The 232,838-nt window shown below is 34.8% G+C and overlaps 10 protein-coding genes and 3 long non-coding RNA genes across 26 annotated transcripts; 4 read left to right on the forward strand and 9 right to left on the reverse strand.

Moving 5' to 3' along the window:
• Positions 1–13,889: 13,889 nt before the first annotated feature.
• On the reverse strand, positions 13,890–15,671 carry LOC136817950 (uncharacterized). Its single transcript, XR_010848173.1, has 3 exons — positions 15,620–15,671; positions 14,961–15,105; positions 13,890–14,795 (listed from the first exon to the last, which is right to left on the reverse strand). It is a non-coding gene; the product is annotated as an uncharacterized lncRNA (long non-coding RNA).
• Positions 15,672–17,488: 1,817 nt separating this feature from the next.
• Positions 17,489–48,782, reverse strand: LOC136817944 (protein dispatched homolog 1-like). Of its 5 annotated transcripts, none has more exons than XM_067074291.1 (8): positions 48,663–48,782; positions 26,643–26,754; positions 25,383–25,518; positions 23,205–24,759; positions 21,612–22,063; positions 20,652–20,853; positions 19,827–20,144; positions 17,489–18,677 (listed from the first exon to the last, which is right to left on the reverse strand). In XM_067074291.1, exons 1-8 carry the CDS (start codon positions 48,721–48,723, stop codon positions 18,382–18,384), a joined length of 3,132 nt encoding a protein of 1,043 aa, XP_066930392.1. In that variant the 5' UTR covers positions 48,724–48,782; the 3' UTR covers positions 17,489–18,381. The 5 variants fall into 5 exon arrangements, with proteins under 5 accessions (XP_066930392.1, XP_066930396.1, XP_066930393.1 ...); XM_067074295.1 differs by lacking the exon at positions 48,663–48,782 and adding an exon at positions 39,768–39,815; XM_067074292.1 differs by lacking the exon at positions 48,663–48,782 and adding an exon at positions 35,158–35,262.
• Positions 28,516–30,175, forward strand: LOC136817945 (uncharacterized). The gene is made up of 2 exons (XR_010848172.1): positions 28,516–29,801; positions 29,993–30,175. It is a non-coding gene; the product is annotated as an uncharacterized lncRNA (long non-coding RNA).
• Positions 48,783–74,948: 26,166 nt separating the features above from the next.
• On the reverse strand, positions 74,949–103,988 carry LOC136817907 (methyltransferase-like protein 25B). 3 transcript variants are annotated; one of them, XM_067074244.1, is made up of 13 exons: positions 103,819–103,988; positions 99,829–99,950; positions 99,328–99,502; positions 97,611–97,655; positions 97,139–97,254; positions 96,926–96,962; positions 96,685–96,732; positions 95,787–96,507; positions 95,063–95,198; positions 94,095–94,153; positions 93,339–93,467; positions 91,585–91,675; positions 80,796–80,878 (listed from the first exon to the last, which is right to left on the reverse strand). In XM_067074244.1, exons 1-12 carry the CDS (start codon positions 103,963–103,965, stop codon positions 91,596–91,598), a joined length of 1,815 nt encoding a protein of 604 aa, XP_066930345.1. In that variant the 5' UTR covers positions 103,966–103,988; the 3' UTR covers positions 80,796–80,878; positions 91,585–91,595. The 3 variants fall into 3 exon arrangements, with proteins under 3 accessions (XP_066930347.1, XP_066930346.1, XP_066930345.1); XM_067074246.1 differs by lacking the exons at positions 93,339–93,467; positions 94,095–94,153; positions 95,063–95,198; ... (6 more) ...; positions 99,829–99,950; positions 103,819–103,988 and adding exons at positions 74,949–75,205; positions 75,668–75,954; positions 76,457–76,655; ... (2 more) ...; positions 79,383–79,614; positions 79,796–79,884 and having other exon boundaries at positions 80,594–80,878; positions 91,585–91,671; XM_067074245.1 differs by lacking the exons at positions 91,585–91,675; positions 93,339–93,467; positions 94,095–94,153; ... (7 more) ...; positions 99,829–99,950; positions 103,819–103,988 and adding exons at positions 74,949–75,205; positions 75,668–75,954; positions 76,457–76,655; ... (3 more) ...; positions 79,796–79,884; positions 83,429–83,537 and having other exon boundaries at positions 80,594–80,878.
• An 11,605-nt stretch (positions 103,989–115,593) lies between these two features.
• On the reverse strand, positions 115,594–123,634 carry LOC136817908 (uncharacterized). The gene is made up of 3 exons (XM_067074247.1): positions 123,478–123,634; positions 117,233–117,446; positions 115,594–116,111 (listed from the first exon to the last, which is right to left on the reverse strand). The coding sequence occupies exons 1-3, from the start codon at positions 123,543–123,545 to the stop codon at positions 115,680–115,682; spliced, it is 714 nt and encodes a 237-aa protein (XP_066930348.1). The 5' UTR covers positions 123,546–123,634; the 3' UTR covers positions 115,594–115,679.
• A 189-nt stretch (positions 123,635–123,823) lies between these two features.
• On the forward strand, positions 123,824–156,990 carry LOC136817906 (uncharacterized). Of its 6 annotated transcripts, XM_067074237.1 has the most exons (38): positions 123,832–124,057; positions 136,845–137,128; positions 137,248–137,421; positions 137,637–137,774; positions 138,224–138,403; positions 138,600–138,872; positions 139,018–139,161; positions 139,320–139,434; positions 139,602–139,765; positions 139,957–140,037; positions 140,399–140,429; positions 140,590–140,759; positions 141,105–141,185; positions 141,343–141,373; positions 141,493–141,668; positions 142,443–142,523; positions 143,159–143,186; positions 143,474–143,628; positions 143,797–143,877; positions 144,192–144,222; positions 144,334–144,509; positions 144,899–144,979; positions 145,463–145,496; positions 145,632–145,807; positions 146,033–146,113; positions 146,326–146,356; positions 147,119–147,270; positions 151,918–151,998; positions 152,297–152,327; positions 152,623–152,780; positions 153,119–153,199; positions 153,599–153,632; positions 153,865–154,004; positions 154,293–154,370; positions 154,568–154,625; positions 155,280–155,425; positions 155,954–156,034; positions 156,538–156,990. In XM_067074237.1, the coding sequence occupies exons 1-38, from the start codon at positions 124,018–124,020 to the stop codon at positions 156,553–156,555; spliced, it is 4,095 nt and encodes a 1,364-aa protein (XP_066930338.1). In that variant the 5' UTR covers positions 123,832–124,017; the 3' UTR covers positions 156,556–156,990. The 6 variants fall into 6 exon arrangements, with proteins under 6 accessions (XP_066930342.1, XP_066930338.1, XP_066930339.1 ...); XM_067074238.1 differs by lacking the exon at positions 138,600–138,872; XM_067074239.1 differs by lacking the exons at positions 153,865–154,004; positions 154,293–154,370; positions 154,568–154,625.
• Positions 125,833–129,080, reverse strand: LOC136817844 (uncharacterized). Its single transcript, XR_010848163.1, has 4 exons — positions 128,703–129,080; positions 127,402–127,544; positions 126,584–126,710; positions 125,833–126,392 (listed from the first exon to the last, which is right to left on the reverse strand). It is a non-coding gene; the product is annotated as an uncharacterized lncRNA (long non-coding RNA).
• Positions 156,991–158,388: 1,398 nt separating the features above from the next.
• LOC136817943 (uncharacterized) lies at positions 158,389–177,363 on the forward strand. The gene is made up of 18 exons (XM_067074290.1): positions 158,389–158,505; positions 159,301–159,444; positions 162,045–163,019; positions 163,531–165,112; positions 165,510–165,700; positions 165,941–166,309; positions 166,712–166,861; positions 167,199–167,441; positions 168,252–168,691; positions 168,970–169,237; positions 169,811–169,992; positions 170,360–170,624; positions 171,057–171,279; positions 171,460–171,665; positions 173,762–173,941; positions 174,162–174,230; positions 174,570–174,793; positions 176,103–177,363. The coding sequence occupies exons 2-18, from the start codon at positions 159,324–159,326 to the stop codon at positions 176,673–176,675; spliced, it is 6,261 nt and encodes a 2,086-aa protein (XP_066930391.1). The 5' UTR covers positions 158,389–158,505; positions 159,301–159,323; the 3' UTR covers positions 176,676–177,363.
• A 967-nt stretch (positions 177,364–178,330) lies between these two features.
• Positions 178,331–196,439, forward strand: LOC136817811 (transmembrane 9 superfamily member 3-like). The gene is made up of 13 exons (XM_067074129.1): positions 178,331–178,577; positions 185,473–185,668; positions 186,400–186,522; positions 186,849–186,931; positions 187,947–188,021; positions 188,286–188,363; positions 188,902–189,033; positions 189,625–189,791; positions 192,851–192,945; positions 193,984–194,470; positions 194,884–194,967; positions 195,236–195,312; positions 195,670–196,439. The coding sequence occupies exons 1-13, from the start codon at positions 178,503–178,505 to the stop codon at positions 195,735–195,737; spliced, it is 1,740 nt and encodes a 579-aa protein (XP_066930230.1). The 5' UTR covers positions 178,331–178,502; the 3' UTR covers positions 195,738–196,439.
• A 2,052-nt stretch (positions 196,440–198,491) lies between these two features.
• LOC136817812 (protein O-mannosyl-transferase TMTC1-like) lies at positions 198,492–212,595 on the reverse strand. 3 transcript variants are annotated; one of them, XM_067074130.1, is made up of 14 exons: positions 212,495–212,595; positions 211,854–211,967; positions 210,614–210,680; positions 210,348–210,430; positions 209,886–209,936; positions 209,192–209,352; positions 207,902–208,037; positions 207,581–207,725; positions 206,841–206,978; positions 206,193–206,303; positions 204,881–204,958; positions 201,532–201,628; positions 199,306–199,535; positions 198,492–199,020 (listed from the first exon to the last, which is right to left on the reverse strand). In XM_067074130.1, the coding sequence occupies exons 1-14, from the start codon at positions 212,566–212,568 to the stop codon at positions 198,904–198,906; spliced, it is 1,602 nt and encodes a 533-aa protein (XP_066930231.1). In that variant the 5' UTR covers positions 212,569–212,595; the 3' UTR covers positions 198,492–198,903. The 3 variants fall into 3 exon arrangements, with proteins under 3 accessions (XP_066930231.1, XP_066930233.1, XP_066930234.1); XM_067074132.1 differs by lacking the exons at positions 198,492–199,020; positions 199,306–199,535; positions 201,532–201,628 and adding an exon at positions 202,919–203,502; XM_067074133.1 differs by lacking the exons at positions 198,492–199,020; positions 199,306–199,535; positions 201,532–201,628 and adding an exon at positions 204,090–204,370.
• A 3,163-nt stretch (positions 212,596–215,758) lies between these two features.
• Positions 215,759–219,717, reverse strand: LOC136817883 (protein O-mannosyl-transferase TMTC1-like). Its single transcript, XM_067074215.1, has 7 exons — positions 219,292–219,717; positions 219,030–219,103; positions 218,691–218,712; positions 218,377–218,513; positions 217,184–217,265; positions 216,695–217,006; positions 215,759–215,887 (listed from the first exon to the last, which is right to left on the reverse strand). The coding sequence occupies exons 1-7, from the start codon at positions 219,697–219,699 to the stop codon at positions 215,759–215,761; spliced, it is 1,164 nt and encodes a 387-aa protein (XP_066930316.1). The 5' UTR covers positions 219,700–219,717.
• A 175-nt stretch (positions 219,718–219,892) lies between these two features.
• Positions 219,893–220,859, reverse strand: LOC136817814 (probable tRNA(His) guanylyltransferase). The gene is given in 2 exon segments (XM_067074137.1): positions 219,893–220,342; positions 220,344–220,859. Coding segments are annotated over 2 exon segments (789 nt in total). The 5' UTR covers positions 220,842–220,859; the 3' UTR covers positions 219,893–220,051.
• A 1,897-nt stretch (positions 220,860–222,756) lies between these two features.
• On the reverse strand, positions 222,757–223,350 carry LOC136817884 (kinetochore protein spc24-like). Its single transcript, XM_067074216.1, has one exon. It carries the CDS (start codon positions 223,348–223,350, stop codon positions 222,757–222,759), a length of 594 nt encoding a protein of 197 aa, XP_066930317.1.
• Positions 223,351–232,838: the final 9,488 nt, after the last annotated feature.

Raw genomic sequence — 232,838 nt, forward strand, 5'->3', positions numbered from 1 at the left:
CATTTGGCAGCCATCATAGCTTCAGCCAGGTTTCTAGCTCCCACCAACAAAGTAAGGTCCCCCCGACAATTTAGCTCCCCCCAAAAAGTTGCCTTGTGCTAGGTCCCCTAACACTAAAGGTCCCAAGATAAACAAAAACAAAAACATTGTTCTCTCGTCCCCATAGAGAGAAGTCAATAAAAAATACATGCGATAAATGAAAACTAAATTTTACTTGTATTAATATTTATGTTTACAAGTCTTTTGCTTTTTATATTTGATTTAATAGTAAGATGAGAGATCTTTTGAAATTAGCTGAACAGCCCCCAGACTCTCAGTCAGATCATCTAGGCTCCCCCAACAATCTAGGTCCCCCCAAATATTTTGGTAATTTTAGCCCCCAGGCTCTTTAAAGGCCAAAATATTTCTTAGCATGGCTCCGAATGGGGTTCTAGGTCCCCCAACAAATTTAGGTCCCCCCTAAGTTTTAGGTCCCCCACTTTTCAGTAAGGTTCAGGACCCAGTTAAAATCTAAAGGTTCAGGTCCCTGCAAAAAGTACTTTCAAGGTTCAGGTCGCAGGAAAGAAAAATAATTCGGCGCTATTTTCGATTTCAATATGATGTTATATATTTTTAAATATTTCTTAAAAAGAAGAAATCTAAAGAAAAATGATATATATTTTAAAAAACAGGCTGCATCATTTGAGGCATGCGATAGCACGCGCACACCTCCACACACACCTAAAATGTCTGAGTGCGATCAATCTCACCCCATAAAGTGAGTTTCACAACTGAAAGTTGTGCATAGCACTCCTTATCACACGACTAAATTACTAAAATTAAGATTTTAGGAGTGTGATTGACCACAGGCCTGAAATTTTCAAATGATGCAGCCTGAAAACATATAAGAAGGTTCTGATTGAGAAAACATATATGCACCCTTTAGTTCTTAATTGCCCTCTGAAATGTGCCCCCAGAACTTTAGTGCAGCCCTTCAGGTCCCCCCCACATTTTTAGGCTGATTTTAGATTTACACCCCCCCCAAATAAGTGGGGGGGGGGCGGAGCCATGCTTAGCCCCCCCCCCAAAAAAAATAAGGTGGGGGCGCTGAAGCTATGGCCATGGGGAATTGCGATTTTACAGAAATGGGAATCCTCATATCAAATAAAGCATCTTCTGAAAATTTCATTCTTCCCCATAAATGCAAAAGAGATAAACGAAGAAACTTTCATTTTCTAATCATCTTTTTAATCTGCCATAAAGCAGCATAAAGTGTTATAAAATTCTTTACAGAATGACATAAAAAATGAAGTCGAAACAAGAAACTGTGAAAATTACTGTGATTTAATGTTTATTGATTACAAAACCTACGTCACAACCACAAAGCGCTGTTTTTTAGTTTTAGTGACTTGCTCTCACTCGTTTGGTTTCTGTAATAAAAAGAAAGTCAAGTATATTGTGAACTTTGACCATGCTTTAAATGGAGGTAGTTCCACTAACTGTCTTTTTAACTGAAGGCAAAATATTTTTTCCCAATGTTACTGCTATTTTGGCAGTTGATTTGCGAATATATTTCTTCGTGTTTGTAAATTAGTTTATTATTGTTTTGATTGTCTCTATCCCTTGTTTATCGTCTCTTTTGTGTGTTGCTTGCTCTTCATCTTTGTGTATTTGAGTGTCTTATTCTATTGTTTTTATAATTTATTGTAAATATTATGTAATATCCTACGGACATAAAACATTACAAAAGTCATTTCAGATTGTGCCAGTGTTGTATCAAAGCAAAGTGTTTTAGTAAGTAAGCTGATGCAAGTTACCGGACTTCACGGTAGTTTACGAAATTGTTAGTCAAAAACTGATGGAAAACAGGGAATTTCCCCACACGCAAAATTAAACACCTTTTTTGACCACAAATATGCCCATAACTTTTGATCTAGAGAAGTTGGGACTTTGACGTAATACATTTTTTTGGTCAGTTTGAAGAGCTCTATCACGTGGTATAGGTCTTTTTTTAATTTGAAGATCCCAAACAATCATGATATTTCAAGCCTTGGAATTTTGCCTGGAAATGCAAAAAATTGTGAATTACACAAAAACTGCAGGTTTTCACACTTGGTAACATTCAAAATCCGAATTAGCACCCTCAAATTGACCAAAATCAAGTATAAAAGCTTGGTCACGGACATTTTGAAAAAAGGTGAAACATTTTGGTGGCACTACTGGCCATGGCCTATATATATGATGTTGAGGTAAATTTTGTTTTTTCTAAAATTTTGAGCTTGGATATCCAGGCTACTGTAAGACAATGTAGCAAATATAGTAAATTTAAGCACACTGTACTTTTAATTAGCTGAAATTTTTGCAAAGCGAATTTATGAGCGAAGCAGTTTTGCTACATTGTGTGCATGTACCTTTAAAAATAACTTCTATCCCAAGCGAAAAATTTGCTATAAAATTTGCTATATAAATCACATCTTCAAACTGATGATTTTGTCAAAATGACCTTGAAGGCTTTTGGGTAAAAGCCACGAAAATTTTCACAGTCTGGTAGCTAGGACTGCGAAAAATGCCGTTTTAAAATGGTGTACCCTAGCAGTGAACAGCAAAAAAAATACCAGAAGCCGAAACACAAACTTAAAATCTGAAGTTGATCAATCAAATTGCCGCTCGGGCGCACGCATCTAAGCAATCTAAGCAGTGGTTCTTCGGTTTTAAATGTTTATTTTGCTGTTAAATGGAAAAAAATTAGTTTGAACGTTGACAGAAAGGATCTTCATCATCCCCAAATAAGGTCAATTAATGAGAGGTTTTTGCAAGTCGCGCGGGCGGGCGGGAGGAGTGCTCTTTTAATGAACGAAACTTACCTTGCAAAACCAAGTGGATATTCTATGATAAACAAGTACGGAGGTAGTCAAATTTGTCGAATTTGTCAAGAAATAAATCAAAACTGCCCAAGAACCAACAAGCCATCTTTGTACATTTTTGTTTTTGTTTTATTTTTATGTTTTGATGATTTCGAAAGACGATTGGTGATTTGAATAAAAATTTTCGATCGTTCGACTAATATCGTTCGATTTTATTAAGGCACCATTTACACTAGAATAACTAGAAGGAAAAAAAAAGAGCGATGCGCGGTGGGCGGCAGCGGGCGGCGGCGGGCGTTGTGCCTCCGTGGATCATGTGGTGTGTTTGGGGCATTAAGGCATTTACGACCCTGTCTCTATAGAGACTTTATTAGAGGGATTTTTAGAGTGTCTCTTATTTTGCTAGCAACTTGCGAATCGAGGTGGAGTCTGGATCGCCTCGCAACCCTTATACAATACGGCTAGTTTTTTTGCGTGGGAAAAACCTTTTCAAACTTTCAGCAATGATTATCCAAACTGTTAATGAAAATTATCCAGCGAATTTTTTATCTTCTTACCTTCTTCATTTTCAATGAAGCACTCAGAGTTTGCTGAAGGTAAGCACATAAGATATTCTCATAATTATTGATATTCACCGAAACACCCAATTGTTGCGCGATGCCGTGGAGTGCATGACGTAACTTGCGCTGCAACTAACTTGCGATCTGTTGGAAGATCATATTGGGCGTTTTGGCGTTACCAGCCTCGAAGCAGCATGCACCTTTGTCTTTCTGCAACTCTTTCCACCATTTTAGATGGCCTGAACAATAGATTCAAAAGGGCACCATAATCTTGGAAGATAATTTGTTTTGGTCTTCGGCTTTGGGAAGTGGCAATGTTTTTGGTTTTTTCAATGGAAAATGGTAAGAAACTTAAATTTACAAGTGTCATTTAGTTTTTGCTGGCTTATATAGAATGGCAGGACCCTGGATGGTTTTCCTAACTGTAATCCTAAAAAAGCTAACATTGCAAATATTTAACAAAAACTTGTTTATAAAAATAAAAAAATATAAAAAAGGAAGAAGAAGAATATTCTACAATAATAATAAATAGTAATAAATATGTACACTGTCTGCACCCCAAAATGTCGGTAAAGTTTTTCTTCTGACGCGAAAGAAAAGCCTTGGAAAAAAAAAATGGACTTGTTACAACTTATTTACCCCCATAAGAATCTTTCCTGGTGCATTATTCATTCTCAAAGTTTTTCAGATGATCAATATACAAGTTTGAAATTTCATATTTTTACGTCACTGCACCCCAAAATGTAGGTTCACTTTTTCATTCATAACTTTCTAAAAAATCGACCAATATTCATGGTTTTTGGTACGAAAGTGTCTGATAGGATTATGAAACGATATACCTTCTTGGAATCGATAAATGTAGAAAAAGTTTGCTAAAACCAAAAAAAATCGATTTTTACACCCCAAAATGTAGGTAAATTGCAGATCAAATAATGACAATAACGTCAAGTTTTTGGTTATTGCGTGTAAACCTACGTCAGATAACATCATCAATGCAGCCAGGTGTGTTGGAATATCTTTGAAGGGATTAAATATCAACTGGATGCAACAAGATAAATTTGATCGCGCTCAAGCCCTTTTGGAGACACCCAAACCCTTCTCCACCCCTGCTTCAAAAATCGATGACCTGATTGGCTCACCCATTGGTGTTCGGAGAGGAACGGCATCTTATTACAAAAAGAAACTAGAATTTGCAAAACACACCATCCAATCTCTCAAAGCAATAACCGTGAGCCCAGACGACATCGATGGTCTTCTACCGTTGAAGAAAATTGTTCCCAAGAAAACGAAAGCAAAACGAATTACGCAAGTTTGTGGATCGATGCGAGCTAAAGATATGGTGTCCAAAGTCAAGGCTCTTGCTGAGGAAGAGAAAGAAAAAGAAGAAAAGGAGAAAAAAAATCGTGAACTTAAAGAAGAGATGAAGGAAGCATTCATTCGTTGTCGAGAAGGTTGTATCTGTTTCGATCAAAATGTTTGTTTGGCCAAAGGTCTCAAAATGTGCCCGGTTTGTAGGAATGTTTTGCGATCAGTGTGTTCGAAAGCCAGCTGTAAGATTGACGGTAAGAAGCCAACCATGCTAGTACCCACAAAGAGCACTGGTGAAACAAAAGGAACAAAGCGAAAACTTCTCTTCGATTGTGATTCTGATTGTTCTGACTCGTCGCTAGACTCAACTGACGATTTTTTGATTTGATTTTCACTTTATTTAACGTTGGAAAATTATAAAAAATAGTAACTTAATACTAATACAATCCAACAAACTCTAATTAAAATGTATAAAAAATTCTATAAGATATCTATATAATATACTGTAATATATATTAAAAAAGAAAGAAAAAAGACTATGCTAGATTATGGGTAGAAGAGGAGATTCATCTGCAATAGTTACATCTACATGAGATGGTAGTCTCATCTAGTTTATTTTTAAAATCCAAGAGAGTTTCGACGCTTTTGATAACACTCGGAATTTCATTCCAAGTCATTGTGGCGCGAAAGTCATAAGAATCGGTGTAAGCATAGTTTGGAATTTCAAGCAAATCTCCTGATCTTAGAGCATATATATTTTCTTTGTTTAAAAAATGTCATGCAAAATTTTAGGGCCCAGTTTTATTTGAGATTTGAAAACTTCGCAAAGCATAAGTTCAATATTTCGGTCATGAATTTTAATCGAATTAGATCTAACAAGAAGTTTTTCAAAGGACTCGGTAAAGTTTGAAAATCTTGCTTTAAGGGCTCTGTAATGTGTTTTATTGATTAATGCATGTGCAGTTTCAGAACAAAACATCCATATCAGTGGACAATAATTGAAAATTGACATAATAAAAGTGAAATATAAGATGTCACGTTGAAATCTCTGACGATGAAACATACTTTCATCAACTGCTTATGAATGATTAATGATTGAGCATTGAATTTTTTTGAGTTTGATTGGAAATAAACATTTGATCTAATATTTTTTTAACATTTAATGATCTTTTTAAATTATAGAAGATGAATAACACGCACGTTCAAAATAATATTTTGAAGTTTTCTTTTGACGTTAATTTTTCTAAATTCCCGACGTCAGAATTTTGAAAAAATGCACCCCAAGATATCTCATTTTACAATAAAAATAGACAAAAATGCTTTTGGAACAGATCTCAGTATACATGTTGCTCCAAAAATAACTCTGGTTTGTAGGACTTATCTCTTAATGGTGAAGAACTAGGCCCTCGGAAACTCAAAACTTGATAGAAAATTTATCTCTTTTTTTCGGAAATACCCTTGGTTGATGGGGGAAATGGGCAAATCAAGGGAATAATCAACATTGAAATTAATCACACACTTATAGGCTATACATTACAAAAGTTTTCGGGCAGTACACATACTGAATAAGTCTTAGTGGACGTCAAACTAAAAACCTACATTTTGGGGTTCACCTACATTTTGGGGTGCAGACTGTGTATATAGTAAAAAAAAAAAACAAAAAAAAAAACGAAAGCTTCTTCGTATTTCATTTTCGCATTTATATTTATAGGGAAGTATGAAATTTTCAGAAGATGCTTTATTTGATATGAAGATTCCCCATGGTTGCGAAATGATGACTATGGGCGTGGGCGGCTGAGTGCTTAACGTACTGTGAGTGGTCCTAACCGACAGCCCTGCCTAATTCTGACACCCCAAATAACTGTTATGAAAAAAAATTCAATGGTTACAAACATTCCCTCTCCAAGTTGAACGATAAACACTATTGCAAGAACTCTCGAAACGAGACATGTAACAAGATGGCTATATTATAATGTCAACCCCATTGGATTTATTTTGCAGACTAGCAAAATCGAGTCATATGTAAACAAACCTGCAACGGGGGTTCTGTCTTCTCCCTTTAGCTGTGTTTCGGCATCGATGCAGGATCTTTTTACATCTCATTTTAGAACTTTTCATGTTATTGAACAAGTTGAAAAAATCACTTTTAAAGATCCGAAAAACCTTTCCCTAGCACATTTCTGTAGACTTGACATTTCATTGTTAAAAAAATTGACGTTTTCAGCAATAATTGCCGAAAAGTGCAATATTTGCCGTTTTTATCTTAAACACCCAACTGATTTAGGCAGGACTGTCAGATTTAGGACCACTCACGGTACCGTACGAAAGGGAATAAAACCTTAATACAATTGAATCAATCGATTAGACAATCGAATCGCATTTATTTGATTGTGTTCAATTGTGTTCAATTGTGTTCAGTATTGATTCGGCGTTTGATTTGTTTGATTGACACTGTCTGAACTGACTGACAGCACTACTGGTGCTAAATATTTTGGTTTCCTTTTTGATTTGGTCGTGGCTTCTTCACAAAGACGAAAGACAGATCTGGACTTATTTCGTACTTTCCAGTCTCTTGTTCTTAGTTTTTCAGACTTTCTGGTTCTTTGTGAGTTTCTATTTCTATTTCTATTTCTTTATTAGCATGAACTTTTTACAAGTTATTTTCGCTAATGGAACAAAAAATAAATAAATGAAAAAATATTAAGTAATTTACAGATTATAAAACAACTATAGTGTACATTTCATTAAAAAAAAAAAAAAAAATAATAATAACAACAATAATAATAATAATAATATTAAATTGCGAATAAAAAGTAGTAAATGAATAATAAATAAATAAATAAAATATGCTTTATTCAATAATTAAAAAGTCTAAAATCAAAAGACTACTCAGGCCCTTTAAGTGGTTCTGAAACGAAAATTGTCTTTTCCCTCTTTTCTAAGATCTCTCTGGTACAGTCTAAAAAAACACCGACAGAGTTGTATGTTCAATGAGAAAGCCTCACGCATCAATCAACACTTTTAAAAGATTATTTAATAAACGAAATCTTATTCTTGTAAACATTCTTTTAAGAAAAGAATAAGAGAGAGAGCTAATTGGTTTATGCTCAAAAGAACGAAAGAAGTGCGTCTTCTTTATAAATTTGATTACTGGCTTATTGCGTAAGAATCTACTTGTCAATCAACCATTTTTAACAAACAGGTTTACCCATTGGCCTGTACCTTCCTTTTTTTGAGTATTTTCTTGGAGAAACTATGTTTTTCCTACATTCCGCGCGATACAAAATTGGAAACTCGTGATTTTTATTTTCCAAGGCAGTAGGGAGGAGAGCAGGCATATTGAAAGTACCTCTGTAGTGGAGAGTTTCATTGTGCAATATAGTTAAAATACGGCTTGAACTTCGAGCTCAAGTGAAAATACTGAAGTTTTGGTAATTCCTTCGTGCATAGAGAAAAGGCTACAAATATATCTTTCACTATTGAGGTAGTTTCGAATAGCCACCTGCTTGAAGTGTTACTTACTTGTGTTACTTGTGTGGTTGTTTGAGCATCCTGCTTCAGGTAAGGTTCTTGGTGAACCACGCCTCTGTGTGATCAATCTGTCGAGAGAAAAAGAATCTCAGCAGATATTTTTCATGTCAATTATTGAATTGGAATTAGCTCTCCTGCACCCAGTATATCCATGGATTTGGGGTTCATCTGGGATAGACTTAAGGTGTGTGTCCAGGGCTCTTTTGAATTTATCGATAGAAATGTTTTTGAGGTTTCTGATGCTCTTTGGCATAGCATTAAAAAGTTTTGCACCTTGCACTGCAAGTGTGCTGTCTCTAAATTTTGATGTTTGGTTCTTTGGAATTGACAGTGTACACATCCGGCCCAGCCGGGGGTTTTCGGTGGTTTTGATACCATTTACAGCAGGTACAATATTTTCCATCACCTTCCAGACATACATTATTCTGTAGCGCTCTCTTCGCCTTTGAAGTGAGTAAATTTTTGTCTGTTTTAGACACTCCCAATAATTGTTTGGGGTGCCATTTATCTTTCGTAAGAAGGACTTTTGAATATCTTCAAGTCTCTGAATGAGACCAACTGCATTTGGGCTCCACAGAACGGAGCAATATTCTAATATTGGTATTACCAATGATTTGTATAGTACGATCATACAATTCAAAGATCGTGAAGAAAATGTTCTCAGGATCCAAGATGTTAAGTTTTTAGCCTTTTCGATTACTGCAGTAATTTGCTTCTGAAATGTGCAATTACTGTCCATCAGGATTCCAAGGTCTTTCACAACATCTTTTGTTTCAATCTCAACACCAGAGGGTGATGTATATCTTGTTTGAGTCTTGATCTCGTGGTTCTTTCCATAGCGCAAGAGTTCAAATTTTATATCATTTAGCTTCATATTGTTGTCATCCGTCCATTTATATATTCTATCAAGATCGTTTTGAAGTAGGACAGCATCTTCTAGAGTTTTGACTTCCTTTGTGGCGCGAGTGTCATCAGCGAAGGATTTGAGAAAGCTGTGCACCACTTCCTTGTCAATATCCCCAATCAATATCAGGAAAATCAAAGGTCCCAAAACACTACCTTGAGGGACTCCTGAAATGACCTGTTGTGATTCAGAAGTGACACCATTCACTAGCACTGATTGTTTTCTCTCTGTTAGGAAGGACTTTAGCCACTGTAATAATTTTCCATCTATTCCTAGTTTCTTTATTTTTCGTAGGACAATTGAATGGTCTACTTTGTCAAAAGCCTTTGAAAAATCTAGGTACACAACATCCGCATTAGCATCTTCGTCCAATATATTTAGTATCAGGTCATATTGTTCCAAAAGCTGACTCAAACATGAACGCCCGCTTCTGAATCCATGTTGATTGGGATTGAACAGATTATTTTCATCCATGTGCTTTACAATATGTGCTCTGAGTACTTTTTCAAATATCTTGATGACATGGGATGTTAGGGCTACTGGTCTATAATTTGATGCCAGTGATCTGCTACCTCCTTTGTAGATTGGTGTGATTGTGCATCTTTTAAGTTCGTCTGGGACAATCCCTTTGTCCAAACTTTGTCTCCAGAGGATACAAAGAGGAATAGAAAGTTCTTCTTTGCATTGTTTGAGAAAGATTGCAGGGAAACCATCGGGACCTGGTGCTGCAGTTTGGGACAGATCGTTGATTGCTTTTATTAAATCATCTTCTGTAACTTGTAGATCTGAAATGATATCTACGTTGACTTCATCATTTTCACTCTGCATTATATCGAATGGTTTTGGTGCACTGAAGACGGAAACGTATTGTCTTGACAGAATTTCAGCCATTTCTTTGCTTCGTTGCGTTAATTCACCATTTGAGTTCAGCAGAGGGCCAATTTTCGTTTTTATCTTTGCTTTCTTTCTCGCATAAGCAAAGAAATATTTTGAGTTTTTCTTTATGGAATTGATTGCTATATTTTCAACATAACACTTGGAATCCCTAAATGATTTTTGTAAGTCCTTTTCAATTGTCAAAAGTTCCTTTGTAATTTTAGTCTTCTTTGATTGGGACGTGCATTTTAAAAATTGCTTTGTAATTTTTCTTCTTCTTTTCGTAAGAGAGCGGCGATATCTTTCAACTTTTGATTTCTTCCTGGTATCTTTGGTTGTTCTGACTGGTATTCGTCCTCTGCATACGTCTAAACATATTTGATTGATACTTTCAAGAATTTCTTGTGGATCATCACTGTTAGAAAGTTTTACATCCCAGTCAATTTGATTCAATTCTTCTTTTAACTTATTCCAATCAATTTCATCTGAGAAGAAATTCAAAGCGTTGAATTTGGAACGTGGTTCTGGTTTATCATCATCACTAGCAAAATTTTGAACTTTGAGCCTAGTTGATACCATAACAATACTGTGATGTGAAGTGCTTTGTAACACTGGTAAAATTGAGTAGTCATGTATAAGATCTTCATTATTTGTGAAGACAAGGTCTAGGGTGTTCCCATCTTTGTGTGTGGGTTGATTGACATATTGAGACATGAACAACTCGTTGCAAAATCGATTTAGATCATTCAGCATTGATCTTTCTTCCATAGAGCTTCCAGTTTTGGGTAGTCCATCAGGCCATGTTGACTTTGGAAGATTGAAATCGCCACCAAAAATTATGTTTGGGACAGGTTCCAAGGCGGAAAGGGCTTGTTTCGCACCTTTGAGCGGTGTAAGAAGGTCTTTAGCTGTTGATGGATTTCCATTACTCTTGTCATCAGGTTGTCTATATATTACAAGCATAGCCAAGTTTTCAGTCTTTGAGTAAACACAAAGGAGTTGTACACTTGGTGATTTATGGGAGTAGATTATTTCACATGAAGCAGCTATATCATCTCTTATGTAGAAGCAGACGCCTCCAGTTGCTCTCCCTCTTGATTTTTTCTTCCGTGATGAATCACATTTGAACAAAGTATAACCTTCTACTTTTAGTTCTGCATCTTTATGATTTTTGAGCCATGTTTCTGATAGGCCAACAAACAGTAAATTTTTATGACATATGTTATTTTCGATAAAAGGAACTTTGCTTGGAACAGTTTGCGGGCACAGTCCTTGTACATTAAAAAAAGCAAAGTTGTTGATTATTGGAACTGAATTGGATTGAAGTTTCCTTGGTGAGGAATTTGCCTGATCATCGGTACAGTTGGCATCGGAAACTGGGGTATTTGAGAGGTTTGCGTCTGCTGAAGGTGATGAAGATGATTCTCGATCGAGGTGATCTTTTTGTTCAGTGTCTCCATGATTTCTTCCTTCATCAGACGGACAATCTCTAAAAAATGATCAGGTTCAGAGGATTTGATCTTATCATCTTTTTCTGCCAATAGCTTGTTGTTGTTGTGAGTTACTGTGTTTTTAACCATAATGGGTTCTCTTCTGGTTCCCTTCACATGAACAAAACGGCAGGATGTTGCGAAACATTCTCCTTTTCGTATTGAGTCGAAGCACATTTTGGGATGGAAATCTTTACATTTTTTTCCAAGATTGCATCCTCTTTGTTTATTTGTGCCATGTTGAGTAAATTTTCGACACATTTTTGGGTGCGCAAATTTGCATTCTTTTCCTTTGAATCCATACTTGCAATTGCCATTCTTGTAGAAACGACAAGATCTATTACTGCTTCCAGAACCATCTTGTTGATTCTGGTTTTGTGTTTCTCTTGTATTAATCTCTTTATCCTCAGCATCTTGAGTTGACAGCAGGACAACATCTTCAGTGTCTGTCTCTAATAATTCTGTTGGTCTGTCTTGACTTGGAATAGATGGTGCAGCATCTTTAGTGACCTTTTTCTTTTTCCTTTTATTGTCACCGTCACTGTCACTTGGGATTGTGTTAGGTTGACAAGCATGACAAATGTAGAACATTCCAGGTAGATTTAGAGGGTTATACAAGCTTTTGAAGAGTTCAGCGTCGGTGTCCTCATCAATATTGGTGTTGTTTGTGGGAATCGTAGCAAGATTTAACCAGCATGGTTTGTGTACACCTTGACCACAAACGGCACATTCAAGGATCGGGAGCTCCATAAGACCAATTTTATATCTTCTGTTGCAGATGGAGCAATTATCCGGTAAGAGGTTTTGTATCTTGCAGATGATCAGATGTGACAATGATCTTTTGGTTTTTTCATTATATTTTGGCACTTTCAAGAAGTTTGCAGTTTCTTTCAAGGTGTCAAGTTTTTCTTTGTACATGTCATTTTCGATATCTAGTACACTTTTGCCATATTGATACTTCCGCAAACAGAATTTTACAGAATCCAAGGAGGCATAAAAGCAAAGTTCTGCTATTAGATCCTCAGTTTCCAATTCTTTGGTACATTTTTGGGACTGATCACCCTCAGGGGAATTATCACTTTGATCCATGATATAAAATGGAGTGCAGGAGAGTATAAAAGCAAAAGTAATTGAGAAATGTACTTCCTTTATTGTATTACAATGAAGAATCTTGTCACATGGTGTTAGGGTATAGTTGTAAATAGTATTAGTCACTTAGCTGAATGGCTGCACTGTGGGATGAGTGCAGCCTGATGTTGAAGCGTCAGGGTTTATTCGAAAAGGTGGTCTTCAGACTTTACATACAAACAAGCCAAGGCAGGATTGATTGTTGTTGATATCCACCAGTTGTAGCTCGCCAAACATTTGATTTTGACTTTTTCTTCTGTAATTTTTCCTTTTAATTTTTATTTTTCACTGAAAAATACTGGCCTCTCCCACGTGTTTCCACACAGGTTCAGCCTTATTCACTAATTCTTAATGGAGTGAATTTTTTATCTGTTTGTACTCGTGTACAAAAGTTGAGGTGAAAAGCTCAACGCTGTATCCCGCGGAGGCGCCATTTTATGTATTTTTGAGCGATTTTTTCCACATTAATGAAGTTCTATGTAAATTTTTCACCGACTTGATGGGTATCATTGTAACCATATTAAAATTCTATCTTTTCTCGTCATGAAGTTGAAAAAAATTCTTAAAAATAATTTTTTTTGAAAGAGTAATGATGTTTCAAAAATGGTTAGTAGAATCAACTTTTTTTCCGAAAAGAAATCCACTTAAAGGGCCTGAGTAAGATAAAAAAGAGCTAGATTTAGGCAGATTCGAGAAGTCTAGTAGTATATTGAAGCTGAATGTGATTTCTCGGGATTTAACTAAAGATATGAATTGTCATAGGCGTTACTATAAATAAGTATAGATTATATGAAAAAGGTATAAAATAAAATATATATTTATAAAAAAAATACAACTTGGTATTAGTAAAAACTTCGTTCTAAAAATCAGAGGATTAAGATTTATGACTAAAGTATAAGGATTAGAATAGAGACGCACAGAACGATGCATGGCGAGAAAAACTAAAAGTATTTCAAACAAGAAAGAAAAAGACCTAAATTTGGCTATAAAGTAACTCTTAAAATTCGTTAAAATTCAGGGATAATAATTTCTCTTCAAATTTATCACATTCTACAATATTTACAATATCATCAGGTAGACGGTTCCATAAGCGAATTGAACTTGGAAAGAATGATGAGCTATATACAGTCAGGGAAATCCCTCAATTGCGGTAGTAATTTCTTACTGCAATTGCAGTATATACGTCACTTTTAAATTTTTCATGTACCGCAATTGCAGTATACTCAAGAACCAGAATTCAAGATTCAAAGAGAAAACAGGCAATTTTTGTACATAATTGATCATATCTTTTTAACGCACAGACAAAATATTTTTTCCGTAGATCAGATTCTTTTGATAAAGAAAAGCTATCTTCTTGTACGATTTTTTACAGTCGATGTTTGTTTATCTTTGTCGACCAGCACTATATGTAGCTGTTATAAGCCTTTGTAGGCTAATCGAGATTGAAAACTACCGCAATTGCAGTATACCGCAATTGAGGGATTTCCCTGACTGATATACTTGTATTCTGCCGTGTGGTTGGATGAATCGTAAGGTAGAGCAGCGTTGACGTTTTGGGATATTTTCTGGATCTATTTCTTTCGTCCTGTGATAAATGGAATGCAACATCTTTAGTTTGGCAATTGACCTACGATCCTCAAGTGACTTTAATTTAGATTTGATTCTTAGTAATGAGGGGCTGACATCATAATCCCAGGAGTTATAAATCCATCGCAGCGATTTTCGTTGGACCATTTCGATTTTATCTCGTAGAGCATTATTATTGGAAGGGTCCCAAACTGTGCTTGCATATTCTAAGATTGGGCGCATAAAGATTTTGTAACACTTTAAGCGAGTTTCGGAGTTGCTTTTAACAAGGTTTCTTTGCAGGAAGAATCGAACAGCGTTGGCTTTTGCACATACATTATTAATGTGAGAGTTCCAAGTAAGTTAGAGTTAGTTAGAGTGACTCCTAGGTATTTAGCCTTCTCTACCAGTTCAAGGTTGATATTGTGTATGTTGTAGGATTCTACAACAGTGACGGTTAGGATCTTACATTTGTCTGGGTGGAATTCCATCTGCCAATCGTTTTCCCATTTTGTTAGATTGGATAGGTCTTTTTGTAGCTCCTCTGCATCAGCACTGGTTGATATTGGGCGATACAGATAAGAATCATCTGCAAAAAGTGCAAGTTTAGAGCTTGTTACATGGGGCATATCGTTGATGTATACTAAGAAAAGCAGTGGGCCCAGAACAGTACCTTGTGGAACACCTGATGTCACAGCTTTACAGCTAGATGTAAAGTTATTTTCTATGTTTTCTAACTTACTGAATGACTTACCGACTGATCGCCACCGGTGGGATTCGAACCCACCAAATGCAAAGTTCCGATGTTTTGTAACCCATTGCCTTATCCACTGCGTCACGGATTCATGCCAGGATAGCACTTCTGATGACTATTTATATTGTACAAACTGCAGACCATACTGTATTAAGAGAAAATCACAAAAGAATGACCTTGTTTCGAGCTCCAACCCTAACCCTAACTGATAATAACCCAATTCCTAGCCAATCTGATACATAACTACACCCAAACCACACCCATACCCAACCCTACCAGGTCACCTGCAGGTCCTGACACTATTCCCGCATACCGGTTCTGAAAAATGGATACAAGTCTTTCGTCTTTAACTTTATGAAGAAGCTTTCACCTTTTGATTTCAAGCAAATGTCTTAGCAACAGACTGAATATTGTTATTTTGAATTTTGATGTCAACTGTCAATTAGTCAATTGCTGCAGTCGATTTTGTTCGATTAGTTCATTTTCAGATCTGCTCGATAAATATTTAAAGAAACTTGGAAACTCAAATTTCGAATCACTCAAAGAGATCAGACTGACTGAATGAAACAGAAACCACAAAACTTGAAAACTGTCAAATGTGACTAGTATAGATAGTATTAAATGAAAAATAAAACTAAACAAACAAATCAAATATATACCTAAAGAAAACTTCTTCCCTTTTTGAAGTTCACAATTTCTTTGGCAGCCATGTGTCTTTTGTTGTTGTTTTTGAAAAATATTGGCGGGGGTAATTGACGTCACTACTCGCCATTTAGAATGTTCACTCGCCAGACACTACTTATTCTGGAGATTCCGATGGATGGCGTATCCGTATCCGTCCTTCTTAGTAGATCTACGGATCTTTACGAGTATTGCACTTAAAAGCATATCTAATCGGATATGGCAAAAATTTAAGCATATGCTAAGCATTACACCATTGCATAGGATTAAGCCTAAACATTTTATTACGGATTTTTTCAGGATTTTCCTAAAAATTTACTTAGGATATACCATACTCGGGTAACTTAATGCATGTCCCAAAAATGCATTAATATTTCCGCCAAAGTTCCAGTCCCGAAACCATAGCAAACTATACATTTTTGGAAGCGTACTTGGATGTAGAATACCGTATTCGGTGTAACTTAAATTCTTTCTCAGTAGAATGACTTTTTTTAAGAAAACCTGATTATGACGTCAAAATTTTAAAAAGTTGAATATCTCAAAAACTAATACTCAAAGCTTTATGAAATTTGGACCAATGATAGAGGACTCATCAAGAGGAGCAGAATTTTTTTTTTAATTTGAAAATTTGCTGATGTCAGCATTTTATCGTAAAAATTCGAATTCTTGCAATTTCTGCTGACGTCATTAATTTTGGGAAATACTTTCAAAACTTTTTGAAACATCTCAATGTACTTTATCACTGGTCCAAATTTCATAAAGTTTTGACTAATATTTCTCGAGATATTCAACTTTTTGTATTTATGACGTCATCAATCATGACGTCATAATCAGGTTTCTTAATATATCTCTAATTATACTGAGAAAGAATTTAAGTTACACCGAATACGGTATTCTACATCCAAATACGCTTCCAAAAATGTATAGTTTGTTATAGTTTAGGGACTGGAACTGGGGCGGAAAAATTAATGCAATTCTGGGACATGCATTAACCCTATTCATACTAGGCTTTTAGGGGCGGTTCAGAACTAGGGGGGGGCTTTTCCTGTACCACCCCTTAACTTTTGATCTAGTGGGTCTTTTTGGATGAAATTTGGCACACAAGATCCTTGTGACGTAAGGTAACTTTTGACAAAAAATTTTTTTGATGACGTCACTCATCATGCCCAAAGTGAGTAAAAACCGAAAATTTCCTTTGTTCTTATAAATAGCTATTGTATTCTAACAAAGGCTTTAGAGAAAAGTTGCCTGAGTTTAAAATGCTTATTTTATCCTAAATATTCAATAAATTACGGTTTAAACGATATATTTGACAATGAAAATAAATTTGTATTGGAAAAGTGTCAATTTTTGTGACACCTTACTGTCAGAAATGTCATCATGCTCAAGGTGTGAAAATATTTAGGTGTCAAATTTTTTTTTATTTTGAAGCTAGATAAAAGTTAGGAATTTACAGAAAATTTCACGGCAAAAGCTCTATTATTTCAGGAGCTATTAGCAATAGTTTGACCTCCGAACAGAAAGAGCCCCCCCCTAGTACGAATAGGGTTAAGTTACCCGAGTACTACCTCCCTCCCCTATAACAATCCAAAATTTCCCTAATCAGATTTGATTATTAATTAAGAGCTATCAAAGTTTTTCGTAGCGCAAATTTGCCTCAAGGGGGAGAAAGTGCATACTTTGCAACATTAAAAAAGAACGACAAATTTCACCTCGATTCACCTCGGACCTAGATCTACTTACTCCAATTTTTGTGAGTGAAATCAGAATCATAAAAGAATGAGCTAAAAGGGAGTGGGTTCAGGTTTGTGAGTCAACAATACGATGCTTTGTTCTATATTTTCAGATGATTTATTTTTGAGAACTTTCAGTTATCTTCACATTCAACATCAGTAAAAATAAATAAGTTACAAAGGGTTAAATTTACATTTAAATATACAATCTTTGTTATAAAATAACTATTTTAAAATTTTATGACAAATAATAATAATGATAATAATATAATAAATTTTATAGAAATTTTTTTTTATAAGACTTTCAAAAAGCAAGTAACTCGATATCTAAAAATTAGGCTATTATTTAAGGTATCAACCTTTGGACAATTATCTCAGTTCACAATAATACACCCCTGTCTCACAGCCCAAGGTGAAACTCTCCCAAACAGTGGGGATGAATCATGAAAGTATCTATCGACACCCCTGACACGGACTGAAACTTGATGTTAATTGATATTTCCATATTTTTTTATGGCTGGGGATTTCAATTCTTTCGTTTTCAAATCAGAAAATTCAGCGGGGATGTGAAAATGGCAGAATATTTTTCACTTAGAATTGGTTTATTTGGTTATTTTCAGTGGGGACGAAAATTGGAGAATGAATTTACACCGGGGACGATATTTTGGCCGATTTTTCTAGTGGGAAGAAGTCCGAGTGGGTCTGTGAGAAGGAGGTGTCTATCGAAATTACAATAAGGATGGAAATTCTATTCTTTGCTCACCAAAACTCAGTATGGATGGTTTGGGAGTACAATTTTTCTATTGAATTTTAAATGGGATGAAATCAAAGTCAATTTCCCAGTGGTGCTTTATTGGCTAAATTTTCCAGTGGGGGCTCTCAACGGGTCTGTGACACGATGTTGTAAAAATTCTCATCACCCAAACAAGTCTCAACCTATCCCAGGCTTGCACAGTATGTTGTTTCTACACTGCTTTCAGGGTTTATAACGTTTTGATGTTCAATCTTTAAGCAATAGGTTCCATTGGCACTTCAACTTTAGACGTGCTTCCCTCATTATATGCACTATTTTGATTTGACATACCATTTGTAGTAGTAGTACTATTGTTATTTTTCCTTATACTATTTTGAACATTTTTCACTTTCTTGCAAGTGAGCTGGCCCATGTTTCCTGTCGGTCCGAAAACAGCACATACTGGTAGAAAGAAGAAAGTACTGAACAACCATGATATGAACATAACGAGCATTAAAAATTGAGCCATTTGGAGGTATACTAAGACTGCGGATGGAGTCATCACCAAACCTGAAAAAAAGAATATTGAGTATAATTGGTTAATTTTGGTTATCACATCACTATTGAACCTATACGAGTCTGAAAAGAAAAATCAACGAAAATAGAATAGAAAAATGTTCAAACTATATGGATTTCACACTTTACAAAAATGTAATATTAAAATTGTGAATGATTTTGGTTGAATTTTGTTTTCAGACTTACTGACTTTTATAAACCATGGGCACAATTTATCGATCCCAGCCAAGCAAAACCCTGACCCTCACTGCCACACGATTAGGGTACCATTTTGCCTGTACCAGACGACCACGGCTTTTTCCTCGACACCGTTCCCATGGCTCGCATCCCTGAGCGGGGGGGGGGGAGCTACACCTAAAATTTGCCATATAAGAGGTGGGAGCTGTTTGTTTTTTTCGACAGGCGGGGGGAGCTCTATCTTGGGGGGGGGGACCTGCATTAGTTTATGTAACTTTGGGGGCTAAATAACACTTCTTAAATATTTTTCTTTACTGTTGGTTTTTAATTTCTCTAAACCTTTATGTTTTTATGCAAAGTGTGATCTGATCCTTAAAATGCAAAATTGAAGACATTCTATTACATTCTCTAAAAGTGCACACACATGTAAATAGAGCTTTGTTAATGCCATAAAATTTTTCAACTATACTGGGACCTAAAATTTTATCAGGCTGGGGGGACCTTGTTCTCAGGGGGACCTAAATTTGGCGTGGGGACCTAGAACCCCAGTCGGAGCCATGGTTCCATAGTGGTCAAAAATCGCGTGTTGGGATGGATATAGGCTAGGAACCACTTTTTTAAAAACTCCGACTAAAGATGACGGATATAGATTGCTCCAGGGTGAATAAAGGTTAAACAAATTGAAAGCAAGTCTGAAAAAAGACATCATGGTTCCTTGATATTCGAATAACGCCACAGAACATTGAAATTTTAAAATGCTATTTTTGGCACTATGCTCTTTTTTGCCTGAATGTTGTACTTAGTATAGGAAATAAAGCAATTTTAAATTTCAATGTTTTGTGTCTTTTTTTGAGTATCAAGGAACCAAGATGTCTTTTATCGGACCTGCTACTTTCGTTTTACTTTACCTGAAATTTTCAACTGGTCATTACTTATTTAAAGGTAAGTGATGAAAAACAGAATTACCTGCAATAAAAGTTGTGCAAGCTCCCATCAAAATAGCTGGTCCAATATGAGACAACGATTCTTTGACCCGCTCAACTCGATCATGTTTATGAAGGGAGGTCTGGTAAGCTACACTATAATGAAGAGTGAAATCAGCTGATAAGCCAGCTGCTACGGAGAAAACGATAGATTCGAGGATGTTTAGTTTCCAGCCACTGAGAACGAGTACGCCAACTGTTACGGAGATAATGAATGTGATGGTTAGGATGGAGTAGAGTGAGAGGAAGACGTTGAGCGTGGTCAACAGGATGACAATGAAAGCAACACCGATGGCTATCCCTGAAATATAAAAACGAAAATTAAGAATTACAACTGATTCTCGCAGCAGATTTGTCAAAGGTTTCGTTTTTAATCCGAACCGAATAAACAGACCCGATATCTACGGAAAATCTAAAATTCATTGTAGTTTGAATCGCAGACCTCTACAAAACCACAGGTAGTGTAAGGAGCACGAATCCGTTAGTGGATGCCAGCAGCCCAAATTTCATTTCGATCATTGCCGTACTACGATACGTTATACATAAGATGGGAGGAGGCAAAAGTCGCTTTTTCTTTTGTTTAAAAATGCTGTATAAGCAAATGATAATGGATATGTTAAATAATATCTTTTGGTAACCTTGAGACTCTCAGAAGAAGTCTCACGTTTCAGTAGAAATTCGTCCCCTTTTTTAGAGATTCTTTTTCACTCATTACCAAAGTGTTTTCTACAATGCTTCATGGGAAATAAACCTTTTTTCTTAGAAAACTTAAACTGTTATAGCAAAGACTGAAAGATGAAAAACCTACCTAAAGATTCTTTTGTTCCTTCAAAAAGACCAAGCTGCAAGTCGTAGAAATGGTTTTCAATGTACCAAAAACCAGGGAATTTGGAGGAAGTGATGTTAGAATATTGTTCATTAAACCAACTGTCAACTTCTTCAGAAGCATCGCGATTGTAACCGAATTCGTCAGTATACCGATAAGTAGTCTCAGCACTTATCAAAATGACCTAAAGTTGTAAAAATGGAACGACAGTTATATTATAGGGGAAAAATGGGTATTCATGATATGCACCATTGCAATGTCTTCTGACATTACATCATGGACCCGATAGCTGATTGGTTGTAAGTGACCCTGTTGGGTCCTTAGAAGACATTGCAATGGTGCATATATCATGAATTGTTTATGTTTTATTACATGTTTAACGACTAACAAAATCAAATAAGAGCTTGTAAAAACTCCAACCCGTCCCTAAAATTGGAGTAAAGCAAAATTTGAACACCTGAATTTCATCAAACCCTGCTGTAACTAAGCAGATATAATCCAGATCGACCCCTGTAAATTTGGGTCACTTTACCCTGAATTTTCGTAATTTAGGTTGATTAAAGCTAAAGCTACGTTTCTTGGTTCAATAGAGAGGAGAAGCTACAATCCCGACACCACTTTTAATTTTCTGATTAGAACTCTGATTACGGCGTACACTCAGCAGACAAAACGAGGTTGGAGTTTGGTTTTTACTCAAGCGAATTGTTGTTCTGTTATTTTAGTTACCATTAAAATATGTGATGAAAAATGGAAACAGAATATACAGTAATCAGTAATAATACATGTTTTTTTTTATAAGCATATGTCTGCCCCTACATCAGGCTCGCATTATGCTTAGCATTCTATTGTTCTCAAACAATAGAGCCATTGTTTAGGTACCAAAAACTGAGCCTGCATATGCTTATAAACGTTATGCTTGTAAAAAAAACATGTAAAACGAACCTTTAAGTCAGAAGTCTCATCGAAGATTGGATCGTGCATTGTAAACCAAGTCCGTCCCATCGTTTTCTCTTCAATATTGGAATAAAAACATTTCATGAAGACGTCACTTGCCACCGGCAACGTCAAATTACAACACGTCGTTTGACCGATAGGGCAGGCTCCTTCCAGACTATCATAAAGCAATTGTAGATTAGCACAAGAAGGGCTGCGCTGAATGAATGGTGCTCTGATTAGGTTTTCACAAAAACCTTTTAACCAAGTTTGAACGTTGCCAAGGTCTAGAGGGCCGTCGTATAATTCAATAGTTCCGCGACTGTCGGGATCAAAATGGTAGCCATTGTCGACGGCCTTTATACCGAACATGAACGACACGTGACGATCGTCTCCACCTGATCCCGAGCCTGATGCAAACAACTTTTTGAGATTCAGATCATATTGCTCCAATGGGCTACCTGTTCAAATAGGAAAGAAAATATTGGTATTTAAAGTCATTCAATGCAAAATAGACTTCTTTCCAAGTCGAACCCAGGCCCTTAGCCCAATTTTTTATTGGTTCTTATAGCGCTCATGATTGTATATGATTTTATATACTGGATGGCGCTGATAAGTGGCCCAGTGTAATTTGGTAGACTTATTTTTTTGGCTTTGCTTGAGGTGTTAGCAAATACATGCCACTAGATCCAGTCCCTTTTTGGGGAAAAACAAATAGAAAACAATGACCAAAGGATCGATTGTTTTCAATGTTAAGCAGAGCTAAGAGGTATTTTTTAGTTTTTATTATAGTCTCGTAAACTTTGATTGGATTTTAGAATATATTTTAGTACTTTGATGTTTTCATATAATTTTTGAAAACGAAAGTGAAAAAATCCAATATGGCAATATCCTCTAGTCTATTCTAGTCTATTTCACTGGACTCGGCACTATCAAAATCATCAGGCAGCAAATTCAGTCAGAGGTAGACTCTAGTCTAGATTATAAAGCGTCCATTAGCACGTTGCTTTGGATACGAGATTGCTACGAATTTATTATATACCAAACACGTAACTTGTAACCAATCAACCACTTGTTGTAAAAGAAATGTGCTGACAGTCCTAGAACTGAACATGTCTTTTTTATAAGACGTCAAAATTTTTTGAAGCCTTCAGATAGATGTTCTTAAATTTTTGACAGTTTTGAGCTTAAAAATGTTCTTATCATGTTCCTATTTTTATCCCTTTCTGAGTATTTTTGTTCATTTTCCTTAAGAAATTAGGTTTTAGAGTCTGCAAAGCCTTGAAAAAAGTCTTAACTTATCAATAGTAATTTGACCATCGAAACCTTATGTTCTTATATAATTTGTTCTTATAAAAAACGTGTATTGTCTCTGCGATTATCAGCCATTGGTTCCACTAAAATAAGCTCGAAAATTATCAACTCATTTATAAGGATGGTGATATCAGGGGGAAAAACAGAACAAGGGAACAAAACTACACACCCCTGTCTCAATGACCCAGCGAAAACTTTCAGTACTATAACAATGGAAAACCTCTTACCTTAAAATTACCCAATTTCCTTCTAACAGTGAAAAGTCAAGAGATAATCTAATCAGCTCACCTGACGTAAACATTTGAAATTCACCAGTCGATGGTGGATTCAAACCAGGGCTTGAGAAAGTCACCACACAGCCACCGATACCCAGAGCTAACAAAAACACAATCCAAATCCAACGGAACTTGATAATAGCTGTTGGTAAGTACTGACTGAAAATCGTGTTGGAGATATCATCTAAGTTCCTCTGCAATGCACTGACCCGTTGATGCTCCGCTGGTACCGCTGGATCTTTACAAGCTCCTGGGCACAATCTATTCATACATTTACCCAAATATTTTTCATGTAGAATCACCACAGCCGGGAATAACGTGATCATTAATAGATAATTAATGATGATGGATGTACCAGCGAAAAGTCCAAAACATTTAACTGACGTCACCACACTGGAGACGTTAGCGTAAAAAGCGGAAGCCGTCGTTAGCGACGTTACCAACATGGCGAGTAAGGCGTGTCGGATAGAATGAATTGTCCATTTTATCAAACACTCTTCATATATATACATGTTCAATGGATAGATTTGTCGCGCCTCGCCCCAGATCCCTGTATAAACAAACGCGTCATCAGCGCCAATTCCAACAATAAAGATAAGAGTGACCATGTTTAAGAATGGGAAAAAATTCATATCGAAGACACGCCCATAAACGAAATATGAAATAACCAAAGCGATGATGATACAAGCTAGTGTCATTAGCCCGATGAAAATAGAGCCGGAATAAAACCAGATAAATAAAATAACAAGCACGATAGCAGCAATGATATAGAGTGACTGTGTGATAATTTCCGTTTGGAAGAGATAAAATTTGAGATTCCACATATTGAAACCAGCTACTTGGACATCGCCAACTTTGACAGATTCGAGGTCTGTTAACCGGTCATTGTAAAGCGGTTCAAAAAAGCCAGAATCAGGATCCCGTAAATACCAAGTCAGCGAATCGATGCTTGCAGTATATTGAACATTGTCTAGATCGGAGTGTGATGCACTGTCGATTAAATAGTAGAAAGAGTTGTAAACGAGTCGTTTCATACTGCTGGGTGTGTGGAGAGTTGTATTGTAGTGGCACATTTGTTTCACGTTTGTGCAGCCGAAAGCGTCGGTCGAATCAACACATGTTTTAAGTGTACCATTCTTATAATACCCGTAACATTGCTTCAAAATGTTTTTGAAATGATCAACATGGTTTTCTTGTAGGGTATCACAATCCGGAAGATTGTTCAGAGCTGCAATATAGTTCGCCAAATGATGGGTCGAATCAGATTGTGTGTTAAAATATTCATCATATCGTGGATAGGATCTAAGGTATTTTTTATGTAATTTACATAGATTGTTTAGATTTTGCACAGTCAGTATATTTCCCGATGCTTTGTAAATGAAGTAAAAATCTGTATACAGTTTAGATGTTAAAGACAGACTGGTGCTACGTCGTTTCCGGGATGTTAAGCGCCCGGTATAATTGGTGCCCGGTACGTTAGTTAATTGGTAATCACCCCAACGGTTTTTATCGAGATTTGATAGTGCAGCAGCTCTTTTTGAGATATCGGTACCACGAGGTTCAAAACCCTGGAAAGAGCAAAAAAATAAACAACTTTGACGGCTTTCAATAACACTCAAAGTCGACTCTCTCGAGTTTGATTTAAGCGAGCGAAACAGAATTTCATTCGAACTACCTAGAGAAATATTCGAATGATGACTAGTGTTTGATGTACGGATTTCGAGCTAAGTGGACCAATGTTTTTGTTCGAATTACAGAAAAGTTCGAATTATATGAATACGATTCGATATACCTTTTAATAAAACCGTAGTTGCGCGGTCAGGCGCGTGCCACTTTATTATTTAATTTACCACCCTAAATCCTTTTTTTTACATATTTTTCTTTTGTCTATAGGTGTGAAAAAAGACTGGGACGGTTTGTTTAACTAATTATCTTTTAGTGCTACAATCGTGGTCAAAACTGGTGTCCACCAGTCCATCTTTTTCCATCGGCAAGTCGCCACTCTCCCCCCGAATCAATGTTAGAGATGAGACTCCCCCATCAACATTGATTTGGGGGAGGGGTAGACAAACATTTCTGTCCATGATTGCACTCTGTACCAGAGTGTATCTCATGTATAACTAGAATGAGTTTTGAAATTTTCATAGATATCGTGTCTTTTTACAGACAATCTTAGAATCTTAGTATGTACCTTGGTTGGTTCGGAGAAGTCTGGGAAATCTTTGGAACCGAGAGCTGGTATGACGGAAAGGATAATTGACCATGCAAAGACAAACAATACTGGTCCGATCACAAGTACGGGCCATCGCACCAAGAATCTGCAATACCTAGAATTTGAATAGATAGATTCGTGACATGTTCTTTCAACATCAATTGATGCAATCAAATTATAAGAATGACGTATTTCATTATGAATATTCATAACATTTTGGTAAAAATCATCCTGAAATATTCTTAAAGATATTCATTAGTTAGAATCCAAACCAAACCTAAATTTAACAAGGTACACTAAGCAAAAATATGGTGTTTTTGTGAATGTTTTTAGCAAAAGGTGTGGATAATCACCCAATAAATGCTCCAAAACTGCACTAAAAATGACATTTGTTATGTTCAGTCGCCAAATTCCATGATGGTGTTATTCTAACCATATTCTAAATTTTGTAGCCAATTTCATCATGAATATTCGTATAGAGTAGATTCTTATGAAAAAAACCATATACGAAAACAAACTTGTTATGACCGTCTTGCTAATTAATAAGTGTTAACCAAAATGCATTAGCAACATTTTGTAGCTTATTAAAAGAAACAGATTACTGAGCAACAAGACACAGGACATAAGGTGTGAAGGGTAGAATCTAGAATTGGAAGCTTTTGGAGACCGTTACGATTTACCAAAACAAACTTTCTAATGCTCGTAGCACCCTAGAGGAAAGTCGTTAAGATTTCTATAATACATATAAGAGAAACTTTCTGCTATTAAGGAATTTCAAAGCCATCGAACCAAAGTATTTCTCTGGCATTACTTTAAGTATAAAGAGTAATATAAACCAATATGGTAGTAAAATTTGCTATCTTTGCACCCTTATGTCTTTAAGACGAATAATTTCAATTTTGAAAAGAGCGTAACCCCTTAGAAGCGCCGCACACAAAATCTTAAAAACTACAAGGCAACGCTGTCGTGCTCATCGGAGAAAATACGATAAAGGTAAAACGTAAAAAGATTTTAACAGCGGTCAGTATTAGTCACTGTAACTGGAAAACGCGCGGGGGATCGAAATTTGTTCGAGTTATGGAAATTTGGAGTTATTGAGACTGATATATAAGATATTGTTAGCTGAAGGGACCATATAGCTAGTTCGATTTACGGAGACATTTGAATCATAGAGGTTCAAGTTAAAGAAGCTCCATTGTACCGTCGTAGTACGTAATTAAAAAAATCATCTAGACTCACGGTCTTAATATACGTGCCACCGTGTCGTATTCTTCTTTACGCCGTATTTTCGCATGCGTATCTTCTTCCGTGTGTGGTGCTTGAGTTTTGTCTGCCATCATTAATGAAGAATCTAAATTATAAGATAATGAAAATATATTAAATAGATCAAATTTGCATTTCAACATCACTTACTAAAGCTAACCAAGGGGTTTTATTTAGGTCCAATGAACGACGAATTTCATCGGTCCAAGGCACGAGAAAAATTACAATTGTCCGGTTTAAATATTCGGTTTGCCGTTTCAAGTACATATTCACGCTAATCAATACACTGGCCTTCCTAAGAATTCGCCGGCCTAGTAGAATTCACTGGAGTTAATGTTTCATTCGCCAACCTATCAAAAACATAGAAACACTTTACATGATGTTCATAATTCATGGACGTCAGACTCATATGTCATATCAGAAATGTACCTAATCGGTGAAAACGTCGTCGGGGAAAAATATTCGTCACTTGCTGGTAGTTGGTAAACGCATTAAGGCCGGGGAAAGTTTTCGTCGAGGAAAGTTTTCGTCGGGGAAAAATATTCGTCACTTGCTGGTAGTAGGTAAACGCATTAAAACCGGGGAAAGTTTTCGTCGGGGAAAAATATTCGTCACTTGCTGGTAGTTGGTAAACGCATTAAGGCCAGGGAAAGTTTTCGTCGGGGAAAAATATTCGTCACTTGGCCAAAACTTCGTCACTCTTCCCCGACGAATTTTTCCCTGATAAGGTAGCTTTGCAGAACCACGGCGGTTTTACAAAAGGTTTTGTGTTGTATGAAGAAGCACTAATCAATGAGATTTGCATAAGTTGACCATATCAAATACTACCATAGGTGTTATCTTTATATCTTTCAAACCTTATCGATATAAAGAATCTGACTTATGAGATTTTAGAAACTTTTCATGTCTCGCTTATTCTACCTAGCCAGAGTGCCGCCAGAGTGTCAGACGTTTTGTCTAACCTCCGTTCAAAAAGTTTTCACTACACTTATACAAACGTATGATTGCAAACAACTCTCGTTGCTAGAATCTGATTGGATGCAATCGTTTGATTGCATCCAATCAGATTCTAGTAACGTAAATGTTATTATTTTTGCCTTTGATAAAAAAATATTTTTATTGCCTATAGGGAATACGAAAAGTCTTCAGCAAAGGCGAGCATGTTTTTACCGAGTTTGTTTGCAACTAAGCTAAATACATATTTTTAAAGTCAAAATTATATTATTAGCTTAGAACCTTGGCTGCACCTATTCCAGGGGTTGAAAATAAGGCACCTTTTCAGGTGGCAGGTTTTCGTACTTATTTTGGTCGGAGCCCCTGCCCAGAATCAAAATTACAATATTGATAAGTCAACCACTTCACTGGTGAAAATACTTTTCTTAGTGGAGAAAGGTTTTCTTGTTTGAGATACCATTTCTCTCCTAAAGAAAAACATTCTTATTGATCTATGGGAAAAACTTTGTACGAGTTAATTAATCTTAGCATATTATTGAAATTTTTCAGATCAAAACTCAAAGAAAAGATTTCTTTATGAGAAGAAAACTTGAGTTCTCTAAAGAAATTTTTTCTTGGAATTTTTCTCAAGAAAAAAGTTCTTCTGAAAAGTTATCGAAAGTAATTTTTTCTTCAGAATATTCCTGAGGCCTTCACAATGGAATTAAAACATTTTTTTATTTCTATTGTGGCTTTTGAACAAAAGCTCTATTTATCTGAATTGAATTAGCCAAGCATGGCTCCAGCAAATGTGAATTTACAAAAAGTGTAATACGAGCGTAATATCTCTCTCTTAAAAATTTATATGTGGTGTGATTGGAAGACTTTTGAAAATGGTAAGAATATTTTTTTTTGGTTTTCCTTTATGATTTCAAAATTTGTATACATATTATACCAAATCTTAAATCTGTTCCCCTAGAGCCCTAGAGGTAATTCTAGTTAAGCAGTTTATTATTTTATTCTTGTTTAATAAGTGTTATTGATTGTTTGCCAACCTACTGGCGGGTGCTTATTTTGTTGTGCTTGTGTCTCATTGATTAACCTTTCATTCCAATGCCCCAAAATCTCTAAAACCTTTACCATTAAGATCGTGAAATTTTATCCATTTGAGTAAATCTAATTCAGTGCTTGCTAGCCTTATGGCGGGTGCTAATTTTGTTGTGCTTGTCAGCCTTCTGGCGGGTTAACCTTTTACTCGGATGACCTAAAACTTATACAAATAAAATCATCCAATTTTTTCCATTTGAGTAAATGTAATTCAGTGCTTGCTAGCCTTATGGCGGGTGCTAATTTTGTTGTGCTTGTCAGCCTTCTAGCGGGTTAACCTTTTACTCGGATGACCTAAAACTTATACAAATAAAATCATCCAATTTTTTCCATTTGAGTAAATGTAATTCAGTGCTTGCTAGCCTTATGGCGGGTGCTAATTTTGGTGCGCTTGTCAGCCTTCTGGCGGGTTAACCTTTTACTCGAATGACCTAAAACTTATACAAATACAATCATCCAATTATTTCCATTTGAGTAAATGTAATTCAGTGCTTGCTAGCCTTATGGCGGGTGCTAATTTTGTTGTGCTTGTCAGCCTTCTGGTGGGTTAACCTTTTACTCGGATGACCTAAAACTTATACAAATAAAATCATCCAATTTTTTCCATTTGAGTAAATGTAATTCAGTGCTTGCTAGCCTTATGGCGGGTGCTAATTTTGTTGTGCTTGTCAGCCTTCTGGCGGGTTAACCTTTTACTCGAATGACCTAAAACTTATACAAATAAAATAATCATCAATTTTTTTTCTATTTGAGTAAACGTAATTCAGTGCTTGCTAGCCTTATGGCGGGAGCTAATTTTGTTGTGCTTGTCAGCCTTCTGGCGGGTTATCCTTTTACTCGAATGACTTAAAACATCATGTTTCGTCAGATTTGTTTGTTGTTTGTAAAATACGTAAGACATATTTGTATATTTTTTGTCCTTGCTTCAATTAAGATCAGGGTTACAAAAATCGAAGTTTCTTTGTCGTTCTCTCTTTTCCTTTTTTCAGGACAACCGATGGTAACTGGACGCAGCTGACAGAAAACAACGTGACGATCATAGAACAGATAACGCCAAAAAAGCATCCAAGCTACCACAAGTTACCCACATTCAAAGTAGGTAAAAACTACTTTTGCCATGCACTTTCGAATCTTTGGTGTATTTTTATCTGATTAATTTTACTTTGTTTATAGAATTCCTGCTTATATCTATCGTATTAGCTTTAGTGGCTCTCGTTTCTACTCATAGGTCAATCCAGGTTCCAAAACAAGTAAATTTTAATATGCTCATTTTGATTGTTTTTCAGATTGACGAGGCTAAAGAGATGAAAGCTTTTTGTAACTATCAATTGACCGATTTTAACAATTACTGTTGATGACGTGGAGTAGAGCTGCCAAATATTAAATCAATTTATACTAAAATCATGTAGTATTTCAGTCAGTTACATTAAAATTAAAGTGAAAGATACAAATACAGAATACAACAGAAATTCATAATATTAATTGAATTGACCTGGAACTAAAATGAGCAGCTACCGTTGTTTCGACAACAATAAGACAAATAAGCATTGTAGAAAAGAATTTTTTACCGAAGAAAATTTCGAAAAGAAAAATGCACTAAATATTCAAGAAAAAATTACTCGCTTGAAGAAAAGCCTTCTTATATTCTTGCTGGGCAGAAGAGAAAAATTCTCTTGAGATAAGTATACAATTCTTCTTAGAAGAAAATTATTTTCACCAGTTAAGAAAATGATTCTTAATTTGAGTTTATTTTTCTTATGATTTAAGAGTTTTTTCTTAAGATTGTTTTTCTTGTTTTCTTGATCAATAATATTTTTCTTGCTCCGCGGAAGAGAAATATATTCTTCTCTGAGGTTTTTTTTACTTGATAGAAGAAAATTATTTTCACCAGTGTTCTAACAAAAAAGTTCTTTTCTGTACACCTTTGGCTACAAGTTAAAGAAGCTTCTTGGAACATTCAAAGCTTTCTATATTTACAGAAAACGCTTCCTTTGCAGATTATTTTCCTAGCAAAAGACCCACCGCTAAAGATTGATTGAGAGATTGAAAGAAGGTTAAATAAAAAGGCTGAATGAAGAAAACCACATTCAAAAGCTGAGAAAGGGAAAAATTGGAATATGTTTTTTCTTTACCGAAAAATAATAATTTGAGAATGGCCAAAAACAACAAAAAACTATTTCAAATTAACCCTATTCGGCCTAGGGGGGGGCTGTTTCTGTTCGGAGGTCAAATTATTTGTAAAAAGATCCTGAAATAATAGAGCTTTTTGCCATGAAATTTCTGTAAATTGCTTCAAAAAAAAAAATTGACACCTAAAAATTTTCACACCTTGAGCATGATGACATTTCTGACAGTAAGATGTCACAAAAATTGACACTTTTCTAAGACAAATTTATTTTTAATGTCAAATATATCGTTTAAACCGTAATTTTGAATATTTAGGATAAATTACGCATTTTGAACTCACGCAACTTTTTTCTAAAGCCTTTGTTAGAATACAAAAAAATATTTTGTCAAAAGTTACCTTATGTGACAAGGATCTTGTGTGCCAAATTTCATCCAAAAAGACCCAATAGATCAAAAGTTAAGGGGTGGTACAGGAAAAGCCCCCCCCCTCTAGTTCTGAACCGCCCCTAGGTTGAATAGGGTTAAGACATTTAGGCAAAGGTCTATTCTTTCATCTAAAAATTTTGATGTCAGTGAATAATGGATCTCAATCACCCAAACTTAAGTCTTCATGACTGAAACTCTCTTAAATTCGAACAAATTTGTATTCAAAATATCGATACGCTACTGTGTATGCTAAATGAAGGGAAGTACAAAAAGATACAAAAGTTTCAGATAATTTTGTACAAATTTGGCAAATCTTTACTACTGTTCTAAGGCTAGCTATGTTCTTACGATGTTCATATTTTTCCTCAAATTTCAGCTTACATGTTTTTATAAACTGGGCTTTAATAAAATAAAGACAAAGAGGGTACCTTTAGTGTCGGCCACCCTGTTTTCCATCATGACTTTTTATAAACAAGCACTTTCCCACCAAAGAAAAAAATCTTCATATGAAATTTTTTGTAACGTTTCTTTTTCGACGTCAGTTCAATGCAGGAGTATCTTTTTTTTCAAACAAATAAATGGCCGACGCTAAAAGTTTTCCAAGAGAGTATTGATCCATTTGAAGCATACAAAAACTAAAAAAGTTAACAACATCCTAAGGCTTTAAAAATTTGGGATGCTAAAAATTTTATATTACAAAAAACATGTAACAAAATATCTAGCTCCTGATCTGGGAAAAGTCCGACTACTGGGCGAGTCTTTACTGGGCGAGTCTTTACTGCCCATCTTTTCCAACCTCTTTAGCCACAAAACAAACTTTCCAAATCACACTAAAACATAAACTGAAAAGTTTCAAGTTTTAATATCAATATTCACACTCTAGCGTACATTTGAAACTGAGACAGTCATGGAGAAAAAGGGGAACCTTGATTTATCAAAAAACATCAAAAGTGCGAAAATTTATCACTCGCTTACTATACTAAACTACCATCTGCATTATATTTTTCAAACATTATAAAACATGGTACCTTTAAAAGTTTCTCATACGAATTATAACATTGTTTTATACTTTTGATGTGTTGTACATACCACGAGAAAATAAATGATGAAATAAAGACACAATCAGCTTATAATGTTTAAAAGCCTCAAAATTCATTGATAAGATTTTTGTAAGTCAAGAGAAAAAGATTAATAAGATATATCGTTCACTTTCGATTTCTCCTTAAATATGTAAACGTTATACCACAAGATAACATAACGTACGTAAGTGGTCTCCTTCCCAGAGTATATTAAAGTAATATAAAAATAATTTCATAATACACAGTAATAACAAATGTTTTATAACACAGTCGTAAAACTAAAGGCCGGTCTCCACTTTCGCGCGACATGAGCGAAATCTTTTTGGCGTTTTTGTAAATTCATTGTCGGTTGGAAAATGAAGTAATTCCATTGGTCGATATTGACGTAACGGATGAAAAAAGTGGAACTTCCTTCAACTTTTTTTTGTTCGCGCCAAACTTTTTTATGACGTTATCTTTTATTCAGACAAAAAAAGTTAGAAAAAAAAACTGTCGCCCATTATAAGAATACGGCAAAATACTAAGAACAAGTTAAGAACATTTTAAGACTTGCATACTTTGCATACATAATTTTGTACGTTCTAATAAAAAGCGTGTAACTTAGCAAATGATAAGACATACTCTTACATCACAAGGCAATGGGCTATTCCAGAAATAGTCTGTACCCCCTATGTTGGGTGTGGGTGGTCTGGAAAATAAAAAAATCCAGAGTGGTCTGGTTTTTTGAATGATAAAATCAGGTCAGTATAACGAGGTCGAAAATCCAGGGTGGTCCAAAGAAATGGGGAAAAAATCGAAGGGGGTCCTGAAGAATTGAAAAAAAATCCAGGGGTCACCTTTAAAAAAAAATCTCCTCAACATAGGGGGTACAAATTTTTTCTGGAATATCCCAATTATAGGCATAACACAACAGTAGCTGTAATTACTAAACGCCAAAAAAAATAAGAATGCTCTCAGATTACGCTACAGGGTATTACACGCTTTTTTATAAGAATACACTTTATAAGAATGTCCATGATGAAAATGGCCAAAAAATTTAAGAATATGGTAAGAATATCACCATCATGGAATTTAGCAACTGAACCTAAGAAGGCATTTTTAATGCATAACCTGTAAATAACAATTTCGATCTTTTGGATTTTGGATTTACATAGCTGCTAAGTTCGGATTTGCAAAAATTGGACTCCTTAAAACTTGTTTTCTTTTTCTCAGCCTGAGCAGTTCCTTAACAATTCCTTTTTTTTTGGACCATTTTCAGCCTCGAGTTCCTTATAAACGTGTTCCTTATTAAAAAAACAACGTGTAATAAGAAACATTATATAAATATGTAGCCAACAATTTAATTTGATTTGACAATATATTTCGAAAACTGTGTTTCATTTTCAAGTCTAAGAAAGAAGAAAAACAAAATATGTAAAAATATATAGAAATCTATATAATATTTGTTGTAACAAACACATCATATCAAACATACATCTTACCCTTACAATTACAAAGCATAACTGAAAAAAAATTCTATTTCACGTCAAATCAATCACAAGCGCCTTGCTCTTGTATTCGTTTTTAGTGTTTAACGACGGTTTAATTTCTTTTATCTTGATAGCCTCTAGGGTCATTAACTCAGCCTCTACGGAACGCATAGATGAATCTACAATGGAAACGTCATCTATTGTTAGAGTTTTATTGCATCTACTAAAATGTGATCCTAAGATAATATAATAAGAAACACTCTCGTATTACAAGGTTATAACACACAAACATATAACATCATAAAACAAGAAAGGAGGAGAAACTGTATATCTATATAACATGAAAGAGAAAGATGGTAGATAAGAATCAAAACAAACATTAAAAAGTTGTTAAAACTCTTGTTCCTATAGCAACCCAGCAGAAGCTTTTAGAAAAAAGGATAGAATAAAAAGTAGAGCGTATATGCTTAAAAACAAACGTGTTTATGATTGTTTCGGCTGAACAACCAGGTCAGATCTTCACATTCGCCATATCCCTTTAGAGCATGTACACGTTTTTTTATAAGAACATCCAAAATTTTTGAAGCTTTCGGATGTTCTTAACTTTTTTATATTGAAGCCTAAAAATGTTCTTAACATGTTCTTATTTTCACCATCTTTTGAGTATTTTTGTTCATTTTCCTATGAAATTCAGTGTTTTGAGTCCGCAAAGCCTTATGTTCTTATTTAGTTTGCTCTTATAAGAAAATAAACATAAAATGAATTAGAAGTTGAAAATAATTATCAGTTTCAGTTTCTGTGAAAAAGTTCCTTTTTCTAAACGGGCTTTTTAAAGGAACATCATATTATGGCGTTTAGCGTTTACAACTGGTCACAATATTCAGATGTACATAATGAGAGTCATGAATTCTCTTAATGATATCTAGTTTAATCCTCTTTTTGGAAGGTGTGATTTTTTTTCCCTCATTCATTCAAAAATTAACAATATCAGGCTGAGCGCTTACGTTATCAAAACTTTCTTGGCATTTTTTAGAACTCTGAGACGTCTTTTTATACATTTGTCTAAGGAGTCTTATCGGCAGCCAGTAGCATCGTAGCAGTGGGGGAGGCAGATTCCCCCAGCGGACGATTTTTTCGGGGGGAGGGGAGACTAAACAAGGCGCCTCCGATTGCTAAAGTCTCCACAATGATGCACCTTTGCTTTTTTAATCAGAAAAAAGGAAGAGGGGCGCCGGAATACCAATTTTGGAAATTTGCCTCACCAAGTTACCCCATTTCGGTCGGCCCATCACATTAACTTTAGTTAGGTCTGTGCTTCGAAGCCTATGAAAGTGAGTGAAGCTATTTTACCTGCAACAGTGTTCATAGTCTTCTCTACCACGACCATATTAAAACAACAAGAAACATTTGGTTTGACATCATCGGATATAAACTAAGGCATTATTCTAATCAGAAATTTTGGATGAATCAAGATGAACCAGTTTATATATTGTATTTAACTTTCGAAAGAGTATTCAAAACAAAATTATAAAACAACAAAATTTTGATCAATTTCTCAGAAACGATTTTTTTCAATTTTTCCGCTTTAAACAAGACGAGGGGATACGGAACAAATACAACACATGGAACAAGAATTAGAAAAGTTCTTCTCAAAAACCTTACTTACTAACAAACACAAACACTCGTATGTAACTTTCAAACTTCAGAAAGAAATCCCAAAAATATATATCCTTCATCACACATAACATTTAAATGGGAAAATGATTCATTAAAAAAATTTTTTTTTTCCAAGTTTTTCTCGCATATCCATGTAAAAAATACAAAGCAAGAGGGGAAAACTAAGATTAAAAAAATCTGATACGCAATACAAAAAAGTCAAGAAATCCAAAGCCAAAAAAATGACCGATCATTTTCTTTGTAAGTAATAACAAACTATCTTGCATATATATTAGCTTTCTAACGTATTACTTTTTTTCTCGCGGTTTCTTTCTATTCGACAAGCGACAATATAACTCGGCCAACTGAAAATATGTTGAGACAAACTTAAATATATAGAAAAGATAAATTATTTACGATGAAAGTTCTTCATTTAGAATTAATGATATTGACACCATCAGTAGTAACAGTTAAGAAGAACTGAAATGTTTTTTTAGTCTAAAATATTTTATTTTTGCGGCAATTTTTTCAAATAAGAAAATGCAAATCGAAATTTTATTTCAACGGCTGGTCCGACATAAATTAAAAACTACCAACAGTCGAAAGTACTAGGCAGTTAGTCACACTAGCGTCCCAACAAAGTGTGTATCAAAGATTAATGCTGCGAAAGTGCTATATCGTTTACTTGTTTTGCAAGCAAAAGAAAAAATGCGCCGCAAAACTTCACTTTTTAATGAAAATGACATTTTCAAAAACAATGAGAAATTACCTAAAATTTGGGCTATAGATGAAAAAACTTGACCCAACCTTGAAAATTAATTAGAAGAAAGACTTCCAAAGAAAAAGATCTACGGGGGAGAAGACACCAAACTAGATCCATGCATCGCCGGATAGGCTATTTCCCAGAAATTTTTCCGGGCCTCAAACACCGACCCATTTACATGTGCAGAATTATTCTTACTTTACGGTATAATCAAGGCCTTAACTAGTCATAGCTTTCACTAAATGCCCCACAGAAAGGTCATGTCATGCAGTTATAAAGCTTTTAATGCTTTAAAAATTAAAGCATAAAGAATAATCAGGAATAATTGATTGATTTAATTATTTATTGATTGATTGAAAAAAAATCATATTCCATTAACAAAATCCTTGAAGAATTCATGCAGCTTGACAATTTAATAAAATTCAAGGAAAAGCTGGAAAAGCTTCTCAAAAACATATTTCGAAAATCATGGTATCATTATCTTACTGACTTTCACATCTCCTTGTTTGTTTGTTTTTTCTTACAAAAATATGTCATGATCATTCACTAAATAGACCTTTTCCGATAATGCTGCAGACATCTTAGATTGTAGGCAAAATATGTAGCGGTGCGGTGAATAAATCAACAAAGTAACCAATCAGAAATAGCTTGTTTATTTTTCATTGGCTGCTATATATTTCAACAACTCTCTATTGCTACTTTGCCTAATAAACAATAGTAAGATGATAAGATGATACTGCGTATAAAATTTATCAAAAAGTTCTGCGCCATCTGAAATAGACCAATCCTAGTTAAGGCCCGGGTTCCACTTGCGTACGCTGTGATTGCAGTCAAAAGAAAAATAAAGGAATGTCATTGTGGTCCATTCAGGCGTACAGTCGAAAAGTTGAAATGTGCCTAATTTTTTTTCAAGTGCATAGTACTTTTTCATGATGCAATCTTTTCTCCAAGCTGAAAGGATTGAAGCCATTAAGATATGATTGCAGCGCAGACAATGAAGAGACGGGCCTTCAGGAAACTAGACTTTTTGAGTTTTTAGCTATATACTCTCACTTTATGGTGTTCCTGTATGACTGTTTGTGTGCCTACTCTAACCACCATTAAATGCCTTAACTTGGAAAGCTAGAATTGGAGCTATTTCAACAAACCCCTAGAGCGTAAGTTATTTAGGCTATGGGGCCATCCATACACATACAGTACGTACGCAATGAAGGGGGAGAGGGGGTTTAGCAAAAGCGTACATCTATTGTTTAAATGACATCATTTCTATTGTTCTCTGCGTACAAGGGGGGAGGGGTATCAAATTTTTGGAAAATCTTTGCGTACGTACTATATGGACTATATGGACGGCCCCTATCACAACTGCATGAAAAAGTGGAACGTGCGCATGCAAAGTTAGACGAATGTAAACAAACTTTTTTCAGGCTTTTGAAATAGATTTACCACACAAACAGTGAAAACACTCTAAGTGAGGTAAATCTATTTTGAAGACCAAAAAAAAAATATTGATTGACATTCAAACACATTCAACCACTTTTGGATTCAACTTTACTCATGTGCACATTCAACTTTTTTTGTACTTTGCCGGTATCTTGTTTTACCAACTTTCTCGAGTTACGACCATATGATGGTCTTTAAAGCTCAAGAAGCTCTATAAACAATAAAGCTAGTTATTAATATATCTAATAACAGACATAAAGATAAATTACAGTTTGAACAAAAATATCAAATGTACATTTGAAAACTTGGGCAAACTTCTTTAAAGATTCCAGAAAAAGCATTGAAATCATTGCTGAAATGAACTTCTGACTAAATTACAGTATTTAGTATTCAGTTTGAAAGACAAGAAACAAAATTTGACATACAAAACACTTTTTCCAGTCAATGAATCAGCTCATCATCATAACCAGTCTGCCATTTTGTTTGTTTTGATTTGCACAAGTAATATTGTAATTCGTGTTATGGTGTAATCACTATACTTTTTCTATATTTGCATTTATAACACTCGCTTCAGCTTTTCAATGCTAAATCGAAACTAATAAAATGTAATACGCAATAATGGTAATAGCATATAACGTAATATGAAAATATGTATAACATTTACCGCTGTATAATTTACCGCCATATTTTTGCGGAACACTTAATTGGCCGGAAAGCCGATTACGACGCAAACACAAAAACAAAAACAATTCGCAAAAAATCGAGATTCCAGTCCAATATATTGCGTGAAGCTATGAGTGCCTCCTCAGTCGCTGCGCTCCTTGCGGGGGCAATAATTGAGGCGGGAATTAAGTGACAAAATTTGGTTGGTTGATTAGCTGGCTGCTGCACGCTAGCAATTGGTCTTTTTAGTTTTCAAGTTTTAATTAATTGTCTTAAGATCTCCACTGAGGCCTAAAATTTCTTTACAAGACACGTTCCTCGTGTGGTTTTCACTAAACATCGTAACTAAGATATGCAAGCTTACTGTATTTCGAAAAATATACTACACGTTTTTCTTTTATAAGGAACCTTAACTTTGCTCTGAGCCTGGAGTTCCTTATTTTTACAGAGAATTTCAGCCTCAAAGTTCCTTATCGAGTTCCTTATTTACATACAGGTATTTTTTTTATAAGAACGTCAAAAATTTTCGAAGCCTTCGGATGTTCTTAGTTTTTTGGATTTGAAACCTAAAAATGTTCTTAAAATGTTCTTATTTTCAGCATTTTTTGAGCATTTTGATGTAATTTCTTAAGAAAATGCATGTTTTTAAGTCTCCAAAGCCTTAGAATGTTCTTAGAATGTTCTTAAATTTTTGGGCCTCGAAGCCTTGTGTTCTTATATAGTTTGTTCTTATAAAAAAAAACGTGTAGCTGCTAAGTTTGGATAACCATCTCTTACTGTTCCTTAAAACTTGTTTTCTTATTCTCAGCAGCAGTTCCTTAACAATTCCTTTTTTTTTGGACCACTTTCAGCCTCGAGTTCCTTATAAACGTGTTCCTTATAAAAAAACGTGTACTCAAAAAGTCATTGCAATCATAGACTAGAGTCAACTTCTGGCTGAACTTTGCTTTTTGATGATTTTTGATGACGCTGAGTCCAGTGAAGTAGACTAGGAGCATTTGGCGAGGTCGCCATTTTGAAAAAGAATGTTTAAAATCCAAGTAACAAAAAGACTACTTGGAGTTGAAAGATATAATCAAAAAAGAGAAACAAACATCAATAACAGATTTGCAATCCCTTATTCTCAAATAAAAACATTGCTTCATACTGTTTTTATCTTCCAAAAACAACTAAAATCTGGCGGCGCCTAAGCAAAAGCATATTACCATATACTACCGGGCCACTTAATCGCGCCATCCAGTCTATCAAAAAGCTTTAAGTGGACCCCGGGCTATTGCAATCACAGAATGATTCACTCCAGAAAACTACCTAAATAATAATAAGACACTCAAAGAATCAAGAAGATCAAAAGAGAGACTTAAAACTAACTTAAAATCACCTGTATCCTAAGAAACTTCTGTAGAAAAATCAAAAAATCAATCTAAAGTTTGTACAGTACCATTAAGGAAACCACAGTAACAAATTAAAGATTTCCAAATGACTCCACTCAAGTCTAAAGTGTTTCAGAGTGTTTCAAGTGCACTTAAACTATGAGATTTCTCGATTTCTCTTTTACAAGAAACGATTATTCACGGATAATTAATTCTCCCCTTAGAGACATCGTTAATATTATTGGCTATTAAAGATTTTAAAATTAATTACTGATTGTAATTTAATGAAAGAATGACGTCGACGATCATGACTGTACACGCTTTTTTTATAAGAATACACTTTATAAGAATGTCCATGAAAATGGCCAAAAAATTAAGAATAATGCTAAGAATATCACCATCATGGAATTTTGCTACTTAAGCTAAGAATGCCATTTTTAGAGCATTTTCAATTATAAATTGTCAATTACCCCCAAGTAAGTCTCACTTTTTTCACGAAAATGCCATTTTAGGCTTGAGACGTATGTACTAAATATTAAATCTAGTCTGAATTAGGATCCTAACCTAAGAATGCTGTAAGAATATTTTAGGATGATATTCCCAAAACAGTTAAGATTATCCAAGATGAAATAGATTTACACCATATAAAAAAGGCGTGTATTCGAAGCCTGCTTTATTTTTCAAAACTATATTTTGAACTAGCAGTTAAAGAACGCATACACGTTTTCACTTTATAAGAACATCCAAGGTTTTGAAGCCTTTGAGTGTTCTTAACTTTTTGGGTTTTGAGCCTAAAAATGTTCTTAACATGTTCTTATTTTCACCAATTTTTGACCATTTTTACCCATTTTCTTAAGAAATCGAGTGTTTTTGAGTCTATAAAGCCTTAAAATGTTCTTAACTTGTTTGTTCTTAACATTTTGGCCGTCGAAGCCTTTTATGTTCTTATATAGTTTGTTCTTATAAAAAAACACACATCTTGAAGGCTGATTGATGGAAGTTCAGCGTTTTTTTACTCTTATAATTCTGTGACACGGGTATTTTATCTGTGTATGAAAAGGTTGAATTGTCAGACCCTAATTCTTCCTAAAGTGTCACGCAATCCGAGTTCAAACAGGTAGCTTTCGCACAATCTATATATGAAGATATAGACAGACCAAGACACGAGAAACTGACAAGATTGATCTCCACTTCGAGATATAAAATAAAAGGTATTTCGCATTAGAAATTTTTACAAAAATGACGATTATAAAATCAAATAAAACCTACTTAGTATATTAGTCTCTATCTTCTAGATACGTGGTATATATGATAGCGTAATTCCTTTCAAACATAAGTCATTCGATGTGAACTGTAGTTGCAAGATCTTGTTGCGTTCTACTTCACGACCTTTCTCCTTTTTCTCCGATCTTCTTCTTTTCTTCTTTTTCCGTCCCCTTCCGTCATATTTTTGGGTCCTTTTATATCATTTGTCTGATATGAAATTTCGTAATGGATTGTCGTTAGGACCCGGACGGAAGTCGTTTCGTGTATTATATCATTGAAAAATCACTTCCAAAACCACTCAAATCTGACCATATAACAACCACAATATCGATCAAAACAAGAAAATGACATCAACAAATCAAAAGAACACTCCCAATCCACTCTGCACGCCAACATCATGTGCTGACGATCAGAACAAAGAGAACCTGGCTTGTTCCAAATGCAACCGACTCGTTCACTACATCTGTACAAGGTTACCGCTCCTTATATGATATCGGTATGTAAAGATGGCAGAAGAAATGGCTGCAATTATACATGTTTTTTTTTATAAGCAAGTGTCGGCCCCTACATCAGGCTCGCATTATGCTTAGCATTCTATTGTTCTCAAACAATAGAGCCTATTTGTTACTGCCGTTAGACAGTAGTTTTTGTTATATTAGTTTTATGTTTCCTTTGTATCATAGCATTTGAATTATGTATAGGTATAATTGGTTTGTAATCATATTTTGATGTCCCTTATGTATTAATTATATGATAATTATGTATTATCATTAGGAATGTTTTGTCCTTTGTGTATTGTTAACGTTTCGTAAGTCTCATGGGAGTCTTGTCTACCGTTCTGTATGTTATAAATGTTTGTGTGTAATGTTGGATCACTTATTGTAAGCTGTGTTTATGTACGTTATGGTGTGAGGTGACAGTGTTTTTAGTAAGTGATATAATTTTGATTTTCTTGTACATATTCTCTGTTACCTTTTTCTGTACCAAGGCTTAGATTTATACCATTTCTTGTGTTATCTAATTTGCGATGAGCTTTTTCTTGACATTGAATTTGTGTTTATTTTATAGCCGTTACTTATCAGAAGAACGCGTCGAAAACCTACTCACCTAAATGTCTCTGTCCATGAGTTTGGCCTACGGCATTTACACTATTGTTCTCAAACAATAGAGCCATTGTTTAGGTATAAAAAACTGAGCCTGCATATGCTTATAAACGTTATGCTTATAAAAGAAAAAACATGTATTTGCCCAAATTGTGTGGTTGTATCAAAAGATCCGATGGCTATCAATCCTGGACCGAGACAATCAATAAAAACGGCTGCCGAGCTTGCTAAACTAAAGGAGACGATAAAAGAGAATGAGAAAACAATCAAAAAGTTGAAAAACACAGAACACTACCTTCTGGAGATAGTAGAGTCTCAAAAAGAAGAAATGTCAGACTTAAAGAAACAGCTGTCTAACGATCCAGCATTCCATACCGTGGAATACGTAGAAAATAAGCTGGAGAAAAAAACTGGAGGATTTTCGTACACAGATTCTTTCCACCATCAAAGAGGAGTGTATGAAATCGTACGCAGCTGCAGTAACTGCCGATAGAGAGACTGCCGATAGAGAGACTGTCTCATCCAACGAATGTATTAAGACTACCGTTAAAGAAGAACATGAAGAAGAAGAGGCAGAACAAAGAGAAAAAGTAAAAAGATGGAAAAAACATCATAATCCACGGGGCTGAAGAACCAGATGAAGATGCACCCAAGTATGATGAAGAGTATGTAATGATGCTCATTCAAAACCCCCGGGCAAAAAGTGAGCATCAAACAATTGCTTAGACTTGGTTCGAAATCTGCAGGAAAGACTCGTCCAATACTGGTCACATTGGGTAGAAAGAAAGAAAAAGAAATCATCTTTGGGAACCTCGCCGCTCTCAAGGATAACGACACGTACAAAGGGATGAGTGTATATGAAGACCTGACTCCAGATCAGTGGAAAAAGTATAAAGACCTGGTTGCACAAGCAAAAGACTTTAACGAAAAGAACAAAGGGAAAACAGATGTGATATTTAGAGTCCGTGGGTCTTCAAAAAACGGGTTCGGTATCAGGAAGGTAAAGGCCACCAACCTTCAACAACACCAGTAAATGCAACTGGTGAAAAAAAAACGAAAAAAGAAGAAAAATAAGAAAAAATCGAAAACAACGAAATACAACAAAAGCGAAAAAAGAAAAAAACCGACAACATTCCACTGAATCGTCCGGTGTCCTACAATTCCAAAGAGAAAAACAAACTTGTAAAGGACGCATAAAAATTATGTACGCCAACGCAGACCAACTTACACCTGAGAAGATAAACGAACTACAAATCCACGCGCAGAAAGAGACGCCGCATATCATTGCAATCTGTGAAGTCAAAACAAAGGTAGGTGGGCTAAAACGCATACACGAGTAGAACACAGTCAAAAATAAAGGGGGGTTTTGTGACATTTCTACCTCCTGTCATATCTGATACCATATCTGGTGGAATTTTGAGGTTACCATATCAAAACTTCGAAGAACTCAAGTATAGAAATTTCTCGTTGTTTTAGAAGAAACACAAATTTAAGAGGTTACTTCAATCCTGAGTAATACTTAGAAATATGATGTGGTTAAAGTGAGGTTACCCAAATGAGGTTACCTCATTCTAAAGCTTATAAATCAATACCTACTGAAGCAAAATTGCTCAAAATTTAAATATGCCTCAAGTAGGCCTCATTCTAAGCAAAAACTAATTTGGATTTCTTATAAGCTGTATTTTTGGGGCTAAATTGAGGTTACCAATTCACCATTTTCATAAACCCCTTTATCATCTAATTGGCTTCAAAAAAAGTGGATATTTTGTTGGCAATTGGTTTGATAAAGGTAATAGAAGCTAAATTCATCATGAAAATTATGACTGATAAACAAAAAGGTTGTATATTTAAGGTTACTCTTGTAGAAAAGCACCATTTTCACTGTAATCCTGTGTTAAGCTAAAGCTAATAAGGCTATTAATCAAAGATCAATATTATTTGTTTTGCATGACTATAACATCAAATTATAAACTAAATCACATCTCAAGACGGATTATTAGAAGTAGAAGAAATCAGAATCTTTAAAATTCAAATTTTGATGGGTTTTTGAGGTTACTAAAATCCACCGAAAAGTAACCTCAAAAATAACACCAAATCTTCAATATTTTTCGCACTTTTTTTGACCAAGTGTTGCCATGTCAGTATAGAGTATGCTCTCAAGTTTTTAGAGGTTAAAATAGTTTTTACTAAAAGATGTGGTGTTTCAAAGGTTACCCTATAAAAATGATGGTAACCTCAAAAATACCCCATAAAATCTTCCGAAAAATTTATGACAATACCGTGCTAAGACATCGACCCTGGGTGTTAAATTTCAAAGCCTAAAAATGATTATTTATGATTTTATTCTAAATTTACCAAAAAGAGCAATTTTTTGACTTTCCAAAAATGTCACACAATTTTACAAATTCTGCGAGTACATACTAGTCAACCATGCAAATGCAAATACGTACATAGGACGCGGTATTATAACTATCAAGCATCTGATTGTTAAAATCTCACCGGTGCAGTTTGAGGAGGCCTGTGCGATCGAAGTTCGTCTTGCCGACAGAGATTTGTTAGCTTTTGCATGTCTCTTTCGTTTATGTTTATGTTTATGTTTATGTTTCTTTTCTTTAAAGTTGATGCAAAGTAGTACAATGTGTACTTAGCTCGAGGCTAATCAATATCAACTATTAATTACAAATCTATCTAGAAGGTTGATACTCAAGATCAACTATTATTTACAAATTAATTTAAATTCAATCAATGAAACCAACGCCATGGATAAAAGTGCGACAGTTTCGGCAAGGACAAGTAGTGGGCCTCCATTGCTTGATTTCTTTTTTAAATTCATCTAGGTTTTTAAGTTTTTTAAAGTCATCGGGAAGGGTAGCCCAGATTTTAGGTCCCAGGAAAGCTAAAGACGATTTTCCATTCATTTCACTTTCAACTACTCTACTACGAAAGGAATTCCTTTTTCTCGTGTTGATCTTACATTGGTTTTTGAGAAATATTTTACTTTCTGATTCATTGAGTTTTGATTTAAATAGCTCTGTGGATAAGGATTGAATTGCTCGTTGATGGAAGGTGGAACCGTTGTCAAGTTTCAACAGATCATCGAATGATGAGTTGTAGTCTGAGTAAACGATTCTCGAGCATCTTTTATGAAGATTGTTGATTTTATCCTCTAGAGCTCTGCTATGAAACATCCATATGAGAGGACAGTAATTGAAGTGGCATTTAATGAAAGCATTCATCAAGCGTTTCTTTTTTTCTAAAGTGAGATATGTGCTCATTCTGGCTAAGGCGGTTATTTTCAAACTAGCTTTCTTGCAAAGATTTTCTACATGCGATTCAAACGTCAAAAGATTATCGAAGGTTACTCCAAGAATCTTTGACGTTTTGGTATTGAAAACAGTTTCTTCTCTAATATTTAGATAGAGCGAGTCGTCAATGATGTTAACTATTAGCTGACATTTGTCAGCATTACCAACCATTTGATTAATCGAAAGCCATGTGAAGATTTTTTCTGCTACAGAGCTTAGTTTACCACTTACTTCAATCCAGGTAGGAGCACTAACATAGGGTGTCGTATCGTCCGCATAATTCGCAACCTTAGTATCCTCAATGATGAAAAAGAGGTCACAGATATAAATATTGAAAAACAGAGGGCCAAGGATTGATCCCTGGGGAACACCATCCTTGATCTTGATCCAGTTACTCAGTTCGTTGCCTACTTTTGTCCTTTGTTGCCTATTTTCTAGATAACTCTTGACTAACCCAGTGGAAAGGTCATCGAACCCGTATGCACTGATCTTTGCTACAAGTAATTTGTGGCACATGCAGTCAAAGGCCTTAGAAAGGTCGATGAGCAGTGCCCCAAAAACATCTTTTTTGTCATTGGCTAGCTTCCAGAGCTCTTCCATTGGGAGAAGAGAGGTTTGAGTGGAATATCCTTTCCTGAAACCACATTGTTGTTCATCAAAGTAGTGCTCAAAGTATTCTGATATTTGATTGTGATATACTCTTTCGTAAATTTTGGATATTACCGGCAGTATACTTATTGGTCTATAGTTACTTTTATCGTTTTTAGAATTTTTCTTGTAGACTGGGGTGACTGTCGCGAACTTGGAAATGTTGGGAAAAATACCTGAGCTGAAGGAGTCATTTATGCTTATAGAGAAGCAGCTTGCAAATAAGTGAGAGTATTTTTTAATTATTTTCGCTGGTATATCATTTTCCGCTTGAGACTTATTTGTCTTAAGGTTACTAATTATCTTCTCTACTTCGTCTTCGGTGGTGTTTCTAAACTTGAAGGAGTTTTCATTGTTTGATACCTTTTCTTTTATTTTGAGTATACTAGGGTGGTTTCTAAAAAGCATTATTTCATTTTGAAGAATATTATCAGAAAGTTCATTGAGAGGCACTGGTTCTGTTGGTGGTTGATTGAGATCTAATTTTTCAGTGATGTTTATGAAGAACTCATTAAACATTTTCCAATTCTTTATCATCTTTAATCAGTTCATCATTTTCGACTAAGGTTATTTTCTCACTATTGGTCCTTTATTAGAGAAAAAAGGGCGCACAGTTTTCCAAAATCTTTTATTGTCAGTGATTTGCTTTTCATCCAGAGATTCATAAAACCTTCTTTTAGTGTTTCTCAGGAGATATAAGCATCGGTTTCGCTGTTGGTTGTAATTATATTTGTTGATGTTAGAGGGGTCTTTTCGTTTGATGTTATTAAGTCGAGATCAATGCATCATGGCCTTTCGTAGTGATTTTGTCATGAAAGGTTTATCATTACCTCTTAGTATTTTAGTTTTTATCGGTGCTTCAGCGTTTAGAAGATTTACTACACTTTTCATTTTATGTTCAAAGTTGCGATTCGACTCTAGTACTTGTGTTAAATGATTTTTGAAAAGATCTTCGTTAAGATTTTTGTAGCATCTATATTTAATGGCTTTAGGTGGACACTTTTCAAAAGTGGTTTTTAAGACGCTTATTGTGATGTTGTGAAAGTCCGATAGGCTATTAGATACAGAGGAAGAGCCCTGAAAACTTCTTTGGTAATTTGTTAGCATCAGATCAATGCATTTCGGATTTTCTGCGTTTTTGAAGCACGTAGGTTCCTTTATCAAGCTAGAAAGCTCCCTGCTAGCAAGAAACTCAGGCATTTTATGTTTGTCGATTTCACAATTGAAATCCCCCAGTAGTAAAAGTCGGTCATGATCTCCTATAGAATCAAGGCTATTTTGTAAAAGCTCTAAATGTGAATTATATTGTCTACATGCGGATTATAAGAGCAACCCAGTAGCCATTTTTGCTTCTTCAGATTGACCTCGATGAATATAGCTTCATAATTCTTGTCTTTTAATACGAGTTTAGAAGGAATGCCCTGACGTACGTAGAGTAGAAGACCTCCTCCCTGTTTGTCCCTGTCCAAGCGATATGGCAAGAGTAGTTTTCAATAATGAAATGATTTTCAGGGAATGATTCGTCAATCTTAGTTTCAGATACCAAAAAAATGTCTACGTTATCTTTGATAACTAATTTGAGACCTTCAAATTTGTATCTTATCGAGTTGATATTAAGATGTCCTATGATGACGTTTGCGACGTTATTAATACGGATTTTTCTCAGAGCCTTTTCTTCGAATTCATAAGACTTTTCCGTTTGTTTGTCAAGCAATGGGGGACCATCTACATACCTTTCACTGTCACCTTTTTCTTTGTTGTTGGATTCATCGTTGTCTGTACTGTTTTTGTCGTTTTCATTGGTTTTGCTGGTGATTTTTATGTTTGTGTTTTTTCTTGGTATTTCTTTAAGATTCGTTGTGTAGGGTGTTAATGTTGGTTTTCTCTTCGACGAAACTTCCTGAGGCCGTAACCGAACGAAAACAGATTCATCTGAAGAAAACAATGCAAAGCATAACTCGTTCATGAAGACTATTGCCGCAGACAAGAAATACTCTCACAAATGTTTGATTGGTGATTTCAATTTCCCAAAAATTAACTGGAAAAATTGGACCACACCGCACATCAAGCAGACTAAGGAAGAGCAGTTTCTGGATGCAATTCTAATAGAGTTAATATCTTTGTAAGTATTACGCACGCGAAGCGAGAACGAAAATTTTGAGGTATTTTCTCTATTTTTGGGCGAAAACTGCCAATTCTGAGGCGTCTTTTTGCGCCCTTTGTATTTCGCCACCACGCTACTGGTTACGTAAAAATAGAGTAATAATCGACCATTTCATTACACGTTTTTTAATAAGAACAAACTATATAAGAACATAAGGCTTCGATGGCCAAATTGTTACGAATAAGTTAAGAACATTTTAAGGCTTTGGGAACTCTAAAACACCCTATTTCTTAGGAAAATGAACAACATTGCTCAAAAAATGGTGAAAATAAAAACATAGTAAGAACATTTTTTAGGCTTAAAACTTAAAACGTTAAGAACATTTGAAGGCTTCAAAAACTTTGGATGTTCTTATGAAAAAAAACGTTGAAAGCGTCGAAGCTTTGATTGTATGAAAGCCCCAAAGCGCGCTTAAGGTGTCCAGTTTTTAATTTTTTTTTGCACACAAAAAAACAACAAAAGAAATGTTTTGATCACCTTCTTCATCATGTTGTGCACCATGTTGGTAATTCAACGGTGTTTTAACACCAACCTCCATGATGATGTACTTTCCAACTTAACACGGACTGATTAAAATGATGACACCGGGGGACCTCTGTTATTTGACCTGAAAGCAAACAAAAAAAACATTTAGTCGGGGAAAACTTTGGCCGTAAATCACCACCCGCTCAAACTTTTAGGGCTTTTAGAGATGTTTAGGTGTAGCTGAAAACATTTTTTAGTACTTTACCGCATTTAAGAACATTACCGTAAATTGGTCTAATGTCGACATCCCTCTTCTAATTTCTTCACCCTGAAGGGATAGGAATAATAGGAGGGTTGGAATCGCTGAAACTAATTTTCTTTGCTTAGAAATCAGTTTAAGGAGTCCATCAGTGATTCATACATTCCTATCTCTAAAGAAGGGAGATGAAATTAGAAGAGGGATGTCGACATTAGACCAACGTACGGTACTCCAGAGTTCTTACGGACAAAAGACTTTAACAATGACAAAATCTACCGAGAGCAACCTTTTTAAGAGTGCAGAGAATTCACCCATCAACTCGAAAACGCAACGAGATGTATGTATTCGAATTTACAAGGCTCCAGCAACATCTACCAATACTTTGTGATTACTATAGACATTCAACGTCATTTTACCAGTGGCGGCCTGCCAGGGGGTGCAGGGTGTGCAGTGCACCACCCAGAAAGATCTGAAAGGGGCGCCAAAAGAGCTTTTCAAGGGGGGGGCGCCAAAATTTTGTTGCTGTTTAACTGGGCGATTTGGCGCCCTTCAACAAGTTTTTCAATAAGTGCAATGTTTTTTCTTTTTTCGCCTGCGGCGCTTTGTTTTATTTTTCTCTTGCATTCTTTCTCTCAAATTTTTTCAAAACTACTATCAACATTGTGTCCACCAGGGGTTAAAGAGGATGATCACCCCCAAAATGAGAAATTGCCAAAAAGATCGAAACTTGTCGATGCCCACTGTGGTTTTTGTGGTCTTATGCTGTCTAACTTTTTTTCTTTTTAGAAGATCTTTTAAGCTGTTTGACGTTTCTTACACCAAATTTTTTTGCCTGCGGTGCCTAAATTTTATATACCCTTATTCTTGCAAACTTTCGACCTTTTGCTTCCTCTTTCAGCCATTCGTCTTTAAAGTAAAGTAAGACCAGCGGCGCACAAAAGTTTTAAAGATTATCAGGATCAGGTCGCAATTTGCTGATAAAGTTTTAGAAAACAAAAATATAAACCAAATCGACTTGCTAGGTATAAAATTTCCATTTCAAGTATCAACAGTTCATGTTTTCTATTTCAGGAGCTTTATTTTTGGTGCTAAATCGGGATAAATTGGGGCATTTTTAGACATTTTTAAAGTTGAAAATTGAAAAAAGTTCAAATAATAACTAGGAAGGAGGAGGAGGAGGTGAACCTTCCCTTAGCACAGGGAATAGACCCTAACTTAACTTAGGGTTCACAGCGCTATGACAAATAAAAAAAGTATAGTAAAAACGAAAACATTATTACCACCACCTTCGTATAAATAAAAGTTTTTTAACTCAAAGATTCCGGGCGTTACTTTCAATCAGTCACTGCTTTTACAGTTTAATATTTTAACTTAATATGGAGGGCGCAAGTAAGGACAAAAATATCAGGGGCGCCAATTTCATAGTTTGCACCACCATGAAAATTAAGCCAGGCCGCTACTGCATTTTACCGTGTTAAACTCGAACCAAAGACACTTTCATGCAGCCTAAGACCATGTTCAGACATTACGGTTCCGTTCCGTTCCGAAACAAAACGAAACGAAACAGTTCCGAAACAAGTTTGAACGTCAAAATTCGAAACGTCAAAAAAGAAGACGCTACGAAGCAAAATAGATCAAAACGGTTTCGCTCCACTTTTTTCATCGGAACGGAACTGCTCCGTTTTCTTGCTCCGAAACGTTCCGAAACCAATATGAACACACTCGACCCGTAACGAGAATTATACCAGAGCGAAACGGAACAGTAACGTGTGAACATGGTCTAAAGCACAAGGGTTGAAAGTTGATATATGTCTGAAAATAACATACTAAAAACACCTCCTATTCCATATTAAAGGTATTTCCCCAATTTGTTTCTTCGAGTTGGTCCTCAACTACTTTTAGTTCGTTTTAAGATTGAAAAATGAAAATATGGAAGAATATTTAAAAAGTGAGATTGAATAAAATTAAATATTGATATCAGTTTTGTGATAGTATTCAAATGTACCCCGGGAATGCTTTATCAACTTTTATGTCAGATTAATATTCAATAAATAGAATTCATTTTTCAGCTAATTAGTAGTTTAACTACTCGGGGTAAAATGAAGAAGAAAAAATACAGTTCTGTATGTTGCACCTTAAACACCCTGAAAGCTGAAAAGGTTATCTTAACACTCACTAGGAAATAACATCGAAAAATAATTCCCCAGATCAAGGGAATCCTTAATGAGACAATGTCTGATTAATTAATGAAGAAGAAAAAAATCAGCATGTTACTTAAGAATAAGCTGTGTCAGTTTTAACAAGAATTGGAATAGGTTTTCTTCGTTCCATGTAGAGTTTGTGTATGAAATATCATGCTATGCTCAATAGCATTTAACAAACAAGCTGTGGAAGTCCTTTTTGAGGCCATGAATTTTTTGTGCAAGAGCTGTCATGTTATCGTGTTATAATTTCAAAATATGTAATATCCCTAGGAACGAAAATCTAGTTTTTGACATCACTAATTATTCACCGTAGTGCAGTGGTAGAGCACCCGGCTGTGGTTCACAAGATTGTGGTGGGTTCAACCCCCAGCCGGGTCATACCAAAAATTCTCAAAATGGTACTTGATGCTCAGCAATTAAGAGAAGGATCAAGGGTAAGTGGAGCAATCCGGGGAGAAAGAATGGCACCCTCCCCTACCTTCGGGTAGCTATCGTGACTCTTGGCCTATTTTTTATGAAAAAAAGAAAATAGATTTGATGATTGCTATGGACATAAAACTAATACCCATCAATACCCTGAATGATGTAAAACTTTATAGAAACCTAAGATTAACTTGAAATTGAAAATGATTAAAATCAATTATTTTGTTATGGAAATACCTCGAAAGAATGGCACCCTCCCCTACCTTCGGGTAGCTATCGTGACTCTTGGCCTATTTTTTATGAAAAAAAGAAAATAGATTTGATGATTGCTATGGACATAAAACTAATACCCATCAATACCCTGAATGATGTAAAACTTTATAGAAACCTAAGATTAACTTGAAATTGAAAATAGATTAAAATCAATTATTTTGTTATGGAAATACCTCGAAAAAATCAGAAATGCCCAACATTTATAGAACGTCTACCTCATTTTCTACAGTGAAGATTTATATTCTTTGCACTCATTGCTTAATTGTCCAGTACTCATAAAAATACCTGTTAGTCCAAGCCTCGTTGCAGATAAACCCTTGGGATTAGAAAAACATATGTCTGATAATATCATTCCCTTGAGAACGGACCGAGTCCAAAACATGTCGGAAAAAATTCAATAATCCAAGATTTTTCTTCACTGTACAACATTGTATCTGACAATTAATATTTTTAAATGGATTAGAAATTACCTTTAAAAAACTCATCCAAAGTTCATCCTTCTGCAGAAAAGAAGATTCACCTATCATATCGTCGCATCAAAATAAAAAAGCTTTAAGTCCATTTTTGTTGTTTTGAGAAAATCGACTTTAAATCATTTCTCCTTACATCCTAAAAAACCATTAACATTTGAAATATTTTTGTGTTAAAAAAGACTTTAGTCCAAAATTGTTTCCACTCTGGACTTAAGCCTTTTTGCCCTAAACTGATGTAACTGAGGCTTTTTTACTCTGAAAATAAAGTTAAAAGTAAAATACTTATTTTTCTAAAAGCTTAAAATAAGGTTACTTTAGGTTGGTTTTTGATGGATTTAAGCCAAAAAAATCGATAAAAAATGGGGTGTAAAGCATCAGTATGGTCATATGTCAATTTTCCAAAAAAATGGACTTTAAAGCTTTTTTATTTTGATGCGACGATATGTAATCAAAATAAAGGAAATCATAAGAAATGCTCCATCATACATAAACATTCCTGAAATGAGAATGAAAAGAGCGAAAGAGCAATACAGTGATAACTATCATGTCATTAATTTTAAATTAGCATTTTTATTGCAAGAAAATTACTTTTTAAAGCATTAGATAGATGCAGAAAAAAGTAATACATATTTATTAACATTAACTCATACTTGTCGACAGAAGATTTTCTAAATCACTGTCATATTATATTAGATTTCCTTGCTTAATTGCTCTTATTGAATTATTCTTATAAAAAGCATTTTACCTTAAAAATTACTTTATTGACAGTTTGAGGTAGGTGTATAATTAAGTTGTAATTATTAATCTTTTTTTACTAAATTAATTATTAATCACATTCATCCTCAAATATCCTAGGGGTGATTCGAGCAGGCCTGCTACATGAATTTTGAAACTTTCACAAAATAGCTTTTTGCTGGGGTTCCAAATTTAATAACGGTATGTGACACTTTTTTTTCTTTGTCTTTAATTGCAGTGATGAGTACTTAGTTTTTGATTATTTGTATCCGAATTATCCATCTATTTCCAAAAATGATGGTAAGCATTTAAATTTTAGCCACCGAATACAAGTTAGGCTTTCTATTGTACAAACAAAAAGAATCAATAAAATATTCTTATCTTTAAGCTCACAATAGCTTGACAAAAATGGTCAGATCTTGCTGAAATTTTGTAAACTTGTTTCTTGGGTGAATATCTATGGGCCCTATTTTTATTTCTAAAAACTTTTAAAGCCCTGAGGTCAAGTCTTTTTTACAAAGAAAAACCAAGTTAAAATATTCTACCTGATTAGCCTCTGGATTTAGAAGTTATAAAAGAAGATATAAAAAGAAATCAAAAACACTTCTTTTTCTTACATGTTTTTTATAACGAACACGTTTGTAAGCAACTTGAAAAAAACATAAACAAAAAGATGACAAAATATTGACAAACAACATTCAATAAACGTCTTTTTTGTACTGTACTCCTATATTATACCTATACATAAGTTACAAAATTAGGAAATCCAATCTTACCAGCTAAGTGAATAAGAAACTTTTGATAAAGAATTTCAAGGCCGAAATTCTCTAAAAACATGAGGAATTCCAGGCTTTGAGCCGAAGTTAAGCCTGGTTAAGCTTCTTAAAAAGAAACCCTATGTAACCCTAACAGAGCGACCGTAGTGCAGTGGTAGAGCATCCGGCTACGGTTCGCAAGGTTGTGGGTTCAACCCCCCATACCAAAGATTTCCAAAATGGTACTTGATGCCTTTCTGCTTGATGCTCAGCAATTATAAGAAGGATCAAGGGTAAGTGGAGCAATCCAGGGAGAAAGAGTGGCGCCCTCCCCTACCTTCGGGTAGATAGCTATCGAAAGAGGAGCCTTCGGGTCGCCTCCGACTGTGGTCGCAGACTTACTAACTTACTTAAAAAGAAAACGTGTATATGTATACTGGAGAGAAACTTCTCTAAACACAAAAGAATACTTCCCTTTGAAAATACAGCTGTATATATGTAGAGTAATTTTGGATGGAAATTAGGTCTCTAAACAGGGAAAGTGGAAAATAGATAGGAAAACAAATTTGGTCAAAAACTGCTTGAATTGGTTTCATGTGTGGAAATACCAAGTTCCTTCAAAAATTAAAAGTAATTTTAAAAATGCAGGAATGGATAGTTTCTGTTATATAAATAATAACTGAAATTTTCCTTTGAAAATACGGATGAATTGAGATATTCCTATATAGATTGACACAAAAAATATGACATATTATAAAAAATGTGCACATAAAAAGGTATCATCATTCGAAAAGAAAAACAGGAGGAGCAGCTGATTCGATCTACAGCACGCAACCTAATTTTTCATGGGATTGATGAATCGACAGATGAAACTGAAGAAGAAACAAAAATCGAGGACGAAGAATTTATCCATGATAAAATTATTGGTCAGCGGCTCCATCTGAGGAATATAAAGATTACCTTTACTTTTTCGAAAACAGCGGTATACTTGGAACACCACGTAATTACGAGTTACCTCGTCATCAGTATTTTTGGCACTGAACGTTATGACAATTTATCGGCGATCCAAAAAATATCTGCAATCTGATTGGTTAAAAAGAGTACAATATATCTTGTATTTTACATGTACAAAATATAAATTGACGAAAAGATGTTGTTGCATTGTAGCGGTAGCAGCAATCTAACGTCACTTTGCTACAAAATTGCCCTGTGCTTTTTTCCAACACAAAAAGTGTATTTTTTGGGTCACCGATAAACCAGTTATCAGACATTTGCTCGTACAATATGGAAATATTTCACTCATTCCGGATTTTTCGTAGTACGGAAAAATCTTGAAACTCGTAAAATATTTTTCATATTGTACTCGCAACTTTCCGATAACTATTACATATCTCGGCATCAGTATTTTTGGCACGGAATGCAAGACGAGATATTTTGTCATCGGTCATTAAAGGGTTAACAGCACTTTCTTTTGTTTGAGAAGTCAAGTCAACAAAGCTCTTTCACGGCATGAATCTTTAAAATATACATTTGCAAGGGATGTCATCCAAACCCTATTGAACCGATTTTCTTAATCGAACCATTGAACTCGATCAATTAATTTGATTAGTTTGATTAAAAATACAGTTCAATGTTTGAGTAAAGTCTGTCTCAAAATAATTTTCAGCTGAGACAAAAATGGCTGTAACTTTTCATAGAATTCGAATTAAGTTGTGATTTTGTGCTTGTTAAAAAGATATTTGTGAGTGGAATATTATCAAGCAAAAAAAAATTGAAAAGAGAAGAACCAATGAAAATAAAAAATGAAAAAGAAAATAATCAACTTCTTGTAGAAATGTCGTACAGTTGCCTTTTTCACAGGAGCTATTCTTCAATCTTAGATCATCATAACAGTGGATAAATTTTTCAAAAATATTCAGTCAATCAAAAGATATCAAACAAAGTTTATTGCTGGTTGACTCTATAAAGTAGTAAAAAACAACAAAAAAAAAACAGCCTATTGTCAATCAACCAATAACAAACTTGGTACCGCATTTCTACAAGCTAATTATTTTGAGACAGATTTTAGTATCTTGGTTCTTTCTGTGAATCATTCTGCTTTTTTTCTCAGATATACTAGCAAAGATGTTGCGAAAATGGCCCAGAAAAAAGTGAGACATTTATTGAATGAATGTGTAGCTATGATCAAACCTATCGAACTATATAATTGAATCGCTATCAAACATTAAATTAAGATTGTTCTGACTTTTCCGGGATTTTTTCACTATTTTTCCTGAGCTGGCATGATATTGGAAAGGGTTTTTATCAATAGGTATGGAAAATCTTGTGCTTCAAAAAATTGTCTCTACAAAGGGCAGGCACCTTTTTGGGTTTCTGACTAGATTATGAGGTTGAAGTCTTTTCTCTGGACATCTGGATACAATTTCAACTTTTTGATAAATAACGAGATTGGTCACGGGAATTTTTTGACCCGCATTCCGCGCGATCGTGACTAATCGCCCGCGCGTGTACGCTCTGTGAATTCTGTCTGCTGTTGGCTGTATATGGTGGGTACTGTATGCAAGAAAAAGCTCCTCTCCTCACTCTTTTGAGACTTACAAATTTTGCATCCTGAGTGGACGAGTGGATAAGGCGAATGAGCTGGTAAGCTTGTGAAAGTCATTTTCGAGAGTTATTTTGTCAGCATTGACCAAACTTTTTCTGGTTTTATGAGCTCTTATTGATAATTTTGAAAATTCCCGTTATTTTTTTAAGAAACAAAAATTTTCTAAGTGGTGTCACCTCAGTTCAGTTTGACTCAAATACTGTACTATTTCAAAATAGATCAGGTTGGTTTTAGCGGGTGGAGAGTCAAGAGTCAAGAGTCAAGAGTCGTGACTTCCCCTTCTCTTGAAAATCCAGTATTCCAAAACTTTCAACTAAAAAAAAATGCATAAAAATCGACTTTTGTCTTTTTTAATTATTATCACTTTTTTTCAAAACCACAAGTGAAAAGAAAAGCAGCTGAAAAATGATTGACAGGTCTAAAAAATGATTGACAGGTGCGGGTTTGCTCATGCGGGTTAAAAATTCTTGTGAGCAATCTCGTTATTTATCAGAATGTACTCTTCAGCCATAATCCCCATGATCCCTATTATATTCAGCATGAATACAATAAGTGAAAAATGAAAATCTTCACAAGATGTTTTTATTTACCTGCCTTCTTTTTACAGCACAACATGTATATAGCTACCCAACAAGGTTGCAGGTGATGATTCTGATATACTGAAAACTTTTGAAAGGAAATTTGCAGAGCCCATCTTCAGGAAGATGAGCCTTCATTATTCCTTGGGTGAAAGACCAGACTAGAAGTCTAGACCCACGATGATAGCGCCTGCTTCCTGCCGTCTGGTGGTGTCTGTGTGTAGTCTGGTATGGTTGACGCCACCAAAGTCAAGTTAGCGACACATTCAGCGACACATTCAGCGACACTTTCGCTTTCAGCGACACTTTCAGCGACACATTCGAATACTTTTGTATTTTTCATGCTGAAGGAGAGGATTCCTATTCTGGAAATTGGTATTCCTATCAAGCCTCATTTGTTAGCTATAAATTACACCAAAAATGAAGTTCTAAAAGCGTTTCCTCTTTTCAGAACACGTTCGAATAAATGCCTCATTGGAAATCTCGGAATACTCATTTTGGGCATTATGGCCTGAATTCGCACCAAAACAATGAATTCCTATCCCGGAAACTTGTATTCCTATCAAGCCTCATCTCTTAACTATAAATTACACCAAAAATGAAGTTCTAAAAGTGTTTCTTCTTTTCAGGACACGTTCGAAAAGATGCCTCATTGGAAATCTCGGAATACTCATTTTGGGCATTATGGCCTGATTTCGCACCAAAACAATGGATTCCTATCCTGGAAACTTCTATTCCTATCAATTCATATTTATTAGCTACAAATTACATCAAAAATGAAGTTCTAAAAGCGTTTTCTCTTTTCAGGACACGTTCGAATAGATGCCTCATTGGAAATCTCGGAATACTCATTTTGGGCATTATGTCCTAATTTGGCACCAAAACAATGGATTCCTATCCTGGAAACTTCTATTCCTATCAAGCTGTATTTATTAGCTACAAATTACACCAAAAATGAAGTTCTAAAACCGTTTCCTCTTTTCAGAACACGTTTGGATAGATGTCGCGTTGAAAAAATCGAAATACTTTAAAGGAAGAAATTTTTGCGGGAATTTAATTTGGCGGATCGCCAGAAAATTAATTTTAATTTAATTTTTTGATTAATTTAATTTTGTGGATGGTGGGAAAAATTAATTTGAAAATGTTTAAAATACCCCTTTTTTATGACCTAACTAGTGGAAAATCAAGCAAAATTGGAGAAAATTTAAATTTGGTGAGAATTAAAATTGTTAGGGATGGCGGAAAAATTTCAATTTGACGGGTTTTTGCCAATAAATCCGCCCAATCTTGTGAAGTTTCTTTGCGCCGAAAATTCTTCATTTTTGCTATAAATTCTAAATTACACCAAAAATGAAATTTTAAAAACTTGTTCTTTTTTAAGTTGGCGGTACGGTACTTTTCCTATATGACATTTGTTGATGTTCGGCCGATGTCTTATGCTCTTTCCATCGGCAATAGCAATACAGAGTTCTTGAAAGTGAGTAGTTTCAGTTGGACAGTTGAAGGTGATACCAACTTTTAGCACTTAAAACGGGAAAAGAGAGCGTTCATACTAATTTTGACTTCATTGGTAGGACTATATTTATTTTATATATATTGACTTCATTTTTATAGACCGACAGCACATGGATGCGGCATGAAGTGATCCTATATGTTTAAAATTATCTAGATCCATATTTAAGGATTTGATTTATATGGATACTTGCTAGGCAACGGGATTTCCTTGTAGACTAATGTTAAGTTACCTTTTGAGGAGATTCGGGTTCAATCCCCGACCAGGAAAAAAATCTTATCACAGAATCGATCAGGTACTCAGTACCCACTGGAAAATCAGCTAGAAACTTATATTTGACTTTTTTCTAGATGTTATAAAAGTTCTCTAAAGTTTGCTTAGATTTTGCTTAGATTTTGATGTACCACAACCAAGTAAAATCAAAAAGTGGTGCAAGTTGCTCTTGATACGAGATTGCATTAGAAATTCTCCTATTTTCTCATTGCAAATAGGAGAACTTTTTGTCATTGAATGAACAAACAATTTTTTTCAGAGATTAAAGTTTTGCAAACACAACTCTTCAAAAATGTCTTCCTCAATTAGCCCAAACTTGGATATCATGTTTACCCGGGACGCCCGGGACGGATGAGTAAGTAATTTATTTATTTTTTTACTTAGCAGATGATGAATTGAGCTGGTTTATCTCTTGACTAGGGCGGGGGGGGTTCACTTTTACGGTATGACGGTATTGGGCATTTTTACCCCCGGTAAATCGGTATTCCGAGAAAAAAACGACGGGATTACGGTATTTCTACCGGTATCGGTAAATTGCCTGTTTTTTTTGTCGGTATTTTGATTTTTTATCAATAAAAAAACGGTATTTCGGTATAAAATTATTTACCTTTTTTAGTTTCTTCATGAGTTTCACGCAGAAAAGTCTATCCCGCTATTTTAACCAGTAAAATCTTAACTCGCACAATTTTGGATGTCCTATTGACTTATTGTCATGGTGAGGTTATTCAAAATAAGCAAAACTTTACGATATCTAAACAAATATTTTCATTATTTTTCTGCGGGCGCATTTTTTTAATGACAACTTTTGTGATGCAAATACTGCATCCAACGAATGAGTCTAGCTAAAATTTTCTCCGTCAGCACTAAATGATATGGTCGTCTCTCCGTATTCACTTATATTGCTACTACAATACAATACACTGATACTGTAGTAACTTAGAGACAGTAAAGGTGGTATTTACTCTTTCAATAATTAGTAAGAGTACGTAGTTCTAAAAACATCTTGTGCAGCATCGAACGATTAAAAAATAATTCAAATCATGATGCACATGATGCCTTTTCAGTCAATCTAGGCATTCTAAATTTTAATTTTTTTCTTGGGCGAAACTCTTGGAACGCTGCACCGGGTATTGCAGGTACGTCGATCACCGTACCATATTTTTCTTTTTGCCAGCAAATGGTCACTGTTAAATAAAATCAAAAATTGTGTGACCAAACAAGGCATACTTGGCTAAAAATAGTATATTAAGGCGTTTTTCAATAACAACGGAGAGCGAAAATTGTCGAAAAATGTTTGCGCTCACTTCGCTCACGTTCTCATTTTCCAGTTATTTTCTTTGCTCCAATAGCGGGGGGGTTAGACTTTAGAATTTGTGTCCTTTACTTGTGCCACAGCACTACCTCTATGAAGCCTGTGTTGAAGTCTACGGCTTCCCAGACCATGATTGGCCCAAACCTCGATTTTAAATTAATTCTCAATATAAAAGACATCTTACGGCTCTGCGAGGAAGAAATTATTGGGGGAAAGGCTTAATTTTCCATTTGCCTCCCGTAACAAGTAAGTAACTTTAGTGCGGCAGACCTAAAATATTGCTTCATGAAAGCTCAAATAGCTGTAAAAGAGGCCTTAAAAAGTCGACGATATCGAGAATAAGGTCACAAAACTAGCAAAAAACTTTATATATTGGCGAAAATGTTTGGTATAAGAATAGGTCAATCTGTTTAAAAGAGACCATAAAAAGGTTAAATTTAGCCCAATAAGGTCACAATTGTTTAACCAAAGATGTAAAAGCAAAATTGGTGTGACTGCGTGAGCGTGAAAATAGTTTTTTTTCGCGCATGAATACGTGGATTGGCAAAATTTGTGCGTGAATACCTGAATTGAGGGTTGACTGGGGGGCCTCATAAAGTACAAGCCCAGTACAAGACTTGTTTGTACAGTTTCTAATTTGTTACTACACAATAAATTTGATAACTGAAAATTGATTATTTTCGAAAAAACATAAATATAATATTGGTACCGGTATTAGGCTTCCTTCACCGACGGTATTACGGTATTTCACCCGAAATTTTGTCGGTATGACGGTATTTAAGACCCCTGAATGTGTATTTTGACAAAAGAGGCTACGGGGATTGCCAGGGTGCCTTTTTCAGGAGTCCCAGGTAGGGTCGCAAAAACATCAAAATAGAAAAATTGGTATTTTTTGGAAAATTTAGGGAAAAACTTTTGTAATTTCAGTTTTATTCAGGGTCACTTTTCTCACAAATTTTGGAATAAATTTCAAAAACATCTCCCACGTAGGATCCATTTTTCTACCCTCAGTGGAGCACACTCGTCGATCGGCAAAAGGGGGCACCCATATCCCCCATATCTTCAGCAGTCTAGTTTAAAGAAATGTGATGTGATGATTGCTTCAGCAAAACATTACACAACCATTTTAGAAAATCTTAACAGCTTGAGAAGAAGCTAGAACAATTCTAGGTCTAGATGGGGGGCGTACGGTCCGGTAATCTGGAATCCCGCCATCCCGCTATCCCGTAAATTTTTCGAGGAGATCTTGTCATCCCGTGATCTTTTTCGAAAACACCGATATTGTGACTAATATTATCGCAACTTGAAAATGCAAAGTCCAAGTTTCTTTTCGTAGCTCTTTCTTTGGTTTAAAGCATCTTTCACGCGCTTATCTTGCATTTTTTGTTTAACTTTTCCAACCTTGTATTGTGGCTAGCTTTGTCTTTTTCATGGCCTCTAGCATTTTGAACAAAAATATCCTATCCCAGGCCCGAAACAAAAATCTGACATTAACCGTCACCGTGAGTCATCTGAAATCTCATCATCGCGTAATTTTTTCCCGCGAATACCGTCATCCCGTGTTTAAAAAAGATACCGTGAAACCTGCGCTGGGGCCTATTACTACCGTCAATAAGAAATTAGAAAGTGATTTGACATAGGTACGACGCTTCAAAACCCCCGGCAAATCCCTAAGAAAATAAAAGAAAATGAGAAAAATTATCAAAAAATTAGAAAATCAACGATTACCCGCAAACTACCCAGATTGTTGCCTAATAAAGAACAGGATAAGAACATTTTGAGATTCTCAAATACCCAAAATGAGTATTCCGAGTTTTCAAACGCGACATCTATCCAAACGTGTTCTGAAAAGAGGAAACGCTTTTAGAACTTCATTTTTGATGTAATTTGTAGCTACAATCAAGGTCATAATATTTGAGAAAAAAGGGAAATACACCGGGAAGTTTTTGAACCACAAGCGATTTGTAAGTGCTCTAAAGTTGGTTGGAAGGGTAGAGTTTTAACTCTGAGTTTTAACATGAGACTTAAGACTTAGTACCTTAGGATCTTAGCATTCAAAAGTTCAAAAATAGTCCAATAAGGCTCAGAATATAGCCTGTAAGTCTGCCAACCCCTCCCGAATTGAAATGTTCGATGAAATTAAAGAGATAGCCCAAAATCGACTTTCTCGCCTGAACTTTAAATCTTGAAAAACGTTAAAATAACCAAAATTATCAAAATATTATGACCTTGATTGTAATAAATAAAACTTGATAGGAATAGGTGTTTCCAGGATAGGAATCCATTGTTTTGGTGCGAAATCAGGCCATAATGCCCAAAATGAGTATTCCGAGATTTCCAATGAGGCATCTATTTGAACGTGTCCTGAAAAGAGGAAACGCTTTTAGAACTTCATTTTTGGTGTAATTTATAGCTAACAGATGAGGCTTGATAGGAATACAAGTTTCCAGGATAGGAATCCATTGTTTTGGTGCGAAATCAGGCCATAATGGCCAAAATGAGTATTCCGAGATTTCCAATGAGGCATCTATTCGAACGTGTCCTGAAAAGAGGAAACGCTTTTAGAACTTTATTTTTAGTGTAATTTATAGCTAACAGATGAGGCTTGATAGGAATACAAGTTTCCAGGATAGGAATCCATTGTTTTGGTGCGAAATCAGGCCATAATGGCCAAAATGAGTATTCCGAGATTTCCAATGAGGCATCTATTCGAACGTGTCCTGAAAAGAGGAAACGCTTTTAGAACTTCATTTTTAGTGTAATTTATAGCTAACAGATGAGGCTTGATAGGAATACAAGTTTCCAGGATAGGAATCCATTGTTTTGGTGCGAAATCAGGCCATAATGCTCAAAATGAGTATTCCGAGATTTCCAATGAGGCATCTATTCGAACGTGTCCTGAAAAGAGGAAACGCTTTTAGAACTTCATTTTTGGTGTAATTTATAGCTAACAGATGAGGCTTGATAGGAATACCAATTTCCAGAATAGGAATCCTCTCCTTCAGCATGAAAAATACAAAAGAATTCGAATGTGTCGCTGAAAGTGTCGCTGAAAGCGAAAGTGTCGCTGAATGTGTCGCTGAATGTGTCGCTAACTTGACTTTGGTGTTGACGCCTCCTCTCCGGTTTCCGCTACTTTTAAACGGCTTTCGCTTTCGATTTCTAAGAAAAACGTTAGAAGCTTAATTCGCGGACCCATAAAACGATTGAATTTTTTTAGTTTTATGTATTTTAAACAAACAAACTTTACTTTTTTCAATTTGAATTAATTTCTAAAATATTCATTTATATCTATGAAAAGAATTTATTTCTGAAACATTTAATCAGCTATTGTAGATTAATGTTTTTGTGGTCTGGAGATTGTTTTTAATAAAAAGTCAATCTACTCCCGTTTGAATTTGTTTTGCTTTTCCTTGCGCTTCGCCCGGGAGAGGATAATTACAAGGTCTCAAAAGAAGGTTGTCTATCGCTCATTCCGACATCGACTTATAACCTGACTGAAATTCGAGCCGTTACTAGCAACCCTGCGGGGCCCAAGGCGCCGAGTATGCACCCGGCACAGTGACAAGCCGTTACTAGCAACCCTGACCCTACCTAACTGTTAGTTAATCAATTCCAAACAACTAAACCCCTGGAAAATTTAAAATGTCGGAATGAGCAATAGACAACCTTCTTTTGAGACCTTGTAATTATCCTTTTCCGCTTCGCCCTGCAGTGGCATTCTGGAAATGTAAACGACAACTAAACTTTTTTTTACACCTTAGCTTTAGTAGAGGATACCAGCACTTCAACAAAAGACTATTTGATTACTCTATACTTCAATAAATATGAGTGGTGATAATAAAAGCTTTTCGGAAGGGGCAGCAGGAAGCAGCCCTACTGATACTGGACGAAGACCAAGACGAGGCAGTTTTATGGCTTCTCTTTTGGGTAGAAGTTTGAGTTTATCAGATGATTATTATCAAATCCAGGATCCATCAAGTGAACCAAAATCAGAGACTGAGATAATGCAGTCCAGGATACGCTCACTGAGTGTTGGATCTGATACAATTGACGGAGATACATCAGATGAAAATGGTACCTCATCAAATCAAACAAAACGTCGGTCAGCAACTATTTCTTCTGTGCTTTTTGGTGGAAATCAGTTTGGAGATAATAATGATGTTTTTAGCTCAAACGAGCCACCACTTCCCTCTGATATTCCAGGTCCAGCTAGAGAAACATCACAAACTGATCATATAAACAAAAGACTTTTGAGCTCATTTTTGACAAGAATTAACTCTATGGCCACTAATATTATGGACCCTAATGGTACAGGAGACACCGTTGGTCAAGTTTATACTGATGATGTAATGATGGATAGAATCTTGAGACGTGTAGACAGCAATTCACAACAAGGAGGAAACCTGACCAAAAACGATTGAGTTATATTCATGCAATAAGAAAGCCTACAATTTAACTAAGAAATTTTATAGAAAAACAAATCACAAAAGCCTCCAATTAAAAAAGGGATATTTAATCAAATTTCTTTTGTTAGCATTGTATTGCAACATATTGCAGTTTTACACAGTAGAGCTAAGTAGGGGATTTGGGATACATGATCCTGTATATAACTCTGCAAATATTTTATAGATAACTAAAAGAAATCTACTTTTAAAAGATTTTAAAAGTGCAAAACTTCTGGGTACTGTAAACCTCAAAATCCAGCAGATATTTTACCCTCAGGTTTTTGTTAAGATGATTACACGTTTTTTTTTATAAGAACGTCAAACATTTTCAAAGCCTTCGGATGTTCTTAGTTTTTTGGATTTGAAGCCTAAAAATGTTCTTAAAATGTTCTTATTTTCAGCATTTTTTGAGCATTTTGATGTAATTTCTTAAGAAAATGCATGTTTTTAAGTCTCCAAAGCCTTAGAATGTTCTTAGAATGTTCTTAAATTTTTGGGCCTCGAAGCCTTATGTTCTTATATAGTTTGTTCTTATAAAAAAAACGTGTATTTATCTATAAAATTGATAATAATGATAACAATATATCCATTATTTAAGTCCATTAGCTTCAATTGGGCTCTCTTTTAAGCTACCCTGAAAACCACTCTCAAAATGGACTTTAAAAATATACATGTATGCAGGTGTATGTGCTTGTTTTTCATCATTCATTAGTAATGTTTATTTTTGTAAACAAATTTGTTTAGAATGATCAGATATATTATAAAGATGTATATATTTTACAGAAACTTTAATTAGTGTTTCACAATGATATTTTTATGACTCCTGACATTTTTTTGTCATATAAACCTTTCTGAAAAGAATTTTGGAAACCAGATAACTGGCGAAAATTCTTTTTGAATATATAGAATTTCTGATGAAGATAAAATCCATAGTCTCATTATTTCGGAGGCCCGGAAAACCCGAGTTACAAAAACTCGAGTTACAAAAACCCGAGTTACAAAAACCCGAGTTACGACGAATATGACGTCACAAGTCTCAAATTATGAAGTCATAAGTGGGCTTTTTAACTCGAAAAAGTTTTTTACTGTTGTTTTGTAACTCGAAATTTTTTTTTTTTAATATGTTTTAGAGTTACGTAACTCGAAAATAAATTTTAAATTTCATTTTTCGAGTTACGTAACTTGAAATTGTAGTACATTATTTGAACTTTCGAGTTATCTTCAGGTGAAACCAAGTCGGCCAAAAATTCTAGAATTCATATTATTAATAAATATACACCATTTCTTTCGAGAGAAGAATCAATAGATCTGATTAGAATAGAAACTTGTCAAAAGATTTAATTTACAATAGAATAAAAGAGCAGGCGTCATAAACATGATTTTGAACAATCAGAAAATATTTCAAGCAACCTTCTAAACATTTATTTTAAAACGATTACAATTCATTATATTACTTTTGTACATTGCGCAATCGAGAATCTTTTCAACGAAATATGTATTGTGTTTTTTATAAGAACATCTAAAAATTCAAAGCCTTCGGATCTTTAGCTTTTTTAGTTGAGCCTTAAAATTTTCTTAAAATGTTTCTATTTCACTAGGTGAGTATTTTCTGCAATTTTATAAGAAATTAGGTGTTTTTGAGTCGATAAGAGGAATGTTAAGAAATGATCTTAACTTATTGTTACTATTTTAGCCCTCGAAACCTTCTGTTCTCGTATGGTTTATTCTTAAAAAATGTGTGAAAAACCTAAAGAAACTACAAGTTCTATCGAAGTTTTTAGTTTTTAGCGAAAGGACAATGAATTTGAATTTAACAAATATAGATTGTGGAATACAAAATTTTAGTCTACTTCACCCAACAAAACCTTCAGAAATTCCCATCAAAATTAGACTAGCAAGCGTCTGTCTTTCCTTGGACACAGGAACGCGGGAATAGTGCTTATATAATAAAGAGTTCTTATAAAATATAGAAATTGCCGCGGGAGAGTGGATTGGAAAGACAGAAAACATATAAAAAAATAGATCCCATTGAAAGTTTAATCTGCAGCGAAATACAACGACGTGGTTTACTAGTCTACATCAAAATAGACGTATATAAGTCTCAAGAAAATAACAGAAAATTAAATTGTTTACTGTCCCTTTCAATTTTATTCCCTTCCTCTCTACTTTTAGTTTTATAGATCAAAATCCCCATTCGTAAACAAAAAGAAAAAAAGCGCTTTTTAGAATTTTTGGCCAACTTGGTTGCGCTTTAACATAACTCGAAATATTTTTTAAAAATTTCGTTTTAGAGTTACGTAACTCGAAAAATAAAATTTAAAAGTTATTTTCGAGTTACGTAACTCTAAAACAAAATTTTAAAAAAATATTTCGAGTTACAAAACATTAGTAAATAACTTTTTCGAGTTAAGAAGTCCCCTTATGACGTCATAATTTGAAACTTATGACGTCACATTCGTCGTAACTCGGGTTTTTGTAACTCGGGTTTTTGTAACTCGAGTTTTTGTAACTCGGGTTTTCCGGGCCTCATTATTTCGTTAGTTCTTGACAATCTGTCTGAAAAATCAAATTGAGGTACACGCTTTTTTTTTATAAGAATAGTTTACTTTGGATGGGGACAAGCTGGAGGTTTTACAAGCTCTTATTTGATTTGGTTGGTCGTTAAGATGTAATAAAAAGAATCCTATTACTTTTTCTAAAGAACGCGTCATCTCTATCACTTTAAATGACCAATTAGTGAAGTATCTTGTAAAAACTCCAAGGCATCTCTTTGGATGAGGGTCAAGTTTTCTTGACTAATTTTCACCCTGATATTCTTATATAGAAGATATTCTTAGAAAAAAAGCGTGTAGTTTCAGTTGAGATAAGCTATCATAATTAGACTGATTACCAGCGTTACCAGTAATAACCTGCTAATTATTTAAGTGAATTAAAACCTGCTATTGTTGTTACCAAAATTAAAGTTGAGGGTATCAAAACAGGACGGGATGGAAATTCATTAGCACCCAATTAATACCCTGAGTATCAGAGGTTGAGTTTTCAAAGACCATATCAACCTCTGAGGACAGAAAAGAAAGTTTATCGCGCATGTGTCAATCTAATCACTGTTTTTTGTTTGTTTTTTTGAACCTACCTCCGGGTATTAATGGGATAAATTTTCGCGGGGATTAAATTTCGCGGTTGAGCTCATCCGCGAAATTTTAAGATTTCGCGGGGATTAATTTTCGCGGATGGCACTATTGGGGGGGGGCTTTATTTTCTCGATTTTGTGACTTTTACTGTCAAATCATGCATATTGGTTGTTGAAATACACATTATTTCATTATTTGCGCCTCTTTGATGCAAGTAACCATTCGAATAGTATTTATTTGACATATTTTGAGTTTTGTTTAGAAATATTTCGCGGACGGGCCTTTTTCAAATTTCCAACGGGACTTACTTTCGCGGATGATACCCAAATCCGCCAAATCCGCGAAAATTAATCCCCGCGAAAATTTATCCCATTAAAGTACCCCGGTGGAGGTCCTAAGAATTAACCGTTGTCTGTTCGTTCGTTCGTCCGTCCGTTCGTCTGTTACCAGCTTTTCTCGAGATTGGCTCATTAGTTTTTTCTGATTTTTGGCACAAAGATGCAAAATGGCAATGGCCAAAATGTGACGGAGCCCGATTTTCGAAAAAAGCCGGAAAAACTGGTTTTTTGGTATTTTCTCGAGATTTTATCATTACCATTAGTTTTTTCTGATTTTTTGCTCAAAGATGCGTATTAACAATGCCCAATAGCAATACATGGGCGCGTCCGATTTTTGAGAAAATTTTTTTTCCGCCGGAAAATGCCTGAAATATGCCGGAAATGGCCGTTTTTCTGGGTTTCATTGGACTCTTTCTTTATAATTGGTTGTTTTTTCATTCAAAAACATCATTATTAGCAATGCCCACCATCTAGCATGTTTCAATTTTCAATAAAATTGATTTTTGAAGCCGGAACTATTTAAAAATCGCCGGAAAGACAGTATTTCTTGAATTTCTCGAGCTGTACCTTTTATTTTTTATGAAATTTTGCACATTGATGCAAAATGACAATACCTAAAATGCTAAAATGTGACGGAGCCCGATTTTCGTTCATTTTCTCCTCGCATTGCTATCTAACTTTCATCATCAGGTAGGTCCATTCAGCATTTAGCTTGTTGTTTTTTTTTGGTTCTCCTTACAAGAAATTGAAATATTTTATGTATATGTAATGTATATAAAATTCTACGATTCAAACTGATACGAAGGGGACAGCTAAGTCAGTAATGGAAGCTTAGTGGGTTGGTCGGGAGTCTGTTAAATGACGCGCCTTACGCGCCCACGCGCCTTCCATTTAATGACACGCCCACGCGCCTGAATTTTGACGCGCTTTCCAGGCACACACCATCATGATTAAGCTAAAAATCGACCTTGTAAATTTCATGTAGTAAATATTAAATATTAGGGAGAAAAACTACTAATATAATAATATTTCAATATATTCATAGGAGATCAAACTGAGAAGAAAAATCGAATGTAGAATAGACTAGACGTAACATCGCAACATCGAATTAACATCAAAACTAAAACCATTCGGTTAATTTTCAATTTTTAATTTAAGTTATTTGTAGATATTGTGATGGCAAAATTGTGGAATGGCTGCGGTAAAGTAGAATGTAGGTTTGGTCTCATTTAGGAATATAAAATGCTAGAACAATGTTTTAGATAAAATAAAATAAATCTTAACAATAATTAAGGGCTCTGACCATAGTCAGAAAATTGATTTTAGTATCTGAACATAAAAGTTATGTTTTAGATTCTTTAACACTTTTAACAAAGAATTGCCTTTATAAATTGCTTTTTAATCAAACCCCTTAAGAGTAATTACGAACTTAATTGCAAAAATGACGTTATGAACTTTAAAAAGACGTTAATAATATGTTGCATCACCTTCTTTTATAAAAAGTGCTAAGTTTTAATGGGTAATTAATCTTTTTGTTTCGAACTTTTTTCAAACTTTCTGCAAAGAATTGAACTATTTCAAATTTTGCGGAAAATTTTTGTAAACAGATGTGTCAAAAGTTATGAATGTTTTTTTAAACAAAATCCAGATGAAAAATTGATGAAAAACCACTATTTTGAAGATTTCGAGACAAAGAAGTATTTACAAAAATTTTCCGCAAAAATTTTTATTGTTCGGTAAAAGATACACCGTCTACTGCAAAAACTTTTTCAAAATGTTTTTTCTTCGCCGAAACTAAGCTCTTCAAAGTTGAAATACTCTTCCTCGCAAAAGTCTTCATTTTCTTCTTCATCGAATTTTTTCAATGCAATTTTTGAATTTTCAGATTCGAGAATAGTTTGTCTAACAGAAAATGTATAACGTGCCATAGTTTTGTTGGTTACATCAGTCAGAAAACACATTTTAAACACGGCAATTATGAAAAATTCACTATGGTCAGAGCCCTTAAATATATCAAAAGGGGGTTGGTAGAATCGCTGGTGGGCTAGAAAACACAGGAAGAGTAAGTTCAAATATATAGCAAGTGATTGAAAATAAATGACCTTAGAAAATAGACTAGGCTGCAAATGCTACACGTGATACTATAAGTTAGAGATTTGGCTAACGCCCTATCAAAATAAAAATTCCAGCATTTATCATCAAAGCTTTCCTTTTTGTCAATAGACGATATCGGCTTTACCGAATTCTCCCCGAATGATTACCCATGATGCATTGTGCAAAAAAATTCACGGATGATATTGACGACGATACCAATGCATCATGGGTAATCATTCGGGGAGAATTCGGAAAGCCGATATCGTCTATTCGAAATTTTGGGAGCAGTGGAATGTAGCTAGCCGTGGAATGTCTTTTTTTTTTACTTGACCTCTACCAAACCTTTTTAAACAGATAAAAATGACAACTTGAAAAATATTTTAGGCTGACATGTATGCTCACGTTATGCTTAGGAATTCTGCAAATCTGAGCCTTCATAAGCTTATAAGCGTTATGCTTATAAAAAAAACATGTATGCACCAATGATATCTTAATGGACCACTTCAAAATGACTGAAGCATTGTAACATTTTTGCAAGTCCATGGTTCTTCAGTACTCATTTTTTAGAAAATGTAGAAAATATGAAATATAATTATTATCCTAAAGTCTGTCCAGATATAATTGGCAGTGGAAACAAGAATGCCTGTAACTTTTGATAGTCAGATGTAATTATGGAAATTTTTTTTGCTTGTTTTAGAAAATCAAAAGTGCTATATTTCAATGTATTTTTGGTTGAAAAATTCGCGATTTTTAGCGGTTAAATTTGCGATTGCAAAAATTGAGCTTTTTTTTCTACTTATGCTATAACGTTCATTTTTACACCAGTGGTAGTTCAACCTTAGGTTAAGAAGTTTATCAAATTTCAAGGCAAACTGAAAAGTCCTTCGGAAGATATGGGACCCGAAATACCCCTTGGTAGCACTTTTCTGTGAAATATCAAATCTCCAACTTATTACTAAAAACGGGGGTAGTGATATGATTGATAAAACAGTTTTTTGATCATAACACATTTTACGATCTCTTTAATGACCTCCTAGCCAAACTGTGTGTAGTGTTTTGGGAATTAGCAAAGTTCTTTAATGACTTGAAAATAAAAAAGGCAATATAAGTTCATGCTTATCTTTTCAATAAAAACAATTATAATGTGTCTTCGTTTCGAAATAATCAATGATACCAATAATACCAATGCACTTAACATTTTCCAACTTTTAATTGCACTGTTAAAAAAAGATAACATAACCCCCGTTTTTAGTAATAAGTTAGAGATTTGATATTTCACAGAAAAGTGCTACCAAGGGGTATTTCGGGTCCCATATCTTCCGAAGGACTTTTCAGTTTGCCTTGAAATTTTGCAAACTTCTTAACCTAAGGTTGAACTACCACTGGTGTAAAAATGAACGTTATAGCATAAGTAGAAAAAAAGCTCAATTTTTGCAATCGGAAATTTAACCGCTAAAAATCGCGAATTTTTCAACAAAAAATACATTGAAATATAGCGCTCTTGATTCTCTTAACCAAGCAAAAAAAATTTCCATAATTATATTTGACTGTCAAAAGTTACAGGCATTCTTGTTTCCACTGCCAATTATATCTGGACAGACTTTAATCAGGATGTGGATTTCACTTTACCTTCCATTTTATGAAAACAAATACCCTTACTGTGTTCATATTACCATACATGCCACAGAAGCTTGAACAGCTCTATTCTGAACCTAATCGGTTCAACCCTTGATCAGAAAAAGGCAAGCTACTGAAGCGGAACAACAGTTCTACGTTTTCATCGAAGATGATTTTGTAGGCTGCATCCCCTTTAACCCGCTAAATATCACTTTTATTTATACGCCTTCTAGCAACTATTTATCAATTACTTGACTCCAGGTAATAACTGTACTTAAAACACTGCTAGAGGAGACCATTTCGGGAGGTCCTGAGAAGCAATACAAAAAATTTAAGAGCAAAAGCTAACAAAGTTACACTAAGTCACTGTAAATATGCAACCATAACTTCAGTTAAAAGCATCGAATTATTGCGTAGCTGTCATCAAAAGGACTAAGAAATGATTGACTGGTAATTTACAGTTTGTTAGAGCTGGTTTCCATCCTAAAAATTTAGGTTTTTGAGACAACTTCTCAAGAAATACATCCAAACTCAGGCAACTGTAAACTAGAAATGGCATATTTACCCCCTGATTTGTCACCTGTATCCCTGATGAGACAGTGAAAACAACAAATATCCATGTTTCCAGTAGTCAAAAATTAAAATTTGTAAACCTTAATAATGTTTTGTGAGTCCAATGGGCCCAAAAATCGTTTAAAATTGGTCAATTTTACCCCCTGGTTTGTCTAGTTGTTCCCTGTATTTGATAAACCAAAGATTCCCAAAATGGTACTTGATGCCTCTCTGCCTGCTTGATGCTCAGCAACTACAGAGACGGATCAAGGGTAAGTGGAGAAATCCAGGGAAAGGAGTGGCGCCCTCCCCTACCTTCGGGTAGACAGCTATACGAAAAAGGGATAGTTTCAAGTCAGCATTGTAATGTTCTAGTGTATATTACACAAAAATTAAGTTAAAACTATTTTCGAAGACGCAATTTAGGCGAGATAAGGAGTGAATTATTCAAATTAGGAAAACATTCATTAAAATGGGCAATCTTACCCCCTGATAAGCGCCGAAAATGATATCAAATACCGTTGACTGGAAATTTTTCTGGTTTATCGCATCAAATTTTATCTTGTGTCTCGTTAAACCCATTAAAAGTTGTTTTGGTAGGTCCCAGTCCTATAAATGATAAAGGGGGCCTATAAAGTGTCAAAATTCAGTGAAAATACCCGAATTTTCCCTTTTTTCCCCCAGGTAATCCTCCTAAAATAATTTTTCGCAAAAATCTTTTGCCAATGGTAATCGCCAATCTATCTTGAAACTTTTCGTTTCAAAGCAATTGGTCAATTTATTCATGAGATATTGCAAATTATATCATCGCCATACATGGAAAGATATTTTCCTTAACAACTCTTTACAAAGAGTAAAAGTACCCCCTAAACTCGGGCCCAATACTAAAAATTGACCAGAATTCAGCTTTGGGGACCGAACATTCCTTAAACTACGATAGTTAAGGATTCCAAAAATGTATCGTTTATCCTGTAGAATCTTGGGTTAAGCAAAATGCTATTTTCAGGTTTGGCTCCCGGACTATCAATTGTTGTTTTAGGATTTGTTTAGCATCACGTAGTCTAGTGGCAGATTTCTACAAAATCGCAGGTTGTATTAGCCTGGATATCCAGGCTGTAAACTATTTCACAGTCTAGTTTTTGATATGTTATGTTTTGGTTTACAGCCTGGTCTCCCTAGAGCGATTTGCATTCTCCATATGAGAATGCAGTCCGCTAGCTTGCGCTCACTTCGCTAAAGCCGTAAGGACAAATCTACACGGCGCGGAGCAATTCTGAAGCAAAAATAGGACAGTCCTCCATTTGCTAGTGAAGATAGAGCTTTCTGTTACACGAAAACATGAAAAAGAAGAAAACAGAGGCAAATTCATTTTCCAAGAAAACATGGTCTGTCATGATAATGCATGCAAACTTGTTCATGGACTCTGGTGTAATCTTTGGATGTTTTAAATGGTTTTAGATCTTGTAAGGCTGCTTTTTTCTAATTTATGTTTTGCTGCCCAGGGTTGGCTAGGAAAGTTTTGGAAACATGGGTTTGCAATTTCATTCTCTAGTAGGAGACCAAGCACTATAATTTTAAAACTTTGTATGTTGAGATAAATTTTGTTTTTTCTAAAATTTTGAGCTAAGGTTGTATATTAAGTGAGTTAGTGAACACCAGCAGCCTAAAACGACTCGCTTCATCTTTTACTGGTCAAAAAGCCGTCAAAGTAAAATACAAAATTGAAAAATCACTAAAAATTCAAATGATATCTATAACTGTCTATAAAGTGAATCCAGCAGCAAATGATACCATATCTAGCGAATATGACTACCATAAGAAAACTCACAAGAAGCTACAAGATCGAGTTAAGAAAAGACAAATGTTTAAAAGCCCCCCCCCCCAATATAAATACACATAAAATAGAAAACTCAGTGCATCAGAAGAATGAAAAATTAATTTTTACTTACTAGAGAGCAATTCCAGCGTGTGTAGGATAGAGCTCAAAGTCTAAAACATTCCAATACAAAACCACTTTTATTCCACACTTTTTACTTTTTTCCTTCAACTAATAAAAGTTAATTCTCCAAAAATATTTGCTTTTGGGAATAATAAAAATACGAAAATTAATTTGTCTTTTTACTAACACAACTTTTATTGCCTTGGGAATTAGAAACGAAAGAAAGTTTTTTAAGCCTTGCATTTAACAATGATCAGCTCTCATTACTAATATTCCAATTGGTGTTTTCGTCACCTGGGCAGGTTTCTAGAATGGAAAAATGTATATTTGAACCAAGTAAACTTGACAAAAAATCATTTTATTATCTCCCGGAAATATAGAAATTATAAAAATAACAAAGAGTATACTGTAGCGATTTACAAAATTATCAATTATCATAATTTTAAAATTGTCCAAAAAGAAACATTTTGAAAACAGAAATTTTTTTATTTGCTTACGTCAACACTTTAGTTAGCACAGGACAATGTCGTGTGTTGACATAAGCAACAAAATTGTTTTTCCTTTCCTCTTTCTGACCAATCTTGCTCCACACCCGTGTCAATCCAATGTGAAAAAGCTTGAGAATTAAAATTAATGAGTAAGCAAACGTTACTACCCTAATTAAAAAAAAACCTTTAATTTACCCGAGGAGCTTAAATAAACCCTGGAGAGGAAGTCAAACTCTTTGAGCGAAGGCTTTGCTACATGCCTACCTGTAATCACACTGTTCAAATTTTTGATGAGACAAATTCTAAACCGTTATTTGTTATTCATAGTCTAATCCTCATCTATTCCATAGCCATGTTGTCAACTCCTTTTTCAACATTTCCTTCAACTTGCAAAGTTTTCTTCATCAAATGTGAGGATGTTGCAACCATCTTTTTCATCAAAATGAAAGCACCTAAGCCGAGAATGACAATCACCAAAACAGCAATGACTGAGATTCCTTCTGCTTTTGCCAAAAATCCTTCATCCTTTTGTGCTGATGATTGTTCTAAAATATGAAAAGTATAAAGGTTTATCTCGCTTATTGCTGCTAAGAGAAGAACACAACGTTGTTTCAACGTTTATCTAATGTTCATAACGTCCATTTAACGTTAGATGAACGTTGAAACAACGTTGTGTGTCAGCTGGGTAGCAAATATCAGCCAGTCATGAAATTCGTGTACGATTTGCGATAAGTGAAAATCTACATTATTCTTATTTGTTTATCAAGGGTTCATCAAAATTGTGAACACGCCATCACGCCATAATGTAATCACGCCTTGACACAGAAAAAAGCCTCAAATCACACCATTACGAACAGCTACTGGGGACGACTTTGGAGTAGATTCTGTTGCAAGGTTGACAGTCGAAGACAGTTCTTTTACTAGATAACTCCAGAGCCTTGACTCTAAATTGGGAGAAAAATCATAATCGATTCAGTAAGACAAGGACCTAAACCAAAAATTCTGACCTGGATTGTTTGGAAGGTCGATGATAAAAATAGGTTGACTAGAGATTGTTGTTTTCTCAAGAACCAATGAATCACTGACAGCTCTTCTTTTTCTGTTTGAAGTCTGACCACATCTTTTGCATTCTCCGCTTAAATCGGCAAAATCATCATTTTTACAAATCAAAACTTCACATACGATAATGACTGCATTAGAGTTCCCAAAATATCTGAAAGCTAACATTTCCCATGAGAACCGATGGATTGCAGTTTTTGAGGAGGTGATGGCTGTTGTCTCGTCATCCTCACATCTGAAAGAGACAAGAAATTATTTTGAATGTTGAATGTAAAGTCCATCCGATTGGGTGAGGGCATGACGCTCTAAATCTACAGGCCTAGCAAGCGTGCAGTGACGCCAATTTTGAGAAGGGTCGAATTTCGAAGTCGTTACATTGAATCGGAGTGAGAAAGTGAAAAAAATAGCGCAGCGGGAAGTTTTGGCTTCAACATTCTTTAAGAAAGATAATCCCTTCTCTAGAATTTCGGATATGCAGACCAGACCTCTGAAAACCGATTTTCAGGGAGACTAAAGATATCGACACAAAGTGACTCTATAAGGAAGACCTCTGGAGGAATATTTCTTTTGAATTGACTTATTTTCTACAGACTTTTGAATTAATCATTCAAAGGTTACCTTCGTCAATGTAAAAAAGATTCAAACTGTTTTTCATTGCCAGACATTGTATACTATTCAGTACTTTGGAGTTATGCAGAATAACTGCTCATGTGAAATATCCTTTTGAAATTTCTAACCTGTCTGTAATCAAGTTATATCTTCCAGAACCATCAGCTCTGGTTGCATAACAATCTTGTGGAGAAGTTTTAACAGCATTTGGAGCATCTACAATATCTAATTGGAATTCCAATGGTTCATTAATTGTCACCATTTGTATTTCTTTGTCATCGCCTGGCTTTGTCACTTTCATTTTTAACGAAAATTCAGATGTACCGTCTATGAAAAGATAAAGGTTAAATAAAGTAAAAGTAGGGAAAAAAATTCGAAAAATTTACTAAAATAAGAAAATTCAAAAGCAATTCTGGATGTAATGTAAAAATTTCTTTCTATTTTAAAAGTATTTTCAAAGTTTTAAGCATGTTTTCCAAGACACTTTTGAAAAGATTAGTCTTCTTCTTTGAACAGGAATGGTGAAAGCTGTTAAAATCTTCTGTTACGGCAAAGCCTTTAAATGTTCTTATTCTCTTAATATTTTGGCCGTCCAAGCCATATGTTCTTACATAATGTCCTTCAGGGTCTGTTTCCCCTATACCTAAAGTGAAAATTTTCCATTCTCCCCTTCAGTTTTCCCCACACTGGCTCCCAAAATTTTCGAGTCCCCCCCCTCAGATCAACTTCCGGTCAAAACTTTAGTGCCAAAAAGATGTCTAAAAAAATAGCAATGGGCTCAAAATGCGTTCAATTTTGGATTTCTACTTAAAAATTGCTCAAATTTGATACTTTTTATCACTAATTTTCATATCTGAAAATAGGAAAAAAGTCTTTACTAGAAATCTGCCTCACAGCTCGTACCCGTCCTGTATATATCAGATTATAAAAAAACAGGATGGGTCTCTAGTAGAAGAGGTAAACTCTAGTGTATAGCATCAATCATTGGGTCCATGGCCACCCCCCACTTTTTGGTAGACCATGTCATACGTTTTTAAGAGTTACTATTTTAAGCTGGTTTGAGACCAAATCAAACCACAAAAACTGTTATTCTCCCCAAATAGATATCGTTTAAGGTGTTTTGAGGGTGTAAAAAGTGAATTCCAAAATGTTGGCCCCCTCACTCAAAATGGCTCGCCGGGGCCCATGTTCTCATCACAAGCGACCTGTAAATACAAACAAAATTGAACGTTCAAGTAAAAAGAACGATTCAGTTCTAAGAGTATTGGAATAGACTAGCTCAAGATTGTTCCGGAGCGTTCACCAGGAGCGCTATGAATATTCAGGAACATATTAAGATTGTTCGCGCATTTCATCTTGCTTGTGATGACACATCTTCAGCTGAAAGTGTTCAGATTTTAATAGAAGACATGACAATGTATTGCTTACTCAAATACGGGTTTGTTCCAATGTCTTTAACATTAATATTCAATTTTTCGGTGAGTCGTCGATCAAGGGTGCATTGTACAGAGTATGTTTCCGCAGAATGTCGATAGATTAAATTCGATTCATTCTTTCCATATAAAACGATGATTTGCTTCTCGAAGACAATCTGATCACCCGAATGGTATGCCTCGACGCCACAATCCGTATAATTTGACGTCATCCAAAGACGGCCTGTAAAAAGAGGAAACTTTACAGTGTGTTTGGTAAAATAGTATAAGACAAGAGCTATGGGGATTATTATTACAAGCCTTTAAAAATTTCCTTTTGGGTAGTTTTAAAACAAAGTGCATGATTATTCTCAATAATTTTAGAAGATATTTGATTTTAAAATACCGTAAAGTAGGTTGAGGGCGGAAAGCAATCGGTAGATTTCTTTGTGACGATTCAAAGCTCAGAGAATTTAATCTTATCTTATGATTGATAATTTGATAGTAATATCAAGTTAATGCTTTTTTATTTTCAGACATTACATCTATTTAAATCATAAGATTTATAAATCTAAGCTTCTTGTTATTTAAAAAGATGTATCCTCGAGATTTAACAAAAGCAAATGCTGTTGTCTAGACAGTGTGCTTTAACACAAATATGATAAACATAGAGGTTACCTCATATACCTTTCCTACCCTATTTGAAGCTTTCAACAGTGAAAACCCAAGGTTTCTACTGCCACCTACTTTTAACAAAGATGGCAGATTATTTTGCTTTGCCTGCCATTGCATATCTGTGGTCACAATCAATTAATAAAAAATAACAAATACCTCCATAGATATTGTCACTGGAGTTTGCATTAAATGTCCCACACTCGCCAGAGCCTGCAAATCGTATAGTGTAAGGCTGAGGTTTGACGCTCAAACCCACCAAACTGAATCCAGCGGCAAAGCCATAAGACTCACACTGAAGGTCCATGAATATGTCTGTAAAAAAATATGGAAATATTGGAAAGTGAGAGTTTTTGGGATTTCCAAAGTCTAATATTATGAAGCAAGTACCTTAAGGGAAGAAATTTTCGCGGGAATTTAATTTCGCGGTTGGTCAAATTATTTTTTTTCGCAATTTCGCTTCATCAAATTTCGTTCGAATTTAATTAGCCAAGTATTTTTGACCAAAAAGTATTATACGAAAAAACCTGTTTTAGGAATGACGAATTTGGGGGAGCAAAAAATAGTTTTCCGGACGATTTTGTTAAATTTCGCGGGCAACTTAATTTCGCGGTTTAGTCAAAATCCGCGAAACCGCGAAATATTTCGAAAATGGTGAGGAGAAACTATCGAAAATGGTGAGGAGAGCCAAAGACCAGGTGGATAAAGGGGGCGCTTAACTTACTGGTAAAAATATCGTCGGCAAAAAACTCATGTAAAAATCTCTTGGTAAATAAATCTTTTCCCGCAAATTTCTGTAGGCGACTTAACTTATATTCATATCTTTCTATGGATGAAAATTTTTGTATTTTGCTTCTATAACATCTTTTTCGTTTAAAACTGGATGCTGAAAACTGATGCTTGTTAAATTTCGGATTTAAATACCAGCTTCGACAAAAAAAACAGCATAAGTAAAGAATACGACTCTTACCTTTGCAAATAGGTGGCAATATAGCTTCCACAAGAGAATTTAATTGATCATTGCCAGATACACTGAAAATATTGAACTTGTCTCCGGCAATCGCTTCTAGCTCTGCTTGAACGACGCCACTTCCTACACCAACCACTAACACTTTAACAGCTGAATTGAGCAGTTTGCTTGAAGCTTCCTCGACAAAGCTTATATCAGAAGAACTCTTACCATCCGTGAGGACCACAGCAACCTAAAAGGGATAATCAGATGGACCCTGAGATATTTGGTATGTTGGTTCCTTCTGTAGTCTTAAGCAAAACTTGTAAATACTTTTCCTAAGACTGCTTGGTCAAAAGATCGGGATATTCAAATTGCAAGTTTTTCTTTTGACGTTTAATAAGTAAACAGTGTAGAAATTCAATTATCCTTACACTCCTATAGTCTGGTCGATCGCCATTGAATTTATTGAAGACTGTAGTACGTGCTAAATCCAATGCCTGGTTTGTATAGGTGAATCCCTCTAATTTAACAAAAATAATAATCATATACAGTCATGTAGGCAGTAGCTAGCCAAGGTTCTAAGCTAATACACTAATAGTATGATTTTGACTGAAGATGTAGTTGCAAACAAACTTGGTAATAACATGATCGCCTTTAAAGGGACATAACAGTACTTGCGAAATTTGTAAACAAACAAAACAAAAATTAATAAGCGGGTGGGGACGTCTATTCGGGAGCTAAGAGTAGAATCAGTTATTTTATCAAAACAATCAGAAACGACAAATTGTCGTTTTGATTGCGAGGGAAAATACAAGAATCTGAATAATATCATCCCGATTTTGCTAGAGCGGAGGAGGTCAAAAAGTGTGTTTCAGGCGGGGCGATATGGGTCGGGCGGGCGATATGAATCGGGCGGTAGGTTTAGGTTTTAGATAGGTTTTTGGATTTTCAAAATTAAAGACTCTAAAAGGCGAAAGATTCACTCGCAAAATATTGAGGAGGTAAAACTACGGAGTTAAATGTTAATCTAAGTTTTAACTACCGCACGCATAAAATTGATAAAGTTGATAAAGCACATGAGATCCGATGGAAACTGTGTATCATATCAGGAATACGCCTGCTTCACAATCTTTCATATTTATTATTTTTCAATTTAACATACTCTAAATACGCCTCTGGACTGTGATTAAAAGATAAAAAAATCATTTAACAAATTAATTTTCTCTTACCTAGATATGGGATAGTTGCTAAATAATTCTTGAAGCTGGTGAAATCTGTGGACTGGACATCATTGAAGCCGAAATGTGGGAAAGGGAATGTTGAAAATGTCATCAACGAGACTCTTGTATGGTTAGGTCCAAGTGTGAAATTACTGACTATTTTTTCGACAAAGGCGATTGCTTGTCGATAGCCTGATTCAGTCATTGAAGCCGATTCATCGATGATAAATCCGAGATCGACGTTACAAGCGGACAGATCTTCAACATCTTGATTGTACACGATTGGCGTGATAGCTATAAGAAGAAAGGATTCAAAAGTTTTAGCTGTTTACGAGAAACCTATTTCATATCAGGTACATATTTTATTTCGGGCCACATGCTTCCTTTTGGTGACTCGAAACGTTTACTTATACAGTGTATCCGAAAAAAACGGACACATTGTTATATAAAATAAAATACTCAAAACTCACAATCTTAACTGTGCTTAGAATGATTGAAATAATATTAAAATTCTCCGGGACACACTGTATACAAGAATTCCTGTTTCATATCAGATACATATTATCTCCTCAGGTCATATGTGCAGTAGCGTGGAGATCCATGCTATGATCTCTTATTTTATATACTGATGACGAAATATATAGCATGGTTTGGGCTGATAGTTTGAATTTCCCAGATCCTAAAAACATAAACAATCAAATTTTGTTATTTCTTTACTGGTCACACTTTCTTAGAAAAAGCGCAAGTTCCAAAATTTGGTTTTTATTTTAGTAAGTGAGAACAGCGCTAAATTCGAATTTCCCAATGTAAACTCTTGAGGCAGAACTGCCTCACAGCTTGTACCCGTCCTGTATATATCAGATTATAAAAATACAGGACGGCTCTCCTGTCTATATGTGTAGTGACCGAAAATCACTGGAAAAATATAAAGTATGAGTATATATTTTCTTCTGCATCATATCAGTTTGGATCAAGCTGTTTCGCAAAAATAGTGATAAGAATCTGGTCCCAAAAAGCCTGGGAGGCGAGGCAAAATAAAAACATAAGTGTCATAAAAAAGATTTCAAAATACAAGAAAAATTCATTTTTCGTCTAGTTTTGTTTGAGATTTTCCAACTTTACTCTCGTTAATTTGAAACTATATCATTTGAATATTCTTGTACTTCGAACCTCCAGTCTACCCGTGTCCCACTGTAACGTTTTACCCTCGTTTTAGCGCCAAAATTCGTCCCCAGGCCCTAAAAATGTAGATTACAAATATATCATAATAAAAAAGCCCAAAGGATTCGCCCAAGGACCCAGTGCGCAAATTTCAGTCAAAATTTCAGTCAAATCAGACCAATTTTTGAATTCTCCAGCCTGTCCAAAAGTTTTACAATAAAATGCATCTAGAACCCTAAAATTAAAATCTAAAGGTTTTCTTTTCAAATAAGAGTGATATCGTTTGCTTACTCGTCAATTTTGATTCGCAAGCTTTTTTACATAGAATTGACACGGATGCAGAGCAAGATTGGTCAGAACGAGGAAAAGAAAAACATTGTTTTGCATATTATCAGCATAATGTAACTATAGCAAGACACTGTCCTGATATGAAATATGTGTCTGATTTATATGAAGCGGAAACACTTATGTTAGAATTACAATCTTACAAAATCACTGACTGATGACACACATTCGAAAGATTCGAGTTCGACTGACAGCTGAGAACTAATCTATCACATATCAGAAGTGGGGGCGTACGGTATTTCGGAAATCAAGGAAAAATTCCTTCGGTATTTCGGAATTCTGAAATTGTTTCGGTATCAGAAATCCATGAATTTTTGCTTCGAAATTTCGGTAGTATAAAGTTTTTATCCCCTTTTTTTCGGAATTCATACATGAACAATTAAATTTGATGAAAAATTAGTCAAAACAAGGAAAAATACCCCAAAAAATCGGTATCGGAATTGCAAGTATTTTTTTACGGAATTTCGGAAAATTGCAAACCCCGTACGCCCCCCTTAGAATAGTTTTATAGCCCTACTCAAGTTTGAACCCAAAATTTAGTAAACTCTTCATCTAAGCTATATTCCAATGCCCACCCACTATTTTTATCATAATTCATTAGTGAGGTATAGAATTAGGTCATAAACCGCCAAAACCGGGACAAAAATGGTGTAGAGATGAAATTTTGCACAGAGGTCCAGGAACATGTCAGGAATCACCAAAAAAAGTACCATCCCCTGGAGGATGGGAACACCCTCAAATCCATAATGGCGGACATGGTACTTTTTTCTACAACCAACCGTTGGCGAGATTTTAAAATCGAAAAAAAGTGCTGACTCAGCAAAAATAAGCGTTTTAAACCATTTTAAAATCGTTATATCTCGCCAACGGCTGATCTAAACATATTAGACCATATATTTTTCTGAAAGCCCATGATCAGGGCTACATTATTAGTTCATCAACGTTCCAATTTATCCATCTCAGTAAAAATGCTGACGTCATCAAAATCGTCAATTTTTGGACTTTAAAGGTTATATCTCGGGACCACATGGACTAAATTTCAAAAGTGACCCCATTTTCTTTATCTACTCATCGAGAGGAATCTTCCTGTCTAGATATTTTTGACATTTGAAAACTATTGAAAATCAGTTATCAAGGGTTTATTAATTATAGAAAAAAGTACCATGTCCGCTATTATGGATTTAAGCGTGCTCCCATCTTCCTGGGGGTGGGGCTTTTTTTTGGTGATTCCTGACATGTTCCTGGACCTCTGTGCAAAATTTCATCTCTACATCATTTTTGTCTGGGTAGTTATGCAATTCTACCTGACTACATAACAAAAAGTAAAAAACAACTTACCTAACACAAAGCATAAAGATATAAAAAATACCCCCATTTTCTTCTTTCTGTTACTTGGTAAGAAGAGAAACAGAATACTGTACACAAACTTTAAAGTTTGAGGTTATATATACAAATAACACAACAAAGTCATAGTTATCAAAAATTGTAGTCAAAACAATGGACAGCTCCAGGCTTTTAGGCCTTACTCTTGGTCTATAGGCACTGCTATAGGCGGCCACTAGTAACCCCGACCGGGAATTGCTTATTAATAGGTTTAAACATGATAGACAACTTTCACAAAAGATGTTTATCAATAGAGATTTCAAATTAAAAATGTTTAAAACACAGCTGATTGGCTTAGGTTTCGAAACTCTCTATTGTTTCATTAAAACCTCAGTGCGCATGCGATTTATCCAAAGAATTTCAATATCTAAAACAAGAGCAGTGCTCGTATCCCAAAGAGTAGGAGTTTTACGCTCGAAACGAAGGAAGATATGACGTAGCCTACAAAAATTGCAATTGAATATTAAAATAGCATTATTTTTCAGAATACAATAGAAATAGCATCTTAAATAAGATTATATCTTTTAGTATGTCATGTATAAAAGTTGAAATTGAAAAACATTTTTATTGGAATTTACTTACAGTTGGCACAAAATTTCGGTTTTTACATTTGGAAAAATTGTAGAACAAAAAGATTAATTTAAGAAATGCTCAAGAAATAAACAACCAAAGTACAAGACCAAGTTTGGAAATGGCTGAAAATGGTATATTTATGGTCAAGTCCATATGACTTGAATATGGACTGCTGGACAAAGTGTTAATATCTGTCGAAATATAAAACAGCTTACACATATAAGAAGAAACAAATCTCTTGGCTTAAAAATGCAACTTAAATATAAAACTTTTTTGATTTTTTTAAGATTACAAAAGGTCTCCAAAATAAAGTTGTTTTATGCAAAATATAAAATTAGGAAAATCTCTGTAAATTTGTTGTCGATTTTCTTATAGGTATAATGAGATTACTTAAATAGTTCTGCGAGAGAAAACATCCGAATCTTTTTGTCTAACTCATCTCCTCGAGATAACAAAATTGTTGATTGTGGACAAAATTTATTGACAAAATGGGCCTAGCCTTGACGCTTATTTAGTAAATTCCCCTTTTTAAGATTCAAAACACTAAAATTGCACACTTTGACTAGTTCTCAGTCCCCTCGTTGTATTTGGATCAATTTCTAAACATCGGATCTTAAGAGCTGACATCTCAAGGGCGTGGCCTTGATGCTAAATTAGGGAAATTCCCCATTTTTAAGTTTCAAAGCACTCACTCCTGAACAAACAGATATATTAAATAAATGCCAACGTTTAAGGTCCCCTTTAAGCTAAGGCTACACAACGTAGAGTGTCTCTCCTTAGCATTTGAATATATCATATTGAAGAGTAAACTCACCCCTGTCTCGTCTATTTAGAGCCACATGCCCTATGCATAAAATAACCATTTCGACGCTCTTGGAGCTTGGTTATTGTTTCAATCCTTTTGTATTATCAGCATCGAAATAATTAGCAGAGTAAAATATTTTGAAATTGGTTTGAAAAGGCTTTGTATTTCATCATTAGGTTGTATTTCTGTCGAAATTAGTCATTTTGTCAGCATATAGACAATAGAACAATTGATTAGATTCATAATTCTAAAACTGGACTTCCCACTTTTTTCCTACTGACAAGTTCTATCTATTCATACTAAAGACATCTCATTCAGCATAATTAAAATATTCGGTGCTAACAAAGTTTACAGACATCATACTTAATGGCTCTGTCAATAATTTTGTCAAATTGTGTCACTTTGTCAAGAAAATGAGTGGTTACTTCAAAGGTCACTTTTTAGTATTCTGAGGACTTGATTTAGACATTCTCTACGGCGGAGAGAGCAAATAAACACGATAACCCAAATTCATCTGGTCGCCGGTCGTGGTCGCCGGTCGTGGTCGCTGGTCGTGATCGCCATTTCTGGTCGATGTTTACAAACTCCCTGATATATGAATGGTAAAAATTGTGTCTAGGGGAATAAAAAATGTTTTGATAAAAGCATTGTAATTAAACATGTTAAAATTATCACCCATCTGGGGGTACTGTTTGGTAATTTTCCGATAGGAATTTATTGACGTGTCGGCATTTTGAAATCAACTCCGATTTCGTGTTAACGAACTCACGTTTAGAGGTGATTATGTTCACTTTTTCAGCTAAGCATAAATTGCAGCTTTTTGAGCCATTTCTGTAGGACGCTGCGTGATCGATTATTTCCCAGAAGAGAATTGGTTTCGTTTCAGATTCCAGTAGTGGTTTGATAATTGGATGTGGTTGGTAGATTTTTCGTGGTTCAAGGTAAACTTGTGGGTGTTCCATCTGGTTTCGAAGGTGTTGCATTAGACCAATATAGTACTTTCCAGCGTCGTCAATGGAAGATTTAATATGGCATTGATATATGACATCCGATTGCTTGCATTTTCAGTTTAAGGGACAGGTAGCTTTGTTGCGGCAATTGCAGTCATAGACGTTTTTAGATTGCACATGATTTGTTAAAACTTTTTTGTTGTGGGATGAGATGACACTAGGTATATTGGGTAAGCAACTATAGCTCACTCTAACGAAGTTTCTAATTATAATCTTTCTAAATTTGTGGCTTTTTGGAAAGTTTTTGTCCAATATAGCGAGGAAGCGTTTCGCGACATTGGTTCTGATTGGTTCTCATGCTCCATGGTGGATTGAACCAGATGATTTTACGTGGTCTAGATTTACGATTTTTTGTTGACGGTTTTTTGTAATATGTTGTTTCATTGTATCCACTTGATTTGAGGGCGTTATTGTATTGAGGAGCCGCTTTTCTGAAAATTTGTTCGTTTGAAGAAATTTTAGAGATACGATCGGAAATCATTGACATTTGATAATATTTGGAGGGTGATTTGAATCGGTGTTGATGTACATGATATCGTAATTAGGTTTTGAGTAAGGTTTTAATGTTCCTTGGTTCAGATCGGAAGTAACGTCTAAGAAATTTACAATTTTTAGGTTGGTTTCGATTGTTATTTTCAATTTGATTTCGGTGTTAAAAATTTCAACAATATCCTTTCCGGATCCGCGGAAACAGCCAAGACCATCATCTCGATATAATTTGCACAAGGAAATTCTTAATTTTAAAAATAATTATACAACTTATTTTTGGTGGCTAGACTTAAACTCTTTTCAGGCGCGTACATCGCAATTGGCAACAATTATTGCATTGCACGCGCCTGAAAAGTTTGCTCAGTGTAGCCTTAGCTTAATCATGCGAATTTAAACTATCAAAGAATATTCCTCATCTCACAACAACGCGGTATGTTTTCATCAATCATTAAAAAAGGATTTTGCAAAATATTTTATTGGTCTATAACATTTTGCGGGTTAGTGTTTTAATGGAAATCACGCCTCACTTTCTTATCTATACTTAGTCTAGCAGGCTAGACGACTAATTCAGACATAAAATAATGAAGTAAACAAATTTTAGTTTATACAAACTCAATCCCGTAACAATAATCGTATTATCAAACATCACCTATACTACTGTATTACACGCATTATAAACGACTCCAGTCTAATCTATACTGTAATGACTTCGAAGTCACGTCAATCCTATCCTACAAGGTTTCCGGGGAAGACGCCTTATAGAATTTTGTCGTAGTGACCGTGTGATAACCCATTTTCAAAGATTTCAAATTCTTATACCCCGACTTTGGAAAAGAGTTAGACAAAAAGATTCGGAGGTTGCTCAGGACTATGGAACGAATGTTCATGTAATTCTTTAACAGGTTTTGAAAATGGTTGATTTTTAACATTTAAATCATTCTACAAATTACTCTAGGACGCCTTGATTTAAATCATATCTCGTTTTTCGACGAAAAATTTGAATGAAAAATTGGTCAAAACCGCTATTTTCAAGATTTTGAGACAAAAGAAGCAAAAGACAAAGAAAATTTTTTAGTTTGGTTGAAGATACACCATCTGGCGCAAAAAAAAATTCAAAAAGTTTTTTCTTCGCCGTAAATAAGGTCTCAAAGTTGAAATACTCTTCTTCGCTAGTCATTTTTTCATTGCAATTTTTGAATTTTCAGATTCAGCAATACCTTGAAGGAAGGAATTTTCACAGGAAGAAATTTTCGCGGAATTTAATTTTGTGGTTCACAGCAATAAATTCGGAAATTTCACGGAATTAAAATTCGCGGTTGAGAGAATTATTTGTTTACAATATTACCTATTTTGTCGCGTTTCAAGGAACTTAATTTCGCATATTTGTAAAAACCGCGAAATGAAATTCCGCGAATATTTGTTCCGCGAAAATTTCTTCCTTAAGGTAGTTTTACAGAAAATGTATAATATTTCATAGCTTTTTTGGTTACATCATGCAAAAATCTGAATTTTGTACATGAAAAATTCACTATAGTCACTATATTCACTTTTTCCCAACCAACACCAAAGAGAAAAACATTTAGTAGGGGGGCCAATCCTTAGGATCCGTGACATCTTTTATGCGACGCAACCGCATGTGGTTTGAAATTCTGTTAGATAGAGTACGATTGACGTCAAATTTTGTCTAAACCGTACGGAGTCTGACAGAATTTTGAACTTTAACCTTTCCGCCCCGAAAGACGTATCTGATACGTTCGCCATACGTTCCGAAAGACGTATCTGATACGTTTTTAAGGTGACCTTTATATTTGGTCGGATTACGCCCCAACTGTCAGAGGTACGGTAAAACCGATTAAAAAATCGGAATCAGCGTGAAATTTCCGATAAGAAACAATCGGGGTTTGTTTTGGTATTTTGGTACGCAACATTTTTCAAAAATAGAAATGGTAGACCGAGCTGTGTTGCGTGATTTTGTGAAACTGGAGGAGGCAGAAAGTTAGCTATGAAAGTAAGGGTTTATAAAAGTGTTTTAGAGTTTTATTTGGCTTTTCAAAACAAAAGTATGGAATTGTATTACTTAACTATAAAGAAACCTTCTAAAGAAAAAAGTAAGTGTTTTTATCAATTTTTCAGTTCTCTATAATTTTTTGAAGTTTTGCACCAAAAAATGACTTTTTCGCGACATTTTTCATATACCTTTTGTCTGGCTTCATAATTTCTGCCCAAAATTGTTTGAAGTACTCAGTTAAACATATTTAGAAAGGGGAAAGGTAGGGCTTTCCAAAAATATAAAGGTTTTTTTCTGAAGTTAATTTTTCGAAAAGTTATAACGGTTATCGTGAAAATTGCATTTTCATCAACAAACGTTGCACGCAGACGGGCTGAAGATATAAAAATGTTGCGCGCTGGAAAGGTTAAGTGACCGTATTTCTTTGTGTGTCCGAGTAAGAGACTTGTTGTAGTATACTTTTTTGCTCAGAATTTCATGCTCTTTCCGATGGTCCCATTCATTTCTTTCGGATTTGATTTTTGAAAAACGTCAATTTTTACTCATTTTTTTCCCCTTACAATTTTGCCTGTAAACGTCAGTTTTTTAGTCATAAAAACTTTTGCCGAGCCTAATTCGCGGGCCCCCTCTCAAAAAAGTCTTAAAAACCTTCCTACTTTCGAACTAACTACATGCGGTTGCATAAAAGATGTCACGAATCCTAAGGATTGGCCCCCCTACTAAATGCGACTTTTTGGATGATTTCAATGTAAAAACCTACAATCTTACAAAAATGAACAGAAAAAAGCTAAAACATTTTCTTCATTTGTACTCATCAAGAAATATGATTAGAATTATGAAATTCTTCATTGCATAGTGTTTCCATTTGATTTTTCATGTCTACCAAATTTCGTGCACATGATTTTTTTATCTCCTCAATAATCCGCCAATACATTTGTTCATTTTCTCCAAGTTTTTGTTTTTCACGTTGTAACTCTGCTCTTATCTCCTTTATTTCTTGCTGATATGTTTTTTTTATTACCAGACAGGTTGCACATCTGTTTTTTAGTGTTCGGTCATTTTCTATATGTATAGCAGATAAGGTATCTTTTGATTTAGTAAAATTATTGGTTATTAGGCTTCGAACATTCTGACCATTGAAAGAGTTCTCATCATCTGTATCCAACCCTATTTTCTGATTGGCTCGATTAAAATCACATGGTATGCTACCCATCATTTCATTGGCTAAGAGAATTTTTCTGTCATTTTGATTGGTGGAATTGCTTTCAAAAGCAATACCATTGATCGTCTTCCAGACATGGTGTATGATGATGGTAAATGAAGCTCCCAGTTTTGAGGTTTCCTTGTGTACACAATTGAGTCATTAACTTTGCACCTCTCCTGATAGACTTTTAAAGTATAATCTGAAATCAAAGATATGAGAGGTAGTATGGTAATTCACGAGTTTTAGGAAATTTTCGGGAAATTTAGCCTTTTCAACGTTTTTGTAGCCCTCGGGCAAACAAAATTAGATTTTACCATTTTTACGACCCTTAAGCTGGGTGTCCATTGGAAAAAATAAGTTCATCGCGAATTTGTCTGTCGCAAAAAATAAATCCAGACAGATGTCTGGAATTAAAAACCTATTGTTTTATTTGCGATAGTGCGAAAAAAAATAAGCGATGAAAAATGAAAACGTTTTCTTTCTATATCGTTTATTATTTTTTACTTTAGCGAGACTTCGAAGGTCTAAAAAGGCATTCTTAAGGGCGGTACTTTTTCGTATCTTCCGTCTGCCTAGGTACCCCCTCCCTCCCCTGAGAAAAGATTAAGAGTAAGCGAGAGTGTGCCTGAAACCAAGATAGAAATAAAATACTTTACACAGGCTCTAAATCTGGCTAAATAAGAATGTGAGGTTCAAAGTTCGAAAAAAAAGTAGAATGAGAATTCGGAGCAAACTCATAATAAAAATTAAGGCCAGACTATTCAGTTTTAATTTGAAAATCTATCATTTTTAATGAACCAGTGCAAAACCTATACCAACGAAAAAATAATGAAAAAGTAAAGAACCTCATAAGGGAGGGTTTTGTCATGTAGAAAATCTACCCAAAACTTTGACCCAGTACTAAAAATTACCACATAACTTTCGTAATAAGTTACTTATCTTTCTCTATCTTCAAATCCTCTTATCGAAAAAAAAGTTTTCCCTCTGTTTCTTTCTTTTTGTTTCGTAATTTACACGCTTTTTTATAATAAGAATTTTATAAGAACACAAGGCTTAGAGAACAAGAATTAAGAACAATTTCAGAAATCGCTATAAAAATGCTGATTTTGAGCCCCTTTAAAGCCAGTAAGTGCCTAAAGTAAGCATCATAAGAACAGACCAGGTGGCTCAGTAAGTATGTGAAGCGTTCGTCGTGGAATCCTAGGGTCGAGGGTTCGATTCCCAGTCAGAGTCACCCCAACTCAGCGAATGAGTACCATAGATTCGGTGGTCTGATCTATACGATAGCTATCAGGGTGTTTAGAGAAGGTGTGGCGCTCAACCTCAGCATTCGAATTCGCAGGTTTCTCGAAAATAGAAAAGGGGTATGCTCCCTCACTTCTGGCTCCGCCGTTAGCGACCAGAAGAATATACTCGCATTAAAAAGAACATTTTATAGACATTTTAATGTTTGAATGTCGTGAAAAAAATTAAACAGACAGGCCTCGGCAAAACTTACAGATTCTTATAAAAAAGGGTGTATGAAGTTTAACCAAATTCTTTTCCCATTTTTTTTCTTCATTTATATCATTTTTGAAGAATTTCGTTTTCCTTTTTATATATTTCAAACATAATGCTCTCTCCTCTTAAAGTGAAAAAAAAGGACATTTTTTGATACTTTTTAAGGGTGGGATTTTAGAGAAGAAGTGTTATCTTAGCTTTTGTTCCGCGAAAGACACTTCGATAAGAGATTCTTCTAATTGTTTTCGCTCGCTTTTTTTCTTTGTCCGCTTCTTTTCCCCAATTCTTTTATTCGATTATTTCCGTAATTCGAACTAATATACACGCCACTTTTAAAAAAATTGGTGTTTTTTCAGTTCATCATGAATCAATTGACTTTTTGAGGAAAATCATCCTGGATCCAATCGCAGCCAAAATCTAGCATGTAATGCTTTTAGCATTGCTGGGCTTTTTGCTAATTGGCAATTTAATGGTTTAACACTTCCCGAAAAGGCTTTCTTCGAATAAAATAAAATTTCATACTTGTCATTTCGTTAATTTCTAGTCGCGATGACAGCGAAGTTTCTCGGTGAGATCTTTGGATCGAAAATCGGGATCAACTCCGTTTCAAAACCTAAGAAAAAAGAAGAGAATATAGGTGCACAGTAGACCTCCTCTAAATCAATCATCAGGGAAAAAGAAATTACGAAGGGCTTTTTGCCAGATTTCTTAAACCTAAGAGAAAAATTAAAACGATTGAATTGGCTGAAAAATTCAACTTTTTTAGCCACCCAGGGCGACTATGAATACAACGAGAAGTATTATAGTAAAATTCGAATCTCATATGAACAATGCGGTCCTGACAATGTTTTATTCACAAAATCAAAAATTGGTATCCAAATATTCGGGCAATTTAAAAAGTTGGATATTGAAATTATGACAAAATCTGCAACATTGTGTATGTCAGAATGTAAAAAGTATAGTAAATGTCCGTCAGTTGTGTATAACCCCACAACGAAAACTTGCCGTTTAAGTAACTCTCACAAGTGCAGTCGTCACTGTTGGTATAAAATTGTACCGAGAGTTGAATTTTACATTATTAAAAGATCATGTTCCAGCTCTTACAGTACATCCCTGAAGTTCATATATCAATTGTTAAAAACGCCACAGATTGTAAGGATATTCAAAAGAAAGGATGGAAATGGATGGTTATTATCGTCCCTCACATGACTTAAGGTTTAATCTCAAAATTAATACCTTATGAAATTTAGAGTTTTATTGTGGTGGTCATCTTTGAGATTGAGATACCCTTTTTTCATGTAGAGGAATAGTCGATGTTTCCATATGACAAAAAGGCCAATCTCAAAGGCAGAACAGGATTGCAAGATTTCCAATTTTCCAAGACACTTATTTTGAGATTGAACCTTTAGTCATGTGAGGGACGTTATGGGATTTCGACATCCAGTGACCCTTCAACCTTCAAAACTGTTCCTTGTATAAAGTCTCTTATGGGAAGCGGCTGGACTATCATATTGTGTAATGGCTTCGGTGGAGCGACATTCTCCAAGAATTGGAAATCTTACAAAACTGGTTTTGGTAGTGCTTCTGAGAATTTTTGGTACGGGAATGATAACCAGGGACAAATAACGTTGAAAGCTCAAGACTAAACAATCTACTACCCATATTACGATGGTATCAATGTTGGTGACGAAAACACAAAATATAGGCTCAATGTTGGTACATATCAACATTTACATAGTCCATCCTTGCCAGCTTGGAAAATAACAGGGAGAGAAGACGGTGGAAGTTTTTCCAAGAATCCAGTTTTAAAGTTTCGACAATAGACCCCACGTCTAACAGCGAAACCAAAATGTGGAACACGAACACAAACTGCAGACACGAGCATTGGCTAGAGGGAGAGAATGAGAGATGGGGAGGAGTGTACGCATGACTCAGTGTGTAGATAAAGGATGGAGGGAAAGAGAAAGACGAGAAGGGAGGGAAAGAGGGTGGTGTAGATAGAAGGAAGGAGAGAAGGATAGAATGAGACAGAGGGAGAGCAAGAAGGGAAAGAGATCGAGAGGGAGGACGAGAGAACTGTACCTCTAGCTCAGTGTTTAGGGGATAGCGAATTGGGACTTTATCACTTTACGTCATAGTGTGTAGTATTTTGGTTCTTAGTGAATTAATTTGAATATACATCATCTTATTAATTTTGTTTATGATTAAATTTAATTTTTCAATTCGCACCTGAATAGGACAATTTATAATTATCATAAAGAATTAAATTACCGTACCTGACTCCACTAGAAACATATACTTGTCCATCAAAGCAATACTTTCGATCAGTGGACCTAACAACAATGCTAACGAATGAATAACCGTCACGTTCTTCGTTTGTTTAAGCATTTCCTTGTAGTTGATCTCTAGAAAAGATGGAAGAAACGTTTTATTATAGCTTTGAATCATTCTCTCTCCATCTCCAGCCTCATCTTTTTTAGATTTCAGAAAAGTTATATTCCTTTTCCCACTCGATGGTATCCCACATAAAATTGCTCCAGTTCAGGAAATTTTGAGTTATAGAATACGGTTTATAAAGAATTCTTAACTGAAGGGATCATAAAAGTTCGAGTTAAGGAGACATTCGAGTATAATAGAGGTTAGAGTTAGAGAAACCCCATTGTATAAACAGTTTTAAAGAAGGTTCGCGAAGAGTCTAGATTGGTCTATGACCTTCATGACGTAAGAAACAAAGCGTGCATTGCCTTTTTTACCGAATTCCCTATGGAAAACTCTTCGATGCAAAGTCCAAAGTCTTGTTAGCTGTTCACGCAAGGCTAGGAGCTGTAAATCATCTTAACCTTAGGTTAAAAAAATACTCTAAACCACTACAAGCTCAGGGGCTTGGAAGTGGCTCTTAACCTAACTACTTCAATAATCCCAAAGCAGAAATTAATTTTGAAATTTCCGTATATCCAGAAACATCTTTACGGTCAAGTAGCCCTTAGATTTCAAGATAAGAATTCCAATAAAAATCAAACCTTCCTGCTTACCTTCTAATTGACTCTCATGAAAAGGTAATTTCAGTCTTTCAAACACTTTTGCAGCATATCTGAAAATTCCAGAAAAAATCAAAAGGCCTTAAGGCAATGAAGTGATCAAGTCGGTCCTATGAACAATTTCAATTCCTTAATTTGACCAATAGGACACCTTCAGTTTATTTTTGATGATTCATACATACAGTATATATTTTTAGGTCTATCTTGGCTTGGAGCACGAGAACTGAGATTTACGGCTATGCTTCGAGAGATTTTTCTCTTCATCGGAACCTACACGTTTTTTTATAAGTACAAACCATAAAAAAGAACAAAAGGCTTCGATGGCCAAAATATTAAAAACATTTTATGGCTTTGAGGCCTCTAAAATACCACATTTTTTAGAAATATGAACAAAAATACTCACAAATGGTGAAAAAAAGAACATTTTGAGAACATTTTTAGCCTCAAAACTCAAAAAATTAAGAACATCCCAAGGCTTTAAAAAATTTTGGATGTTCTTAGAAAACGTGTACATCTGGGTGCAGTGGTGAATATCAACCTTGGCTTCACAAGGCTCACAAGAGTCATTCTCCACTCAGTGCTGAAACAGAACTCATTCTAGGTTTTCAACGGAAGGTGTCATCTCCCTTTAATAAATGGGAAATCGAGCTATGCATTATATACCACCTGTCGCAGAGTAAACATTACCCATTTTTAGTACACATTTTACGTCTCTTGAAAGCTTCTTTCTTATCCTTGTAGCCCACAAGAAAAACATCAAGTAAACAAACTCCATTATTGTATCAGAAGTCCTATTATTCGAATTTTTTTTAGTGGGAACTAATCCCCATTTCCCATCAAAGGGAAAGCCTCGTAAAATACTCTCTATAATTGCAATCTATCTCTAATTCGAAGAATATTTTTGATCACTTGAAGATCGAATTAGAGAGAGTCAACTGTACGGCACTAAATAGTATTCTTACTCTTCGAAGCTCATCGCTGACGCATTCTTGATCTTCTTACATCTAATGGCAGCCAACACAAGTGAAGGGTCTACATGACGTATAAAGACTTCCATAATGGCGCGATAACAGTGTAGTTTGATATTTGGACTGTTCCCTATGAAAGCAAAGATAGATTTTAAAGAAAATTCAAAAGGAAAACCAAAATATTCGAACGTCTTAGTCTTCTGATTGAAAAAAAAAAGGTAATATTTAACACCCCGAAATGACTAATTATAAGCGAGTTTATGTATTCGACGGTATAAAGCAAAGTTGGCATGTAGCCAAAATTGCCGTCTACTTTGATTGACGACGATAAAAACACAAAAATACCGTCGTCTGTATAGGCGAGTTAGGGCAATATAGAGCCGCACATCAACTATCGACTTTGTTTTTCGTCGACTTCACTTACCGTCACCTTCGATATCCAAAGATACATAAACTTGTTTCAATCTATTGGATGGGAAATTAAAAAATATCCCATCATAGACTCGGAGAACAACGAAATTCAGTTATTTGCAGGACATATATTTTTAAGTCTCTCTTTTTCTTGCCTGGGAAAGATTGAAGCTTTGGATCTTAGTCTAAAACCGACTGGTCTTCTGTAGTGTTACTTTGTTAAGAAGATGTTTAAGCCGCCTGGATATGCAAAATGTTGTAGAGGAAGAAAATATTTGATAGAATATGAGGAAATGAGGACTCTTACCTAACAATTTATCAGCATAATCACCCAAGAAATGACAAGCGGTTTCAAAACTTTTATATTTCAGCGGTTGCACTGGTATCTTTCGGATAAAATCTGACATTGGAAATCCATAAAATTCAGAAGATTGCTCCACAGTCGTATTTCCATTAAAGACTTTCATATGGTTGTCTCCATTGGGATGAATTTCATTTTCCAAGTACTTGTAGTTGGAGTGAAGTGTTTTCAATGAGAAACTGTCAAAACAAAGTCTATCTTTCACAAGTATATCACTATTTTCAGTCTTAGTATGTAGTGGATTATCTTCATTAACTTCTTTTTTAATTTCGGATTTTAAAGTCATTCGAAAATAGCAACATGAGACCGAAATGATATTTTTAACATGTTCAGTCTTTTTGAATACTTTCAGCATTGTAGACGCCAAATCACCACACGTGTGCAGCCCAATAAGGGTGCATTGGTTTGAATTGTTTTCTAAACCAATCAAATCAGCTGATACCGTTTGTTTATTTTCTAAATCAATCATATGGGATTGTTGGTGAGACTCATTGTTTTTTAATTTTTGATCAATCAGACTGTCTTTTTCATCCTTTACAGTATCACCTCCTCCATTTAACATTCTGTTCTTCAAAGTTGTATTGTTATATGTGGAGTTATCTTTCATCTCATTGTTTTCTTGACCAATCAGAAACGAGAATTCACCTGACGTCATATTCAAATGTATCTAAAATATAAAGAGCTTATTATTCTTAAGTCTTTCATTGGTATTTTAGTTTTATAAAATTTAAGTTTGGATAATTGACATAGAATTTTTTCAACCACCATCGGGTAATATTATAGCATCCTATTATAAGAAGTTTACAATTATTTTGGTCACCAATTTAGAATGCTTATTAATTACCTCTTTTGCAACATGTCGGACTTTTCCTTCTTTATCGAGAAAAGAGCCCTGAAAATCGAAAAATGAATAACTTAAGTTATTAAATTTCCTAAAATTTTGGGAGAATTTACAATGGAGCAAAGACTCATTATCTTCCTTAGAAAGAAATATAAAGCTTTGTGACGAAATCTACAAACAATATAATGTTTAAAAACAAGTTATAAAGTAATCAATTAAAAAATCATACTGCTTATAGTCATACCTTTTCCCGAAACCTCCTCAACTCTTTTTCAATTTGCCTGAAAAAATATCAAGAGAAAAAACGCATCAATTAAATTACAAAGGAAGAAGAAAAATTCTAAAAGAATAGTGAAGAGGCATTGCTTTCTCCAGGAAAAAAATTAGAATGGGAATTCACCACGCTCTGAAAGCTTTTACACCACCAAGAACTCTGAGGACTGAAATTGATACCTACAAATCATATTGTCTGGCAATAGGTAGCTGCTCTTCTGTTCTTTCTACAGCTGTCACATTACAGCCATATTTGTAAGCCAGGACTCTCGCCATATGACCAAGACCTGATCCTACATCCTAGACAAACAAATTATAAATGAAAGTATTGAAACTGTAAGTCAGGTGAGGTCCATTGCAATCGAAACTATTGGGAAATAACGGGTGCAAAATTAGTGCAAAAATATTGTTAATGTATTTTAATTGGACTACTCTAGAAAAAGCACATACAAAAAGGGGAACCACTTCTTTGGAAATCTAAAAAGCCTAAAAATCATCAGAGCTCTAGGAATTGAATCTCTTAAAAATTATTTAAAAATTATTTTCTAAGCATTCTCATATACAATAAATTGCTCAACAACATCATTAATTTGTGTTCTAGGCTAAATTCAAAATTCTAAATGGAAAGATAAAAAAAAAGAGTTGCTGATACTCACCACAACATTTTTCACCTTCGTCCTTTCACAAACATGATTGACCAGCTGAAAGAAAATAAACAAGCTAGATGCTGAATGGACCTACCAGATGATGAAAGTTAGATAGCAATGCGAGGAGAAAAATGAAAAAAATCAGTTAGAAAATATAGCGTTTAGCGAAAATGCATAACGCAATAAATTCATCATTGATTGTTGATGGGTGGAGAGGGAAGGTTTGTAGGGAAAAATAAATAGAAAGTTCTGGTCGCAAAAATTAGTTTTTTTTGACAATTGAATCATGCTTGATGGTGAGCATTGTTATCAATAATGTTTGTGTGTGAAAAACATAGAGATATAAGGAAAAATTCAATGAAAATCTGCAAAAACTGCGATTTCCGGCATTTTCAACCGGAAACAATTGTTTTCTCAAAAATCGAACTCGGCCATGTTTTGAGCATTGCGAATACGCATCTTTCTGCAAAATCAGAAAAAACTAAGGATGAAAATTCGAGAAAATGTCAAAATACCGGTTTTCCAGAATTTTTTTTTTGAAAATTGGGCTCTGTCACATTTTAGGTATTGTCATTTTGCATCGGTGTGCAAAATTTCATAAAAAATATAAAGTACAGCTTGAGAAATTCAAGAAATACTGTCTTTCCGGCGAAAATAGGTTGTTCCAGCGATTTGTAAATAGTTCCGGCTTCAAAAATCAATTTTATTGAAAATAGCGCACCGCGCTGAATCTAAAAATAGATTTTATTTTTGACATAATCATTACTCTCGATGTATTTGTACGAGTTCCAATCCCATCAACCTTTGCGTTAATCTCTTTTGCACGTTAATTGTATCATTTGACAAAAGATATATAACAACTTGCACGTATCTTTAATTGAGCCGCATTGAATTGTGGGATTGCAACTCGTACAAATGTCAAAAAAAGTGAAAAGTAATAATTATGACGTATGCGTTGCGGAGCGCTATTGAAACATGCTGGATGGTGGGCATTGCTATTAATAATGTTTTTGAATGAAAAAACAACCAATCATAAGGAAAAGGTCCAATGAAAATCCAGAAAAACGGCGATTTCCGGCAAAAATTTTTTCTCAAAAATCGACTCGCCATGTTTTGAGCATTGTTATTACGCATCTTTAAGCAAAAAATAAGAAAAAACTAATGATAAAATCTCGAGAAAATGGCAAAAAACCGGGTTTTCCGGCATATTAAATTTTTTCCGAAAATCGGACTACGTCACATTTTGGGCATTGCCATTTTGCATCTTTGTGCCAAACATCAGCAAAAAGTAATGAGCCAATCTCGAGAAAAGCTGGTAACAGACGAACGGAAGGACGGACAGACAACGGTTAATTTATAGGACCTCCAGGTAGGTCCAAAAAAAAAATTATTTTCTCCAATTTAGAGAGAGTTCTAATTACAAAGAGTGCCCATAGTAAGACCATTGTTTTTTAGTTCAAATTCCAGGATAATTTGTATATAAAAAGTTGAGAAAGGAGCTCTCATTTGGACGGTCAAAAGATTTGAGTTAAGAAAGCCTTCAAACTTGGAGAAATGACATGCGAGTAAGATTCTTCACTAGCAACTCAAATATTCTAAAATAACTACCGTACCCTATCGGGGTAAAAGCTCTGTGTAAAATGCTCTAAAAATGTATATCATATGTAAGAATAATATTTATTTGCAGCCCTGTATGAGTTAATATCAGAAAAAGAATGATATATACATCAGGTAGTATGGCCAACTCATGTCTTTTCTTTGGTTTGATATGTTTCTTGAAGACATCAGCAATCTCTTTTGGTAGTTTTGTTGGATTCTTAAACTCTTCTTTTTGTTGGCGATTCAATGAAAGTCCATGACATGTTGCAATGAATGAAAGAAGGGATAGTGGCCAAACAGACCTAAAAATAATTTTGATCAAACTTATGAAAGTCAAAAAGAAATAAAAAGTTAACGTGTAGTACAGGTTCTACCAGATTAGATGGAAATAGAAAAAAGAAAAAGAAAACACATGGTTTGTAATAAAAAATAAATTTCATTAGCAAGTTTAAAACCTTTTTCAGGTTTAAATTGTGCCAGACATTCAATAATAAAACATGGTATGGGTTTTACGTCAGTCTATAATAGCAGGGGAGTTATACTCAAATCTAAATAGCAAAAAGCTTTTTGTTGAGCATGACCAGGTAAAGAATACCCCTAAACTTCTAAAAAACATTTAATTGTGTACTTGTAACTTTTGTGTGCTGATGAAAGAAGAATATTATTAGCTATATCATCTAATGTTGCTTCTTCAAAACACTTTCTCCATGCCTCAGGTAATCGTGACCATAAATCTTGTGTAAAAAATTCCTGAAGGAAAAGAAAATGTGAAAATTAAACAGTTACATTCTCATGTGCACACTTTTTTCTTCTCCAAATTATTGAATCAGAGGCAAAAATAAATATCTGTGTGTTTTGTTTTTTATATGAACAAGCTCTCATGTTCTTTTAACGCCCCCTTACAATAGGCTAAGCTAAACTTACCTCTTTTTTCTTTCCTACTCCAACAATACAATGCTTACATAGTTGACACATAAAACACATTGACAGAAGTATTCCCTATGCAATGTTTACATCAAAATCTGCAATAAAGTGGTCTATTCTTCTCAGTGGCCTTTGTGAGTCACTCCATCGGAAAGTCTTCTCGTGTAACTTATGGCATATCCAAAAAGGACATAAGTTTGGCGCAAAAAATTGGGGGCCTCATTTATACTTTAAAAGAAGCGTATTTGGATGTAGATTTCAGAACTGCCTGTTAATAAAATTAGCTTTTAGTCTTTCTTGAGTAGTTTGAGAGAAAATGCTTTAACTTTTTATTGCAGTACCCAGTCTTATCCCGGTCTGACAACCCAAGTCAAGTACATCAGAAACATACAGAAATGTTTACACATGGACTGGATAAGTTTTCACGAACCACCAGCATAAACAAAAGCTGGATTTGGCCAAAAGTGGCTGAAATTGGACCTTTAATACAATTTTTTTAGTGAAAACCATAGTTTGCACCCCCCCTTTTTAATAGGGGGGGATGCCAACTTTCTGGAGGGCCTTTGTAGGGGGGGTACCGAGATCTGCCGAAAAAACTAGGGGGGATGGGAATGTAGGGGGGGGTCAAATAAAAAAGGGGGGGTTTGGAAATTTTGGTCAATTTTCTAATCAAATACAAATTGTCACAGTTTATGTTTTGAAGTAAAAAAAATATGTACTATCAAAACAAAACACAACTTGTTGATAATTTTGCTGGTAGGTGGGAAAACGAGTTTCCTTCGAAACGGATTTTCTGTAAAAAAAAAGGGGGGATAAGATTTCATTACAAAAGGGGGGGATGGGTATATAGGGGGGGATGAAATAAACCTAGGGGGGTTCATACCCCTCTGCAAACTATGAAAACTATGGTAATTCTGTTTGGCTATATGAAAAGCTTATCTATTCCTTGTCAAGACAGTTTTTATTTGAGATTGGTTGCCTTATCCAAAAAAAAAGACTAAAAATCCACGGTATCAGCCCCCCCCAGAAATCTGAAGGGCACCTAGGCCAGGTTAGTAGAGGGGCGCTAATGCCTTGCAATTCTTTGGGGTTACCTATTCATTAAGGGTACCTAGCTGTCTTGATGGAGGCTCTGGGGGCTGGTTATATTTTCCAAATCGAATATTTCAAAATATTTCAAATTATTGAATTTTTTTACCCCAGCACCTAGTTTCCCATCCAATTTTTCTTTCGTTTCCCATCACGCCATCTTTTGCTATATTTTTCTAATGTGATTATTTTGATTTACAGCCGCCATCTTTATAGCATAACAACAAAGCTTATTAGCAGGCATTCATGCGTGAGCATGATTTTAGGAATGACAAAAGAACAAAAAGTGTCAATTCAAAGAAATTATCTGCTGAATAGGGGTACCTAACTCAAAGCAATTTTTCAAGGGGACCTAACTCGTTGAGGGCACCATGCTTCATGGGGGCACCTGAAAAGTGGGCTGAAACCATGAAATCTTGACATGTCATTTTGTTATTTTGTGTCATTTTGGTCAGCTAAATTGATTGACGCATTTTCAAAATTGTGTGTTTCCATTTCAAGAAAAGACGCGCAAGTCATCAATGATGCAAGAAATCAACAAAAGAAACCAATAAAAGATCAAAGAGAAAAGCCGTAAATGGGAAAAAATGATTGTTCGCCAATCTTGGGGATTTGCCAAACTCAAAATTAAGTTGCCGGGTTTCATGAGTTTTCATGTGGTAAGACTCCCCAGATTGGGCAACATGAAGAAATAGAAGAAAAACTAAAAATTCATATTTTATTATCCAATTATGGCGATATCAATTGTTTTATTTTGTCCAATCAAAAAATTGTTGTATGATTGTTTAAAAAGAAGCGCTTTCATGGAAAGGGTGTATTTTCAACAACAAGAATGAGAGTTACTTGAATCAAGTTCAAGATCCCAAGGCAATTGATTAAAACTTGAAAACTTGAAATGAAACATGCCTGATTGCTAAATCAGCCAGAATCAACCAACCAAATTTTGTCATTCAATTCCCGTGACGACACTTCAAAACTCAACATTTTCACAAAAGTTGTCTTTTTGATTTCCCAAACATTCGTCTAAAGCGTTCACTTCCACAATAATTTATGTAATTGCAATTTCGGTCAGTCCACAGTCGGCTTCAACATATACACGTGTTTTTATTTACGTGACCGAAGTGCCTACTACAACAATCCGGGGGGTAAGTGGCGAAGCAACACAGCAGATCATTCGTAAAGTAAAGAAATATCTTTTAGCATTGACAATCAAATATAATATATTATACTATATTTCCTTAATTCAAAAATCAAAAATTTATTTTTCATTCACGAAAAATAAAAATAAAAGAATAATGAATTAATATTACATGCTAAGACGCCCCCGTCTTTTACTCTCGTTTAATTTCTGATCTCGGAACGTGCAAAACGCCCGTCCGCCCAATATCCACCCAATCAGCTTAAATTCACTTTAATTGTCCTTTGACTTTCAAAAAATAGTACTTAAAAATTATGAATTTATAATAATTACAAAAAACAAAAAGTTTGATACTCCATTAGTGAAATATTCATTAAATTCCTAGTTTCAATTTTCAGTGGGCGTTCTTCTAGGGCTTCGTTTATCGCGCAATTTTTGCGTCACACAAACTTTCTTGGTCGCTCGTAATAATTATGCATTGCCAAATTTGGTTCTCCATTGGCAAGTCAGGATCGATGGTGACGTCACCTAAGCATAAAAAAGAAAGGATTTCGTCAGTTTTAGGCATATATTAATTTGCGAGATATTCTAACTCGCCGCGCGAGCGCACTTTTCGTAGACTAGTCGGAAGGCTTTCTTTTACTCGCGGGATTGATGGTAACTTTTCATCTTCGTTATTTTTTAAATGAAGCACAACCGAAAAAAAATGAAACTTCAGAAAGTTGCGTATTTCCAGTGAGTAAACGATTCTGACAATTAACAAAATTGATGATGATGATTTTTTTTCGGTCAGGCAAATGTCTCGTATTGGGGGTTCTAGTCTTGACCCCTAAGCCTACGCGAGATTGAAGCGTTTGGGTAAATGAGACAAAACTCCAAAAAAGCTGGTGTTTTGAAGCGCTTCCGTGCGATCGAAATATCGCTGTTTGTGACGCACTGCTTAGAGTGCACAGATACTCACGTGTGTTCCACTTCACATTTTTTTCATATTTCGATTTTAAAAGCCTACTCCGTGCGAAAGAGAAATCATGTATTTTTTAATACGCCGTTCATTAACTCCAGTCATATCATGTTTTGTCAGATAGTCCCAAGTTAGAGCAGTTGACGGTAAGCATTGTATTGTTGGAATAGAAAAGAGAAAAAAAGGTAAGTCTAGCCAAGCCTAATATTTGTCAGCTGTCAAGGGGGGGGGGCTAAAAAGAATGTGAGAGCTTATTTGTATCAAAAACAAAACACACAGTAATTCCAAAGCTGACAGAGGCCTCCACATGAGTTCACCGTTGGCTGGGTGAGGGGTTAGGGATGCCTCCCTGGTTATCAGTTGGATGATGCAAACACAAATTATTTGTGATCTCAGTACAGTGGCATGGCCCAAAGCCAAAGCAAACCCCACACCTAAAAAGTTCATTTTCATTTTGGAGGTGGAAAATTCAAATTTTCGGAAGCTTCAAAAGAAGAAACACTTACAGCCACATATGAGTTTGCTATCCATTGATATTCATTCAAAAACATGAAAGCTTGAGTCAAGCATACTTTCATTTGATTATAAACCAAAACATTTTCTTGAAGTCGAAATGAAGAAACACGTGAATTCAACCCTTCTAAGTCCGCCATATTTGTTTATTTCCTGATATTTTAAGACCCTGTCTACTCGGTAACCTTTAAACAGTTAAGGCTTCATCTAGATCGGGATTCCAAAGTTTCTATGATTTCCGATACGTTGATTCTCTAATTCGATCTTCAAGACTACAAAGGATCAAGAATTTTCGAATTACAGAAAATATATCATACTAGTTTCTAGCTGAGGGACCAGGGGGGTCAACCAAGATCCAGATACCAAACCCAGGGTCGGGGGGTGGTGTCAATTATTTGTTTTTTCAAATTTCAAAAAGTCAAGTTGGTATCGATACCAAAATGAGGGGGTGGGTCCCCCTTTTTTTGAAAATTAGGGATTCTTTAAGTTGGTATCGATGCCAAAATGAGGGGGTGGTCCCCCTTTTTTTAATTTTTGCTGAGTTTGAAATTGGTATCTGACTTAAAATGTTGTACAATGTAAGTATAAAAACTTATTTGAATCGTTTACACTATACCCTGATTCCATATAAAAGCATTCTTCATTCTATAATTGAAATTAAATTTTTATTTAACTTTTGCTGCTCTCAATCCTTTCAATCAACCAGAATTCATTCAAAACTAGAGTTGAACAAACTGAATCAAGTCGTCAAGTCTTAGCAGATCTTAGAACTTTTTTGTCATCATATAGGCTATGTTACAAAGACTAGGCGTGCCTAATACAATGAGTTTCTTATCTACGAAAGCATCCACCGAAGGAGGACTTCAAAATATCTGTTCTGAAGGCACGTTCCAGCACGTTCTACTGAAGATTGGGACCAGCTGGAAAAATATGGTCTGTTCTACTGAAGATTGGGACCAGCTGGAAAAATATGATCTGTTCTACTGAAGATTGGGACCAGCTGGAAAAATATGATCTGTTCTACTGAAAGGGGACCAGCTAAAAATGATCTTCTATGAAAAATAGTCTGATATCTTATATTTATAAATAACGTGTCTAAGAATTCCTATCTGTTCTGAGGGAATTAATCGGGGGGGGGGGTACTAGGGCAAAATGTGGGTCGGATGCTCCGCTGGTCGGTACCTTTTTTAACCTCCACGAGTCCCAGGTAGGGTCGCAAAACACCAAAAATAAAAATAGTCCTCTAGGGTGCCTATTTTTTAGATAATTTGTGGAAAAAGTAAAATTTAAGAAATTTTGGAATTCAGTCCCATTCAGGGTCACTTTTTTCGCAAATTTCGAGTCCCACGTAGGGTCCATTTTTCGAAACTCAGCGGAGCACCCCCGTCGGTCGACAAGGGTAGTACCCCCCCCCCCCGGGGAATTAAAAAAGTCCTGATGTGGTTGCCTGGAGTGGCAGCTGAAAATTCTCCATCTGTTCTACAAAACATCTGGAAATTGTGGATCTGTTCGAACTGTTAGCTGGAAATTAAGTTTCTGTTCTTAAAAGTCCTTCAATGTCAAGCTGGAATTTAGCGATCTGTTCTTATAAGATTTTGTCAGCCCTGGTAGATAAGAATAGTTAACTCGCGTAAAATCAATCGCCTGGTAATTTCGCATCTGTTCTGAAAGTTTTTTTACCTCCTAGCTGGAAAAATATAACTGTTCTGAATAAAAATTTCTCGCCTGGAAAACGAGGAACTGTTCTTAATTTCGTCGAAATCCTTCCAGCTGGCAAATCAGAACAGATATTGGCAAATTTTAGGTCGGTGGCTGCTTCTGTATCTAGTCTAGTTTATCAACTAGTTTTATGAATTTGATACATTTTGTAAATTTAGTTCAAGAAACTTAATTTACATTGTGTTAGAATGAGAAAAATTTGTTTTCATTTTCAGGAGTCTAAAGTGTGGTACATAATATAAGTGATTAATAAGAGGAATGTCCCGGAATGTTCTTTGAATAAAAACATCCACAGATTTTGTTTAGCGTCCCTTGTATGCAGTATCCTATGCATATATCTTCTCTTTCATTTTTACTGATTGCCAATTTTATTTTTTCAGAAAAATCGGGATTTTCAAGTTCGTATCGATACCAATTTAGGGGGGTGGGTCCCCCCTTTTTTAGAAAATTGGGGTTTTCAAGTTGGTATTGATACCAATTTAGGGGGTGGTGGTGTCTTCTACTTTCAAATCTCGAAAAGTCAGGTTTTTAGGCCCTGGGTTGGTATCCTGGACCCTGACCCCCCCCTGGAGGGACCAAAGTTTTAGTTCGTATTATAGAATGATTCGGATTTTAATAGAGGACCGAAAGTTTTTGCCACGATTTTCCGAAATTCTACAAAAATTTTTCTAAATTCCGAAATCTGGTTTTCTACTATTTTTCGTCATTTTGCCTAAATAAATTTCACAAAAAAATGATTTTTCGAGCACAGATCCGGAAATACTTACAAAGACTTATAACCAAAACAAGACGTCTAACCATTGTTTCACCTTAGTTAGATCTCATCAGATAGCTAGTTATTGTTTTTCTAATACAATAAACTATATCTACAGGGTTTCCGCATAATTAGTGAACGAAAACAATCAATTTTGCCGCGTCAGCAATAAAAACAATTGTTTTGCCGAGTCAGCAAAAATAATCAATATTAGTAATTTCTCAGAATTTTCGTCGAAATTTTCAAAATGGCTGAAGCAGAAAAACTTTGATTAGAAAATTAGAAACTCTGACTTCGTTCTAATCTAAATGAATGTGAAAATGTTTTACTGGCAATCAAATCATCTTCGTAACAGAAAGATACAAATTGAAGTTTTATGATATGGGCTCCTCTCCTCAATGCTAAGGAAACCCGACAGCCTGATATATCAACATCAAACTGCCTTCATCTACAGTTTGATCGTCAACAACTATTGGAAAGAAAGAATACCAAAGATGATCAAATGATGAGCTCAAAGACTTTAGACCTTTTAAACTTTTGAGACGACCTGGCCTACAGTACAAAAGACAGATGATTAATGAACTAATATGTTTGAATGTTTAAATCATTTTTATGGCTGATCACTTTTCTACTTAACTTTGGTGTTTGCAAAACTTGCAGATATTTGAAGCTCTAAAAGGCTGATTACATAAATGTGAATGAATTAACCAATCTTGAATTCGTACTCTTGACATTCAATTAAATTGATTGGAAACTTGAAATATTTTTGGTATTTGAGGCATATATAAAATACATAAGATTGATATTTTAATATACCTATATGTTTAATATCGATATTGGAATGAAAATAAAATCATGGTATAGACACTCACTAGAGGGAATGTGATATTTTACGATGGACTTGAACATAACATTTTTAAACTCTATTTTAAAAACATATCTACGATAAAACTGTACTTTTGGGTACCTAGCTTCCCCTCCCCCCCCCCCCCCCTAATAAATAAATTCGCCTATCTGGCTTATATCCAAACCCCCATTTATTTAGGTACCCAAGATAGAGTAGTTAGAGCCTTTTATGGACCTTATTTTATTAAAAGTTTTAAATTTTTCTTTTAAAACAAATTTTGTGTTAATCATATTTTTTTGAAAAGATAATCAATGTTTGGGTCAAAGACGGATAATTGAATTAAAAATTTAAGAATTTTTTTTCACCAATTTTCAATATTTGATCCAAACTTTGAGGATTCTGACATAAATTTTAACAAGTCTCCTGTTATTTTTAATGCCTGTTTGATCATTGACTTTTTATGACAGCTTTTGATAAAAAGTACAGCCATAAAATGTGAAAAATTTATGAAAAAATGGGATTGTTTTGCTATCACTTCCTATTTAGAAAAAGTACCTTAAGACTAATTGGGAATCTAGACTAAATTCGCCAATTCGTTCCTGCACTCGCCAAAATAAGGTTTCCCGCCAAAATTAAATTTTTGTTTCCTTGCCTAAATAACCTGAAATTCATCAAATGGCCAAAATAAAAAAAAATAGAAAGATTCCGCTTAAAAAAATTTAGGAAGCTCGCCAAAAATTAAGAAAAATTCCCTCAAGGTATTGCAGAATTTGTCAACCATTTCAATCAAGACCAAAATACAAAAATACTTGTAATTTTTTGTTAACAACTATCAGTCTCGGATTTGTAAAAAACGTTGGCACAAATGAACAAAGTACTCAGATGTACATATCTTAACCAGGACCTAGTTAACTGGCAGAACACAATCTAATCAAAATACAAAATCATTAATTTATTGTGGGTATACTGAGAAACAACAAAAACAATTTTCAAATACACAACAATAAGAGACAAAAATAGGCAATTCTTTTGAAATAGATGACCGTTAATTTTTTCTGAGGATTAATTGACGATTGAAAATATACGTTAGATGACAAAGTATGACAATAAGTCCCGTACGCTCATTAAAATAGTTACACAAACAAATAATTTTTGGTATTAACAATCAGAGCATTCCAATTTAAGAACACCTCCAGAATACCTCTCAAATTAATTTCATTATGATGACTGACTGATTAATTTATAGAGTTTTGCTTCTGTTGCTTTCTATAATTTGTTAAATACCTACCAAAATTCATCTATATAAGTTGTTCAAGAGTTCTACAAGCAATCTTTTTTTCATTTGCCAACAGTCTTGCCAAATTAGAAATCTGGCACTGTTTTTAAAGTAATATCCAAGCTTATCAACTCTTTCATTTTTAGCCAATTGAATGTACGTTATTTTTGTAAATCTCAGATTATGTCCATGAGATGCAGATGGCGCTATTTAGTCAATGACCCAGCATAATCAATTGTAGTTTATCCACTTTCGACAGTGTGAACTACAGATCCAAATTAAGATATTCCAAATATTGTTATGTTTAGTAGCACTTTTCATCATCCTGTATAATTCAATCTACCAATTACCAGCCAACCACTATTCAAGATATCCAAAGAATCCATCCGGACAAATTGATTCGTGTTATAAAAAATAGCCAGAAAATAAAGTAGATTCAAACCAGCATTGTAGATATTTCAATTCTAATCACAATACATCTTGTCTTTGAATATCCTTGATTTGAAGTCGCCCATCTGTTTTTGAATGGCCTTTTCAAGGAGCAGGATAGATACAGAATTTATGGGTGATTATTTGATGTTGTTTTATATTATATATATTTTCACCTAAAAAGAAAAAAGTTATCGAAATCAAATGAGCGATATTAAACCGAATACTTTTCATCTGAACAAACATTATAACACAATCTAATCAAAAAATACAAAATCATTAATTTTTGTTTGGTAATACTGAGAAACAAACAAAAACATTTTCAAATACACCATACAATAATAGACAAAAATAGGCAATTCTTTTGAAAATAGATGACCTTTTAATTTTTCTGAGATTATGACGATTGAAAATGATACTTAGATACAAAGTATAGCCATAAGTCCCTTACGCTACATTAAAATAGTTACACCAAAAAAATAATTTGGTATTAACAGTCCAGAGCATTTCACAATATTAAGAACTACCTCAAATTACCTCTCAAAATTAATTTCTTATGATGACTGACTGATTAATTTATATAGTTTGCTTCTGTTTGCTTTCTATAATTTGTTAAAATTACCTAGCCAAAGAATTCATCTATATAAATTTGTTCAAGATTATCTACAAGCAATACTTTTTTCATTTGCCAGAAACCAGTCTTGTCAAATTAAAAATCTGGCACACTGTTTTAAAAGTAATATATCCACCAAGCTTTCAATACTCTTTCCATTTTTAGCCAATTGAATGTACGTTATTTTTGTAAATCTCAGATTCTGTCCATGAGATGGCAGATGGCGCTTATTTAGTCAATGACCCAGGAATAATCAATTGTATATTTTAGTCCACTTTCTACAAATGACATATATCACAATTTCACGGTTGGGGTACCAAATATTTTTGTATATACACTGATGCAATAACCGTCACAATTTCAGTTTGTAGCCTGCTGTGAGCTAGTCTCTAGTGACAGTGTGAACAATACATTATCCAAATTTTAAGATATTCCAAATATTGTTAGTGTTAGTAGCAATCTTTTCATCATCGCTGTTGATAATTCTAATCTACCAAGTCTACCAGCCAAGCCACATATATCAAGATATCCAAAGAATCCATCCAGTGACAAATTGATTCGGTGTTATAATAAAATAGCCAGAAAATTAAAGATGTTGATTCATCTTCATTCATCAAAATTATGATTCAAAAACCATCATTGCGACAAAATATTTTTCAGCATTGGGTGTTAGATGTATATATTTCAATTCTAATCACAATACATCTTGTTTGTTGAAGATATCCTTGATTTGAAGTCGCCCATCTGTTTTTGAAATGCCTTTTCAAGGAGCAGGATATATACAGAATTTATGGTTGATTATTTTGATGTTTTTTATATTATATATATTTTACACCTAAATAAATTGAAAAAAGTTATATATCGAAATCAAATGAGCGATATTAAACCGAATACTTTTCATCTGAACAAACATAAAGCCAGGTAAACTAACTGAAAGCCTTTTTCCAACAAAACACAGTCTGACAGTTCACAAAAAATAGCACAAAAACATTGAGCCAGGCCAGTCTGAAAAGAGCCAGGCCACAAAAAAGAATGGTATGGACTTAAAGTTTGGTCATATTACAATGCTAGAAAATTATTTTTAATCATCAATAAATTCTCTAACATAGTATTTCAAACCCATTCTTTGGGTCATTATAGCAAATACTCAGAAACCAGTCAGCCATCTTGTTTTTGCGAAATTCCTTCCTTCTGGCCAAAGTTCAAGGTTCAAAGAGCAGAAATGGAAAGAATAATTATTCTAAAATCAAACCAATCCAAATTGTTGACATATTTCATGATAATTAGACCATAATTAGCAAAATTACATGGACAAGTAGTTCCAAATTTGGTGACCTTCGAGTTTTGGGAGTGTGATAAATTGCGTGGGTTGCGTGCCTTCGTGGGTCGGAAAAAAATTCGTGGGTCCATGAAAAAAATTCGTGGGTCCGAAAAAAAATTCGGGTTTCACAAAAAATTCGTGGGTCCAAAAAAATGAAAAAATTCGTGGGGTCCAAAAAAAAAAAACTCGTGGGTCCAAAAAAAAATTCGTCAATTCGTGGGTCAATAAAAAAAAATTCGTGGGTCGTGGGTCAGAAAAAAAAAGGGTCCAAAATTCGTCCAAAAAAAAAAATCGTGGTCCCAAAAAAAAAATCGTGGGTCAGTGAAAAAAAATTCGTGGGTCCATGAAAAAAATTTGTGGGTCCAAAAAAAAATTCTTGGGTTCGCATTTAACTTATAGCAAAAAATTTGGAGGTCAAAACATTCGAAAAGTATAATCAAAGGGCTTTCCAAATATGTATAATGTTATGGGGTTTCCTTTTGAAGAATGTTGTGATTTTCGAACAAGAAGAGATGGCATAATAAAAACTTTTCTAAAATCTAGATTTTGACGTAAAGGGCATAGGAAATTTTGGCATGAGTATTTAGTTTTTAGTTTTATAAAGAGTTCAAAGCATTTAAAAATCCAAAATATATTTTACATTGATCAACAAAAGTAAATTAAACATCGAGCTTGGTTTGATTTTCAAACTAACAGCCTAAAATTTTCAAATATTACTGGAAAATAGTCTGGAAAATAGTCTGGATGAAGAACTTCGAAAAAAAATCCCTGGCCGGCAGTTGTTTCTAGCTACTCATTCTTTTTTGCCATTTTTCATCTCCAAATTAAATAAAAACTTACTGTTCATCCTTGGTAGTTTTTGATATCCAAAATTGAATCACCATTTGATAAGAATAAATTTTAGATAAATAAAGGCTGCCTTCGATAACAGAATTTCGAAGGCAGGAAAGTCTACTGTGAAAACTGAAGCAAACAAAGCATTCCATTTCTATACATACATACATACCTCTTTCAATCGAATCTCAATTTAATTAATTCTACAACTTTCCTTCATTCTCAAGTTTTATTTTTGAGAATGAGAGTAATAATTAAAGCACGATAAGGTTTTATTTTTTGAAAAGCTCAATGTGTTCTTTTCAAAAGCCTAAGTCTCAAATGAAAGTTTTTGTTTTGATTTTGATTGCAACATTTTCGAATCTTTCGAATGCGTGACGCAATTTGATTGGCACAAAATAGAACGCGCGCGAAAAAACAATGCAATGACTTCTTCTCTGAGATGACAAAAATCGCAACACCAATTTCGCGCGATTTGTAAAAATTGCATTATTTTTGAAAAAAATTTCTCTTTGCTTTGCTAGCTAGGATTTCGTAATAAATCTTTTGAATAGAGCCCAAGTTTCTGTTCTATTGTATTAAATTTAAAGCGTAAACTGTATTATTATAAAAAGATTAATATTTTGACACCTTATGGCTCGTGTCTTGTCGTCTATGTCATTTCCATAAAATTTCTTCTTTTGTTAACTTTTAACTAAAGTAAATTCCTTCAACCTCCTGTTTATCTAAAAATATTTCCTTTACTTTGATAGTTTTTTTATATATATATACAGTTTAAAGTACAAAGTGCACGACGTTTTTTTATGAATAAGAATTTTCTTAAAGTCAAAGAAGTCGAAAAAAAAATTCACATACCTAAATATTTTGTGTACAAAAACACGAGAAATCATTTTATCTGTCTTTCTTCTTTTCTTCAAATTCTTTTTTGTTCTTGATCTTGATGTTGAAATTTTACGCGAAAAAAATGCTTAAACGCAATACATAAAATTTTTATTTACCCACGAATTTTTTATTTGGACCCACGAATTTTTTTCATGGACCCACGAATTTTTTTTGTGAACCCACGAATTTTTGTTTTGGACCCACGAATTTTTTTTGTGAACCCACGAATTTTTTTTTGGACCCACGAATTTTTTTCTGGGATTTTCTTTTGGACCCACGAATTTTTTTTTGGACCCACGAATTTTTTTTATGGACCCACGAATTTTTTTTTGGACCCACGAATTTTTTTTCTGGACCCACGAATTTTTTTTGTGAACCCACGAATTTTTTTTTTGGACCCACGAATTCTTTTTTTGGACCCACGAATTCTTTTCATGGACCCACGAATTTTTTTTGTGAACCCACGAATTTTCTTTTTGGACCCACGAATTTTTTTCATGGACCCACGAATTTTTTTTTCGGACCCACGAATTTTTTTCATGGACCCACGAATTTTTTTCCGACCCACGAAGGCACGCAACCCACGCAATTTATCACACTCGAGTTTTGGCGGCCATTTTTTTTAATCTTGTCGGCAACTAACGTGCGGATCAAAGGAAAATTATTTTTATTGTTCGAACAATGAGATAATTTTGCATAATTATGCGCTTAGACGTCTTGTTTTGGTTATAAGTCTTTGCTCAAAATTCTAATTCATTCAGATGGGTTTGTATTTTAGATTAGAGAGATTCATTTTTCTTTTCCATTTTTAATTTTTCGTCTTCGTTTTGCAAAAATAAATATTATACATCATTAAACGATTAAACCTAAATTCAAGAATCTCCAGAAAACCCCGGGGGGGGGTACTAGGGTTGGTGAATGAGGGGTATGTGCGGACGGGACCTCCGAAACCGACCCTTAGAGAGACCAAATTTTAGTGACCCTTAGAGAGACTTTTTCGAAATATTTTCTCTGATTTTCAAAAATTTCCTACCCTTAGTGAGACTTTTTTGTAATTTTTTCTCTCAAAATCAAATTTTTTTTCTAAAAATCGTGATTTTTCCCACCCTTAGAGAGACTACTTTGAAATTTCCTGATTTTTGTAACCCTTAGAGAGACTTTGAAAGGTGAAAAACCCGACCCTTACCGTCCGCACATACCCAGCACCTATTTTTGCCTAAGTACCCCCCCCCCCGGGCCAGAAAAAAATCAATGTCAATGTCATTTTCTTCCCGAAAAACAAGCAATAACCTGAGCTAAAATGCAATACAACCCAAGGTTAGTCTGACCCAATAATTGGAGTTGCTAATAGAACAATGTGTTTTATCGTGAGCGCTTATAGTACGTACGCAGTAAGGAGGGAGCAAAAGCGGTAGGAACTTAGATTAGATTTATATTCAGCCAACCTCGTCCCCGTGTATCCCAGGCTTTATTTACGTTACTGATTGACGCCAGAGAATATTATCTAGCGCTATCAGTAAGCATAAAAAAGCTGACAATGCGCAGGGAACGAGGTTGATATTCAGCTTAACCGTTTAAGAGTCAACTTTAGCAAACTTTTAAGGGACATGAATTCAGATACACTTGTTTCTTTTCAACTCTATAGGAATAGAAACTACAAAGTATTTTCTGATGCATTCTGATTTCAAAAAGTCACGACATGACACGACACCGTCAAGACAAATAAAGGTTGAACTAGACCAAAAGTTAAACCTGTGGCGATATAGTCCAACCTTTATTTGTCTTGACGGTGTCACTTGCGAAATTACATGAAATTTACTTCAGTGGCAGTACAAAGTAAGTCTTAAAAACATGAAAAATACTTTGCAAATAAATACGTGAACTTTTTGCCGATGTTGAAATTTTGTCTGAATCTTGTCGTTCTTGTCAGACAGGAAATATCATGAAATTATTTACTTATCAAATATTTGTATCTTCTGAGAAACATTGGATAATCTTATCTTAACCTAACTTAACTAAAGGATTTGAACCAAGGAATCGAGGCTGTTCAAAGATCATTAACACGGCATAAATCACTGATGCCAAATCATTGAACTATTGGGGAAAAACCAAAGGAGCTTGGCATGTATATTCTCTTCAACGACGTGGGAAAGATACATTACAGCATCATTTATACTTGGAGCATCTAAGAAGGCTTAGTATCAAATATTGCAATTGATTATCGCAAACAGAGACTAGGGAGCACTTCAGCTATATTCGAGGAAGGAAGTATTTCATCTCCTGAAAAAGAAAAGCCCCTTTCAACGCCAAGTTTATGCATCCATTCGTGTGCAGGGATCGATATTGTTTAATTCCGTATCAAAAAATTTAAGGAATCTTAAAAACTGTAAAAAAAGACGATTTTAAAAACTTTTCCTCGTTATGTTATGAAAGTTTCACCCGATTGACCTGACAACAGTGCATAAAGTTACGTAACATTCCTTGAAAGTATTTTTTGATATTGTGCTAGGTTCCCTAAATAAACTTTAAAACAAAAATGTACAAACAAAAAAATATTTATTCCACGGATGAGTACAATAGTTAAAAATGAGAAGCTTTCTCGTAATTGGCAAAGAAAATATCTAATTGAAATAATACTTTTGTAAGATTGCAAGACTTTTCATTAATGGCTACAACAGTAGTGCGAAATATTTGCCCCAGAGAGTAAACCTGACTAAAATAATTTAAACACTTGAGTAGCCTGGGATGTGCAGGCCCAATTGGGTAGATTTATCGAAGTGATTCAAAGGTTTACAAAGGGCCCTTGACGTATGCAGTGGAGAGCCTATTCTAAAAATTAATTTCCGTTTGCAGCAGAGATAGTCACTGAGCTTTTTGAGTAGCTAGAAATGTCACTTTTTAAGAACCATTCCGAATCAATATGAAAGTAATTAATTGAAAAAGAACTTGAAAATTTCAAAATAGAATTTCTTGGCCATGTGAGGTGCCATGGCAACGGGGCACCCTGTTATCATGCAAATCGAGCCCTCTTCATGTTATGAATAATTGCTCTAACGTTAAAAAATATTTACCCTACTAAAATTCAAAATGAGATGCATAAATTTGTTTAAAAATCAATTTCATAAGTAATATATTAATAAAAATTTCGACCGTGCAAAAGTGCGATTCTTGAAATCTATTCATTTCTTAGATTTCATTTGTTTATTGTAGTCTCTAAGCATTTTGTTGAAGATTTCGGTGAATCCAGATTTATCTTGACCTCCAATTTGCAATGGTTTTGCATCATTGAAGCCAACTATGGAAATCTGGAAAAGTGGGATTCCCAACAACCCTCTTTTCTTAGTTTTCTGAATTTCACCATAAAGTTTTTTAATGTTATCTTCACTTGTAAAGTAATTCAATGCGTGTTCTGGGTTGAGACCAACTTGAGCTGCAAGACTTTGCAATACTTTATCACTGTTGATATTCAAAGCTTCTTCAAAATATTGTTGACATATCAAATAGTAAAGTTCGGTCTCTTTCTGTGGACCCTGGTATTCACGTGCAAATTGTAATAATAAATGACTTTTCAATGAATGAACCACATACCTCTCTGGATCAAACTTTATGCCCTAGAAATAATAAAAAAATGTTTCCTTTCTATAGCAGATTATGTCCTTTAATTTGGGCACTCCAGGGCATTCGCAACCCCTCTAAAAATTCGTTTAATTCGTTTCAATTAATTTCTAGTAAAGGCGTTACTATTTGGTTTTGGTCACTTTCTACAGGGGGGGGGGTACAGACACAGGGTACTGACCCATAGCCAGGTGGTGGTGTCTATTTTTGCATTTCAAAAAAGTTAGTACCCGGTACTACTTTGGGGGTGGGGGTGTGTATTGTTCACTCTTCAAGCAAGTACAGGATCTAGTATAGTATGGGTACTTTTTCACAGAATTTTGCTGTTTTTCAATAAAAAAAGTAGTTTGTTGTAATATTTTGACTTTTTTCAAATATTAATTTTTTTGATTTGAAATTTTTTTAATCAACAATTTTTTTTACTCTTTTGAGAAATTTTTTGATTTTTTTGACAGACAAAACTTCCAAAATGGTCAAAAAGTGTGTGATGAAAATCAAAGGACAAAAGCTTCTCTGACTCCATCATCAGGCTGCATCATTTGAAAATTTCAGGCGTGTGGTCAATCACACTCCTAAAACCTTAATTTTAGTAATTTAGGCGTGTGATAAGGAGTGCTATGCACAACTTTCAGTTGTGAAACTTACTTTAAGGGGTGTGATTGATCGCACTCCTCAGACATTTTAGGTGTGTGTGGAGGTGTGCGCGCGCGTGCTATCGCACGCCTCAAATGATGCAGCCTGCATCATTGATAGTTTGCTTGAATTATCTGTCAATTTTCAGTCTGAAAAACTAACAATAGTACCCCTCTCTTGGTCTAATCTGTAAAATTTAAGATTTTAGGGGTGGTGTTCCTATTTTTTACTGCAAAAATGAAGTAGTACCCGGTACTAAATATGGGTGGATGGTACTAAAAATTTTTTTAGTATAAAATCAAGTTAGTACCCTATGGGTTAGTACCCTGCCTCTGTACTCCTCCCTGCTTTCTATTGTTCTATAAAAACCACTTTCAAGTATCTAAAACGAGTGCAAATTTAAGTATTCAAAACTCAAGTAAAGAGCTGAAAAAGGGAGTTTTTGTTTAAAGCTAAGAAGTCAGAGAAGTTTTTGGTCACTCACAATGCTTTTTCCAGCTCTTGAAATTGGGCCATTTCCTTTCATTTCCTGTTTGGCAGCTTTTTCTCCTTGTTTCATTGCCACTTGATCGTGCCATGGTATCCCTCCTGGTGGTACATTGGGATCCAAAATAAAAGGCTTAAATTGGACAACAAAGTTATATTGTTTTGCCAAATTAGCACAAGCTGCACTCAAATTTTTCCGACTGATGTAACACCTGAAATACAAGAAATAACCATTTTCAGTCTGAAGAAAATGCTCATTCAGTCTTGGATGTTTCAGCCAACATCCTCCACACATATCTCTAGTGGATTGAATTTCTTGTGGATCAATATTTGCTATTTTTGCAAATTTTGGCCCTTTTCCCAAAATTTGGTCCTCCAAAAAATCTGAAATTTTCTCAAAGCCTCTAGGAAAACAAAGGAAATTAGGTGATAATGTGGCTGATTCACAAAATTTAATCCAAGTGTAAACTTCAGATTCTCAATTAAAAAAAAAAATCTCATATTCCAGGCAATGTCAATCAAACTGTTACTCTTGGGTACCTAATAGCGGGGGGGGGGGGGGTTTGGAATAAGTGGGGGTTGGAAAAAATCTCAAAACTTAATAGGCGGGGGGGGGGGGGGGGGGGGGGGTTTGAATAAAATAGGGGGGGGACGGCTATTAGGTACCCGAGAGTAGATGAACGATTAACTAATCAAATTCAATATTGAGTGATAGTGGTGTTTCATTTTCGAATCAAATCAAACAGTTATAAAACAGAGAAAATTCGGTAGAATTTGATCACCTTATTGGAACTAATTTTCGCAGGCTTTAATTTTAGCGTTTTTCGCGGTTTTTCGTCAAATTAATTTAGAATCATCGGATTTCCAAATTGGATGATTGAGAGACTCAAAAAATTTTTAGTAAAGGCGTTACTATTTGGTTTTGGTCACTTTCTACAGGGGGGGGGGTACAGACACAGGGTACTGACCCATAGCCAGGTGGTGGTGTCTATTTTTGCATTTCAAAAAAGTTAGTACCCGGTACTACTTTGGGGGTGGGGGTGTGTATTTTTCACTCTTCAAGCAAGTACAGGATCTAGTATAGTATGGGTACTTTTTCACAGAATTTTGCTGTTTTTCAATAATGGGACGATTGGTCGAAACATGGGACTGGTTGATATCTGGTCTGTATTTTCACTTACTGTACTGTTAAATCTCTTTGACAACAAATTTGTTTTCGTGTATTTTTTAATACGCCGTTCATTAAGTCAAATCAAATGACTTTGGACGTTCGGTGAAATGGTGGCCGAATTGCCGTCCCATGTTTTGTCAGATAGTCCCAAGTTAGAGCAGTTGACGGTAACTTTTGAAAAACTTCAGGATTTCTGTAACATTCAAGATTTTTTATGGGAAAATCTTGGATTTTCCGATACTTGGCAAGAAAATAGAGCAAATTTTAGGGATTTTCCGATACATATGACTGAATAATGAGGAAAAATCCTGGATTTTCTGAAACCTTTTTCAAAGTTCTCAGGATTTCCAAGCCAAGTGAAAAAAAAATCCAAAAAACCCTGTCGTCCACAGGGGGTAAAACGTTTTGAGAGATTCTTCTCCCATCATTGGGCAATGTGGAGGATGTTTTCCTCACTACTTGTACTAATAGACCTTTTGATTACCCATAATTATCAAGTACAAATAGTGGGGAAAATATCCTCCACATTATTGCCCCATCTAGCGACTCCAGAGGTCATGCAACTTTCGTTGACATCAAACCAAATGTTTCATTTTTCCGTGAACTTTGAACCCTTGGAACTTTTTTTCTATGTATGCTAAAGCGTTCCGGTTTTTACTAAATGAAAGCCCGTGATCTTAGCTTTCCAGCGGTATATAACACTGTGGACACGGGCTAGACTGCAAATTGGTAAAATGCTGAGCGTTTTGCAACATTTTGAAAATTGTTTGCCGACAGGAGAAAAACATTTTGCAACTATCGAAGAACAAATGTGTCTGGAAACGGAGGAAAATGTATTTGGAGGCTGAAACTTTGTATGTTTATCAGAAAAAGGGTGAGGAAGTCAAAAATCACAATCGCTAATTCTAGTTCTTTCATTTTCATGTACCGTAGGTCGGGGAAACTTCGGAATGAAGGAAACTTCGGACTAAAATCTTTAACAAGCGATTACTTCGCGAGGATTTAACATTTTATCGTACTTTTTTCTTTCACAGTTCAGAAATGAAGTACACTCGACGATACATATCAAGCGACGAAACGCCGAAAGAAAAACGAAGAAGAAATTGAAGAAAACCACGATATTTTACCATCTTCCATTGTAAAGAGATTTGTTCGATATCTAAAGCGGCGACCTCATAATTTTATGTACGTGATGAAAAGAGGAGACATTGAATGTCACGTTAAAAGTTATTTGGGCTAAAAATAAGCATTCCTCAATCTTCAATAGCTCTTCAAAGTTGCTCCATAAATTCGCCGAGAAAGTCACTGCGAGAATAGCTTTACCGTCAGCCGAGAAAGATCTTCTTTAAACGAATCCCAAGAGAAACATAATGTGATTTCGAAGCAATTATAAGAACTTTGTTCTGACGTCACCAGACATTGATGATAAACGTGCAGATAATTTGGTGCTTTAATTAGTATAAAGTAAGGTAAAGGGAAAACCCTTTTTTATTAGAAGTCGATGATGGTGGATTTTCTTCATTAGAACATTAGAATATGTCAAACAATTCTTGGAAAATGCTTGCTCGTAAGTCACCATCTGATCCAAATAATATGTTGGATGCAAATTCTAATGATTTAAATCTAAGATTATGGTAACTAATTAAAGAGCCTCCGAAAAAGGCCAAAATTTGCAAAAGTCGCGAAAAATTCTGCTGGCGAAAGTTCATGCAGAAAAGAAATTTCTCTTTCTGGCCATTCGCGAAAGTTTATGCAGACGAAAAGTTTTTGACGCAATAGAAAATCTGTAAGAAGCTGTAATAAATATAAGATTCACACGGATTCATTGCACTTTTAGCCTGAAAAAGCCTCATTCACAAGTCAAAAGACAAAGACTGCAATCTAATTCATTCAAGAATTGTCTGTTCCTTTAATAAGCCATCATTTCTTTAAAAATTTTAAAATTAACGATTCGTGAAAGTTTGTCGTAAACTTTGCGCTATTTCGGCCTCGCAAAACTTTGTGCTCGTTTGTACGCCTAAAGTGATCAGTGATTTCGCCAGATCCAGGTGCCGAATTTCTCCAAAATAAATATAATCAATTTATTGTGGCTTTGATGTGAAAACTACCCCTAAGTTATCATCATTCAGTCCCTTAACAATAGCTAAAATAGGTTAAACATTTTTATCATCTCGGTAGTCAAGACAGGGGTATTTCCACTTAAACATTTTGTATTGAATGGTTGTGATAGAACCTGTTTACCTGTTCCTTTTTTGCCTAATGTTAATGAATGTGTCCCCGGTGAAAAAAATACTGCAAATTGACAATAGAAATATCATTAGCAAAAAGGCCGCTTTGTGATATGACAGCCGATGGTTCTTACAGCTGGCTTACAAATCATTTTGACTCAAGAAACCTCTGTATCACTATATTACTGGAGGGTTATAGACGGTCATAGACCCTGTCGAACTTATTAGATGAAGAGATTTGTAATTGTAATTTCATTGTCTTTAACTATTGTTGCACTCCTTCGTATGCTTCCGACATACTTGCTCTATCGTCTTAAATCCGTAAGTGGGTGTATAAAGTCGATATAATTAACAAACTAAATTTCGTAATCGTAACATTTAACCTTTAACTCAAATCAAAAGACGATAAGTTCAAAAATTTCAAACCCGTCAAATGGTATGTGCTTATTACACCCCTGTGTCACAGATCCTCCAGCCCCACTGGAAAATTTGGCAAAAATATCAATTGGAATTTTTATCCTCTCTGTTGGAAAAAACTCCACCGGGGCCACTGTGAGATAGGGGTGTCTTATTTAAAGTAAGGTAAGACATATACAGCTGTAATGAAGCAGAATGAGATACAATATTATGTTTCTAGTCTACCATTAAAGTTCTTACTTACTCGGTAGGTATTTTGTATTTATTTCTTTTCATCTCTTTTTAATCTAATCTATAAAACCTGCATCGACGAACTTGTGAACCGCCCGTAGTCCCACTGGTAACAAAACATTTAATTAGTATTTAATGCGTGATTTACAGTACGGCGTTTCGTTCCAATTTCTTTTATTACTAAAAATTAGGCAAGCCTTGTGTATTATATTGGGTTACTTTTAACCACGATCTTGATCGCGCTAACTTCCTCGCACGTCCACCTGGTCTATCGTCGAACAATTATCTAAATCAAAATTGTAGTCTACTGTTGAATATAAAGTCAATTTTCTATCTCTTGATAAATTGGAAACCTCATCAAAGACTGGGTTTTATTATTCCGCTGGCTGTGTAGAAAAAAGCCGTGGCCTCCTAGTATAGTCAAGTTGAATATGAAAGTCAACAGTAACTCAAGTTATTTAAAGCGATATTTTTAGCAAACATCAAATTTCACTTGACTTGTATAAAACACCCATTTGTCCACTTTGGCTTTTTGCTGATTTGATCCCGATTTCATTGAAACCACTAAAGTGCATGTATACGTAATACGGGAATGTATAATGTAATACGGGAATCAAAACTAAATTCTCATATTGCGAAAAATAAAACTTGAAACAGTTTTTTCACAATGAACATTTAGCTCTCTCGCTTATCTCTCTATAACACCCATGTTTCACACTCAAAACAACACATAGAAAATAGGGTTGAAATTATATCTAATGAAATATAACGATATGATAGTAACCATAAGGAAACGAGACAGTCTAATCGAAAAAGTTCTTATAAAACGTGTTTGTTTCACCAATTACTCTGAAGAAGACCCTCTCATCATGTGTTTAGCGTCCATAAAAAATTACGTGCAAAAACTAATGATTGGTTGATGAGTTTTATTATTCACACTTCCATTGCACGCCCAGAAAATTAATGACCAATTAAGCGCAATCCGTATCTTTATGTCGTTAATTTCTCGGCTCACGCAAATTTGTCTCTTGGTATTTTTTAACAAATAGCACTTCAAATTCAATGTTTTTGTTTTGAAATGGCGCAGCATCCAGTCATGATGGTAGATCGTTGGAGTGACGGCAAATCATTCCGAAGTTTAACATTTTACGAAGTTAACCTTTCTGAACTTGAGATGGTGTTTCTTTTATAATGACCTGGCGGATTTACTTGTAACGTTTGTTTCCTGAAAGACAATAACACAAATGTTATGTACAGTAAGTTTGGTTGATCTTTTTTTCATATTCCAGGAGAAATAAAGAAAAAACTTGAAAATCTGTCCGAAGTTTCCCCGACCTACGGTAGTTTTTTTAACTTTTTTGCTTCTTTAGCATGGGAATGTCCCAAAAAAAAGTTTTTATTTCTGCCGAAATGGATTTACTTTTCATTTGGGGTTTCTCCTTTCAGAAAAACTTATTCTTTACTCAAGTTTTTGTTCCTCCATTTCCAGAGGCCCCTTGAAAATGGGTCCTACCACCTTTTTTGACCCATTTCAACCTTTTCCAAGCTATTTTCTTCAAAAACAAAAATAAAACAATGCAATGTCTTCTTTTTTCAAAAAAAGATATATCTTTCGTTATTTTGATAAATATACTAAATATTTTACAAATATTTTTATATAATGATATTTTAACACCATCCAAGAATTCTCCCTCCAAATTTGAGGTCTCTAGCTACACTAGAAAAAGAGATATGCAAAATTTAAGAAGCATGACTGGAAAATTTCTTTTTTTTCTTTTATGACACATTTTTCGAATTTTTCAAAGCTATTTTCCTAACCTTTTTTTGACATTTTTAGTCAAATTTTTGACACTAAAATTTGAATATCTTTACAACCACTAATCCTCTGGAGGCCTATGACCCCTCATTTTCTTTCTTTTTCAAAGCTCTACAAGATAGGATAGATTTTGAAAAAAAAATTAAAACTTGAAAAATCTTCTGGAGTTGCTACCCCATCGCCCATCGGCCGCTATCGGCCGATGATGATCCAAGCCACGATAAACTTCCAATATCCATTTCTAGTGTGACTAACTGCCTGCACACACAACACAGAGATCCCAGGAGTCCCATGCATTGGCAGGGTGTTGTCTGGTGGTCAAATTTTGAAAACTGAAAAAGCAAAAAAAATATTAAAGAAGAATAATTTTCTTTTCTTACCAGGGACATGTTACGTCTGCTGTGACGACGATTTTAAACTCAACAAAGTTATTACCATCAGCAGACATCACTGATGTATGTTTACATTAGGTATATTAGACCATTGATTTGTTTGCTAATAGTAACTGGTTGAGACGTATTTGAATTTTTTTGGAAGCCATCTGCAAGTTCAACTCTCTACAGCTCTCTTCGCTTTGCTTTGGTTGTTTCACTCACCCTCCCCCTTTGAGACTCCACGTTAACGGATTTATTTTTCCGATTTTTAAAGGCGCGAAAGTAGTAATTCCAAATCGGGGAAATTCGGATTTGACGGATTCGATTTGTTTATAAGGGAGAAAGAAAGCTCAACTACCCGTCTGACAGAGATCCCGTGACCCTCACACAGTCAGTCATAAGGTTCAACATCAATCACAAAAGCACAAAGTGTCACTTGATATTTCCATGAAAGAAGCAAATGTTTGAGCAATAAGTTATTATATTTTTTACCACTTGAATTGACACATCTTATACAATCAAGTATCCAAGTGGTTGAAGACAAAGATGAAGGTGCTACTTCTCCTCCTCTCACTGCTTTCTTTCGGTATGTTTTTTAAACAATTTTTGACTTTTCTTATTGTATTCTTCTCATTTCTCTATTCAAGAAAGTTTTACTATAAATATACAAACTGTAAGACATGAGGAAAAATGGGGAGTTTCCCCAAAATCTACACAAACTCATTTGCTCATGTCAAAAACCAGACGTAATTAATCGAACCAATCAAACAGTATTTTTAATCGAACTTTGTCGAACATAATCAAACTTTGTTGGGCGATTAATGTTCGACTAAGTTCGGTTGTCAAACTTTAATCGAATACTCACAAATTTCTCAAAATACAAAGTTTGATTAAGTTCGATTAGGCGGTCATCAAAAAAATGCTCTGTTTGCGTCGCAATGTATGGCGCGCGAAAGCGCTATCACGTGCGTTTGGTTTGGGAACGCGAAACACGAACGCAAACTACCGTAAACGGCCATAACTTGCAACGAAAAACAGCGTTTTTTGACTAAACGATGCTATATCTTTTAACCTAGAAAAGTTATAGCAACGAAACTTTCACAAAATAAGCTTCTATCTTATTCCTTTTTAGATTACCATACATTGATCCAAACAGAAACTTCAATCGAAAACGTCGTTAATCCAAAGATGTCCAAAAAATTTTCTTCAAAGTCCACAACTTGCAACGGTGCTAATTTCATAACAACAACATACTGAACACGCGCCAACTCTATCACATGAAAAAAATTTGATTTCAACAAATTTTAATAGCATAATTAAAAAATGGCGCAACGATGGAGTGCGTTTTTGTAGACAAAAGACATATCAATTTGTGAATTACTATTATTTCTTACACATGCAAATTCATAATTGGTTTGGCCTTTTTATGACGATAAGGGAACATTTGCAAAAACAGCGATAGAAAGACGGGGGCATTACTAAGCGGAGAAGCTCCGTGTAACGAAGATCTGGGATTTCGTACCTTCGACGAGTTGAATGATTCTTCTACACCCCCATCTCAATTAAACCAAAATAAAGTCTACTTTAATTGGATTGATTTTCGCGAATTTATATTTTCGCTTTTTGCAAATGTTTGCCTTTCATTCACGAAAATAAAATCTTGCTAAATCATCCGTACCATCATCCGTACCTTATTGTGATTTACCATCTTATGGGACTCAAAATTTAGAAATAGCGTATAGATGGATTCCCATGAAAATTTTTGAGTGAATAATGTTGCCGAATTTGCCAAATTTGTAAGGCAAGAAGTCTCCCCTTAACAAAATGGAAAGTGTTATCGAAATATAGTACTAGATGTTTTTGACTGGAGAGATTCAATCATATATAATATATACCTTCATAGGGATAGAACACTAAAAACGTAAAAACTTTCCCGGGAAGAATCTTTTTAGCGAATATTATTGGGTATCACCAAAGAGATAGAAAATAGAGGAGGTTGCACGTTTCTCTTTCCATTATACTATGTTAGTTATGATCATGAATAATTAATGAGGGAAGAAAAAAAGAGGGAAAGTTTTACGGAACCGACAAAATTGAAACAATCGGTGTTTTATTCAAAAAGATATAATCAATGCCGTAAAAAAGTGCTTGAAAACGAAAGTAGAACGGGCAGAAAAACAAAATATAAAAAAATGGCTGTTGTCCTTGAAAGCTCGAGTCTTTTGGAAATTTATTCTTAGATATTAGCTCTCTTGAAATATACTGTTCACTTTCTCACGTTCTAAAGAAAGGTTTACTTCAATGAAAATCTATATAGCTGTAAATAAGGTAAGGTGAGTATAGAGAGAAACCTAGCACCAGTTGTCAATTTTAGCTTTTTTTATCAGCTAAAAAATGTATATTTTTCAACAAAAATCATAATATATTTTGATCATATAATGGACTATCATCAAAAGATAAATATCTACTAACAAATGTATTGAGATCATATAATTTTAGATCAGTTTGGAGAAAAAAGAGAGAAGATAAATACAGATAAACTTTAAGATTATAACTTCAAATAGACCTTTTTTCAAAGAGGACGTCCTGTTGAATAATCATGTAGTCCAGCCATAAGAACAATGATAGAGCCATGCATAATTACTGTATCATGCATATTGTAATAATTATGCATGGTTTTATCGTTGTTTTTCTGCTGGACTACATAATTATTCAACAGGGTGGCCTCTTTGAAAAAAGGTCTATTTTTCATCTCATGTCACAACTGTCACCCAGCTAAAATCTAGAAAAACAATTTTTTAAATAACAATAATTTACAATAGAAAAAACCATCAGAACGACCTGCCCACATAAGTTGAGGTTGGCTGACTAAGACGACCATGATCCAAAATGTGAAATCCAGGATATTCAACAAGCAGCTCCTGCTAGATGAAAAGTGAAAAAGTTCTGATTGAAAAAATAAAAGACTGAGAAAATGTCGGTTTTCTATATTGAAAAAAAAACACCTCTAAAACATGCAAGGCCAGGAGTACTCACAGAAACATTGATTGCTTAAAATTAACATTGTACTATTTCTTACTAAAAAACCTTTGAATGCAAAATCATTACAAACCTGTAGTTTGCATGCAGCCCTTCAACAGTTTGAATAGCCAGGTACAGTCTCCTTTTTTCTTTCCTCTTTTGCAAGCCAGGTGTAGGTGCCTCTGTTTTCCCACTTTTCAAAATGTATCCGTCAGCGACTAAAATGATAAAAAGTTATAAATTTGGTCACAACACACAACTGAACCGTCATGTGAACATTATCTCTAATAAAAAAGAAATGCTCCTTTAAAATCATGAGATCTATTTTATTTCAATTCACATATTGTATGGAGTAGAATTATCTGGATATACACGTTTTTTTTATTTTAAGAAACTAGTTTTACCAAGCAGCCTCAATGTTTCTTAAGAAATCGGCATTTTGAGCCTTAAGTGTTTCTTACATGTTTCTAAACTTTTTGACATAATCAGCCTCATGGAAGGCTGGATTGGAAGGTTCTTAAAAAAGTGAATTAAAAAATGTTATTTTCTCATTCTCAGCCTTAGCATGTTTCTTAGATGTTTCTTAGTTTTTAGGCATTCTGAGCCTCATGTTTCTTAAAAGTGTGTTTCTTAAAAAAAAAAAAATGTGTAGTAACACCTAACCCTTGATGGGAACTAGCAGCTAGTGAGAATAGGATAAAAATTACCTCAAAACATTTGTCTTTTGTTATGGGGTTGTTATGGTTATTGTTATGTCATTGACAACAACTGATTTACATATCATGGGATTGTAATTGTCATTAAAAGGCCATTTTATTTCAGACAGACCTAATTCTCAGAATTTACCTAGCCTGATTAGATAACACATAGGCACATTTTTTGAGTTAATATTGTAATCATCTAAGTTACCTGAGCTGCAAGTTTAAACGTTCATCATATTTAGTCGATGTGTTCTCTTGTTAATTTGATCATGCATAAAGCTCTGGGATTTTAGTATTCTCGAACTCCCAGAGTTGTACCACATGGTTCCAACTGATTGAGTGTTTGTCCAGCTAAAAGGAAAGGAATTAGACTGTATAATTTCAATCATTTTTTTTAATTTCAACACCTGGTAGTAATAAATATTTCAAAAAAATCATCATTAATATCATTTGAAGATATTTCCTCTGGAAATAATAGACAAACCATACCATTGACTTACAAAATTTTTGGTGCTTCTATTTCCATGGGAGTTTTCAAAATTGTTTTGTCCTCACAAATGAAATATTTAGAGCTTATTTCTATCTACTTAGATTAATGCTGAAGAAATGGACTTTATCTTCCTTATTCTTTGAGTTTATAAAATGAACGGTTTGTAGAAGCTCCATCAGATACTAAACACCTGACTTTCAAACTCAAATATTCCAACACTTCAACAGCTCCCAGACAACAGGAAATAACCCTCATCAATTGAAGCAGATGGCAGTAGGGAAAAAACAAAAACAAAAGTAATCCAGTGTAGATACCTCCTACAATGAAAGCTAAAACATGCGAGGCTGATTGTCTTGCTTGTTGGCCCTCCTCATCACATTGCCTTTCCAAAAATTAATTTCTGAAATTTTCTCTCCATCAACACAATCTGCGAAACCACTGGTATCAATATCTGATGTTGTTGTTTTAAACACACTGTGTTGATTTATACCTATAACTTTCTCTTTTTTCCTACTTTCAGCTTGGGTGCCTCTGAGTGCCTTTCAATGCTGATTCAAACTTCATATACAGTAAACAACTCTACACTTTTCACAGATTTTCTCAGGATGAACATCAACAGCATCATTAGTAATATCAACTCCCAAAGCATTGAAAGCATCTTTAAAAGAAGCTGTCTCTTTAAGTTTTCTACAGTCTTACTTTTTATGATGAATTGGCATATCATATCACGCACCGGCCGCATAATAATCTACACTACTTTACTAAGGCAGCTGTTTTGTTTGCGATGAAATTCAAATTCTTCTTCCATCTCTTCCTTCAGTATATAATAATAAAAACAAATCAAGAAGCACCAACTTTTAGCTGATCACGTAAACAAAGTGAAAGACAACAAGAACTGGAAGAACTACCTATGTCGATGGTTAAAAGTACACACATGAAATTGAAAAATGGGCTGAACTCAAAGAGCCAGACCACAGTGAAAAGAGCCAGACCACACGAGAAACTTCAGATATACATACCTCATGGCATCCTCTACCAAGGAAAATTGTTCCCTATTTGAAAAAAATTGTCCATCTTTTCGATTTCGAGTGATTTCCATCAGTAGGTGCTGTTAGCTACTCAACAAGACAGGCTATCTTTCTTCGATGATAATTTCACTGTATCCTTAGTCAAAACGTAAACAAATCATTTGATTGGTTGAAATAAATATATCCAAAAGCATTTGAGATGTTTTAAACAATGTAGTACTTGCTGTAGACGTTGTTTTAGTCATAACTCGAATAGACATAACAAAAATAACAGTAGAAAAATCACCTCTTCGACCCGCCATGTTTGCTTCCTTCTCGATTGGCGGCATAACTCAGCTCGCGTCAAAGGAGATTTTTCTTTGTTGCAAAACAAAGGAAATTGAATAGAAAACAAGAGTCGCCCGGCTTTAAAGCAGTTACGTGCAACCTCCTCTATTTTCTATCTCTTTGGTATCACCCATGGCGTTCTAAAGTAACTTTAGAACGCCATGGTATCACTATTTGCGTGTTTCCACAAAAAAAAAACACCTTGCTCTTTCAAATTTTAAGTTTGACACATTTTTTTGGTGGTGATAAAACACAAAATGAAGACTACCGAGGACGATTATAGGCTCGGGAAAGCTTATACGTTTAAATAACGGTTTAATATATTATTTGTTTCAAGCGGTTTTCAAGTCTTTCGTCTTCTACCGTTGGAATCCCCGATCCTCGTCATAGTATGCCAAATTCATTCATCGTTATTGAACTTTACTTCCGGGGTGAGAGAGGAGAAAGATGGTTTTCGATCTTACGTATAATATAATTACAGAATCTAATTTTTGCATTGAATCGTTGAATAGATACAAAAAAATTCGTCCCCGTTGGAAGAAATACCCAAATGCCCACTCGGAAAAAATTGATTTTGATTTCATCCCCATTCGAAATCCATCCAATGTAACAAATTGCACTCCAAAACCATCTTCATTGCGTATTTTAAAGCTTTGAACAATAGAATTCCTATCCCCATAGAGATTTTGATAGAAATTATTGGCCCCGTTGTGGGAAAAAATTCCACCGGGGCTTTGAGGCAGGTGTTTCGGCATGACATGATTTACCGTATTTATATATAGGAGATTAGTAAAAATTCGAGAAGAAAACGGATATTTACTTTTTACCATGTATCCCGTCACTGTCTGCCCGGAGTTCTGCGTTCGCAAAGAGTGACACCTCTTAGACTGGGAAGATTGTCTAATACGCTACTCCTTCTCTGGTTCCCATTGACAAGATACCGGAATATTCATCAGAATATTCATCTCATCTTCATCAGAATACTCATAACGCTCATTTGACGTTGACTTTGCACACACCCCTGTCTCACAATCTATATCGATCGACGAAACGTCCATTCGCCGTGTCAATTCAAGACAGACTTAAGTCCATTTTTTCGAAAATTGACTTAAGACCATAACCCCCTATTTTAGCATGCACGCTTTCCAAAAACGGCCTTAAGTCCACAGAATTCTAATGGGAAAGAGGTGTATTTTGCAATTCAAAAAAAAAAAGAATTTAGAAAGTTCCATAATATATCAACCATAAACAGCCTTAAGTCCTAAATTTTAGTGCAAATTTTATTTTCTATGAAGCATTGACATAAAATCTGTAGCCTTAAGTCCAACACATCTCAACCTTTAAAGTCAATTATCTCAAAATGGAAAAAATGGACTTAAGGCTGTCTTGAATTGACACGGCGATATACAGTGTTACATATACTTTCTTTTACACCCCTGTATCTTAACTAAATACGGAACAGGTTTGAAGGAAAAATAATCACTTTTGATTAAAAAAATTCTTAAGAAAAATTCAAAATTAGCGTGTACAGAGTGTGTTTTTCTTTTCCGAAGCTCGTATCCTTCTTGCATTTCTTATACTCTTACAAAATTGGCTCTGATATTTACTCCTCATTCCTGAAGGGTTGCTTTTTTTTATCCGTCCTGTCTTTTGGTCATTCTTTTTCCGTAAATCCAACGAATTGTAGAACTTATTTCAATTAAATTTTTCTTATAAAAGAAACGCACTTGAACAATCCTTGACCCCCTGATCGTAAAATTGATAATTACAGTTTAACGACAAATGATTTTATTGATTTCTTTTGAGGCACTTTTATGACACCAGTCTTGTTATTAACATGATTAGTTTTCGTATGGGACATTAGGAAGCAGAACTTCAGCTGAGATCCTTCAGTTACAATGGTTGATTGATTTAACATGTAAGCATTGGTAATTATCCAATTTATGCATCGAAACGTCTCTTCGTTGTGAAATGTAATCTAGCAACTGCAACTTCAATCGAAGAATACGGAAGAACGAAAAACTGTACGAGCTGCGGATTTCGACCCAGCAAGGCCTCGTCTTTCTTCTTTCGAACTTTCTAGAAATCGCATCGTAAGAGAACGTCAATCGCCCAAGCGTGGGGGTTTATTGGAGTGACCTAATTATTTTCACTTTTTCATCTTCATCTTCGCAACAAATTATTCAATCGGGCTTGTTTTGCTTGATTAACGTGTAGTTTACCATTTTGAACATTCCCTGAAAAAATGAAAGAAAACGAAGCAATCAACGTGGAGAAAACGTAAATAAACAAAGCTGTTGCAAGTTAAGTCCGTGTTGCAAGTTATGGCCGTTTACGGTACCCATGTCTAAACTTTTCAATATATCTCCAGAACTAACAGATTTTTTTAGGTTCTGTAAAAAGGTCTAAGTTCCTGAATAGTTTTACTATGTTCTATGAAAAAATCATACAGTCAGGAACAGTCGCAGGAGACGTCTCCTGATTAGGAGACATGTAGGTCGCTTGGGGTCGCTTGATTAGGAGACCCGTCTCCTAATTAGGAGACATAAAACTTTGATCTCAATTTTAAGGGCTTTAGGCTTTTCCGCGCATTTTGAAACTAGTTTTAATGGAAAGAGCAGCCTCGAATTGGTAAAGTTTTAAAAAAATTATCAAAATTTCTCGGTGCAATCGATCACAATCCTAATATAAAGCACTACAAGGAAGCCCCTCTTGATTTTTTTCTTGTCCGCCATTTTTCTTTTTGAGACGCTTTTGTTGAGAAGACAGATTCTTACTTCTGATTGGTTCTTATGGATTATTAGAATTGTGATTGATTCCACCGGTGGATTTTTCTGAAAATCACCATATGGAATCAATTTTTTGTGCTCTTTCCATTGGGAGCAATCAAATCATGTGCAGTTTGCTCGTTCACGAGATAATTACACCCGTCTCCTAATTAGGAGACGTGAACCTCCTGATTAGGAGACTGGTCTCCTAATCAGGAGGCGTCTCCTAATAAGGCGACTGTTCCTGACTGTCATAAGCATCAGTCAAATACTCGTTCATCTATTAAAGATTGAAGACAAAAATTTGCGAAGAAAAATAAACCTTGAGCACAAAAAATGATTTTTTTAAACACTTTTTTCCACCGAAAAACAAATAACTTTTACAGACTTACCTTCCCCAAACATTGAAGAAGCCTCTACTAATTAAAGTATGTGAGATAAGATAAGATAAAACCTTAAAATCAACCAGAATTTACAACCTTTCGTCCAAAGCAAAAGACGTGCTTTTCTCGCCGCCATTTTGATTTCAAATGAGAATTCTAGAGAATTCCATTCGTTTCCAGCTCCCGCGGTCTTTTTTCATCCAATCAGATCGCCCGATTTCACTTTCGCTTTCTCTAGTCCAATAAGACTGCGGGATTTGAGTCATGTGACATCTCTATTAAAAAACCCGCGCGAAATACAGGGGGTCACAAATAGAAATACAGGGGGTCACACTACTGGCTACAGGAACTGAAAGCAAGCAATTAAGGCCAATATTTTTGGTTTTTCTGAAGGACAAAAGGTTTAGGAAGCTTACTGGGACAATCTATTTAAAAGATATGGACATAATAAAAAAGGCACTTTTTTGGGTGATAATTTTAAGATTTTACTTAGAAACTTTAATTCTCTTACCCCCGTCTTGGGCCCCCCTGATATGAGCAAGGGAACCATGATGGCCACCCCTACTGAAAATTTCAGATCAAAACAAACAAGGAATTAATTCCTGTAACTCAAAGAAAATTGGAAAAAGCTGGTTTTTGACTGTTTCTGATCCTAAAGTGCTATTTTTTGGTAAAAGCTATGTAATTTATGTTTGGATTTCTAGAAAGCTTACCCATTCATTGTTAATACATTTTTTATTTGAAAGTAATCTCTTCATGGAATAAAAAGATATAGTCAAATCTTGTAGGGTCATTTTTCAAAATTTTTTTGCCAAATTCGATTTTCGCATTTCGCCATTTTACCCTACGCAACCGCACGTGTATAAAATACTATTGTTTTTATAATACTATCTTTTCAAAAATAATACTATCTTTTCTAATAAATAATACTATCTTCTTCTGATAAATAAATAATACTATCTTTTCAAATATATAATACTCGTAAAAGTCGAGTTAATAAGTTTGAGTTGAAAAACTCTAGTTCGAGTTATAAGCTGCATGTATTTTGTGACGTCACAAATATACCATTTCAACGTCATCTTACAATTTCCCAACTCGAAAATGTAAGTTAAAGACAAATTGACGGGTTAAAAAGGAGGTCTGACTGCCGTGTCAAAAATGTGATGATGTTGCAAAACGTTTGCAGTTTTTTATATCATTAAACAAAAGAATAAAACGCGCGTAACGTCAGTTGATTGTCAGGGCGATTTTGAAAATTGGAGCATCTAGATGGTCTAAAAATGCATCAAAATAGCTTAATAGTTGTGATATAGGAAGAAAGAAATATTATTAAATTCGGTTTTTCCAGAAAACCACTTTTGAAAAAATTATTGGGGGGACATTGCCCCCCCCTTGCCCCCCGGTTGCTACGGCACTGCTCTCAACTTGACTTTTTCGTAACTCTACTTTTTCAACTCGACTTTTCTGAGCCTCGAAAAGATAGCAATAAGTTAAAGATAAGAAAGTAATAAATTTCAAAAAAAGATATGAAAAGATAGTATTATATTTGAAAGGATAGTATTATATTTATTTGAAAAGATAGTATTATATTTGAAAGGATAGTATTATATTTATTTGAAAGGATAGTATTATATTTATTTGAAAAGATAGCATTATAATTGAAAAGATAGTATTATATTTGAAAAGATAGTTTTATATTCGAAAGGATAGTATTATATTTGAAAAGATAGTATTATACTTGAAAAGATAGTTTTATATTTGAAAAGATAGTATTATATTTGAAGAAGTTAGTATTATATTTGAAGAAGATAGTATTATAAAAATGATAGTATTTTATAGCGCTTTCAAGAAAATATTCGCACTGTGATACTCACGGTAGACGTTACGCGCTTTTAATTCTTTTGTTTAATTAATGATATAAAAAACTGCAAACATTTTGCAACGTCATCACATTTCTGACACGGCAGTCAGACCTCCTTTTTACTGTTTTTAACCCGTCAATTTGTCTTTAACTTACATTTTCAAGTTGGGAAATTGTAAGATGACGTTAAAATGGTATATTTGTGACATCACAAAATACATACTCGAGTTTTTCAACTCAAACTTATTAACTTGACTTTTACGAGTAGTATATATTTGAAAAGATAGTATTATTTATATAGAAGAAGATAGTATTATTTATTAGAAAAGATAGTATTATATTAGAAAAGATAGTATTACACTAGAAAAGATAGTATTATTTTTGAAAAGATAGTATTATAAAAACGATAGTATTTTATAGCGTATTTTATAGCGCTTTCGCGCGCCATAGCAATGGGTGTTAAAAATGCATGCGGGCGGCGAGCGGTCAAAAAAATTCGCGGGTTTCTTTTAATCACGCCAGTAATTCAGGAACGTGTGGTGACGCGAGCAAAACAATTTTTCGATGGCCGTCAGAGCAATTGAGAAAAAAGCTATGCAACTTTTGTTGACATCAAACCAAATCCTATTTTTGCTTTAGAATTGTTCCGCGCCGTGTAGATTGGCCCTTACGGCTTTAGCAAAGTGAGCGCAAGCAAGCGGACTGCATTCTCATATGGAGAATGCAAAACGCTCTAGGGAGACAAGGCTGTAAACCAGAACATAAAATATAAAAAACTAGACTGTGAAATAGTTTACAGCCTGGATATCCAGGCTAGTCCTAACCAAACATTTCCATACATACATCAAAAGTTTACAGTAGCTTTTATCTATTTGTTGTCAAGACTTTATATTTGAGATTGATTGCTTTACCAAACAAAAAGATATTTAAAATCTTGACATATCATTTTTTCATTTTTGTGTAATTTTGGTCCTGACCAAACATTTCCATTGTTTTGCCTTTTGGAACATGTGTGGGTGTTGTTATAACAACTCCAGCTAGAATTCATGCAACTTTTGTTGACATCAAACCAAATGTTTCTGCGAACTTTGAACCCTTCTACCTTTTTTTATCATGTATGCTAAAATCATTCCTAAAGCATATGCTAAAGATTTTACTAAATGAAAACCTGTGATCTCAGATTTCCAGTGGTACATAACACTTCACAGGCTAGACGTAAATTGGTAAATTTCTGAAAGTTTTGCAACATTTCCAAATTTGTCTGCCCTGGGACAGAAAGTTGGTGCAACCAGCAGTAAACATTGTGTCTCTGGAAATTGAGGAAAACATTAAAGGCTGAAATTTTGTTTATTTGTCAGAAAAAGGGTGCGGAATTCAAAAATCACATTCACTAATTCTAGTTCAGTGTAGTTCAGCCAGCAAAAACTAAATGACACTTGCAAACTTAAGTTTCTTTTTTTTTTTTGAATGGGTATGTTCTATCATTGTTGAAAGTTGGAGAAATTTCTATTGAGAAGTTTTTTACAGCCAATTTTTTCTAAGGCACAGTCTGCTTATATACTTAATGTTTGCTATATCGTCTAGGCAAATAATTCCTGTGAGATGTTTATATGTCAAGGTCTTCAAAAACAAAAGTTGCTTCTTTGCAGAATGTTTACAACATTTCTAGCAATCATTTAGAATGCACCCCTTCCCCCTGAGCCTAGGGGGGGGGACTGGATCACTTTTGCTTGGTTGGTGCCAAATTTCTTTTTTAAATACTGGGGTCTAGCTTTGGGGCTAGGTTTTGACTAATTAAACTGCGGGCCAACCCTAAAAAATAAAAAGTTTCCGGTCCACCGGCCGGGTGAAATTTTTTTTCGCGTCACCCGGCCACATTTTTTTTTTCATACAAGAACCAAATAGATCACAGATGAAACTTTCTTCTTAAAAACCTTTACTCATGACTCATTCAAACTGTTACATCGTTCCTATATAACACTCTTCAAAAAGTTTGTTTATTTAGCATGCTTTCTGGATGTTAAAGATCAAATAAATAGTGTTTTGCATATTAAATCAATTTATTAGAATGAAAAGTTACTTGATTCTTAGAGAAAAACAATCACAAAGTACAGCTTTTTGTAATTAATAGCAACACATTTCTTTCAGTGAAAGAAAGAACAAATATAAAGACAGAATGTGGGGCAACACTAACAGCCAGAGAGATGATTTTTTTCTTCCTAATTTTTTTTATTAGAAATCATGAATAGGACCAAAAAAATGTTTTTCCTGGCCGCCCGCATGACTTTTTTTTTCGTCACCCGGTGGACCGGAAACAAAAAGTTTTTTAGGGTCGGTCTGGGGGCTGGGTTTATGATTTTAAAAATTTCAATAAATTTGAAAAATCAGTTTTATCAACTTCAAAAGCTAAGCAACAGAGATCTCAAAATACTTACGATTATTATCTTGTGCGTGCTTTTCTTCCAAATTTGCTGATTTGGGGCTTACCTTTGTAGAGTGCTCAAACCAATTTTGGAGTTTCAAGGGAATAATCTCACTGCTGCTATTGTTCTTATTTTTTGGAAACAATTCAGTAAAATTTCTTTGATATAAAGTAAACTTATCAAAATGATAATTACAGATTTTCAAACAGTAGCAACAATTTTAGATGAATCACCCACATTGTAAATTCTATAGTAAAAAACCTCAAATTTGGCAATACTTTCAAACAAACTCTTTGAGACAGGCTTTGGTAAAAACTAAATTTTGATATACCTCCAACCAATCACTCACTCATTTATGTATTTTTTACCAGGTAACACCTTACACATTGACAGCAATAGATATGCTGAAAAGTGCAATATTGGAGGCCCCCAATACTGGTGCAGGAATAAAGATACAGCATCAAGATGTCAAGCTGTAGCATATTGCCAAGAACATGTTTGGGGTGTTGCAAAAGAAGGAGATGATATTTGTGCAGAATGTCAAGAATATGTTGGCCTTCTCCATGGAATGTTAGCATCTAACAGCACTCGTCAGATGATCATTGATGAATTGACATCTGCTTGTAAACAACTTCCAGATGCTTATCAAGAAATGGTAAGATTATCAATCTTTTATAATATTTTAAAAATATCACAATCATTTCAGTTTTAGCAATGGAGATAATAAATCTTATAATGGTAAACTAACGTAATCATACATTTGATTTTTTACAGTGCCAAGCAATGATAGAGAATTACGTTGAAAAAGCCATTGATATGATGGAACAATACACAACTGATGCCAAGGCTGTCTGCACCTCTCTTGGCCTTTGCAATGGCAAAAAGCTCTCTCACAAAGTTATGATTCATATTAGACAGTCTTTGAAACACCTCCATAAAATGAAGCAGGTAATTCATTAAATCATAGATACAACTTAAAAATTTACCAAATGCTTCTATATCATTAATGCAAAGCAGGAAAACTGGAAATTTAGCTGAGTGTAAGCAAGAAACAAGCTACATTTATTTTGCTAAGTTAAACTAATACTTTTTCTTATTTACTTTGAGTTGTTGATTAGACCTAGCTATGTAAATAACTTGAAGTTCTAAATTTTTTTTAACAGGTCAAAACAGACTACTGTACCACATGTGAGCAGTACGTTGGAACTGTCCATCTTATACTCTCTAACCAAGAAACTAAGACTCAAGTTTTGAATGAGTTGACTTCTCTGTGCAACCAATATGTCAAGAGCTCTGAATTGGTATGAATGACATTTTGACTTTTGACTTTCATTCCTTTTGATGAAGATAATCGTAAATAATTGTCTCTTGTCTCTTGTTAACAACCAAATCTCAAAAACACATTGTGATTAATCTTGTGATTAAAAACTAAATGTAAGCTTTGAGGATTTCTATATCTTCAATGTTTCCCTAAAAATGGCAATAACTACTGTCATATAATTATTTGTACATCGATCCATAAAAAATGAATGCCATTTATTGATAGTCTGTCAGAGTCTGTACTATAAAATTTGAGGAAAATAGACATCCTATTGACAAAAAAAATCAACAGACTTAACACACTCTTTTCAGTTTTCATGATTTGTTCTAGCAACTGCAATGAGTTTGCCAGCTCAGCATTTTTTCAATTATCCATACAGGCTCACTGATAAACTTATTACTGTAGCTTTAACAATTTTTTTCATTGAAGTGCCCATTGATCAGTACATTGGGAGGAAGTGTATATGACGAACTTGTAGCCTATCTTGCCACACCTCAAAAGTTATGCACAACTCTTGGACTGTGTTCTGGTGGAAAGAAAATTGCCCTTCTCCAACTACAGCAAACAAAGAATATTGTCCAATTCTCAAGGATGCTTCCAGCTGTTAAGGTAAACACCAAATTTCTTTTGTATTTTTATTCATCTTTGGCTGTTTTTTTTATGTGGTAATTGAAATATACCTTAATTTAATCAGATATGATCTAAAGATGACAATGTCATTAGTTTGGAGCATTTATCAGTTATTCTGAGATTCTTTAGCTGAAGAAGAAAGCCATCTAGAGCCTTTACTAATGTCTTGTTTTAGCGCAATGCCAACCCCACTAATGACACCTGCACCATTTGCTTAAAAGTTGTAAAGTTTGTCAGAGATGTACTGAACGACACAACTGTCAGAAAGTATCTGAAAGACTCTGCCGAGAATATATGCTCAATTCTTCCACCTGAAATATTCTCATATTGTCTTGCTTACATTGATAAGAGAGTGACTTTGCGTTTCGATCAATTTGTCAAAGACCTTGATCCAAACATAACATGTCAGTATTTGAGTTTCTGCCCAAACACGACTAACAGACTTAAGGTACCAACATAATGTTATTCTATTTTGCTTAATTTTGTCCCATATGTTCTACAAAGTTATCTTTTTTCCTTTTTTTCTTTCAGAAGAATACCCTTTCTTTTCCCATTGAACTTTCAAAAGAAATATTCCTTTTGCATTTTTTCAGTCATTGAATGGAGAATTATGTGATGTTTGCAAATTTGGTGTCAACTATTTGGACTCCATGTTGAAGGACAATGCAACAGAAGCAGAATTAAAGCAAGCAGTACTTGGTCTTTGTGGTGATCTCCCACCATCTGTCAGCTCAATTGTAAGTTTCGTTTCGTTTGTTTCAGCTTAAAGATTCTCTTGACAACAGTATCAGGTTTGCTTAGAAATTAACTGCCTCTAGTTCATCTTTTAGGTTGTAGCATCTCCTATAACACTTTTATAAGTTTGGTTGGTAACCATTTATGCTTGTCTTCTTAGTGCAAATCATATGTAAACAGCTATTGGAGTGCAGCCATTGGTCTTATAGTCTCAGAGTTGAATGACTCTGCTGCTCTATGTACAACCCTTCATGCTTGTACTTCAGTCCAGAAAGGTAATTAGTTTTTACAAATCAATTGTTTTGCCCTTCGAACCAAGTGATTCTTGCATTGATGCCTTTCAAGCTTTTTCTGTTAGATTCTTTTTCAAAACTGAAGTCTCCAAGTATTGATAAGGGAACAAAATTTACAGGAAAGCTGAGTTTGCTTTTTCATTTTATAGCTACGCCAGCTAAGAAAGTTCAAGCCAACCCCGTTACATGTGAAGTTTGTGAATATGCAATGAATTACTTGGACAGTATTCTTGCTGACAACGCTACAGAAAAAGAAATTATTGATGCTTTGGATTCTTTGTGTGCAAAATTACCATCATCAATCAGCGGAGAGGTGAATTTGCAATTTTTTTTAATCCCTACAGTTTATTGTTCAAAATATATTTCGGACTGCATCATAATCTACAATCTACAGTTATGTGTCTCAATTCAAGAGTTTTAACAGCAAAAACGAACTTCTGAAGATTTTGGCACCAATAGCTTTATCTAAAGAAATGAACAAATTCATTGATTTTTGCCTTTTAGTGTACTTCATTGATCAATCAATATGGCGATACTATTTTAAAGTTGCTCATTTCAGAATTGAAACCTGATCAAATCTGTAAAGTATGTCGATAAGTATTTTTTGTATGTCTTTTTAAAATGAACATCCTATTTTATTTTTAATTTTTTTTAAATAAAAAAATTGTCGGTCTAATGCTCCCCTCATCTACTTTCGGCACCCTTTTTAGAGCTGAAAATCATAGAGGTCGAAACTATTTTTCTTTGCTTAGGAAAATTCCTTTTTCGATTAGTGATTCCAACTTTCATATTATTTATATCTCTAAAGATGAGGGGTGTCGATCATAAACTTAGTTTCATCTTAGTTTCATCTATGAGAATATTGGAAGCTTGGTTCTTTCACTATAGTTATTTTTTTATGACAAACCTTTTGAACTTATTCCCTCGTGGACTTTTTATTTTTAAGGAACTTGGACTTTGTTCTTCTGTAAAGAAAGGTATGTATGCAACACTTTATTTTGATTTTGCTCCAACTTACATTAGAAAAAGAAATTCATTCATCTGTTGAGATTAAATTCAGGATCCACTTCCCCTCATATAATAGATAAACAACATAGCTGAGTACTAGAGCTCATTATCGATTTTTTTTAAATTTAGCTATCAATGTGCCAGTTAAGAAAGTCAAGGCTAACCCTGTCGCTTGTGAAGTTTGTGAATACGCAATGAGTTATTTGGATCAAACACTTTCTGACCATGCCACTGAACAGGAAATTATCAATGCTGTTGAATCGTTGTGCTCCAAATTGCCCTCAACTATCAGTGGAGAGGTTAGTATGGTTATTTCAACCCATCATTGAAAGTTGTCTTATTTAAGATTAACAGTTTTTTTCTGGAATATTGGAATATTCTGATGAAATTCCTTCACGAAATTCTCCAAGACGTCTCGCCAAATCTCGTTTCACCCACCTGATTTCTCTTTACTCCTATATGGAATATTATGAATATTCTTTAATTATATTCACTGAACCGTAAAAAGCCATAATGATGTGCAACCAAATAAAATTAAAACATAAAACACATTTTTGTCGGATGATATTTCGACGTTTACGTTTGCGTGTCTTTTTCAAGTTCAATTGTAGTTGTATTTGAAAATATGAATTGCTATTTTTAAGTGTAACACTCTCGTTCAACAATATGGCGAAGCGATCATTCAAATGCTAATCCAACAATTGAAACCAGAAGTTATCTGCAAGGTATGTGACAAGCCAATGAAAAATACCACATTTAATTTTTGTCATACAAATCGAAGCGAGTCATACCATGATGATGAATGTAATCGTCGATTCGATTCTCTGAGATCTTATTCTTTAAAAAAAATAAAAAGTATAATTATCTATTTTTCTTTACCAGGAACTTGGACTGTGTTCATCACTCAGAAAAGGTATATAAGTTTCTTCTTAAAAAGTTGTCTGAGATAAAGAAGAAACGCATTGAAATCATGAGAGTCTACAAGAAAACATAAAATTTTATGAGAGAGCTTTTAATGAAATTTCTTTTCAGAAATGAAAATCATTACACCAGCTAAGAAATTTCATGCCAACCCAGTGACATGTGAAGTTTGTGAATACGCAATGAACTATTTGGACAGCATCCTTACTGACAAATCAACCGAACAGGAAATCATCAGTGCTTTGGATTCCTTATGTTCAAAATTACCATCATCATTAAGTGGAGAGGTATGCATGGTTTCACAATTACGATGGCACAATGGGCTTTTCCAGAGAAAAAAAACGTATACCCCCTGTTGAGTAGGTCCATCCCTCTGTGGCTGGAAATGCTGTAACCCCCTGGAATTCCAGTCAATTTCAGGTTTAAACCCCTCTGGAATTCTGAATTTTAGTAGGATTTAAAATTTAAAAAGCTACCCCCATGGAATTCGAGTTATTTTTGACAGATTTCTGTATCTCCCTATGGAATTCCGCCACATTACAAACCTTAGCCTCTTTGAACGGAAATGGACCTCCTCAACAGAGGTATACTTTTTTTTCTGGAAAAGCCCAATGATGTGGTAATCACAGGTTACTGTTACTGCTGATTCACCTTCAGAAACCTGAAGATTCAAAGTCTTGAAGATAAAATTGTTTGTGATCATCGGCTTTGCTTTCATGACCCAATATTCTTTTTTTTCAATTTGAGATATAACACTACTTGAAATCTTTGAAAAGGGGTTCTTACTTACAAAATTTTTTTTTGCTAAAAACAAAGAAATCCTACTCATGTAACTTTAAAAGCGAATAAACTCGAGATATTAAATAGGGTCAAAGTTATTAAGGGGTTCATGTCAAGTCTCAAACCGTCTGATTTTCCAAATAACTTTTATTCAAATGATGTCTTCATCTTTGTTGGTTGATATATCTCGATATTATTGTTTGTTAGCATTTCAACAATGGTGTTATTTATATTTCTTTTAAACATATCTACACTTTTGTACTTGTTTGTTTTTCATATAGTGCACTACACTCATCAATAATTACGGTGAAGCTATTTTACAAATGCTCGTACAAGAATTCAAACCAGATGTCATTTGCAAGGTACCTGTGTCATTTTTTGTGTTGTAAACTTCTAATTTAACTAATATTAGAACAATCATAACAAATATTAAAACTAACTATACTTGTGTAAATACAAATTGGAAACAAATAATGGTTGAATAAGTGGAGTAGTCATAATAGAGCGAGCTTACAAACAATGGAAAAACCCCAAAAATGTAGCCCGAACGCGAGTAACCTGCAAAATACCTGAAAAGACTATGAAGATGAGAAACTGAAAATAAACCCTGTAAAACCAAACCTACATAAATACTATACTATCAAGCGCCACTCTTTGAAATGTAGCCGACCAGCCCACTAAGCTTCCATTAATGATTTAGCTGTCCACTTCGTATCAGTTTGAAATCGTAGAATTTTATATACATTTATATACATAACATATACATAAAATATTTCAACTTCTTGTAAGAAGAACCAATATACTTTTGGAGATCAAGAAATTAATGATGGAAAAAAAAAAAAAAAAAAAAAAACGTCACTCAAACATACAATCAAGTATTTAAATGTCTTTTTTGTAAAATAATTCTCTTAAAACTCTACGTCAATCATTATGATTCGCTGCTTTACGATAAATTTACTTATTACCAACAAAAAAACTTTTTGTCTGTTTTTCTTAGGAACTTGGTCTGTGTACATCAAAACTGGGTAAGTTCTAGCAAAGAAACCTTTTTATACTCGTTTTTTCAATATATCGGTTATAGTTAAATCCACAAACCGTCCCAACTAGTGGTCTAGATTGGAATTTAAAAAGTGGAAAAATTATCTTACATTCCATTCCTCTGGCTCTCGGGCGCAAATAGAATATGAGATTACACCCTTACTCCCTGCTCTGTCAGTAACCATCAAATAACTATAATATGTATGCGACTTGTTTATTAATTGCTCTTCTCAAAAATGCTAATACTAATAGCCAACTTTTCTTTAAATTGTAGTTAAAAAGACAAAATCCAATGCAGTCACTTGTGAACTTTGTGAATATGCAATGAGTTATTTGGACAGCATCCTTACTGACAAATCAACTGAACAAGAGATTACCAGTGCTGTCGAATCATTATGCTCCAAATTACCAGCTTCAATTAGTGGAGAGGTATATGATCTTCCTGTATCCCTTCAAAATATTATTTAACTCTAGACATTCTTATAGTTAATGATTTTGGCTTGATCGACACTATACTAAGAAACTTTCCTCGTTCATTCTTTCTGAAAATGAACCTCAAACTGACGTTTTTAAAGTATCCTGAATTTTCTATTTTAGTGTAAAAGCCTTGTGGATGAATACAGTGAAACTATCATCAAAATGCTGATCGAAGACTTTCAACCTGCCTTCGTTTGCCAAGTTAGTCTTTTAATATCTTTCAATCAGGGTTCATGTGTCAAAACTGTGAGATAACTCATTAACTTTAGAAAATATCCCAGCTATCAAATATTTCTTGGAAATGATATATGATTAACTTGTAATTACCTGGTATTTTTTTTAATTTTGTGATTTCTTAATGTTGTAAATTGAAATCCCATTTGAATTTTTTTTACTACACTTGTGATCATGGTGCAAAGAAAACACTGAAACGTCAAATAATGATTAAAATCAAAATGAAAATTTCTAGCTTTCACTTTTTTTTATCATCAAATCTCACTTTTTGTTTTCCTTAGAAACTTGGATTATGCACATCAACAAGAAAAGGTATGTAGTATAATTGAAGTGATTGCAGTTTTCATAAGATTGATCGATTTTGATTGAAACTATAAAGACTAGAACTGGGTTTATATTTGTTATAATTTTATTTCTCAATAGCTAAGAAACCAGTCGTTCAAAGCATCAAAGTGAAAGCTAACCCAGTGACATGCGAAGTTTGTGAATATGCAATGCAATATTTGGACAGTATGCTTTCTGACAATGCCACAGAAACAGAAATCAAACAAGGTCTTGAACAATTGTGTGGATATCTTCCAGCTTCTGTCAGTGGTGAGGTAAAAGATTCATGGCTTGTTTTACGTTGTATTTGAATTTTCCATTGTATTTCATCGTTATGTATTAGACTTTTGACCCTCGGTATATTACCAAAAAGCTTCTTTTTAATTTGCTGATTTAAACGATTGCCAAAGATTTGGAAATAAAATCCTTCCTTGCTTTCTCTTTAAATAATATTAAGGTATTGTTTTTTATGATATTGAAATTAGGCACGCGTCTTACGCTCTGACAAAGCAGAAATAAAACATAAGAATTTCTCACTCAAGATTTATGCTCACGTGGCGCGGGAGAGGGAGAGGGAGAAAGCCTTTCTTTCTTTTGCTTGAAAATGCCTTGTAAGCAGATGTATGAGATGTCATTTTATCAGAGAAAATTTGTTTCTTTTAAGTGTTCAAGCCTTGTTGATCAATATAGCGATACACTCGTCAAGTTACTCATTCAAGAGCTCAACCCCGAAACAATCTGCAAGGTATAAGTTTGCTATATTCTGTTTCGTCATCATTCACTAACCAAAATAACTTTTTCGAAGAATTCTGTAACTGTAAACGATTAGCCAATTGAAAATGAATTGCTTAAAGCTTTTTGGTGTTTATTTGTAAACTTTTCCCCCATATTCAATAGGCTGTTCCATAAAATTTCCATACAGGGGCGGTGGACGAACCTTTTCAAGTGAAAACAAATTTCTTGGAAAAGTGTAGATACCCCCTGGAAAATGGTAAAATTTGCAAAAGAAACCTTGCCTTAAAGTGAGGGTAGACGAACCAGAATCAGTTGTTCACCCCCTGGAAATTCAAGAATAACTTTTTACCCCCTTGAAAAATGAAAAAACACTTCTTTAGACCCCTTGGAAATTCTTTCACTTCGGATTACCGCCTGGAAATGTTCGTCCAGCCCCCCTGTATGGTCATAAAATGGAATGGCCCAATTTAAATGACGCTTTTTGTCTTCACAGGAACTTCAACTTTGTGCTTCCAATCTGATCAAAGGTAACTATCGAGCTGACCGTGAGTTACATATTTCAGTTATCGAGATCTTCCCCATCTCAGTTTACATGAATTAGTTGTCAAGATCAATCGTCTGCTGGTTTACTTTTAAAAATACTTTGTTTACTTTCTCAATAGCTAAGAAACCAGTCGTTCAAAGCCTCAAAGTGAAAGCCAACCCAGTGACATGCGAAGTTTGTGAATATGCGATGCAATACTTAGACAGTATGCTATCTGACAATGCAACAGAAGCGGAAATTAGACAAGGTCTTGATCAATTGTGTGGTTATCTTCCAGCTTCTGTCAGTGGTGAGGTAAGAATAGCTCTTAAACCTAAGCTGCCAGTTTTCCCTTATAAATTACGACAAAAAAAACTGTAAGTTTAAACCTCAACCGATTAGATCTTCTGAACTATAAGAAATTATTCCATTGGTAGGCCGTTGAATGGCTCAAGAATAATGAAGTTTCCAATCTCAGCATACTAATCACTGGTGTTAGAGGCTTAGTCAGTTACCTCATAATTCATCGTTCATTTTCAGTGCACAAGTTTGGTCAACCAGTATGCTGACACAATCATTAAGCTCATCGTTCAAGAACTCGACCCTGCAACTATCTGCAAGGTACATTTTTTAAATGTTTTTTTTTATTGGCGAGTGGGAACGGTGTTTATTTGAGGGTGATTTGACGTACAGGGAAACTTGTGAAATCAGTATAAATCACGTAATATCAAGTAGACTTTCGAGCCTGGCAAATAAGTCAGGGCCTATCTATGATGCAGCCATGTAGTGCTGTTATTACCACATGTTTGATTTTCATTTCTTTCTTTCGTTAGGAATTACAACTTTGTGCAGCTTCAAAGAAAGGTATTTTGAAATGATCCATCTATTTAATATTCCTCACCAAAACATCTCAAAAGCAAAGACATCATTCCCCAGCTGTCATGCCATGGACCAGGGGTTTAGGTACCCCCTAATAAGAAATTAGGTACCCCCTGAATTTTAGGTACCCCCAAACGACAGACGTTAGTAGGTACCCCCTGTGATTGGTACCCCCTGTGACTTGAGTATATGTCAAGAAATGAAAAAATTGTATATTTTTGGAATTAAAAAGAATAATGATAGTTAAATAAAAGCAAGATAAAATATAGTTCCCAAGCCCCCAGACCTTACCGCATAAAAGTTAGATACCCCCAGAGATCATAGGTACCCCCTGAAATTAAAAAAAAATCCAGCCCCAGCCTTTTTCAGGAAGATTTTGGTTGTAGCCCCCCCCCCCCTGCGGGCTGGGGGGGGGTTCATGCCATGGCTGTGTATATCATACACGTTTTTTTCATAAGAACATCCAAAAATTTTTAAGCCTGAGGATGTTCTTAACCTTTTGAGTTTTAAGCCTAAAATGTTCTTAACATGTTCTTATTTTCACCATTTTGTGAGCGTTTTTGTCATTGTCCATTTTCTTAAGAAATTGGCCATTTTAGAGTTTGCAAAGCCTTAAAATGTTCTAAACTTGTTCTTAACATTTTGTCTATCGAATCCTTCTTTAGCCTTCTTTTACATAGTTTGTTCTTATAAAAAAACGTGTGTACGAGGTTTGAGTTCTTACTAGAGAAATTATTTTTCTTACAGTGACAAATGTTAAAGATGACTTGACATGCACTGTCTGTCAAGACGCTTTGGAAGTTTTAGACAACATCATCAAAGAGAATAAAACTGAAGAAGCTATTAAGAATGGTCTGGACAAACTCTGCTCTTTGTTGCCAAGCTCATTGTCTGGGGAGGTAAGATCTTTCATTGATTTTTTGTCGTTTCGGTTATACCAGTTCAAAAATGAAATGGATCTGAAATCTGCATTAATGAAATGTTTTAATTAATTCGATAGGAAAAAATGAAAATTTCCAACTATATTACGTTACATAAACATCATTTTGTGCGCTAGATCACACTTGCATTCACACATCCTAGTCGTTTATTTTTGGGTACAAAACTCCCGAAATTCTTTGTTATGTACAAGATAGACAAAAACATTGGTGACACTGTTAAAAAACATTAAGTTGATAATAAAACTGTCCACTTCGTATGGGAAAATGCTATATTTACCCGCAATCAAACTAAAGGTATACGATATCGTGGAAACAAGGTTTGGTAGCAGTACAGTTACACATCCGAAAGTGATCAAACAATTTATTGTATTGACCGCTCTTTTATTGCGAGCTGTGATCTCGTTTTCTCGTCCTGTGTCTATAGTAGTGCATTGGAGGGCTCGTTTTGTTTTGACGTGTAAATACAAGATCGCAATGACTGGTACGATACACAAACATACAATATGAACAACGAAGGTTGACACCAGTAACTCGACAGCTGGCAGACCCTCTGCTCTACATAATCTGCATTCCTTATCGATAGAAAATTTGTCATTATAAGGACTACTCATTAGAGGGCATATTATGATTGTTGAAAGACATATAGCATGAACTGACCATTTAGGAAGCTGTTTGCGTAAAGGCTTTGAGATTTTGCGGTAACGGTCTACAACAATTCCAAATAAAATCCAGATGGTTGAGGTTGCTAAACCTAATGGTAAAAATAACATTCTGTGACATAGAAATTCTGTTAGTTCAGACTCCAAGTTCAAGTAAATATTCAACGCAATGAAACTATGAAGAACAGAAACCAATAAGTTAACTATTCCCAAATAAATGATAAATAGATAATAACAATTGATTTTCTTCCAACATTTGAACAAAAAGAAGTACAAAATGGCAAGGTTTCCTGGTATACCAACGCTTATGGAAATGAAAGCAGATGACAGATTGATCCATAATATAGCCTTGTAGCTCATCTTTTGGGCGATTTCAAATCTATGTGCGTAATTAAAATGAAAGATAGTTTGATTTCACCACAATATATTATCATATTTTTAAAAACTTTTCTGATAAAATAAATCACCTGCTCAAATTGAAATAAAAAACGAATTATACTTCCTTGTTAAATCTATTCAAAGATGTTTCTAGTTTGCTTGTAAAATTAATTATAAATGATAGAAAATGATATTATACAACCAAACGGTGTCTTTGTACCTCAGTATCGTTTCTCCCAGTAGCCTCAGATCTTTCAAAATATCATTTATGTATAAAAATATCATATTTTTGTCCTATCTGCTATGAATTTGCATATAGGTTTATTGTCTATTAGTTTGTTGTGAATGCGAGCTGAGAGCCATTTTTTTTGTCTCTGGACCAAAAGTCGAGACTTTGAGACCTGTTCATCAGTTCTTGGTGTAAAATTCCTTGAATTCTTTAATATGTGCAAGATATACAAAAACATTAGTAGCGCTGTTCAGAAACATCATGTTGTAAAAAAAGGTCTTGATTTCATACGACAATACACCGTCACTATAAAGCTTCACTGTATAATTTATGCTGGAAATTAAGTTTGGTAGCAGTACAGTTACACATCCGAAGTGATCAACCAATTTATTGTAGTAATCGCTCTTTTATTGCGAGCTGTGATCTCGTTCTCTCGTCCTGTGTCTATTGTAGTGCGTTGAAGAGCTCCTTTTGTTTTGACGTGTAAATATAAGACAGCAATGGCTGGCACGATAGAGTTGAATAAAGTGTGGCCTACAAAGGTCGAGATCAGCGAACCCATTGGCGGTTAATCTCCTGGTGATGTACATAACCTCTTTTTCTTGTCAATGTGGAATTTTCCACTATAAGGAACACTTAATAAAGGATTTATTATCATTGGCATTAGACATATGATATGGACCGACCATTTAGGGAGTTGTTTGCAGAGAGGCCTGGTGATTTTGCGGTAGCGATCTACAGTGAAGCCAAATAAAATCCAAGTAGTAGAATTTACTAATACCAAAGGTGTGAATAATAAATTGTTACATAGAAATTCTGTTAGTTCAGACTCCAATTTCAAGTAAATATTCAACGCAATCAAACTATGAAGAACAGAAACCAATAAGTCAATAATTCCCAAATAAATGATAAATAGAGAATAACAATTGATTTTCTTCCAACATTTGAACAAAAAGAAGTACAAAATGGCAAGGTTTCCTGGTACACCAACGCTTATGGAAATGAAAGCAGATGTCAGATTGATCCATAATATAGCCTTGTAGCTCATCTTTTTGGCAATTTAGTGAAAAGGAATAAATCTAAGAGCCAAATTTTGAGCATTAAAACACCTGCCCAATCAAGTTAAATTAAAAAGGAAACATGAATTGATCTTTTATTGGAAATGGAAATTTTATTACATACATATATTATTCAAGCTTTTATATGAAATTAATTATAAAAAATAGCTGAAAGCTATAAATTGTTTTGACCAAGGGTCGTTAAAATTCATTGGCCCTGATAGATATCATTTTCTGACAGCTTCAGCTCTTTCAAGCGCCTTTGGGGTATAAAACCTTTTGAATTCTTTGACATGCAGAAGATAAACAAAAACGTTCATTATACTGTTTATTAGTATAATTTTATAAATGATACTCAATGTTTCTGTAGAAAATATGTATTCCTCAAAGGTGACGACGGCCACGTAGACTCCGGTTAAAAGAAGATTGGGCACGAACACTGTGACAGCCGCGAAGGCTGTTAAACATTTAACGGTGTCCATAGCTCGCTCATTGCGCTCGTATATTTCTGTCTGTTTTATGAGCTCATCTTCACCTTGTTTGCGGAGCGTTCGAGATATTTTATAGTTGAAATACAGAATTGATGTTATTGGTACGAAACATATCATTGATGTATGAAAACAGAATGTTGCAATAACAATCTCCATAGATGGCAGTCGATCGGTCCAACAAACTCCTGTTTCAGCATTCATGTACAGTAACCCATTATAAGGGATGTAAATAGAAATACCAAGGATTATGGGTAATATACAAATCAAATGAATGGACCATTTTGGTAATTGTTTTGCTAGAGGATTTATGATTTTCCGGTAACGATCAAATGAAAGTCCACAAAGAATCCATATTGATGATGTTGCCAGTCCCATAGGTAGATAAAATACTCCTTGGCAAACTAATTTTGCAAATTCAGAACCAGAGTCCTGGTAAAGACTGAAAGCAAGGAAACTATGTAGTATGCAAACCAACAAATCAACAAATCCCAGATAGATGATAAAAAGATAGTACGAACTAATGCGTTTCCAACTTTTGAATAAAAAGTAATACAAGATGCATAAATTGCCAGGGATTCCAATGCTGATGAGAACGAAAGCTGATGTTAAATCTGCCAATAAGATCGTCTTGTTATGCATTGTAAACAGCCTATCCAACCATTTATTTTTCGAGAGATTTGTCAGTTTTTTTCTATGTTTTGTAAAATAAATGTGAAAAATTGCAAATGGCCTCATGGAAGTTTTACGTAAGATATGTATTAATGAAGGAAAGAGTAATTTGTAATTTCCATCTCGTATGGGAAATTATTAGGATCAAAATTATCCCTAATCATAGAACAACCTATTAAAATCAAACAATCAGTTTTTCACTTAATCTCCGACGTTTAGGCGTGTAAATGCACATAATATGAAAAAATTATAAGGACAACTAAGGTTCATTGAAACCGCCTCGTAAAGAAAGATCTTTACAGTTTGTTCAGGCGTTTCGCACAAAACAAGAGAAATATTAATTTTATCATGTGATCGAGAAAAAAAAAATGCTTGCAAATCAAAGCTAAAACGTCAATATGGAACTGTCTATCAATTACTTATAAAAAGATAGTTAATGAAAATACACTGCTCAATAAAAAAGATAGGATTTTAATCATTATCATCATCACAACATGTGGTTCCTTTTACTGAATATATTCATTACGATGTTAGAGCCCACGCATGTACTGCGTTTATATATACAAGTTGCTCGAAAAAAAGACCCTTAAAACTACTACTCAATTAATAAGGGAACATTTCCAAGTTTATGAGTAAAACTAAAATCCATACTTTAGAACGTATTCCAAACTATTCGTTTTGAGCGTAAACTCATTTTTGTGACAATACGGAAACCATGTCAATGTCATTAGACAAGTTAGGCTTCACGCATCCCCTCTGATGTTTTGATGTAGGGGATGCATATCGTGTATAAAATTCCCGTCCATCTGTTTTAATTTTCAGAAATCCAATCAACCTCCGGCTATTCCAGTTATATAATTTCTTTGTTCAAATTTAATGAACTTTAAAAATATGTCATATAAAACTTATCAAGCTATCAAGTTAATCAAGTTTCTAAAACTCAAAAATACAACGACGGGGGTAACTCTCGGACGAAAATTTTATACACGATATGTATCCCCTATATCAAAACATATCAGGGATGTGTCCATCCTATAGACAAGTGAATGTGCTTAAGAGTGCTTTCCACAGAGTAGCAAAAAAAGATTGCACATTTAACACAATTTTCAATTTTCTTTTAGTGCCAAAGTTTGGTAACTCTATACGGTGATGCTATCTTGAATCTCCTCATTAACGAGATCGACCCATCAGCTATCTGCAAGGTAAACAAGTTTCTTTTGTGCTGACTTCCCACGTGCTAATCAACATCAATTTTCCAATATAGTACCATGCCTTGGTGTCTTACATTACAGTTTTCTCTATTGCCTCTATGTTTTAGTTACCCGCCATTTTCTTTAAATTTAAGGTTCTGAAAGTGATTTTTAAAGGCCTTTTAAAAGAATTCACAATCAAGAAACTGTCTTAGGAATAAAGTTTTACGCGCCTGCTTGGCTGCTGGCTTATCAGATCTCAGCTATTTGTTATTTGAGTTTTGATTCAATCGATTTATGTCATTTTTAGGAATTGAAATTATGTGCATCTGCCCGCAAAGGTAATAAACAGTTTTATTTTGTCTATGTCTTTCACAGTGCACTCTATCTAATTCGATCTTCAAGGGACCAAAAATTTTATTCGAATTAGAGAAAAATTCGAACAACGAACAGTAATTTAACCCACTTTCCAGCTGAGGAGACCCATTTTTTTTTCGAGTTACAGAGATTCGAAATAGAGAAAATTGACTGTAGTTGTTTTCTTTTCAGATGATACCTTATACCGATGATTTGAGTTTTTATGAAAAGTTCTCGAAGCCAAAATATTAGGTTCAATTCTGAATTTCTTTCCCTTAGTTGTCAAGACTCCCATCAAAAACGAAGTGACTTGTGAATTCTGTAAATATGCCATGACATATTTGGACAATCAATTAAAGTCAGACAGAACCGAAGCCAAGATCAAATCAGCTTTGGACAGCCTTTGCACCCATCTTCCATCATCGGTGTCTGGAGAAGTAAGTATACATTGTTTTCAAGTAGTCCAAAAGTATTCTATAATGAAATATTAGAGGAAAAGAGAATTGATAGAGCTTAGCATTTTTGAATGGAGTATCTGGCCAAGTATTATTTTTTTTATGCATTATTTTTTAACTCATCCAAGAATCTAATCTAACTCATCTAATCTATATTCAAGTTACCAGTAAAAAAACTGCCAACCTGTTAGATCTGTTTGTGGACTTGATCTGTTATATCTGTATTTCGTTACATAAAGAATATGAATATCTTAAGGATTATCTTTGAAAAATGTACCTTTACTGTTAATCATCAAAACCTGTTCTCGCTATCTTTCTAGTGTGAAAGCTTGATCAACAGCAATTTGGATTTCTTGGTTCAATTGTTAGTTCGTGAACTCGACCCCACCACTATTTGCGATGTGAGTTTTTCTTTCATTTTCTGTATTTTTTTTTTCTCCTTAAAAGTACGATAGCTCTAAATTTATGTCAGTAATTTAAAGAATGGTCACCAATAAGGACCAAGTATTTTTCATTCAAACAATCCTTTTTTTGAAAAACCTCTCGAAACCATAGTTTTGTGCACCATTATATAGGTTCTGAGGGGACACACTTAAAATTTGTTTGATTTATAAGTCCAGTGAAGTCGTCTACTTAACAATGTTATCCAGTCTATCAAAAAACCTTGAATGGCCTCCAGTCTCAAAACACTTTGTCCTTCAAATGATGCCATGAAGAATATTTTTAATGGACCCATTATTTCAATGATGACCTCAATTTCCCTCCACCATTGCTTCATCAATTTCTTGATTTTTTTATAGGCTTTGAAAGTTTGCACTACATCTCCCACTAAAGGTAAGGTTGTATTTCTTATCGAACCTATTCCTTGATCACTTAAAATCGTCATTCTTGCTTAGTCAGCAAATTATGGTCAAGAATTAGTTTCCATTCTCTGTAACAGTGAAAATTTCCATCCTCTGTGACAGTGAATATGAATTTAGTTTTGCGATCTAACTCATATAGTTTGGGGTTATTTTTTCTCGTTTGCAAATACATAGCAGCATATCTTCAATGTAAATTTTCTTAGTGTCGGGGGAAGCTTGTACACTGTGTGATTTTATTGTCGGACAACTGGTGAAAGATTTGAAAGATAACAGTACTGAAGATGAGATATTGAACGCATTGGAAGGAATGTGTGCCAAACTACCAACACATCTTAATGACGAGGTACCAGGGAAATGAATATTCTGTTCAGTAATACTTTCATACGTCACTCAAGATAATTGCTTCTTCTTATCTTTACTATGGCTCATTTTTTGGAATTCAATCTTCCATTTCTAATTCACGTTCTCCTTTGTCATTTTCTCGCCCAAACTTGTTTCATTTCATGTGTATGTAAAATCTAGATCCAATGGAATTCGTTTAATCATGCTATCCTGTTTCTTAATCTGGGATTAAAAAATTGTCCAGTACCAATTCGTCATTGGTGTTAATTTTTCCAATCTGCTTTTTCAGTGTGTGATTGTTGTTAAACGATATTTCCCTCAACTTGTAAATCTTCTCCGCACTGAAGATGCTCAAACTATCTGCCATGTATGTCTTTCTCTCTTTTTTCTTTACTTTCCTATTTTGTTTTTCAAGACTCGAGGCTTTCTTTTGATTGGTATGTACAGCATTTTGTTAGTCAATGTACGATTACAATCTTTGATATGATTTACTATATCTGTTGCTAATTCATTTGTCAAATACAGCCAACGATCTTCTGTATCTATTCTTCCACATTATTTCAGTACTTGGGATTTTGTTCTTCTTCATTGAAAAACCACTCATTGAAAAAGGCCCTTCTTGGTAAGCCATTTTACGTCATTCCACCTTTCACAGTATGACGAGAGTATTACTGAATAATTGGTGTTTACTGTTAGGGGCTGTCCATATGAAGGCGGGTTGGCCCGGTTGGTGGGATCGAACGTCACGTGATCTATTTCAAAAACTGTGACGTAACATTCGAAAATCCACCCCACCTCACTTTAACTAGCTGGACAAGCCCGTCTCCTTATAAACAACTCCTTAGTGTTACTGCAGCAAACTCATCAGAATGGTTTCATTTTGGTACCCTCTGTCAAGTAAAGTTGGTTCATTTGAGCACTAGACAGTTTCTTTAAAAATCTTAGCATAGTTTAGGTATAAACTTATTTCTTTTTTTATAATTTTTGTTGACGAACAACAAAAATCATAAAAAAAAGAAATAAGTTAATACCTAAACTAATCAAAGGGAAATTAAAATTGAATGTTTGTCAGATCACTACATTCGTTGCATCCGTTTAGAGCAGCATAGTATGGTGGGTACAGAATGGATGATCTATCATGAGATTAGGATGTGGTAGATAAGTTTAAGAAGAGATAACAAAAAGTTGTCCAAAAGGTAGACATTGTAAAACAAATCAGAGAAGGGAGAAGTTTTTGACAAGTATGAAATGTTCTATTCTTCTTCTTCCTTTACAGTGAAAACCAACCCTGTTGAATGTGAAGTATGCCAATCAGCCATTGGTTATTTGGATTCTGTGTTGACAGAACAATCAACTGAAGATGAAATCAAGACAGCCGTGAAATCACTTTGTAGTCATTTACCAGCTGCTATTGATAATGAGGTAAGACCACTGATCTGTAACTACTTGACTGGATCGGGCTTCCCATACAAAAGGAAGGGTGTCCTGTTTTAAAGCTGACTTGTCTGCCATCTTGTTTTCGATTCTGGTCGTCAACATTCGAATGTTTTGAAATTCGAACATCCAAAACTGGACACTTTCACGAGAAATCTGTAGGCAGTTGGCCTATCTAGCATGTAAAGGAATATTATATCTGCCATGGAAAATGGCCAAAAATTTATCCTTGGTTATATCGTTACCGTGTAATTTCATCCCCATTTGACAAACTAAAATATTGCAGTAGTGGAGCCTTCCATGGTTCATAGCAAGACCATTATTTTCGAAAACTAATAAGACATAATTTAAAGTGAGATATGAAGATTTGAAATCTAAATTTGTGTTTGATAGAATTTGAAAGTCTTTGAGTAAGGATGTCTGTCTTTTGGACCATGAAAGGAATCAAGAACTGAATCATTTTGGTACATCAAACTTTTCATACATAATTAGCATTCTTCATTCATTCACTTTTAGTGTGATGCTTTAATAACCGAATACGGAGATGAATTGATTAAACTTGTTGTCCAACAAATCAAACCTGACACCATCTGCAAGGTAGTACATTCATATTAAAAAATCGTGGTCCGCTCCCTTGTGAAAACGAGATATTGTCTTGGTAATTTGTAATCTAATTTTTAGCCTCGATATAAAACATGTGCATAAAGAAGAATGGTTTCTCCGAAGCTATCGGAATAGGCCCTAGCCTAGAACAACTTCGCTATCTTGAAGGATATAGAAATCACTGTCTTTGCCTGACACCGTTTATGTTTAGTTTATGGTATGGTTTAATCGAAGATAACCAATACCGGGTGGGTTAAAAAACAGTACTGGAAAATCTAAATGTCCATAACTTGAATCTTATGCTCTAAAATTTTCAACACGTTTTATTCAGTCTATTTAATATCTTTTTGGAAAATTATAGCATTTTTAAGATGATGTATGAATTTTGCCTTGTTCGAAAAGCGTGAAAAACTGACGTCAAAACTTGTTTTAATGCAGGTAGTTCTTTGGTAATGTTCGTCTTTAGTAATGTTTTTCTTCCATTCTCCACTCTTTAGGCATTGAAAGTATGTTAAACAAGCTCACCGATCTTGGATTATCCTAACTGGAATATGACAATGGATTTTGTCTTATAAATCACATATTCTTACTATTGTAAAAGAAAATTAACAAAACAAAATTATATAGAGATTATTCTGTAAGTTTGTATTACAGTCAACTACCTCCGTGAAAAGGATTTCATCAAAACTGAGTCATACCATTCCCAAAGTCACTCATAAATTTTCAAAAATTCACAAACCCTATTAATCTTTTGTTTATCTTATCCTTTTAGCGGAAGTTAGCACTGTATATCGATAAAAATAAAAGTATTTTGTAGCTTTGTTGTTATATAAGGATTTTTGAAAATTTTCAGCTTATTATTTTGTACTTTTTAACTTATTTTGTGATTTTTTTTTGGGTTTATTAAAATTTTAATGATTTTTTGTTTAAAATATAGAGTGTAGCATCAAGATTTCGTTAGTTTCAAATTTTCTTAATATTTTCTTAATATCTGTATATTAATTTGCCCCTAAAAATCCTTAAATCAGCGGCCTGCGACAACGAGGACAAAACTATGGACTATCAAATTACTCTTAGGTTCCAAATAAAGGGGGGGGGGGGGGTTCGAATAAACGGGGGGGGGTTGGAAAATTTTCTAGTTTTTAATAAACGGTGGGGGGGGCCTAATTGCCGGGGGGGTTGGAAATTGTACTTCTGAAACCCAAAAATAAGGTAAAAATAGGCTAAAATCAGGCTATTTAGAGCAAAATAAGGGGCCTTCTCTTTGACAGCTCAAAATATTCTTAGAGATTAATAACGTCCTAATAAGGGCCGGGGAGGTTGGAAAATTTTCGAAAAATTAACAAGCGGGGGGGGGGCGTTTATTTGGAACCTAAGAGTACTGTTTAAATTAGTTTCGGCCGGGCCCATAAGCCAACTAAAGTCGCATCTCGCCTAACGAAACTCTTGAGATTTTGAAATAATGGACAGATTTCAAAATCTTCTTGACTGTTTTTTTAGATAACTTAAAGGTAGACAAAAATATTACAGTAATACATCCCCTGTGTCACAGACCCGCTGGGACCCCAGCCCCTCTGGATTTCGTCCCCGGTGGAAATATATCCTTGAATTTCAGCTCCACTGGGAAATTGACTTTGATTTCATCCCCTTCGAAATTCCATATGTTTAAAAATTGTACTCCAAAACCATCCCACTGGATTTTTTGAAACAATAGAATTTCTATCCCCATTAGGATTTCAATAGGAATTTTTATCCCCACTGAGGAAAAAAAGTTCCACCGGGGCTGTGAGACAGGGGTGTGTTAATCTTAAAAATTTTTACTTTAGCTACACGCTTTCTTTTTATAAGAATGGTGTAAATCCATTTCATCATGGATATTCTTAACTTTCTGGGAAAAATCATCCGAAAATATTCTTACAGCATTCTTAGGTTAGGATCGTAATTCAGACTAGATTTAACTACATACGTCTCAATCATAAAATGACATTTTTGTTAAAGGAGTGAGCAATTGACAACTTATAATTGAGAATGTTCTAAAAATATGGCATTCTTAGCTTGAGTAGCAAAATTCCACGATGGTGATATTCTTAGCATATTCTTAATTTTTTGGCCATTTTCATCATGGACATTCTTATAAATTATATTCTTATGAAAGAAAAAGCGTGTACATTCGAACTTTTCGTTGTACAGTTCTTGTAGTTTTTCGAATGAATATTGAGAGTAAAAACAAAGAAATAGATCAAAAAGCGAATCGAATGGAAATTGTTCCACTTGATTGAACATAAATAAAACAACATACCCAAAATGTGTTTCAGCTAGATTTTCAACCACTGCAAACAAATGAGGCTACTAAGAAAATCGAAAAATATTTTAAGTATTTTTTTGATATTTCACGTATTTTTATGTGGTTTTAATTGATTATTGATTTTGTCATTTATTTGTATCAAGTCCTTTTGAGATTGAAGGTAAGTGGCAGATTTTTACATTTTGAGAACTTTACATAGTTGGCTCTGGAAAATCAGCAAAGCTCCTTCGGCATAAACTTTTTTTCGATAGCCCTGGTTAGCTGTGTTTAGGTTAGGTTGTTTGAAGGACTTGAGACATAAATTTACCATTCGGATTCGAAATTTGTTTAGATTTTCGATTATTTTTATTACATGTTACTGATGATTTATGATTCCTAGTACTGATCAGCACAATGTCATTATTAGGCTAACAGAAATTAGGTTAGGCTTAAATAAATCACACTTACAATCCATGCACCAGTCCACCTGACCAACAAGTCTTACTAAGGTTTCGTTTTTCGAAGCTTTACCTTTTTGGACCCAAAAAGGGGGCCAGAAACACTTGTATTATGTAATATAAAGCTGTTTTATGATTTGTTTAAGCCTTATCTGGCTCATATTAGCTACACATTTTTTTATTAGAACATCCAAAATTTTTGAAGCCTCCGGATGTTCTTAACTTTTTGAGTTTTAAACCTAAAAATGTTCTCAACTTGTTCTTATTTTGTCCAGTTTTTATGTAGTTTTGAACATTTTCCTAAGAAATCGGGTGTTTTAGAGTCCGCAAAGCCTTAAAATGTTCTTAATTCCTTCTTAAAATTTTGGCCATCGAAGCCTTATGTTCTTATATAGTATGTTCTTATAAAAAAACGTGTAATTTGATAATGACTTGATGCTGTCTGTTTCAGTTTGAGTGATATCTGTAACTTTGGCTAAGACTACTTTCAATAGAATATTTTTTTTTTTTTGCCATAGTGATGGTTTGTTGAGAATGTTCAATGAGAATGAGGCTGTTTCGTCTTCTCATTTACTTCACCTTGGTTGGGTGTACACTACAATGGACGTTGAATGATCTTTATAAAGATTACGTCACTTCACTCAAGAAAGATGGAAAACCATGTAAGTTCGCAAGCTTAATAATGCTGTAGGACTCAAAAACATTTTGTTATCAATCCACACTGTAATCCAATGTAAGATTTGTGTAGATTTAGTATTAACATATTATCTAAATCTAATGTCCAACAAAATGTTAATTTTGCAGTGGAACTATGAGATTTTGTATCTAACTCATTTCCAACCCAACATATTATCTAAATCTAATGTCCAACAAAATGTTAATTTTGCAGTGGAACTATGAGATTTTGCATCTAACTCATTTCCAACCCAACATCAGCAAAATCAAAAACATGAACGAAAAAACCGACAAAAAGCAAGAAAAACAACCATTTGAAGAAGCTAAACAAAACCAAACATGCACTCCCACCTCCTGCTCAGATGACGATGACCAAAACCGTCTAAAATGCCGAAAATGCCACCGCATGGTACACTACGAGTGCACACAATTACCGCTTTATCAGCTGCAAATTTTTGCCAACACTTATAACGAAAAATATCTATGTCAGAATTGCGTGCGGATAACACGATCTCTAATGAGTAAAATAGGTGAGAACTCGTATCATATGATGCAGAGGGAGATTGAGAAGAAGGACGACGTCATTAAAAAGCTCAAAAACCAGCTAGCCAAGAACCGCAGCCTTAAGAACGATATCGAAAACATCTTAACCAATAAGATGGCTGACTTTGAAATAAAAACCAAGCAGATTATAAAAGAAGAAATAAAGCAAACGACGAATTACATAGAGAAAACATCAGAAAAAACATACGCTGAAATAACTAAGAAACACAAGGATAATTTCAAATCAGCAGTGAGAGAACACCAACAAGAAAACAAGAATGAAGAAAGAGACATCGAATCAAGAAAACGAAATATTATTATACATAGAATGGTGGAATTAGAGGTAGACAACAAAGAGGAACAACAGGAACAAGACAAAATAGATATTGAAGGTATACTAGGTAACATTGGCGTTCAAGATATCAAACCGTCCCACCATCATCGCATTGGACAAAACCAAAAAGGGCTACATTGGCGTCCAATCAAGTTGACCTTAAAAAGTATAGAGGAAAAAGAACGGATAATGCAAAATCTGCATAAGCTGAAACGATTCAATGAAATTGGTGGCTTTAGCATCACAGACGACTTCACCATCAACGAAAGAAAAATCATTGAAGATATGTGCCAAAAGGCGAAAAAAATGAATTCAGAAAATGACGATTTCGTTTGGCATGTAAGAGGAAGCCCTAGAACAAACCTTCGCCTAGTTCGAAAATCTAGGACAAAGACCAAAACAACGTCTTCTCTTCTGTCCATATCTTCTGACGACTGGACGACAGATGAAGAATTAGACAATTTATAAATCTAAAATTATTTCGTAGAGGTCGATAGACCTGTGAAATATAATTCTATGAATAAATAACATATTATCTAAATCTAATGTCCAACAAAATGTTAATTTTGCAGTGGAACTATGAGATTTTGTATCTAACTCATTTCCAACCCAACATATTGTCTAAAGCCAAGGTCCAACAATGTTAATGGCATTTTTTTTTTTGCAATGGAACTATGAGATTTGTAATCTAATCATTCGCAACCCAACATATTATCTAAATCTAATGTCCAACAAAATGTTAATTTTGCAGTGGAACTATGAGATTTTGTATCTAACTCATTTCCAACCCAACATATTATCTAAATCTAATGTCCAACAAAATGTTAATTTTGCAGTGGAACTATGAGATTTTGTATCTAACTCATTTCCAACCCAACATATTGTCTAAATCCAATGTCCAACAAAATGTTAATTTTGCAATGGAACTATGAGATTTTGTATCTAACTCATTTCCAACCCAACATATTATCTAAATCTAATGTCCAACAAAATGTTAATTTTGCAGTGGAACTATGAGATTTTGTATCTAACTCATTTCCAACCCAAACATATTGTCTAAATCCAATGTCCAACAAAATGTTATTAATTGCAATGGAACTATGAGATTTTGTATCTAACTCATTTCCAACCCAACATATTATCTAAATCTAATGTCCAACAAAATGTTAATTTTGCAGTGGAACTATGAGATTTTGTATCTAACTCATTTCCAACCCAACATATTGTCTAAATCCAATGTCCAACAAAATGTTAATTTTGCAATGGAACTATGAGATTTTGTATCTAACTTATTTCCAACCCAACATATTATCTAAATCCAATGTCTAACAAAATGTTAATTTTGCAGTGGAACTATGAGATTTTGTATCTAACTCATTCGCAACCCAACATATTATCTAAATCTAATGTCCAACAAAATGTTAATTTTGCAGTGGAACTATGAGATTTTGTATCTAACTCATTCCCAACCCAACATATTATCTAAATCTAATGTCCAACAAAATGTTAATTTTGCAGTGGAACTATGAGATTTTGTATCTAACTCATTCGCAACCCAACATATTATCTAAATCTAATGTCCAACAAAATATTAATTTTGCAGTGGAACTATGAGATTTTGTATCTAACTCATTCCCAACCCAAGATACTCATGTCAAGATAATTTGTCACATTAATGCAAATAATTTAATTGTTGTTATTATTTTTCAGCTGATTCATCCTTGAATGCAGCCAAGAAATCGGTACCTTCACCAGTTCTGACTCATCTATCATTAGCAGCAAAGAAGTCAGTATCTTCACCATCAAACCATGTCCAATCAAAACTCTCAATACAACAAAGACCACTTGTTGGTTCAAGAAAATCTGTCGCCACCAATAAAGTAAACCCAGGGGTTAATATTGCAGCAATGAAGAAATCACCATCACCAATAGCTCCTAAGGAGGTTCATTCTTTCAATGTGGTGGCTAACTTTCACCGTGGTGTTCACCCATCGAAGCTTGCCGAAGTCAAGCCTACTTCTGCCATTATGTTATCACAAAATCAGAAGAAAAATGCAGAGAAGGCTAAAAAGCGTGCTGGAGAAATCCTCAAAGCCAAACCTTTAATGAAAGGAGAATTAGGAGCAAAAAGTGTTTTGGAAATTAATCCAAAACCAATGGCTTCCAAATTAAGCAATAACAGCTTCGAATCTGTTAAACAACAAACTCATTTAACAGAACCTCTAAGTCCGCAGCAAGTCTTAATGAATAAAATGTCATCACCAAATATTCAAAATTCTATGTACCCGATGGTACCTCAACAGACTTTTTACCAAAAGAATTATTTCAATGGTTACCCTCAGCAACAATATGCTTATCCAATGAGAAACCCTTCTCCAATGTATCCACCAATCGAATCAACCAATGCTGCTTTTCAACGCACACCAAAAACTAAAGCTGAACCATGTATACCATCAGCTAGAAATTTATGTCCAACAGCTCCAGTAGATTTATTCATGAGAGCTACACCGAAACCAAGCACAGCGGTGGAGAGCCACAATTTAACCAAACCACTAGTTGAGCAACATACGGTGGAGAGTGATAAGAAAGGAGCAGTAGAAATTAATAAGACGCAAACAGCACCCAAGGTGGAAGCTACTAATCAACAACCAGGACCTGTGGGGACAGCACCTTCAGTAAGAAGAGGTACTATATTACTTTCATGTCATATTTCTTGCAGTGTATGCCATATATTCGGTCATAAAAGGGCTAGAATTAAGATCTAGTAAAGAGCAGTGCTCCTATATATTTAAAGTCAAAAGGTTCCTCTGCAGTTTTGGTTAAGTATTCATCGTTTGATTAATGCAATGATAATTTGTACGGTATGAATAAAAGAGCATGACTGCTTCGGTGGTATTCGAACATTGTTGAAATCTCTTTGGATGTAGATAGTCATTTTAATATGGGGCCACTCAAAAAGTACGTACGCCCTGAGGGGAGGGAAAGAGTACTACCAAAAACGTACGAAAGCGTACGTGTGGGAGGGGGAGGAGGTCGGGTTGAAATGTACGTACGCTTTGGCATTTTCGATAGAGCGAAAATTCAGACAAAGATTTTAGATGTTATGATTATTTCATTAACAAAGACAAAAAGAAGTCTGTGCATTTTAATGATATTCCAAACTTTCACTGACAATCCTTTTGTTTTTGAATTTCAGATGTTCCTGAAGGGCTACGCGAGTTTGTCGAGAAGACTGACAAAGGAACATTCAACGTTGCTGGTGTCCAGTGCTCCTCAACACCAGAGATGTGGGGAAATCGAATCGAATGTGATCAAAAACTTTCTTTCGAACCTCTCCTCAAACAACTATTCACCAACGGTATCGATTTGAATACTCCATCAAGAGAATTAATCGTGCCTGGGAAATTTGATTGTCATGCTTTTGACGTGAACCGTGACCAAGGTTTCATCACGTTTCACGTTGCTTCACGTGAGTTGTTAGATGTTATTCCCAATCACATACGTGTATCGAAAGCCAATGCTTCTGTGGGCTTCAATTATTTTAGTACACCAAATTCGTTGAACGATTTTGATATCTCAATGAATGGTATGTTGAAGTTAGACAAAGCTGCACGTAAAATGAAAGTGGAATCGAAAAAACCAAAAAACACTTGTTTATTTTCAATCACAATGGAAACTAAAGATTTAGAAATTCCAGAATTTACAAAATTGTTCACTGATGCGGATTTATCCCAACAGCGGTCGGAACTACCACCGGATTTGTCAACTTTAGTTCTCTCATCACTTCGATCACCAAGAATCGAAGGTCATTATGATTGCAATGGAGCATTCGAATTTGTTGCTTCATCCAAAAGTCCGGCATCGATTTTTCCTTCACAACCCACAGTCTACATTATCGTACAGAAACCTCGATTGGGTAAAGTGGTCACTGGTGCAATTTGCAAGTTCGAAGATGCATCATACAGATCTTTCATATCCAGTATTTTGAATCAAGATTTCTCTAACATCCCACTCTTCAACGATGTACAAACCGATATGGCAATCGGGTTATCCCGAGATGGGCTTTATACAGTTCGTGATGATAACTTCAAGCGTGAAATGAGCCCGCTACTAAGCAACGGCAATACAATCAAAAAGGGTTTAACCGTCAAATCTAAACTCCCAATCCGTAAAATTGTCGCTGATTCAAACAGCAATGCTTTTTCGAACAGCTCACAACAAAGTTATCCCGAAACGGTATTGGTTAACACTGAAGTCTATAGTAACCGTATGCATATTGAATTTCCCGATGATCTTCGAATCGGTTTATCGGGGATACCTCAACTATTCGGTGAAAGAAACGAAGATATGAATTTCCCACGTAACATTCTAAATATGGATGACACAGACTTCAAAATTACCGGATACGATATAGACGATATTGATAAGAAAGCTTTAACCATTTATTTTGAAGCGCCGTCGGCTATGAAAATTGGTTCTTTGATGTCATTGGACAACGCCAAAGCGAAGTTACGTCGTAATGAGATCTCAAAATGGGATTTCAATGCTACAGGAGACTACAAGCTTGGCAACACCACCGTAGGAATCTTATTGAAATCTCAAGATAGTGGATTTTTGATTGACAGTGATAAAAGTTCAATTCAGTCTGGTTTGTTGGTCGATTTGTTGGATAAACGTTCGAATGTGTTGAAGAAAGAGATGAGTAAACATCATATGGATGATTTTGTTATCGATGATTTTCGAGTCACTGGTACCTTGACTAACAAGAATACTATAAGGTATACAATATAAATTTTAAGTCATTTTTTATGTCTTTATGGTGATATATAACAATGATATACTGCTGGTTAGCCCCTGAATCTAGGCGGTGGAAGTTTCACTGTTTGGTTTTCTAGTTTACTGGTTATATGCTAGCCTGCTCGACGAAAACCACTTTTTACTGCGTTTTACCTAATAAAAAATTTGGTTGGTGGGAAGGTACTGGCTAGTCACACGCTTTGTTTTTGATCGATTTACATTCAAAATTAGGAATGCAGCATATGGGTACTTTATCCACCCAAAGTCTTGCACAGTTAAGATTTAGCCGGCCCTGGGTTTACCGTGATGTCTATGTATGCCAAGGTTTAAATTATCAATCATCAGGAAGTTGCTCATACGATTAATTTTGATCTTTAGATTCAAAGGAAAACCTGAAGTGTTCAGTGTAGATGACGGTAGAATCGAATTCGTTGCCAGTGAGGAACCAAACCGTGATGACAGTCTTGCAATGGGTGTTTACTTCAAACAGGTTGACTTAGACAATGTCTTTGGACGAATGTTGGACAAGAAAATGAGTAGACGTTCATGGACTACTGGAGTTGATGCAGGTATTCGCCATGAACTAACTTTAAAAGTTTTGCACGATGAAAACTTTCGGTTTTTGAAATCTAGATAATAGTTTATCAAGGAAATCTGGAAATCTTCTGACTTTGAAACCATCGAAAGTTGTATGGGTCATGCAAGGACCATACAGTATACCTTGATAAAAGAATGTTTCAGACCTCGTGCATGTACACTCTACGTTTTGATATATTATGTGTATATTCATTCTTATGATCTTTCCTCAGGACTTGTTATCGGCTCCAATAAAAACGCTGCAAACCTTGGCTTCGAAAGTGACGACTTAAAAGAACTTAAAGTCGAAGAAGGATCACATCTCCAAGTGGAATTGAAACGCCCAGAATTCTCTCAATGCAAGGGCGACTCCTTATGCCGTATGTTATCCAACGAGATGCCGAAAAGCTCGCGCGGTTTCATCATGAAGGGTGGTATGGATGGAGGGCGTTTACACCTTTCAACGCCCATCGTAGAGCCACTTGTTGTCAATAAAGCTTTACAATTAAGTGAAGCAAGCCTTAGGATGAATGTTGATCGACATATTGATGTCTCAGTACCAACAACAATGACTTTACCTGGTGTAAATGTACCCTTCAATGGTAAGTTATGATTACTCCCCCCTCTTATTTTATAGAAACCAAAATCAATGTCATCCAATACAACCTTTCATAAATCATGTCACGAGCAACGCTTAACTCAATTCCAAACTATTATTGCAATGGTAATTGTTTCGGGAGGAGTTCATAAAAGCAACACTTAAAAGTTCAAGGGATTTAATCAACTTTGGTAATAGTTTTAAAACGAGGTAGTAGTTGCACTCAAAATACTATATGAGAAGGCCTTAGATAGGCCTTTGAGAAGGGTTTTTATAATTACAATCTTACTCATTGATTAATGCTTGAGTCAGAACTCAATCTTTTTCACGTGATTCTGTTCAGTCCTTTGGATCACTGCCCAAAATACGAAGATTAGTACTTAAATTTAAATCCATCATTTTTCAGGTGATTTGCACGTTGACAATGCCGGTCTTCTACAACTCAGCATGAAATCTGACAATACTTGGGACAAACCGTTTGGTCTGCGAAATACACGTTTCCAAAATCTTTCATTTTTATCATCTTATGAACCAGGGACTCCACTACCTTCATTTGGTGAGTACAAAAACGGTTTCTCATGTTAAATTGTATGACTTTATTATTGTTGGTCATTACAATGGCTCTTTTTGGAACAATTTTCTATTCTCACTGGCATCTAGCACCGACATATTATCACCACTTGGTTAATAGATTCTCAACAAGTCACTGAAACAGCGATGTAAGTAAACCGGATTAACAATTAAACTGCCAAAAGATATCAAAAACAGTAAAATCTTCAAAGAGAGGCTCAACCCTGCATAGAGTAAACACCTAAAAACGCGTGCCTAGAACTTTGTTACATTATTAGTTAGCTCTCATAAATATAGCAAATTCTGTCCATCTTTACTTGCAGACGTCAACGCTCGTATGTATATTGGTCGTGATCCAACGGACGAAACAAAAAGTATCGAAGCACCAGCGGTCCTCAAAATCAATGCTTTAGATCCTACAAAGAATTCTTTCTCAGCCAAACTTCACGATACGTCTTTCGATAAGATTGCTTCGGCATTTGGGACCAAGAAACCGTTATTACGTTTCCAACACGAAGCTTATTTCTTGGAAGATGCAAATTTGGAGTTTGAACCACATAAAGAAGGTAATTTTTAAAATCTTTAAATCCTCAGATTCATGTTTTTATTTCTTCACAACACATAAAAGACCAAGACCATACGTTTTCTGCGTATTATCAGCTTTTTGGTGCTTACTGATAGCGCTAGATAATACCGTTCGTTCCAAAGTATTACCGAATTTATGTATCGGAGGATATCGATGGCGACGGTAAGTGAAATCGATACAGAACAAAGTCGATAGTTGATGTACGGCTCTATATCGCCTTTGCTCACTTAAACAGACGACGGTATATTGTTTTTTTTACCGTTGTCAAGCAAAGTGGACGGTGATCCTAGAGACTTTGCTTTATACCGCCCCCTCGATTTATCTCGAATACATATTCTCTGGCGTCACTCAGTAACGTAAATAAAGCCTGGGATACACGGGGACGAGGTTGATAAAAGACTAGATATGCTAATCCCTGCAAAATACCGTATAGTTATAATTTTCCCGCCAGGATGGGAACCCCATCTTTACCCAAACAGCTTGAAGTTTTATTGATAGTTCTTTATTTATTGTGAAAAATTCCTACTCTTGTCAGTTTCACTTGTTTCAATAAAATCCAATACTTCATTCTCAAGCTCCTACTCTGTGTATTATATTATCAGCTTGTTTATGCTTACTGATAGCGCTAGGTAATATTCTCTGACGTCTATCAGTAGCATAAATAAAGCCTGGAATACACGGGGATTAGGTTGCTTAATTCTAATGTCAAAAATTGAGAGAGTAGGACCGTTTTTTAAACCCACCCAGTGTATAATCCTTCTCCATTCTTATTCTTCTCTTAATGCTTCAGCTGAAGATGACAGCACAGCAGATGCACCGAAAGGACAAATCAAAGCTACCGGACGGATGCGTATTCTCGGACAAATGGCTGACTATAATATCAAATTCTTAAACAAAAACGGAGAAATTCTATCGGAGATATGGTTACCAGATATTGGTGTTAATCAAGGGTTAATGACAATTCATGCCGGTTTGAAATCAGAGCAACGTTCAAACATCGATTCGGCGGTTCATAACGGACCCGCCCTTCTTTGCCGTATGGACCCCCGTGATAATTCCGCTGTATTGGTCGGAAAGCTCTCCACTCTTCGCTTCTCACGGTTAAGCGCCTTGAAATTGGACGATGACGGTCTTTCTGGAAAGATTTACGCCACTTTACCGGGAGGAATTAATGCTAATGTCTCGTTGAAAGCTGATTATGAAGATAATATCCAAGACTCGAATTTCCAGGTAAAAAAAAATTTATGGTGACAGTTTTTGATATCTTTTTATTCTTTTGTCTTCCTGAAGCTATCATAAATACCTAAAAGGGGTGCGTGCCAAATTTCAACTCTGTAAGCCAATTATTCCGCTCTCTACGCTGCCCCAAAGTTTGCGGACATACAAACATTCTGAGATTCTAGTTCAACTGAAGTTGAGAACAATTCCAGCGCTTCTTAGGCCTTTCTTAAACCTCAATGCAAAGTTTTGGACAATTTATGAACTGTATTGATTTTTTAATCTTCTAGACGAGAGCATGTTTACCCATCACAGATAACGTAAAAGCCAATCTCTTCAAACTGCTCCACCAAACCGCTTCACAAACTAAGCGGACGCTCATCTCAGCAGAAGATCGTGTCAGTATGACGGAGAAGATTTATGAGACCACCAAATCAATGATTGAAAAACATAAGAAGAGTTCCCTTGGTTTCATTGAGGAGCTGAGAGGGAAAGCTGATGACATGACCAAGTTAAGGAAAGGAATCAGAAGACATTGTGTTCATGACTGTGGACAATGTATGTTTCTTCTCCTTGATTTCATACACCCCTGTCTCGCAGTCAGGTGGAACTTTTTTCCTCAGTGGGGTCTAGTCTGAATCGCAGACTTCTATAGATATACTTCCTATAAGAAACTTTTTCGCTAGAGGATGAGCAGAAGCCTAATTAAAATCTCAATGGGAATAGAAATTCTATTTTTCCAAGATTAAAAAATCCTGTGAGGGTGGTTTTGTAGTGCAATTTTTTAAACATTGAATTTCAAGTGCAGGGAAGAAATCAATGTCGATTTCCTAGTGGTGCTGAAATTCCACTAGGGTACTTTCCCACCGAGGACAAAATATTTGGCAAATTTTCCAGTGGGGCTGGAGTCCCAGCGGGTCTGTGACACAGGGGTGTTGTAATACACAGCACTTCACAGCTCAGTTAGTCAGTCCCTAGATTCCAAATTATTTTGGTGTTTTCGATATGCTTGTTTCTACTTCTTCCAGTTGTTGAGAGCCGATTGATGTCAAAATAATTACTGTTTGATATCATTTATTATATACTTTTAAATTACCATTTTTAATTAAATCGAATTATTCTGTCTTACAGCATGCATGGGTCTACCAAGTTGGAAGAAGAATGGTATTGAAGTTGCTGGCCACAACGTGGTTGGTTCACCTACCTGGGAATCGTGCAGTAGAAAGATTCCTGATTTGAATTGCATTACTCGATGCCTTGGTCGAAAAGTTATTGAGAATGTGAAAGCTAACAACAAACAAATGGAATTACAGGTAATAGAATCATTATCATCTTACCCAGTCCTCTCTGTGTACACGTGTCTTTCATATCATCCATAACATAATATAATTCATGTCATCCATAATGCAAGCAGTTCTTTTTCTACTCCCTGTAAATCTATAGGATAAAAATACAGAAGAGTCTCTTTAACCCGAATGTTTCCTTTACTCGGCAAGATTTCCCGTCCCTTCAGTTAACAATGCCTTCTATATAAACTTACTCCATAACTCGAAATTTTCTTGACTCGAATAAATTTGTCTCCCCGTGTGCGAGTTATGGAGACTCGACTGTGTAACCTGATGAGTTTTCCTAGCTATAGTCTATCTATTTCGATTTTATTATCCTTTTTTGTATTTTCAGACCTTGATGGAATCTTTAGCGAATACAAAACGTTCGTTACAAGAAGCTCGCTCATTGGTCGAAAGAGGACGAACACTTGTTGATTCTACACTTAACGGATTGGAAAAAGTCAACAAAGAAATTAAAGTTGGAGTTGACATTTCCAAATTTTTGAACAAAAAAGATTCGGATAATGCGATCAAAATCGACGGAGCTTGTTTTCAAGATTCACTGGAGAATGCAGAACGGTCTTTGGTCAAGTTCATGGTTGAATCAGATGTGGATGGTATGAATATTCTTTCTTCGAGTGATTTTTTATTCAAAGACCAACGAGAAAACAATCCCATGAATAACTTTTTATAATTCCCGAAATAGCAGTTTGACCAAATAACGGATACTATTTTTCTACAGAAGATTATACAACTTTGAATTTGATCGATGATCAATAGATCGCACGTATCCTTACCCAGTAGTGTAGACAAGGGGGGGGGGGCGTATAATTTGTGTAGGAGAGCAGATTTTTATGACACTGTAATTATCTATTCATAATATAAAAAGATAATTACTATGTCAAAAAAATCTGCTCTCCTACACAAATTTTGACACCCCCTTGTTTAAGCTACTGTACCCCTACGTTAGTTTGATCTGATGTGTTGTGTTAGCTGTATAATTATGATTGATTATTCTCAAACAAAACACTATTTCTTTTCTTCATCAGGTAAAAGACGAACTTTTGACGTTGAAGCTGCTCTTGATGGAAATTTGGAAACGAATTTAGCCGATGCAATTGCCAATCAGGTTTATCCAGGCTATTACGATTTCAACAAAAAGTTGGAACAAGTCAAATTGTTGCTTAGCAACTTAGATGGACAGAAGAATGCCATTTCACGTGACATTGACGAAGTAACCAATGGAAGGACAGATTCAAATCAATTAAGAAGGTACTTTTTGTTTGTGCGTTAGTTGTCATCGGGGTTTTTTCGTGAAATCTGTGAAGCTGTTCTTACAAAATTCTTATCCTGAAGTTATATTGATTTCTTGTTGAAGCTAAAAAATATTAACTTGAAAATTGGGTGAAAGTAATCTCTTTAAGAATTCGTTTTCCTTGTAATTTTTTTCAGTCAAATTAACTGGAGTGCCGAAGAGGATGAATTTCGTAAATTAGCGTTCGGTGAATTACCACGTTTCACATTGAGTGATGATGAAACTTTACATGCGTTCGAAGAGAAATCCATTTGGGAGATTGCACCTAATAATAATCCTCTGTATGAAACTGAAAACAAAAAGTTGGAGATCAAAGGAACAAAGAAAACCAACATCAATCCAGGTAGATTATACTTTTAATATATTTTTACTTCGGTACCTCAATACTGTAATACACTAATGCAATAATAACTGGTTTGGAGGTCAATACGGTAAAATATTGACCGCAGCCGAAGTACAGACCGAGCTTGTGAGGTCTGTGCGCAGGATAAGGTCAATATTTGACGTATTGACCTCCAAACCAGTTATATTATTGTGTTTATTAACTGGTGAACATTCTTTGTATGTTTCTGGCCAAAAAAATGCATTTTCCACTCATTTTCCATGATTTTTTCGTTTCTTTTTTACCCAATATTTTCTTTGATTTATTCTGACGTCACTTTCTTATGAGAAGTCATTGCAACGTCAGTTTTTTAAATCATGTTCAAACTGACGAAATTTTTCTATAAAACAAATTTCCCTTTTCAAAATCATCGTCAGTTTGACCAAAGCACTGAAGTGGTCTTTACCGTATTTTATTGCCGACCCAAAAAAATATCGGCGTTTTGATTGGTCGAGAGCATCGAGATATTTGCGATATTTCATATTTCTTTAGTCTGGAAATATGACCGCGTTGACTTTTGGGGGACTGGGTAAGCGGCGGGAGAAAAATCAAAACAAAACAGCCGAAAAGAACTGACTTTCGGAGAAACTGACTTGGGAATCAAACATCAAAGGGGGAAACGCAACAAAATATGTTCAGATTAACTTTTACTCTGGAGTTCTTCCATAAAAGACACTAAAATCAAATCTGATGAACTAAGAATTTATTATAAAACTACTTGACACCACCCAAATATTTTCAACTTGTGGCAAATTCGTCCGTGTGATAAACCAAACAGTTTTTTATCAATGCATACAAAAAAACTTGAGATTCTTGAATATTTGCCAATAAAATTTCTCATAACATAACAAGGAAAGTGTAATTAATGTCTTGTATTAAACCAAATGACGAGTGATTTTTATAAAAGTTCTCTCCTAATTCTCGTTCTCGACAACAACGTACGTCCTTGACTTTTCAACTCAACAATCATTATACATCTTCCTTCTAAAATTTGAAACATTTAGAGCTTGACGATAATCAAGAAAGTATCCAAATTGTTTTGCTGTTGTTCTTTAACCATTTTTACAAGCATACATTTTCATCGTGGGACTCCTTTCCTCTGCTATTCTTTCCCCATGGCCATGTCATCGAAACAAAAACATAGAAAAAGACTGTTATCAATCTGATTAATCCAATGATGGAGGGTTCCTTCTCTATCGAAACCATACTGTACATCATCTGCATTTTGAATTATCAATCTAGAAACTTTCAAATACATCTCTGAAAAATCTGCAACTCTTCAAAACAAAACTTCTGGATCGAAAATGATCGAAAAATGTTTCTCTATTTTGTTTTTGTGTGAATACTTTCGGCGGGAAGTTATCGAATGTTATTTTGTTCGAATCTAACGTTCGAATTAGATTTTCGAATAAAAACATTCGAAAGTACACAGAAGCAGAAGAAGGCGGAAGTAAGTTTTAAAACAAAAAGAGGACAATTTTTTTGAGTCGACAATAAATTAGTTATCACATGACTTCTCGTGCAATACTCGATATTTTACTCGTTCCGAGATTTTACCGATATTTTTCCTCGCCTAAAGGCTCGGAAAAATATTACGGAAAAATCTCGGTACTCGTAAAATATTTCTCGTATTGCACTCGAAGTCATGCGATAACTAGTACATATTGACCGCTAGAGAACCAATCAAAATAGCGCATTTTCTTGTATTGACCGGCTTTTACTTCAACCAGTTAATAAATGTGCATAAAGACTTTTTTATCAGGGTTGAATGATATCTAATGTCTACAGCCATTGCAATTCTTGGTGTTCATGACGTAATCACTTATACGGAAACACCCGAAAACACCTGGCGTTTGTCACCAGTTTTGAATTTAAACAATGAAACTGGTGGCAAACGCCCGGTGTTTTTCGTGTGTTTCCGTATAAAAGATTATGTCATGAATATCAAGAATTACCCTCTCACAGGTCATATATTAGACGTCATTCGACCTTAATAAACTCGAGCCCATTCCCCTTGTAACGTTTTGTGGTTCTCACAAATTTGACCATTCTTTTAGATTCCGACAACTCGACACTGTGTGGTCAGCTCAGAAGCAGTGTTGATCGTTACCAACAGATTGTCAACCCATTAGCTGAATTCACCGAGAGTTTCCTGCAAGAGAAAATAATGTTCTATCGTCAAAAGAATCGAAGATTAGCTGATCTCAGAATGATTGATGATCAAATCAAATCAGATTGTAAGTTTTTTTTATTTACATGGGAGTCATGCTGATACCTGATAAAATAGGAAAACATGCGACACACAGATGTTAATAAGGTTTTCTTTTCTAAAGCCTTAGGTTATTACATTAGTTCGAGCTTTTCTCCAACCTTACATCAAAATTACCAAATCAAAGTATCGTATCAAAGTTCTCTTTATAACATTACTGTTTACGACACACACATTTACAATTTCAGGTTTTGTAGAGAATTGTACGATGGAAGATATGGACAATGCCCTTTCTTATTTAGGACGGGCTAGAGATGGTATGATGATTTATTCAATTATTTACAATAACAAATCATTCGTCAAAAATAAACAGAATAGAATCAGATCAAATATATTTTGAATTTGTGCCTATTATTCGCCACGACATGATTCGAGAAGTGGTGATGGGAACACTAAAGGTTGATTTCGCGTGTTGCCATTCGAAGTGCCATTCAATGCCATTCTAATCTTATTGGTTGAAAAAGTGTAACACGTGACTTTGGGTGGAAAAAAATACTTGGATGGATAAATGGCTTATCTTAATCTCTTCATCTTCGGGTTTATTACATTATTGACTTCAATGAGACTTCCTAATGATTCTACCTATTTTTTCTCAGGAACTCTCAAATGGTCAAAAGTGATCGAAGGTCAAATCGAAGATCAAAACAAAGTTGCTTTGGGATATTTCGCTAATCGCACGCGCAGTGTGATCGAAGCGGAGAATGGAATGTCTTTACGCAGGTTTATCATACGGACACGCCAAACAGCGGAGAATGCTATTAAGAAAACCAACATCCCAAAGAAACAAGATCTTGGTGATCGACTGCAGGATGTTTCGAAGGTATAACAATTATTTTTACTTCTTTGGTAACACCCCTGTCTCGTTGATTCGGTGAGAAAGAAATGCCATTTAAAGTCTGTCCAGATATAATTGGCAGTGGAGACAAGAATGCCTGTAACTTTTGATAGTCAAATATAATTATGAAAATTTTTTTTGCTTGTTTTAGAGAATCAAAAGCGCCATATTCGAATGTATTTTTGGTTGAAAAATTCGCGATTTTTAGTGGTTAAATTTGCGATTGCAAAAATTGAGCTTTTTTTCTACTTATGCTATAACGTTCATTTTTACATCAGTGGTAGTTCAACCTTAGGTTAAGAAGTTTGTTAAATTTCAAGGCAAACAGAAAAGTCCTTCGGAAGATATGGGACCCGAAATACCCCTTGGTAGCACTTTTCTGTGAAGTATCAAATCTCCAACTTATTACTAAAAACGGGTGTTATGTTATCTTTTTTGAACAGTGCAAGTAAAAGTTGGAAAGTGTTGGTTTATTGGTATTATTGGTAGCATTGATTATTTTGAAACGAAGTGAAATCACAGTATAATTGCTTTTATTGAAAAGATAAGCATGAACTTATATTGCCTTTGTATTTTTAAGTCATTAAAGAACTTTGCTAATTCCCAAAACACTAAACACAGTTTGGCTATGAGGTCATTAAAAAGATCGTAAAATGTGTTATGATCGAAAAACTGTTTTATCAATCATATCACTACCCCCGTTTTAGTAATAAGTTGAAGATTTGATATTTCACAGAAAAGTGCTACCAAGGGGTATTTCGGGTCCCATTTCTTCCGAAGGACTTTTCTGTTTGCCTTGAAATTTAACAAACTTCTTAACCTAAGGTCGACCTATCACTGGTGTAAAAATTAATGTTATAGCATAAGTAGAAAAAAAGCTCAATTTTTGCAATCGCAAATTTAACCACTAAAAATTGCGAATTTTTCAACCAAAAATACATTCAAATATAGTGCTTTTGATTCTCTAAAACAAGCAAAAAGAAATTCCATAATTATATTTGACTATCAAAAGTTACAGGCATCCTTGTTTCCACTGCCAATTATATCTGGACAAACTTTAGATGGAAAATCACCTATTTCGAATGGAATGAGTTTATATTTTAAAGCTAGGAAATTCTTCGAGATTGGATCTCGGTGAGCTTTTTAGAGAGGATGAAATTTCATGGTATTTCGTCCTCAGGGGGGACAAAATTTCGAATCTTCCCACGGAAAGTCTAATTTTTTTTCGAAAAGCTCGAGTTTGTTGTAGATTTTTCAGACTTTTGTTGTAGATTTTTCATTTTGCTCTCTTCAGGACTTATATTCGCTACTGATTGGCGTCAAGACGAGTGAAGAGCTTTCAAAGATGGCTTCCAAGATTTTCAACATGAAACATCAAATACAAGATTTAAAGAAAGCTAATGTTCCTTGCGTTGAATCGATTATACGAGAGAAACTAGAGTCAAAATCAGGGTTACTTCATTTTAAATCCAAGAAAAATTCAACCACGAATTATTTACCTCTGCACCATAACGCTACAAAGAGTTTAACGAAAGATTCGAAAAAGCATAAAACATCTATCTTGAATGAGGACGATGATAGTAAATACGCCCGGGGTGGACAGAAAAAGCACGCCAATGTACACCCATCAGCTAAACCTTTAGTAACAAGGGTACAGAATATTCAACTACATCACGAAGATAATAAATTCATGAAAGCGATAGATGTACGAGGGGAAACAAAATCGAACATTGAAAGTGGAGATACTTTTGTTGTGAACCAACCCCCAGTTCCTGTTCCGCAAAATACATTTTACGGACAGAATGCTAATTTACAGAACTATGGGTACAATCCCTATGGTAATATGTATTGGAAGAAGAAAAAGTAAACCCACCCAGTATGAATACTTTCAAAAATCTGATTTCATCAGATATGTTCTTCAACACGTGGTTAAAGGTGAAGAAAGACATACAATCACGTTCGTGCAAAAAGCTTTTCCACCCTAGTATGAAAATGACAAAATAAAGATGTGTTAAGTACATTGGACATTTGGATTTATAAAAAAATTGTCAGTCTTTATGGCTGATCAGAGTAGAGCCCATCAAACACGGCCTTCAAAGCAAAGTATAGGTAAACAACTGGAGACGGTATTTCAATAAAATTGGGTGTGTGTGATGGCAATGCTATGTTTTTCTCTTTACAGTATCTCTAAGGGAGGTTACAAAAGCAAGTGAATTTCAAAATATTCTCTCTGAAGATTTGGATTTTCAGCATAAAAAGTATGCATAAAGGGCAACTCTTTCACTATTTAATCCCCCCTATAAGGTAACAGTTTTTGATCGAGAGTCCTGCTACCTGCACCTACCCGGCATTTTGCGACTAAAGTACCCTGTCGCCTGCTATTAGATATATGAATTATTTCATAGATGTTTTTTTATAACATAGCCTAAAATTTTGGAGCTTTTTTTAAGCACCATTTTTGGCGAATTGTATTAGTTTCGGGATTATTTTATAGAATTATTTTGTATTTATTTTTGTTCTTGAGAGAAAATAAATGGATTATTTTTTTAACAATATATATCTGTATATATTATAATTATATTAGAAGGTATATATTATATTATATTATTATTTTCTTTTGCATCACGTACGATTCCCTTATGTTTTTTGACGCGGTCTGTACAATTTTTTTACGCAAGCTCGAACGAAAACATAACCGAACATAATAATCAAATACAACCGAACGGCAAATCCTGGGAAATATTCGATTGTGATTCCATTGTGTTCGACACAATCACATTACGGTTATTCCATAAAGTCGTACAGACCGCAATATTTCTCAGTACAGCCCTAAGAAAATGGATTATTCTACACCCATTTGGGTCCAAAGTCACTTTATTTTGTTATAATCTCTAAGGTACCATGCATAGTATCGGTAGTAAATCCTGCAAAACACCAAAAGCACTTTATGATCATCATGAAATGATGATCACGCTGAATTCGTTCAGAGATTTTTTTGTAATGCTGAGAAGATAAAAAATCATGACAAAGAAGATGAGAACAAAATGTGTATAGAAGTAGTTTCGCTTCGGCCAATATTGAATATTTTGTCATCAATGATAAAATCGCTAGATAACGAAATTTCAACACCCCCTTCTCACAGACCTGGTAGGAATTTTTCAACTGGAAAATTAGCGGACAGACAGAAACACGATTGGGATTGTTATTCCCACATTTTTTATGATACTGGGGATTTAAATTTTTTTATTTTCAAGTAAAAAATTTGAGTGTGGATGGGGAAAATGTAGCATATAATATTTTGCAGTGAGGATTAATTTATTGCTTATTTCCACCGGGAACGAGATTTTGGCAAATTTTTCCAATGGGCGAGAAGGGGTTTCAGTGGGTTTGTGAGAAGGGGTTTTTTCACAAATAGTTGTGTGCGCGCATAGTCATATGAAAGAATGGTGCGCGCGAAGGAATCTGATCTCCCGACACAGACAGAATTCAAATGCCGTATCGATTTTGTAAACGTGGAAAAGAATCACGGAAGTGAAAAAGTATCTGCGGTGGAGAGAAAAATCAAAATGGTAGAGAAGCAGTGAACGAGAAGAAAGATTTAGAATTTCTCAAACATCATGCTCAGCTGAAAATAAACAAACATTTTATTGGATCTTCTTCGTTCTAATTTATACTTTTTGCAGGATTCTAAATTATGGGTTATACTAGATTTATTCTTTTGATTTCTTTGGTGGTTTTTCATGTCAACTGTGATGAACATGACCACAAAGTAAGTATATAATATTATATATTTTTTTGTTGTTGTGTTGTTGTGTCCATCCCAACAACCCAACAAAAGCCCTGTTCTGTTGTGTTTAACTGAAGCATGGATAATGGGTCTTACGACCTCTTAATACTTAAAATATAGATAGATAGATTGAAGCTATTAAGTAAGACGAACTGGCTCAGGTTTTCTTAGCCTGGGAATTAGTCTGGAGATCATACTCTGTACAAAAATATTTCTATCCTGTTAAAATCCCAACAACATCACTGAAATACAGAGTATGGAATTATTGACTCGATTCAAATCACTTCAAATCACAAAAGAAAAAACCGTTATTTTTTCAAAACAATTCAAAAGCTCGCGCCACTTCTTGAAACAATAGAGCTGTTTGACGTCATACTTTTGTTTATCAAATCATAACAATAAGATATTAGCCAATCAAATTCTGCGATTAATTCTTGCATCTTGTATAATTCCCGGCTACTACTGTCTATACTTTGATATTTTTTTGAAACCACATAGACAGAGAGAAGTCGGATCTCCCAGCTACCTGGGAATCCAAGCTCATAATCTTAGAAAAAACACCTCACCTCACAAAGCTCTAAGATTATAGAGCTTGGTGCAGGTAAATTAGTCTGACACAGAATGTTATAAACAGTCTGTGTGTGAACACGACCCTCGACATGGCCCGAGAATTCTCGGGCCTCTTCGGGCCATGTTCGGGCCGAGAGTCCCTATCAATTCTTTTGGCCCGAACATGACCCGAGTCATTCGGACCATGTTCGGGCCATGTTAAATGTTAAATTGATTCAGCATGTCCAGTCAAACAAAATAGTACAAAATAAGATTTGTCTGTTTTGTTTATATCGCTCAAAAATACTTTACGAGCTTCCTGTGGACACGCTTCAGTTTAAAACCAGGACCAGTTTACTAGCAAATATTTCCACCCTAAGTATATTTATAACTATGTTTTCATACCAAATAAGACATTTAATATTTATATGAATTTACAACATTCATATATTTAATATAATAAAGAGAAACCAAGTTTTTCTCAAAGAAAATGTTAAAAAAATTCAGTCCTGAAATTACCAGTCGGGTGTTTAAGATAAAAACTGCAATTATTGCTCTTTTCGGAAATTATTGCCGAAACGGCAATTTTTTTAACGATGAAATGCTGAATCAGCAGAAAAATAAAAAAGTAAATAAATGAAAATTGCCGTTTTCGGCAATTATTGCCGTTTTTGCAAATAAAAGTTGATTTTATTATTGAACACGTGGTATTTGACACCCTCGTGATAAGTAGGCCCACTGTGCCTCGTTTAGTTTTGTTTTCAACTGGTTTTTGTTGGAAATGCAGATAGCAAAATCGAGTCGTATGTAAACAAATTTACAACGGGGGTTTTGTTATCTCTTTCTGGCTGTGTTTCGGCATCGATGCAGGATCTTTTAACTTATTATTTTAGAACTTTTCATGTTATTGAGCAACGAAAAATTGAAAAAATCACTTTTAAAAATCTGAAAAACCTTTTTCTCGATGCAATTTTATTATTTTCAAACACCTCTGACATCTTTGCCCTTAAAAGGACAACACATTTTGCTGATTCAGCATTTCATCGTTAAAAAAATTGCCGTTTTCGGCAATAATTTCCGAAAAGAGCAATAATTGCAGTTTTTATCTTAAACACCCGACTGATTACACGCCTGTTTAAATCATGTTTTCAAAAATTGGCCCGAGTGTGGCCCGCGTGTGGCCCGAACACGGCCCGAATTCTCGGGCCATACTCGGGCTTTACGCGAATTCCAATAAAAGTTTTGGCCCGAGAATTCTCAGGCCATGTCGAGGGTTGTGTGTGAACCCTTGTTGACAGACTTTCTGAACTTTGGAAACCCATGCAAACACACGTAATCAACTTACCATAAAAAATCTTTCACAAGCTCTAAAGACTTTCAAAACTACTAAAAACCACATCAAAACATCAGCCACATGTATTTAGACTTCCTTCCAAAAGCCATTTTGTTTCGAATTGAATCTATAATGTTTTCATTTTCACTTGTTTTCCTTTTTTCTGCAGAGTTAGCTTTTTCCATAAATTATGCGGGCGCATCGGAATACACCTTATCGGAAATTCCACCTCCTCGCGTTGTTACTACGCAACACTTTTTGGGAGGTAAACAAAGCTCGATATTGCGGTTTTCAGGCAAAAAGCCTTACAATTAACACCCAAAATGTTGATGCCAAAAGAGCCTCCAAATCAACTGAAGAACCACCGAAGTTGTTGTTTTTCTCTTTCTAATAGCTTCTGCTAGCATCTTGAAAGCTTTGTTTTGTTTGTTTTTTTCAAATTCAGGGTATTTTTAGGAACATAAACAAGCCAGATATAAGCAAATGAGTTCTTGTTTTACGCGGGAACTTTTATACAGGTCTAGAATTCATGTAGTATATTTACGTGACGGAAATGTAGTGTTGAAGCTGGGCCGTACTACGCGAGCGTACTCTATGGATTGCTAGCCATACCGTCGCTACTCGCGCTACCATTTATGTTTACCTTCCAATTTCAACGGATCCATTTTAGCGCAATTGTTTTTGTGGAATTTCCGATAAGGTGTATTATCATATTGCGCGCAAAAGTACTGCTAAGTAATACGCTGAAAGCTGGCCAATCAGGCCGAACCTGCATTGCAGGGAAAAATCTCCCTGCAGGCGAGTTACCTGCGCCAAGCGTTAAACAAGTAGCAAAAATATCATAAACTAGTAGACTGTGAATAAAGTATAACGCTTGGATTCCCAGGCTAAGGTTTTCTGTGGCAAAAATCCAAATATTTTTTGCCCAAAATTCTTGATGACCCGGACATAATTTAATGTGGGTGAGATGCGATTACCTTGATCCGCTTTTTGCTTGCCATCATCCAGTGCCATCTTGGATTATTTATATGCAAAAAAGCTGGTGTCAGAATTGCTGTGGTGAGAAAAGAAACCTACAGTATTCAAAAAGAATTAGAAAGTATTAACTATTATTATAAAACTTACGTTACATGTAATTTGAAAGTGTAATCTTGTAGAAGAAAGATTAAAATTTTGCTTCCCCTGAAAAACAGAAATAATCTATAGCATTGGTGATTCCGCCATTCCAGAATTTGTCTGTAACAGGGATGGCGGACGACACAGGATTTCCGTGGGCAAAAGTTTTCACCAAAATTCAAAATTTTGAAGGCGAGAGAAAAAAATGTATGAATATCCAAGGCAATTGAATTAAAAAAACAGCAAAAAAGAGTGGAATTTCCGAGACATTTTGCGTAAGTACAGTACATGGATTTTCATGGTCAAATTTCCAACCACCACTGGAAAAAAAATCATTTCTGAGGCTAGAAAAAATTTAAAGATGTATATACGCCGCCCAACAAGGGTAAGGAAATTTTTCTGGAATGGCACATTTAGTACCAGCTTCCAGAGTATGGCAGAAATCATCAAGATCTCAAGGGCAGAGATTGCTCACTTTTCAAGGGCAGGGGCAAAATTTTGATATTATCTACAGTTCAGGGGCAAAATCATTGAAAACTAGCTATATTTACCTGTTTTTCTGGCTTTTTTTGTGGTGGGAAACAGATCTTAGGGGCAGAGTTTTATGTTTGGGGTGCATGTCACTAGTCCGACACTTTCTAGTCCGACAGTAAAATAGTCCAAATCTATAAAATAAATTTACAATTTCGAAGTGTTTTTTTCCGACGTCACTTTTGTCCGAAAACGAAAGATTTTAGAGTGTCAAATGTAGAATAAGGGTTTTTCACTGAGATAGTATTAATAAAAGTTATTTTAGCGGCATTTTGACATAATTAGAAATAAAGGACTAATCAAGTTTGCTTAAAGATAATTTATAGCAAAAAGAATGCACCGCCTTTAAGGGTCCCTTTTTGTATGTTCAGAATTATGCTATTATTAGGGTTGTAAATCACAAAAGAAGGGTCGTAAAAACAGCTAAATCCAATTTCTTGACTCTTGAAAGCCTATTCCTAATAAGCTTCCCCTAAACCCGAAAAGTCAGGTTTAGGGGCCTAACCTCAAAGTCAGAACTTTGGATTTTTATAAAAGATGTGCCTTCTCTTCCGCGACTCATATTTCGTTTTTTTATATGTTTTTTTTTGACTCGTTGTCGGACAAAATTGTTGTTGGAATACTGACGCATTTGTCAAATCCAACGTCGGACTTTTTTTACTGTCGGACTAGAAAGTGTCGGACTAATGACGACCTCCCAACCATGACATGCTCTGAAAACTGGCATTTAGACATAAACTCAAGCTGAAAAATCAGCAATAAATAAAGGTGCAAGTGAAATCATTATTCAGCTGACAGTAAATTATCCTCCTGGGGATTGTATGGCTCAAATACGTCATACTTCAATCTTTTATTGTTTAGAATGAATATAATGTTTCCGGGCTAGGCTTGTGTGTGCATCAGTACCGTAAGTTGGTCTAATATTGACATCCCTCGTCTAATTCCGACACCCTTCTTTAAAGAAAGGAATAATTTGAAAGCTTGAATCACTGATTGAAAAAGGATTATTCCTCTCTGACCACTAAGCAAAGAAAAACAGTTTCAACCTTTCTGAAAATTTCAGCTGATAAAAAGGGTGTCGAAACTAGAGAAGGGGTGTCGGCATTAAACCATGTTACGGTAACAAAAACAGGATTTATTTTAGAGAAAAAGTTTTTAAAGTTACGTATTTCAAAAATAGAAACATTTTTTATAGTAAAATTTTTTTTTTCAAATTTTAATAAAGATAATTTATTCAGCTTGCAAGAAAATAATCAAAATTCTTCTTCTCGTTCCTTCAGAATTTGAAAATGAGTAATCACAGGTGCACTTTTTGAAACTTCTTGTTTGCGCAGCACAGCAAATTTTTTCACCAAGGAGGGATACTAAAATCTGAGGCATTAGCCACATTATAGTTTAACTTCTAAGGTAGGTACCACATTTTTTTGTGAAGGTATTATATATTATGATATTGTAAAAACAATGCAAAATATTTTTTCCATCAGAAATGAGACCATTCGTTTCTCTTCTTACTCAAAACCCTTTTATGTCTAAATTAATGGTCTGAATTATGTAAATGTCAGAAAGAGGACATTTTCAGACCTAACAACATTAGGTGCAAAATTCAAACTGTTAGCCAGATTTTCCGAGTTTTGGAAAATAGGGGAAACTTTTTCCAAAAAAATCATTAAATTAGGTAGCTTTTTTTTTAAATCAGAAAATCAGGGAAACATCTTTTCATCAGTTTCCATACTTTTCTCAAAACTCAAAAAAAGACGAGAAATTAAAATGTTTTAAAATTTTGTGAGGCAAATGTGGAGATACGTGAGCCTCGTGCTCAATATGTGAGAGTTGGCAACTTTGCATTCTATTGTCAAAACAGAGCAATCCCATAAGCATGTAATTATGTTGATTTTTAGCAGGTTTAAAAGTTGTTTTTGTTTTAATTACTGATACATGTTTTGCTTTTTTCATTTCTGGATGATTACCAATACCTTTGTCCACTCTTTGTCTTATGCAAGTTTCAGTATTATTTTCAAAAAAATCTCTCAGACTTGTCACATGTTTACTTTAATAAAACATTTCCTGATCCAGGGAAATATTTCTTAGTTGTATAACTACTTTTTCAAGGAGTCTGCTAAATTACGTGGGTTACCTGTGTGTCGTGGGTTTGTGGGTCCGTGCCCTCGTGGGTGTTCGTGGGTTAAAATGTCTCGTGGGTTCGTGGGTTCGTGGGTCAAAATATCTCGTGGGTTCGTGGGTCCAAAAAAAAATCATGTGGGTTGAAATTGCTCGTGGGTTCGTGGGTTTGTGGGTCAAAATCGCTTGTGGGTCCAAATTTTCCCGTGGGTCCAAAATTTTCCGTTGGTCCCAAAATGTTCCAAAAATCCAAATACTGTAAGATCGTGTAAGATATGATATTTTAAGCAGCGAGAGCTGTAAACATTGTTTACATTTCGCTGTTTCATATCTATTCTTAAATCCATCATCTTCTAAAACCCTAAAACACTTAATAATGATTCAATTATTTCTTTTGTAAATTTCTTTGCGATTCGCGTGTTTCGCTATTTGAAACCCTTGCGCAATTTTACGGTCCGAAGGACTGTATTTCAGCTAAGTTGATAAAGAAGAATTGTTAATGTTATAACCAATAGACATGACTTTTTATAAATACCCAGGAAATGTTTTAATAATTATAAATTAAACGATTCTTTTAAAAGACTGTGACCTCTTGTATTAATTGTGTGGTAGGAGGAACATGGTAAACCGTAAAGGGAGATGAAAATAAGATTCCTCATAGTGACGTTAATTGGGCTATATATATTATAAAGCTTTCGATGGAAGTCGTTTTTTTAAGGACAGCGGTAGAAATATTAATATTAAAATCAGATCAGCATGGAAATGTTTTTTGACATTTTCCATTTCGCTCTTTCTTCTCATAAAAACTATTGAGTTAATTATAGGGTGAGAAGAACGAAGAACAATGAGGAAGTTTTTCAATTTTAAACTTTTACAATTTTTGCTTTACTATAGGTCGTAGATAGCGTTTTCGACTACTCTAAAAAATACCCGATAACCCATATGAATTTTTATAATTTATTTTTGGAAAATTATTAGAATTTTTTAACCCACGTGATTTTTTTGGACCCACGAACCCACGAACCCACGAACCCACGAACCCACGAACCCACGAACCCACGAGCAATTTCAACCCACGTAATTTTTTTTTGGACCCACAAACCCACGGTTTGAAGACAAAGTTTGATGCAATGAGCTTATGAGATCCAGCAGAGCCATTTTTGATTTTGGTACTTTAATTTGTGTGACTTTCCTTGTGTATAAAACTGTATTTCCTAAATTCTATAATAGTATGCCCCTGGTGAAGAAGTCATCATCTGGATGAACACAGTCGGACCATATCACAATCGACAAGAAACTTATGAATATTACTCACTGCCATTTTGCAAAGGACACAAAAAGACAATCAGCCATTATCATGAAACGTTAGGGGAAGCTCTTCAAGGTGTGGAATTAGAATTCAGTGGATTGGATGTGAAATTTAAAGGTTTGTTTTATTTATTATAATCAATCATATTTGTTTTTTTCGTTTAAACAATATACATTGTGCTTAATGTTTATGCATGGCTTCATCCATGATCCCCCTTAAACAGCATGTTACTCCTTGTCCATCCCCCCCCCCTCAATTTTGGAATTTCATATTTACTGTGCCATTTATTTCGAAATTATATGTAAACAAACACGATCATGCTTTTGACATTGATGTGATTGCTCTCGAGATTATGATTTGTCTTCAATATAAGATTGGAGCATGAAGCTTCTAAGCCGAATTAGCCTATTTAAAAGAATTCTTTTGCAAGTTCACTGCAGTAATCAACTTTTTATGGTTGAGCACTCTATTGCGAATGGAGTTATAAGTTTGACAAAGAAAAGAATAATGGAGAAGAGTTCTTGAATTCCCAAGTTGAATTGAATAATTATAACTTTTTTCTTGAAGGGAATTCTACACATATTCAAATTATTTGGATTTCACAAGAATTACCCCCTCCCCTCAAATTACTTTTTTCTTTGGTCTAAACATAGATAACCTCTCATTTATGAAAATCCCAAAAGTTTGCCCCTTAAAATTTTGAGAAAATTCCAGTCTTATTTTAAGGCTGAAACCATGATATGCCGATAATTCAGTAACCAGCAATATAATCCCTTTCTTGAACAAATTGACCATCAAAGGTGTAGAACGGTGTAAAACAGTTGTAATCATTTCCTTTTTCATCATAGAGGATGTAAGTTTGACACAATTTTGCTCAGTTAAGCTGACACCAGCAAATTATGATGCATTTTCATACGCGATCAGACATAGATACTGGTATCAAATGTATATTGATGATTTACCAGTCTGGGGTAAGTGCGGATTGTGATGAAATTCAAAATTTTTGATATGCAAATGATGTACTAATTTTCTATTTTGATATTATTATTAAGAAATAACTTACAATTCTACACGGTGTTTCATGCTGGCGCAATCTTCAGGCAATGCAGGTGTATATTTCGCTCGAATTTTTCAAATTTTCTTGAGCACTTTGCGATTCTATTTCACTGTCTTTTGATAATAAACAGTTTATTTACTCAAAATAAGGCCCTTCAAACGGTTCTCATCAACTTTTCTCTTTTTTAAAGTAAATCGTTTCATTCTCTGTCATCGAGATCACTTTTTTTTGAATTTTCAGGAATTGTTGGTGAAAAGAATGAAGACGATGTATTATATATGTGGACACACAAGAAATTCGAAATAGGGTACAATGGTGACCAAGTAAGATATTAATTATGCTGCAACTAAATTTTTCTGTTGTAAATCTTAAAGGACAGTGTCTGGCTATTGTTATATTGTGCTAAATAAACAAAGAAAAGTTTTGTCTTTCCTCGTTCTGACCAATCTTGCTCCACACCACAACACACTCCACAACACAAAAGATTTATTTTTTGCTATTTTTGATAACTTAAGATCATTGAAATAGATAACTTTTATGTACAAACAGTATGAAGTAAGCATTGAATACTAATGTATCAACTACTAACTACTAAATCAACTACTAAAGTCTGCGGCTGGGTCAGAAAATTTTTTTTCACCTGGTCGGTTTCCGGAAACACTACATTTTTTTATTTTTGCGTAAGGCTGAGAATATAGCCTGGAGGCCACTTAAACCCTCCCAAATTGAAAAATCTGATGAAGCAAAGTGGAAATACTGCAACTGCAATCCTCGCTTCAACCTTTAAATTCTGAAAAACGTTAAAATTCCCAAAATTGCCAACATATTTCGGTGCTGATTGTAGAAGGAGTAATAGTTTATAGTTCATTGAATAGCTTAGGCGTTAGAGTCTCTTCTTTCTCCGCTGCTCGGACCTACCTGAATGATAGAAAGGTTCCCAGTAGTAAAACTTCAAATTAATTCGCTGGAGGACAGAATCAAGTAAAGCAGGGCCAAATCTGGAGGTTCTAGAATCACTCGTTGACCAAAAATGGTCAAAAACGATCAAAATCTTAAAAAAGTGTATTTTCGTCAAATGTTTGCATTTTTTGACTTGAACTTTGACCATGAAGCCCAATCCAATTCCTATGTGTTAGACCAAAAATGACGATTTATAACTCAAACTGGCATTACAGGAGGGCTTCTCACTTCAAGGGTTATAATACAAAAATTGTGAAAATTTAAACTGAATTGATTAAAAAGAATTCAGTATCCAAATACTTTTTACTTATATCAAGAAAAATAATTGACCCTTTCATGGTGCCTTCATAATAAATACTGTTTTATTAATTTTTACAGATTGTAGAAATCAATTTGACGAGTGAAAATAAAGTGAAGGTCGAGGAAGGTGGTGATCTTCCATTTACTTATCAAGTAAGTATTTCAAATCAAGAATGGTACCTGTTTTTTGACTACACTCTTCTCGAAATGCATAAAATAATTACGAGCCTCGTTTTCAAAGTAATGTTGTCAAGATACTTCAACGCTATCAGACATAATTAATGTTTACGCTTGTTTGAAGTTTCATATCAAAATTGGAAGCGTTTTTTAGAAAGGATATCTTCTGTCTTATACCTTGATAAATCCTTCACTCTCACCTTAATTAGAAAAGTTTTATCAATTTCATTTGCTTTACAGGTCACTTGGAAACAATCACAAATGACTTACGAAAAACGTTATGAAAAATACTTGGACCCAGGCTTTTTCCAGCACAGGGTACGTAGAGACGGATTGTTTTAAACCCATTGGGATGTTATTGATATTTTGGCCATATAGTGTACAGAGGGATCTAAACCCCCCTATATGTGTATCCCCCTTTTAAAAAAAATTTCGATCCCACAGTATTTACATCAGCAGTCCACTAGTCATTCAAAACCAAAAACATTTGTATTAATAAAAGTTATATGAAAAAAAACAGTTTATGGCGCTGCAGGCAAAAATTTAGCTATTTACACTTGTTTTTTAGTTGTCCCACACCAAATATCTAAATCAATATAAATACGATAGATATCTTGACGAAAAGTTGTTATCCCCTCTATTTTTACTTGACCCCCCCCCCTAAAATCTTAAACTCGTATTTTCTTCGGAAAATCTCCTATCCCCCCTATAAAGCATTTTTGGAAAAGTTGAATCCCCAAATATATAGTAAACCTTTCTGGGCGATTGGTTGGGCGATTCTCTACTTAGAATGATAGGATTTTAAAATATAAATTTCTTGCTAAAAATCTGTTATTGTTTTTTAAATCATTTGCAGATTCATTGGTTTTCCATCTTCAATTCCTTCATGATGGTCATCTTTTTGGTTGGTTTGGTCAGTATGATCTTGATGAGAACTTTACGAAAAGATTACGCAAGATACAGCAAAGAAGATGACCTAGATGATATGGTATGTTCGTATGATCAATTTCCGCAAAATTTGTTATCATTAAGCTTTACTAGCGGCTGTTTTCGTGTTCATATTCACAATATGCGCCATTAACGAGTTTATTTATTCGAGATAAACGGAGGGGGACGGTATAAAGCAAAGTTGACATGTCTCCAAAATCACCGTCCACTTTGCTCGACGACGGTAAAAACACTAAGATACCGTCTATCTGCAAAGGCGATATATAGCCGTACATCAACTATCGACTTTGTTTTTTATCATTTCTCTTACCGTCGCCCTCGATATCCTCCGATACATAAACTCGGTATTGCAATGTCTTTCACGGACCCAACAGTTGGTTAATTGTAAGTGACGTATTGACTGATTTTACGTCACTCGCAACCAATCAGCTGTTGGGTCCGTGATGTTGATGTAATGTCAGAAGACATTGCAATGGCGCATATCATGAATACTCAACAAGCTAGCTCCAAAAGCAGACGATTAGATAGATTTTATTGGTAATGAATAATAGTATTTGGTTCGTTTTGGTTTATCAAAGTTCTTCACTTCATGAATAGATGGGAAATGTAATCGATTTCTTTTTCATTGAAGGAACGTGATTTGGGAGATGAATATGGTTGGAAGCAAGTTCACGGAGATGTCTTTCGAATGCCATCCTACCCCACAATCCTTTGCTCTTTAATTGGAAGCGGATATCATTTAGCGGCTGTCACCATGTGTGTCATTGGTTTTGTTATCATGGGAGATTTATACATGGGGTAAGTATCAGTTAATATTACAGACTATCATTCTAAAGTTGGAAGTAAACATTATAATAGATGAACCAAAATAAACAAGTTGCAAAATGAGGAACAAAAAAAGTAAATTCAACTCTGTTCACTGTTCTGGAGTAAGTATTGTATAGATCGTCTACTGGAAAAATATTGTTTAATCCCATTTTGATTATCCCAAATTTCTATTTGGTGTAAGTGTTGTTAGGCCGAGGTTACTCCTAAAAAGAAATAGTTTTTGTATCCTTGTATGGATTCTACCCTTGGACCCTGTTCGAATGTCCAAAATGTGAGGCAATATCTGGAACATTATTTAGTAATTATTCATTATTAGGGTGGGGCGTCAAATGTCAAAGTCAAAAAATTCAAGATGTAGTGTTTTTTTATGAAAATTTAACCTATTGTGAGGCATTCTGCGCAATTTTTAAGGTCAGAAGTCCAAAATTGGCCGAACCCCCCTGGGGGTACTGATTCGCACTACAGGCAAAAATTGGAAAAAATGGCATTTTCTGGCCTTTTCAGGCCTGTAAATATGTCAAAACTATTGCAAATCTTATTTTTTTCATTTGCTGTACTAAACTTTATGAAGAAACAACAAAATAATCATATTGGGTTGAAAATTGTGCCCATTGGAGCCCTAAACGAGCCGTTTTTTAAGCCAATTTTGGGTAGCAAAATGCTTTTTAAGGCCAATTTTGCAAGTTCATAAACTTTAAACTGATTAAATCGCATGTCTGAAATTTTCAGAGATGGAAGTCTTCAATAAAGTCTTTAAGCAAAATGAATTTCAAGTTTTTCACTTTTTTCAAAAATTCATAATGGCGTCTTCAAAAATCGCTTTTTAGCAAAAAAAAATCATATTTATCAAAAAATAGCATTTTTTAAGGCAAGCTTTTACAAACTGAGTTTAAATGCTGACTGAAATTTTTTATGCAGTGATAGTATTCTGGAGATACTCCAGGGAAATCAAAATCATTTGGGTCTGGGATGCGTCTATGTCCGCCATTATGGAAATAAAATCCCTGCTAAGAGCCATTTTTCAGGCAAAAACCCAAATTTGAACTGAAAAAATCTCTAAAATGACAATAGACATGGGCCCGAATTTTCTTGCAGTGATAGTATTTTGGAAATACTGCAGGAAAATCAAAATCATCTGGGTTTGGGATTTGGGTATATCCACCATTTTGGAATTGAAATTCCTGCTAAAACGCAATATTTCAAGCAAAAATCCCATTTTTGATTGGAAAAATCTTAAAAATAGCAATAAACATGAACCTAAAATCTTTTTGCAGTGATAGCCTTCTGGAAATACTCCAGGGAAATCAAAATCATTTGGGTCTGGGATTTGTTTACATTCACCATTATGGAAATGAAATCTCTGTTAAAATGCTACATATTTCCATCCAATACGTCATAATTGACTAAATATTCTGTATATTACATTAAACAAAGAATATGAATTTACAATCCTTTAATTTTATAGCAAAAATTCTATTCCACTCAACAATTCTTTATAGCCCACATACATTTCCATTCTCAAGACTTGTTCCGTCAAAAAAAGATTGGATTTTGGCATGAAAGATTATATACATTTTAAAATTGGCCTCAATTCAAAAATTGTTGTCCCAGACATCATACACCTAAATAGTTTTTACCCCTGGAGTATTTACAGAACAATATCACTGCAAAAAGATTTTGGGCCCAAAACTATTGCCATTCTAGAAAGTTTTTTAGTCAAAAATCGGGTTTTTGCTCGAGATGTTACATTTTAGCCAGTTTTAGCAGGAATTTCATTTCCATAATGGTGGATGTAAACAAATCCCAGACTCAAATGCATTTGTTTTCCCAGGAGAATTCACAGAATACTATCACTTCAAAGAAATTTGGGTCCATGTCTATTGCCATTTCAGAGCAGCTTTTAGTCAAAAATGGGTTTTTTGCTTGAAATGTTGCATTTTAGCCAGTTTTAGCACATATTTCAATTCCATATTGGCGGACATACCCTTATCCTAAACCCAAAGGATTTTGGTTTCCCTGGAGTATTTCCAGAAGGCTATCACTGCAAAAAGATTTTAGGTTCATGTTTATTGCCATTTTTAAGATTTTTCCAATCAAAAATGGGATTTTTGCTTGAAATATTGCGTTTTAGCAGGAATTTCAATTCCAAAATAGTGGATATACCCAAATCCCAAACCCAGATGATTTTGATTTTCCTGCAGTATTTCCAGAATACTATCACTGCAAGAAAATTCGGGCCCATGTCTATTGTCATTTTAGAGATTTTTTCAGTTCAAATTTGGGTTTTTGCCTGAAAAATGGCTCTTAGCAGGGATTTTATTTCCATAATGGCGGACAAAGACGCATCCCAGACCCAAATGATTTTGATTTCCCTGGAGTATCTCCAGGATACTATCACTGCATAAAAAATTTCAGTCAGCATTTAAACTCAGTTTGTAAAAGCTTGCCTTAAAAAATGCTATTTTTTGATAAATATGATTTTTTTTTTGCTAAAAAGCGATTTTTGAAGACGCCATTATGAATTTTTGAAAAAAGTGAAAATCTTGAAATTCATTTTGCTTAAAGACTTTATTGAAGACTTCCATCTCTGAAAATTTCAGACATGCGATTTAATCAGTTTAAAGTTTATGAACTTGCAAAATTGGCCTTAAAAAGCATTTTGCTACCCAAAATTGGCTTAAAACGGCTCGTTTAGGGCTCCAATGGGCACAATTTTCAACCCAATATGATTATTTTGTTGTTTCTTCATAAAGTTTAGTGCAGCAAATGAAAAAATAAGATTTGCAATAGTTTTGACATATTTACAGGCCTGAAAAGGCCAGAAAATGCCATTTTTTCCAATTTTTGCCTGTAGTGCGAATCAGTACCCCCAGGGGGGTTCGGCCAATTTTGGACTTCTGACCTTAAAAATTGCGCAGAATGCCTCACAATAGGTTAAATTTTCATAAAAAACACTACATCTTGAATTTTTTGAGTTGCCCCAAAAATGACTGTTGACGCCCTACCCTATCATTATTTTCACATTTCAGACGTGGCTCAATCATGAGTACCATCATTTTTGTATACGCAGCAACCAGTCCAGTCAACGGATTCTTTGGTGGTGCTTTGTATTCAAGACAAGGCGGTAAGGAAACTCTCTTTAGAATATGTTGAGGTATTATGTGCTATGGCGCATTAGTACGTCCTCAGGGGGGGGGGTACCGAGTCAGTGTACTGGCCCATAGTTGGTGGGGTGGTGTATTTTTAGGTTAAATTGAGTTAGTACAGTGTATCAAAAGGGTGGTCCTCTGAGAAAAATACATTGAAAAAGTTAGTACACTGTACTAAAAAGGGTGGTGTTCTGAATTGATACACACTGAGAAGTTAGTACATTGTACTAATTCCAGTGGTAAAAACACACAAACCCAGAGAATTCCCATGTATATTCGCCCTAGTTTGCCAGGTCCAAGCTGGTCCGAGACCTTCAAGTCAAGGCTGGTTAAGCTATACAAATTAGTTCACTGATTTTCTCCCGATGTTTCCTGTTTACATGATTGGATTTGTTTCAGAGTCGCAGTGTGCACAAGTGGAGACCGGCCTTAAGTCCAATCTTGTTTACATTTTCTTTAAAGCCCTATCTACATTATGGCAACAAAAGAATTTGAATGTGTAAGCGTTCAAATCGAAGCTTTCAAGTCTCTTATTTTTCTTCTTCAAAAAAGAAAAAACTGCTACAGCTTGCCAGACAGCCAGAAATCAAGTCATAGGAAGGGAAATAACTCAAAGTTGGTTTTGAGTGTTTTGACGTGCTAATTTCAGCTAATTTCACTGTACAGTGTGTTAAAAGGGTAGTGTCAAAGCCCCGGCTGTGGAAGAGAGTTAGTACAGTGTACTAGAAGGGTGGTATCGAAAATCCGGTCATGGAGAAAAGTCAGTACAGTGTACTAAAAAGAGTGGTGGTGGTCTAATTTTTTTGAAAAAAATCAAAAAATTTAGTTAGTACCCTATGGTCCAGTACACTGACTTGGTACCCCCCCCTGACGTCCTCGTTATTTCGTAAAAAAATGTTTGTGTATTGATAAAAACTTAATCGCAATAAGAATAATGGAAATATTAATGTAATAATTCTGATGGTGTTACTCAAAGAAGAAGTTAATTACTTCAATCATTTTTTTTGCTCCAGGAAAGCAATGGATACGTCAAATGATAGTCAGTGCATCATTCATCCCTGGTCTTGTATGTGGATCAACCTTCCTTATCAATTTCGTTGCCATGTATTACAAAGCTTCTCGCGCCATTCCCTTTGGTACTATGGTTGCCATAGCAGCTATTTGTTTGTTTGTCATCTTACCTTTGACACTGGTGGGTACCGTTCTTGGTCGCAACATCATGGGTCAACCGAACAACCCATGCCGCGTCAACCCAGTAGCTCGTCCCATTCCAGAAAAGAAATGGTTTATGGAGCCAAGTGTGATTATTTTCTTGGGTGGTATTCTACCTTTTGGTTCCATCTTCATTGAGATGTATTTCATTTTCACATCGTTCTGGGCGTACAAAATTTATTATGTGTATGGATTTATGTTGTTGGTGTTTTTGATCCTGGCTACTGTGACCGTTTGTGTAACCATTGTCTGCTCATATTTCCTTCTCAATGCTGAAGACTACAGATGGTAAGCTGTTTTTTTTTTTTTGACAATGTTATTTTAGATTCGCAAACCTTTAAAATGTACAATAAATACTCTTTTCTCGAGATGCATAAATTTATTGTTGTCCTCGTTTTCAAGCATAAAATTACATATTCACAATGATAATTGTGTTGTTTACACCTCATGAGACATTTTGAATTTCAAGTACTTTTGTTTTAGAGTTAATGTTTGCCTTTTGGGAATTTAAATTTGTTTAAATGTATAATTTCATAGCAATGAAATCTGTTTGAAAACGAAGATAACAATAAATTTATGCATCTCGAGAAGAGTGTATTGGTTTTTATGCTGTGGAAAGCTGTTTCATCCCATAAGAATTAACTACTGTACCTTAAAATAAACTTTCTCAATAATAACAATTTATTTTCATTTTATTTCAGGCAATGGACGAGTTTCTTATCAGCTGCATCCACCGCTATTTATGTTTATATGTATTCCTTCTATTATTTCTTCTTCAAAACTAAGTAAGTTCATCGTTTCTTGATTACCGTATTACTTCGAATAAACGCCAATTTGTCGGTTTATAGGAGGAGCGTTTATTCGAGGAGGGGGGGGGACGTTTATTCGAATTAAAACGGTAATATTCATATTTTGCATTTAAGTGTTAAACGTAAACTAATAGCTATTGAATTCAGAGTAGTAGCAGCTCCACAATAAAATACCCTCTTAATTTGGGCTGAGTTCAAAAATGGTAATATTTATCTTTTTACATACTTCTCTTGATCATTTCAGAATGTTTGGTTTCTTTCAAACGGTCTTTTACTTCGGTTACATGGCTTTGTTTAGTGCAGCTCTGGGTATCATGTGTGGTAAGTTTCTCGTTGATTTGTTTCACTGGTGTACTGCTTATAGGGATGCCAAAGCTGCTCTTATCATTTCGCTGCCATCGAGGCAAATATAAGAGAATGATCTATCTGTAAGAGAAAAGAGAAAAGGAAAACCTGTTTTCTAAGACACTGATTTTGAGATAAGACGGTTTGCCACGTTGGCATCGATTTATTTATTTAGTTATTGTTCTGAGTAAATTTCCTAGCTTGCTTCTCCTTTGGTAGGGTATCTGTTTTTTCAGGTAATTAATTTCAATCATATTCGATTCTCTTTAAAAGTGAAATGCCTTGCAATGCTCAAAAGGATCATTAATAATCAAAACTGTTGTCATGTTTTAGGAACCTTTGGTTATATTGGAACCAGTTTATTCGTATGGAAAATCTACTCCACTGTGAAAATCGATTAAGACCTTGATGACTTAAATGCAAGTAATCGAAAGAAAAACTAAATTCAACAATGAACGTTTAGTGCTTTTTCAATGACATTCAATATATGAACGCTCTTTGAGATGATGTGGATATGTTCATGAAAAGCCGCCCGTCATCGCCCTTCACATGGCGACCAAGCACAAACGAAATCAGTTAGATATTACACCATTATACTCCAATACCACTCCAAAGAATAACAATCGATATTTTTTTACGTTTACTCTATCAGATGAATTCTTTCTTTTAATGTTATATTTTTTATTTGATCATTTTATTTATAATATTATCGCAGTGAGTGTTTTTATTATTCGGATAAATTCTGCGTTTTTCTGTTTTTGTTTCTTCATAACAAGGCTATGTAGCTTTTTCACTCGACTATCGGAAAGTGTAGAGATCGTAGTCCACGTCATCAGACTGCTCAAGGTTTTTTGAATGAAAAAAATGTCAGATTTTGGACAAAAAAATTGCCAAAGTTATTCTCCCCGCGATATCAAAATTATACTGTATTTGTTTAGTTAGTATTTTTTGAGGTTGGTTGGGGATGATTTAAGTTATTTTTAGGCCCCTGAAATATTTTTTAGGTGTTCATTTTTTGTAAACGTACAGTACAGTAATGATAAAATTATCAGTCATTTTTCTTTTTGTTCGGGAAAATATTTTTACTGATATTTTCAACAAGATTTATTTTTTGTCTGTTGATTTTTATTCCTGTTCGACGGTTGCGATAACAATTTTTGAATTTCTTTACTTTTTTCGTAATTCGAGATCAAATTAATTTTTTTTACCAATTGTACTCAAAATATAGGGTCGGTTATTTGCGGGAAGCACCTTGAAACTGTAGCAAATAAATTCTGAACAAAAAGATAAAACGATTATCTAAAGATCCCAAAATGATGAACTGGACTGAAAATTGTAAGATGTATTAAATTGTAAGATCTTAAAAAAGCCACTATACGATGCTTCAAAAGAAACTCTGTTGAGTTTTTAAGATTAATAAATTTTTCTAAAAGCTTATTTGTCTCAAAATCTTGAAAATGGTGCTTTTTGACCAATTTTTCATCCCAATTTTTCATAGAAAAACAGCCATAACTTTTGATGCATTAATTCAGAAAAATTTTCCGAAAAATTTAAAACATTTCAATTCTTTGGGACAGTTTGAATAAACTTTGAAACATTAAAACTTAGCACTTTTTATTAAAGAAGGTAAAATGCAACATATTATTATTAACGTCTTTTTAAAGTTCATACCGTCATTTTTGCAATTCAATTCTTATTTACTCTTAAGGGATTTGATTAAAAAGCAATTTATAAGGGCAATTCTTTGTTAAAAGTGCCAAAGAACCTAAAACATTTTTATGTTCAAATACTAATATCAATTTTTCGACTATGGCCAGAGCCCTTAAAGGAAGAAACGTTGGCGGAAATAAAATTCACCGGATTTACATCAAGACCGCCAAATCAAGTTTTCGTGCGATATCTCAGCTGCCCCTTTCAACCAGATTAACTTGAGGAATCAATGTATCTAATGGAGAGAAGTGGGTTTAATATTTTTCATCAGTAGTACAATTTACATCTATAATAATTTTTAAATAATAAAAAACTTTAAACATATTTATACATTTTGTTATCGAAAAAAGTACTAAATCTAACCTAAGTAAATGAAATAAACTGTTGCTAAATTGAAGTTATTCAAGGTTATATTTACAAAATTACGTCGTAGGTCAAGGAAGAAGTATTTCTATTTCATCTTTAGTCCATAAAAAAGTTTTCTATATCATTAGGCTTCACCGGAGGCTAAAATAACTAGATTGAAAAAAATGTATATTTTCAAAGCGTTTGCTTGTTTGTAAATATACACATTTCTTGAAAAACCATCACCCTATAACATGTAAATACAATTTAAGCTAAAAAATATTATGGAAGAAAGGTTAAATCTTCGTCCCTGTGTATTCCAGGCTTTATTTACGTTACTGATCAAAAAACATCAAAAAGCTGATAATACACAAAGAACGAGGTTGGAAAGGTTACACTCTCATGAGCCAAGGGCTAAAATTAAATATTTAGATGTTATCCTGCTTATGTGATCAAATTTATATTATGAACTTGAGGTTCAGTTTTACAAGAGCAGCCGCCGGCTGAGATATCTGTTCTGTTCTTTTTTTCCAGGAGAGTAAATTTTTTGGATAAATCTAGCAGAGACTTTCCTCAAAACACCCAGGTAAAATCCAGGGATCGCCTCAAAGACATCTGTTCTTAAAATCCAGGAGCACATTTTAAGGAAATACACATACAATTTTCCAGCAGACAATCTGTTCAGAAAATCCAGGAGCTAAATTGTGAAAAACACAACCAGATGCCAGATTTTTTTTCCAGGGAGCTTCATAATTTTCTGAAAAGGTCTCATTTTCTAGGAGCATTTTACTCTTAGGTGCCAAATAAACGCCCCCCCCCCCGCTTGTTAATTTTTCGAAAATTTTCCAACCCCTCCGGACCTTATTAGGACCCCCCGTTTATTAATTTTTAAGAATATATTTTCAGTTGACAAAAAGAAGTACCCTTATTTGGCTCCAAAATGCCTGATTTTAGCCTATATTTACCTCATTTTTGGGTTTTCAGAAGTACAATTACCAACCCCCCCCCCGGCAATTAGGTCCCCCCCGTTTATTAAAATTTCGAAAATTTTCCAACCACCCCGTTTATTCGAACCCCCCCCCGTTTATTTGGCACCTAAGAGTAACTTTCTTAGAGAATAGCTGTTATATTTTTCCAGAAGCATAATATTTCTAGAGAACAGATCTACATTTTCCAGGAGTCCCATTTTTTCCCAGAACAGATGATATAATCCAGGAGAGCCCAGGATACAGAACAGATAGTTTTTTTCCAGGACAAAGGGACCTCAAGAACAGATATTTCATACTTTCTAGCCGGTGGCTGCTCTTTATTTAACCTAGGTGTCTAAGTAACGAGTGTGGGTAAATAGTAAATAGATCTGGTAAAATAGGACTGCCTAAATTTTTGAAAATCGTGCAATAAACAGGACTGATATTTAAATTTGAGATCTTAATTCTGCTCGATTGTACGAATGGTACAGTAACCTCTTTAAATAAAACAAGTTAAAATCCTATCTATTGCTTTCAAAGACATTCAACCAGCGAATAAATACGTCAGTAGCAATAAGGATATCGTTACTAAGAACCAATTACCACGCTTGGCGTATGAACGACTCGACTTGTTACAACCTGGAGTATTGCAACAATATACCTGAAACAGTGGATAACATTTTCATATTAGATTCCAATTCAAAAATCAGACCACCTGACGAATTACTAGTCGACTCTCGCTAGTTCGAACTCGAACGGGGAAATCTTTTCTGTTCGAATTACAAAGAGATTCGAATAAAAATAAAAGGTATATTCAGAAGGATTCTCCTTGATGGAAACTGGGACTAAGATCCAATTATAGAAAGATACGAATAATAGAAGTTCGAATAAGCGAGAGCCTTACTGTATAGAAAAGGCATGAACCGATAGGAGATCATCATCATACCTTACAGAGCTTGCCACCACCATGACAACCATTCTTTTCATTACACATACTGCTCTTCATGCAATTCTTACCAACGGATATCACACCTTCTGAAGACACAGATTCAAAGATATAACATGTGGATTCGTTCCTAAGGTTCCCTTCACACCCTGGTACCAACGTTTGACGTTCCTCGCAATCTTCGAGTGATTTCTTACTGCCACAAATGTAACACGGTAATGAGCCCAACACTGAAAGATAGAAAAGATTCCTACATGATAAGATCCTTAACATCAAGCTTTTAAATTGTATTTATGGTCGGTCTATGAGTCTATCTCGCCTGATGATTCCACAGATAATGTTTATTCACCTAATTCCCTTCTACTATTAGCTGCATAAAATGTATTTGATAAACTTCTTATTTTTTAAAGGTAGTACTTTTTGGTTTCATTTCTGTTCTTGATAGGCACGAAATCGATGAGTTATTTCGAAGTGGATGTTCTAGGGACTGTGAATTTATATAACTCCTCTAACATAAGGTCATGACTTATAACACCCCTGTGTCAAAGTCTCGGTGAGACCCCAGCCACACTGGAAAATTTGGCCAAAATTCCATCCTCGGTGGGAGAAATACCCTACATTTTCAGCCTCACTGGAAAATTGACTTTAATTTCATCCTCATTTATAATTCTATAGAAAAAATTACACTCCAAAACCATCCCATTGTAATTTTTTACCAGAGAACAATAGTACCGGGTGTCCCAAAAAAAACTTTACATGTCTTCAAATGCTAATATTTTGACGTATTTTTGTTAAAGCACTTCGTATATCTAGTAACAATCTATCAATCATTTTTGTTGAGCTATATGCTGATGAAGTCACGAAAGATGACGAAAATTTCAACTTAAGCAGTCGCTTCATTTTTCTGTTTTCTATATTTGATGCTTCAACATTTTACGTTTTCTAGTAACAATCTATATTTGGAAGAAATCCTAGTGGGGATAGAAGTTCCATTGGGGCTGTGAGACAGGGGTGTCTTATACCTTGCTTCGATATACTCACATTACCCTTAGGACTGGCACCTGCTATCCAAGAGTAATGTTTTCAAGAGTTTTCGAAAGGTCTATACAGGTTTTCCGGTATGGAAATAAGTTTTAATATTTTTGTTGAATGTTTGAATTGGCAATTTTATCATGAAACATGACGGAAGCTTTCTAATGTTTACGTTGAGAAACCCTCGTCATATTGTTTCTCATCCTTAGGCAAGAATTTTGAATGAACAGTCTTTTGACGGGACAGGAAACATGAGGCGTGTTCGTCCCATCCAACTAGTTAGTCTCATACTCTATATCACCCAAATAAATCCTTTTTCTTTTATAAGAGCAATTTTATAGGAATATGGAGGCTCAAAATCGCTAAAAAATAAGAGTCTGAAATTACTGAATTTCAATTAATTTAGGGGTTACAGTAGTAAAAACCGGGTAAAAAGCCTACAATACCTAATAACGCCCTAATAACAAATAAGAACAGGATAAGAACGATTTGAGACTAGAATAGCAAAAAAAAAAAAAAAAAAACAGAAAAGCCTTCAGCAAAATTTTACTGGTTCTTATAAAAAGAAAAGAGTGTATTGTTTAGTTCTGTAAGTAGAACTGAAGAATGTAGTTTGAGAAAAGATATTCGTGATATTTTATAAAAGTTACATTATACAGAGCTCTTAGAGTAGCCAATTTCTTATAGAAATTATTGTGCAAAATAAACAAGCAGTCAGAACATTTTTATGAATTGCTTGCAAAAAAACAAACATAATTAAAGCGATACCTTGTTAGAAGAATGATTTTGAGTTGAAGAATACTATAAGGATTTTTTCTACAGAACTAAAAACAGACATTTTCCTCTTATTGAAACTTAAATTTCGAAAGTTAGGAAAAAGGTCTCCAAAATGTCTATACTTGCCACAAAAAAAACCAAATTGAATTGATTTGAGCTCGTCAAAAATTACATTTTTTTTTGCTAAATTATAGGAAAACTACAAAGTTAGAAAAGTAAGTAAAATTTAAAGATTTTCAAGCGAAATTTCACTATTGAGAGAAACAAGGAAAAAATTACTTACAAGGGAATGCGAATTTGCGCCTCGGGTTTAAACTACCAGCCTCGATAACAAAAAGAGAAATTTTGCTGGACTGTAAAAGTTGGTATTTACCAAATTCAGTTGATTTTGAAAATACTTAAAACAAGAAAACTTACCAAGATTTTCTGCCATAATTGAAAATAAAAAGCAAACTTCCATCAAAAACCTTCTCATGATTGCAAATTTGTATAAAACCAGATTCTCTGAGCAGTCCTAAATGAAGTCAAAAATAATATGAAAAATTTCTACCAATTCTGACTTCTACTCTGAACAGTAATGTGAAGCTCTCATTGACTTTTACCATCAATGATATGTCAAAAAAATCTAAGTGGTGTTTACTTTCATAACAAGTTAACTTTTTAATCTATATATACACCTAGTTGGTTGAAACTTGTCCATTTTCTTACCCTCGGAAGACTCTATTTACACTTACTACATTGACATTATATGATTTTGGCTATTTCCACTCTTTATTTTTATCCAAACAATTGAACCAGAAAATACCAAAAAATTGAGAATTAAGAACATTTAAAGAAAAACTATTGGTCTGGCAATTAATGCATTTCAGGCAAATTCAGGGTAAAAATTAGCATTAATAACTATCCTTAACCCCCCCCCCCAAAAAAAAACAACTGCATATAAACAATTAGAGGCCTAAAGTGCTGAAAAAAACTCAATAAAAATTAACAGGTCCTTATAAAAACGAAAAAGACTGTTTCAATACAACGTAAAATTCATTCCAGTTTTATTCCGAATGTGAAAAAACGCACTACGTCACAAGTTTTATCCGAACTACTTATCCCCTTACTAAATACTTACCCCCTTTTACAGAATCCTCTTTTAGAAATAATTAAGTTTTCTTTTTTTAGGGCTCTTTCTTTAAAAAACTTTCAAAACAAATTAATTAGGGAATGAAAAGAAATTATATATTTTAACCGCCGGCTTAAGAGAAGTATTGGGTCGAAAATTTGAAAGAAGGCCCCACCCAGAAAATAAAAAAACTGTAGATAAATCAGCTCACAAGTAATGAAGAGACGATTATTCAAAGAAAAACATATACCAAAGGCAAGGTAGAAATGAGTTAAAGTTGACTTTTTACCATTAAATATCTCAGTATAAAAAAGACTAGGTTCTACTTATTTCGTTGTGATTGGTTAAGTGAGAAAAGGACTTGACTTGGTTAATGGGTGTTAACATTAATAATTGATTAAACTTGTTACACAATTTCGCAAACTCTGAAATCCATAAGTAAAAAAATAAAGTAAACCACTATTTATTGACGATTTTGAGAGGTGCTTAACTTAAAATCAACTTTAAGCTCATTTAATAATCAACTTATTATTGCTACAACAAAAAAAAACTTGAAAACCTTGCAATAAAATTCTTTTTCGAGAATCTGGGAATCATGCAACGAAGTTTGAAGGACTGTCAAGTCACTTGAAATCTTTCAGCTCACACAAGTCAAAAACTGTGTAAAAATTAAATTATTCTGCAAAGGTAAAATAAAAAATTTCCAAGAAGGAATCCTATTGTTTTGAGATATGTTGCCTAATACAAACTTATTTTATTTTAAACAACCCACACAAGAAAGCCAAGGAATAGACTACTAAAACCGAAAAGGGCCGTAAAGATTTCATAATTACTAAAAATAAGACAAAGATAGAGAGAGATAATGGAAGAGGGCACAAGTGATATGCAATGACAATTCATGATTTATCTTTCGAAGAAAACCGATATATACTAACATGAATCGGCTTTGGAAAAATCATTACATTTGAATACAAGATACAAAAACAAATTCACGCTACATACTCAAAACCATCCATCCTGCAAAGTGGTTTTTAAAAATGAAAAATCTAAAAAAATAATTCGTACAAAAATATAAATAACCTGGTAGAAAAGTAAAAAAATATTTAAAAAAATAAATTCATAAAAAAAAATTCTATTGGAAAAAATGCTTATAGCCCTTGTTTTCTGGATTTATTTATTAGTCTTTCTAATTTCGAAATATTATCTCGAACAATTTGATTGGATGGTTCAATTCGCAATGCATCTTGGTACTGGAGCATTGCTGATTCATATTCACCCTGAAATGGAGAAGGGTGCTATTCTGACAAGTACATTATGACGTAATGAAGTGTTATGAAGATTTGCGCCCAATTAACGAAAATGTTGGATATTGCAATGTATCTTTCTCATTAAGTTTCGAAAAAGAGGGACGAGATGGAGTTTTTACAAGCTCTTATTTGATTTGTTTGGTCGTTAATCAGTACCACACGCTTTTTATATAAGAATGGTGTAAATCCATTTCATCATGGATATTCTTAACTTTTTTGGGAAAATCATCCTAAAATATTTTTACTGTATTCTTAAGTTAGGATCCTAAATCAGACTTTTAGTACATACGTCTCAAGCATAAAATAGCATTTTTGTGAAAGGAGTGAGCCCTATTGGGGGTAAGTGACAATCTATAATTGAAAATACTCTAAAAATGGCATTCTTAGCTTGAGTAGCAAAATTCCATGATGGTGATATTCTTAGCACTATTCTTAATTTTTTGGCCATTTTCATCATGGACATTCTTATAAAGTGTATTTTAATAAAAAAAAAACGTGTAAAACATTTTTGTTACTTTTTCTAAAGAACGCGTTATTTTCATTACTTCAAGGGTTCAAATGACATTAAAGTATCTTATAAAAACTCCATCTCATCTGGAAAAAGATTTTTCGACTTGGAAATTGCTTCCAGAAGAAGTGAAAGGGAGGAAGCTTGATTTCCATATAAAGAAAATTGACGAAAACTTATTATCACCATTCTCGTTGCTCGTTGCTCTTCTATGAGCTTTGCTGAATACACTCATGAATATAAATTTTTCTTAGAATAATCTAATCTAATAATGTGTAGTAATAGTGTATCATAGGATCAGGATAAACGAATAAATAAGGTGCAAGTTACCTGTAAGGAAAAACCAGTATATTATACATCAAAATGTAAACTAAGCCTTATTAGAAGAAATTTATTTGGTGTAAAAACACACAGTATTTGAAAAGAAATAGTATCAAGTATCCGATAGCTTATATACAAGAAAAGTTATTGTGTAATGAATGACACAAATAGTCATTCCGAGATAAGTAAAACCTTTTGAAGGACCTTTTTTCCTTGATCCAATCTTTAACTTGTAGTCTAGACTTCCCAATAATTTTAAAGTTTTATACAACTGCAATTCACAGTAAACAATGGCACCCGTCACCGTATTCTAAATATACCGTTTACGGGTGTAAAGTAAGGGTAAAAATCGTAAATTTTCTTCGTCGCCAAACCATGGTGGACGACATGATTTTATGGCCCCCTCAATTTGAATCGCTAGCCGGGGGCCATGTACCTTTTAAGAATTGGTGGCTTGTCAAAGAGGTTATTTACGAAGATTCTATCCTTACCAAGATTTAACATCAATAAGTTCCTTACTTGTATATGATAAATGGTTCCCAAATTAATTAACGCATCCATGTTTCGTCCATTTTTATGGATGAGATGACGATAAATCTAAAAATATAATTACAAAAACATTTTCTTTTGTCTGTCTGCGAATTGGGAGCGGAAACCTAAAACAGGGGTTTTGCTTTGTTTTTGGTAGGCTGGCGAATGAAAAATTAACTCGATTTCTGGATTCTAGGCCGGCGAATTTTTAGCACGCGCAGTATATTGATTAGCGTAAATATGTACTTGAGGCGGCGAACCGAACTTTTCGAAAGGCGAATTGTAATTTTTTTAGTGTTCTAGGATAGAAATGGCTGATGATAATCGCTAGTTTGGCGAATTCAAGAGAAAGGTTTATCCAGAGAATCAGAATCTAAAGATACTATGACGGGGCTCCATTGAGCAGACGTAACTATTTCAAAAATTGACACAAGATCTTTTCTTGTTGTTAAAAGAAATTTGAGCTTTATGACATGTTGAATTGAGATGAATGTGTTTTGTAAGTGATAAAAATAATCATTATCAGGTGTTAGGATCATTGAGTTTAAAGCCCGAAGGGCTAGAGCAGAATCTCTAACCATTCCCAGGCAAGATGAAGCCACTTATTTCCCATCCATAACGCGCCTAGAGCGTGCCGTAATCATGACGACGGATTGTGTCTAGCGGTTCCTTTGTTTTTGAGGACTGCAATAGATTTTATTTTCAATCCGGCATTTGTGTAAAACCACGCGCGGGCGTTCTGCATGGGAAATAAATAGTTTCATTTCCCATCCAGGAGTCTCGAGTCTAGCCCTTCTTGCTTGGAAGTCAATGGTTAGGATGTTTTAAAAATCAGCTATTGAGAAAATGATTCGTTAACAGCTAAATAATTCGGGTGCACAGATCATTACGTGCATGCGTGAAACAACGAGGGTGGATGCATTGTGGAATGCCAACTTTTTAAAAAATGAATCGCAGTTCAAATTTGAGAGGTTCTTGAGTACTTCGAGTAGTACTTTTAAAAACAAAATAAAGATTGGTTTCTGTCAATCATATCATACAAGTTTGCTAAAGGCCGGTCTCCACTTGCGCGCGCTTTGGTCGCGTTATTGGCCAAAAGAAAAATGAAGCAACTCCATTGGTGCGATCTGACGTAACGGTTGAAAAAAGTTGAAATGTGTTTTATGACGTAATCTTTTTTCCCAGCAAAAAGGATTGAAGCCAAAAAGTGCGATCACAGCGCGCGCAAGTGGAGACCGGCCTTAAGACACGTTTTTGTTTCTGTTATTCTTCAATAATGACATTGCCAGAAACTTCTTACCTTTATCGCTTCAGCATACGATTTGGTGTTTCTCAAAATATTGGCTTTGAACAACAAAACTCGTTGATCGCCAGGAGAAATCTTCAAAGCGCGTTCAATCGCCACTTTCCCCTAAAAAACGGCAAGTGGATGGTCTTAAAAAAGCAAATGCGTTTGTTTCCAAACTTTTCATTTCAAAAACTCTTAGCGAAGGTCAAATTGAAACACAAAGACATCAACGATATCCCACTAATACGGGTCACACCAGTTTTAAATAAGTTTTGGGTTTTTAGTGTAATTCCCTAAATTAGTAAACTTTTGAAAGTCTACAGAACTTCTAAAGTATTTCAATTTGAAGTCTACTTTCCTGTCCTTGTAATATCAGTGCCGTAGCCACAAATTATATTTTAGGGGGGCCCTATAAGTTTATAGTATCTAAGGAGGCCCCACCATGGTTGGGGTCGACGGGCCAGAAATTTTTTGGACTTCATACCCTCCAGATTGGCTAAAACTGCCTCTCCGAAAGTCAATTTTTAGCAAAAGGCAAGTAGAAATCGCGTGCATATTAGTATATTTTCAAATCATAAGACTATCATCTTAAATAGTTAGTGCATTACATTTTCAAAAAGTAAATAAACAGACAACGTTGACGGTTTTCTTAACACTAACCTTCTGATATTCTTGAGTGTCGACCAGGAAATTGATCAAAAGATGATGTGATTGCATATCACTGGGTTGTTCTTGGATGTTGCCATCCACCAAGCGGATGGCTTCACGATGCTCTCTCAACGCAAATAACACTATAGCCTGTAATACAAATCATGAATTATCATCAATATTGCTAACTAATTTTGATGTCATTGCAATGTCAAAAAAGTTTGTCAATACGTCACTTTCAACCAACCAGTTGTTTGGTCCGTGGAAGACATTGTAATGGTGAATACTTTTTTAAGCAAAAATGGCGCATTATTTTGCTTCGCCTACCGCTGCTTGGAAAAGATAGAGTAGCTCTATCTAGTGTTTTATATAAGATATCCGTGTCATAGTTACGGTCGGTTTTTACTGTGTGCTAACGTGTGATAGTGTGCGATAAAAACCTGTTTGTCACACACGATCACGAAAAGAGTTTTTTCACGCGTTATATCACACTGTGACAACGTGCGATAATGTGTTCTTGGATTGAAATTAATTTCAAAAAAGAATTCTGTGAGATATATACCTATAGATATACAAACTAAATTATACCGAGATATTACCATATAACACCTTTATCACACGTATTTCAAACAACTGCAGTCTCTTCGATTGTCAGACGACTATTCTCATCACTGAAAGCTGAACACGTAATTTCTATGCTACACCTAGAAAGCTTTAGTATGGTATATATGATATCATGTCACAAAACTTACGTAGTTTCGCTTGTGTTCTGCATTCGGTGAAATCTGCATCAACTTTTCATACAAATCTCTCGATTTTTGAAATTCTCTTCTTTCATAATAGAGCAATGCAAGATTTTGGTAAGCTTTGGATGATTTTGGATGCGCTAAAATAGCTCTAAAATGATAATATCAATCGAGGATATGATAAAGAAGTTTGGGAAGGACCCATACTAGTATGAAACTTTTCAATTTTTTTTTAGCTTAAACAGGACATGAGCATTTAAATCAAATTATGTAAAAATATAATTTCATTCATTGTAATTAATCTAATTTGGATGACAAAAAGTGAACCTTTGGTATAATGTCACTGCCATTTCATTGTTGCCAGCTTTCTTGTAAACCGTTGCCAACTTATTTAGAATATTCTCATTTTTGGGATCTTTGGTCAATAAGTTGGAATAGATATTGATGGCTTCTTTTTGGTAGCCTAAATTAAAATATGGGTTGAAAGTATTCTTTCACTTGTGACAGAAAATTGAATAGGAACAAATACAACAGTGGAATAGCCTCCCCCTTTTTTACCCCTCGTCACGTTACGACTAATGACTATAACCTATACTAGATGTCACGGCTTTTATCTACGCAGAATGTCTATTCCACTTTGCGATAGTTTTGAATGTTTGGTTTCTCGATTTTGGTTTTTCCATTATTGATGTGAGCTTTTTCAGGACCCTGCCGACGCACCGGACTTAACGAACACCGGACACGCGACAGTCCGGTGCAAAATGATAATTTTTTTTACCACCGGACAATTTCTACACCGGACTTAAGGAAGTCGGATGTCCGGTGTCGGAGAAGGATATTTTTCCCACCGGACAATCAAAACACCGGACATGGCCAGTCCGGTGGGTCCGGTGTTTCTTAATTTTTGTTTCATAAATGTCCGGCGTCCAAAATTCCCTGTATGCAACACCGGACTGACACCGGACTTATTGCGTCCGGTGTAGCGAAAGGATACTTTTTGCCACCGGACAAATACACCGGACAGTCCGGTGCGTCGGCAGGGTCTGGGCATGGTGATAGCCTTTAAACCCATCAACATTGATACTAGGGTGGGGGGAGGAGTGAATATTCTTGCCACAATATTTAGTCACAGATTGTAGGTAAAATTTAAGTCAAGCTCGGGGGAGGGGGGGAAGGCTCATGAAGATCTAAGTGAAATATGTTATAAGTTTTAGTATAAAATAACAATCATGGAATTCAACTTTGTTGGTTGAGATAAAGACCACTCGACCACTTAAAGATGATCTCTATTATAAAGATATTAGTATTGTAAACTGAAAAAAAAACTTAGAAAAAGACGTGGGAAAAACGATAAAGAATCTCAAGATTTTCAACCGAAACTAGATTTTCAATTGAAACAAAATGAAAACTTTCGATTCTTTCAGAGAATATTTTGACCTGGGTCAACTTTAGTATTAAAATATTTTCAGCGAAGAATTTTTCATTTTGAATTCAGTAAAGGATTTGATTTTAAAGAATACTCAATAAGTAATAAAAGATACTCGACTCAAAATCTTGGTAGGGATTATAAGGAATTGTAATAGAAATCAGTTTTTTGCAAGAACTAATGTGCAATACCTTGTTTTTGCAAAATGGCTGCAAAGTTATGATTGACTTGATAATTGTCTTGGTGTTCTTTGTGCAACATTTGGTAAAGTTTGATTGACTCTGCTGCTCGTCCAAGCTCATTGAGACTATCCGCTAACAATAGTTTTGCATCAAAGTACGTTGGTTTTAAGCTGAGAAGTAAAATAAAGTTAAAAAATATGAATTATGTTTGCTGGCTGGGAAAACATAACATTAATTTAGCTTAAGAACAGTTCACTTTTTATACCACTTCTCTATTACAGCTTTCCGCAATAGTAAAATATTTTTCCGATTGTTTTATGGGAATGAAAATAACGGTAAAGAGTCTTGAGAAATAAAGCAAAAACAAAATAGCTCAAAAGCGTATTGCACATCCAATTAGTTTATTTAGTGACGTCCAGGGAAGGGACCATGGAATAAGATCAATTTTGCTGAGAACGGTGCAAGTTTCACAATTTAACGAGAAAAATCAAACAAATATCTATTTTTGGCATTATACAATACATTAAATATTACATACATTTCTTAAGCATTAAAGTGATGCATAATATTTAGCTTAGGTGACATATTTTGTAGCCACACCCACCAATTAATAAAATCAGTCCCCATCCAAATAGGTTCCTTTAACAATAGCGATACATGATACATAAAAGAAGTGACAATCAACTTCGACAAAAAAACAAACCTGAGACATGTCTTCAAAATATCACATGCTTTCTCGTACTCTCCTCTACTTCTAAAATTAACAAAAACGTTCATTCATTACTTTTAACGCAATGTCTATGTTTCATCTTTAACACCTCAAGTTTTCAAGACAAAAAAATTATCATTAGAGGCTAACAAGATATAAGATTTTGAATATTTTAAACAACCAAATCCACCAAAAATGTTATTGCAAATTTCTGAAAGAAAGGGTCAGATTTTAGGTTTGCCATTTTAAAAAGAAGGGCGTCTCCATTGCGATGCCATTTCGGTTAGTTTTTTTATACCAGTTAAATAACTTAGCTAAATACAGTTCGCAAAGCGTTTTTGAGGTTGGGTGGATCATTTTAATTTTCTTGCAATAAATCTTTCCCTAATAAATCTTTCGCTAATAAAAAGCCGTACCTAAAATATGACATCCCAAACGAAGGACAATATTTGTTACCTATAAATATGGGCAATGTTGAACATTGCACGGTAATGACCAGGTGTGTGTTTGATGGCTTCATTGAAGTGATATTCTGCAACCTATTGGAAGAGAATAAAACTGAGATGTGAAATCTTAACAGGTCACGCATCCTAGCAAATGATACATACTAACATAATAGTAAAATCAAGATACTTCAACATTTTTTCAAGCTTTTTAGACGATCTTTTTTGTTTGTAATATACATATACATAACTATTAAAGTAGTAAGAAGAACATTTCACCCCTGGTTGATCATTCTGCAACAGTGTACCGAGATTGTTGTGTGAACTGGAATGTGGTGGGTATAACCTACAAAAGAAGGATTGGATAGTGTTTTTGGAAAAAATCTCAAATATCAAGAACAGAAATATGACTGCAAATATGTGCTAATGAAGACCTGGATTTAGCCTAGAAAATATAGGCTAGATTGATCCAGTCATTTCGTTTAATCTGCTGTTTAGTTGTAACTGAATATTATTCCAATGCAATCTTCAAAATCCGTAACTATAAAAATACTTCACCGAAAACGCTATATTGCCATAATCTGTGTCTTAGCCTTGTGAATAGAGGCTTAGTTAACTAGGCTAGCCTGAATGCTCCTCTTTCCCCTTAGTCATTCTCTTTCATTGCCCAGCATTTTAAGCAGAGAGGCATCTAGTACAATTTTCGAATCTTTGATACTATGCATCGTACCCGAATACTCATCCTTTACACTAAGACCATGTTCACACGGTACGTTCCGTTTCGTTCCGAAACACTGTGTGAACGTCAAAATTGGTACAAAGCAAAACAGATCGAAACGGTTTTGCTCCACTATTTTCATCGGAACGGAACTGCTCCGTTTTCTTGCTCCAAAACTCCACATACAACACCGGGGCGATACGGAACCGTAACGTCTGAACATGGTCTAACGGTGCACTAAGTAGTAGTAAACACGAGGTTACTCTTAGGTTCCAAATAAACGGGCCCCCCCCGCTTGTTAATTTTTCGAAAATTTTCCAACCCCCCCGGACCTTATTAGGACCCCCCCGTTTATTAATCTCTAAGAATATTTTCAGCTGTCAAAAAGAAGGCCCCTTATTTTGCTCTAAATAGCCTGATTTTAGCCTAATTTTACCTTATTTTGGGGTTTCAGAAGTACAATTTCCAACCCCCCCGGCAATTAGGTCCCCCCCGTTTATTAAAATCTAGAAAATTTTCCAACCCCCCTGTTTATTCGAACCACCCCGTTTATTTGGAACCTAAGAGTAATCGAAAAAGTAGAGGAAGCCTCATTTTTTTCTTTTAGTTTTAGCATGTACGCAGCAATAAGAAATGAAACAACTAATTTTAAGTAACATCAGCAACCTCTTGACAGAAAAGCAAAATGATTGCCTGCATCTTTTGGGTGGTGATACATCTGTAGCTAATTTATTTTCCTTTAAATTTTATCAAAGGGCAGGTAAATAAATTACGTTCGATCCCTTTCAACTTTTAACTTACTCGACCGCCTTTTTATAATGATAAACAGCTTGTTCAGTTCGATTTTCGTCTTTGAGAAAATTAGCGTAGTTGTAGTGAGCTTTTGCATTGTGTGGTAAGGTGTGGACGCCTGCTCTGTAAAATAGGTATGATAAAATAAGTTTTTACAAGAATGTTGAAATCTAAATCTTCTTATGAATTTGCCTTAAGTTAAGTTATGTTTCTTAACGGATTCTCTCGATGTATACCTTAATTTAACAATATTATTTTATTTTCTTCAGGTTGTCCCAAAGCTTTAGCCTTGGATTTTTATTCATTTTTCTTGGGTGTGAAAAATTACTGTAAAATTTCTAGGGGGTAAAAGACTGATTTTAGTTCATCCACCGTCACTATAACATAAGGTACAAAAAGAAGTTTTCCAAGGATTCTTTTTGCAAATTTACCAGGGGGTATCTACACATTTCCAAGAATCTTTTTTTGACTTGAAAAGGTTCGTCCTCCCCCTTGTATAGAATATTTTATGGAATAGCCCATTTATTTGCACCACTTCTTAAAGGTACGTAAAGTCATTACATACTTCGGCATCACTGTTTATATTCTATTTAAACAACTTTGCCTATTGAATGAAACTTTTTTATGACTATTGATTTAGTCATACCTACCTAAACAGTGTCTCTCTTGTTTTCCAGACTCGATTGTAAGAAATCGTTTTGGAGGTGAAGAGAACGACTGCCATCCCAAACGTAAAGTAGAAGGTGTTTTTAAATTTTCCAACCTATTCCAAACCAGAGTGTAGAAAAAATTAAAGAGACCGTTTATTTGGTGCCACCCGAACGAAAGTAGAATTTTTCAAAATGTTAGCGAAAATTCAACAGAAAATAAAAATAAATTGAAAAAAAAAAAATAGAAAAAAGGAATAAAAAAATTAAAAAAACAGCTAAAATTTTAAAAGTAAAAAAGCAAACGAATTTTTAAAAATGTTAACGAAAATTAAAGAAAATAAAAAAAAAAAAAAGAAAAAAAAAATAAAAATTGAGAAAAAAATAAAAAATTAAAAAATAAAAAAAAAAAAAAAAATTAAAAAAAAAAAAAAAAAAAAATAAAGAAAATAAAGAAATAAAAAAAAAAAAAAAAAAAAACTCAAAGTAAAAAAAATTTTCAATAGGCAATACAAAAAAAAATAAAAAAAGCCGACAAGGGCAATAACTTTTTTTCTATCAAGCCGACCGAGGCAGTAGCTATATAAAGACCTTAAACATGGCCGACAAGGGCAATAATTGTAACTGCGTAACTGTGTAACCCTGTAACTGTGTAACCTTGTAGCCTTGTAACCGTGTAACATTGTAACCATGTAACTGTGTAACCTTGTAACTGTACTGTGTAACTTTGTAACCGTGTAGCCTTGTAAATGTAACATTTTGTAACCACTGTAGCCTTGTAACTGTGTAACCATGTAATCATGTAACTGTGTAACCATGTAATCCTGTAACTGTGTAACCATGTAACCTTGTAACCCTGTAACCATGTAACCTTGTAACCATGTAACCGGATCCGTAACAATAGAGCAACTACGTCGAGAAAATACAAAGAAGTGCAATCCTTGTAAAAAGATCAAATGTATATCAATTAAAAGCAACTCCATTGTATTTCTTTGACGTGGTCTAAAAGCGCCTATGGTAACCCTGTAACTATGTAACTGTGTAACCATGTAACCCTATAGCTGTGTAATCTTGTAACCATGTAACTATGTAACCCTGTTTTGTAACTGTGTAACCTTGTAACTGTGTAACCCTGTAACAATGTAACCCTGTAACTGTGTAACCCTGTCACTATGTAGCAGTGTAACTGTATACATCGTTGGAACGGAAATTTTATGCTGATTATGGAAACCCGAGTCTTAAAAAGACTATCCTGGACAAAATTGCAAACGAGGCAGGAGTTTGCACTCCGCCGTGGGGTATTTTTGCAATTTTACCTGTTTTAGAAACACCAAAAATCTCGTTTTTTCAATGAAAAGTACCAACAGGAGAGCGCAATAGAGCGTTTTTAGCCGATTTTTCTTTATTTTGTTATACTTTCTTATTCTTTTATAATAATCTTATTTTTAGCAGGAAAATATTTTTGAACTTTTTTTGACACAATTTCAGTGGTTTATAGACTAGTTTTTGCCGAATTTTAAGCACACAGTTACAAGGTTACAAGGTTACACAGTTACAAGTTTACACAGTTACAAGGTTACATTGTTACAAACACAGTTACAAGGTTACATGGTTACAGGGTTACACAGATACACAGTTACAAGGTTACACAGTTACAAGGTAACACATTTACAATGTTACATAGTTACAAGGTCACACAGTTACAGGGTTACATGGTTACAAGGTTACAAGGTTACAAGGTTACATAGTTACAGGGTTACACAATTACAGGGTTACATGGTTACACAGGTACAAGGTTACATTGTTACACAGTTACAAATTTACACAGTTACAGGGTTACACATTTACAAGGTTACACATGTACAAGGTTACACATGTACAAGGTTACACAGTTACAGGGTTACACAGTTACAGGGTTACAGGGTTACATGGTTACAAGGTTACACAGTTACAAGGCTACACAGTTACAAGGTTACACAGTTAAAAGGTTACAAGGTTACATGGTTACGGGGTTACACAGATACACAGTTACAAGGTTACACAGTTACAAGGTTACACATTTACAAGGTTACACATTTACAAGGTTACACAGTTACAGGGTTACAGGGTTACCTGGTTACAGGACAACACGGTTACACAGTTACACAGTTACAAGGTTACACAGTTACAAGGTTACACATTTACAAGGTTACACATGTACAAGGTTACACATTTACAAGGTTACACATTTACAGGGTTACACATGTACAAGGTTACACATGTACAAGGTTACACAGTTACAAGGTTACACATGTACAAGGTTACACAGTTACAGGGTTACAAGGTTACAGGGTTACAAGGTTACAGGGTTACAATGTTACATGGTTACAAGGTCACACAGTTACAGGGTTACACAGTTACTCTGTTACAATTATTGCCCTTGCCATGTTTAAGGTCTTTATATAGCTACTGCCTCGCTCGGCTTGATAGAAAAAAAAGTTATTGCCCTTGTCGGCCATGTTCAAGGTGTTTGTATAGCTATTGCCTCGCTCGGCTACATTGAAAAACGATTTTTTTGTTTTTAATTTTTTTTAATTTTTTTTTTAATTTTTTTTATTTTTTTAAATTTCTTTATTTTTTTTATTTTGTTTCCTTCGTTTTTTTATTTCTTTTTTCGTTTTTTTATTTATTTATTTTTTTTTTTTATTTAGTTTTTTTTTTATTTTTATTTTTTTCTATTTTTCTTATTTTTTTTTTTTTTTTCAATTTTTTTAATTTTTTTTTCAATTTGTTTTTTATTTTTCTGATAGCATTAATATTTTCGCTGACATTTTGAAAAATTCGTTACTGCCTTCATCGGCCACCATAGACGAGTAGATTGCTTAATAATTGTGCGATCGTTATGCAGTGGTAGAGCATTTGGCTACGGTGCGCAAGGTTGTGGGTTCAACCCTCCGGCGGGTCATACCGAAGATTCCCATATTGGTACTTGATGCTTCTCTGCTTGATACTCAGCAATTAGGAGAAATATCAAGAGTTATTGGAGCAATCCAGGGAAAAAGAGCGGCGCAATTCCTAACTTCGGGTAGACAGCTATCGAAAGAGGAGCCTCCGGGTCAACTCCGACTGCGGTCGTAGACTTACTTTACTAATAATTGTGCAACTCGAATAAAGTAAAAACTTAAGATGAGGTGGGAATCTTTTAATGAACAAAGGCTTAAAAGAAGCCCAATGCAAATCTTGTACTTTTCACATGTGTTCCAATCATGTTACAAAACAGACTGTGTGTTACCTTGGTATGTAAAGAATCCTTTCAGCAACCACAAAGCCGACACGAATGAAGAAATTAGAAGCTGGCAGAAATGGAATCACCAGAAAGAAGAGACCAATCGCCAATGCATGGTTGTCATACGAATCCTAAACGAAGAAAAATTATTTGATACAAACTATGCAGTTTGAAATTGTAAACTTCTGCCTCTTTTCCAATGTAGCATTGAGAAGCCTTACAAAAAGCAAAATTATGTATGAATAAAGAGAAGGGTGTCAAAAGATACAATACCAGCCTACTAAAATGGGCTTAAAGTACAGTATGTAACATTTCATAGTACGGAAAGGGGTTGTAAACTTAATAAACCCTTACCCTAGGTCCGGGGGGGGGGGTACTTATACAAATGGAGGGTACGGTATGTGCCGCCCTTAAGGGTACCTTTTTTGGACTTCCAAAGTCCCGCTAAGGGTCGGAAAAATCAGAAAATCAAATTTCAGTCCCACTAAGGGTCGGAAAAATAGGAAAATTTCAACTTTGGTCAAATTTGTCCCGCTAAGTGAGGGTCGTAAAATTCCCCAAATTTTCCTTTGCTTTCTCCTTTTTAGTCCCGGTAAGCTCCAAAGTGCGAAAGTCAGGCGGTACCCCCCCCCCCCCCCCGTCAGCTCGCAACCCTAGTCCCCCGGGCCCTAGGTAAACTTGCTTATCAACTATAATTTTCCCGACCTTCAGGATGGAATTGGATTGTTATATCACCCACTTTCACCACTCAAACTGACCAAAATGTCCTTTGGACAAGATGAGGTGAATTTGAGTTAATTTGGAGTATTGAAAAACTGCTTAAATTAGGGTGTGAGAGAAGAGAGCAAGAGTTTTAGGACTTTAACCCAATTACCAAGCTGTGATACAACGAGAATACAACGAGAAACACTCTAGCATAATTTAGGTTTACATAATACCTCTTTTGATTGCCTTTTGAAAACCCAAGTCAAAAGATTAACACCAGTGATAACAAGAAAGGAAAGGCCAAACAATGTTTCCAAGTTTCTTATATCCGATAGTGTATCAACCAGTGGTATACTTCCAATTTGCCAATCGTAGCACAGAACATTGGGTGATAAGAGAAGTTTAAGGTTGAAGATGAGTAAGTAGAGATAAGTTAAAATGCGTGTTTGGAGATGAGGTGAGAATGATGCAGGGTTGTCTTCTAGTTTAAACTTTGGTAAAGTGTAGTTCATCAGGTGCATACGGTATCGAAACAACGCCAAAAACTAAATAAATGATAATAAAAATTATTTAATTGCTGGTGTTTATGAAGTAAACCTCTAAGTTGGTGGAGACAATTTTACAGGAAGTCGACCAATGCTCATTCAACCAACCTGACGGTCTAAAAGTAGCATATCAGTAAATATTTGCTTTAAATGAGTTTCTTTTAACTAGAATCTCACCCAAACCAATAGCAATCCAATTCTTTTGAAAAACCTGGTTTGCATGTGTTTTGTGCTGCTATGAATTCCACCAGTAAACATGCTATCAATATAATAAAATAAAATCGTTAAATAGATGAATAAGTTAGACTGATGTCCCCTTTTGTTATGCTCAATGAAATCAGAAGAGAAATTAATTATATCGATTTTTAAAAGGTTCAAGGAATTCACATCATTCCATCATAGGACTGGTTCTACCCGTGACCTTTTGGTGATTATCATTGAAAGAGTTATTATGTGGTCGATTTGCCAGGGACCTTTAAGGCGTAGTAGTCATCGTTCTTGACTTCCGTGCTAGAGGTCAGGGTTCGATTTCCACTCGGTGCTACAATTCACTTGGCAAGTGAATGTACCTTGGCCCGGGTCGACCCATACCATGCGAGGGGAAAGGACAATGATTTATCATAGCCTAAAGGGCTAGACCCACGGCCTCTATCGAAAAGTGAAGCAAGTTTTGGTAGGATTTCCTACCAATGAAATCACGTGACAACAAGCAATTTCACTGGTTTGAGAGATGTGAAATAGCGTTTGCCGCCTACTTTTTTTATCTCGCGCTCCGAAAACAATTAAAATACTAGATCCTATCCATCGGTACGAAATTTAAAAAGTCAAATTTTTTGCTTCACTTTTTTTTGCTGGAGAAAGCTTAAAGTTGCCTATCCAGCCCTTCGGGCTTTACAGATCTGTGGAATAGGACACCATCACTCTGACACAAGAGTATGGGGAGATATGCCGGACATTGAATGTGGTGTGGTGATGGTACTCTTATGTTCAGTACCTGTGAGAACGCAAGATTCTCCCGTACTGTGTGAGTATCATCATCGATACAGCACGGCTCTGATGTGCCGCGAGCACAGAGTACAATGTCTGGTAAGCGCTGTGATTTCCCTATCTAGGGGTAGCCGTATACCGAGATAGGGCCCGGTCCGATGATATCGGAGAATCCCCTTCTCTTCTCTTCTCTTTGCCTGGGCACACGGATCCAGGGAAATAAGACATACCTTTAAACATACATGGATTTAAGAATTGTGATATTAAATTTTGCGGAATCTCGATGTTGAAAAGAACGCTCAATATAAGAGCAAAATTATAAAATTTCTAACACTTATTTCCCAAACATGAAACTCTTTTAAACCGAATATACTGGTTAATACCTTGCAACGCATTGTTTATTGTGTAGAGCATCGTAACCAATCAAAACAAAGAATATCATGACAGAATGCTCTTTGATGAAGAATGTGGATGTACCATATGCAACAGCTATCAAAAGGTCGCTAGTGAAAAAAACATCCTGAAATGTAATCAATATAGTTAAGAATAAATATAACTTTTTGGCTTTGGGTAATTTTGAAAAGGCAAGTTTTACCTTTTATTTTTGATTGCAAATTTCATAAAGTTAAAAAAAATGAATAAAATAAACATCTTTTGTTTTTGTTTTTCCGAAAATGAATAGGAAGAGTATATTTACCTTTTGAGTTGTCGCAAGATATCTATAAAAAGAAAGGATTAGAGTGTCATTTATGTATTCCAGTTATCTTATGTTTTAATTTTGGTTCATAACAGGTAGGAATTATATGAATATATGAACGCGATAAATTTAAATTATTTAATCAAATGTCTGAATTTGTAAATGTTAGATGTTATATGCCAAGATCTGAAGATGCTCTACCAATAAATATCATCAATAAATACATTTTTGTTGTTTCTTCTGGTTTCTTGCCTGTGACTCATCCAAATGTTTAAGTCTTAATAATGGAAATGCAATCACTGAAGAGTTTTATAAAATTTTAATGAATATATATTTTACTTGTGGTAAGCCTTGAATGCAAGTAGTACGAATAGACAAGACAGCACATCAGCTCTTCCAACAACACCTGTGACCTAGAATTTCGTTAAAAATCATCAATATCAGTCATAAAACAGTCCAATAGGACAGGTCCAAATAGGATGTGATGTTTCTGAGATTCAAAATTTTTGTGAAAGATTTTAGAAAGTGATTGCTGACTTTTAGAGGGTTTTAAACACTTCTTGACTACGTTGAATAAAACAATGAAAAAATAAAAACTTACAGCTTCTACATGAACAGGGTGTGTTGCAAACAGTATAGTTGCCATCAATGATAATTTTGTATCAAATAAAACAATATCTCGCAACACTTGGAAAAGCACATTGCAGACAAGTATGTGGAGCAAAACATTGACCAAGTGATAACCAAATGGGTTCAATCCAAATACCATATAATCAAATCTGAATGTCAGAGTACATAATGGTCTGAAGGATTTGTGACTTTTGGAATCAATCAGGGTACGTCCCCAGAAATCATTGTAAAAGATATTCCAAACAGAGGTATTTGGTAGGATGTCTTTATTGTTGACAATGGCGAATATGTCATCATGAACGAATCCATTTTCCAACGAGTTGTAGAAGCAAATGAAACAAACCAATGTTATTAGTAGTGTTATTAAATTGTTTGTCATCTGATAGTTTAATCATTGCTAAAAGGGGGAAAAATATTGTAGGTTATATGAAAGATTGTCATTCTCAAACATGAATATAGTGTGTTATTATTCAAAAATTCTCAAAACGATTGAACTATTCCTCCATTTATCAAAGTAGCTTAATAAATAAGCTTTGGATAAAATTGATCAGGAAGATAAGAGTGAAATGGGATTTCTTTATAGGTTTTAATTTTTCATTTTGATAATCTGCATTTCCATATTCTCATGTTATTACAGTGAGGAAAAATAATTAATAACCAAGCCCAATATAAAAAAAAATCTTATATAAAATGCTTTTTGTGAAAGATTATTTATAAAAAGAGAAAAAGTTTTATAAAATATTAGGATGTTGTTTCCAAAAAGAATTTCCTATTATGTCTTGATGAAGAAGTACAACTTTGCTCCTTGTACGTTTTGTTGTTTCATTTGTCAATTCACCATCCTTTGTTTTTTTAACAACTTCATCCTCATAAAGCTCTCTTATCAACACAGATCCCTTCTTAAAAGAATCAGGCTCCTCATTGTAATTTATACCAAACTCTGAGAACAGCATTTCATTTTTATCTCCTGACAGTGTTCCTTTTAATTTTTTTTCAGCTTCTGTCGTGGTTAAACCACCTCTTGTTGACTAACGTCCAAAAACAAGTATTATAAAGATTATTAATGTGGCAATCGGCTTGTCTCCAATTTAAGTAATCCCGAATATTCTCAAGAGCAGGGTATACAGCGACTCTTGAGTCAAACATTGGTGGATATTGAAGTTTAGTGTCCGGGAAGAATTTCTGCCAATGGAAAACAAAACAGGAAGAGAACAATGACACAATATTCGTCATTAGTTTACTTTTCCTTCGACTAAATTGTGTTGTTTTCCTCTTGAAAATAAAACTGTATTCATCACTTTCACCATAAGATATAGTAATGTCATGAAATTGTTGCATCACTTCTTCAGCACACTTATTCATCAATGAAAGACCCCTTACATCATTAGGTTTTGAGTAACAATGATCCTCAGAAAATCGATGAAAACTCCTACCATCAATGCGCACAACTATCCAACAATTTGGTAAACACACATCATTTTCTTCAAATTTCTTTACATATTCAAATTTACTTTTTGCCATCTTTTAAATATCTTAAAAAGAAATACAAGAACAAAATATTAAGAAAACCTAGCATTGATAAAGAATACAGACATTACAGAGAACAGTTTCAAGGATGAAAACTTAGTAAGTAAGTCTCTGACCGAGAGCCACTGCACCACGGTTCGCATGAAAACCTAAATTAAGTAGGTGGACTATTTCTCAAAAAAGAAGATTAACAAATGAATTTTTGTAAGTTTTTTTTGCGTCATCTAGCCACTAAATCAAACTATACAAAATTTAGATAAATATGAATGTTATAGTATAATACAGATAAAATGAAACGAAAAAATACAAAATTGGCCAAAGATGAAAAATAAAAGGGATATAAACAAAGTTACATTAGGAATAAGTGAATTTTTCAGGAGAGGTGGTTACAATTAATTCACAAAAAGTAGCAACATTATTATGTTAATAAACACAGCAGAACGTGGCACCAGTTATTTGAAACTGCTAATTTTCTATAGATAAACTATGTCATGTTCAATGGTATATACTACATTAGTTTCGACTGATGATAAATAACAATGATACAGTTACCATATTACTTCAAATAAACACCTCAAGCGTTTATTAAATTTTTGGGATTTTAGGAGGGGCGTTTATTTGAGAAGGCGTTTAAAAGAAAGGGGCGTTTATTAAATAACCTTCAACTAATGTCATTTTATTAATAAAGTGAAAAGGAACCTTGTTTGGCCTTTTCATTTTTTTTCAGCTCAAATATTTCAGAGATGCAAAAATGGGTTAAAATTCTTTTAAATACTGAATATATTATTATAGTCGAACGTGCGCAACACACTGGGCTCAACTTCAGTGCCTTCAAACTATTCATAGGCCCAATTGTAGAACCCCAGATATTCACCCAAGGAACAAGTGTGCAAAATTTCAGCCAAATCGAACAATTTTTGGAGTCTCCAGGCTGCCCTAAAGTTTTAGTCTCGTTTTGGCGAAATCTCGTCCCCGGGCCCCAAAAATCAAAATTTTTGAAAAATAAAAGAAACACGTCCTCAGATAATCACCCAAGGAACAAGTGTGCAAAATTTCAGCCAAATCGAACAATTTTTGAAGTCTCCAGGCTGCCCCAAAGTTTTAGCCTCGTTTTGGAGAAAAACTCGTCCCCAGGCCCAAAAAATCAAAATTTTCAAAAAATTTCCCCAGATATTCACCCAAGGAACAAGTGTGCCATATTTCAGCCAAATCCGACCATTTTTGAAGTCTCCAGGCTGCCCCAAAGTTTTAGCCTCGTTTTGACGAAAAACTCGCCCCTAGGCCCCAAAAAACAAAATTTTCAAAAAATAAAAAAAAAACCCCAGATATTCACCCAAGGAACAAGTGTGCCAAATTTCAGCCAAATCCAAGCATTTTTGAAGTCTCCAAGCTGCCCTAAAGTTTTTGTGACAGACAGACAGACAGACAGACATTGTCAGATTGTAGCTCAACTGAAGTTGAGAATAGATTATTATGAGCCATTCTCTATGTGATACTCACTTAAAAAGTCTTGTTTTTTATTCGAAGTAATACAGTAACTAACAAAATATATATTTAAAAGGAAAATAATCTATAAATTTTATGTCTAAACTGTCTCATCAGTGGTAAATATTGAAGCATAAATTCATTATTAACCTAAGGGAATTTCCCCAGAGAATGAAATAGAGATCTAGGGATGATAACTTCCCTCCGCTTCCATACCATACCCTGTTTTTATTGGGAAAAATTCAAATAATTTTAAGATGAATTAAAAGAAAAATTTATAAAGTATTTCAAAATCATTTTTAAACAGAATCTGTTAAAGTTCCTGAAATTAAAAGTAATTTCTGCAAAATCCTTTTCTGTTAAAAGAATTCAAATTTATTTGTAAAAACATTTGCATGACATATAATGTAATAAGACATACTAACTAATTAGTCAATTCAATCAAGTCCCAAAGATAATTAGCTGTATAATAGCACGAGTGTTCCTTTTGATTCACTGAGAATGGAGTAGGAGATTTTCCAGAAACATATCCTTTAACTTTGTCTTTTTGGCAGGTGTAATCCCATTTGATTTTCAGTGTATTTGTTAATAATTTGAATTTTGCTTTTTCTCTTTCAATATCAATAGCTTTCTTATTTTTCAGTTCCACTTCCTTTTTGGAGAGTGATTCTTCATCCAAAGCAACATTATGCATTTTGTTTGTAATTTCTTCCAGCACGTTGGTTTCTTTAGATAGTTTTTGCTCTTCAGTTTTTTGGTTTTCTCGCAAGGTCTTCATTTGATCATTGTACCTCTTGTTGATCTTTGCTGTTGCTTCTTTAGCACATTCTGAAGATTGGCTACATCCTTGTTTCAGCTTGTTCATGTGTTCTTCTGAAATCCTTTCAAGATTGCCTTGTTTTCTAAGCAATTGATCAACTAGCACAAAGGACTCGTGAAAAGCTTTGTTGATATCTTCATTAGAGGAATCATTCTGCAACTGATCAAAAATATCTTTAAATTCTTTTGCTTTATTCATTTTGCATATCCTGAAAAAGGTTGATAAGTACTTTTCAGCTATTTTGAAGCAGTAGCCGTAGCTGTAGTCGTAGCCGTAGCTATAGCTTGAAACTATAATTGCTCTTCTCAATAATAATACCTCAAAAAGGATAACACCTACCTTTTGATCTTATTTTAAACGAGATCTGTAGAAAGTTGAAGGGACGACTGTCAAGTAAAAACTACCACATATTAAAAAATGGAAAAAATTGTCATATTTCCAAAACTAAAAGGTGCTATATGTATTATTATTACCCCTCATTGAAAAGAAACTATAAATATACAAATAAATCTTGGGCCAAAAGGGTTCTCACAGGACAAGGTTACCATCGAATGACTCTTCCAAAGGGAGTTTTGCTAAGTACAAAATGTTCAAGTTTGTGAAAATCAAAATTTGAACTGCAATTGCTATTTTTTGAAAGAATTTTTCAACTTCAAAACATGATTTGATTTGAAAACTTTTGCTCATTTTTTGCTTTATTTCTTTTAACTTTTCCATGGTCGTTTTGTTTTGATTTTCCACACGCTGAAACCAGTCCCCCAAATACCCGGTCATATTTTGCACATGTCAAATATCATATATTGCATTTATTTCGTAGATCTTGACCAATCAAAATGCCTATATTTTTCAGTAGTTGTGAACTATGTAAAGCTTCAATCTGATTGGCTGCTGAGAATATCACAAGAACTAAGGCTAAAAGCAAACCACAGGCTAGTGCCAGCAAGTGATGAAATATAACTTCAAAAATAAGTTCAAAATTGTGTGATCAAATCTATTCTTTGTGGTCTTGTGTCCGTTCAGCAAGAATCAAAAAAAAAGATCATAAAAAAATCTTGTGATTTCTGTGTTCTTGTGCCTGTTCAAAAAAAATAAAACTGAGAGCCCAAATCTTGTGTTCTCTGTGTTCTTGTTTCCATTTCATCTTTGTATGGAATGGAGGTCCTGGCCCTGGCAGATCTGAAGTTTCTTGTTTGTTGTTTCTTGTGAATCTCTCAAATTGCCCCATGCTCCAAAAAAGGTCAAGTTAAAATCAAAATACAACTTACAGGGCTCGAAATAACGGTCGGACATCGGACATTGTCCGACCCAATTGCTGAAATGTCCGACCCAAATCGATTCTAGTCGGACATCATGTCCGACCCAATTACTTTTGGTGCCTTCGAAAAATTTGTCAGATGCGATGTGAAATTTTCAAAAGAAATTGTAATTTACATAGAATTAGTAACTTCTTTATTTACACACAAAAACTCTCAAAGTTGCGATCATTAGTGTTAGATATTCATTTTGTGTGATGCTTTTTCTCAACAAATGAACGCATGCTTCAAGTAAAAATCATGGGCTTCTGACCATTAATTGACATTTGTTTAGCTTCTTCGTGATCAATGTAAAATTCTATCAGAAGCTTGTATTAGATTTGAAGTATACCCCACATAAAAATCAATTGGACATGCCCAATCCATTTTACTTTAAAAGCCTTAGGACATGTCCGACCCAAATCAATTTTTGATTGGACAGTGTGTCCGACCACCTAAATATTGTTACTTCGAGCCCTGAACTTAATAAAACCTAAACTATTACACCGAAAACCTTCAAACAATGACCCCTTGCTCACAACTTACTGAAACTGTGAAATTGCAATTCAGGTACTAAACGGTGATTCACTTGATCAAATACTTGCTAGACTAGAATAGGTTTGATGACAAGTTCAATTGTGAAATCTTTAGGTCCAAAAATTTTGATTTTTTGAAGGGATTTTTAATAAAATTTTGAATACTTCGAATTTGACAACTTTTTGATAATTGAAATCCTTGAAATTAGGTACTGTATTTTATGAAAGTTCATTTATAAGAGGTAAAAAAGTGACTTAAACAATATATTGAATTTAAAAGTCTGGTGGCTAAGACAGCCCAAAGTGCAACTTTGTAGGTTTTACTGGCTATCCACTGGTAAATTATATTTGATTGTCCATGCCAAAAGATACTTCTTTAGTTTTAAGAATAATCTGTGTTGTTTTGAAACTTACCCCCAGATTGTTTTGGTTGTTTGAAAGTATTGCAAAAAACACGCCTATGAACCTGACTGATCGAAAGTGTAATTACATAAATTATTGTGGAAAGCCAATGCTTAAAAAGGGGGGTGTACGGGGCTTCCAAAAACCGATAAACCGCGCAAAAATAGCTCTTCCACCGATAAACCCACAAAGTTTATCCTTTTCACCGACACCGACTTTTTACTCTTGCTTCAAAAGATGTGACTCTTAAAAGTAGACAGAATGTATCCTCGAATTTGTTATAACAAAACTAACCCATAACCCCCAATGCATGCAGGCACGAATTTAAATTGTTGCTGAGGGGGCAGCAGGAGGCGCAACCATGGTTTGCACCGACGGAAAATTTTTCAGCTTTCTAGCTTTCGTTTAGGCTAAAAACGACCTATTTTAGACACTTTTTTCCGAAAATAAGCTGACTTAGTGAGTCAATACTATTCAATACGGGTTTCTGCATTTATTATGTACTTAAAGGAGGGACAATTCTAAAGAAAGCATTTTTGTTGTGTGGTAGGCCTCAATGGAGAAAACTTTTGTATTTTCTCAACCCTCCATGCGAGCGAAGTGAGCGAAAAAAAAAACTGATGGACTTATTTGTACAAATTACTTGTCCACGATTTTAAATTAAAGAATTATAATCAATAAAATTGTGTGTCTGGAAAAAGCAACTTTTGAGGCCCAAAAAGTATTACTGGGCTGGAGTATTTTATTTTCTGCTGGTCATATATACACAGTAGAGTGGTGGGTAGGTCAAGGCTGGGGAGGCAAAAGTAGAATTTTGGCACCCCTTGTAGGCTTATTCAGGCGCCCCCTTTTTGGTCGCAATCGACTAAAATTTGTTTAACTCAAATTTTTGGTCATTTTAGGAACATTTAGGAAATGCGAGGGAAGCGAGCAAGAAAAATTTGCGACATTGTTTATCGAGATGGATTGCGTAAAGCCAATTAGAGTAAAATAATATTGAAATGTTAGCGAAGCAAGCACAAAATTTTCGACTAGAAAATGAACAGAATACAACCACGTTAAATTATTATAATAACTTTATAAAATTATATAAGCTTTAAAATCAGGCATGTAATATATGACAAATCTTATGTAAAATAATAGAAATTCCACATACGATCCTTGAGGAACTATTATTGGTCATGCTGTTCTATAGTCAGTGCAGGGGCGCTAAAGTTACATACTAAAGAGCAAATACGAAAGAAAACTTCCTTCTTTTGGCGCTCCTTCAAAAAGCCTCTGCTGGGAGGGGGCAGTTACCCCCTGCCACCATGCTACTGTATATAAACAGTTTTTTCATCAGAGCTTTTACTAATGGGTTCGAGAATGGGCTATTGTTGAACATATGTTATTTGACTAGGTCTCCTGGTGTTTTCTGCGAACGAAGCAAGCAAAGAAAATTTTACTTCTTGATTTTGATTATTTATGCACAATGATAGTCAATTCTCAGAAACCGACGTATTTAATAATCACCGGAAAACCGCTCGCCTTAGATTCTTTCACCAATAAACCGAACAAAAACAGCTCAATCACCGACACCGTGATGTTTTCCCTTCACCGATAAACCGAAATATTTCGAGCTCTTCACCGATAAACCGACAAAAAATGGGGCCCGAAACCGACAAACCGCTCAAAACCGTTTTTCCGAACGCCCCCACTTAAAATTGAATGTTTGGGAAATCAAAAAGACAACTTAAATTTTTGAATATTGGATTGCATTACAAGGATTGTGATGGACTGTTTAACTCCCTCTAATAATCCGTGTTACCGTAAATTAGTTAATTTTTCCACTCTTACAAGTATGCTAGATGAGAAGTTTCGAACCTTCCTTTTATTTTCAGCTTTAAGAAAGTGTGTTGAGATTAGACGAGGGATGTCGACATTAGACGAAGTTACGGTAATACACCTTTCCCGTAATTCAAACTTCCTGGAAAAAATGTGCGCTCCTCTGTTGTTTATAAAATTGTTTGGGAGGTAAACGAACACGTTTTTGCATGCAAGGGTTAGGGAAAGTGGGTTAATTCAGCTTCTAACTTTTGATAGCAAAAGATTTTTTGGCAAAACATTTTCAGGGTGGTATAATATCATGTATAGAAAGAACATTCTAACATTTGAAGGGATTTTGATCGGCGGAACTTTTGGAACTTTTAAGAAAAACTCTAAAAACCGACTTCCCTTTAAAGAAAAGCAGGCAAAAACAGGTTTGTTTACCTACAGAAACCAAATGGTGTGGTGGAGCATCAAAATAATGCATGTGCATCTTTTTTGCAAATTACGGGAAAGGTGTACCGTCAACTGCTCTACCTTGGGACTATCTGACAAAACATGGGACGTCAATTCAGCCACCATTTCACCGAACCTCCAAAGTCAATTGATTTGAGTTAATGAACGTATTAATAAGCGTATTAAAAAATACACGATTGCTCTTTCGCACCGAACGTAGGCTTTTATTTAAGAATCCAACAGTACCAGACAATTTCAAAAAATACAAGAAAAAACATAACCCGAAGATCAGCATCCTTCTTAGTTTTTAAATAAAAAACAACAAGAAAGTGTTCATAATTTGGAATATTTCGATGACTTCTATCTCATCATTGTCAACCATAAACTAAATACATTTCAAAAATCTACTTTTATTCTAAAAATCTGTACAGCAGTAAAATGATAATTAAAAATGTTATGAGTTATAAAATGTACAAGGGAAATAAAATTGATATAAGCTAAAAAATGACTGAATGAAAAGAACAAAAAAGTTAGCCATGTTCTGCCCAACTAAAGACAAAGTTTTAACAGAACACAAATCTAAGGTTAATTACGAAATTGTTTGCCCTGGTTGCAGTGAAAGGTATGTTGGAAAGACCAACCGTTGTTTCAAAACCTGTATGATTGAACATGGGAAACGAGTGGACCAATTCATGAATCATCATTTAAATAACTAATAGTTTTCACGATTTGACTGACATGTTTAATCTTGCACAATTGTTTGGAGAATCATATGGGATTAACCATAAAGAACACATTTTGAACGCTGTTTTGAATAATTGTAAAATCTTAGATTCAAATGATAACTGGTCACAATTGGCCTTTTTAGAAGCATTTTACATTAAAAAACTAAGGCCAAAGATTAATGACGGGTTGAAAGCTTCAAAAGAACTTCAATTGTTTGGATAGGCCCCTCTTTTGTTCTTTTCATTCAGTCATTTTTTAGCTTATATCAATTTTATTTCCCTTGTACATTTTATAACTCATTAACGTTTTTAATCATCATTTTACTGCTGTACAGATTTTTAGAATAATTAAGTAGATTTTTGAAATGTATTTAGTTTATTTATTTTTTTATTACAACGTTCAGGCACGCCGTGGGCCTCTAGAACTGGTCTTTGTTTATTTACAAAAATAGCGTAGTTCATGGTTTGCCCATGCTTTGTTTAAATTATTCTTGAATGATTCTTTCTATCGATGATGCAAACAACACAGATAAAAAAATTCACTCCATTAAGAATAAGTGAATAAGGCAAAACCTGGGGAACCGGTGGAGCCATCTTTTTCAGTGTAACTAAAAAGAAAACTTACAAATAAATAACATTACGTCACAACAACAAGATACTTTACAACAAGAAGAAGTACAGTTGGCTGGCTGAAACAAACTGACAAGGACACAATTGGGCAAATCAAGGAAAAGGTGAAAATACCTTGAGGTTTTGGCGAATAACCAAGGACCGGCTGTACGTGTGATTGGATCCACGTGCAGCTGAGCAGGTACCTCATATTCTATTCTAACCTATCTTCTCTGACTCTGTTCATCAAAATGAACCTGTTACGAATCTTATCCTTGGTACTAATTTGGAAACTCACCTGCAAAGAAGTTTCACTAAACCAAGGAAATTCTCTACTCTGCTGCAAAATCCTGTCTAAGAATGAAATCTCCTTAATGCTCTTTCTCATCAGGAACACTGTAACTATCCATACAAGATGAGTACAAGCGCAACACTACAACAACTACTGTTGATAATCAGTGGATTGGTAGAATTAAACCCTGGTCCTGGAATCCAAAAACGTGTTAAATATCCATGTGGCATCAGTTCCAAGGCTGTACGGAACAATCAGGAATCTATTGCTTGTGATCAATGGTTCCATACGACATGCACGGGTATGAGTGTCATTATTTTTCATTGCTACGTCCAGGATGAACAGTTGTTGTGGACTTGTGTTAAATGTGCCATCCCTGATATTAATTCTTCTATCTTGATACCTCCCTATCGTCAAATGAGAGTAACAATAGTAATGAAAATGACAAACCTGAAAAAGTTAAAGCAAAAAACCTCCGAATGATGAATATAAACTTTCAAAGTGTCTGGGGTAAAAAGAAACATTTTCACAAAGAGGTGTTGAAAATTAATCCTGACATAATCATTGGCTCAGAAACCCATATTGACCCTTCAATTGGTGAATCTGAATTTGTTCCACCAGGCTACACTGCTTTCCGGAGAGATCGTGAAGATGGTTGGGGTGGAGTCGTTATAATGACCAGACTTACCCTTATCGCCGAAGAAGTTTTCAATTCCAAAGACACTGAGTGTATAGCTGTCAAAACTGAAACTTTTAAAAAACCAGTTGTGATAGTCTCTGCCTACTGATCACCAGAAACAAAATTGCCATACCTTGAAAATTTATCAAGGGACATAAGATCAATTGTTGCAAAGTCTCAGACAAGTCCAATCTGGATTGGGGGTGACTGGAATCTACCTGATATCGACTGGTCAACAAACTCTATTGTCAGTCACGATTACTCAAAACAAATCAACGAAACAGCAATAAAAATGGTTTATGACTGCAACCTTGACCAAATCATTGACTTTCCAACTAGAAATAACAATACCCTAGATATAATACTAACAAACAACTATTCACTACTATCGGATGTCAAGGATTTCCCAGGGATAAGTGATCACACTGCTATTGGTGTAATTGACGTTATGTGTCATCCCATCAGGCATCGTGCAGTTAAAGGAACAGTGCATGTATGGAGTAGAGCAAACATCCCATTATTAAAAGAAGAACTGAAAACAGCATGTACACTATTTTGTGCTAAACATGAGAATGGAACTTTTGCTATCGACACGATGTGGAGTGAATTCAAAGACATCGTCAGCAAAACTATGAATAAGATACCAACCAAAACTTTACGTCAAAGATTCAGTCAGCCATGGGTAAATCGAAAGTGTAGGAGATTGTCGCGCAGAAAGAAACGTCTCTACAAGCGTGCAAAACGAACAAGACTTGAATCGGATTGGTGCAGATTCCGACACATCGTTAATGAGTGCAGAAAACAATGTCGTAAAGCACATGACAACTACATCAAGGAAAACGTCTTAGAATCTACCGATACCAAGCGATTCTATAAGTATATTAAGTACAAACAAAAAGACAATCCACAGTTGCCCCATTAAAAAAGAATGGGAGTATCATCATTGATGACCAAAAGAAAGCTGATATCCTTAATGAGCAGTATTGCAGCGTTTTCTCTAAGCCCAACAAAGATATACCACCCATCAGATCGCCAATTGTTGAAAATACATTGCCCGATATTGAAATCAAGAAAAAAACGGTGTCCGCTCTCTGTTGTCAAAGCTTAACCCTCAGAAAGCAACAGGGCCTGATAATATTTCAGCAAGGTTTCTGAAGGAATTTGCTAGCGAAATATCACCTGCCCTAACATCGATATTTAACGCATCACTTAGCAAAGGATCACTTCCGACAGATTGGTTACACGCGTTTATTGTTCCTGTTTATAAAGGTGGAAACAAGGACAAAAATCAGGCTGAAAACTAACGGCCTGTGTCTCTCACATCGATTTGTTGTAAATGTTTAGAACATATCATATACAGTAACATCATGACCCATTTGAACAAGAATAAAGTGTTAAGTGACTACCAGCATGGATTTAGAGAAAACCGATCATGTGTAAGCCAACTATTGACCACTGTAAATGACTTTGCTAAAAACCTAAACAACAAACAACAAACTGATTCAATATTATTAGACTTTAGCAAAGCCTTCGATAAGTTTAACCATTTTAAGCTTTGTCGTAAAGTTTCTCACTATGGTATTCGTGGCTCCACACTGAAATGGATCGAGGCTTTCCTTAGTAATCGCACTCAACAGGTTATCTTAAATGGCAAACATTCGAAAAAGGCCAATGTTTTGTCAGGAGTACCACAAGGCACCGTGCTTGGGCCACTGCTATTTTTGATATACATTTTAATGATATGCCTTCTTATGTCCAATCAAATATCCGTTTATTCGCTGATGTGATGATGCTTATTTATATCGTACCATAGAAAGCATGGCTGACCCTCTCATTCTCCAAGAGGATCTTACAGCTCTACAAGAATGGGAAACACTCTGGGACTTCTTCCATGTCATGGAATTCCACCCACAAAAATGCAAGCATCTCACCTTCACGAACAAAACCAAACCCATAGAGAATCTGTTTATTCAATCCATAACGAGAACCTTGAGAAAGTATTAAATGCCAAATATCTCGGGATGACTTTAAACAAGAAGCTTAAGTGGAATACACACATCGATGCTATTTGTAAGAAAGCCAACCAAAAACGATCGTTCTTACAAAGAAATTTGCGAGGATGTTCTCGTAAAATAAAGGAGAAAGCGTTCAACATTTATGTCCGACCAATCGCATCGTATGCTTCACCAGTTTGGAATCCTATATCAAATCAATCACTTTGCGATCAACTTGAAATGGTCCAAAGAAAAGGGGCCCGGTTTGTTTATTCTGATTGGAGGTGGGAGGCTTGTCCCACTAGAATGATGAAGGACTTGAGCTGGAAACCTCTAGAACATCAGCGAAAAGTCGATTCAGTCGTTCTTTTACATGATATAAGAGGAGGGAAACTTGTTATGCCTGGTATTTTACCCAAACCAGTTCGGGATAGTAGTAATAAATACCAACCAATACATGGACGTGTAATTGCGTACGAGGACTCATTTATCCCAGCATCTATTAACTGGTGGAATAAATTGCCAGCTAACATTTTGAATATGGAAGATAGGAATGAGTTTAAAGATGCAACTTCTCGTTATTTTCTAAAGAATTAGATTATTAGTTTTTTTAAATGAAATCTAGACGTCAGGCCTCTTTTTCACTTCACTTAATCATCGGATTGCCCTGCCCTAACCTATTTTATCCAATTCATATATCTTTGCACTCTACTCACTTAATCATCTTTGAAGCAATTTTGTTTTGACGTCACTTGCCTACTTACCAAAAATATTTTTACTTTAGCTATGTCTCTTTATTTCTAGTTAGTTTATTAATCTTTTTAGCACAATACTGGTTTATTTTAAAATTTAATTTAATTAAATTTTTAACTTTTAATTTAACTTTTGATTTAAC

Source organism: Clytia hemisphaerica, unplaced genomic scaffold, assembly GCF_902728285.1.
Source record: "Clytia hemisphaerica strain Z4C2 unplaced genomic scaffold, Clytia hemisphaerica genome assembly, whole genome shotgun sequence".
Classification (NCBI taxonomy): domain Eukaryota; kingdom Metazoa; phylum Cnidaria; class Hydrozoa; order Leptothecata; family Clytiidae; genus Clytia; species Clytia hemisphaerica.

Bases quoted from the DNA above. Each gene is read 5' to 3' on its own strand.
- LOC136817944 (XM_067074291.1), bottom strand. From the start codon at position 48,723: ATGGAGGTTGGTGTTAAAACACCGTTGAATTACCAACATGGTGCACAA. The intron at 26,755-48,662 runs GTGATCAAAACA...CTTATAATTTAG, and splicing joins TGCACAACATGATGAAGAAG to ATTCTTCATTAATGATGGCA. The intron at 20,145-20,651 runs GTAGGTTTTTCA...TTTATATTTCAG, and splicing joins AGGAACAAAAGAATCTTTAG to GGATAGCCATCGGTGTTGCT.
- LOC136817907 (XM_067074244.1), bottom strand. From the start codon at position 103,965: ATGGCGGACTTAGAAGGGTTGAATTCACGTGTTTCTTCATTTCGACTT. The intron at 96,733-96,925 runs GTATGACTATAA...TTCGATTTTCAG, and splicing joins TGAGGAGGTTTCGGGAAAAG to GGCTCTTTTCTCGATAAAGA. The intron at 95,199-95,786 runs GTAAGAGTCCTC...TTGCTTTCATAG, and splicing joins TTATGCTGATAAATTGTTAG to GGAACAGTCCAAATATCAAA.
- LOC136817908 (XM_067074247.1), bottom strand. From the start codon at position 123,545: ATGTCTGCTGATGGTAATAACTTTGTTGAGTTTAAAATCGTCGTCACA. The intron at 117,447-123,477 runs GTAAGAAAAGAA...CTTGTATTTCAG, and splicing joins GCAGACGTAACATGTCCCTG to GTGTTACATCAGTCGGAAAA. The intron at 116,112-117,232 runs GTGAGTGACCAA...TATTATTTCTAG, and splicing joins CAAGAGCTGGAAAAAGCATT to GGCATAAAGTTTGATCCAGA.
- LOC136817906 (XM_067074237.1), top strand. From the start codon at position 124,018: ATGAAGGTGCTACTTCTCCTCCTCTCACTGCTTTCTTTCG. The intron at 144,223-144,333 runs GTATGTAGTATA...ATTTCTCAATAG, and splicing joins ATGCACATCAACAAGAAAAG to CTAAGAAACCAGTCGTTCAA. The intron at 146,357-147,118 runs GTATTTTGAAAT...TTTTTCTTACAG, and splicing joins TTGTGCAGCTTCAAAGAAAG to TGACAAATGTTAAAGATGAC.
- LOC136817943 (XM_067074290.1), top strand. From the start codon at position 159,324: ATGAGAATGAGGCTGTTTCGTCTTCTCATTTACTTCACCTTGGTTGGG. The intron at 171,280-171,459 runs GTACTTTTTGTT...AATTTTTTTCAG, and splicing joins GATTCAAATCAATTAAGAAG to TCAAATTAACTGGAGTGCCG. The intron at 174,231-174,569 runs GTATGATGATTT...ATTTTTTCTCAG, and splicing joins TTTAGGACGGGCTAGAGATG to GAACTCTCAAATGGTCAAAA.
- LOC136817811 (XM_067074129.1), top strand. From the start codon at position 178,503: ATGGGTTATACTAGATTTATTCTTTTGATTTCTTTGGTGGTTTTTCAT. The intron at 186,932-187,946 runs GTAAGATATTAA...TAATTTTTACAG, and splicing joins TAGGGTACAATGGTGACCAA to ATTGTAGAAATCAATTTGAC. The intron at 189,034-189,624 runs GTATGTTCGTAT...TTTTCATTGAAG, and splicing joins AAGATGACCTAGATGATATG to GAACGTGATTTGGGAGATGA.
- LOC136817812 (XM_067074130.1), bottom strand. From the start codon at position 212,568: ATGGCAGTCGTTCTCTTCACCTCCAAAACGATTTCTTACAATCGAGTC. The intron at 210,681-211,853 runs GTAAGTTAAAAG...CTTCTTTTGTAG, and splicing joins CATTATAAAAAGGCGGTCGA to GTTATACCCACCACATTCCA. The intron at 206,979-207,580 runs GTAAGTTTTGTG...TTTGTATTACAG, and splicing joins CAGAACACAAGCGAAACTAC to GCTATAGTGTTATTTGCGTT.
- LOC136817883 (XM_067074215.1), bottom strand. From the start codon at position 219,699: ATGACAAACAATTTAATAACACTACTAATAACATTGGTTTGTTTCATT. The intron at 218,514-218,690 runs GTAAATATACTC...ATTACATTTCAG, and splicing joins ATCTTGCGACAACTCAAAAG to GATGTTTTTTTCACTAGCGA. The intron at 215,888-216,694 runs GTATTATGTAAA...TTCTTCGTTTAG, and splicing joins TCAAAAGGCAATCAAAAGAG to GATTCGTATGACAACCATGC.
- LOC136817884 (XM_067074216.1), bottom strand. From the start codon at position 223,350: ATGAATAAAGCAAAAGAATTTAAAGATATTTTTGATCAGTTGCAGAAT.